General features: G+C 43.8%; 3 long non-coding RNA genes across 5 annotated transcripts; all 3 read right to left on the bottom strand.

Annotated features, from left to right (window-relative positions):
- Positions 1-53,787: 53,787 nt before the first annotated feature.
- LOC111773783 (uncharacterized) lies at positions 53,788-75,119 on the bottom strand. Of its 3 annotated transcripts, XR_011439507.1 has the most exons (6): positions 75,001-75,094; positions 73,861-74,175; positions 73,582-73,736; positions 72,894-73,130; positions 61,717-61,889; positions 53,788-54,419 (listed from the first exon to the last, which is right to left on the bottom strand). It is a non-coding gene; the product is annotated as an uncharacterized lncRNA (long non-coding RNA). The 3 variants fall into 3 exon arrangements; XR_011439508.1 differs by lacking the exon at positions 73,582-73,736 and having other exon boundaries at positions 75,001-75,119; XR_002808409.2 differs by lacking the exon at positions 73,582-73,736 and having other exon boundaries at positions 72,894-73,133.
- A 23,196-nt stretch (positions 75,120-98,315) lies between these two features.
- On the bottom strand, positions 98,316-183,500 carry LOC138924562 (uncharacterized). Its single transcript, XR_011439509.1, has 5 exons — positions 182,577-183,500; positions 136,998-137,141; positions 118,789-118,942; positions 117,654-117,787; positions 98,316-99,639 (listed from the first exon to the last, which is right to left on the bottom strand). It is a non-coding gene; the product is annotated as an uncharacterized lncRNA (long non-coding RNA).
- Positions 183,501-186,976: 3,476 nt separating this feature from the next.
- LOC138924564 (uncharacterized) lies at positions 186,977-241,587 on the bottom strand. The gene is made up of 3 exons (XR_011439511.1): positions 241,500-241,587; positions 220,147-220,218; positions 186,977-187,247 (listed from the first exon to the last, which is right to left on the bottom strand). It is a non-coding gene; the product is annotated as an uncharacterized lncRNA (long non-coding RNA).
- Between the last annotated feature and the right edge of the window lie 46,771 nt (positions 241,588-288,358).

Genomic DNA, 288,358 nt, shown 5'->3' with positions numbered 1-288,358 from the left:
CTGGTCCAGTGAGTGACTATACACAAACTAAGTGTATACAACAGGATAGTTTTCAGTATTTTGTCCTTTTGTCCCAATGCTTTAATTGTTCTTAGTGGCTTACATAGCGTAGTCCAAATAGCTTAACAGCTTTATTTACAGAAGTCAATTGGATGAGGCCAATGGGTCTCTGATGAATCACTTTCAAACAGATAAACTTAGAGACAGAATTAATGGTCTTTGGCACCTATCATACAATAACAGTGGCCACTTGTTGAATTCCTGCTTTCTTCCAGGCGCTGTGCTATTGACCCCAGACTGTTTTCCTTCCAGCTCTGCTCATAACCACTGCTTCAAGGTATCTCCCAGTTATAGCACAAGGATGAGAGTCAGGAACTTGGCCACCTCCTGGTCTGTGACTTTGTGCAATCCACAGTGCACTCTCTGAGCCACACTTTCTTCTGCTACAAAATCGACATCATAAAACCTACCCCAAAAAGCCATTGTGAGGGTGAATTGAAACTTTTAAAAATATAAAGTATTTTTAAACAGTAAAGTTCTGCAGGAGTATAGTATATCATAAATTATTGTTTATTAAATTGCCAAGTGGTGAGCTAGATCCTTTACAAACACTTTCTCCAATCCCCACACAACTGGAAGAGTAAATATTATCCCCTCTTTCCAGAGAAGGAAATGGATATGAGGAAAGGAGGACTATCTTGCCTTAGATTTAGCCAGAAAAAAAATCCCTGTTAATGATGACAAAATATTCTCAGAGATTATGGCAGTGAAAGATAAGTTCAGTTAGAAATATCTCTTGTCTTCCAATGCTATCTTTTTTTTTAAGTTCCTGGAAATAATCTGCAAATGTTGCATATATATGATCAGTATGTGTATACAAAATAAACGCACAGCTGTAATAAGTACACTAAGCTGCCAATCACACGTAAACAAAGTGAAATTGGTACATAGAGGGTGAAAAGTCATTGACTAAACTGGCCTCTCCCTGTGTTCACAGAGCCCATACAGCCCAATTAAGTAAAATTAGCATGTGTCAAGGTGGAGAAGGTGAGCCACCAGGGGTTGTAAATTTCCTAAGATGTCAAAGGTACAGCAACTTGTGGGTGAGATATGGTACCTTCCCGTCTGCTGGGCATATTCATTACTTTCCACACGGCCTCGGTCCTCTCTAAGCTAGGTAACAGCAGAACTGAGCCGGGTGATGTCTTCTGCCCAGTTGTTTCCATGATCCCTGTAGAGTTTGTTGTAGCTTCTCCTTCAGTATTCTCAAGGTTTAAGTGAGGTTATATCAAGAAAGAAAATGGAAGGTGCAAATAAATTGTATCATTCTAGGAGCTGCATTTGCAGATGCTTGGACTCTCCATTCAATTCCATGAATTATTGACCATCTGTATCAGTTAGGAAAGACTAGCCTAGTCGGGGAAACAAAGCAACTCTAAAGTCTCAGTGACGGAATGCAGCGAAGTTTACTTTCTACTTATGCAAAGTTCTCTTCCGGTTGGAGCAACTCTCTGGCCAACTCTTTTCTCCTTCTTTTCCTTCCTACCCTGTTTTCTTCTTGTGGCACTGCCATCTCAACACCTCCACAGTCAACAAAGCAGAGAAGAGCGAGCTGGAGGGCCACACAGATCTTTTCATTGGATCAGCCTAGAAGTGACACATGTCACTTTACTTCATTTTATCGGCAGGACCAAGTCACACGGCCCTACCTACCTGCAAAGGGCAGGGAAGTCTCCTCTTACACTACCTGAGGAGGAGGGAAGAACCAGAGGGAGTACTGCCATCTCTGCCAGTACGTCATTCCATATGCATAGGCTCTGTGCTGGGTGCCAGGATTTGAGGTTAAATTAGACCCAGTCCATGCCATAATGGGATCGTGTCCTTATAGAGGAGATGGGAATGATACTCTTTACCATAAAACAATGCACACCATGATTTGTACTCTAATAAAGCAATTAATATGGGGCTTTAGGAGTGCAGATAAAGGAACAGTTAATTACAACAGGGGGAGTAAGAGAAGACTTAGAAGTATCATTTGAATGGAAATGAAACTAATTTTGACTTGTCACTCAATAAAAGTATATTAGGACAATATCTGAGAAAACAGAGGCAGCACGGGGTGCTGCAGAGCTCCCCAAACTCTTTTCTGGGATTGTCCCCAACATCAGAGGGAGAGAGGGGGCACTAGAAGAAAGTCCTGACGCCGCCTGCCTCCATCTCAGCCTTGCGGTGAATCCCGTGTTTATAACACAAATGCATACGCATAACATAACTCTTTGTTTTAACACAAATAATACTCTTCCCTCATAATCTCTAAGTAAAATTAATACTGAGTTATCCTCATTTGGCCCTGATTTCTCATATCGTAGCACAACCCCATGTGTTCCCTGCAGGCCCATGGACTCTGATGTGCAAAGCACTGAATTGGAGATAACCTAGAACCGAGAGGCTGCCATCAGTGCCGACTCTGCCAAGAACGCGTTGTGTGGCTTTTAGAGGAGTCGCTTTACTTCTCTGCTCAGTTTGTCCACCTGTAAAATGAGATTATTATATATACCATCGCCAAAGTCTCTTTCTGTAATATATTTCGCTGCAATGACAGTGCAACTTCGAAAATGTATGCAGCAGGTGATAGCCCATCAACAGTTGTGATGGTTGCCGTGAATTAGCTCATAGACCTCTAGGCCACCATCCTTTTAGTTAGGGAGGTTGAAAATTATGTTCCCAGACTCTCCTGCAGTGAGGGTTCTGCATGGAGCATAGACACATTCCTGTAAGGTTTCCAAGACAGGAGGGATGTGGCCACCACTTGCCTGCTCCTCTCGGCTGCTTTCCATCTTGCACACATGGTCCAGAAAACGTGAGTCTTTTCTGCCCCAGCATTCCAGGGTCCATCTTCCAGCTTCCCGGGGATCATCGGGAGGCAGTTGCACAATGGCAGCAGCGATGACGGCTCCTAGAGTCCAGCAACTGATTCCTGGATCATAAGTTTTGGGTGTGCTCTTGAATATTCCGAAAGTAGTAGCTACAGAGAGGAGAGCTCCCTAGTGGGTCAGTTCCATATTTTTCTGGGAGTCATCCCTGAGAATCCAGCCCAGTAGTACCTGCTTGGGGGACTTTGTAAGCACCTTATCCCCTCTATTAAATGTCCTCCTGTTTAAAATACCTACCACAGTCTCTGTTTAATTCACTAATTCAAAAATCCTTAGTCTTCCTAACCTTTCTTGATCTCAAACTCCCCAGTTGTGGAGGACAGTAAACATGAAATGGAATTGGCTCTTGGAATGTGTCCAGGTCACCTTAGGAGACAGCCTCAGGTTTCAGAAATCTGCTCTTATTTCATCAAGGGACGTGTACAAGGAATGGCCTCACTGGGTTATGAAGCAGTGAGGAGAAGGAAAAGAGGAAAAGGAACCTCCAAGGCATAGTTCCAGGCTCACTACTCCCTCAAAATAAAAGGGAACTGGATACAGATGTACAAGATGGGACTGTAAACAGAACAGCACGTGTCCAGACCTCCCCTCCCAGTTTTTAGTCTGGCCATGGGTAGCTCATGGGAATTGTTAAGAGGAAGCTTTCTCATTTGTGGACCTTCAGCTGGACATTAACACATCCTAGAATGAGAGAACCCCCAAAGAAGCAGGAGGACATTTTGTTTCTAGGGACCATGGCTAACTTTAATTTTTCCTTCAGGAAGGAAACTGAGGATAGAAGGGAATAGCAAAAGAGGTAGCAAATGGTCTGTGAGGAAGGTTGTCTCTAAGAACCAGCATGTGCCGAGGAAAGAGCAACACAGACTCAATAACTCGGGGGAAACACTCAAGGAGGATGCAGCTACAGGGCTGCACTGTGGTCCTGATGCCACAGGAGATGTCACGGGTCCAGACTCCACGGCCCACGGAGACAGAACTGCCAGCCAGTGGCCCATAGACCAGTGTCCTCAGTGAGACTGAGATGCGTCACAGCAAGTACCTGTTCCTCTTCAGAGCCTGACAGGAGAAAGGGAAGGAGAACATGGCACGTACGATGCAGAAGGAGACTAAGAAAGACCCCTGTCCCTATGCCAGTGACAGTAAGTGACCTGGGGAGATATTAAAAGATTGCAGTTGTGTGGAAATCCTAGTCTGCATATGCAATCTGCCAAAGAAATATCATGACGGTTTCCATAAAGTAAACTCTTTCTCTGTCTCTGCTTTCCCGGGGCTTTATAAACGAGATTGGTAGTATGCATTCTTCCTCATCCAACTAAAACCACAGTTCTGTTTGGAAAAGCTACCTCTGAAACAAAGGAGACCACCAGCCATGCCAGGCTGAGGCGGAATCATCGCGCGTCCTCTAGCTGACAGCCACGTGGCTGCTGCCTGTGGTTCTTGAACACACCAGAAGCTTTGGGCATGTGGCAGCTGTTGGGAAACCTGCAGATGAGGGTTCGAAAGGGTTTTGGGTTTCCACAAGGCCATCCTTACATTCTATGCCTGGAAGTTTGAATACTGAATACTGTGGGAACTCAAGACTATTACTGCTGCTCCAAATTCCTGCAGGCCTCATTTCCAGCCCTTGATTAAGCTTTTTTCCAGGTTTTCCATCTCTTCATGGAACATTCCTCCAGGTTCCTGGTTACACGACTTTAGGAACCTCTCCGCTCCCACAGGTACAGAACCAGCCACTCAGCCCCATGGTCACTGTGGGCTGTCGAGAGCTCCCCTCCACAGCCACCTGCCTGTGGACACCGTCAATGACATCAACACTTGTCTTTCAGCTGGAACTTTAACTCTTTGGGATGATGTAGAAGTTGGCTCAACTCATTTTCCCAAATCCCTTAGGAATCTGTTGTTCACAGCATGTCCTCTCAAAGAGCGCTAAGTTGTTGAAATGGGCCACTCATTGGAGACCCATCTTGAAGACAACAGGGCAGAGATAGGGTGCAGGGGGTGAGCATTGCAAAGTGCAGAGTCTTATGCACCCGAACATCACTCTGGTGCAGCACAATGGTACAGCATAGGGAACACTTGGCAGAGAGTCAGGAGACCCGTGCAGAGTCCAGGCTTGGGCAGGTTGCTTAGTTTCTCTGGACTTCAGTCGCTGAGTTCCAAACTCAGTGTCTTCAGTTAGGACCACCGAGAACAAGTGTCCATTTCTGAGTCCTAATATCCCATGATGAAACAGGAGAGTGGAAAGAATAGGAGTTTCCACATCTCCTGTGAATGGTTTATAGGAACCTGTTTATGGGCCTAAAAGTCAGATAATCAAATCAGATGAGACATGCCCTGGATTAGACCAGCTGAAAATAGAAGGACAACATCTTCCATACAAAACAGCAATAATAGCAACTTGCATTTCAGAAGCACCACATTCTTATAAAGCACTTTTGAGTTCGTGAACCTCACTTAGTCTACTGTTTTGGAGACAGCTGAGGAAACTGACTGGAGCCTACACCTTAGGCTCCTTGCCTCTGGGTGCTTTACAGCGAGAAAGTCTTCGCGACAAAACATGTATATTTGCTGCTTCTCTAGATTTCTACTAGGCTCAGACCTGTAATCTAGATCTCTGGTGTTTCTTGCTCAGGGAAAATGTTCTGAAGGACCTCGTGCAAGACAGAGTGGGTCAAGATGAAGCCCTGCCCTTCAGAGTCTCCGCATCCTCAGCCATTACAAGGGGAGCATCCCTCCTCAGCAAAAGCCTGCAAGGCAGAGATTTGAGGGAAGTTTACGTGTTTCCATGTGAGGCCAGGGCGTCTGTAGGAAGCTTAAGAGGGAGATGTACACTCTGGGAGGAAACAGGCTAAACTTACCAGAACATCAACTCACCAACAGTCCCAGTCCGCAAGGAGAAGGTTTACATTTTCTCTGGGGTGACACGCAGGCTTCCCCAGGGGTCCTTCCTTGTGGCCCCCACTCCCTCAGTCAGGCTCCTGCAGTTCCCTCTCACTCCCTCTCCCACCTTCTCCTCAGTATTCCCTCCACCTTTTCCCCTTGTCTTCTTTTCCTCTCCTTCTGTGGCCCTTCTCTCCAACTCTTCTCCAGTTGCTCCTTCCTCTTTCCCTTTTCTCCCCCAAGGAGCTGATGAGCCTACGTCTTAAGCCTAGGCGGCATTAATCAGAATTAAATGCTTGGAAAACAAAATAATTTGCTACAGGAGCATTCGCCTTCGTGGAATTCTCTTGTTTATTCCTTCTTAACCAGATTCAGCTCGTGGATCATATACTTTGTTGCTGTTTTCCTTTCTTAGGGAAGTACTTAAAGGATCTCCTGAGGCCGTGCACATTTAATTATTTGTTGTTGCCTACCTTGTATTTATCTGTTTATTTTTGCCAAAAGATTCCACAGAATTCTCAGTAATTGGCTGGTTAAAACTCATCTGCATTAATGAATATCCAGGACTCCCTGTGTTGCTAGAATCATCTTTTACACATGTGAAAAAATGGGTGAGCTCTATTTCTAAAATATCCTCTGACTTTCCTTTGTAACTTTGCTCTCTGGCAATGATCTCCTGACTTTTGACTTATCTGGAAAGAAGCTGAGTAAAAAGACATTATTTTTGTTCCCAGAACTCTTCTGGCATGGAGAATTTCTTTTTTAATTAACTGTTCTGGAGCCATTGTTCAAAATCATCCATGAAAAGAGGTAGAGAATCCTAGGGTATCACAGGGGTCATTTCCTCACGTATTCGTGACATCAGAGCAATTCTGTGATACATCAGCAGTACTGTGAGAGGCAGCACGTCTCTGTCCTGTGAAGTTTTGAACCTGAACGGTGCAACCCTTTCCTGGCCTCATGGTCCCTGGGGATTTGGAGGTGTCTAGTTATAGACCCCAAGGCAGACTGCATCGTCTGACTTTGTGGCACAGGCAAGGGCAAACTCCAGGGTAAGCAAATTCTGAGAGGATTCATAATGACCCTAATTCATATCACAGAAACTTCAATACTCTAGTCATTTGTCAACAGTGTGTGCGTGTGTGTGCATATGTGGTGTAAGCATCCACATGCTGCAAAGAAAAAAACCAATATCCCAATTCCTCCGGGGGAAAGCTTTTAAGCATGGCCATGATAACCAGTGGAATTGCAAGTGTGTACATGTCAACACTGAGCTTGACTACCATCAAACTAGGAAATACATATCGAGAAATTTTAAGTGAAATGATTACTTCTTACAATGAATCCATGTGCTAGTTCAACCTACAGTTTTCCACTGTCCCACTGATAGAGACATATAGTTTTTCCTTTTAAAACTATACAAAGATGATCCATGTAGCATTCTTTACCTCCTCAACCTGCTATTTCCTAGTAAAAAAGATGTTTTTCCTGGGGCCGGCCCAGTGGTATAGTGATTAAGTTCATGTGCTCCACTTCAGCTGTGCGGGCTTTGTGGGTTTGGATCCTGGGCATGGACCCACACACCTGCTCGTCAAGCCATGCCATGGCAGTGTCCCACATACAAAATAGAGGAATATTGGCACAGATGTTAGCTCAGGGACAATCCTCCTCAGGCAAAAGGGAAAGATTGGCAACAGATGTTAGCTCAATGCCAATCTTCCTCACACACACAAATTTTTTTTCCAAATAAACATCGTCCACTAAGCAGAGTTGATTTTTATTGTGCCTCACGCCTAGAAGGTGATGTTTCTAAAGTATGACATCTTAATAAGAACAATGCCTTGTATGTGAGCCCCTCGCTTGCATCCACAGACTACTTTCCTATTTATTACCTCATTTTTATTTTGATTCACACAACTGCATGAAGCAGGTACTGCTGTCTCCTTCATTTCACATACAATGAGAATTGGAAAACATATGGGACGTGCCCAGGGCCTCAGAGCTGATTAGTGCAAAGCTGATGTTCCATCTCAGTCTCTCTGACTTGGAGCCTGGCACTCTTTCCGCTCTCCACCACTCTTCTTCTGAGTAAATATTATAATGAAACTGTACTTCTGGCAACAAGGGTGATAAGTGGGAGACCTCAGGCTTTAAATCACCTCGAAGGGCTCTCTCGTCTGCATTCCTTATCACTAGCTCTCAAAAAAGCCACATATCCAAAAAATGAGCCAGCACACAACAGAGCAGGACCCTGAACCATCTGAAAGATGATGATAGAGCTGCGGAGGTGGAGTGAGGAGAAGCCACACCCCTCCGCGCCTCTTGAGTCCCCTCAGCTGTGACTCACATTTCCAAGGCCACACCACAAGCCTTAGGGCAGATCCTGAAACTTCTGCAGAGAATGCAGCTAATCTTCCCAAAGCCTAGTCATAAATCTATAGAAGTCAGAGACCAGGGGATAAAACAAAGATTTTGATCACTAAATTTTCAAGTGATCATGGCTGACTAGCTCCCCACATTCCTCGAGAGGTTGGGGAGACATATTTTCCACTGCTCTTTACCCAGTATCTCAAAGGTAATAGCCAAGATGTCTTGGTAATAATTAGCATTCATTCATATATCTCGCAAAATATGGGACACAGAAACAAGAGACACGAGCAAGAAAGCTAAGAAGCAGCTGTTGACAGCTGCATATGGAAAGAAGGAGATAAAAAGGAATTGAGGGAAAGAAAAGTCAAGTCCTAAAAGACTGAGGGCACGACAGAAGAATATGAGGGTGTCTGCTGAGATGACAAGTTACTTGTGCCCAAGGTTGAGGTGTAAATGCCACTTCCTGCCCCCTCCTCCTCGCTGTTTGCTCCACAGCTGCCTAGGATTCCCTGCAGGCAGGGTACACCCCAGAGTTTCCCTATTTTCCCTGAAGTCCTGGCTCTCCTGTGAATCTGGGACTTCATGGTACCTCACAGGCGAATAAAGCAGTGATTGGAGCTTCATGTCGGTATATGTTAGTCTGAACCTGTTTGGTTGCAAGTGACAGAAAAGTGACTGAAAGCCAGCTGACATGTAATGGGCACACATGACACAGGAGTCCAGAGGAGGACCTGGCTGCAAGGAGCCAAGGAACATGAGCACTTAAACATTTCCGTTAGCTCATTCTCTCGCTCTCTCTCTGTCCCCTTCTCTCTCTCTCTCTCCCACCCCACCGCTGCTTCTCGTCATGTGTTGTCCTCATTCTCCTTTACTGCACATTTCCTCCATGAGTGAGGGCGGGCCCGGAGAGTGCTGGGAAAGGCACAGTTAGACAACCCCAGGCTTACACCATCTCAACCAGCAACCTGAGAGAGGAAAGAGTGTGTCCACATATAAAATTCCATGGAAACATTCTCATTGACTCGGTTAGAGTCTCAAACCCACATCTGGGCCAATCACCATACCAAGGGGATGGGATACTATGATTAATCAGGGCTAGGTCACATGACCACCTCTCGTGCTGTGGTTACTGTAGCTATCTACCCAACCAGAATCAAGTAAAATGATGTAATGGCAACTCCCTCCCCATTAAAGGAGGGAGTAATGATATCGGAATTAGAGTTGACTAAAGGAATTCAGAGAAAAACAACAAGCATCCTCTACAAAGCACAGTCAAAACATGGGTCATCCTGATTTCCAATTCAGTCTTGGCAATGGAAAAATCAAGGAGCAAAAAACTCATGTGGCTTGAGCCTGCACTGCATTCTATATGATCCATTTTTTTTCACTGCCCATTAAAGAAAATCCAAGATATTGCCCAATTAGCTTCTGTTGAAAACTAAGAGTTGCCAAATTTTGATAAATCTACGTAAATCAGATTATTCTCTAGTCTACAACTCTAAGTAAATGTCATTCGTGGTTGCATAGCAAAAGCTAAACTCTGAATCTACCATTTAAGATGCATCTTTTGTTTAGAAAACATAGCTGAGCCCCTATAATCATTATCACTCCCCGGTGCATTACAAACAAACCAAGCCGGAGGCAAAGCTGGGTTTTGGGGGACAGAGAGGGCGGCAGAGAGCAGCTGCTTCCTTCCATCACATTCTTCATAAGTTGCCTTTTGAAACAACTTTAAAGGTCATAAATTAGTTGTAAGACCATAATGAAAATAAATTAAAGTCAAAGAATTAAAGGAAGAGCCTAAGACACAGAAAGAAAGTATGGCATCAACTTTATGTCTGGTTCTCTGGGGAACCGACAGCTCAGGCGTCCTGTCTCAGGCCTGGCCCCAGACTTCACCCCCTGCCTTTATAAGAAGCTATTTATTCCTCTGAACCAAGCCTATGTTGGTGCCGGAAAAGGGAAATGGAGCATTAAGACCATTATCTGGATATTGGAGGGAGAACACACGCAGGAAAGAAAAATCTAGGAAAAGTTCTACTCATTTGAATTAATTGAGATGAGCATTTATTTTTTGTTTAAATTGACCCTGTAATTGTTTCTGCTTTTTTCTCCATGAGGTATGCGGAGACCTAACCTCGAGGGCTAGTCCAATGACAGCAGAAAGAAGTCAGCGTGGCTGAGACACCCTGTATCATTCATCCATGCAGGTCATACAATTGATTCTCTCGCAGAGGCCGACCATATGGGTTGATTTAGCAGCTTTTCACCGCTGCCTAGAGACATGGCTTGAGTCATCCTATATAAATTACTTAACTCTCCACCACAAAAAGGAAAAAAAGTGTTTTCTTGCACAGCAGTAGCAATTAATGTTCAGCATGTTTATGGAGTTTAATGATATACAGCCCAGCACCCATCTCTCTATGCAATACCATTATCTTGAGAGAGAGACTTAGGTGGTGTCATCAGCACACAAGACACAGATGATTGATTCATCAATAACTGAGCCTGGCCTTATTACAGCAAACAAATTAGACACTATGGAATATATTGCCGTATAGACAGGACTTCCTTCTCTTCAAATATATGTCATAATTGATAGTGGTGACCTTTTGGCAACACTGAAAAACAGCTTGCAATTAACAGACTCCCTCTTCTTTCGGTGCCTGCCTACAGAAGTGGTTGTTCCAGGCTTGGCCCAGCCTAGAAGAGGCAAGCAAGGTCTAGATAACATCTTCTCAGGAAAGCGTTTGCCAGGAAGGTCAACCACTTCTTCCTCCTTGTCAGTTACATTCCAGAGTCATGCAAAAAGGAAAGTGGTGAGTCACTAACAAATATTTATAGAGCCACTTTTGTGTGCCAGGCACTGTTCCAGGCACTGGGGATAGAGCAGAGCACAAGACAGGAGGACCCCCCACCCCCACCCCAGAGGGTGGAGAATCCCAACAGGCATGTAAGCAAATAAATAAGTACTTTTTAAGTTCTGGTATACGGCATGCTGATGATAAAATAGAGCACTCTTGAATCTGTGTATTTTTAAATGGCAAATAGGGACTTTAACAACAGGAGCTCTTTCATGTACTCAGCAGCCATGGCATTAAATAATCACCAAGGTAAGCAAGATTTCTCTTTCTTTTATACTTTCTCTTCCCCGAATTTTAAAAATAAAATAGCAGTTCTGAAGAGGGATGGGTACTGTTCACAATTCAATAATTTTAAAAGATTCAATTCTTTTAAAATAATGATTGTGGAGTTCCACAATAGCCCAGATTAACCAAAAAAAAAAAAAAAAAGTAGATTGCCTAATGCTAAAAAAAAAAGGGATTATTCTATATTTTTTAAAAACTAGTCGTTATGTGAAAAAAATAGTGCCAGGACACATCAAAATCACAGAAATAACATACTATATCTGTGTAGGTTGAGCCATTCATGGAACATAAGGTCTGCAAGACATTTTCTTCTCCTGGAAATTTTTCTTCTTGGTAGGATGACATAGATCATGGTTTTAAAGACAAGTTGAAGTTCATATTTAAGGCAATTGTCCATAAAAAAGAATCCTTTAAGCTGAGACACATAAACAGTCAACGCAAAATTCCTTCTCACATGAATTCTCCAGAATCCTCCTTCAATTTTTCACACTAGTTTTAGACATCGCCTTGCCCCATTTATACATGATGTAAGAATATTCTAACCACACCTTGTGGCCCTCAGTCCCTTCGTGGCAGCACACTGGGACAGTGGGTTGGTTATGAAATGGGTGTCTGTCATAGGGAATTTATCTGCACTGACTTCCTCTCCTCTTTCTCCCATAACGATGCCACTCTGTCTCCTGTGAATCCCAATGTCCTTCTGGAGTCATGGAAAGGAGAAGAGGTATGCGCTGGCAGTGACTTAGAACCCCAAGCACATTTGTGACATTCATGGGGGTGTGATCTGCAAGTCGCCATCATCTTCTATGTATGTCGCAGCCAAGAAACTGTCATGAACAACTGCACGAAGTAAATACTGATTGAAGGAAGAAATGATTACACACACGGTACTTTGGGTAGTTTTTCTTTCTACCGCGTACTTCTTTCCAGAGGGAAGTGGTCTCCCAGGCCTGTTCTCCTTCAGATCCCTTCGTCACTCTTCTCCTGCTTAGCTCTGTGTCACGGGCAGGTTGCCCTGCACGGGTGGCACCACTAGGCTGACTTCCAGCTGGATGCAGCCAATGAGAGCAAATGGCAGGAGAATGCAGGGCAGATGGCAGGGAGAAACCACGGCATTGCTCTCCCCGTCTCTGCTTTGGGCATCATCATTGATAGTCGAGGTTTCAGCTCTCTTCAATTCTCTCTCCTCTTTGGGTCCAGTGTCTACCTGGAGGGCCTAACCCTGTAGTCCTGGCAGCTCCACCTCCTCCCCAGGGTGGTAGCAACTTCCTCCTGTTGCTGTTCTCTGCTGCGCCTCATTGTCCCCTGTTCAGCTTCTCAGCTCTTCCATCTTCTGTGCAATGAATTCCCTGTATTAAAATTCCTCTATTTTCCATAATCAGAGTACCTTCTGCTTTTTTCGGTTGTATACTAATGGAGACAGAGAGTGTGCAAGGAGAATTCAGTTGAGTTCACAGGGCGCACCTACCATTTGCCAAGCATTGTGCTACACGCCAGGGAGACTATGATGCATGAGCTATCGTATCTGACTCTGAGGAGGTCTGAGTCTAGTCTAGTGAACAGATCATTTCAAGATTACGTGGCCAGCATTACAACAGAGCTGAGGCTCTGGGGCTCTGGAAACACTGAGACTAGCTCCTTAGCTGGATCTGAGGCTCAGGGAAGGCCTCCTAGAGGAGATGATGGTAGAGCTAAACCTTGAGGGATGAGGGTTAGCCAGGTGGAAAGATGCTGGAAGGGCCTTTCAGACAGAGGGAATAGCATGAGTAACTGCACCAACGCATTAAATTGAAGGCCCTGTGGTTCTGGGGTTGGTGTCAGGGTGGGGAAAGACGGGGCAGGTACAGACTGGAAGCAGGTGGTGTCTAGACCTCGGGTATGAGGTCAGAGGATAGGAAAGGCAGTCAGAGACACAAGGCAGGCAAGGGGCTTGAATTCTCTTCACTGCACAATTAAGAGTAATTGATAATTTTTAAATCAGTGGCACAGCATGGTCACATCTACCATTTATAATTTAGATGGATCACTTGGGCCCCACTGTAGTAAATGGTAGCTCTAAAAGAGGCGAGATAGGGGAAAGAAACAAAAAGCATTATTTGAGCCAGAGAGTGCTAATAATTCAATTCAACCTACCAGCATGGAATCCCTGGGTACCAGCCACAGTGCTGGGAGCAAAAGGGGCGTGAAATTGTGTGGGACATACACAATCCCTCACTTTTATGTGGTCCTTCAAAGTTTACCCAGTACTTTTAAACATGTCTCATGATTCGCATAAAAATCTGATGTGTTAGGTATTAGAATCTCTGTTTTTCAGATGAGGAAACTGAGTCTTAGAAGGTGATAGAATATGTCCAAGGTCACATAATGAGTAAAAATTGAACCCAGCAGTCTCCTGACTACTGAACTTAATAAGATAATTTTCTGCTTCCCATTATGTGACAGGAAGAATTGATGTCCCAGAAAGTAGAATTTTCAGTAACTACAGAAACAACATAGGGACTCCCATATACACATACATTGGACTACTTCCAAATCAATGCATACCCTATACCAGGCATGGGCTTGTTGTTTTCTTTTGTTTTAACTACTCCTCTCAAGGCAGATTCTAGTTCCTTAGGGAGTTGAGAATTATCGTAGATCATTGACTCAACTTTTTTGGATTGGGACTGGCAGAAGATAGTAAGTTGCAGCAGTAGAGTTTTAATCAAGATTTGAATTAATCTTTCTATCCTTCCCCAACATAACAGGAGTGGGAAGATACAGGATATTATCCTAAAGAAAGTAATCATGCCAGTATTTGATGAAGAATATACATGGAGTCTAGAGGATGGCAGAAAATAATTACTTCTTCTATCGAGACACCTTTCAGTCCCTGAAGCAGAGGGCTGTTGGTCAAGATCATGGAAACTGGCACTCTGGTCTTCACACTGGAAGGAGATGAATGGATTCTTCCCCACTAGTAGTAACTCCGCCCTTCACAGGAGGAGGCTTAGGTCTTCCTGGTTTTCCACATCATTAAACCTCCTTCTTATTAATACTGATCCCTCTCACGACAAAACACTAATAAAGAATTGTGATGCTAACTCCCCACTCCCAGTACGGGGGAAAGGACAAAGCAACAATGAGACCAAGGGGAGACAGAAAACCCAATATGGCCACAATTATAATTCCCTTTGGAAAACTTGTCTGTGAACTCACTGTTTCCCTTTCCTAGGATAACCACTCCCAAGCCAGGAACAAAGACCTTGGCACACTCAGTACCTCCTGAGGTTAGAGCCAGTGATTTACAGACTTATTTCCACTCCTAACGACTCCCATCAGTAACAGAGATTCATTCCAGCAGCCACGATTCTGCCCGCATTTGAGGATCGCTTTCTGACTTTTATGCACATGCATTGACTCCACACCTTTGTCATAAATAAACTCTTATCATCACAGGGGAAGTAGAAGTTGGGACAGCTCTGGAACAGTATCTCTTGCCTCTGGATCACATTTGCCATGAGGATATTTGTGCAAATAAGACTCCAATCAAATCTAAGCTTTGTAAGTACGAGAGTCTATGACTGCATCCCCACCATCTAGTACCTTCCCTGGTACATAACAGGCTCTGAATAAATGATAATAGCTAACATTTATTGAGCATAATCCAGGTGAAAGGCATTGTTCTAAGCATTTTACACACACATAAACTCATTTCAGCCTCAAAGCAACCCTATGAATTAGGTAGTACTGTCCGCATTGTAGGGTGTGCAATCTACAGCACAGAACAGTTATGTAATTTGCCTTATGACGTACAGCAAAGAACTTAGTAAGCAAAGAACTTAGTATTTAAATTCAGGCAGTCTGGACAAAGAGCTAGTCATAACCAGTTGGCAACACTGCCTTTCACTGATTAAGCGACTGGGCGTCCTGGTTTATAAAGGAGGATTGTACTTTTCTTCCTCCCTTCTAGCTACCCTCATTGTCAGTCAAATACTGCATTCTGTCCTGGTGACAGCCCATCTTCGATGGACTTTTGCTCTCATACTTGGCCAATGGTCCTCTACCTTGAGACTAAAAAGACTTCAGTAGGCCAAGCAGATTTGCTTTCTCTTACACGAACCCACAATTTGTTCTGTCTGCAGGTCCCCTGACTATGCACAGTGCCCATAAGTTTTCTGATATAAAACAAGAATGCTGGTTGGTAATTCATCATTTTAGCAAAGCCAGCACCTTCTTTGAGGGTGGCCACGCATTTCACAAGTCTCTTGGTAATAATGTTCGGGCTGGATTCTGATGAAAAAAATCCCTTTGGATATGAAATTTCCTTCTCTTCAAATATCTGTTCTTAGTTCTCATCAGGAAAACCCGGGGAGGGGGGAGATAAATGTTCTCAGCTTGAGCTGAATTTACACTGAATGTTTCATATCTCAGTAGCACCGTGGTCTTTAAATGCGTGTGTGTCTTTTGTAATGGTTACCCAGGTGATTTTAGTTTCTCCAGAACATTCACCTTCTGATCTGGTTTTAAAAGAGATGATACCACTAAAAAGCTGCTTTAAAGTTGAAAGCAGACCCTCGACACTCAGAGGAAATGCTTATGAGGAAGAAAGCTGATTTTGACCTACATAGGAACATTTTGGGCTAAAGTGATGATAACTTTTCAAGAGCCCTGCAAATAGCCAACTTTTCTAGAATTGAACAGAAAATTCAGAGACATCATTCTTACTGAATCCTGGACACTTTCTTTTGTTTTCTAGCAAAGTATATACTACATACAACCATATAACCATAGTTTGATCTGATAAATTCCCCATGCCATGAACCAGCCAGCTAAAGCCAAAATAACCCAGTTGGATATTTTCATAGACCACTGAGCTATGGAATAACAGATGAATAGAGCAGGACAGGACCACATGAGGAAAGCCATACCTGATCCACCTCTAAGATTTCTCTTTCCCCCACTATCGTGATCCACTCTACCAGCACATCTTAACTACCAAAGTATAAAGGTCCCAAATCCATTCACTTTTCTCCATCTTCATAACTGCCTTTTAATCCAAGCCATTATCACCTCTCTCTTGAACTATTGTAGAAACTTCTATCTTACAGTCTTTCTGGTTCTATTCTTTTTCGTATTAACAGCTTTGTTGAGATGCAATTCACATTCCATAAAATTCACCCATTTACGGTGTATAATTTAGTATATTTAGAGAGTTCTGCAACCATGACCACAATCTAATTTTATAACATTTTCATCACTTCCAAAAGAACCCCTATACTCATTAGAAGTCACTCCCCATTTCACTCTAACCCTCCCAGTCCAAGGTAAGCACTAATCTACTTTCTGTCTTTGACTACCTATGGAATCATACAGCATGAGATCTTTTGTGACTGGATTCTTTACCGCAGCTTAGTGTTTTCTTGGTTCATCCAAGTTGTAGCATGCACCTGTACTTGGTATTGTCCAATGGCGTTCTATTGTATGGATGTGCCACATGTTGTTTATTCACAAGTTGACAGACATTTAGGTTGTTTCCACTTTGGGGCTATTATGAATAATGTTGCTATGAACATCTGCGTACAAGTTGTTGTGTAGACATATGTTTTCCTTTATCTCGGGTAGATATCTAGAAGTGGAATTGCTAAATCATATGGCAACTCTATCTTTAACATTTTGAGGAACTGCCAGGCTATTTTTCCAATGTGACCACACCATTTTACATTATCAATCAACAATATATGAGGTTCCAATTTCTCTGCATTTTCACTGACACTTATTCTCTGTTGTTTTGATCATAACCATCCTAAGGTGAAATAGTATCTGATTGTGATTTTGACTTGCATTTTCCTTATGGCTAGTGATATTGACCATCTTCTCATGTGCTTATTGGTCATTTATAGTCCTTCTTTGGAGAAGGATCTATTCAGTTCCTTTGCCCATTTTTTAACTGCGTTGTCTTTTTGATACTGAGTTTTAAGCGATCTTTCTATATTTTGGATGCTCATCTTTATTAGATATATGATTTGCAAATATTTTCTTTCATTCCGTGAGTTGCTTTTTCATTTTCTTAATGGCATCATTTGCAGCATAAAAGTTTTTAATTGTGATGAAGTCTAACTTATCTATTTTTTCTTTTGTCACTTGTGTGTTTTCAGTGTCATATCTAAGAAATCATTGCCTAACCCTAAATCATGAATATTTATTCCTATGCTTTCTTCTAAGAGTTTCACAGTTTTAGCTCTTATAATAAGGTCTCTGATCCATTTTGAGCTAATTTTTGTGTATGGTATGAGGAAGGGGTCCAAGTTCACTTTTTTGCATATGGATATGCAGTAGCCCCAGCACCATTTGTTAAAATGGACTTTCTTCCCCCTTGAATTATTTTGACACCGTTGTTGAAACTCTGTTAACAACAAATATGAGGGTTTACTTCTAGACTCCAAATCCTATTCATTAATCTCTATGTCTATCCTTGTTCCTGACCCCACTGTCATAATTATTGTAGCTTTGTAGCGTGTTTTGAAGTTAGGAGGAGTGAGTTTCCCACTGTGTCCTTCTATTTTCTGTTTCTATCCTTGCTGCACTACAGTAATTGTTATATACACCACTAGATCTTGTTATTTAATATGTTAATAAAGCACACATATTTTTATATAACAATTTTAAAATATATTTTGATAACTGTGTTCTAATATCATTGTTATCTTTTGTAATTCCACTTATGCCTAGAATTCTGTGGGATTTTTTTGCACGTACAAACACCTTTCCTCGAATCCACTTTGTACTCTGCAGCTGTCATCATATCACTTCTCTGCTGAAACCCTCCAATTGCTTCCAGCCACGCAGAGTAAGATCCATTCCTGCCGTGCCCTCGCCAGCTTCACCAGCCCCATCCTCCTCTGCTTTTCCCATATCCTCCACGGCTAACCCGAGTTCTTAAAATCCCCAGGCCCTTTCCCACCCATGGCTTTTGCTCCAACTCTTCCCTGAGGCTGGAATCTCCTTTCTCCTGATCGCTGAAGGGTGGATCTGCTTATCAGGCAGATCTCAGCTCCAGTGCAGACTTCTTCATCTTGTTTGTGACATCGGTCCCTTTGTCAGTCTAGTAAAGTCTACGGACATCTTCTCAGAGTAAGGTTTTTAAATATATAAAACTATATATATATATAGTTATATAAAAATATATTTAAAAATGTAAAATATATAAAATTACAAAGAAAACTGACATCAAGTTGCAGTTATTAAAATATTAAAGAAACAGTTGACAAAACACATCAGCTTCTTTATTCTTGTATTAAGTAATAAGATCTAGTTGTTGGTCTCATAACTATGTTGAAGTAGTAAGGAGAATAAAAGATGTTAAAGATACCACAAACACCGTAATGTGATGTGAAAATATCTGTGATTTCCATTGGTGACAAGTCACAGGCATTGCTAATACTATTGTGGTTTGTTGCTTATCATCATTATTGAATTAAACACTATCTTCCAATTAGAGATTAGAGAAAGTGAAGTTTTTTTTTTTAACTGTCAAGTTGAAAGTCACTCTGCATTCCTTCCCAGCTTAAAACGCCAGTAAGTATCAGGTGGAGCTGGGAATCTGCCTTTTTCACAAGCTCCCCAAGCGCTTCCACCTGTTGTAGCACTGAGGTCAACACTGGGAGAAAGAGGGACTTACGGAGTGACATATAAGCAGTATTGGAAGTCTTTTTCCTCTTGCTAAGTTTCCCCCCATCCCGTCAAGGGGCCTACAATGCTGTCACAGACTGGGGTTGAGGGACCTTTCAAGAGAGCCACATTCAAAGCAGCTCTTGCTGGATATCTTCTGCGAGGAGGAGCCATAGAAAGTCAGTGGGAGGCATCGACCATCCATCCAGAAATCCCACAGACCTCAGAGACACCATGGCCCTGTTTACAGAGGAGGTGCCGTCCTTGTAAACCGGGAAACACACATGCTCCAGGCATAAGAGAATGCCAGGGTCACATTAAAGAGTTGGGACACTGAAGAAAATAAACATATTGGCTCCAAACGATAGAAAGGAAGCTGCAAAATCTAAAATTAATGTGTGGTTTAATTAAAAGTCTACAAATGTAAAATGTAGTAAATTAGTCAACTGTCACTCAAAATGAATTAATTAAATGGAATGTAAAATGATGCCACCAAAAGAGAACGTGCCCCGGGACCACAACATCTTGAAATGCCTCTCAAAACTCAAAAACACAAAGATCTGGGAAGCCACACCCTTGCTCTCACCCCAATCTCAGTGGACTCTGCCTCCCCCATCCCTTGGGACACTGGCCAGTCTCCTCTAATCTCGCTAAAACGCCAATTGGAGCCTAGCCAGAGGTCACAACCTCAAATGCCGATAGGGAGCTGGAGGACCAGTGGATTCCTGCAGTAATTCAGGCACAGGGTGTGGGGCCTATGCACTTTTAAAGGGTCTATGATAATGTCTGAGAACTGGAATATGTAAAAAATGTGTTCCAAACTATGAAAACAGAAAAACTGAAATTTTTTTTAAATCATAAAATCTTTGCCAAACCCTTTATGGCCAAAAAAATAAATCTGTATTTACTGTGGCATATGGGTTAAATATGTTTGATAGGATGTGAAATGGGACCTCTAAAAGTAAGAGAGCTTATGAAATTCTTAAAATCCTTAGATCCAGGCAGTAAATGAAATGAATGGAGACAGATATAGAATGATGACAAGCAGCCGATGCCTGGACCCCACGTTGGATATGGAGATGTGGCAAGCACGTGCCCTTTCTGAGACGGGAACTGACTGCCTAGCTCTAACTAGTTGTTGTCTCTTGGAAAAGGAAGTTCAGCATTGCCAGAGAGTCCAATTTCTAGGATAAGGCAGGAATCCTGATTCTTATGCAAAATCTCCAATTTCCAGATACTGACAACTGACTCAAGGTTTTAATAAACACTCTCTGGGCCACAAGCAAAACTGGCCACACTCGGTTTGGAAACATGGGTTCAGAATGCTAATTCATATCCAAGACAGAAAACAATAGAAATTTCCCTTCCAGGTAGCTGAGGTATGTAAGTTGTACGACATAGGCTGCGTTGGGGTGGGGGACAGACAGGAATAAGCAGGAGAACACACTGTAAATGACTTAAACCTGTTCTTATAGGTCCGGAATAGGGTTCAGTGTGAATATTATAAAGCTATTTGAAGAATAATTAGTTGGATAATGAGTCTGCAGGAGAGAAGCAGCTGTTTTGCTCCTGGGCTCGGGGTCACTGTCTCTGCTGTGTGAAGAGTCAGCAGTAATTAGAAGAACCCGGGTGCCAAACTAAATTAAAATTTTTCAAACCGTTACTCACTGTATGATATAATTTTGTTTCATGTTCCCAGGATGAGGAAACTCAAATTAAGTCTCTATTCATTACAAAAATAGGCTAACTAATTTAAGGCTATGAACTATCTGTTTGTCGATGGTATTGAATGGATTCCATCTACTGTAACAGATCACTGCACTAAAATAAATAGCAGTTGATTACATGCCACTGGTTTCTTTAACAGCGCTCAATTGTACTGAAATCAGAAAACGTAATGCGTCTCCGTGGACCCTCCTGCCTGCCATTTTTCTGAAAATAAAATATTGATGTAATTGGATTTCCCACCCACATTGATCCTCAAATGCACAGATGGGATCAGTTTAAGCAAAAATTGGGAAATTAAGAAGTTGTGATAATCATGGAATAAAGTTATTTCAGGATACTTGGAGTATGTATAATTAAGCTGCCGTGAAATCCATGGAAACCTTTGGACGGTATTTTCATAAGTCTTAGAGATTGTTTTAGAACTCCAGGTAAAGGCTGAGAAGGAAAAAAAAAATCAACAAATGAATACTTAGGAGCAAAGAGAAGAAACCTTCAGAAAGATTTCATGGACCTGATCCCGGTAGTACCAGACCAACTTGTTGGTTCAGTCAGTTTGATGAAGAAAATGCTACAAAACCTGTTGTTCAGCATCTTTTAGAAAAAAACAAAAGAGTTTATTAATTGAATCTTTCCCTTTTCACCTTGGTATTCTGCTATTGTGTAAGCATACCTTTAATCACACCCTTCACGCGGCCAATTCCACTGACGTGACGATGTAAGCAAGACCACAGGGTTGAGCTTTTAATAAGATGGGCTTACTCTAATGAAAGTGTTCTTGGTCTTTTCTTTTAGATTTTCCCTGTTTTCTTTAGTCATCAACCTCTGGACTAATCTTGCTAATAGAATGATTTTGCCTGTTTTTTTTTTTTAATGTCTTCTCTGATCCAATCCAACTTGAGCAATTGAAATGCTTTCTTTCATCATCATTCAAAAGGTATCATTAGCAGCAGCAACAATATAAAGGCTCAGATCCTTGCTGAATTTTCCCATCATTCCTCAAACAAGATAAACAACTCCCAGGAGGATTGAAGTTCTCAGCATCTGAGCAATTAAATATTTTTTTGTCTTGAACGTAGACCACACCCTCCCAGGAAGGGGATTGGTCAAATGATGCCATCTAAAGGTTATTTAGAGATCTGCCAGTTTTCTGCCATTAAAGAATACAAAAATGGCTTCCCTCTGTCATTCTCAGATGCCTTGTGTGAACAGATCTTCATGCCGGAGTTGTCTTTGCTAAAGTGATGTGAACAGTGGCTTGTAAATTAGATCAGATTTTAAGTACATTGGAGATCCTGATAGTTTAAAGAACTTTGTTGTGAATCTTTTTGTAAAGTGAGTAATACTTTAATTTATCTTTGCTGTGAATTTGGGTTAGGTTTCCTTTAAGGACAATGTATGTTACAAAGTGCGTTTTCACCCTCCCCCCAACAGGTGAAATGTGGTCAAGAAAAGAAGGTCCATAGTCAGGAGACCTGCGTCTTCACCTGGGTTTTCATCTAGTTCTTTTTCTGATCTGCCAGGTAACCTTGGAAAAATTCTGGACCTCTCTGGATCTCAGTTTTCTTATTCATAAAGGGAGGATAATGATCATTTCTAATTTCCAGAATCTTCAAGGAATTAAATAAGACTCTTTTTAAATGTGAGGGTGTTTCATAGGCTATTACAGACTATTAGTGCTGTACAACATGGCTGTTGTTAATAACAGTTGTGGTCAGGGTGGGAAAGAGGATAACATGGGGTGATCATCAAAGCCACTATAGGGGAACTGACATTGCCAACTTGATCCTTCAAACCCCATTGGGAATGACATTCTTGGTTTGAAGAGATCTATGCAGGTCACTCTCCTGGCACCTACTATTCTCTTAAATATCTTATCAGAAACCAGTTCAGCTGGTTTTTCCCTCTGAAAATTCAATGAGTCTCTGGATATGCACATAGACGCAGACCTCCAGCATATTATTAAATTAGCACACGAAAGACTCCCTTGTGTTTCCTGGGGCAAAGGAAGGAAAATCTAGCTTTATGTTTATAACATTTTAGTAGTTATAACACTTCTTTTTCTCTGGGGATTCCTACACACATTTTCTCTAGTAAAGAGGTAATTGGTAAATTTTTAGATTTTATTTTTCCCTCTTGATCTATGGAGAAAGTGGGGTGGGCAGGTAGGCATTCAAATGGCAACAAGGGTAGATGAAGGAGTTTATACAAATTAGAACACCAAGAGTCTAATATTAGTATTAATGGGCAAGCCAAATTTATTCCTTCAATTGTATTCTAAAAAAAAATGTACCCACACCTTATAAACATCTGAATCAAGGCTGTGTAAGGGCATTTTTTCTGATGCTACTTAATGGGAGAAGAATGACTAGTAAATGAGGTCTAAAATTAGTTTCTTATACAGGCCTCCCCAAGAAGTGGTAAAACCAAGCACATGGGAGGTCTCCACCGTGCTCTCTGCTCCACATCCCTGAGACATCCTGTACTCAGGGAGTTATTTAACCTGTGTTTGTCTTTTTTCCCCAAAATCAAAAAGAGGAGGTGAGCTTAAGTTCCCAAGCCTAAAAATTACAAAAGGTAAATTAATCCAAAAATAGGCTCTAGGTAAAAGGCATTCGATCACAGAATGAAGATTATCACAAAATCAAAAGATTTTAGCATGTTAACTGTTGAAGAGCATTTGTATAAACCCTTGGTAATCTGGTCACATCAGTGTCTTGTGAATTTAAGCATCATGGGTCAATTGACCCCAGGGCCTGATCATTCTGAACTCAATGACGAAACTCAACCTGATGCCTCCAAATTTCCAAATATGAGTGAGGATTCAACCTCATCAAGATCCTGTTACTGGTAAAGACCCTGCCCTCGTGGCCACAGTCATGCTGTACCATCCACTGTTACCTATTACTCCCACAGTATCTTTTCATCCTCTCTTAATTGGACCAAACAAAGCCTTGCATTTGTTAAGCCTCTGATGGTTTATAAGGTATATACATACATAGTATCAGACAGGACGGGGATTAGTCCATTTTCAGAGGAATAAATCATTTCTGAGGAGTCGAGTAATATCCTCTTGGTTTACATTACTAGTAAGTGGTGGAATCTAGTCTAGAATCCTTCTAGCAAGGGATTCCAAGAACTGGTTTCACCACACGGCCTTCTAGGGCTCTGAAATGATGGGATTCCGTTACTTCAATACACTACTCCAAAATGTGCCCCCAGTAATGTCTAGCATGATCTGGAGCAAATAGGACACATTCAGTCAATACTCTCTGAATTGCTTGAACTATTTCCCAGAGCCTCCACACACCCAGCAAGTAAACAATTTCACCCCATCATCCTCCTTCCTTGTGATGATTCAGAATCTAACTTGGTAGAAACCCAAGACTTCCCTCACAAACAGCTCCCTTCAGTGACTGAACCAGCAACTTCCCCACCCAAGACTAAGGCAGCAGACGCCCTCTTTAGAGGATGTGTGGCTATGTTACCCTGGCTCTAAGAATTCATCCAACCTCTTAACCATCCCTCACCCCATCTTTGAACTCCCCTCCATTGCCTGCTTTTTCTATTTCTGACCTGCTGCACCAATTCTCCCGTTCTGCCTTGGCCCTTGGTTTTGCTAACATTGTCTGCTCATTTGTTGATTTTGGTCCCTCCTCTTATTGTTGTTTCTAGTGCACCAAAGCCTCAGCATCCTGTCTGGCTAGAAAGAGATATAGAAAAAGCAGGGTTCTCTATGCTGATGTCAATCACAGCACCATTTAATGTTCTTATTTCAAGAGCCGTGTCTTGTATGTAGCTGGGAGCTACTTACCTCCCAAAGCTCAAAGACTCATTCCAGCTGCCCTCAAAATGGTTACTACATAGATCTTGCTCTTGGTGCAAGAGCTGAGCCAGGAGCTGGCAACTTGGTCAATCCTTTAGGGATGGCGGGCTCATGAGCACACAGCCCACAGCCAGCATTGAGGCCTTTGAGTAGAATCTAAAGAACTGGGCAGGCAGAATTCACCACAGCTTTAATTCGTAAAATTCTCCCTGAAATTCTAGATTTCCAGATTCATTCCAATTGGATTTGTAAGTACCTGGAACACCATTCTCCCGCATCTTCACACGCCTGACTTCTCATCACTTCTGGTCTCCACTCACATGTCAAATCCTCAGAAAGGAATTCCCTAACTACTCTGAATAACTGGAGAAGAACAGCCTGACTTCTCCCTCCATCGTTCTCTACCCCATCACCACGATTATTTGCTTCCCAGCACTGATAACTCTCTGAATTTTTTTGCTTCCTTCTATCATCTATCTCCCCCAATTAAAATGGGGGCTTCATGAGGGCAAAACTGTTGTCTCTCTCATTCACAGCCACTGGAAGAGCTCCTGGCATAGAGGGGTTTTCAATAAATGTTTGTTTTAATAAACGAATAAATGGATGGATTACTGAATGAATTGGCTATGAATGAATGAAGCCAACAATACTGGTGGTCTTATATGTGCCAAGCACTGTACCAAGTTCTTTTCATACATCAGAGTGATTTTCAAAAAATTCATTTTTTGTTCAGGTAAAGCCTCATAAGAAACTCTATATTTGACCCAGAAATCAAAACTTAAGCAAAAAGGCCAAAGGAAATAGAGGTCAGTACCCAGCTACTTCTTCCCCTTTGCGATATCAAACTCATTTAATTCTCTTACCAATTCTATTGGATATGAATTATCATCAGTCCCATTTTATAGATTAGAAAACTGAGGCTCACGAAAACTAAGTGAGTTGTCCAAAGTCATATAAGTTAATAAGTCATAGGACAAGGTTATAAACCAATTCTTTCTGACTCTAACTATGTCTGACTTTCTAAACCACGATTCTAAAGAGCTTGCACATTCTCTGAAATCCTGGGGAACTCTTTCCAGAATAAGTTAACGTTAGGTTGGCATTTTCAGAGCTTATTTGAATAAGGTTGGAATAGCTTATTGCAGTGTTTAATAATTAATCACTGTAGGTATATGAAGAATGACTTTTTCTTAATGAAAAACTTCAAGATGATATTGTAATGTTAATATTCTCAGAAAGTACTCTCATGTGACATGGACCTCAATGTTAATGGGAGAAAGTATATTCATATTTTTTTTCACAGATAATTCTCAAAAGCCAAAGTATGTAAGAATCTTCATTGAGGCAAGATTCTATTATATGAGAAGTAGCTGCTTGGCAGTTTCTAAGAATTTAATAAATTTCTTTAGGAAAATGGTCGTTTCAAAAGAAAATTTCGAAAGGGACTCAAGAATACTCTCTGTTTTCTTGTATTTGCATTAAGAACTGTTTTGCTGGTTGTCAGAAGCCAGAGAAAACAAGAATGTTCATTTTGCATTATTTGGCGAGTGGGATTGTGTTACCATTTTTTTTTTCCTTTTAATGTGAGAAGCCCACAGATTTCACGGTGCAGATTTGCAGCTATAGAATGCTTGTTAAGAGTTCTGTGGAATATCATTTTCACCAAAACACACCATCTCCGAGTCATCTGTTTTTTGGTGACTTCAGTGAAGACAAATGGCTGCCACACGCAGGTCCAGGAAGAGCCTCCTCGCCAGAGCTGCCCTGGGCACCTTATACTCTCCTGCCTTTTATTTTTCCTTTGGGCCATGCATTCCACATTCCGTGTGTATATAGGGGGCAGAGGGTAAAATATATGCAACATACAATTTACCATTTTAAGCATTTTTAAGTGTACAGTCCAGTGGCATTGAGCACATTCACATTGTTGTGCAACCGTCACCACTACCCAGCTCCAAAATTTTCCATCATCCCACACAAAACTCTGTATCTATTAACCAACGACTCCCCGTCCCCTCCCCCTCAGGCCCTAGTAACCACTGTGCTACTTTCTGTCTCTGAATTTGACTACGCTAGGTACCTCGTATAAGTGGAATCATACAATATTCCTCCTTTCCCCATTTCCCATTCTTGGTGCACTTGACCTTTATTTCCTTCAAAATGAGGAGCATTCTCCGGTGTCTACAATGAGGTTATACAGTCTTGCCACGTGACTCACTTTGAAAAGGTGATTATTTTTTTTAATACCTGGTTTACGCACTCGGTAGTAATAGTGCTAATGAATCTGTAACATTTTGGCAAACAAATTATCAAGATCATATCATTTGGTCTTTCCTTTGTGGAGGAAATTGATAAACTCCATCTCAAGGATGGAAAGGAGACAATTGGTGGGAGTCGTCTTCTGAAACCGCCTAGGAAGTCAGCAAGTGCGGTCAGAGTCCCAATAGGAAGGCACCAAAAGGAATAGTAATTTTTAGTCCTACAGCCTTTTGGGAGTTTTTGTAACTTTGTTCATGATTTTTCTCTTTGAACCCTTCTCTTTCCCCAGTGACCGTTAGCAGGAAAAATAAAATAGAGAGGAAAAGAAATTCCTGCCTGTGGGGTGGAGGTAAAACTTGAAGGGAAGGCTCAGGAAGGAGCTAGGAAGAAGGGAGCCCAGCGTATCCATACCTCTTTGCAGCTGGTCTGGGGAAATGAGAACCCCAGAAGGACAAGTATGTGTTGGCAGCTGTGGAGAAGAGAGGCAAGCAGGCAGCACCTGGGGCCTTGGAGGAGGAAGAAGTCTCCAGAAGGACATGGCCCAGGACTGAAGACGAGGCCCCTTGGAATGCCCTGGCAGGTGCCTATGCCAGCCCCTGGTCAGTTCGGGGACAGCTCTGGTACTTTGATCAGCACAGCCACGTGATGAAACCTATGGGAGGGGTGAAAACAACAGGGTTTCCTACAGTGCCATGATGGATATAAGTTCAGGAACTGAGATATGGCCCTGGTTCAGAGACCTTGAGAATATCTGCATCAGGACACTGGTGGTCTCACAGAATTCAGGCAGCAGATCTGTGTGTGTAAGTGTGAGTTTGTGTGTGTGTGTATGTGTGTAAGGGAGGAAGGGAGAAAGGATAAAGGGGAGGAAGAGGTCATGTTCAAAGAAGAAGATCCTATTTGAATGTTTCCTAATTTACCACCATTCCCAATGCTTCTAACTTCATTGTGCCCAGCTAGCTTCAATTCTCATTGTGCCCAGTTGGTGTTTGCTTCCTCAACTAGACGCTAAAGGATGGATTCTGTGGATTTCTCTGCTGCCATGTGGACTCCCTGAAGTCTTCGCGTTGATTTCTAGGAACATCCCATAGTGTTTCTGGACTCAAATATTGAGCTCTCTACCTCTCTCCTTTGCCATATGGATAACACAAAATGATCGGGCAACAATGTAATGAGAGGTCAATCGAGCTGATTATAGAATCTGTTGTTACACCAGACTTCTCCTATTCCTACTGGGAGATTACGGGTGTTTTGCCCTCCCAAGAATCACCACATGGGCAGAGGAAAGATGGGTCAATCCTCGAGCTTATGATCAGTTGATATAGATAAGAAGTGCCTTGCTCCTCACCACTCTCCCTATTTTCCACTTCTGTCAGGGGTCCCAACTTGCCACCATCTGGGGAACTAATTAGGCCCATCCATGGTGTAAGACCAGTACAATAGGAAATACACAAGGAGAACTGCATTAGTGTTCTGGGGTTGCCATTATAAAGTACCATAAACTAGACCCTGTCTCCAAATAAGGTCGCAGTCATGATACTGAGGGTTAGGACTTCAATATATCTTTTGGGGGACACAATTCAGCCTATAACAGGACTCTAACGTCAAACTCTTCCTTCATCTGGGCCTCAACCTCCTTGCCTTGCTCCTGACTCGCTGATTGTAAAACCTTCCCCAAGACTCTACCTCTCTGTCCCCCAGTTCCTCCTTTCTGTGTTTCTCTTCTTCTTGGTTGACAAAACAGACTTCTACTCACTGGCCCTAACCTGAAAAACTTTATTGATCCTTTGGCATTTGTCTGACTACCCAGTCTTTGAGGCTAAGACTTGTAGTTTCAGAGACTAACCCAGACCTGTCCTCAGCACCAGGTCCCCAACTCTGTGCTGGCCACTACACCTAAGTTCTCACTAAGGTCCAGCCCCTCCCTGGCCCACCAAGCAATTCTCACACCGCTTTAGGCATCCATATACATTTACCATAGTTTCTCAAACTCGTTTTGAGAAGCAGGAAAAATTAACCAACTTTATAACAGGGCAGTAAATAAAATAATTTAGACCAGTGGAGGGGCCAATTATGAGAAATAAATTAATTTCCTCAAAGACCAAATAATTCAATTAGTTCAAGTTTATAGTAACAAACATATAAATGGAAAGCTGTAGCAATTTTTAAAATTGGATCTTAAAATAAGTCTTAGCCACAAAACATATGAAGGCAAATTTTTTTAACTTTAGTTGTTGGATTAATTGTGTTAATCCTCCATTTACCACGTTGGTATAGAGCTAGTTTAAAGCTGGATCCACATACAGGAGCAAACACAGCTGATCTATTAGCCTACCACCCTCTTTCTAAACAACAGGACCCGGTTAGCTTAGAAAGATTTGAATATCTCTCAAGTCCATAAAAAGTTAGGCACTGGGGCTGGCCCCGTGGCCGAGTGGTTAAGTTCGCGCGCTCCGCTGCAGGCGGCCCAGTGTTTCGTTGGTTCGAATCCTGGGTGCGGACATGGCACTGCTCATCAAACCACGCTGAGGCAGCGTCCCACATACCACAACTAGAAGAACCCACAACGAAGAATATACAACTATGTACCGGGGGCTTTGGGGAGAAAAAGGAGAAAATAAAATCTTTAAAAAAAAAAAAAAAAAGTTAGGCACTTTCCAAAGAGCCACAATTTCCTTTCCTTCAACACGAAGAGATGGCCAACGATAGAATTAAACAGACTGAAGTTGCCAATAGCCATGTCATCCTATAGCTTTAAAAATCCTGTTGCTTACAATTTATAAAAAGATTAACAGCTTGGCCATGCTTAAGGTCTAACAAAAATAAACTTAATGACATTATTAGAATCTTCCAGTTGGCCACATACATGAACCCAAAGAAGAAAGCCAACACTTTGCCCACTGCTAGTCATTCTAATTGTGTGTGTGTGCATTTCTCTAGCCTGCCTGATCCTCCCTTGTGAAGTTTTAAAATAAATCATCCTCGTTTGGCGGAAAGAAACTCAGAAAGTACAAGTGACCAGCACGTGTTTCACTGCCATTCAAACTCAGCCAATTCCCCAGCCACTATTTCTGCTCATGGGGCCACCAGAGACTAAATGAAATATTTCCATCCCCTGCCAAGAACACATGCCAGTATTTACTAGTACTTATGCAAAATAATTTTCCAAAATCACTTTTCAAAAGCTGGATGCTCAGTTGACTTATAAAGTCTAAAATGAATTAATAGGAAAGAAATAGTCCCAGATGCACAAGTTATCAATTTTATGCACAGGATGAGTAAGCCTTACATATTTCAACTGAGCTGGAATTACAATAACACCATTTCTCTTGAGAGAGATGGTGGCTGCTGTAAAAATGAAGACGTGCTTTGTTTCACTTGCAAAACAGGAAGCATTCCTGGCTGGATGAAAATGATTGGCAAGAAGGCTTGAAAATGCTGCCTCTTCAACTGATTTGTCACCAGTTCTAAGTCATGGGTACTTAAGCATAGTGGGCTGAATGATGTAAGATAAACTTTGTGTTCACTCATTTATTCATTCATTCATCCAACATTTACTGAGTAATTCCAAATGCAAAGCATTGGACTAGGACCTTTGAATTCAATGATAAAGAAGAAAGTGTTCCTTCTTGCAAGGCACTCAATCTAGCAAAGACACTTCACTATCCTCATATATATCGCCTTTGTATCAGTCAGGGTTTGGGGATTGTAAGCAACAGAAACCTTCTCTAGCTCACCTACAAGTATGGAAATCTTGAGAATGATGATGGACAACTCAGTGATTCTAAGGACAAAGCAAAGAACAGATCTCAGAAAGGACAGGGGCCAGATCCCTCATGGGTTTCTGGGTTGTAAGAAAAATGTCTGGATCTTTCAGGTGGCTGCATTCTAGGTGAATGTTCTCTGACTATTTGCAGCTTTTGTCACACCACTTTGGATTTTAATTAGTCTATATGGTATCACATATTCACCCCTTTACCAGGTAAGGATGGGGTATGTTGACTGACAGAGTCACCAAGATTGTTTCCAGTGGAGGAGAAGCAGTTTCCCAAAGCCAACCCAGATGACTTTTCTAGAAGAACAGAGAATGGATTCTGGGCAAGCAGAATAGCCCTATCCTACCCTTTATTCCTCCCATATTCCAAAGGGGACTTTTCTCATGGCTAACGCCACTTAATCCCCCACCTGAAGGCTAACCTCACCCTAAGCTTTGAAAGGGGCCCAGTTGAACAATTCAGAAAATCAGTATGAATTCAGTCTTGCCTCAAGTCCCACTCAGCCCTTGCACCTGACTCTAGTAACTGGGCTCTACGTTGTTCCTGAGGACCTGAGACCCAGGGACCACGCCTCCATCATCTTGGCTTCCCTGGTGTCCAGCACAGGACCTGTTCAAAGAATTGCCTCATGGTTGATGCTTTTCCAGCACAAGGTCCTGTCTTCTTTCTATGTGATGCCACCCCTGCCCTAACAACCTGTCCAAGTATTCTAGTCCCTACCAAACCTGTACCCTGCCTCCCGGGTCTGACTTCCCTCCTTACTTCCACCTGGAAACGAGAATTCTGCTCTTGAGTCTTGGGACTAAAACTGCGTGGTTAAGAAGCAAGACTTTTTAATCAGAAAAGTCCAGTTAAACCCAGATTCTTTCACTTAACTATACTATTGTGAATAAGTTGTACCTCAATAAACCTCAGTTCCTCATCTGTAAAATGGGTACAATAATATTTATCTCATTAGATTGTTATGGGGATTAACTTACTTAGCACAGTGCCTGACAGATGGTAAAATGCTTAAGTCACCCTTGATCCTCCAATCAAACATGTTTCAGAATTTTACTTATTAATGTCATATTCTTACTTTGGATTCCTTGGGCTTCAGAGACCTCTGCTTATATTAACCTCCAAATCTTGACGGCTTCCACACTTCAACTTTCCACTTCCCATGCCGTGGCTTGGCCTCAGTCACTGATGGCCAGACGTCCTGCTGCTGCTGTGGCCTGCCGTCCCAGCACTGCATCCCCTGTGGCCCACCTCGACCTCTTCCAACAACCAGATTTGCTTCACCAGCTTCATGGGTTCAAGTGCAAACCTCTCTCAGCTTCTCCCTCCTCACAGCCTGACAGGCATGACAGAGGCACCCAGCCCTTCTGATTTACTCATCCTCATTATGACTGTGGTGAAAACAGTTGGTCTGTTTCCAGAGAACTTGCTCTCCTAGGGCTGCTCAGCACTCACCAGATTGCTAAGCAATTTCTGATTTTCTTTTTTGCTACAATTATTTGGATAAAATCCTTAGTTACTTAAATCTGGGAAAGATTTTTTGCCCCCCTCGGCAAATAGTTTATCTAAACATATTGATCGCTTTCTCTATGCCAAGCACTGGAGGTAGAGATGCATTAGACAGGATGCTGCACCCACAACACAATGCCAAGACTGAAGAATCACAGAGATGTCATTGCTCCTCATCTCCTTCCATTTTATTCCTTCCATTTTATTCCTTCTGTTGCTCCTTCCAAGTAATGATGATGCAGATATCCTAAAATATAATTCCAAATAGTGAGTAATAAAGACATCACTTAGGTTGGGTTTTAGAACAGTCTTTGGCAATTACATTTACAGAGAAATGTGCCAATCATAAGTGTAGAGCTCAATGAATCTGCACATCCAGCATCTAGATCAAGAAATAGAACATTACCAGAACACCAGCAGCCTCTTGTGCTCCCTCTCAACCACTCTCCATCACTGGGAACCACTGGCTTGACTTGGAATAGATTATACAGTACCCACTCTTGTGTGATTGGCTTCTTTCATTCATGATTGTAGTTGTGAGTTTCATCCACGTGGTTGCATGTAACTTCAGTTTGTTGATCCTTACTTCTGAATGGTACTACTTTGTATGAATACTTTACAACTTATTTATTCATCCTCCCTAAAGAGACATCTCTGTTGTTTCCAGTTTGTGATATTACAAATAATGTTGCTATGAACATTCTAGCATATGTCATTTGGCTGACACATACACTCTTCTCTGTTGAGTTTACACCTAGGAGTGGGATTGCTAGGTCATAGCCTATGTGTATATTCAACTTTGATAGATCTTTCCAAATGGTTCTCCTCCTCAGCATGTGTTTTTAAAGAAGATGCTCTTCTAGAGAAACAGCAGTTCATTTGTGGAGGCCTGACTCTGAGGGATCCAAGAAGCCGATTCTAGGACCTGAACTCGTAGCTCAGCTCCCCTCTTTGTGCTCAGGGGAGACTGTTTTTATTACCTGCCGGGCAGGTGCACAATGCCAGCAACAAATCAAGAGCTCACGCGCTCCCCTAGAAAGCAGATAAGAATTCTTCAGAGCTGAGAGTCTAGCTTACGTTGGGCTTCAAGAGCCTCCTGGTGACAAATGAGTGAGGATTTGATCAGAGAAAGGGGATGGAAAGGGTGGAGTGAAAAGAAATGGGTCAGGAAGCCAAAACCAGGCCTCCAAGGTGCGAGAACAGCCTGGGCAGGTACTCAGTTATGAATGGAGAGTGAGCAAATAAGAGGGAACTACAGAATGGCCAATGGGAAGGCAATTGGATACATACATGAGTCCAGGGCAATTGCCCAGCAACAGCTGTCTCATGTGTTTCCTGCAGGGTGGTCGTGGGTGGGGGAACAGCCAATAAGGAGAGGGACAAAGCAGACATCACTCTTTAATTTCCTGGCTGATTGTTTGAAAGCCCAGACCTGGTGGCTGAATTGTCCAAACCCTTCTCCACATTGTCAAACCTCTGAAACATCCATGTCTACAGGTGCAATCCATTTGAAACGTAATATAGCAATAGACAATGATCCATACAATGCTTATACCCCTTACTGCAATAATTCACTTCTGAGAATGATTGTAAGGCTACCATTCAACACACACACGAAGAAAATCAAATGTATCAATCTGTGCATTGTAGATATATCTATATTGTTTTTTAAAAAGGGGGGGAGGGAGGGAGCAACCTAAATGTCCAATAGTGGTGGACAGTGTATTGATTGACACAGTTTGATTGACACATAAAATCATTAAAACTAACTAAAATTAAGCTTCTGTGCAAATTTGTTTAAATTAAAATCTCAGGAGACAAAATTGTACAGACATTAAGATTACAATGAAATAAACATGCATGTGGAAGCGGAAAAACCTAAAGGAATAAGGAGAGTAGCCAACACCACATGCTCACGGCACATCAGTATTGTTCTGAGTGTTTTATACAAATGAGCACACCCTCACAAGAACCTTATGAGGTGAGGAGTAGTATTAACGCCATGTTACAGATGAGGAAACTAAGCCACAAAGAGCTAAAGTAAGCTGTCCAACTAGGTAAGTGACAGAGCTCGAGTATTTTAACCTCTAAGTCCTCAAGACTTGTTGTGCCATTATTGTGAAAATATGAGTCATATTAGAGAATGGGACAATTAGATTTTCTCATCTTTGTACAGGAAATCTTTTAAGATCTTTATAATTAAATCAAATACGACAAATGTTTGTTGAGCATTCATTGTGTCTCTCGTATAGAGATAAATTTTTTCACAGGCATCATTTCATTAAAGGTTTGCAAGAATCTTATGCCATTGGGACTATTATCGTTATCTTGGAGATTAAAAAATAACAGTTATCTAATTAATTATAAAAATTTCAACTACAAACAAAGGGAAGCAAACCCCACAACCTCCCACAAATCAACATAGGAAGTAGAAACGCCACAGAAAAATCATCACAAGTGAGAGCAAAGATGAGCACCTCCTCCTGTGAGAAAAGCCGCCAGTGGGAAGTGGGGAGTTGACTACACGACAAAGAGTGCATGCTTTCTGCTGGAATCTGGCCAAACTGTAGACAAGTTTCATAGCATAAAACTAAATAATACCAGCAAATTATCTAAAGGCTATAAAATGGCCATTTAGAGGGGCTGGCCCCGTGGCCGAGTGGTTAAGTTCGCGCGCTCCGCTGCAGGCGGCCCAGTGTTTCGTTGGTTCGAATCCTGGGTGCGGACATGGCACTGCTCATCAGACCACGCTGAGGCAGCGTCCCACATGCCACAACTAGAAGGACCCACAACGAAGAATATACAACCATGTACGGGGGTGCTTTGGGGAGAAAAAGGAAAAAAAAATAAAATCTTTAAAAAAAAAATGGCCATTTAGAGGGAAAGGGCAACAAATGATGAATTGGGAATTTTTCTTTTTTCCTGTGGTCATTGTGAAGCCGTATGCCAAATGATGACTGATCCTTGAGAATGGGAGCTCCCTGAGGGCAGGGACTATGGGAGGATTCTCTGAGGAGGTAAATTGTAAACACTGTGGTCTTAAAATCAGGCTGAGATAAAGAGAGATTGTCTTTGTGCTGGCTCAGCATGATTCTTCTGGGACTAGAATCTGAGCATTATGTATTAAGCCTGGATGACATGCTTCATTGAGTGTCAAAATTATTGAGATATATATATGTATACATACACACATACATACACACATACATATACAAATATACATGCACACATATATACATGCATATACATATGTACAGATACATGTATATACATGTATGCTTGTACACCTATATGCTGTATGCATGTGCACATATCTACATATGCATGCGTATGTCTGCACATCTATATGTGCACATACGCACATACGTATATACATACACATGTATACATACATATAGATAGATAGCTTATGGATTTTAAAGTACCTGGAGTTATAACGTAAAGCTTGTTCACCTTCACATGGATTGCCAAGAACACTAAACCTCAGATGCATGTCCCTATAATACCACGGGAGCACTGGGGAGTCTTGTCACCAACCTGTGTCTCTGTCTCACTCATCTCTTCTAGTCTAACGTGTTGGTTCTAAAGGAAACCAAAGCAAGAGTAACCTTAACCAGGTCTAAGGCAAAGTTTTTGCCCATTCTCGAAACCAAACCTGCCTCCATCCCCTGCCATGACACAGGTCCGTGTCTTTGCCGATCACCACCGTGTCCCCAGCACATAGCACAGTGTCTGGCGCATGGAAGGTGCTCACGTTGACTAAACTACTTTCTGCTGAAAATAAGAAGGAAAAGCCATAGTGCCACCTGCAAGGAGCTCACAAGCACTTCAGGAAATGATGGCTGAAGTTAGGAAATGAGACGTGTGCCCGAGCGCAGAGGACAGACACTTTGTGCACTGGGGGTCTAGCAGAGGGAAGGTTTGTGGAGGGAGGCCCTGGGTGGGAGGTAGGGTGAGGGGGTGGGCGGGCTCCGGGCTGTAGTGGTGCAGATTCCATGCGTCTGCTGCTTCCCACCAGCTCTGGGTACCACAAGTCTGCTAACCTCCCTGAACCGCTCAACTGGCATCAGAGGGTCAGAGCGAGTCTGGAGGACACTAGACACCCAAGCGTGTGAGAGCTGGAAAAGAGATTATTCATCTAGTGCTCTTGTTTTACAATGAGAAACTGAGACTGTGGGAATGAAAGTGCTTCTCCCAAGATCATGGCCTGTTCCTCAGGGAGCCAAACCCAGGACTGCTCTCTCTGGAGCAAGGTGGACATTTTCCCACACCTCAGAGACAGGCGAGGGAGAGTAGAAAGATGGAGAATTACCACAGAGTTCAGGCCACTAGCTTGCTAGAGACGGCAAAAGAAAAAAGGCAGTGGATCCGGTTACCTAGTGTCGACATAGCCCAGAGGCAGCCACAATATAAAATCCTACAGGCAGACCTGGAATGTATAAATCAGAACAATTGGGTATAATAATTCGGCTATCAACTGTTAGCGCGACAGAAAGACATTTCCTTGGGAGGAAGGGGGAATAGAAAGAAAGCTTTGTTATATATTGCACTCAAACCTGGTGAAAACATCAAAATAATCTCATTAAAGAGTAACATACTTACTCAAGGCGGACAAAAGGAGTTCGCAGCAGTCTTAAAAATCTGTTTAAGGAATTTCACTTAACCCTCCCCTTCACTAGACTTGGTTTTTTTTTTTTCAAATTTGCCTGTAGGTTAATACTTATATCATTGTATTTAGAGCAAGGGCCTCTCCCTGTAAACATTCATTTAAATAAATGTCCCTTCCACAACCTAAAAGATCAGTCGTATTGAATCATATCTTTCTAGTTCATCTAGTGACAAACATTTCTGAAAACCTCTTAAGGCGGAGGTGACCTGTCTTCTTATTTTTTAATAAACAGTAGTTTCTCTTAGACTAGGAGGTAATAAACAAGGTCACATGTAACAGCAAAGAAGCATTTACATAAACCAACAGCATCCAGAGTATGCAATTTAAAAAAATGAATGGTTAATGAGCCTGCCAAATTATATGCACCCCTTCCCAGAGCAAATCTTACTAAATGATGAGTGATGGAGTTTTCCACGGTTGAATCTCTTTGTTAATTGAGTAAATAAGTGAAGGTAAGAATTAAAGCATAAAATTAAAGTGGGACTATAAAGACAAAATGTGGGAGAATGGAGGATAGAGGCGTTCAGTACAAGAGTAGGAAGATTTGTTTGTTTTCTTTTTTAAATGTTTGTATCTCCTTGTCATTTAATTGTGTGTGTGCATGTGTGTTGCACACAAAAGGAAGTGTAGTGTAGGCCTTGGAAGCACATTTGTTTTGCCTAGCCTCCATATTCATTCCTTAGCGCTTTTTTTGATTGGTGCCATTGACTTGATTCCGACTCCTAGAGACCCCGTGTACAGCAGAATGGAACCCTGCCTGGTCTTTTCGCATCAACTCTCCCCTTCTGGCCCTCTATCAGACAATGTTCCACTGCTATGCACCGGGTTTTCACGGCCAATTTTTTCGGCAGTGGGTGGCCAGGTCTTTCTTGCTAGTCTGTCCTTGTCTAGAAGCTCTGTGGAAACCTGTCCACCAGGGGTGACTCTGCTGGTATTTGAAATCCCAGTGGCACAGCGTTCAGCACCACAGCAACATGCCGACAGACAAGTGGTGTGGTTCCCTGACTGGAAAACGAACCCAGGCCACAGTGGTGAGAGCGCCTAATCCTAACCACTAGACCACCAGGGCTGGCTGGCACTTCTACCACGAAAAAAATGCACCTCCGTTTGTGAATTTGTTGTCCACTAGGTATGCTGGGTTGCTTTACTGGCCCAGTTCTTCACTCCTCCTTGCACTCTTGACTTGTGTTCAGTCACGTGACCAGTTGGCCCATAGAGTGAAGTAGACATGAAAGTGTGCCAGGTCCAAGCCTGGGCCTTAAGATGCCTTGCAAGTTTCTTCTTGCCCTCTGGCACCTCTGCTGCCGCCACGTGAAGAACCTGCCCAGGCTAGCCTGCTGGCCCAAGAGGAGGATGAGCAATGCATAGTGCAGAACAAATCTGTTCCAGTTCACACTAGAACAACCTAGCAAGTCAGCCAGGATCAGCAGAAGCACCCCAGCCAAGCCCAGCTGACCCACAGCTGATCCACAGGGCCTTGAGGATTAATGATGCTATAGTAATAATAACTACTATATTTTACATCATAGCTATGCTAATAACATAATAAGAGCTGTTGTCTTTATCCCCTGAGTTTTAGGATGGCTTATTACACAGCAGTAGCCAGAAAGATCTTCTAGATCAGCTCAGAAATTCAGCAAACAAGAGGTTTCATCCTAACATATTTCAAGTGATGCGGAAAACATTTCTCTGTCAATGCTTCCCTTCCCCCATCTGTCAAGAAAAGCTAGTACTAGCCATTACCTTCCTCCGAGGCGCTACGAGGATTAAATGCCCGTACGTTTCTCACTCCAGAAAACTAACACGGCTGCACTCAAGGATGCTGAGATGATACATTGAAAGATAGATGAAGGAAAGAGGGAGAGAGAGAGAGAGAGAAACGAAGGGAGGGAGGGGGGAAGGAAGGAAGGAAGGAAGAAACAAAGAGTGAGAGGGAAGGAAGAACAGAAGGGAGGGAGGGAGAGAGAGAGAACCCTCCTCTATCGAGGTCGTTGTATGACTTGAAAGGACACACCCCGGTAGATAACTGAGGCATTAGTTAAAATTGATGGAGAGGACACCTCACTTTAAATAATCCAGATAACTCCTTTGTATGAGACGATCTAGACTAAATATCTATCTGAATGTCCCGCGGAAGTGGTCCCCTAGAAACTAGAACAGTGACGTCTGCTAAATGAAGCTCCAATTCCTCCTTTTCTTCCAGGCCTTCACAGAAGTCTCCTTAAAGGAACAACCGCTGAGCATCTTCCCGGAGGCTTCCCCCCCAGAATTTGAGTTATGACCTCAGACTGCAATCGGTGGATCACTGAGGCTGCAGCGCCCTCCGTGCTCAGGCTTGACAAGCACAGCAGAGACTCCTCACATTTTACATTATGCAAGTACAGTCGGCCTGAATCCTTGACTAATTAATAACCTGCCCTGCCCTCCACCTAAGGCCTTACCACCCAAATTGCCGATGAGATAACTGTTGGCCAGGTCCACCCTCCTAAGAGAAATCGTACTTCTGCTAAGCGGCTGTCACCTGAGCATTTAATTGCCTAGAGAAAGCTCCAACAGGAAGAGTTGCGTGTGCCCCATTTGACAAATCCAAGCACAGACAGAGACAAGGTCAGACGTGTCTTTATCAGTCAGAAATTGGCACCACCCCATCACAGTGGTAATTGGGAGGGATGAGAAGGTTGAGGGTGGTGGTGGGATGGGCGTCTGGCCCAGTGTACAGCACATGCACACAGACATGCACAGAGGACAATTTGAAAGCAGGCGGGAAACCTCCACCTGTCCACCACTGAATTCACTACCTGCTTCTGAGTCCTTCGGTTTGATTTCCCTGATGCTCAGACCCCTCCAAGTTCTCTCCCTCCCACACAAGAGGTAACCTCTAATATTCTGCCCAGCCTGGAACTGATAAAAAACAAACAGGCTACACTCTCAATCGGACTCTCACCCATATGCAGATAGAGCTAGGGTACCAGATCCATTTCACATTGCCAACATCTCTTCCCCTTGTCCCATTGAACATTCCCTACGCAACAATCCAGCAACTAAGAGAACCTAGTTGCCACTGATAGCACCCAGATTCCCAGACAGAAGAACACAAGCCATAATCCTGGGAAGTTTCCCAGTCCAGGTTGATGGAAATGTGTCATACGTTAGAGCTGAAGGAGAAGCAGTATGTTGCCGACATTGTCAGAGAAAGGGCCTCTGTCCCCAGGTATGTCACGTCACCAGTGGAGGGAGGCTGGCTCCTTCCCAGGCAACATCACTGTTGCTCTTGGATCTGTAGGATTCACTCCCTTTAGTTAACTAATTCCTCTTTTACAACGTAAATTCTCTTATCCTCTTAGGAGAGTGAAGAGCATGGTAGTCATTCACAACTTAATATAAGTGTAATTAGATTATTTCTGTCCAATAGAAAAGGGTTGATGATGAAAGAATGGCCATTTGGTTGGGTTGGGAAAAAAAGGTCAGTGGGGAGCTCTACCCACTTCTAGGGTTGGGAGGGGACTTTCAAGTATGGACTCCAGACTTTCAGAGGCAGCTGTGAGGTTGGACCTGTATGCACCTATACACTGAAGGCACAAGGGATCCGACTGGGAAGGGAGGGGATGGCAAAGTCTAAGGGGGACGCATGGAATGGGTAGTGCCAGGGGGAACCAGTCACGATGCCTCCATGGTGAGTCTTGAAGGTCAGGTTTTCTCCCGAATGGAAAGCGCTGGAATGGTCACAGATGTGCTCAGCTGTCCAGGTGGGGCCTGAAGCACCCACAGCCCTTGCAGCTGTCTCCACTTAACCGACTTTTACCATCCAAATGTGACTTTCTACATGTGCCATGATGTGAAAAAGGTTAGGAAGCCGTGCTGTAGCCTAATGGTCTAACAGGGTAAGCGGCCTTTTAAAAAATCTCTATTTTTAGGGGCTGGCCCAGTGGCATAGTGGTTAAGCTCATATGCTCCACTTTGGTGGCCCAGGGTTCACCAGTTGGATCCCAGGTGTAGACCTATGCATTGCTAATCAAGCCATGCTGTGGCAGGGTCCCACATACAAAATAGAGGAAGATGGCACAGATGTTAGCTCAGGGTCAATCTTCCTCAGCAAAGAGGAGGATTGGCAGCGGATGTTAGCTCAGGGCTAATCTTCCTCAAAAAAAAAAATCTCTATTTTTACTACAGTTAACCACTTGTGGATGTTTCCTGAAGCCAGGAAATCTAGTTAGTCATCCCAGCTCTCTACTGCCCCATCTACACCTTCATCCTCTGGTCTATAAAACCAGAGGACCGTACTAGATGGTCTTTAAGGTTTCTTCTGGTTCAAGTTCTCTGTTGACTTCCTGACCTTCTCATTCTACCACTCCATCCACTGTCCATCTACCAGACCTGTCCCTAGGACTCAGCTGAAATGCCCCTCTCAGAGTGACCCTCTCAGACGTAGACTAGTTTAAATCCCTTTCTATATCATGTTTCCCCTTTGAAAAGTCTCTTCACACTTGCACTTATTTTATTTATGCATTAATTTGTCCTTTCATTCATTCATGCAGTAAGAATCTATTGAAGGAGGGCATACCCTGTTGAGAGCATGGGTTTAGAAGTCGGAATGATGCGTTTAAATCCTAGTGCCACTGCCTACTATCTGTGTGACTTTGGGTGAGTCCCTTAGCCTCCCTGTGCCTCACTTTTCTCACTGATAAAATGAAATTAATAATCATATCTATGTCTCAGGGCTGTTACAAAGTGAGTTAATGTTTATGAAGCACACCGCCTGGCATAAAGTAAGCACTCAATAAATTAGCAGGAATGACTTTCATGATTTCTTTACATCGTGAAGTACAAGGTGTCCATCCAATGCCATTCTCCTTGAGGCCGTAATTCACATTTCCTTCTTTGCCACCTTCATCTCCAGTGCCTGGCACCAAGCCTGCCATATAATCCTATAGTCGAGGTTCAAAATATTGGTTGAGTGAAATAATGAAAGCAAGTAGCTTGCTTTGTTTTCAGTCCCATCAATTTCTCCCAGTGCTAATTTTCATAGCGAAAATTTTCTGCCTCTTCAGCTTAAACTGAAGCTCACTTTGTTTCCAATCTTTGGGGAGAGTGAGACGAAATGCACATTTCTCTGTTCGCAAGAGAAATATTACCATTTGGGGAAGTTGCATGAATACCTTTCCCCCAGGCTTCTCTCTCCCAGCTCCCCAGTCTAATTGCCATTTAAGGAATAACAGTGTGGATCGCCAAATAGCATTTCCCAACAAAAGGAGAACATTTGAAAATTTATGCATTAGATTTCCAGATGTGGACACCTCTTGTTTTTGCCTAAATGGTGTTGACAATTTATGGTTGTCTTTGGAAAATCATTTGATAATGAGCCAACTATCTAGAACCTCTTTTTTATGCCTGTTAAAAGAAAAGCAAGTTATTACCCAGGAAAATTTCCAGACTGCCATAAAAGAAAAGCGATGGCTGCCAAGAACCATCTGCCATAAAACCTCCCCTAACAGCTTCTTACCTTTATGTATCTGCAAAGCACTCTTTTTAAAAATGAGGAAAGGCCATCAATCATTTCTTTTAAGGCTAATTGCAAATGTTTAATACAGAAGTTAAATATTACAAAATACGAAATGAGGTGTGTGGCATTCTAGAATTGAAGGTGGGCATCTCCCAGAGAGGAAAGCAAGTGTCGAGATTGTAGACCCAGTGGTGTCACTCACAGGTTGCAGGACCTTCAGCAAGTCCTCCCTTGGCCACTGGGCTCCTCCCTATCCATATTGGCTACCGAGGGTGACGGTGGCAGTTCCACTGACCTTAAAGATCTTTTATGAGAATCAAATAAGACAAGAGCAGTGAGAACACAGTGAAAAATTAAACGTGGTATGAAAATAAACGATGTAAGCTTTCATAACGAGAGAAAACAAAACGAAAACCTGTATGAGTAGCTCCATGTTGATGTGGCATTCAAAGCCGTTGTAATGAAGATGCAATAAAATTAGGGAGTTGGGTTCTAGGTCAGTGGTTCTCAAATCTGGCTGAGCATCTGAATCCCCGAGGATCCCTAGTTAATAAAGAAGAGGTCTAAATCCCACTGTAGGATTTCCACAGACCTGTGGAATTAGAATTTGTGCATTGGACCTGGGAATCTGTATTTTAGTCACTTCCCAGAGATGCTGCCAAGTAGGGAGACGGGGGAAATGTTGGGCTGGTTGATGTCTAAACTCCCCTGCAGCAGGAGAAAAAAGAAAACCTGTTATCTTCTTCGTTCATGTCTGCAACCACAACTAATGATTCCCGTGTCAAATTCTACTCTGCATATCGCTCTGCCTGATCCCGACCAGTGCCCATCAATCAGAGGGACAGATTACAGGCTCCACTGGCACCAGCATCACCTCCCTCCACCCACAAATCTCGTGCAAAGAAGGGATCCAATGGCACTGTCTCAAAATACTAGGACTACCGCCCTCCTCCTTCCCCCCAGCCACAGAGCCAAACCACATCATGTCCAGGACAAACACAAGTCAATGAGACCTTGCTCACACTCCTTCACGACACATCCTGTACCTCCACCCCTCCCTGTCCACTCATGGGGGCGCCTCACACCTACTTTCACAGATGTGTTTCCCTGGCTGATGGAGCACGGTCAAATGCACGGAGTCCCCACCTTGTGCAAGTCTTGGGGGCTTTGCAAACAATTACACAAATGGAGGCAAGGGGCTTCCCCTGGTGTGCACTACACTCACCCTCAGCCAAAAAGATGAGCGCAGCTGAAGGAGTCAGAGACCCCACGTGGTCTCTGAAACAACTGGCCCTTCATATGGATTGATACAGCGGCTACTGCGAGATTAATTGTATTTTTACTGGAACAAAGCTGGAAATCACTCAAAGGGCAATAAATGCTGAAATCTGTCTATGTGCTGCCAAAATTTCAGACAAAAAGCCAATAAGGCAATTTTTACCTTACGTGCTTGAATGGGTTTTTTTTAAACAGATCCTTGTTGAATGCAATGGACGAGACCAGCCCCGGAGCTCAAAGGAGGCTGCTCACTTTCAGGAGGAAAGTGAATTCTGCCAGGTCAGCTGTACTTCAAACCACGTATTGGATATGCCACCCAAGGGAGACCATACCTGCACCTCCTTCTTAAGTTCCATGCAGAAAGAATGGCCTGCCAAGTGTGTAGACAAAACAGAACAATTTCTCAGGTCACTTCTTCTTGGAGGAGAGAAGCCAAGAATGTGAAGTTTATGGTGGCAAGGCAAGGGAACCTGTTAGCCATGACTGCTTGTGGGTTTTCAAAACATTTCAAAGATTAATATTGCAAAAGCTCAGCCTGGAATCAGACCAAAGCTCCTCAGGTCTCCCTCGGGGTTAAGTAAGTGGTGATAATAACCTGTGTCTTACATGTGTAAAGCAATTTATAGGTTATAAAGAATTTTCATACATTATCACATTTATCCTCCCAACAACCCTCTGCCTCTGGGTATTATTATTAGTCTCCCTTTACAGGTGAGGAAACTAAGGATCAGAAATTTTAAACTGGCTTGAAGAAATCTGCTAGAAAGAATGATCAGCTATGTATATAAAAACCGCTACAACACACAACTGTGTTGACAACATATAAGAATGTTACATCGATCAGGGTTCTAGCAGGAATTAAATAGCAAACTCAAAAGAGAATAATTTTAAGAGGTTTAATAAGGGGCTATTTAAAATAGTGAAAGACGGGTATAGAAAGTACACCGGGGACAGATCAGTGCTCCAGGATTAGGAGAAGGGGGGTTGTTACATTCCTAGGCTGAGGGGGTACAGAGAGGAAGTGGAACCTGGAGAGAACTCACCTTGAGACGTACTGTGACCTTCAGTCAAAGTAGGCAGTGACTTAGAGAAGTAGACAGTCCAATCGCCTGGGTCCCTAATTGGCCAAAACCTACTGGAAGTCAGAGGGCAAAAGGACAATTGAGTTAACCATGCATCTGAGCCTCCTAGAGCAGAGAGCAGGTTAGAAAAGGTAAGAAATGAATCGAATGGAAGACATCTTCAAAGTGTTGTTGATAATTAAAAACCAATCTACACGTCCAACATTTGAAAAATAGTGAAGTATATCATGGTTCATACAAACAGTAGAATATTTGTACAGCCACTAAAAATCATTTTCATTCAGAAAAAGAACTTTCTTATACAACTTAAAAACAACTTTTCTTTCTTCCTGATCATAAAGCAGTAAAGGTTCATTTCAAAGAATTTGGAAAATATAGCAATTTACATAGAAAAAATATTAAAAATTTCATTAACATACTACTCAGAGATAATTATCAGCATTATGATGCATTGTCCCTATTCCTTAAAATATGCATATAAATATTTTTCTGTCTTGGAAAATTGTGTATGTTTGCATATTGCATCAAAACTGAAAGTATATCATGTAAATAATTCTGTTTCCTAAATAATTTTTAATAAAACTATACCTATGATAAAGCACACTAAATTCTACAAAAAAAAAATCATTTTCACTGTCAAAGGATAAAAACAGAAAGTTTGGGGGCTGGCCCCGTGGCCGAGCGGTTAAGTTCGCGCGCTCCGCTGCAGGCGGCCCAGTGTTTCGTTCGTTCGAATCCTGGGCGCGGACATGGCACTGCTCATCAGACCACGCTGAGGCAGCGTCCCACATGCCACAACTAGAAGAACCCACAACGAAGAATACACACCTATGTACCGGGGGGCTTTGGGGAGAAAAAGGAAAAAATAAAATCTTTTAAAAAAAAAAAAAAAAAAAAAAAAAAACAGAAAGTTTGCTCATGATATAATAAAAACTCAAAGAAGCCAGATTAAAAAAAAGGAACTACACACATAGTATGATTCTAAATATGCTTGGGAAAAAAAAAGAAAGGCTGGAAGGAAAGACACAGAAATATAAACCTCTCTGGGTATTATTTCTGTCTGAGTTATAGAATTAGCTTGTTGTTCTCATTGTTGTTTCCATTTTCTTCATTGCGTGTTTCTCTATTTTTCCAAATGTTCTATAATGAACACGTATTATCATTAGAACCTGAAAAAAATACGTATGTGATTTAAAGCAGATTATCTTAAATCCTTACAAATTCTGAAGAATAAAATGTTAAATATCCTTGGCTCTAGCTAACACTCAACACAAAGAAAAACTGGAAGAAGAAAAATCACATAATACTCTACAGATATCAAATTAGATGTTGGGTATTCTCAGGAGAGCTCAAAGTTGGGTGTTTGTTTGTCCTATAATGTATCTCCATAATGTAACAATCCCGTGACAACAGAGTCTTCACCTCCTTCTATAGACCAGATGACATAGGCTTAGAGAAATTTATCACCTACACAAGGTCACGCTGCTGGTAAGTGGCAGAGCTGGGCTTTGAACCAGACTGATTCCAAAGTCAATGCTGTTCCAAGGAGATAAGCCATCTCCCCAGGAGGGGCTGCTGTTCTCCCAGGAGCCCTGTCTTACTCAACAGCCTCTCCTTGACCATGAAGACTCCTAGGAACTGTACTCTAGCAGATTTTTCTCACGCATTTCTTGGGCATCCTGAGCTAACAATAAAGATCTAGAAATTCCAGGGAGCACGAAAGAACAAGTCCTAGTCTGGTGTTCCGCTCATCAAATCCTCAGCTCCAGAATGAGGAGTTTTCTGACTTCAAGGTCCCTTCAAAGATTCTCCCATTATGAATACTAATGATTATGCAGAAAAAGATTTATTGAGCACCGATTACATGCCAGGCACTGAGCAGCACGCTTTTATACGCATCTCATTCTATCCTTACAACAAGCTTCTGGGGCAAAGCTATTACCAGCTCTGTCTTATACAGAAAGACTTGGAGTCCCAAAGAATTTAAGTAACTTGCCCAAGATCAAATAACTAAGTAAGTGGCAGACTGGGACATGAATGCAGATTTGTCTGACCACAAAACACAGTCTCTCAGAGCTTATTAATTAGATGGGGAGATTGCCACGCTTATTTGAGAAAGTCACAGAATAATAAATCAGTAGTACTTACTAGGACTCAATAATAATGTTTCCCACTGGGCTGTTATGCTGCTCAAAATCCTGCCTCCAGGACATCATCCTATTGTGTAGCTCCCTTGCCCAGTGTGAGATGCTGCTCCTTGATGCTGAAAAATGTGATCTGCCTGAGGGCCCAAGAAGAGGACAACACAGGTATCAGAGAGCATTAGCAGTGTCTGTCACAGACAAGAAAAGTGGCTCTTCCTTCCTCTGTCACCAGTCCCAGAGCGCGTCCCTAGGTGGCAGAAGCAGCAGAGGTTCGTAGAATGGTCCAGCAATGGACCCAGTTTATCCTCCACTTACTTCCCTTATTCTGTTCCTAGCATCGTTACAGAATGGCCCCACGATGATGCTGGTCTTCACTTGCCACGGCCTGTGGATTACAAAACAAGACATTAAAGCTTCTCGAAGAGCCTCAGCCACAGAATTCTCTGTTTCGTCTCTCATAGTTTCAGGAGTTCACAAGAGTTAATCAGTAGATATGTTTTCTGCCCTCACAGCATCTACATCCTGGGGCACGGCAACAATGCCCAGTCAACCCAGCTCTCATTCTTGCTTCTCACGCTCACCCCCAACTCCAACTCCACAGCCAGAGTTTACTTCTCTCCCGACAAGGGCCTCTGTACATTAAGATTCCATTTCACAGTGGGGTGAAAGGAGAAGATGTATCTTAATTTACCTGGTGTTCTGCCTACCTAGCTTATTTAGATTTTCAGCCTGCTGAGAAGGAATTGCACCTAGCTTAATGATCAGCTCAGCACTTAACCTGTTGCTGACATTTGAATGTGTTCTAACCCTGGTTAAAATTCAGGGACAGCATTTAGGCTGGCAGCCTGGGGGTAAGACACACTCTCTGGCCCTCTGTCATTACTGAATTTTCTGCCCAGCCAAGTCAAGAAAATAAGAGTTGTAAGGAAATTAAGCCTGAATTTAGAAAATGTCGGTCCTTGAATCCCAACTGATGGTTTTAATGCTTTTTGGCATGGATGAGGCCCCATATTTCTAGCCTGACACCCAAGCTTTGCAGTTCCTATGGCTTCCTGGAGCTTGGTGGTTCTCTGCTGCCTACCTTCTACAAATTATTAGAAATTAATTTGACTTGGTTCGGCATTATCTGACAATTGCGCTGACCCCCCTCCCCGAACCTTTCTGGCTAATTTACATCCCCGCCATGAGGCTTAATGTCTCCAATGCCGGTGCACATTATTTTAAGCTCGTGCCAATTATAATTTTTTAATACAGTCTGAAAATCATGCTGTTACTTAGCAACAAAGGTCACTCCAATAAATAATAATATCTTGTGAGCCTATTGATACCCTCGATTCTTTTCCATGGGGATTGAGAGTTCATAGTGAGACCTTCCACAGTCACCACTAATGCTGGAACCATTAAGGAGTGTCTGTGGCTGGCAGCTCCTTCAATACACACAAGCTCAGCCCCTCTGCACTTTCAATCCTCTTTCTCCTCACTTCTTCCCCTTCTAGACGGTGATACGGTAGACTGGCTGAGCTCCTCTCTTCCCATCCCCACTCCCCAGTCTCTTTCACACCTTGGGGCCACAATGGGAGAACTGGTAATTAGATTCAGAAACATCGAGCTAAGGTCCCAGGAACCTTTTATGTCAGAAGCCAAGAGTCGAACATCGTCAATGATATAGGAGACGTTGACTTTATTCTCCCCATTTTCCCCTGGGAAATGACCTTAGCTGCCAGCATGTTGCATGGGTGGACCTATCGTGGACAGCCCCTGTGGTAATCAGGGCTTAGGGATCCCACAGCATGGCGGGACCTCAGACGTAAACCCCAAGGTCATCCCCCCTTGGTGTCTCCACGGCTCCTAGAACACTAACTGTCTTCCCTTTTCTGTTGGAGTGAAGACCCCCTTCCTCCCTGGACAATGGGGAGCCAAATGTCACTTTGGGAAGCTCCTCACACAGGGTTGTAAAGTCCCGTATATATAAAGAAATCGGTGTTATAGGCACTTGGAAAAGATCAAGCACATCCCCACGAAGCCTGGCAGACTCTCTAGAGAAAGAAAATCCTGCCAGTCCCTCTGCCCCCTTCCCATTGCCCACCAGCAAATTGCCCATTATGTCACCCCAGAGGCCAGATTCAGAGAGAAGACCAATCCTCAAATATTGTGCCCAAAATTTTACATACGTTAACTATTTAATCCAAAGACATAGTGACAAATACTCTCTCTTTAACTGAACTTTAGTCAGGCTCCTCTAAGCTCTCTTCTAGACTAGGCATCAACCTTGGGCTCCCATGTCCATCTATGCTGAGTCCGGTTTTAGCGAGACTTCTGCTAAGTCAGTTTAGAGAAGATTCCCCACCTTTCACATCTGATCAAATGCAGCATCCTCCATCCTTGATATCTAATCACCTGGCTTGCCTTCAACAAGAATCTGTTAAGTTGGTTTACCCAACCTTTGACATCTCCTCTTAGTAATTTCCATCCAATCACCACACCCTGCGCTCTGGCTATAAATCCCCAGCTGTCTTTGCTGTATTCAGAGTTGAGCCCCATCTCTCTCCTCTATTGCAATACCCTTATTGCAAAAGTCTGGAAATATCTTCCTTCCCATTTTAAAAGAGTCAGAATAATTTTTTTCTTGAACAACAGTTACTACTATTATACCCATCCAGCAAACAAGGAAGTGAGGCACAAAATAGAACTCTATTATTTGGCTAGTATGTTTCAGAGACAAGACTTGAAGGCGGGGAGTCTGACTCCAAAATTCCACGCACTCAACCATTTCCCTTAACTGCCAGTATGCTGCAAAGTCACTCTCCTCCCCTTGAGAGTGATAACACTTATTTTAAGGGTCACCAAATCAGACCTGACTGGAAAATCTTGGGTGGTCCCGCTTCAGCAGACAAGCCATAAAACAGAATTGTAAGCTATCCTGCCCTTTCAGTCTTGTTGGCTTAGATGAATCCCAGAAAACTGGACCAGCTGAATTCCTCAATCCTTGGCCAGTTCCCCTATAGTTGGAAAGATCCAGCCTTAGTAGCATGATTCACTGGACACTGGCCATTTGCAAAGTGCTATACTAGGCACCAGAAGAAATGTAGACCAATAAGATAGTTTGAATATGATCTACACCTATGTGCTGTGGTCATGAAACATCCTAGCAGGGTAAAGCATCTAACCGAGCAGGATATTAGCATCCTTTAACTTCATCTTTCCTAGAATTATCACTTCACTTCATTCCCAAGGACTAGAAAAAAATTCAGCTATTGTGCAAGCTGGTTTCTCTCCAGACCAGCCCTTTTCATATCCAGATAGAAAGTCAGTGGTCCACAGGGAAATGACCCGGGTTGTATCATTTCAACAAGCCACAGCAGGACCTTCTGCTCACCCTCAACCCCAAGCCGATAGCCTCTATTTGTCTGAGAACCCAGGTGTGTGTGAAGATCTAAAGGCATTGATGCCAGGCCAGAATGTTTCATTGTGCAGGGGAATTTTCCTCCATTATTTCACTTGAATTAAAAATCATTTGAGATTCTGTTTCTGAGCCAGTGTAGCCTGGAGCCTCTAAAAGGACAGCTGTAAGAACCCGCTCACCATCCCAGGGTTTCCGCACCACATCGCTCAGAATGAGGGTACAGCCCCGCAGGCCTCCAGCTCACCCTCTGGCAGGAAATTGCTTCCTAATGTCATCTGTGGGACAAGCGCCAGCCACACCATCAGGAACCATAAAGAGGCCAAAAGGCAAGCAGCCATCCTCTCAGATCAAATTCATTTCAGTATCTCTGCTTCCCAGTGCTGCTTTCTCTCCCTGCCCTGTTGTATTCCTAAGTCCTATTTACCTTGAGTTTTGAAATGTGTTCATTTCATTATGCCTCCGTGGTTTGCACATCTTCTGAACTTTTAGCTTATCCTTGACCACTGGTATATGAAAGCTATCTTAAAATGGGATCTCCATCAGCTTGTCCATTCATTCTCCACAGATTTATCAGGAGCTATTAGGTTTCGGACCATGCAAGATGTTGAAGATACAAATGAATAAGATACCACCCTTGTACTTGAGGAAGTCAGGGTCAAGTAAAGTGAACAGATATGTAAGTCAATCATTGTAATGCACGCAATGAGTTGTTCAAAGATCAGAAATAGCACAGAGGAAGGTGAACTTGGGAGGAACAGAGACGTCTACACAGGGGTAGAGGAGACGGGGATAAATGTGTGACATCCTGAGGACCAGAGATGGAGAGGGAGGATTCCAGAAAGAGGGACTGGTACGACCAAAGCCAAAAGGACATGAGAGAGTGAGCTGGGTTTAGGAAATTGCGGTAAGTTCCTCCCTGTCAAGTGTGGTATGAGGGGTGTGAAGCACAAAAGAAGATGAGGGTAGACCAGCCACAGGGGCCAGATTTTGGAAGGCCTTGTGTGAAACACTGGGGACTTCATTTAGCAATATTAACAGCCTACAATATTTAAGGTTGACAGTGGACCAGGCCTCCACAATGCACTTCACATGCGTTACCTCGTCTGGTCCTTATCAGATCCTCATGACATAGGTTTTAGGTTGAACCATAAGAAATTTACCAATATTCCACATTTTCACCTACAGACATGGAAATCTCATGGTTCACCCTAATACCATTATTATTATGACTATTTAAGAGATGGGGAAACTAAAGCATCTTAATTTCTTGCCCAGGGTCACACAGCTACTAAGTGGAGGGGCAAAGATTCAAACTGAGACAGTGTGATAAGCGATGTCAGAGGAGGGGTAAAATTTTAGGTAAGGGACTAGAAGATCTCAATGAAGTGAGAATGAACCATGTGGTTATCTAGGGCAGAGCACTCTGGGAAGAGGGCACAGTAAGTGCAAATTCCCTGAAGCAAGAATGTGCCTGGCAAGTTCTAGAAACCCAAGGAGATCACTGTGGCTGGAGTGGAGAGGAGAGCAATGAGGAGAGGAGTAGGAGATGAAGTTTGAGAGGTAACATCGAGCAAGATCTTGTCAGGCTTTATAGTCCAGCAAGGACTGTGGCTTTTACTCTGATGGAGATAGAAAACCATGTGACACGTCTTAACAAGATCACACTGGCTGGCGGGTCGAGAAGAGACTGCAGAGGGGAAGGGCAAAAGCAAGAAGGCCAGTTAGGAGGCAAAAGATGATGGTGATTTGGACCAAGATGGTGGCAGTGGAGAAGGAGGAGCCATCAGGCTGTGTGGATGGAATGGAAAGGATAGATGTGTGGAAAGCTGTGAAAGAAAGAGAGAGTCAAGGAGACTGCCAAGATTTTAGAAGAATGAAGTTGCATTAACAAGATGAGGTGGTTGCTGGTAGAGCTGGTTACAGGACATTATTAGAAGCTCAGATGTGGGAATGTCAAGTTTGAGGTGCTCATTGGACCAAGTGGAGTTGTCAAGTAGATAGTTGGATATGTGGGTCTGTAGTTCAGGGGAGAGGTCCAAGCTGAAGGATATATGTGGAAGCCATCAGCAGACAGATGGTATTAAAGCCATGTGACTGGCTAAGATTAGCCAGGAGGTAAGTGTGAATAGAGAAGAGAAATGGTCCAGGGATGCTCCATGGGCCCTCCAGTATTTAGAGGTCAGAAACCTGAGAAGGAATCAGCAAAAGAGACTGAGATGGAATGACCAGAAAAGTAAGAACCAGAAGCGGGCGTTGATTTTAGCAACGTGGCGATCAGGGAATTTGCTCCCACTTCCCAGACCACTCCTTTGTTCTCACAGCCCGGGTTTTCCAGCTGCCCAGTGCTGCTGGTCAAGGCCTGGGCCTCGGTGCAGCTGTGACTGTCTGAACTCCCGGGGCAGTTCATTACCAGTGGGCACTGAATTACTCCAACATCAGAATGCTTTTATTGAGTTAATAAGAAAGCTTCATTGCCTGAATTATTTAATTGCACACTCTCTGTAATCAGAGAATTCCCTAAAAGTAGGAATAATTTTATTTATTTTTGATATCAGGGCAGTTACCATGAAAATAATCACATTTCTGAAAATTCTGATACATTTCATGTAATTTCCTAGAATTAGCCATTGAAAATCACCCATAAAAGGACTCTTTTCTTTTTTTTTCTGCTGGGAGCCTGAGACAAACTGATGCTTGAGCCTTCTCAAACCAAACTTACCCTCTTTGATTACATCTGCAAGTCAATGAACTAACAAGGCCAGTAGATCCTAAGCACACGTGGAACTATATTAAATGCCGATATAAAAGTTAACTTTCATCAGCAGGACTTCAGATGGCAGCCCCAATCCAGAGAATATCACACAATCGATGGCGAAATCCTATTTCTAAAATTTGCTCCTTGCCCCCTCATTTTTCTGAAAAGTCTTCTATCCCAGATGAAAATTGCATCCTTGATACACAGGTCACTTTCATGATCCTCAGTTCACTCATACACACTTCCATTCCCTTTTTCATTTATAATGTTCTGCTCTAAGCAGCATTTTCTCTTCCAAATCTGTTGTAAAAGAAATTATGACATTTCACTGAACAGAGTCAAACATCTATATGAAGACATCGATACGTGTAATGCAAGCATGAATGAGTTCCATATGTTTTGCAAAAACATAGGTTTTACCAGTGCAAGAGGGCATCTAATATTAATCATACACAGATGAGTTTTACTTAATGGTCTGCCAGTGGCTTTGATTTCTGAGAAAATTAACATTTTTGGTCTGTGTAAATAAGCCTTGCCTTTGAAAGAAACAGAAGGGAAAATGATGCTTTTCCTTGCCTGCCACAGAATTTCCTCCTTCTGGTTTGTATGCATCAGCTGAGATCAAGGGAAAATCTTCTCCTGGCTTCCAACGCTCACCTTCCCTCGACCTTGATTAATGTCTGCAACAGCAGACAGATCATGCTTTGGCCGCCCACGTCTTACCCATCCCTGAAGGAAAGCAGAGAGCATTTCTGCACAATGCACTGTGGCTTTGCATTCACGTTGAGCAGATACACAATGAGAACCGCCACACAATGAGTGCGCCCCGGCAGGTGGTTCTTTCCCTGCCAACCCCCAGAAAATACAGATACGCTGAGCTTCTATTTGATCTTGCCGACGTTTTAATGCCCCATTATGTGATCGTGCTGCCTTTTACACGTGTTAATGTATGTGTTACACTTTCAAACACGAGCACTTTTCAAATCCACCCGAACCTCCAAGACAAGGGGAAAAAAACACTTTGATGATTCTCTGGACCTGCCCTAATGTGGCATGATAGTTTCCACTGTGATCTTCAGAAGGGAGGAAAGCCCAAGGAATTCAGCTCTGTTGTCATCCTTTTACCTAGGAAACAGACTCCGGAACAGAATCGAAATCACTTCCTTCTGAGGAATCACGGACGCTTGTAATACATCATTTCAGGAAGAAAACTTCTGAGGTAGTTTTTTTGATAAGACCACATTCAAGTCTCCGGCAGCTGTCAGAAGTTGGCAGGAATCATTTCAGCCAATTTCGGGTTCCTCGTGGAGCCCCACAGAGCAGCTTCACCCACAGCCTTCCTCAGTCGTATGGCAGCTGAGGGAAATGGATGCGGCGGGAGAGTCCTGACACCTGGCTCTGAAGTGCTCCACCTCACGGGGTGTGTGACCAATGAAAGTCACTGATTCTCCGGAACTACACTTTCTTTATTCAACAGTGGGGTGATTCGTCCCGGCAAGACAACCCCAACTCTGAAAAACAGGGGAAACGTTAATTAAGTCACGGTACATCCAATATATGGAATCCTCTGGAGTCAGGATGAAGAGTGAGGGAGCTCTTTGGTGCTGGCATGGTTTCTGAGACACAATGATATACCGTAAAAAGAAAAAGAGCAAATCACAGAACTGAAACCTACAAGCTATTCCCATTTTATTAAAACACGGCATATTATTCCACGCAGAAAAGCAAGCTATAAACTCATCACATTTATGTATAAAGATATGTGAATCTATGAACGTGTGTTTGCATATATACACATATATGTATGGCTGACATCCCTGTCCACACTTGGTGATATGTCTGAAAGGATGCTCATCATAGTGATAACAGTAATTATCTCCAGGGAGAAGACTATGATTGGGGTGGATTAAAGAGGGGAATCTTCTCTTTATCCTGTGTTTTTTTTGGCACTCTGGATTTTTTATTTTTACAGTATGAACAGACTTACATAATACTTGCATAACATAAAAATAAATAAGCTTAACTTGCTTCATTCATTTGTTGATTTATTTATTCACCCAAGATTCAACCAGTGCTGTGGCAGAAAGTGAGTTGCTCGTCCACTATCTGTTCTTCCCTTGCTCCTTGCTAACAGGCCCAGGTTTTCAGGGATGCAATGTTCCAAGCCGAACTTTCGCTTTCCCCACCTTCCTCCAAATAGCCAGGGGACATTCTAGCCAAAGAGACAGGAATGGAAGTGCTGGGAGAGAGAGGAGGGGGCGGTTCCTCCTCTCACTGCCTTGAAGGGACAGGATGTCTGGAACTGCAGCAGCCATCTTGCCAACATGAGGTGTCAAGTATCAGAGTGAGGCTAAGAGAATTGCAGAGAGGCCAGGCCAGATGTTGAGCCACTAAATCAACAGCAACAGCTGCCTACCTTCAGAATTCTTGTTTTATTAAGAAATATAAACCCTATTAGCTTAAGCCACTGTAAGCCGAGTTTTTTGTTAGTAACAGCTAAATGCATTCCTAATCAACACAAGTGCCTATGAAACACTAAGCAGAGTCAAGCTAGGGAAGTCGATTTTACAAGAGAGAGGAGGAATGAGCAGCAGCATAAATGCCTGAGATTACGGAAGAGGTTGGGAACCAAAACACAACTAATAAGAATAGGGATAAAATAGGAGGGTGCCAATATCTTCAAAGGGCTGTTGAGTCCATTAAATAAGATTCTATGTATAAAAGTAGTTCGTAAATGGGGTAACGACGTACAAATGAAAGGGCTGATTTTTTTGCATATGTGGTCAGGGTGTGCTATCAACAATGGCTAAAATTTCACACTCTGAAGTCAGACCACAGGGTTTGAAATCCTGGCACAGCACACATACAAGCTACGAGAGTCCAGGCAACTATTTAATTTCTCTACACCTCAATTTCCCAATACGGAAAACTGGAATCATAGTAATAATTACCCCGTAGGACTATTGCAAGGATTAAATAGAACTAATGTATTTGAGGACTTAGCACGGAGCCTGGCCCCTGGCGCCCTTCAGGATGAGTCAGTCACTGTTGTTGGGCGATGACTTAAAGGGCATCCAAACCCTCTAGGTGACAATGTGAACCCCCCCATGGCCTCCCCACTAGTCAGAGAAAGTCCCACCACATTTACCGTCTAGCTGAAGGCCTCAGAGACCACTGTCACCTGAGGAAGGTTAAACCTTGATATTCCAGAAATATTTATATGGCAGCTCTGACAAGCAAGCAAGGCACTGAGGGGGCTGAAAAAGAACACCAAAGATATGCTGTACCCTCTCAGGGAACTCGAAGAGATAAGACATAAATGCAAGGAAAGCAAATGAATATACAAGAGATAAGTAACAGCTCAATGCTGTACAAGAAATGTCACAAGGCGGGGTGTGATTAATTGCCAAACGGCGATGCACACGATTAGAGCCACCCAAAGGCCAGAGAGATGGCTGTGGGGGGAATGATCCAGGACTACTTCAAGGAGAAAAGAGAACCTGCATTGAGGATGGGGTGGCTCTTGATAAGCAGGGAGGAGCAGAGGGGTGTGCCAGGAAGAGGGCGGAACATGATCCAAATCAGGAAAACAAGAAATCCCCGAGCATATTTAGGGGTGGAGCCCACGAGTGTGGGAGTGAGTCTACCAAAGCCAAGGGCGTAAGCAAGAGGCGTGCCATATGAGAAGAGAGGAAAGCAAGGTGGCTGGGAGTGAGAGTATGAAAGACCTGAGATGGAGGGAGATGTTGAAATGCAGCGGGTCATGGAGAGTCCACTGAGCAAAAACGAGCAGAGCTTTGTGTTGACACTAGTCAGGAAGCAACAAGCAGGATTCCAAGGCTGAGAGACTGCACAAAAGGAGACAACACACTGGGACCTGTGATGACACAAATGGGGGATCATGGCGATAGCCTGAACTAGGATGGGTCAGCAGGAAAAAACAAAAACATTGAGCCAATTCGCAGTCAATGAACTCTCAATGGTAAATCCTTTCTGGTTCTGGTTCTGTTGATTTTCACCTCCTCACACACCAGTTTATAAGATTAGTTTCTGTGTGGAGTGAGACCTTGAGGGACAAAAGCCCAGGACAGGTGAGTCTGGAGGAAGGAAAGGAGAAGGGAAAGCTTGGGAGCCAGGTACCGTGCTTCACAATGTAGGTGGAGAATTGTATGCCTTCCAAGGCAGGATGTCTGGGAGTGCTGGGCTCCTCGGGAGACAGAGAGGAGCAGGAAGGAAAACAGCAGAAGAGAGATCTGTTAAGAGAGATTTGACCCATCTTGACCAACGGAGAGTCTGAGCTTCAGCTGAACTCAGGTCAGTTCAGTCTCCCAAATCTTGAGACAGCTCTTCTTGTGTGCATAGCCCCGATGCTCAGTGAGCTTAGAGCTGCTAGCAGGACTCAGGGCTGCATTCAGATATCGACAATGCACAGCCCAGTAATTACTGTCATAAAGAGCAACCAAGTGCTTTTTGAACTCAGCCAAAGGCAGGGCTTCCCCTGGATGGGCTGGGGCAGGGGACCCGCGTCAAGCGAGGCGGGATTGAGCAGGTAGACTTCGGATGGTCTTTGGACACAGCAGGCTCTTAGAGAAGGAATGAGAGCTCTAGAGAAAAAGAACTTCACAAACCTAGTTCCAATTGCAGAAAACAGTTGTATTTACCTGAAAACAAATAGTCCAGTTTTGCTGTAGTAAAGAGAAGGAGACACACAGGCGAACAGACAAATTGAAGATGGCTGAGAATGCCAGGTGAAGTGTTTGTCTTCACTGAGTGAACAGTGGACAGTGGAGATTCACTGAAGGGTCTTGCCCAGGGGAGTAGAAGCTTTGGAGGCTGTATATTTGGGGAATAAATCTGACACTGGTGAGTGGGATGGCATGAACAAGAGAGAGGCAATACAATAGAACAGGCAAGTGGTAATGAAGCCAGCCTCTAAGGTAATGGCAGCAGTAATGGAATGGTGGAGGCAAGTATGAGCAACATCTCAGAAAGAAGATTCTACAAGGCCAGAGGTCTGATTGAACACAAGGGTAAGAAGGGGAAAATGTAGAAAGGTCAGGCCAAGGTGTAAAGCTCAGGTGATTAGGAGAGAGGGGATCATTTGTTGTTCACACTGGGTTTGAGGGCCCACAGGATGTCCATGTCGGGCAGTATATGAGGCAGTCAGAGATATGCCTGATTCTGTGGAGAAGGGGGTGCAGAAACATCCTCCCCACTTGTAGGGAGGAGGAGGGGGAGGGTGAAAAATAAGGCAAGATTCCACTGAATCGAGTCCTTCTAAATGTAGAAAATGTCCTTTGGGAAGCTACACTGGAGTTCACGGGAGCACCAAGACTCTGTACAGAACATGAGGAAGACTAAGAACTAACAGCTCAAGAACTAGGGCGGGTTGACTTAGAGGAACTGGAAGATGCTGGACCGTCAATTGGCTCAACATGGGTCTCGTGAAGGTCATCACAAGAGATTAGCTGAGAGTCAGAGTTGAAGAGTTGAGAGTCAGCCAAGTTCAGGGCCAAGGATCAGGCCCAAAGTGGGTCCATGGGGTTGCTTTGAAGAATCAGTCACGTCTCCACGGGAAGTAGTGTTCTGATAGAGGACACAGAGCTTCCATAGGACAGAGGCAAGGCATCCTCAGTCTCATGCTCTGAGGCTTTAAGAAGCCACGTGTGAAGGCCAAGCTGATTTTGAAACTCGTTCAGAGTGTTTGTAGTAGACAGGGAGGTGAAGAGAGAGGGAGATTGTCTTTGAGGCGTCCTGAGAAATCAGACCCTGTGAAGTCAGTCCAAACCTTCCTTAGCTTACACCCTAATTTCCACCTCTGTATCACTTTTTCTCTGGGAAGTTTGGGTCTGACTCTTCCTCCCGATAAATATGGCAGTCCTCAAACTCAGGGGTACAAATGTAGGGAAAAAGTGAGACACCGTTTATCAAAGTCCAATGCACTTTTATTGAGCACTGACTATGTGCAAGTCATGGGCTTGGCTCCAGGAATCAAAGATGGACTAGACACTGAGAGTCCCAACCACTTATGGCTGCCTTACAAACCACCCTACAAAGTGTGGCACACAGCCACCACCATTCTATTGTGCTCATGGTTCTGTGGGTCAAGAATTCACACAAAGGAGTGGTTCAAACATCGGGGGGACAAGGACCACACGCGTGTGGCATCAGTTCTGGCTATCCATTGGATTCCTCTGTTCAAACAACTTTCTCAGCATGGTGGTCTCACGGTTTCTTACATGAGCAGCTGTGGATCCAGAGAAACAGAGAAAGAGGGAAAGCAAACCTGTCAGTCCTCATGAAGGCCAGATCCTGAACTGTGAAAGCATCACTTTCACCATATTCTGTTGGTCAAAGCATTGACATCTGAGTAAAGGGAGGGAAGGAAGTGATGCAAGTTATCTTGTAGTCAAGCTACCACACAGAGCTTGCCCATGAGGAGATGATTAGGCCGGGAGGTCTATGATGGCAAAGCCCGTATCTATCTGGCTAACTGCTTCACACCGCAATGCCTGTTACATTTCATGACACATAACATATAGGCAATACACATTTATTAAGTTAATTAACAAATGTGTCTAATAAGACTCCATACTCAAGTTTGTCCCTCAGCAAAACATGTGTATGCCCTCAGAGGGATGGACTCTTTTTTTTTTTTAAAGATTTTATTTTTCCTTTTTTCTTCCCAAAGCCCCCCGGCACATAGTTGTGTATTTTTAGTTGTGGGTCCTTCTAGTTGTGGCATGTGGGACACTGCCTCAGTGTGGCCTGACGAGCGGTGCAGTGTCCACGCCCAAGATCCAAACTGGTGAAACCCTGGGCCTCCAAAGCGGAGTGCGCAAACTTAACCACTCGGCCACGGGGCGGCCCAGAGAGCAATGGACTTTTAAGGAACACTAAGGAAATTTGGGTAGGAAAACTGGGCTAAATCTTCTAGTTTGGTATTAATAGGCCATATTTATCAGAAAATAACCAAATTCTACATCATGTGGTTAGATTTGATCTTGACACCCATCTACAATTCTACCACTACAACACTATCTCTAAGATATAAGACAAAAGTAATACTCCCATTGGCTTTGAGACAGTCCTGACAGGGCTCCTGCTCCACTTCTTCTGAGATGGACAAGATGGGCCGGAAACCCCAGGGTTCCCTTCATCCCTCTCAGCCTGCAGGTCCAGTCTGAGCCAGCCCTAAGCAGACCAAAATGTGCCTCCTTATGCCAGGACCTGCTCAGCCTCCCAGAGCCAAAGGTTTCTCTCAAGGAGAAGAGCCCAGACTCCATTTCACCATTGTGAGCAGGGAGTACACACTTCCTGGTTCATAAAGGAAACAGAACATCAAGGGAAAAGCCAACTTCTGGCATCTCAGCAGAGATTTCCCCTCTGTGTTCACAGCGTAACCTCCCTCAGTCCTGGAGTTTGCAGGATGGTCTGAGTTGCCCGGTCACGTCTTTGAGGCATATATGATGTCCTTAATGCATGTCAAGAGCTCTTAAAAAAATAAAAGCCAACATTTATTGAGTACTCAATATGGGTCAAACACTGCGAATCTGTACAAAAATGATCTTCTTGAAGCGCCATCTTTGTTCTCATTTTGCAGAGGGGAAAACTGAGGTTTAAAGAAATGAAGAAAATTGCTCAACTCACAGAGCTGGTAGACGACAGAGGTAACATTTGAACACAGGCAACCTGAATTCAGAGTGTATTTTATTTAGCCACGCAATACTGTCCATGCCTCCTCCCTCAGGCAGGTCAGTGTTGAGGTGGTTGATGGTTGAGACCACTATCAATAAACAGAGGACGAACATGGCTGATATTCAGGATGTAGAGCTAATGATGAATCAAGCCAGTTGGCCAATGAGATCCAACAGAAGCCCCTGAGCTTCTCTGACTGTCTCTGTGGGCTGGCTAACCCTCTCTGAGGTGGCACCACTAACAATTAAGTCGTCTATCTAGCTGAGCAGATACATTATGATGTTCCTTAATGCTCCTGTGGAAACGCATGTCTTCTGTGAAAGTTAACCTCTATGTGAGAAAGGAAAACTCAGCTCCTTGCCAAAAGTCTGCCCTGGCTTCTTTTCCATCACCGTCCTTTAACAAATCCACATAGGCTTCTCCTTTCCACTTTGTCAGGAAGCCAGGAGTGGCATTTCAAAGGACACATTTACCCCCTAGCAATTTCTCTCTTCCACCACCATGTGCTTTCTTCTCATAAAATCAGATCAGACAATGAAGCTGTAAACCCGGCTGGTAAGATTGATATCCTGTTTCTCCTACCTCCCTCCAGTGGGGAGGGCGCAGGCACTGTGCACTGTGAACAATAAACATTTAAATGAAAATGCTTCGAGATAGAGACAATCACGTTTAATAACAACAACAACAAAAAGCCACAGGCTTTAATTGATATAGCAGAGGGGTGAAGTTGAGAGAGCATAGGCATACAAATAATGAACCGGACAAAACTGCACGGAAAAGTCTCCACCTTAGGTTTCTGGAAAGCTCTACCTTATTGCTCACCCACATCTGGAGCACATACACCGGGAGTGGACTGTCCCTGTGAAATGTAACCAAACAAATCAGCTGCTCTGCTCTTTATTTCAAACACTTTTGTTTTTACAATGAACGGGAAATCTACGGCAATCACTGTTACACCATTTACGATTAAAAAATCAGCAGGTAGACAGATTATCAAAAATAAAAAAGAGTTTCGTATATTCTGCAACCTTATCGTCTCTGCCAAAAATGAGCTGCTAAAATAAATCCCAGAAGTTTGATATTTTTGTCTGCCACCTTTTGTTTTCTTACCCCTACATGGGACGCTGAGGACAGAACTCCAGTGGGATTTCACACAAGCTGACTTCACCAGACTTGAGGTACGGCATTTCTATGAGAAATTAAAAGCCATTTATGGGTTTCTCATTCCTTCTATTTTCTGTGACAATTGGCAGATGAACTTTTCCATTCCCTGAATTCCACAACTGAAAAATACAAAGTTAATACGTGTGTTAATCATCAAAATAAAGATACAAAAATTGTAGCACGTCCGGTGGTGGAGTGGCAATTGCCCACCAAGAAAGGAGCTACTGACCGCTTAAAAGGAAAACCAAACGCTCCTCATTTTAATTGTTTTCCTTCAATTTCCCCATAGAACTTAGGCACATATCACTATTTTCACAGTGAGCTTCATTTTCCCCATCCATAAAATGAAAGTGTGGAATCGAAGATCTCCTTCAAATAAATTCTATGATTTTAAATACACACTCACGCGTGCACACACACACAGTATATATATGTAAAATATATGTGTGTATACATATATATATGTATGTGTATATATCTTGAGAGAGAGAGAGAGAGGTACACTGTGCTGACATGTCAAGATAATTTTAAAATAAAAATAGATTTTCCCTTGCATCTGACATATGTTTAGCCCTCTCTCAGCCTCAGTCTCTGAGTCTAAAAAAGAAGTAAAGACTTGGAATCACGGGTGGAAAATGGGTTTCAACCTGCTTGCCAAATCTTATCCTTTGCCAGGATCATTATGTTGAAAAGCATCGGTGAAGGTATGCCTGGGCTCAGCATAAAAGGTGCTTATGTTTATAATGAGTATTTATAATGAGTATTTATATATAGTGAACATTTATAATGAGTAATTATAATAAGTTATAACACAAGGCATATCATACATGATATTTCTATAGCTCTCAATAAGCCTATTAAAGTCTAAATCCTACTCCCTTTGTGGGAGAGTTATTGCGAGGATGAAAGAGAATTTTGGAGTCTACCCACTGGGGTTTCACAGCCAAAGTAACAGAGGACCAAAGAGATGAAATTATTTGCCTATAGTCAAAACTTGAACCCCAGTACTCTGAGTCCAGATCCAACATACTACACCATACCACCCTCCTTACATTCTAGAGAGCTCTATGAAATGAGTGTCTACCTGTGGTAAGTGAATCAGGCAGGATCTAGCCAGGAAGTAGGAACCTCTCCTCTCTAGGTATTTTAAACAGAGTAAATTTTTTTTTTTATTGAGTTATTGATAGGTTACAATCTTGTGAAATTTCAATTGTACATTAATGTTTGTCAGTCATGTTGTAGGTGCACCACTTCACCCTTTGTGCCCACCCCCCACCCCACCTTTGCCCTGGTATCCACTAAACTGTTCTTGGTCCATAGTTTTAAATTCCTCATATGAGTGGAGTCATACACAGATTATCTTTCTCTTGCTGGCTTATTTCACTTAACATAATTCTCTCAAGGTCCATCCATGTTATTGCAAATGGAATGATTTTGTTCTGTTTTGCAGCTGAGTAGTATTCCATTGTATATATGTACCACATCTTGTTTATCCATTCGTCTGTTGATGGGCACTTAGGTTGCTTCCACATCTTGGCTATTGTAAACAGTGGTGCAATAAACATTGGGGTGCACAGGACTTTTGGGATTGCTGACTTCAGGCTCTTTGGATAAATACCCAGTAGTGGGATGGCTGGATCGTATGGTAGTTCTATTTTTAGTTTTTTGAGGAATCTCCGTACTGTTTTCCATAGTGGCTGCACCAGTTTGCCTTCCCACCAGCAGTGTATGAGGGTTCCTTTTGCTCCGCAACCTCTCCAACGTTTGTTGCTATTAGTTTTAGATATTTTTGTCATTCTAACGGGTGTAAGGTGATATCTTAGTGTAGTTTTGATTTGCATTTCCCTGAGGATCAGCGATGATGAGCATCTTTTCATGTGCCTATTGGCCATCAGTATATCTTCTTTGGAGAAATGTCTGTTCATGTCTCCAGCCCATTTTTTGATTGGGTTGTTTGATGTTTTGTGATTGAGTTGTGAGAGTTCTTTATATATTAAGGATATTAAGCCTTTGTCAGATATATGACTTGCAAATATTTTTTCCCAGTTAGTGGGTTGTTTTTTGTTTCAATCCTGTTTTCATTTGCCTTGAAGAAGCTCTTTAATCTGATGAAGTCCCATTTGTTTATTCTTTCTATTGTTTCCCTTCTCTGAGAAGGCATGGTGTCTGAAAAGATCCTTTTAATACTGATGTCAAAGAGTGTACTGCCTATGTTTTCTTCCAGAAGCCTATGGTTTCAGGTCTCACCTTTAGGTCTTTAATCCATTTTGAGTTTACTTTGGTGAATGGTGAAAAAGAATGGTCAATTTTCATTTAAACAGAGTAAATTTAATTAGGGAATTAGTTACACAGATAACTGAAGAGCTAAGGAACAAAACACATGCAGCAACTCAGGGATGAGTAACAACAGAAAGTTGCTATCATCCTTGGACTGAAAGAACACAAGGAGGAGGTGATATTCCCAGAACCATTTCAGAGGCTACCTGGGAAGAGCTAGAACCATGGAAGTGATGCAACCACTGATGAGAAATGAAGGCAGAGAGGGAAAAATACCCTGGCTTCTCCCCTCTCCTCTACTTTCAGTCTTCTACCAATGTCTCCGTTGACCAACCCTGCTCAGAAGCCAGTCAGCAAGAGAGCCTGAGAAACACAGTTGCAGAATTGTAAGCAATGACAGGCACAGACAAAATAATATATAGATAGATAAGTAGATAAATATAGATACTGTTTCAGGCCATAAGGTAAAACAAAAGACTACATCCATATCCTAAGGATATGCCCAATTTTTTCTACCTAATTCATTAGTTTATTCCTATTAACATACAAAAATGCCTTCCCTCTCCCAAATTTAGCAGGAGAAGACCTTTCCTTCATGCCTGAGTCTCTTGACTCTAGACTCCTGGTCAAGGAGCAGAGATTTATATACAGAAATCTTGATGAAATTTTGTACTGAAGCCAAACTAAAAATAACCTCCTGTCCAGATCACTCCAACTCTTGTGTGAAGGTTTAAGACCTTGAGAGGAAAAGGAAATTACCAGAGAGGGGGGCCTGGGATGATTAGCTCTCCTCAGAGACCCGTATGTTAAATGGAGATGTCTTTAAAGCTATAGACTGGAGATTTTTTCGTAGCTACAGGATCCCTGACTTCAGAGCTTAAGACAATGACTCCCAAACCAGACTCCTGGCTATCTACATCAGAACCATTTTGAGACTTGTTAAAAATCTAATCTCAAGACTCTATGCTAAACCCATAGAATCCGAAAATCTAGAGATAGAACTTGAGTATTGCATTTTAGGTAGAGTTTCCAAGATATTTGGGGAATAAGGGCTCCTGAACAAGGAAATCCTTGGCATCAACAAGAAAGTCAGGATGTGGCTGCCAGTATTTCTTTCCAGGTGAGCTGACAATGCCCTGTAATGGCGGGATATCTATGGCTGCCAAGGGAGCATCGCTCTGTCTGATAATCCACAAGGAGTCCTACCCACTGCCCAGGGCCGTTCTTTGGGATCTGTTCCATCTCTGGTATAGGTAATTACAGTTCTCTTTTCCATTTCCTTCTTCCCTGGGGAAAAAGACAGGGACCTGATAGTTCAGAAAGCTTGCTTGCCTTCTTCATACTTCTCTCTCATTTTTGCCTCACACTGAACTCCCCAGGAGAACCCCTCTCCTAAAGCTGGGGGCCCCCAAGCTGCCAGCTCCTCTTGTTTCCTCTCTCACTCTGAAGTGGCAGAGGAAGTGGCTGTCAGAGATACAGCTGCTCCAGCTGTGGGTCTGGGAGGCTTGCCCATCACAGGTGCTGGGGGCTCGGTCCCCTCTGGGATTGACTGGGGCTGAAGGGCCCTGAGGGCTGCTGGCGTGTTGCACCTGATCCTGGGAGGCAAATATTCTCGCAGGTCCTCCCACAGGTAAAGCCTGCAGGATTCCACTCCATAGATTTACAGCCTCCCACTCTTCCCCTCCACAGGGGAGAAATCTGGGTGCAGCCTTGTTATTTGTGCCTGGTATAACAGTGTTTCTTTTCCTTTAAACAATCTACAGGGGCCACCTTCCCGGAGATGAAAGACGAAAAGACGGTGAGATGACCTGCCAGGACCATTTAGACTTTAATGATTTTCACGTGAGCACTCCAAGAGACGCCATACAGCACCCGAGTCACAGGACGCTGTTCTAATAAAATTAAAATTACTAAAATAAACTGCCAGGCATCTGGAAAGCACTGAGGACACAACATATTATATAAACTGACATCCAAATATTGTACACCTACATGGCCCTTGAGTTACAACAAAGCCACGATGCATACAAAAACCTTATTTTTTAAATTTTAATATCCCTGTAAGTGGATTTTAATCACTAGGTAGCCAAATCATATTCAATATCAATTTCCTTTATATTGTCCAGTGGTTTAAGGTTTCTTTGAGTCAAATTCTCAAATTCACATTTACATACATTCTAGAACTGCAAACACAAAACAAGGGCTACCTGAATGAAAAGTAAAAATGTTTACAAATATCCAAATAATAAATTCTTCTCCTCCTTCTTTTTACAGCCAGCTATGTTTGGAGTCCATTAGAAGCCAACTTAAGATAGGATTAAAGGTCTAAATATGAATACTTTGTGACTTTATGGAAATCAAGCTTGTATATCACTCTTTTAAAAACAAAACGAGTATTAAACACCAAATGACATTCAGTTTGATCATGAATATTGATAATATAGTATTTATTTTAAATATAATGTATTCATCGGTACTCAACCAAAAGTCAAATTAAACTCATCAGGATCAGAATAACTGTTTGGTTTTGCAAAAGTCAAGGACCCTCGTTGGGTGGCTTAATGACTTCTTGTTTGTGTTCTGTTTGCATAAATTATCCATCAAGTGCAGCCATTACACCGGATGCAGTATGCTCTCGCAGAGGAATGAGAGCCGCGTCAGGACCCTCATTAAAGGGAAATGTGATTGGAATGGAGTCATCATTCCATGCCTGGCAAGGATCCGCTGTCTCCATTCTCATCCCTTTGCACCAATTCCATTTGAAGTCAGAACTGGGCTTGCAGACCTAGATTTTTAAAGGCAACGGATGCAATCAAACAATAGACATTGTAGGAGACAGCCGCTGTGCCTGTGGCCAGATGTGATAAAGAAAGGGGAGAAAAACAGTATAATGGGTTTCAAGGCAATCAGATGAGTCTCCGAGAATGCAGGTGCGGGGTAATGCTCTCTCCATTCATCCAGCAGTTTATGTACCACAAAGAAATCCCTTTTCTCAATATCTACTGACATTCTTTCCACCTCATGGTGTTACTCCCCAATAAACTGGGTATGGATAGGGCCCAAGTCATGCTGTGTGTAATACTAATTAAGACAGGCAAAAATAACAGCATCCTCATTTCACGAAGCACCATCATCATGTTACAGTCTGGACACATCCTGCAGCTATTCTAATGTAATTGTATTACTTCACTCAGGAAAACCTCTGAGAATGTTGTTGTCTAGAAAGAGACAATAGAAAATGAAGGAGAGCCCCAGAGAAGCCACATAATAGGAAGAGAAGAACTTCCCAATAGAGTGATAAGATGTTGCATTTCTGAGATGTGCAGAGCTGAGCATATGCTGTATTGGAATAAAAATGCAGGTGAATCCAAGGAAAGTGAGAAACATAACCACTTCTTATTGCAATCTTAAATAAAATTGCCTGTGTCCCTAGCAACAGTTCTGGTTTTGTTCTCAGACATTCAGCCTGAAGTAAGAAATTCAAGAGCATTATCAAATGATGATCATCACCATAAACTAGCATTGGCTATACCTGCCCTCAAGGCGGAGACACTATTACCAGCAGCTTAAGCTTGTCACAAATGTTACACGCAAGATGGCATAACCAGGCAAGAGCCACACAGCTGGGGCTCAGAGTCAGCTATAACTGGCTGAAACTGGTCTTTAATACTCTAAACGGATACCACAACGGCTGAGATGTGATGTGCTTAGTTACAAGGTACATCCTCAGGCCTGGTAATACTTCATAATACGACCTTACAGATACGTGCAAGTACATGAAAGGACACTGCACACGCAGGTGACAGGAAACAGCTGTGCTCCATTTACACAGAGGACAGGAAAAGAGAGAATGAAGTTTAAATTACAACAGGCAGGTGCGACAGGTATAAAAAGGCAGTAATGAGGACAACAGAGTTATTAAAGAAGGAAAACATTATTAGGTGGCACAAGGAGAGTGGAAGAGAAATGAACATTAAAATACTGAATGTCAACATACACATGTACAGTAAAATGACCCATTAATTAGAGAAATCAACATATATATCAGCATTTTTTTCCACAAAATAATATCTTGAGCAATATGAACTTGCCGTTCTGGGAGACCAACTTCATAGGGTCCAACCAAAATCTTCTGCTTAAATCAGAACCTCGAACAGCACCAACTGCAAATTAGGCAATCCATAAATACTTGTAGAATGGGTGAATGAACAAATGAATTTTCAAATATTTCAAATGAGACAGTTTAACTGAACGAACAAGTGCATTCTAGTTTATTTTGCATGTAGAGCAGTCTCTTTGTGTGAGTTTCTTTTTCTCATCTATAGTGATTGCTTTTCTATCCAGGGTATCTCATTTCAGCCAGTCGTTGAAGTCATGTTAACTCGTGCTCAGGAGCTTTGAGCCTTTGTAGACACTGTGAATAACCATCTTCCATACTCTTTTAGATTACCGACAATGATGGTTAATAAAAATAATCAAGTCCATGTTCTTTTCTAAACTTTTTGGATATTAATTGAAAAAAGAGATACGAGAGGATCCGATAATCATTGTTTGCGTTTGAGTCTTCGTGCTGGTTTTAAATTGCCTAAGGAAAAATGTTCATCTTCATTGAAAAAATTTGAATTAGCTTTGTACATCAAGCTGGTTGAGACTTGTGTTAATTCCTTAACATCTTAACATATGCCAACTCCATTCCTTCAGCTGCACAAGCCAAAACCCTTACAGTGATCCTTAATTTTATTTTTTGTTTTGCTCATACCCCATATCCAGTCTATCAGATCTTGGAGCACTAACTGCAAAATAAATCCAGAAAGCACCCACTCCTCAGCACGTCTTCTGCTGTTCGTGCTCACACACACCCCCGATCCTCTCCAAGGCTGAGCCGTGATTGTCCCTCATCTAGATTATTGCAGAAGCTTCTACTGGGTCTCCCTGCTTCTATTTTTACCTCCCTATGTCCTATTCTCCATAGAACAGAAAAATCATCATGCTCAGAGGCTTCCATTAACACCACATTTCACTCAAAGCCAAAGGCCTTACAATGGTCTAAGAAGCCCTTCCCCATCTGCTCCACCACACCCATCACCTCCCTGGTCTTATCTTCTGCTGCTCTCCCTCCTGCACACTCTGCTCCAATCACACCGGTCTCCTCCAGGTATTCACTCATCTTACCTTCTCAGTGAGGCCTTCCCCAGTCAGTGTGTTGTCTCAGATGACAACCCACCCTCGACCAGCACTCCATATCTCCCTTCTCCACTTTGTTTTTTTCCCTTAGCCTTTGCAGTGGTTTTAAAAAATATGATAAATTCTTTAATATTCTTCCCTTCAAAAGGTGGATGCTAATTCCTCTCCTCTTGCGTATGGGCTTTACCTAGTGACTCGCTTTTGACAAAAAGAATGTGGTGGAAGTGATGGGAGGTTGCTTCTAAGACTGGGTCATAAAAAGACATGTGGCTTCTCCTTGTGCACTCGCTTGCTCTTGGTTCACTTGTCCAGAGTTTGGAAGTCAGCTGCAATGTCACGAGGATGCTCAAGCAACTCTACGGAGAGGTCCATATGGAGAGGAACTGAGGCTTCCTGCCAACAGCCACAGGACTGAACCACATAGAAGCAGGTCCTCCTGCCCCAGTCAAGCCTTCAACTTACCGCAACCCCAGTCAATATCTTGACTGCAATCTCATGAGAGATCCTGAGCCAGAAACACCCAGCTATGCTGGTTCCAGATTCCTGACCCACAGTAACTAAGAAAATAAATTTTGTTGCTTTAAGTCTCTAAGTTTTGGGGTAATTTGTTACACAACAATAGACAACTAATAAAGCGCTTATCACCATCTACCCATATTATATATCGTATTTTACTATCTTGTTTACTGACTGTCTCCCACGAGGAATATAAGTTCTGTGAGGGCAGAGATGTTTGTCTGTGTTTTCATTACTGTGATCCCTGCACCTAAAGCAATTAAATGAATTAGTCATGTAATTTTAATAATGAATAAGGTGGATACCCATGGCTCCCATACATTAGCGGATCAGCAAAAATGCAACACTCAGACACACACTACAGTGGCAGCAAGAGTTTATGTCATTTGGGTAAAGGATGATTACACTGGGTCATAAAGCAGACACCTACCACAGATGTGTTGCCGGAATAATGACTACAAAGAGGCCCCTATTTTCCTACTGAATACTAAAGATGTGTTCTCACAGAAAAACAAAGCAGCCAGTAGATAATTTGTGAGTTGTTGGTTCTTCACCCAAGCAGAGAACAAAATCATCAGCAGAGCTTCCTACGACCACCAATGCCCAGACTCCACATCCCAAGATTCTAACTCAGGAGGCCCGGAGTCTATAGCATCTGCTATAGACTGAATATCTGTGTCCCTCCAAAATTTATATGTTTTAACGTAATCCCCAATGTGATGGTATTGGGAGGTGGGGGCTGTGTAAGTGATTAGGTCATGAGGGTGGAGCCCTCAAGAATGGATTAGTGCTCTCATAAGAAAGACCCCAGAGAGCTTCCTTGTCCCTTCCACCATGTGAGAACACAATGAGGAAGACGGCCAACTATGAATAGGGAGGTGGGTCCTCACCAGACACCGAATCTGCCAACACCTTGATCTTGGACTTTCCTGCCTCCAGAAGAGAGAAACAAATTTCTGTTGTTTATAAGGCACTCAGTCTATGGTATTTTTGTTATAGCAGACCAAACAGACTAAGTCTCTTTAGCCGCAAAAGAGTCCTCTAGATTATTCTAATATACAGCCAAGACTGAGAACCCCTTCACTGGGTGATAAATAACTAGAGAAGGTAGGCAAATCCACAGTCTACTAGTAGTGGCAGCTTTTCACAACAATTCAGCAACTCTGAATTCCCCTTATGCATTCATTTATGCATTCATTCACTTATTAATTATGTATTTATTTTTTGGGCACTGTGCTCGACTCTGGGGAAATGAGGAACCCAGTGGAGCTTAGGGTCCAGTGGGGGAAATCAGACTCTCACCCAAAGAGACATCCAACCCAGAAAGCCCATCATCAGCATCCTAGCCCCATCCCCACCTTTCCCAACATTCTCATCTTTCCCGACAGAGCTCAGACTCCCCCCAACACATACACCTTGGGCTGGAGATAGTTTGGGCTCACATCAGCAAAGAGACATGTGCTGGGCAGCAACTGACTGCAAGGAAGGGGCTGAGATCATCTACAGAGAATGAATAAGTGCAAAGGAGAGGAACTCTGAACTAACCCCAAGGAAGCCCAGACTTTAAGGACCGCCAGAGCGACAAGAGTGTGCAAAGGAGACTAAAATCAGCTTCCCTAGAGCTAAGAGGAAAGCCAAACAGTACAAAGTCCTTTTGTCAAAGACATGGCAGTTCCCAAGCAAGAAGAGCAGCCAAGTCTCACATCTCTGTGCCATGAAGGATGCCCAGCTTACTCAGGTTGTAAGCAAGGACTTGGGCCACAGAAGGGTTACCGAGGATCTGGTTAACAGCTAACAGAAACAGCCAGAGGTTTTTCAGATGAGGCTCCAGAGAAACAGGAAGAACACAACCTCAGAGATTACCTACCAGACAGCTACTCCATTCCAGCTAAAACCAGGTCTAACTTCACTGAAGTGACCTGCCCTCATTAACATTTTAAACCCTCCTCCTCTGGGAGGGACAAAGCAGCCATTTTTAGATGATGTGGTGTATGTGGTAGCATGTGCATGTGCTTAAAAGAAGATGGCTGTTAGGCAATAAACCCCAATCTCCCACCTTTTCCTTAACTGAATATTCATGTGCTATACTCTCACCTGACAACAGAAGGACCCCTCAAGGCCCTGTTGGAGGAGGCACTGCTTTGGGAAAAAATCCCCAGTGTTCCCCATTGCTTGTGCAAGTAATAAACCTTTCCTCACCTACTTCTGCCTTGGTCACGCTTTTCAGCTCCACACTCACCAAGAAACGAACCCACTGAGTTTGGATATAAGATCAGTAAACATAACAGTCTGCAAAATGAGTTTCATGCAAACAAGGGATACCCCTATCCCATTAACTCTAATAGTCTATTTAAAATCTTCAACTAGCAGAGGTAGTGCACTGCTAGAAGATTGCTAGACCATTGTTCCAGTCCTGGTCTGCTATTAATTAACTTTGGAATCTCAAAAAATAATTTAAATTGCTTAAGGGTCTCTGTTCCCTCATTTATTAAGTAATAGTGTAGGAAAAAATAATCTTTAATTTTTGCAAGATTCACATTCTATTAAAAATTATGTATGTGAGGGGCCAGCCACATGGCGTAGTGGTTAAGTTCTGTACACTCCACTTGGGCAGCCTGGGTTCACAGCCTGGGTTCATAGCTTGTCAGCTATGCTGTGGCAGTGACCCACATATAAAGAGGAGGAAGAATGGCACAGATGTTAGCTCAGGGCTAATTTTCCACAAGCAAATAAAAGAGGAAGATTGGCAACAGAAGTTAGCTCAGGGCACATCTTCCTTGGGAAAAAAAGATATATATATATATATATGCGAAATATGTGCATATGAGTAAAAAGCCATTATCCAATATTGTTCTCCAAGAAATGCAGAGCACTGTGTGTTTTAGAGAGACTGTAACTTGACTTTCTTGGTAAGGGAAGTAAACACTGGTGGGCATATGCTAATTTCCAGAGTAGTAGTTGACAGTGTTATCGTTCATTTGGAAAGTATTTCAATACCAATTAGATGAGTTAGAGCAAACATCCCCAGGCATTCTAGCAGTACCAGAGGATTGTCAGAGTCCCAGATTAGGCCCAGGAGTTCATCTGGGTTATGCAATGCCCTGGGCTTCTAGGCAACAGACAACACGGAGTGTTTACCCTCCCACCTGGCTGTGCACCGGCTCCTCCTGGTTCAGGGAGGGTGTCTGAGGTCTACAGACCCACACAGACAGTCCGGCGTGGCAGCTCTCCACCTCCAGGCTTGGCGTAGGCAGGAGCACGATTGATGAGGCAGCAGGTGGCGAGCTGATGACCGTGGGAGGTTCTATCTCCTTTTTCCCTCTGCCAATTAACTCTCAAGCAGGAACCATTTTAAAGAAAGATTTCCATCCCTCACTCCACTCCTTCTGGGGGGAAAGAATTAGAGATTCAGAAAAGCAAGGGCAAGATGGGGACCAGGAAGAGTCACTCCCACCTCTTTCCAAAGCAAGCTTTCTCAACCGTTGACATTTGGGGCCTCTGTTGTGGGGCTGCCTTGTGCATTGCAGGATGTTTCATCCCTGGCCTGTACCCACAAGATGCCAGCAGCACCCCTCTCCACAGCTGTGACAATGAAAAATGTTTCCCGACATTCCCAAATGTCCCCAAAATTGCCCCCATTGAGAACCACTACTCAAAGAATGCTCCCCCCATTAAAATGCCCCAGACAAACCAGACTGACTGAATGCAGCATCGCCCAGCCTCCACAGCGATGCTTCGGTTAACACTCCCTGCGTAAACTATGCTGGTCATGCAACTTAAAAAGTACCAGACCCTCCACGGACAACCCCACCCTGCTCCATTCTGAAATCCTGCCTCTGGAGATGGAAAGCTCCAGCTGACGGTGTGCCCTCTGGTAAACCCCCAGCACGAGGTCAGCCTTCTGTTCCCAGCCTCTGCTCCTCACCCCAGCCACTCTGGCTGGAACGTCCACGTGCCTCCCAAGAACAACATGTATCTGGAAGTCAGTCCTTGTGAAAGAGAGAAAAAGAAGGGGCCAGCGATCAGAACACCCGGGTTGGAGCCCCACCTGTGTCACTCACTGGCTGTGAGACCCGGAGCCAACACTTAAGCTTTATGAGGCTGTTTATTCACCTGCAGAATGAGAGCAATACCGTCCGCTTGCCTTTCTCGACGCATCACTGTGAGCTCAAATACAAGGCCTGTGACACCCGGAAAGCACGCTACGATGGTTAGGAATGAGTTTACTGCTGTCTGTGGGCACTGCTGTTGTCATTCCAGCATCCCATCTCTGTGGTAGCCACACTCCATGGAAGGGATTTGAGGACACACGGAAAGACTAGTCTTCTTGCATTCTAGTGCTGTCTTGACCGGAAGTCCTCTCTGCGCACTTCTCCAAAAACGGGAGACACGGCCAAGCCATTTCGTTGTAAAGATTGTCCCTCAATTCTGACAAATGACAACAAATATTGATTTAAACCCACTATGTACCTTTAGAAGACATCAGTGAATAAAACAGACCAGGATCCCTGCCCTCCAAAGGCTTGTTTTTTTAAAATGGGGGAGGGAGGAATAAAAGCAATAAACAAATAAAAAAAATCATAAAAACGTAAATTCCACGGTACGTTAAAAGCTGATAAATGCTGTGAAGGGAAATGTGGGCAAAGGGCCTGGTGCCGACCTGTGTGTCAGAGTGAAGGCAGGTTGCCATTTATACGGGGCATCCCGGTTGAGAAGTGAAATATGGGCAACAGTGAGTGGTCAGCCGTGCAGCTATGGGGAAGAGCATTCCAGGTGCAGAGAACAGCCAGTGGAAGGGCTGGCACTCTGAGTATGCCTGGTGCATTCGAACATCAGCAAGGGGAGACCATCATGACAGGAGCAAGGTGAGAGAGTGGAAAGGAGGAAGTTAGTTCAGACGGGTGGGAGGGTGGAGCTGAGGCACTTGATGAATGTGGAGGGAGCTCTACTCCATGCCAGCCGCTCGGTCCATGGCCAGCAACTCGCCAGGGGGGTCTGATCCCAGAAGAGAGGGACAAAGGGCTCTGAGAGAGCATACCTAAATTCTCAGCCTTATTCAGGACTAGTCTATAATGAATGAGGGGGTCAGCGGTCCAGGTCCTCGTTCTTCTTTCACGGACAGATTGCTCAGCATCTCAGATGCTCTCTATGCCAACACCCCACCACAGCCATCACCAGGAAATGGTGAACTCTCCTGTCCACGGACCCACTAAGGGACCCACTAGTGACCCACTAAGAAAGGGGAACATTCACCTCAGGTCGTTTCCCCTGTTCTTCAGTAGATGCTCAGATTGGTCAAGCATGGATGACACAGGGTCTGGCTCAGGAGAACAAGAGGCCACGAGCGCAAGTTTGCCTTTATGATGTCAGTCTGCTAACTCCTACGCATCACCCCTGGGCAGGATCTGAAGGGGGACTGTGCACCCCCCCACCACCGATGGGCTGCCAGCAGCTCATTCCCAGCCCACCTCATTTCTCCCCACTCCCGCAGGCCCCCCAGGAGCAAGCCAGGGTCTTCCACTGTCTCTTCCCCGCCGGATGCAGCTGTCTCAACCTCGCCTCGTCTTTCCCAAGTTATTTGCGAAAGAGGCGGCTGCAGGAGCACACACAGCTGGCTCTGTGCCCGAGGGAGAGGCAGGCTAAAGCAGCGGGGGGGCGCGCCTCTCCCAATAAAAATTAATGGAACAAAGCCCCCTGGGTGCCGCATGAGTTTCAGCTCCCAGGGAGCTTTCATCTCTCACCAAGCCCCCTTCTGGGCTCTCCTGTCCCCTGGGTGTCTTTGGTGTAGGTCAGGACCCTTCCTTAGAGGGAAAGGGGCCAGGAGTAAATCAGGCCGAGGGCTCACACACACACACATGCACACACGTGCTCATGTATACACACGTGCACATGCACACTCACACACGTGCACAAACGTTTTGCATATCCATGAACCTCTTAGGTTTTTATTTGTAACAAGTGAAATCATTGGCAATCTCCTGGGGGGGTGGGAGGGGTATCACACCATGAGGGCAGCAGGAAGGAATTACATAGAAAGACATGAGGAAGCCCGCTAGGAGTTTGCAAAAAACTTCAGAGCCTCCAGTTTCCTCTTTATTTTTGTTTGGCTTGGTTTTGGTTTGTTTTCATAGACCAGCCCTCCACGAGCACATTTTTCTCGTGAGGGATTCAGGGCAGCAGGCTTCTGTACAGAGCGTGGCATACAAGTAGCCTTGGCCCTCTTGGCTCCCACGCTTCCTGCCTCAGAGGTTGTGCTGGATTATTCTACTGTCAACTTGGTTACTCTGGGAACCCTAAATCCTGGAATCCCCTTCCCCGTATGGATCTGGGTGAGAGTCAGCCAAAAGTGAAGATTCAGGAGGAGCCATTCTGTTCTGCAGGCTGCATTGGTCAAAGGCATCAGGAGACAGAGTCGAGGCGCTAGCCAGCTCCAGCTTGTCACCGTTCTATCCTCCTCATCTCCAGCCCACCTTCCCATCTGCCAGTCCACTGAGCAGCAGTCACTCCAGGGAAGCTCCAGATGCTTCACTGAAAAGTCACAGCTACGGAGGCACAATGAGTCAACAGCCTGCCACCGTCCCCCTCTGCAGCCCCACTCCAGCAGCTACACAGGCTTCCAGAACCTTCCACTCCCCTCTTTGGCTCAGCTCCTCCCACAGTTGTGTAAGGACTAATTCCTAGAATAAATTTCTTATTCCATGATTCTCTGTGTTTTCGCTTCCCTGATAACTGACTGACACAGTTGTCACAGTATGATAGGCTTCAGTCCTTTCTCTATACAAAGGTACAGACCCACACATCTCTCTGCTTTTTTTCCTCCTTTTTCCTTAAATGGAATCATCTCAGTGATTTCTGTGGCAAGACATATAAATCAACCTCACTCTTTTTCATGGCTATGTAGTATTCCATCACATGTACGATTTATTTAACCATCCCCATATTGGTAAATATTTAAGGTGCATCCAATTTTCCACCCTGGCTGAAAAAATGCTATAGTGGCATTTCTAGACGTGTCTCTTTATACATATTATGCAAATTTACTTTAGGGTGGATTTCTGGAGCTGGAATAATCAGGTAAATACAATTTTAATTTCTATAGTTATTACCAGATTACCTTCCAAAGGCTTCTTTCTCCAAAATGTTCCTGCTCTGCCAGCATCTTTGGCCTGTTCACTAAACAGGACTCTGCACTCTGGTTTCCCCGGGGATCCCGGCCTAACGGTGCTCTGCCTGGGGGGCAGAGGGCGGTGGTCTTTGGAAGCAGGGATGGGGACATTGGGAAGCAAGAGGTATGGTCACGGCGAGCATCACGCTTAGAAGAAATACACAACTAGCTGGTTAAAGACTAAAAGAAGACAAACAAGGAGAACAGGCATCTCCATGAAATGAGCAGGAGGAGAGTACACTAGGAGAATGAGAAAACTCTTTCTTCACATGATTTTAGAGATTTCCTAGCTTCCTCCAAATTACTGCCCTTGTGTCCATGGAGACACGTGTGCATATGCATACACACACACACGCACACAGGCACACACACATGCACACACTTCAGAATCTGCTGCTGAAGCTTAAAAACCTCTTTAAATATTTTCTTCCTCCAAATAGAGCTAAGGTTCCAATTTTAAAAACCCATATCAATAAGCAGTAGTTACGTGTGAGGATCTTTGCCAAATATTTTACACGCTTTATGTCATTGGAGGTAGATGTTATTCTCATTTTTACAGATAGGAAAACTAAGGTTCAGGAAAGTGAAGACAAAAAACCAGTGAGTTGCAAAGTAAGGATTTGAACTCAGCTCCACGTGACCAGACAACATTTAGCCGCTGCAGCACCTGCCCAGCGGAAGGTGACGAAGTCCTTTCACTTCACAGGAAGGGGTAGACAACTTCTGCTGTGCTCTTTCCTGAGAGCAGCATTTCCTGGAGGAAAGGACCCTGGGTGTTGGCAAAGGCCAATTAGAGAGAGGAGAGAAGTGGAGACAGAAGACGCTGAGGGTATAAATCCAAGTTATTTACTTTCTGAGCCAGTGAGAAGGAGACAGAGCCAGATTTGCTCTGAGAGGAAAGGGGAAGATGCCCAGCACAGGAAGACAGTTGGTGTTCCCAGTCAGGGCGACTCCACCAGATTCTGATGATAAGAGAAGGCAGGACACTGGCAGCAGGGGGAAGGAGTCAATTCCCCGGTGCCCCTCCTCCTCGAATTTTCCTCTTGCTCCGGTGTCCATGGGCCTACCCTGTGACAGTTGATTCCATACTATAAAATGATTTAATCCCCACACAATTCGATGATTTGGGGGACCAATGACCTTGGAATAAGAGGTAGGGAAGGGGGTGACGGGTGAGGAGGTGCAAGCTCGGGGTCAGTTGAGGGCAGCCTGCAGGGTTGTCGGCGAGACTGGCTCTAGAAAAGTGACATGGAAGAGAGGCTTCGTAGGAAGTACAAAGGATGCTGTAGGGAAGTCCCAGGGGAAATGCAGCATACATGTGCAGAGCTGACAAACAATGGTGTGACAGGAGCCAGGGGACAGCAAGATTCCAGTGGCGCAGAAGCTGTGCAAATTCCTGAGAGCCACAGGTCCCAAGGGGGCCAGGTCCCAAACACAGAGCATGCCACAGTCCTTTAGGAGGTCTCCCCCTGTTCCTCGGTCTGAAAAATAAATTGTTCCAGAGAGCTCTCAGCACTCTGGGAAGCCCTGCCCATCTCAAGATAATAACGAACCATGCCCCTGGGAATCAGAGACTCAGGGAGAAGAAGAGAAACAAGAGCAGACAGACGCTGCACACTGTGCCTGGAAGGACCGGCAGCAGCGCCAGCATGTGGGGCAGGGGGCTCAGCAGCGCACTGCTGGGGAGGTGGGGATGAAGATGGCTGGTGGTAGGTTTAACTGGGTGCCCATCGGCTGCTGCCCACCCCGGGTCCCAACAGAGGAAGAGCTGCTCGGTGTGACAACTGCCCCTCATCTCTGCAGAGCCTGTCGGAGAGATGAACCTGTAGAGACGAGCTCTCCAGCCACAGCTATGGCGGCTTGTGCTAAGCTCAGAGTACAAGGTGGTGATGGGGGCCAGGCCTGGTGGAATAGAGAACGTTCAGGATGGTGCTATTTATTATACTGGAAGCTTGAAAGCCACCTAAACAGAACTGTGTGTATCTAAGTAATGGTACAGCACAGGATGGAATAGTATACAGCCATGAAGAACGGTGCTTATGAAGACTAAATAGCAATACGGAAAGTTATCGTAATGTACAACATCTACTGACGATGATAAATACGCTCTTTATTCAGGTGGATAAACAGTCGAAGAGAAGATCTGAATCAGCAGCAGTCCTAACGCTGGGGGTCATGGGTGCTCTTCTCCCTCTCTCTACTCTGTACATCTCCTGTCAGTTGATAGGCTGGTTTTACAATGATGTCAAAGGAAAGGAAGGAAAGGGGGCTGGCTGTGAACTGAGGTGTCAGTGGTGAACCTAGGTCACCACACAGTGTTGGTCCAGAGTGAGTGTGAGAACCAGATCCCCCACACACACAACAGGAACACACACGCCATGCACACAACACACCCACATACCATAACACAACACATCCATGTACCACATACACCATCCACACGTAGCCCGCAGATACACCACACTCAACACACACGTGACTCACTCACTACACACCATGCACACCACACACATACCAAATACACAGGACACACACCATACACACACAACACACACATACCATGCATGCATCATACACATACCGCACACACACACACACACACACACAGGGGCACACTCATGTGCTTCTCTTTCCATGTGCATTTCACATCGTATCAAAAGTAGTTGATGAAAGGCTTTGTTCTCAGGGTTTCCGGTTAGCTGGGCAGTGGAGGTGGCTCTCTTCTGCCCTCCCAGGGGACTGAAGTTTGCTCTTGAGGCACAGCGTACCATGAGCCACATGAGAGCTCTAAACCAGTCCCCGCTCCACAGACTCCATTTACAGAGAGCAACACCCTGGACCTGCCAATAGATCCGATGCCTGGTGAGAATGGTGATGGAAACCTCCAGAAAAGCCACATGCTTTGTTTGGGAAAGCCCAGCCCTCACCCATGCCATGGAGGACAACACTCCCTCTTGTTTCTCTCGCACAGACTGGCTCTCGCAGCTTTCTTTACTCCAGGAAGGTGTGCTGACACACGTGCAGTCGGTCCATAATGGGAGTCTCATTTACGATGCTGGTATCGGCCTTGCTGGAGTCTTCCAGCGTGCAACATTAGGCACGGTACATTGCGTGTATATAAATCAAATTAACATACACTGTCACTGCCTGGTTGAGCAGCTGTAGTCTTTGTGTTAAATTTCATAGTTAAAATGAAACACTTTTCCATTACTGAATTGCAGCTCCACTGGGCGACTACAACAGTTACCTGCCAGAATTAAGCCCGGTGATGCCAGCTCTGTCTCAACATGGCAAAGGCAAACTGGATTTACAAAGCAACTGAGGGGTTGCTAACCGCTACCAAAATAAAACATATGATGGCGATTCACATCTCTGAACCAAAAGTTTGTATACACTCAGCATCGTCAGTGTGAGTATGCCTGGCTCAGTGCATTAAAACTGGTGTTGTGAAGGTCAAGATTAACTTTCAATGTGTGGCCTAATTCATGTGCTCAGCTCGCGGTCAAGGAGCTTCCACTTTCTTGTATATGCATGCCACATGACACATGTTGAGCACCTGCTGTATGCAGACCACTTTACAGTCATTCTGTGAGTTGCTTTTCAAAAAAAAAGTCACAATCAGGAGGATGAGCCCTAGGATCTCTATGAGGAAATTGAGACCAGACTCAGGAAGACAGTGACCTAGTGACACAACTAATAAATGACATGGCCAGGACTCAAACCAGGATCTGACTGAATCCCAAATCTCTGTTCTCTCCTGTCTGTCCAGCTGGCGTTGGATGGCACAGAGCAGACCCACGCCTGCTGGAAAAAGCAAAACCTACTCGAAGCACACGCTCTGCTGGTGATGGATTAATAGTGGCGTCTCCCTGTGGAACATACATCATGGTTATTCTTAGCACACTGAGTGCCTGCCCTTAGGACCCCAGACGTCCTTTTCCCTGTCATGTGTGGTGTACACAGTCCATGTACAAGGCCCAAGGTCACAAAGCGGCAAAGCCTCCACTCCACTGCCCTGTCGGGCCCAGATATCAGGAGCAGCCATTGTCTTTCGCTGGTCTGACACTTAATAGTCGGGTCCCACTTGCACATTCCCCTCAATTCTTGGTGGGCTCTAGGTGGGCTCCCAGGCCTACGTAAACAGCTTCCACCCACCCCACCCAGACCAGTCAGCACAGGCTTTAATCTCTTCTGCACAACTGGTAAGCTTTCTGTCTCCTAACCAGGCCTGCCTACTACCCCATAGCATTTCCCAGCTCCTTGAATCTGCCTAATACTTGAGCCTCAAGTCACGTGGCTGTAACATATAGGACTCTGTGCATTAGAGAGTGTTGACACAGTGAAAGAAAGGAAAGGCAATCAAACGCACCCCGAGCCCGCAGAGCATAGAACTCTATTCTTATGAGGGCAGCACACACTTCAGTCCCCAGCGCCAAGGACCGTAAATCTCTCTGTATGCATGCAGAGCACACGCAGCTACAGAGAAACCACTGTGGGTCCGGACGCCTCAGCTTGGATGGCCCTACCTAGAGCAGTTACCCAAATATTTTGGTAGGCCACAGAGTCGAAGAATTATGAGTTTTGGACCAGAGATTCCTTTCTCTGCCAAATGGCCAGTTTACTGCAGAGTGGGAGCACAAATTTCCCACTCCAGATAGATCCATGTTGCAATTAAGATGTTTAGCGGAGCAGGCCATTTCAAGTGTGACCTCAGTGGGTGTCTAGACCTTGTGGAGGAGGGTGGGGGGTGTTTAGGGGGCTCAGGGTCTGACCCTCAGCATGCTGAGTTTATAGGGTGACCAGGCTCTGAATGTTGACTCAGTATGTCCATATGGCAGCTATTCCAGGAACTAGATTGCTAAACCCGTTGTAAGTTTTATCTCAGCAGAAAAAGCACAAGCTGGGAGAACAGAGCAGCCTGGGCGAAGTCATTGGATAGTTGTGCAGCTTTGGGCAAGTCACTTCATTCAAGCGGTTAACATCCACGGTTCTAAGCAGTGTAGAGTTGCAGCAAAGACCACAGACCCTGGATTCCGAGTGAGTCCTAATCCCAGATCTGCATTATTACCCGTCTGACCATGGGCAAGTTACATAACCTCTCTTTGCCTGAGTTTCCTCATCTATAAACTAGGTTTAAAAATAGCACCCATGTCGCCTTTGGGGGTGACGAAAATGTTTTGGATAGAGGTGGTGGTTATGCAACATTGGGAAGGTACTAAATGCCATTGAATTGTTCACTTTGAAACGGTTAATTTTAGGCTATGTCCATTTCACCTCAATAAAATACACTTTTTTAAAGCAGCGCCTGCATCATAAGCTTATCGTAAGGGTTTAAAGTTAATGTATGTAAAGCGCCTAGGACACAGAAATTGCCATTAGCTATTATTATTAGCCATAAGCATTAGCTATTATTGTGCTCCAGGAAGCATACGGAGCAATTCACACACGTTGAGATGGGTACTGCTTTTACCCCCATTTTGCAGATGAGAAAACTAACAGTTGGAGGGTTACAGTACTGCTCCAATTACTATACTTCTACCATACTGTAGAAAATTATCCCAAACTTGTAAGATAAAGAAGCCATTTATTAGCCTGTGGATTCTGTTGCTCAAGGTGTGGACAGAGCACAGCAAGGACTGTTTGTGTCTGCTCCACAACATCTGGGGCCTCCGCTGGAGGACTCCAAGGCTGGGAGCTGGGATGGTCTGAGGTGTCATTTGCACAGCATCTGGCATTTGATGCTGGCTGGCAGCTGGGAACCTCGGTCCTCTCCACAGAGTCTCTCCATGTGGCCTCTCTGTGAGGTATCCAGGGGCAAGGTCCCCAGGGAGGGAGGGCCTGGTGGAAGCTGGACCCTCAGAAGCCATGCACCATCACTTCCCCCGCACTGGACTCACAGAGAGAGTCCCAAAGTCTTATCTCGGTTCAAAAGGGGAGAAGATAGTCTCCACTTCTTGATAAGCAATGGCACTTGAAGAGCAAGTGGGACCAGAAATATTGCTGTGGCTCTTATTGGACAATACATTCTGCCACAACTACCTTCCTAAGGCCACTAGGCAAGTCAGTGATGGAGCTTAGGATTCAAGATTTTGACTCCAGGACCCATTCATATCCACTACGTGCTGCGTTGCAGTGTTTTCATCTGTCAAATAGACACAACAAAATCTTCTACTCCAGAGCCTACAAAGATAAGTCAACATATTGGGGTCTTAATTTCTTAAGCTTTAAAATGAGATTAATGAAAGTTCCTACCTCTTTGGGTTGTTATGAGGATTGAATTATTGTTAATAAGCAAACGTGATAAACAGACTGGAATATTCATGTCAACTGGTCAGTACATTCTCTTCCTATAGAAAAGTGTAGCTGGGAAACCAAATTAAGCTCAGAAGATTCTTTGCTCAGGATTGTCTGTAATGACTGTGCTTGCTCACGCAGATTTAGACCCACCAGGAGGAAAAGAACTTTCATCTTGGCCCCACACTCTGTAGACAGGACACTGACAAATGGATACTCTCTCATTCTCTTCTTTTCTTTCAACCTTGTTGTTGCAACACCATCTCATGTGGCAATTAATTCGATTATGGCTTATCTTATATTAATTATTCTGCAATAGTGTCTCCCCAATGAGGTTTTCAGAAATACCCTAGTCAGCAGCAAATTTTTTAAACTTCTCTTAGGGAAGATTAATTTCTAGGAAGATTTCACATACAGCTAACCTCTGCGGTTAACTCTTGTTAATCTTCCTTCCAGCTGGGAATGCTTCCTGTCTTGCTTCTTAATTCTGGAGGTTGTACATCGTTTGGGTCCTGCAGCTCATGGACAGGCGACTTTCCACTTGAGTCAGATCACTAAATGAAGCAATTGAGTCACTGCCACCCGTAGTAATAACACATTCTGACAAAAACATGAAAGATCGTGTATCTCTGGCTTAACTCATGTGGGTATCAGCAGAGGGGAAGAAAGTAAATTCTTTTAAAATACAGACAGAATCTTTTATCAATGAAAAACTGTCATCTGGTCTTTCTTATCTCTTTGTGCAGTGACAGCAGAATTTATCTTTCTTAGAAGCAAGCCTCCAAATGAATATCATGCCTGTTTTGCCAAGGTGAGTAGTTTGTCATTGTTGGGCAAGTAGACATGTATTACATAGATGTTGTGGTGCACGCATGCCATTTGTCATCAATCCTCATGCCCTCTAAGGTGTCCTGAAGCTCTTAGCATTAGTCCATTTCTCTTACAAACAGGAGACCCCTGAGTGCTCAAAGCCAGCTCCTCAGACCCAGGTGAGCAAAAATCTCACGGTGCAATCTCTGCCTTCAGCCCTGTTAGCTCCACCGTAGCTGCTTCTCTAAGAGCTGAGGGGAAGCCTGGCTAGAAACCTCTACTCCGTTAGATGGAGCAGTCCACTTTGGAGTCAACATTATGAAGAAATCTTTCCTCCAGCAAAGAGAACTCTGCCATTAGCACATCTCTCTAGACACTAGCAAGTACCAGTTTCTTCTTTTCATTCTTTGGTTTTTAAAAAAAAGCTTTGATTTTTCTGTAAACCCAGCTTTAGGTTTTCTCCTACAGGTTTGCTCCCTTGGTACTAACAGGAGAGCAATCAGCATCAGGATAATAACAATAATAGCGAACATTTATTGAGTATTTACTTTGTGCCAGGTACCATTCTGAGCATGTTACATGTCTTAATTCTGAGCTTTCTAACAGCGTATGAGGTAGTACAATAATTGTCCCCATTTTACAGATGTAAAAACTGAGACACAGTGGCCTCAGAGGTCACATAGCTAGTAAGCACCACAGCCAGCATGTGAAGCCAGGTAAAGTGGTTCCAGAACCTGCGATCTCAACTACTTCTTCGTCCTGCCGGTCAAGAAGCTCCAAGATGGCTGCTGCATCTTTCTGTGACTATTTTCTAAATGTCCCAGAAATGTTACACCCTGATACTAAGGTCTTCTCCAGAGACCTCCACTGTGTCTCCTCTCTTTTGCTGAAAGAGGGAGGCATCCTTCCCACTAAGCCCAAAGTGAGACCAAACCCAGGGCCACAGGGAAAACTTCCTCCATGCAGGCCAAGTCACAAGGTGCGCAGGGTAGAACCTTTCTGGCTGAGAAATCTTGGGAGCTCTGTCAGCTGGGATTTGGGGCTAACTTAAGCCAAAAGGGAACATATTAGAATACTGAGAGACTTACAGAACCGAAGGAAAATGGAACCAGATCTCAGGAAGAACATTTGCTCAGAGGCAGTCTCTTTGGAGCAGTTCCCTGGGGATGACCTAGCTCTTGTTCATGTAATCTGCCCTCGTGTGGCTCATGAACCAACGTAAATTCCCAGGACAGGACATCCTGTTGGTTTACCTTGGGTCGTTTGCCCAAGCTTGGGGGTCCATTAGAGGAGGCTCGTGGTTAATTCTGACTCGGGCGATCAGTGGCCCATGCTTTGAAAGATACTACAGCTCACCTTACCACTTTTAAGTCCATCTTGTAAAGAATGCACTTAAATGAAGCAATTCTGTACAAAGGAGAGCTGTCATTGGAAGCTTCAAGCAACCCTGAAAGGGATGTCGGACAAGCATCCTTTTCCGTTCTACAGATCAAGACTCTGAGACTTAGAATGGTTAAGGAATTTCCAGGGGACACTCCAGTTAAGAGTTGCATCTCAGGTCTCCTAACTCCTGGATGCTGCTTCTCCACCCTGTGTTGTCCCCTGCAGAGGTAAGTGCAGAACCAGGGCAGTTTGTATCTCTCCGCGGTTTAGCATCTCAGTCTTTGTTTCTCCCTCTTTCTCTCCCCACCCAACATACACAGACATGCTGGCGAACACACTCATTCAGTAGCCCACACCCTGCCAGGGAAAGAGCTAACCTACACAGTGCAAGGACCCCCTCTGTAGGGGGAGGAGAAGAGGATCGAACCACTGAACATTTGTGCTGAAGCTTTGTCAATGGCGACCGACCCCGAGCTGCAGGATCTGCTCTCTCTTGGCAGAGACACCAGGGAACACAGTCGCCAGCATCTTTTGCACATCCTGGGCCACAAACAGGCTCTCTCAGCTGGCAGTTGTGTCTGTTTTCCTAGAGAAGGACTGTGGAGGGAGAGATTTTTATTAGATGCAGCAGAGTGCGTGGCTCAAGGAACACTTGAGTGGTTCTCAGTCAGGCATGAACCAGTGTGCCGCTGAAGGTTCTGGGGTGGCGGTGGGGAGGAAGGGAGGGCAGTCTCTCCCGTTCACATCTGGGAGAGCACCTGGCTGCACCCTCCAACAGGCAACACCAAAGGGAGAATCAGGGCCGATCAGGACCCCATCAGAGTTAACAAAGTAACGTTCACTTATGTTAATGGGCATCAAGGGTTATTTCATCGTCACTAGCCAAGGGAATTGCCCTGGGACAAGCCGAAGTCATAAAACACCCTTAAGATCCCTCTGTCTTGAAATAGGCAAGGGCTAAGAGAATTTATTATTACTGTTCCTCAGTCACAAAAAAAGAGAGAGGAAAAATGAATGAAGGTCACCATTCCCTTTACAGCTGATCGCCTTACACGTCTCTTTGTTCCTGTGCCTACGCAGTAAATTGAAGTTGGAGACAGAGGAGCATACTCAATGGTTTTCTGTTGTTACTTTCATTTTCCCCAAGAGGAGAAGGGGCAGTCCATTTAAAACAACCGAGCTGTTATATCACAGTGCTTCTTGTTTAAAATTCAAACGTCATTGAAAACGTGCTCCAGCAGAACTCAACATAACAGGGATTGTGAGAACCACATCATTTCAAAAATAATAATCCCAAATACACATGCAGTTCAATGCTTTAGGGTTTTCTAAATTACACGTAAGAGATTTTTACATATGTACATAAATATTATAGACATGAATATAACATATAAATATACAGACATATATAGTGTAATATATAAGTAAGATACATGTATGTTATATATTATATATTTGTATATAAAATATGTATGTAAAATACTTGACTCTCACACAGACTTTGGAAGGTAGATGGACGAAATTGAGATTCAGTTCAAGTGACTTGTTCCAAAACATATAGCTAGAAATGACAGAGCCATTCAACTTGGTTTTCTGACTTCAAGACCAGTGCTCTTGCCCCCCACGATTCTTCACTTTTTCATGTACTAGCCCAAGGCATATTAAGAGCTCTCAAACAATCATCCTATGGCTCATCTAAATGAGGCACACGTACCTAAGTGCACTGGTGGCACTTGTTCTATGGTGTCACTGGACAGTCCACAACAAAATGTCTACAATAAAACAGCATGGAAACAAACCCAGATTGATATAGATCCCTCGGGAGCAGGAAGCTCAGGGTTAGTAACTATGGCAATACGGATAAATATTTAAAACAACGAAGGAATTTTCCCTGTGGCAAGGTGCTTAGCATCAAGAGTGGTTAGAGGTGTGCAAGAGTGTGTAGGCATGGGAACACAGCATCTCAGGACTGACCTTGGGTTCAGGGTGAGAGGAGGTGCATGTGCATGGGGGGAGGGGTCTTCCTTTGGGCCCCTCATCCAAACTCCATCTTCCCACTGGCTACACCCAGGTCTATCCTTCATTCTAAAGAAGTCACATTCCTGCGGTCCTCTCTCTAAAGGAAGTGTGAGTGCAAATGACGTCCATGTGAGTATTAATGTCCTGTGAGTAGGGCTTGAGCCCACATCTGTCCTCACAGCACTGCAGGCTTCCCTCTTTACCTCCCTGGGTTATTTCAGGGAGACCTTGGGGGTGCCTTGTGTTCCTGAACAAGTCGGTGGAGTTTCTTCATCTCCAGCCCCCTAGGCAGGGTCTGGACCTCAGCCTGTGGCCCAGCACCCTCAGGGGGTTTCTGCTGTGCTCAGCCACTTCTCCAGGGGCCAATCTGCTACCCACTAGGGGACCCTCAATGCCAGAGCTACATTGAGACCTGTGAGAGGTGGGGAGAAGGGAGTCTTGTCCCCAGTTCTGTGTCCTTCTGTCACCTGGCTCCTAGATTGACCCTGTGTGGATGCCCAGGGTCTCAAAAAGTCTTCAGGAACCCTCAACTCAGCCCAGGTAGAGAGATAGCCAGTCTTCTCATCGCTCAGAGAACTCCCTCTAGATGAGAAAATTCCTTCTTCCCCTTTGAGCTCAATGCCTGCCCGCCCTGATAATAACTCATGTCAACAGACACGGGTCACTGACCCACCAGATCTACAACCCGAACTGAAGCTACCCTTCCTGCCACGCCTGCTCTTGAGAGGTGTGAGAAAGCCAAGATAGGGAGGCCAGAGTATTCCTGGAGGGCTTCCAGGTATAGGTGGTACTTTTGATTCTTAAAGAAGTAAGACTCAGTCATAAAGATAAAACAGAACATCTCAGGCCCAAGAATCACTTGATCCTGATATGTTCACAAGAAAACAATAAAGCCCATACCCTAAGGCCCTCTCAGCTGTGAGCAGGTAGAACAAAGCCACCTAATTCAGGAGAAAAAAACCTTAACTATTGGACCCTTCCCATTCTGACCAGCTTTCCCCCCTCGCCCAGGATATTTTCCTTCTCTCAGTGCAATTCCGTTTCCCCTCATATTAGTTGAATCCATTTCCTGACCGGGCAAAGCCTCTCCTCTCAGAATATGCCAAAGAAAACACTAAATCTGAGATAATACATTCTTATTTCCCTAGTGGTCCCTCACTTTCCTGCTTTTGATACCAGCTTTGAATGACAGAGTCAGGGTGGAGGGGCGACGCCTTGGAATATAGAACTCTAGAACGCCTACTCTCCGCATGGCTGCAGAATCTGTCCCCCACAGTCCTCCAACGATTGGCCATATCAGCCACTTGAGCATCAACAATCTAGTTGAGATGGGAGATAAGGCCGAATCCTAACATTTTAATTGCCTTGTGGATTGGTGCTCAGAGCCTGCGTTTAAAAATAGGCCCTTCCTCTGGGCCCCAGACCCACATTCTTCCATGTTAAAGCTTCCAACGACTTTAATGTGAGTTCCATGCATGTAAGGCCTGCAGGATTGGACCCTGTGGGAGTGTAAAGTGACAACATAATAGAGAAAAATCGCTTTAGCAGGCAACAGTGACAGCTGGGCAGGCATTAGAAAAAAGGGAAAAGGCCTCGGTTTAGACAAATTACTGAATGAAATGATCACATGAAAAGCCCTTTTTACAGCTGCCACTAAGAAATCCAGAAAATATAAAACATGTGAAAAAAAGTAAATAAAGACATTTCTGAACCTTTTCTTGCCCCATTGAAGGTGTGGTAAATGGTTAAAATCCTCTGAAAAGATCTTCAGTGTTCTGAGTCATGGGCCCAAATGGAAAAATGTGGCTATTTGGGTTTTTCACATCAACTATTATACAACCAATAAAACATAAACAATGAAAGGGCTCCAAAAATCCTGGAAAATTCCAAAGCTTATTTCAGAGTCTCTACGATTTTACTCTGATCCTCTCATTTCCCCGACTTTTGACATCTCATTACCCTCCATTATACTTTCACGGCCGCATTTTCCATCATATGCAAAAATGACTTAATGCATTCTCAGAACCATCTCAATGACCTAATTGATGAGTCCTATCAGCCACTTCAAAATAAAACAGATCTTTCCTTAATAAAAATCCTTAGGGTAAGGGGGGGAATGGAAGGAAGCCCATGGTAGCAAAAAAAACAAATCTAAAATCTAAGAGACAGCATGATGTAGCAAGGTGGGGACACCAAAGTGGAACTTATCAGATCTGGTTTCTGGTATTAATTCTGCCACTAATTCGCTGTGTGATTTGGGGCTAGGATTAACCCTCCACGGGCCTTGGTCGCCAGATCTCTAAAATGAAGGCGTCTGAAAGGATGCTCTCAAGGTCCCTTCATGCACTGACAGCCTGCGATTTTGAAAGCTTCCTCAAGGGGAGTTCCCCTTTAGAACGTGTGCTCAGGACCTAGTCATTTTCAAATGTAGAAAGAAAATCATTTTCAAATTCTCCCTGTTTCTTTGTCTATATCCCCAGTTACAGAATGGAGAGGGATCCCAAAGAGGCCCATGTCATATAGTGATGTTCTCCTGGGCAGAACCCCATTTTATAAAGTGACTCCCAGGACCATCTCAGATTAAGTCCAGATATTTTCAGAAAACTTTCAAACTCCTTCAAAGAGTATTTTGGGAGTTTCTTAGTTTGTGGGATGGAAACACCTAATCCAAGGGCCCCTGCAGGATATGTTCAGCTTCCAAGAGCCAGGGCAGAGCTAGTCGAGAAATGCCCCACCCAGCCTGTGTCTACTAGCCAGAAATATACGCTTCCGGAAAAGAAGAAATGGTGACGAGTTATTAACATCCGCATATTTAGTCTGTGATAAAACAAATACATATACAGACATACATCTAAATATATTATTCAACAGTGGAGGCATTTTTGAAGTCCTTTTAAGCAGTCCTTGAGTTTGGAGAGACAGAGGAGGAAGAGGGAAGGACATGGTCCCGTGTAGATACCTGCAGCTCATTAATGCTCTTTTTCCCTAGGAACTAACCCAGTCATTCCCAACTTTGGCTGCACACTGGAATCATGCAGGAAGCTTTAGGGAAATATTGATTCCTGGATCCCATCCTCAGAGATTTTGATCTAATTGCTCTGCGGTGCCACCTGAGCATTGGGATTCCTAAAAGCCAGTCCCACTTAAGGGAATTCCACTGAGCACCCAACTTTGAGAATCACTGCTCTAGTCCCTCTAATACAGTGGCTCTCAACCTTGATCAAGCATCAGAGCCACTTGGAGGACTCATGAGACCATGATTGCTAGATTTCACCCCAGAGTTTCTAACTAAGTAGCTATGGGGTGAGGCCCCAAACTGTATTTCTAACATGTTCCCAGATGATGCTGCTGCTGACAGTCTGGGGCCCACACTGTAAGGACTACTGTTCTAATCTGTTAGTTTGCTTCATAATGATGAGAGCACTTCTCACATAATTCGTCTTCTTCTCTACCTTTGATCTTCTCCCAAGCCGCTCAATTGTTGCCAAGGCAGGCCTGTTGCTACTGGCAGCTTTCAGGATTCAAGACCCAGGTGTGTCTAGGGACCAGCAGAAAATCTTTGGGTTGGGTTGTGTTGGCTGCCCTCTCCACTTGTGGGTGAGCCAAAGGAAAGATCTTCATCTCCAGAGAACGTCATACTCAGTGAACGTTGCACAAAACCATCAATAGGTAAAATAGGAACTCCTTAGTTTGTAGAGTCGTAAGAGTTAATCCCAGTAGGCCTGCTCAGCCTCTGAGAACTAAGTCAAAGACATCTGAGAAAGGAACTAGTCAATCTATATCCCAACCATGGTCATAATTAGAAAGAAAGGAAACAGTAACAATACATAAACATATCAGATACTCCTTAAGGAGTTAATAAAAGAATAGAAGGACAAAGGGAATTAATATCTCCACCCATCGTTGCCATGCCCAGCATCAGTACTGAAGGTCGGCAACCTGAGCCAATGAGCAGGATGGATTCTACAGGCCTTGTGCTCAAAAGTAATGGCTTGGGAGTCAGGAGATGGCATGAGAAGAAATCCTGGTGCTGGAGGCATGGCTCTTGGGCAGTGGGCAAGGAGGCCTTGGTGGATTGGAGGCCTGTGACCTCTTAATTGTGAAATCTTCACCTGCTTGACCAGGAACGATGACTAGCTCTGTCTTCTTCCATGGCCTATGTTAACCTCTGTGCTAATAACTAAGAATAGTCCGGCCTCTGGACATGTAGTTTCTCCTAATCACTTGAAATCCATGTTCATCCCATCTGTGTGATTCTTTCTCCTAAAGGTGACTGAGCAGCTGCCCAAACTAAGCCAGGATTCAACGTCCACCTAGATTAGAGCAAGTTCAGCAGTAGCTGGGGAAGGTCTTTGGTTTCACTAGTACCTCCAGAGCAGCCCTGGAGACAGCAATGAGAGCTACAGAGCTGGTAGTCCAATGCTTGCTCCCACTGCCCCATCTCCAAGTGCTTCTTCATCCACTTGGCAACTGGGCTCAGGGAAGGTTGGTAGCCACCAGAGGAGGTGTCCCCTGAGAGGGAGTACCCCTGCCAGTGAGAGTGTCACACTCATCGTCCAAATGAGTCACCATCCACAGGGGCTGGACTTAGAGGGGGATTCCAGGCATAAGTTGGCAGGATGCATCTAGGGTTTGGAGCAGAGGATAGGAGGCCAGATTAGGAGTCCTTCTCTGAGCTAATGAGGATAACCACAACTGGGTGCTTATCCTCCAGGAGGGTGCCTGGCAGGGGAGCTTCTAAAGTGCCAGCCTAGTGTAGATAGCAGTCGGACTCCTGCTGAGACTTGTCCACGAAGATTGTGTCTTAGCTCTACTGTATGTGGATTCATATTCCTTTTCACTCTCTGCTTAGAAATGTTTGGGAAATTCTTCCTTTGGCAGAGATACTCAGCTGGCAGCCAAGAACCCCGAATGGGAAAGTGAGCTGGATGGTAGTGGAGGGCAAGACGATGTTTATATCTGTCTTATCTCTAACACGAGAGATTGGAGATGGAGGGAGGTAGAGGACGCTCAGGACAGAGAAGCCAGGAGGGGAAGACAGAGCACAAAGCACACATGCTGGCCACGTGGTGGAAGGCAGTAGAGGATGAACAGGAACCACAATCCACGATATGAGGTCAGGCACTGACTTTCTCAGAGGGTCAGAGATGCCCAGGGCTCTGAGTTCCTAGCCAGAGGAAGGAGGAGGAAGAGGAGGAGGAAGAGGAAAGAAGCTGGGGCTCACTCTGTGCAGAAAACGTCTCAAAGTTGTCCCCTTGAGGGACAGAAGAGGACAGTACTTATCCACCAGATCCTGTCCCCCATTGGCAAGGATATCCCCATCTGACAACGTCTTAATCTGTTCAGGCTGCTGTAACAAAATACCATAGACTGGGTGGCTTACAAACAACAGAAATTTGTTTCTCACATTCTGGAGGCTGGAAAGTCCAAGATCAAGGTACTGGTGGATTTGGCGTCTGCTGAGGGTGTACTTCCTGGTTCACGGACAGCCATCTTCTCACTGTGTCCTCACATGGCGGAAGGGGTGAGGGATATCTCTGGGGTCTCTTTTATAAAGGCACTAATCTTATTCATCAGGGCTCCATCTCATGACCTAATCACCTCCCAAAAGCCTCACCTCCTAATATCATCACCTTGGGAGTTAGGATTCAATACACCAATTTGGGGGGAACACAAATACTTACAGCATAGTAGACAATAACTTGCTTGCTCTTCCAGGCAATACGTGCCTGAGTGCTAGGGGGTCACCTGCAGTGTCCCATACCTCATCATCAGAGAAGCCCCAGAGAAGCAAGTCAGGAACACACAGTGTGGCTGGGCAAGGTCCTCTCAGGGCACACTTGCATGAAGCAGGTGCTACAGCTGCACAAGGGGGACAGAGAGGATGTGAGCCAGGACATGAGAGATGCCCAATGCTGTCCTTCACACCTCAATGGAAATGTAAGTTAATGTGTTACTTCTCCCAAACATTTTTGCTTTCTTTGTTGATCATTGACATCAACTTATTCATCAGCCATCAGGTCTTGAATGTATTTAGCAGATAAAGGAGACCTCTCAGAGTCTCTGACCTCAGGTTGTCCCTACTCTGCATTTGGGTATAGATTTGATGTCAGTATGTCATCAAGGTGCTGGAATCCTCAAGGTTGAGAGGTAGAGCCCCAAGAACCACTCAGTCAGGGGAAGGATGACATCATGGTTTCATGTGGGGATGGCACGAGCTTACACCATCCTTATTTGGACAAACAAAGTCTGTAAGTCAAGCCTAATTGTAGCTGTTCTCTTCAAACCCAACGAGATAAGAATTTGAGTGAAGAAGCTCTGTTGATCAGGAAATTCTTGTCAGCCACAACAGGAAAAACAGATCTCATTTCAAATTGGGAGGAATGACCGGCCACCCACAGATAGGTCATGGTATTCTCTGGTGCAAACTTCAGTTCAATTCTCCTCATTCCTGACTCTTCTTGACTTTGGAGAGCCGGAAGTCACAGAGTCACCCCAGTGGAGCGCTAAAGCAGTCCAAGGACATGAGCACTGATCAAATGTCTTAAGGTATGTCAAATGTTTAACAGAGTCAATGTTAAATACAGCCTGATAATCAAGACAAACTTTGTTGGGCTTTATCTTTCATTCCAACTGACTCTTCCTCACTGTAGATTCCTATCAGCTCATATCCAGTCTATCCCAGTAATCCTCAAACTGGTCTCACTCTCCCATATCAGCCCAGCCAAAAGAGGCCGATTAGTGTCCCAAAGCACCTTTTAGATTTTGTCATTCCCAGTGTCTTTTGGATTACGCCATTTCCAAGATCAAATGACACTTGGCCTTCTCTTTTGCAGAGAGAGTAGTAAAAATGCCTTAGTCTGGCCTTCAAGACCTCAACCTGACTTTCCAGGCTGATTTCCCTTAACTCCCCTACATAAACCCTACAGTTCAGCCTACAAGAACTAACAAACGCACATTAACAACTGACCATTGGGAGCCCAGCCCATCCTAAGCCATCACCATGCTCCTCATCCCAGAGCCCACCTCAGGTCTTCACCCCTGAGATGAGTGTGGGGGGCCCCCTTCCTGGCCCTTACGTCCTGGCCCAGCCTCACTGCTATAAACACATTCATCTCTGCAAATATTTGTTAACCATGTGTGCTGTGCCAAGTTCTAGAGACACAAATGGACAAGACCTAGTTCCTGAGCTCAAGGAACTCAACATCCAGTGGGAGGAATGTGTAAACAATTACAAAACAGATGACTCCCAGGAGTGGGAAGACAGTGATCAGGGAAGAGAGAACTCCTGATCTTAATCCTGAAAAAGGAGCAGGAATTTTCCAAGTAGACAAGGAGCGGAAGGGCATTCCAAGCAGAGAAACATCATGAGTAAGGAGACAAAGGCCTGACGAAGAGAGCTGCCCCTGAGGAGCTGCAGAAGGGACACATCAAGAGGAGAGCTTGAAGGTAAGCGAGAGAGGCCGTGGGAGCCTCGGACTCCCGGTGAGACGTCCTTATTCCGCAGCAGTGGAACCGCTGCTGAGTTACAGGGGAGGGCTGCGGTCAGCTTTGCATTTTAGAAACCTCACCCCTGCAATACGGATGATGAACATGGCGACAGAGAAACAGACCAGGGAGGAAGTTACCGGGGTGATTCAGGGGAGAGAGAGAAGACCGTGAGCCAAAACAACGGCTGTGGGAACGGGGCGGGGAGAACGCCTTTGGACAGTGTTAACGGCTGGCTAGATTTTATAGGACAATGGGACAATTTGGACAACCTATTAAGCATATTATGGGTGAACCAGTGTTTGGCAGTTAGAGACATAACTCTACAGGAACCCTCTGTCCACGGGGAAGTGCACCGCCTTCTAAACAGCTCTCTTCCAGGTGAATGTTTAGACCAGCCTGTTCTGAGAGAAGGCACTGTTTGCATTCATTAGGTACTGTCCTCCGTGCCAATAAAGCACAAACATACTTCTTCCAACATACACTTTTGTTTATTGGGAACGTGATTGGCACATCTTAATGTTATGAAATCCAGCTGGATTTTCCATTTAGCTTTTCAGCAAATATAATTGTATTAATGTATTTACTTCTAACTGCTCTAGCAAAAAACTAAACTAAATAAGATCCTTCTGAATAGCCTTTGACAGATTGCAAAGCTTGAGCAACGAGCAAGAAGGAGAAGATAATGATGAGGAAGAGTTTCCCTTTTGGGAAACACAGAGAAGAAGGGAGTCAGCCATTTCTCCATTACCATTAAACTTTATGGGGAGGACAGGAAGGAAATAGATCTCATCTGCAGACGTCATCACTGCATATCTGCCAGCTGACAACTGTTCCTGGCATGTAGTATGTTCTCAATGAATATTTTTGCTGAAGGAATATCCAATTAAAGAGACGAGGACACACAGCAACAGGGATGGGTCTGAAAGGTATAGTGCCTGGTGAATAAAATATGCAAGGAACAGAATGGGATCTATAACAAAATTCCATTTATGTAGATGAGAAATACAGGCATGAGAGGCATTAATACATTTTGTAAGGCATTAAAATCATTGACTAGGTTGAGGAAGGCAAGGGAGTGAGGTGTTGGAACAAAAGCAACAACATGCATAAAGCAAGCAAACGAGAAAAAAGTTGCAGTGGACCAGTTACAACTGTAGCCATGAACTGAGACACAGGAAAAAAGAAGAGGGGAAATTAGAGGTCCCCGACCGACACTGGGTTATATTTTTTGTATATATATATATACACACAGATAATTAATTGTTTAGTAAATTGCATGTTCCCTGATATGGATTCACTTCTTCTCCACTGACCTTTTGGTTGTAATGATAAAGTTCCAAATAAAGTCCCCCCATCAGACACTGTAAAGGGGAGAAATGCAGATGCTCAGACCAGTTGGGCACGGAAGTCAAGATTCTGCAGCCCAGAGGGAGCAAACTAGGGAAATGACGCTCCTTACAGGTGAACAGAGTCTCTTCCTGTGCAGTTCCACACACACTAAAGTGCCCGCCCTGGTTCTGTACCTTTGGGAACTTCCTTTCCTTTCCTTATCAAATCGTTTCAACCCTTTTGCTTCTCTGAGTCCCAAACCTAGCATTTCAGGAGCATGAAATCAAAGTGGTGCAGCAGAACTCCTGCGACACACATTAGGAACCAGATGAGAGCCGACTTGAAGACAGGGTGGACAAGTCAGACAGAAGTCCCCACAAGCCACAGCTAGCTGCACAGTGTGGACAAAAATAACCCCCAGGACTCAAAGAATGTTAGAGCTACATGAAACTCAGCAATGAGGCAGACTCTCCTCCCCTGCTGGGTGGTACAGTCCTGGAGAACCTTGCGTTCACACTGAGTCAATGGCAGAGCCGGGGTCAGCACTCCTTTCTCCTGACTCCCTCTCCAGTGTGCATTCCTGAGGGCTGAGGTCGTCATTGTTTTCAGCACAGTGCAACTGCTGACGTGCACGAAGAAGACCAGCACATCAAGAGGTGAAACTGGGTTTGCCTCAGGCACCCCAAAAGACTGGAAGGTATGCTACGTCTGAAAAATATATTTATTTTTTCAATTGAAACCCTCTTGCTTTTTTCATCTATTCTCCAAAATTCAGAACATCCAATGCTTTTACTAGTAATAGATACTGGTTTCTGTACAACAACTCTCAAAATACATTTCTTGGTTCTACTCTTTCATTCTCACAGTATTGACAACTGGTAAATATATATACACACGTATATAAATATATATACATTCACATTTGTAAACAGTGCAATCAGGACGGCTCTTTACAGTAATCATTGGCCCATGCTTTCAACCATCCTTATTACTTCTGATGTAGAAAGGAGGAAAAAAAAAGAAAAAAACGGAAACTCTTTGCTCTTAAGATAACTTACTGGTGACCCCTGGTAAATGACAGCCAAGCGAAACTTCAAGGAACTTGCTACTTACAGCTTGAATTTCAAGCAAACATCTTCCTGCATTTCTAATGAAAAACGGATCCTTCTCCTGGCTTTTGAAGTGCTCTTTGGGAATTGTTTGAATGTTCTTTGCAATCTTTTATACCCAGCCTAAGGACTCTGACAAACTCTCTCTTTCCCTTCAAAGGCTTGTTAACTACGCGATGAATACACCTGTCACTTCCAATTCGAACCTGACTTTCTGTTGTGATGGCTGTAGAATTTGGTATCTATGGCAACTTTTCAGTGGCTCCACATCGATTAAAAAATGATTGCCTTATCAGGGTCGCTTGGGTTGATTGATGGAAATGATCAGTTGCTTAAAATAATCATGACAGATAAAGTCTCTTAATTAGCCCGCATTTGCAAGAGTCAGAAATTTTAGATTTCATTACATTTTTTATTATTATTTCCATGCAAAAGTAACTGAAATTCAATTTTACCAAAGTAGTTACAAGTTAATTTGGACCTTCTCGCTGAAGGAAACTTGATTCAATCCACACATCTTATTTGGAAGCCAAATGGCACATTTTGTCTATTCTAGAAAATCTACTTCTTGATTTTTTAATATGCTAAGGTTAGAGACTAATTTATGTCTATTTAAAAAATCAAGTTCAGTACCAAGAAACTTTTTAGTCAGATTTAGAGCATTTGCAAATTAATTATACAGCTTTTCATTCTAAGGCTTCTGCAAGTGTGTAAAACCAGGAAAGACAATACTGTGGGGGAGAAACATTAACTGGAGCCTGACCCTTCCACCACAACTTAAATGTTTTATTTTTTAATAGAACATTTTAAATCAACATCTTCAAAAGTGTAGCAATGTACCAGTGATCATATACAAGATACTTTTAGATAGCCCACGAACTTTTTTCAATAGCCAGATATTTAATTTAATGTGAAATTGCTGTTTTTCAACCATTTTATATTTAAAAAATGCAAAGGTGTCAATTTCATAGGGTTTAAGCTAATGTTTTATTTTTAAAAATAACCGTATTAGTTTCCTAGGGCCGCCATAGCAAAGTATCACAAACTGGTTGGTTTAAAACAATCAACATTGACTGTCTCACAGTTCTGAATGCTAGAAATTCCAAATCCAGGCATGAGCAGGGCCATGCTCCCTGCTGGCCACGCTCCTGGCTTCCTCCTAAGCTTCCTGCATTTGATGGCAATCTTTGGCATTCCTTGGCTTGTAGCTGCCTTTGTCATCACGTGGTATTCTCCCAGTGTCTCTGTCTTCACAAGGACTTCTTCTTGTAAGGACACTGGTCATATTAGATTAGAGGCCCACCCTACTCCAGTATGACCTCATCTTAACTCATTAGTGATTACTTAACTCATCTTAACTCATAAAGCCACATTCTGAGGGACTGGAGTTAGGACCTCAACATATGAATTTTGGAGGGTGACAATTCAACCCATAACAATAACTAACATAGCAGGTCTGTGATTTCAAAGATAAGATTGTTTGGGAAGAGGCTAAAATAGGTATTTTGTTTAAGTTGAAGTTGATTTAAAGAAAACTAACAAGGACGGTATGTAAACATGACAAAAGTTGTAAGCGCTGTTCAGCGAACGGTTGAAATAGGAGGGGAACTTGACTTTAAAACTGGCCACAAAGTCTTCCCCTCCCTGTTTCCACATTCCTATACAACGTCTCCTTGCAGGAACTCCCATGAAGAGGTAGATAGAGTCTATTTCTCTACCCCTTGATTCTGGCCGGCCTTGGGGTTTGCTCCGGCCAATGGGACATTAGCTAACATGCCGTAAGCAGAAGCTTAAAAAGTGCATGCTCTTTGGGGTTCCCCCTTTTGCCCGGGGTGCCCTGCTGAAGGATGAAAGACCACAAGAAGTAGAACCAAGGCACCCAGCTGATGGCCAGGCAGCCCCTAACTGACCCAGCTGCTGACTGCAGACACATGACTTGAGCCCCAGACCAGGCTAGCCAATCCCCATGTCTAGATCAGCAGAACCACTCACTGAGCCCAGCCCAGATGGCCAACATGCAAATCGTGAACTAAAAAAAAATGGTTGCTGTTCAAAACTACCACTTACACATTCTCATCAATTTTCTGTTTATTTTGACCAGTGATTACAAGAGTGTCCCAAATTTTCTGGAGACTTTTTTCATCAAAGTTGCTCTTAGGGTCCCAGAAATGTTGACTTAGGGCTGAAACAGACATCAAGATAATTTGGAAGAGGGCAGGAGGGCTGGACGGGAAGTATCTTGCAGCATTTCTCTTTGAAGTTCATTTACTTTCCTCCCCTTCTCCCATTGGCCTGTGAATTCAAACAAAAATAACCTTAGAGGCAGAGGGAAAGGAGCCAGGCCTAGCAGGAGCACAGGAGATGAGTCAGGTCCCCACCAACGTCCCCTGTCTTCCTGCAGGACTCTTTCTGGTCAGCTGGTTTCAGAGAGTCAAAGAAGGGATTTCCATGAACTATAACAGCCATTATTGGTGACCAAACTGTGAGGCTTTTTGGTTATTCTTCCCAGAATCTACCCTGGATAGAACTCTGTGTTTGAGACCAACTCTGAAGAGCATAATGGACAGAGAATTAGACTCTAAATTAAGACTGCTGGGATTTTTTTCCCCCCAAGGGACCCACATCTACTCATATTTCCCCCATTTGGTTTTCTCATTGCAGCCGGAATAACCTTTCCAAAATGCAAAGCTATCATGCTAAGCCCTGTTTAAAAATCTTCCACTGCTTTCCATTGCTTTTGGAGTATCAACCAGGCTCCTTAAATGGTGTATACAGCTACGTTAGTCTCCTCCAGCTGCTATAAGAAAATACTACAGACTGGGGGGTTTAAACAAGAGAAATGTACTTTCTCACAGTTCTGGATGCTGGATGTCCAAGATCAAGGTGCCAACAAGGTTGACTTCACCTTGGCTTGCAGACAGCTGACTTCTCCATGTGTCCTCACACGGCCTTTCCTCTGTGAATGTGCATCCCTGGTGTCTCTCTCTCTTCCTATAAGGACACGGGTCCTATTGGATTAGGGCCCACCCTTATGACTTCATTTAACCTTAGTTATCTTCTTAAAGGCCCTGTCTCCAAATACAGTCACATTGGGAGTTGGGGCTTCAAATATGAATTCGGGGAACACCATTCAGCCCATAACCATGGCCTTGCTTTGTCTGTCCTCTACCCATCTCTCTAGATCTTTCATGCACCACTAACTAGTCCCTTACCTCTATCCTCTGCCACTCTGGGTTTCCCCCTTACTTGGACTCCACCAGTCTCTTAGCAGTTGTAATTTTATTTTTATCCAGGTGATGCTTGGCCCTTCTAAGAATGTAAGCTCCAAGAGAATGATGAAGAATTTTGTCTGGTTTTCCCATCAATTTATCCCCAAACTCAGTGCCTGGCATTTAGTAGGCACTCAATAAAACTTTGAAGAATGAATGAAGAGTTTAGCAAAGGTCTTAAGATTTATGGTAACCACACAGGTCAACATGACTTGGAGATATAGAAATGATTCCTATCCATGAATTTACTCAGTAAACACTTATTTAGCACCTACTGTGTGCTAGATCCTGAGAACGCAAAGATAAATCAGATAGGCAGGTGTCAGACCAATCTTTCTGCAGGCTGAGTTGTCTTATTGAACCATATTCCCTGTTCCCATTATACTCAATCTTCAATCTATTTGGCCTGGATATAAACAGCCGCTGAGATTTTTCAAACTATATGATACTTATTTAACATGGCTATTTACATTCATTGCACATATATTATTTGAAAATCTTAATGTTAGAAATAAAAATCATTCTACATCATTAAAAGTTTAAAAGGCGATTGTCATGCTTTCAGAGATGTATCCTGATTATGGTCCCAGGAAAACGACTCTCAATAAATTCTTTATGGTTTTATGGGTAGCTAAAGAGAGGAAATGCAGGTAAGGATTTTAAGATATATAAATAATTGAAAGATACATACCAATTTTAAAAGTCATTCCCCAGGACTAATGTGACTATTAGATGAATCACACACATTTTTTCATAATGTTGTAATATAAACTGAATTAAGAGGAAGTCGAAATAAAGCACATATATCAGATACACACTAATGCTTCCAAAAGTCTTAGAAAACCTAATAAATTTAATAAAGGCAGAATTTAGGAGATTTTACTGGACCAAAAACTTGACTTTGTAAATTCCTTTAAATCTGAAAATTGTGGCTACCATTCGATGCTTGTCTCAGAGCTGCCAGGCTCTAGGATAGGCACTTGACAGACATTATTCCAATCTTCCTGCTCACCATACACAGTAGGTATCATCATCCCCTTTTTATAGAAAGGAACATTTCAGATCAGGAAGCTTAAAACACAATAAGCAGTACAGCTGGGGTTCAAACTCGAGCCAGTCTGGTCTCAGAGCCCACGCTCTGTGGATTCTCCCATGAGGCCTCAAAGCTGTCAAGACTAGGTTCTGGCTTACTCTCTTGTTGGAAAATCTGGGATGTGAAAAAGGAAATTAAATGAACTAAACTAGGTTTTTATCTCTATTTTGAGACCAGGAATGTGATTCTTAAATGCCTCCTAGACCTCAGGAGAGAGAGAAAACTAAAAGTCCTAAGGCCTTTCATCCATCTCCACGAAGCAATTCGATTTCCCCTGTAAGAACGTTTGTAGCTTAGATGGTGAGTGATATGGAGAGCCACATGCAAGACGAGACGTCTTCACCTGGGAGATTTGGGGGCTAGGCCCTCTCCGATGTGACATCAAGAGGGGTGAGGTCACCCTGCAGATCTTTCTCCAGCCTGCAGCAGACCCTGGAATCTCCACCCTAGGAGAACCGTTCCTTTCAGCTAAGCTGTTTCCCCTAGGAATCTTCTTATAAAATGCGTTGGACCCTAGTAGGATGATGCGATCATGAATACCTTAGCTCATTTGGTTTATTCGAGAGCACTTAGCCAATCACCTACTTAAGGGAAGTAGATCAAGGCAAGCAAGTTCAGGGTGTGGAGCCTCTTCCAAGGGAAGGGAGCAGAAGCATAACTGGCCTCCCCTTCCTTACAAAGTTGCCAGGGGCCAACCCTCGCAAGGAGGCAAGTAGAGCCTCTCATCTCACTCCCAGGAAGAGCGCTGTGTTTTGATGTTCCCATCTGCAAAATGGGGGCAAAGAGACTAACTGCCTCATGGGGTTGCTTTGAGGTGAAGCGATTCAGACAAGCCCCAGACACTGCTCTGAGCACTGAGTAGAGTCCTGAAACCATGCCTGGCCCACAGCAAGGGCTCCACACACATGAGTGTTTGAACCTCTCTAGACCTTAGCCTTCTCATTTGTAACTCAAGAGCAACAATGTTCTACACTGCAAGTGCCTGGCTTTCCTTGATTCATCCAACAAATATTTATTGACTGCCTACTGTGTGACAGCCACAAGGACACAGTGGTAACTATAATGCACCTGTTTCCAACATTCATTGAGCCTATACTTTAGAGAGAGAGACGGACTTTATCGACAATTATCAACAATCACCGACAATCACCATACAAACATTTACCTACAATTGTTACAAGTGATTTGAAGGAAAAGTACTGGACCAGTGGGACCTCAGGAAGGTCTTTCTAAAGAAGTGACATTCAAATTGACTTAAAGATGAGCCAGTTGGGCAGATGAGTTGGGGAGAGAGTGCTCTAGGCAGAGAGAGCACTGTGGGTGAAGCAGGTCCGTTAAGCCTCAGGACGGCTAACAGCATTGGTGCTTCTCAGACCATGCGTATGTTGGCCTCTAGCATGGATGGAGGCAACTGTGGCCAACTCATGAGGGCAGACAGCCTTGGGTCGCTACCTGGCCATGCGGCAAGAGGCCCCATGGCTTGTAGATGCAAAAGTGAGCCAGTCAAATGTCTTTGGGAATATCTGTTCTCACTGCACTTAATCCAGCCCCTGCCCATTCCAGAAAGAGTACAGCACTTCCAGAACATTCCTCTCATCTTCCCTTCCCTTTTTCCCCTCTGCTCCTCTGCTCTTTCCTATTCCTTCTTTAGGATCTTCTCCTACTAGCGTAGATAAATGTGAAGAGCAAATTTGAAGGTTTCTCTGATCAGATTGGCAGAAGTTTAAAAGACTAATACTATCAACTGCTGGAGTGGATGCCAGGAAATGTAATATCACCCTTCATTTAGGGAATGTGTAACTTAGCAATGACTTTTTGAAAAACAATTTGGCAGCATCTATCACCATTTTAACTGCACATGCCTTTTGACTGAGCAATTCCACTTCCAGGAATCATGCTTTAAAAAACACTTGTTCATATGCACAAAAGGAGAATGTCAAAAGTTGTGTATGGCTATTCATCATGGATGATAGTGAAAAACTGGAAACAAATGTCCATCAATTGGGGAGCAATTTAAATGAATTATAGCATATCCACATTATGGAATACTGTGAAGCCAGTGAAAGAATTAAAGACTAAATGATTTTCAAGACATGTTGTTACATGAAAAGAGCAAATTGCAGAACAGTTAGAATTGATTTTTTTTAAGACACATGTGTATAGGAATGTGTGTAAGCATTTAAATGCATAGAAAGGAAACTGGAAGGACATATCACACTCCTGGCAGTGGACATCATTGTGGAGAGAAGTAGTGATTATGTGGGGATGAAAGGAAAGCATTCAGGGTTTCCTAGCTTTATGAGGGCCCTGGAATAGTCAGATTTATAGAAACAAAGTAGAATAGTGGTTACCTGGGGCTGCTGGGAAGAGAGAATGGAGAGTTAATGCTTAATGGGTACAGAGTTTGGGAAGATGAAAAAGTTCTAGAAACGGATGGTGGTGATGGCCACAGAACAATGAGAATGTACTTAATGCCACTGAACCGTATACTTAAAAATGGTTAAAATGGCAAATTTTGTGTTATGTATATTTTGCCACATTAAAACAAACAAAAAACATTGATTCATACGAATAATTCCATCAGGATTCATTTCCAGTGTAGGACATCTGAAGACAAGGAAAGACTCTTGTTTGTAGTAAAGACGCTTAACACCAGGGGGTCACTGAGGGAGGAACATACCGACCTCCCACCCCTGAGACTCCATAATCGGAATGTTAACAACGTATTTACAGGCTGAGCTTCAGTCCAAGCTCCTGGCCTCAAGACCCTTTGAAATGGTCTCCTTAACCAACCCAACCTTCTGAACCCCCGACATCAAATGGTGTGAATGAGGGACAGACCCATAACTGCCATTGAAGAAAAGAAACAAAAAATAAAGGAAAGAAAGGCCCCAATGATTTAGCTCAGTTCTTAAGTGCTCCTACTCGGAACGGACTGCTAAGTGCGTGCCCCAGCCTTTTTATAGCGTATATCCGCATTTAAAGGGCGCTGAGCAGTGGCTGGTTTTCTTTCTGAGCTGGCTTCTTGGAGACAAAGCCCCTAATGACACCAAGTCACGAGGTGCAAATAAGACTAGAATTAAACTACCTGGTGCCCACACATGTCATTTTGCCATCTGCACCTCATTACTCGAAGCCCACTGAACGAAGCAGAGGGACGACAGTGATTACATCCAGCCAGACCACTTTGCAGAGGAACCAAATAAACACAAACAAACCCAAGTCTCGTAACGTTTCACTGCTCTTCCACAGGCATCTGTCAGAATAAAAGAGACGAGATGTTTACGCTGGGACGGGAAGTGCAGGTCAAAGGTGGGGGGAGAAAGGCTCCAGTACTTAAGGAGAACTCAGGGCAGGAAGGCAAATGTCACTGATAGAAAGTCCATCATTGCCACAGGTAACCAAACATTCTCAGCCTTGGATTTTTACAGGCGGGTGATTTATGAATCATGACAAAACAGAGGGGACATACCTTGAGCTAATGCCCATTTAGAGGAGGGAATAAAACCCTGCTGTTTACTCTCAGCATTGTTAATATCTCAAATGAATGCTAATTGGAGATGTTGATTGAAAATGAGAATGATGCCATTTTCCGCTGTATCTCATGTCATCTGAACGACCTTGCACTTGAGAATCGCAAGTCGGGAATTTATTCACAATCCAGGAAATTGTGAAAGTCTAAATTAGCAAATTTGAGCTACCCAAGCACCCCTTGAAAAATATAGAACAAAACACTGAGGAAAAAGCAAATGCTAACATTTGCCAGGAAAAGGGGACACAGGCCAAAGCTTCTTAACAGCCTTATACTACTTTCACAACGTGAGAGTTGTGGTGAGTGCTGTCTAGTCGATTCTGACTCCTAGCGACCCTGTGCACCGCAGAGCGGAACCCTGCTGCTCTTTCTGCGCCATCCTCTGCCCTTCCAGCGCTCTATCAGACAATGCTCTGCTGCTACTCACATGGTTTTCATGGCCAGTGTTTTCGGAAGTTGGTGGCCAGGTCCTTCTTCCTAGTCTGTCTTAGTCTGGAAGCTCTGCTGAAACCTGTCCGCCATGGGTGACCCCACTGATATTTGAAATCCCAGTGGCACAGCTTTCAGAATCACAGCAATATGCAGCCGCCACAGTATGACAACCGACAGACGGGTGATGTGGTTCCCTGATGGGGAAACAAATGAACCTGGGCCGCAGCAGTGAGAGCACGAATCTTACCCACTGGACCACAGGGCTGGCTCAAGAAGAAAGGGCAGGAGGAAAAATGCATTTTCGAGTGAAAATACAGGTTGCCTTTGACTAGGGGCTGACATCTTCCTAGAAGTAGTCAAAGGAGATGGTCAAACCACAGTACTTAGAGTGGAAGGGGCCTTCGTGTGTCCCCTCCCTGCCTCTCACTCATTGCGGGAATGCCCTCCAGCCGTGCCAGGAATGCAGAGCTTACTCCGTCCCATGGTGGGCCCTTCACCCTGAGAGCTAAGATGAAATCACTCTCCCCAGAGGTTGCCCCCACTGCCCCTGGGCCACACACTGCAGTGAGCCAGAGCCGAAAACTCCCCCTGGTCTCTGTGATTCCTCTCCAGGACAGCTCTCACTTCTCTCTCGAAAACTCTCCTCCAGGTAAAATATCATAGGGCCCTTGAATGAAGTGACTCCTGCAAGCACTAGACTTCTGCCCCTGATTTCCTGGTCAACATTTCCACCCTTTGTAGCCCAAGGGTTTCTTTGAAGAAAAAAGTTGAAAAGGCAAATGCCTCCCACACCCCTATTAACAGCACTGGAAGCTGTTAATGATCAGTTAGCCCTGGTACGTGGAAAAGCAAAGAAGTGCCGGAAGACTCTGAAGAGAAAGGTTAAAGCAGAGAGGGATAGAGGAATAAAGTATCGGGCCAGTGGAGAGAAGCAGTGAGAACAAACGAAAAAGAGGAGGGAGCAATGAGAAGAAATATCTTAGCCCCAATCACAATTTTACCCAAGGTGGATATGGGGCACACACACACACACAGATCCCACACTCATTAAGTAGCCCATACAAGCCACCAAATAGCTCAGTGCACCACCTGATGCCTTCCTTCTGACCATTAATGGGTCCTGCATTTTCTCCATTTTAACAACTTAATCACTTACCCGTCATCTTCTCTCCGTATGGACTTAGAGACAGCGTTTGGTTAAGGAGCTTCAATCTCTTTACAAGCAGCCCAATAAAGATAAGTGGAAATATCAAAATTCCCTGTGAACTCAAACCTCAGAGATTCCTCACATTTAATGCTTTCTAATGGTGACCAGGAGCCAGCTGGAATAACCTAATAAAAGTTAAACCAGGGGCAGCACAGCTATAACGCAGATGGTCAAGTGGGCTGTTCTGATGTGGAAATTTCCTTTGCAGATCTGACTACGTTCTGTAGGCATTTTCCAGACTTTAATCTCTCCAGTTGATTTTTCAATTCCAGGTCTCCATAGCCTCCCCCTCCCTAACCCCAAATCCGTCCCATAACCCACGAAATCAGCTAATTTTTCAAGTCTTTTGTTTTAGGGTTATTAGCAAAAAGTAAAGCCCTCTTCTGACAGCAAACGCAAACTCAATTCAATCATTCATTGACCTTTTGTCTGGTTTAATTACAATAGGAACCATTTTTCTCTTGCATGTTGATGAGTCTTCTCAATACCACATCATGGCAACTGGTTTCCTTACATTGCACTGAGGAGCACAGTGCCTCCTCCCCAAGCAAGGAAAGATGAGGAGAACGAAAAAGCGAGTATTGAAAAGGGTAGTAGAAGGAAGGGAGATGTGCATTACTCAGTCATCTCCTTTGGGAAGAAAAATTACGAGTATGTTTCAATTACATATCAACTTTACAAAGCATATTCACGTAATGACCTTGAGTCTCGAAACACATTGCAGGACAAGCAAGCAAGTAGTTACCATTCCGATTTTACACACAAGAACGCTGAGGATCAGAGAAGTCAAGGAATTTGTCTCATGTCATGATGACTCACAGACCCAAACACCTAGTCCAGCCTGTATTTGGGGCCCACTTATCACTCTTTTGAAAAGCTGCTAGAAGACCTGCCTGGCTCTGGCTTTCTTGCAAAATTCGAGATCCTGAGCAATTCCAGGAACTCTGGCTATGCAACTCTCCCAGCTGTACCTCTCCTCTGCCTTGGGATCCCTTGCCTGCCTGATGTCAACACCAACACCATCAATACCTATCAAAAGGATCTCATTATGCTCATGCTCGCCTCCCGCCCACCTCTTCTGCCAGCTTTCACACAGGCAGGTAATCTGATAAAGCAACTCCCACTACAGCATTCTCAATGGAGTCCAAGGAGATTAAGTACGTTGCCAAGGTTCACAACTAGTTAGTGGTGGCACCAGGATTTGAATCCAAAACAGGGTGTAATTCCAGGTCTTATTACAGGCATAGTGAAGTAGACATTCCCAGAAATCCCTGATGACACCACTTAGGAAGTTACATTCTCTCTGTACATCAAATTAGAGTGAGAATTATCAGCAGGAAAGAGACCCATGAACCTTATAACCATGCCACGCATGGGTGTCAGGAGATGAGCTTTTCAAGATTCCCCAGACAGAAGTAGTTTTGCACTTGGAGTGGTCCCTGTCACAGATGATGAAGACATCCTTTCCAATCGTCACCAGGTTCCACAGAGACCTCCAGGTTCTGACTTTACCCAGAACCTGTCTCAGAACCTCAGTGTGAGCTGAGTGACTGACTCTTCTCTGCTCGCACCTACTGCTCCACCTCTCAGATTACGTTTTAAACCTGAAGCCAGTTCACTCCCAGCAGGTACAGGTCTGGCACGCCCCTCAGCTCTGTTTCTGCCCAAATTTTTCAAAAATACGCGTCTAAGGGCAATTAAACTTATATGCACCCAATACTTATAGCTATTCCCTCAACAAAATAGAGAGAAGAGTCTAGATTATTCTATGAAAGACTGTGATTGGGGTTAACATTCTGTTAAGCACAGATACCTGTCAAGCCCTGGTGCACGGCTATGAGTTGATAATGATGAGGATGATGAGGATGATGATGATGGTGACACCAATCACCACCTCCTGAGCTTTGACTCCATGCCACACACTGTGGTCACCCCCGCATTAACATTGTCTTATTTACTCCTCATTAACCCCAGGAGGTGTATATTATTATTCCCATAGCAGGTGAGAAAACTGGGGCCTACAGGAATTGAGAAATTTGCCCACAGTAAAATAGGGGTCCAGCAAGGATTCGACTCCTGTCTGCCTGATTAAAAGTCCCGGACTCCTAACTGTAGTACGATTAAAACTGGCCCAGGCAAGGAGAAAAACCCAGATGCTTAAGACTGGCTGGAACAAAGCACGAATACGCAAATGCTTATTTCAAACTCCAAGCCTACACGACGATGCTGGATCCTGGCAAACAAACAGACACTGCAAACAAGATCCTTTTCAAAGTAGTTTCTGTTCTGGAGCCAATTTTAAATACCATACAACCAGACCTTCTCTGTGTGTTTTTGGAACTTCCTCAGGCATAACAGGAATGAAAACACTCATCTACTGGAGGGGGAAATGGAGATGAAGTGTGGAAGAAATGCTTAGCAAGCAGTGCTGGCGTAGGGGTGGGGGTGGGGAAGTGGAGCCGGGCCCTCCTCCCCTGTTTAGGTGGAGGGGAACGCACCGCATCTCACCCGGCCACTTCTTGGACTCCTGCAATAGTATTTTTGTCCAAACCTTTCTTAATCCTTCTCCTTCTACATCTGTCTTTCCTCCTCTATGCCTTTTCCCCTTGACCACTATAACCAATGGATGGAAGGAGACACAAATGAGAGGGTACCCAGAGAGGGAGAACAGAACGTCTCAGGTACTTTTTCCTCCCAGCAAGACTCTACTCATCAAATAACAAGGCAGTGGGAGGGGCCAGAAAGGAATTAGTAGCTCCTTAGAAATTAGAAAGGAATTAGTAGTGCTTAGGAACCGTCTTTCAAGTCCCTTCCCATTTTTGAATCCTAGAGTTTCTGTAGCTGGAAATAGTATTACAAAATAATAGTATTACAAAATAATAGTATTACAAATAATTGGTCCACTCTCTGATGAAGCGACTCATAGGTGAGACCCAAAGACTCCTCCAACTGAGTTACTGATTTGGTTCCTGTGGAATTTGATCATTGTAAAATCAGCCTGGATAATATAGACCTTCCAGAGTGGATATTTTTCTCTCGATAGCCCACTTCATCAAATGAATACAATAATTGTCCAACTTCTGCTTTGAGCGGCAGAGACACACCTAAAGAGGACGATATTTTCTCATTTGAGAAGGATTTCCAAACAACAGGTGTGAATAATCTTTTCCATTCAGCGTGCTGTGGCTTTCCATGACTTCCACACCGATGTTGATTTTGTCAGACTTCTCAGGCAAAGAGACGCATGGAGACAAATAAGAACAAAGTTTAAGTGCTAGACATTTATTTGCTTTTCAATACGTCTTCAAGGTGAACCGTCTCTTCACAGGAAAGACAGGTCTTCATTCTAGGAGCTTATCACCAATCCTGGGGCAAAGTTACAATCTGTTAACAAAGAACTATTGTAATCAAAGGAATCTAGCAGTAAGGTTTCTATTGCTGCCTGCCTGGGAAAGAAAGTTTTTCTTTCCCTAACTAGTTATTAAAGTACTTATGTTTAAATCAGGGATATTTCAGTGACATCACAATACGGACCAACCCTAAGCCTTTGTGAAAACTTAAATTACTGCTTGAAAACCTTCTGTTAACTTTCCATTTTTTTGTATTTTCCTTTTTTTTTTTAATACCTTGCGTCATGGTCTCCGCGGCTCGTCTTGATTCAGTTAGCCAAAGGAGGTTGTTTTTTTAAAAAAAGGAACACAGGAACAATGATATTCTTTGAACTTAGTTGAAGGTAGCTATTTAGAATTTGCTAAATGAGAAGGACTGAGCATTTCAGTCCTATTGTGCGCACTCATCTGATAAGTCTTTGATGCATATCTCTATCGGCTTGTGGTAAGAACAAAAATTGAAGACAGGTGGAGAAAGCAAGCCTTGCGCCTCAGAGGCAAATCGCGAACATGTTCTAACATTGTTTTGATTGGCTGGGGCCAGGGCTCTGCATCTTTCCCCCGCATCAGGAGTCAGGGTTGGTTTGGTGACACAGAGGGAGGCCCCTTATTGGATTCATACCGGGCTGACACTGGGAGAAAAAAATGGCTGGAGCTGCTGCAAGGCAGGAAAAGAGTGTATCCTGGTGGCCAGAGAGGAAAGTGACAGAGGGAGGAGGGTGTGGCTCCAGGCTTTGGAAGGTGTGCCTTCCTGGTTTATCTGAGCCTTTTAACAATTCATACCTTCAGTAAAAGTCATCATTATTGGTGTTTCAATTAGCATCCCACTTTGAAAGTCAGAATAATCGTTCCTACTATTTGGGAGATATTCATAAAGTTGGATTCCAAGACTAGAAGGTGACTTTAGAAATTCTAAATGTGATAAAAATCAGAGACTTATACAAAAACGGCAACTCCTTCTCTGCTTTTGTGTTTGTTCCCTCCCTCCTTATCCTCTCCTGGAACTGAGTGGTTGGAGAAAAGAGGTACAAAGGATGCATAGGAAGGGAGAGTAGGTAAGTATAAGGAGCCAGCTTGCTCCCTCCTCTCGGCCACCAATGCCGAGAGGCAGCAGCGGCCAGGCTGGCTACCTTGCATTTTCTGTCCTCTGTACATGAAAATTCCCCTCGTCTTACTCTTTAGATTTATCATATTTCCTTGTCAGCAGACTTTATCACTCAAACAAAACATTGTAAGAGCTCAAATAGGCTCAATTCACGCTCTGAGACTCAGACACACCCTGGGGAGAAAGGTTTGCCTCCTCTGTCAAAGTCAAGGTACAGTACTTTCACACACACGAGAAGGATCAAGAGAATTTGTTTCACGTAACTCACGCCTTGAACTATGTGTGCACAAACTTTGGCAGGCACCTGACAAAACCACAGAGTATGTGTCAGACCCCTGAGTAATGTGCTATCAAAGCCCCACTAGCTTTCTGGAAGCAACCACCCCTTGTTTGCTGAGTCATTCCCATAAAACCATTTCTAGGAGGTGTTAGCCAACACCCCAGAGCTCTGGAGGCTGCCCAGGGGATGGTGCATTGAGAACAGCCCAGGACATGGGTATGGTAGACTTATAGATGGGGCACTACCCTGGGAGCTCCAAGACATCACTGAGGACCCTCTAAAGACAAGACACTTGACAATGAGTGATCTCTGTGGTGTGAGTGCCAAGTTGAGGCCCACTGTATAGAATCCTGAAGACAGCATGCCAGCTCTCTCCTGCTCCATCCCCACATTACACTTGACTTTTGCTGCCACTCAGGGCACCAGGGAGCCACAGAACTTTGCATGGGACAGGATGAGATGCTACACATCCCTTACTAGAAGGAACTCCCTCCCTCTCCCTGGTCACACACAGCACTTAGGACTCAAGCTCCACTTTCACACCTCCCACATCCTGCTCTTCTGGCCTCTTTCCTTTTGTTTACTGACAACTAATAACCATACTAATAACAGCTAACCTTCATTGAATTCTTACCTCGAGCAGGGGCTTTATATGGGTTAACTCAACTTACCCTACTATGATCCGCATTTTAATGATGAGGAAATTGACACCAGAGGGTTAACAACCAGCGAGATCACAAAGCTAGAAAATAAGGATTTGAAGGCAGACTCGAACTGCCAGAACTTACGCCCTTAAACCATTACATTATCCTTCCCCTGTTGTTGAGATATTGATCACATCTGGGTTGCCCTTGATATTCATTTAAAATCTGAGTAAAGATCAGAGGGAGAGTTGGGGGGTGGGGTCACACCAGGACACTCAGGATGGCCCTGCGTAGAGACTTTGAGAACATTCGGTAAGAGAGAAGTTGCTGCATTCATCGCGCAGCTTCCCTTAACACAGGACTTCTGGATGGGTGGTCTGCGGACCATCAGCATCAAAATCACCAGGAAGCTCGTTGAAGCTCTTCGCTCCTGGGCCCTCCCCTACGTCTGCTCAGACTGCTGAGGCTGAGACCCCAGGACCAGCAGGGTCAGTAAGCTCCCAGGTGATTCCTATATACACTAACATTTGCGAACCACAAACTTAGAGAACCACAAAACTCCTTTCAAATGACCTATGGGACAATATCTGTTGGCACTAACTTTGGCAGGGAGGGGTTTGGGGGAGATTAGAGAGGTATTGTCCATGTTGGTCCAATGAAGCATAGATATAATGGCAACAAATACATTTTAAGTGGGATTCATCTGTTCCCTGACAACATTTTTAGGGAAGAAAAAGAAACAGTATGCCCCTCCCTGCAAAAAAATTGCAAGTGGGGAGAAATTCTCTTGTTTACTGTGAGGCTACTTGGTTTGTTTGGGTTTTCATTAGTTTCTTGTTTAGTTTTGTTTTGTTTGTTTTGGTTTGGGTTTTTTCCCCTTGAAAGATTTTGATGTTTTCGCCTGCAGGGCCCACATTCATTAAAATGTCCTTGCCTTGCAATTTCTGAGGCAATCTGGGGCTGGTGGTCCCACAGGAATGATGCCAGGGTTCATCCCAGGGAGCTGCCCACAAGCACCCAATGGGAGACAGGGTGGTGCCATGATCACTGGTGATCGACCAGGTGTGATCAGTCTCCTGGGGAAGGAACCATATTTTAGAGATACTGTCATGGAAACATAGGGTTTCAGACCTGGAACAATTATCCAGTGGAGTCAGCTACTATAGACTAGAGACATGAGGAGCCCTGCTAGCACTAAGAACCCAGATTGGGGCTTCCTCCTCCCAGTCCAGGTTCTGGAAAGAACCCACCAGCATTTCCTGAAGGTCCTTCATTTGTATCCTACTTCACAATTTTATTTCCTTTCCTTACCTTTCCATCTGTGCCATTATTAACATTTCTCTTTAAATCAACTCAGGTTTTTCCTCAAATTTATTCAAGAAGCAAACTTGGAGTCAGTGCCGTAAATGGAAGATCAATGTCAGTTGCTAGAAAAAGAAGATCCCAACCCCACAGTCTCAACTGCCTGAAACTCAGGGACCAGATGGATTTAGATAAGGGCAGACACTGCTAAACTCCAGCTAGATACATCGGCTGCCTGGGGCTCTAAGCCTGGGGCCTGCTCTCTCTTTGTCGAAAGGGGAAATTAAAAGGAGAATTGAAGAGGGGATGTAATTAAAAATCCACCCCACCTACTGCTGTCTCTGGCCGACCAGCGGGGCCCATTCTGTGTTTAAGGCCATGCCCCGCTGCCCCGCTCCTGAGGCTGTATCCAAACTCTTGCCACTTCTCCCCCTCGGCTGTTTGTTTGTGCTGTGCAGACACTAGATCCTGTCACAGAATGGAATTGGCAATGGTCACCCCTTTCCAGCTAAAAGCGTGAATGAAGAGGCAGTTTGCTTTTTTTCTTTCTTTCCCTGATGGTGGCGATCACGCTTCAAAGCAAGGAAATGTACATAGGTGAGAGGTCTTAAATTATTCCTCTGCTGGAACATCTTATGTGTCTCCTGCTACCTATAAAACAAAGTACAAATCCCTTAGTCCCATATTTAAGGCCCTCTACCACCTGATCCCAACATACTTTTCACAGAATCAAAGTCCTTTGGAGTTAAGAAGGATTTAGAATCCTTTCATTCCACTGGAGTCTTAGCCAGCCCTCCAGTACTTCAGAATCCACCAGAGATCGTGCTTCTCAGCCTGCCTGCCCATTAGAATTACCTGGGGAGCTTTGAAAACTCCCAAAGCCCCACTGCACCCAAGACCCACTGAATCAGAATCTGGGGGGTAGAACCAAGGCATCACTAGTTTTAAAAGTTCCTGGGGGGATTCTAATGTGGGCTGCACCTCATAACTATGGAAATATGATCTCCAGGGATGGGATCTAGGAATTCGTATTTTAAATAAACACTCAGGAGATTGTAATGTGAAACTAGGTTTGAGAACAGTACTAGTCCAACTTTCATAGTCTACAGATTAAGAAACAGAAGCCCCACATTGCTAAATCACAGAGCCTACATCAAAAAGTAGTTGGTGGCGGGGGCCAGCCCTGGGGCATAGTGGTTAAGTTTGGTGGCACTCCGCTTCAGCGGCCTGGGTTCGCGGGTTCAGATCCCAGGCACAGACCTACAACACTTGTCAGCCATGCTGTGGCACCGACCCACATATAAAGTGGAGGAAGACGGGCACCGATGTCAGCTCAGGGCTAATCTTCCTCAAGCCAAAAAAGAGGAAGATTAGCAACAGATGTTAGATCAGGGCTAATCCTTCTCAGGAAAAGAAAAAAAAAATAGTTAGTGGCAGAACTGAAAGCAGAATCCTTGTCCAGATTCCCTGTCCAAATGCTCTTCCCATGATGCTCTGCTGCTTTCCTACCTTTTCTCGCTCCCACTTGCACACCCACCTTCTTCTCCAGCTATGCCCATCTGTCCACTGACCCCTAAACACATTCTGGCTTTTGTCATGTTGGCGCCACTGTCCCCATCTGGAATAGCCATGCCATTCCTTCCAGTTTAATAAGTCCTAGCTTGGCTTTCTTTAAGGCCATTCCCACTTCCTGCATAAGCTCTCTTAGACGCCACTCTAGCACACGCTGCCTCTCCCTTCTCTCCACCCCTGTAGCACTTAGGGTCACGGTTTAGCATTGAGTGATTCTGTAATAATACAGGATAGAAACTCCCAGAGGGCAGAGACTATGGCTTATGTTCTTCCTGTATCCGCCCAGTGCACTCAGAGTAAGCACTCAACAAATGCTCTTCCATTCCCACAGCAGGCCTCAAGACTCATTCAAGTATACCTTGTTGAAAATCACCTTTTGGGCCCCTTTCAAAAATCTGTTGCAAGGGCAGGAAAAAAAAGAATGACTTTCTGTGATTCTCTTTTTTTTCTATATCATTCTCTTAAAAAATGGCCTTGAGGTTTATGTCACTTGCAATCAAGCGGCAGTGAACTTGATGGCCTGGGTACCTAACTTTTCAAGAGACCAGCATGACATATGCACAGATATTATGCATGTCTTCTTTTGTGTGCTGTCTTTCAGCAAACATCAATGGCTTTTCAGAATAATAGACAATCCTGGGCTCTCGCAGCACCTGCACATGTACTTCTGGAAACTACTCAGTCTTAGAAATAAGCTGAAAATCCCCCTAAGGCCTCAGGGAATAACAGGAAATACAAATATGGCCGTTCTCAGCATTTACCTCTTCGGCGCTTGGCTCCACTGACATCTTCAAATCAAAAAGCACCAAAGCCTCCAAACCGGGAGTTCAGCTTTAAGATTTCTCATTAAGAAAACTCTCCGGTTTCTAATTGGTTTTATTAGAGCTTTGCTAAGTTGTATGGATATTTTTTGTGCAAATAAGTGACCCAGAGGTAAATTATCTTGTTAGTGGTTAATGCTGCGGATTTCATGCTGGTAGAAATGGAAAATGGTGCCGTCGCTTTGAAAAATAATCCAGCAGTTCTCCAAAAGGTTAATCAGAGAGTTCCCACGTGATCCAGCAATCCCCTCCTAGGTATATACTCAAGAGAAATGAAAATATACACCCACACAAAAACTTGTACGTAAATACTCACAGCAGCATTATGCTTAATAGCCAAAAAGTGGAAACAAACCCAAACGTCCCTCAACTGATGAATCAATAAATACAGTATAGTATAACCATACAATGGAACATTATTCAGTCACAAAAAGGAATGAAGTACTGGCACATGCTACAACGTGGATGAACCTTGAAAACATTACGCTCAGTGGAAGAAGGCAGTCACAAAAGACGACATAGTGTATGATTCCATTCCTATGAAATAAAAAAATCTACAGAAAGTAGATCAGTGGTTGCCTGGGGGGAGAGGAGGGTTGAGAAGAAATAGGAGGTGACTGCTAATGGGGACAGGGTTTCTTTTTCAAGAGATGAAAATGTTCCAAAACTGATTCTAGTGATGGTTGCACATCTGAATAAACTAAAAACCGTTGAACTGTACACTTTAAGTGGGTGAATTATAAGGTATGCAAGTTATATCTTTTTTCTTTTTCTTTCTTTCTTTTTTTTTTTTTTTTTTTTTTTGCTGAGGAAGATTAGCCCTGAGCTAACATCTGTGGCCAATCCTCCCCTTTTTGCTGAGGAGGACTGGCCCTGAGCTAACATCCGTGCCCATCTTCCTCTACTTTATATGTGGGACGCCTACCACAGCATGGCATGCCAAGCACTGCCATGTCCACACCCGGGATCCAAACCAGCAAACCCCGGGCCACCAAAGTGGAACGTGCACGCTTAACTGCTGCACCACCAGGCCAGGCCCACAAGTTATATCTTAATAAAACTGTTACATAAAAAAAAGTTTAAAAGAATGATCGAGGTTCCAATTCCTGTGTCTCCCTCTTATTAGCTGTGTAACCTTGAGCAACTTGCTTAACCTCTCTAAACATCAGTTTCCTCATCTGTAAAACAGACCTACATTACTGTAAGGATTAAATAAAATAAGTCACATGGAGAGTTTAAACTTACAGTAAATAATGTAAGCTCAATAAATGTTAGCTGTGTTTACTATAATTTCCTAACTCCTGAAGAAGAGCGTAAATCTAGGAGCCTTCTGTATGAACCCAATTGAATTCTATGTAAGCCGCAGAAATAACATCAGAAAAGGGACTGAGAAACACGAGGAAATCTCCCCTAGAATTATTCTTTCCCTTCGTACTTCAGCCAGACCCCACCCTCCCTTTGCCGCCAATCCCCACCCCCAACGTGAAAAAGGACTTAAAAGATCTTCTTTCCCTCTCTGTCTAATTTCCACTCTGTGAACCGCCATTTCAGTGGCTGCAGCGATGTTCCAGAACATCGGGAGGCTTGGAAGAACGAGCCAAGTGACGAAAAGTGTGTTTAATTAAAGCAACGGGTGGAAGGCAAATGGAAGAATGCTTACCTGCCAGGCACACCTCACCCAGCTTCACAATCTCAGAAAAATTCCATTCTGAAGGGCACTGAAGCTATTACTATCTGGAGCAGCCAGCCAGTGAGAAATTATGCTCTGGGTTTCAGCTCAGCCAGCTTTCATTACTGTTGAGAAATATCACCATATAATTCAACCCAGCTCAAGTCTTAACTCTTCTCTCAAGACTTTCTGGCCATTCCAGTCCACAGCAATTACTCCCACCACTGAATTAATGCAATAGCACATGGATCACCTAGTTCTCAGGCCAGCACCTTAGTGACTTCTCAAAAACCATCTCCCAGCCATCCTGTAGCACTTATTCTTGGCACTGGTCCTTTGGCTCCCAGCAAACTCCACCCTGGGTTGTCATTTATCTTTTTATACAGCCATTTTCCATCTCCTTAGCCCATCTACAAGCCCAGAGAGGACAGGGACCCTATGGTATACGTCCTCATTTCCCAGCATCATGAGTTCCACTGTAATAAGGTACTCAATAAACACTTGTTTATGATAGTAATCCCCACCCCCTCTTTTTTTGCAGAATAACATCTATGAATATGTGGGGTAAAGTAGTTCTGTAAATAATATTCAGTGTAAAGCCCTATTTTGCCACTTAGACTTTCAGGCAAAGCTGCATGGATGGATGAGAGGGTTGGTTTTTAAAACAGCAGGAGTAGAACAAAGTCGTACATAGTCAAGGGCAAAATGGACTCAAGGAGAGTGTATAGCTAACCCAGTTGACCCAACTCCCCCCAACCTCCATCCGGTTGCCGTTAAGAATCCAGGGCTGATCCTCACAGGAGTCCGGGGAAGAAGCATGATGGAGGGCGGCCAGAGATAGGCTGTGGATCCTGGAAGAAAGGACTTTGCATCCCAGTCCTGCCTCGTGCCAGCTGGACATGTGACAGAACAGCTCTGAACCGCAATTCCCCCGCCTGGCACTTGTGGGAGAATAAAATCTCTGTCTTGGTATCATTGTGAAATGAAATGCCCAATAAATGACCATCATAATTACTGTAGCGCTTTAATCAGGGATTTTTGGAGGTGCCAGGATGCTCTGTACCCTCAAATCCTTTCTCAGTTGCTTACTAGCTGAGTGATCTGGGATAAGCTGAAGCTGCCTTACCTGTGAAATGGGAAGAATAATTTCTACCATTTAGAGCTTGTGTCAAAGGCCACCAGCCATTCACAAAGGCTCCATTTCCTCTTCTTTCTTGGTACTCCACCAGGACGCACTTGTCAGCCATCCTTGAGGTCACAGATGCCCATGAGACTCAGTGCTAATCAATGAAATGGGTACAGAAATGATCATGTGTAACTTCTAAGCCGGAATCATAGAAACTTCCCACCCTCACTTCTCCATGCTCCTTTTACTCCCTCCCTTTGGATATTGGCATTACAGGCAAAGGCGGGAGCTACTTGCTGTAGCAGGCGGAGCTGCCGTCAGCCTGGGCCCCTGCATCTGTGTGGAGCAGAGGACCCCTCCATCTCACTCACCCCCATTCCTGATACCATCGTCCTGGAAACAAATTGGACTGTTTTTGTAAAGGAGAAATAACCTATTGTGTTAAGCCACCTAAATTTGGGGGGTTATTTGTTACAGCAGTTTAATGCTAATCCTAACTAATATTTGCCCATACATATAAGCTTTCGATAAGGATTAAACAAAATAATATATATAAAACTCCTGAGTCATAAAAGTTCAATAATGTTCATTCCTTTCCATTCACGGGTCTGCTACACGCCAGCAAGTGTTTTCTAGGAATATTTAAATGTACAGACTGGGGCTAACCCCTTAAACTTATTATCAGGCAGCATTTTTGGAACAGTTCTGACCATTTACATCTTTAAATCACTCTGATCTGGGATATGACGCTTGCTTTGAAACCTAGCTTGAAGCTGAGAGAGGACGAGGTCCTGGAACAGAGGCATCCACCTCACTCAGTGGACGGCAGGCCCTTTCAAGTTTTCCAGAGCAGGTCAAACTTACCTGTCATCCACTACCGGGTCTATAATCACATATAACGCATCATTGTTTTTTTTTTTCCTACTGTGACCAATTGGGGACAGTTTCTTTTTTAAGTTTCTTTGACAATGGAAATATCTGTTCATAGTTTGTATAGAATTCCACAGAGTTCGACAGCCATGTAGACAAAGATTTACAACTAACACTTTTACTCTAGCAGCTTCTTATCAAAATCTGGATATAGTGCTTTTAAAATGTAAACCCCATTAACGTCTGTCAGCCAAGCTCGGTTCCACAGCCCAGCTCATCCTCTGCACAGGCAGGGCGTCCGTGGAAGCTGGCGATGGGCAGCGCAGTGTGAGTGAGCGCAGGAGGGAGAGACCTGCGGGGCCGGGCTGGAGGGCAGAAGGATGGGGTTGACAGACGTGGGTGAGAGAGAAGCTGGGGGTCAGGTCGGCATCATGAACACAGAACATGACTGTGTGAGGCAGGAAATTATCATCAGTTATTCCAGGCAGAAACAATGAAACAGATTTGGAGAAAATAACAATAGTCGTTGCTATTAAAGGGAAAATAATTTAAAATAGACTGGACTGACGCTTCTGGGAGGTGGGGGCTAGGGCCAAGGGTTCATTTTGGACACAGATGACAAGTGCTCCCTGCCATGTATCCCACTCTGGGCCCACTTGGGCTGCTGTGGCCTGTGACGGGCCATGGTCAGAAAAGCGAGTGGAAACGCTGAGTGGGCCTGGTCAGAGTTGTATCTAGACACGTGGACACAGCAGGCGGCCCAACGTCTGGAGCGTTTAAGTCCAGGATCTAGTTAGTGGGGCAGAGGAGGCATTGGGAAGAGGTGTTCTATTTTGAAAGTTCCGTTTGGAGGTGCTGGCTACTTCTCCGGTTTCCTGGAATAACCTGAAGTAACTGGCATGCTATTTCCAATTTTTCCAGTGATGTCTTCACACTCTGAGCCGTTGCCCAGGGGGCCAGACCCTTAATTGGACTCTTCTGAGTGAGAGTCTCTTTTGAGGCAATGCCAGGGAGCAAACTGGCAAACCAGGCACACCCCCTCATTTTAACCCACCCCTCCTCTTTCCTTCCTGGAGAGGCGTCTCCTTTCAGCACGAAGAGCCTTTCACATCCCTTCGTGACTGACTCTTCAACACAACCAAGGCTGGACTCACACCCTACCTCCGCATGACTGGGGAGGAAAGTTTCTGATAGAAGTGTCTATGGAATTAATTTATAATCCCACAAGGCCAGCGGAGCCATTCAAGGCTGAACTGAGGACAGGACAAGACAGCATTTTACTGATGAGGTAACCTGCTTCCGGAAGCTTCTTTCAGCGTATCTGTCATTTTCATTCTACTTCTACTCCTCTGCCTTGCTGCTGGACATCGTCTCTCAGATATCATGTATGTGCATGTGTGAACATACATGTGGGCATGCATGTTTGTATCTGCAAAGCTGAACCTCCAGGAGGACATTCGAGCACCCCATTTTCCTGGACTGTTCTAACCATGAATTCTTATGGCACGGTTTCCATTTCAAGGCTAAATTATGCTGAGAAAGTGAAAAAAACTGCATATATATTTTTTAAGTGTTTACATCTGATTCAAAGTACTGAAATTATACAAAATCATTATAGAGAAAAGCATTTTTTGTGACAGGACACAAAGACCCAGGAGGTAGAGAGCAATAACTTTAATTTAGAAAACCCACCATGTCTAGACGTCTTTTGTAATTTGTAATTATTTGAGTCATTCTATGCGGTTCTTCAGTATTGCAAAACTAAATGGTACTGAAAATATACATGTAATTAATAAAATTTAATTCTTGACCCTTCCTCTCCCTCAAAAAAGTAAATTTCCTGACCTTCCGAATAAGTCTGCATCTAACTTCGTTAAGGGCCGCTTTTGTGTTTTCTTTGGGTAGAAGACTGATGGTTTAGTGCAAGCTGTCAGTCAAAGTCCCCAGGTTCAAAGGTCTCCATTTATTTATCTTGGGTGCTCATATTAACCAGTTAAATGGTTGGACAGCAGTCAATGACTGAGAAAAGCAGATACTTGAGAAGTAAAACATTAGGTAGGTCCTTGAAAAATTACACAAGTTCTTTGGTGGGGTTTATTATTCACTAATTATTGACCAAGCATAAGAAGTTGTATATTTTCCTAGCTTTGAAAATAATAAATCATTCGAAGCACCACACGTCCCGCTCAAGAGTTGGTAAAAATTGCACTGCAGGCTGTGAAAAACAGAGGCTTCAAGGAGCTTTTCTTTTCCAACTACTGACATCCCGGAGATGTGAAAGTCTGACACGTGACCCGCTCTCCCTCACACACACACACCGTGGAATAGGAAAGCCACAATGTACCACTGGCCTTGATGGTGGCAAGTCACGGTGACTCTATAGATGAGGAAGGAGCTTTCCACACTTTCATGAGGCCAGAATCCACTCTTTAAAAGCAAATTCACCAGCTGCCTTCCCAGCATGGGTTACCTTCCCAGCTTCCTCACATCTGTCAGTAACACCACCGGTTTCTCAAGCAAGAAATCAGTCATCATCAAGCCCTCTCTGGCCTCCAGCCCCTATGTGCAACCTGTGACCAAGCCCTGTCATCTCCACTCCGAGCCTCTCAATTCACCCCTTCTCTTCCAAAGGGAAGAGTATCTTAAGTCTCAACGGTAGAAAGTAATGCTGGTGTTAGGATCTCTTGCCCCGTATTACCCCCTAGCCCCAGCCTTCACTACCTCCCAACACACTTCTCTTGTGCTCTCAAGGACACAGGCCATCGCTATAAGATTTGCTCTGGGGGCCAAGGGGAGGGCGCATGGCCCTGTCAACACCTGATTTTAGCCTTCTGGCCTCCAGAACTGAGAGAATGAATTTCTGTTGTTTTAAACCACCCAATTGGTGGTATTTTTTTACAGCGGCCACAAGAAACGAATGCAAGAGCAGGGAGAATTATCTAGATAATGAAAAGCCTGCCTGAAATAGGTAACTGAGGCCACAATTAGCTCGAAAACCTAAATCATCTCCACATTTACCTTGGTTCTCTCCTTTACCTGGGATATGTAACAGGCCCTGTGCAGGTAATGATAAAGATGATTGTTATTTTTATAATTTTATCCACCATTTATTAGGCACCAAGCTCGGGTTACTTCCATAGCTTATTTCATTCTGTTTCGTATCAGGCAGGTATCATTATTAACCCCGTTTTTTTAACCTAAAAATAAATTCAGTTTATTACTCCAGACACCTATATAGCCTTTTCCACTGGCAGCATCTACCCCATACAAATTCTGCTTTTCTGCCCATTTATTTCTCCCACCTTTACAACTGGGGTCTCCAATGGGTCTCTTGACTTGCATTTTTCTGTTGGAGTTTCTGCTCTTGCCTTTGGTCCCCACTGAGGAAACACAGGCCTCTCCTCCAAGGACAGCGCAGCCCCAGGACCACATACTATTTGGGGGTTTCATTCCTAATGGAGTCCCTTTCCTAGGGCCTGTCTCCAAAAACTATCAAGGAGACCTCTGATGGAGAAAACCCACACCACCCTCCTTTGCTCCCTGGCCATTTCTGCAAACAGCACTCTTGCGACAGGAAATTTCAAACAGATGCCCCTCGACCCTCGGTGCCCCCAAGGTGACCGATCATAAGGTCAGCACGTGGCCTCTTCATTTGGGCCGAGCCAAAGCCCAGGCTTTTTAATTGGTGGTGTCCCCCATTACAGCTGTGATCGATTAGGGACAAATTCTTTTCAAAGAAAGCTTTTCCTTTGTTGCTGTTCTTCTCGTGCCTGGAGACACGCAGGGGGAAAATGCAAACTTATTAAAAGTGTCAGGTAAGCGAAGTATGTTTTCTGATTAAATGACCATCAGAGCCTACATTTATATCCAAGAAGAATGGGACATCCAGGGAACTTCCAGAGGAAGCTGAGGTAGAAATCTAGGCTGCATCACAAATATTTGCTATGATCTTTAATGCCACACTGCAAAACCGAGTTCCACCCCGCCCCCACTTTTCCCTCCTAAATTTTACTAAAAAAACTACCCGGAGGACAGCACACTTTTTTTTTCCACTTTGGTTTTCCTTGGATGACAGAGACATCTTGGTGGGGAATAGGACAAACCTGTAATGAACCAGGCCTGGTTTATAACAAACACACCAGAACTGGTACAACTGAACGAGTCTGCTACCTTCCAGGAAGTTACAGCGGGAGACGAAACGTTTATTCCAGCAACGCCAGAACTTGATTCAAAATATCTTGGCACTCCTCTGGGGAGAATGCCTTCAGAGGCAGTTTCTGAACCAACCACAGGAAAAGCAGGGACAGTGTTTCAGAGTCAACCTCCATGTGGGACCAAAAATGGCATTGTCACCTTGCTTGTCCATTGTACATACAAGACTAGTGGTCCCCAACTGGGCATGATTTTGCCTCCCTGGGAACCTTAGTCAATGTCTGGAGACATATGTGATTGTCACAGTGGTGGGGAGGGTGCTACTGGCATCTCGTGAGTAGAGGCCAGGGATGCTGCTGAACACCCTACAAAGCACAGGGCAGCCCCCATGACAAAAAATTATCCAGAGAAAAATGTCAATAGTGTCAAGACTCAGAAACCTTGCACCTGACTGAGCTCCAAGGGACTCTGGGGTGCCAAATCCTCCCTGGGAAGACTGGGTGTTATTAGGAAGAATATCCTGAGGCTTCCGATGGTAATTTTAACAGTTAGCATTTTGAACAAAAGCAACATCCTTAGAAAAAGACTTGCTTTCTCCAAAGGAGACTTTTGAAGAGGAACCACCCATTTGACCTCTCTGCTCACTCGGGCCATTACCAAAAACAGTCGCACGCGCTGGCGATGTTCTCCAGAGGCTTCAATTACGCTCTGCCCCAGGCTGTAGGTTTTCAGCATCCTTTCTTTTTGAAGCTGATAAATCTTTTCTCAAAATGAAATTGTGGTTATGTGGAAGCCAATATAAAAAAACAATTGCAGAGTTGCTCCGCTTGCAGAAAGCATAGAAAGGAGGGGCTGGAACCTTCCCTGTGCAGGGCCAGCCTTAACCATCACCACCTCTCCCCATCCCACCCTCCCCCTAGGACTCTGCAAATGTTCCTTTGAAAACCACTGTCCAGTAGCTGAGCTGTGAAAAGAGCAAAACCGTGTGGACCAGGACACCTCGAATGCTCATATGCTGATCCACTTCATGACAACACGATCTGACCCTTTGACCCCAAAATGTACTCCCCTAGAAATGGTTCTGTCATGTTAATTTATGTACTAGGTTCTGAGGAGCAACAGCATTGACTGTCTTTCCTTGATGACTTCTATTCGAACTAATTAGAAAATCACTTACGTGAATAATACATAAGTATAATGTATAAGCAGCGGAAGCAACCACAAAACAGGTGATTTTATTAAAAAAAAAGTCTACCATTTCAGCATGCCTTAGGCACTTCTCTGCCCTCCTGACACCCACCTTCAGTGTGCTGAAAATAATGCCATGCTTATAAAGCAAAAATTAGAAACTTTTATTCTAATTTGCCATTTGGAGTCTAGGAAATATGATGGCTTAAGGCCAAGATTGCATTCTATACTCCTAATTGTATGGGCTGCTCATCTTTCTTCCAAATAGTCAAAAGCTGCATCAGCTAAAATGATGTATCTAAAATTGTAAAAAGCGTTTGGCTTAAAATTCTAAAACATCAAGAAAGAAATGCACAGAGAAAACCATTCCCAAGTACTCCAGAGGCCATCTGAACTCAGCACCCATCCGTTTCCCCATTTGGGGAAGTTCTCAAAAATGCTATTTTCCACTGGAGACAAAAGGCCTCAATTCTGCCTGTGGCAGTCAGCCTGCAAGAGGGCTCTCAAAGACCCCCACCTCCCAACATTCACACCTTCCTGTCGTCCCCTCACACATTGTACAGGGCTGGGTCTGTATGACCAACAGAATATGGCAGAAGTGAGCATTTGTCACTTCTGAGGAAGCTAGCCGCCGTGTTGTGAGCTGCCCTATGGAGAGATCCACACAGTAAGGGACTGAGGCAGGTCTTCAGCCACCAACCAGTGAAGAAATGAGGACCTCCATCTAGCAGTCTGCAAAGAACTGAGACCTGCCAACAACCATGTGCATGATCCTGAAGAGGACCCTCCCTCAGTCAAGCTTTCAGATGAGACCATATCCCCAGCCAATAGCTTGGCAGCACATGAGAGGCCCTGAGCCAAAACCACAGACCTAAGCCAATTCTGGATTGATAGCCCTCAGAAACTGTGTGAGATCATAAATGTCTGTTATTTCAAGATGCTAAGATTTGGGTTAATTTGCTGTGCAGCAATAGATTTCCATAACCATATCCTCAGACCCAAGAGGGATCCACTATAAAGAAGGGGGTTCATAAGACATCTAAAGATGAGGTCAATGGAATGAAAAGGATTGGGGAGCTCCAACTCTAAGCATGAATCACAGGGCAAAAGTCTAGCTGAGATGCCAGTTATCATCACAGAAAGGGATAGAGAGGGCAGTGGGAGAAAGCCAGTGTGAGAACTCTATGAGCTTCTGGAACCAGCTCATTATTTCTGTTATCTTCTATTTCCATGAAGTGATCAACACATAAAAAAGGGCCTGTGGACTTTTCACTGAGAGGACAAAAAAGACTGAACTGAGAAAACAGACTTCTACTCTATAGCCAAGTTTTGAGGGGTGGAAGAACCCCAAGACAAGGAAGCAGGCTGAGGCAACTTCGTGCATGAAGGAAGAGGAGAAAATGTGGAAGCAACATGAGCCTGAAATGGGAGCTGAGAGTTTAACTCACTGAATCATTCAAGGAAACATTAAATGAGCATCTACTATATCCTAGATAGTGTGCACAGTAGTGTGATAAACAGTCCGACACAAGTATGCACTGGATGCGATGGGAACCCAGGGAAGAGACATTTGAGTCATAAAGGAGGAGCGAGACGAGAAAAGGCTTCCTGGTGTAACTGGGGATTGATGTGAGTTTTGATGAACCAGTTAAGAGAAGAACACTACAAGAAAAGCATCCATGGTAAATGTAACATGTACGAAGGCACAGAAATGTCCAACTTTATGACATCCTGGGAGAATTACAGATAAAATAGTGTATTTGAAGGGAAGAATACATCCAGGAGCATCGTATATAGATGAGGATAAAGAGGTAACTGGGACAAAACATGAAAGAATTTATGGATGAAAGTACTAGGTTTTAACTTGGAAACTGAAATCTATGGTTAAACATTGAAAAGTTTGTCTTGACATGCAACTAAGATATACAACTGTGTACGGCAAGGGGGGGAGGTTGGGGAGCTAAAGCAGAAAAAAAAAAAAGATTGGCAACAGTTGTTAGCCCAGGTGCCAATCTTTAAAAACAACAAAAAAAGAAAAGTTTGTCTCATGCAAGCATGCATTCATTCAACAAATATTAATAGAGCACCGACCCTGGGCAATGCATTGTGCTGGGACAGAATTAGAGACACATCATTGGACAAGACAGCTGTGGTCCCTGCCCTTGCTGCATTTATGGTTCAGAAGAAAAGAAAAATGCATTAATGAGTTAGTGTTTTAGGCATATCCCTGTAGCAGCTGTATGGATAGGCATGGGAGGGGGAAGGAAGATGACGAGCTTCCCAAATCATTTCCAAAGACATCCTCATATTCCCTTCTCCCCACTGGCCTCACCCTGCCTTCCTATTTGCCAAACACACTTTTAAAAATTCCATTTCCAGGATAACAGTGTATGCGCCAACCACGGATTTTTCAAACGTATCCTTTTAAGCTCCTTTTCTCTTTTTCTCCGTGGAAAGAAGGACTTCCTAAATGTCAGAATTGAGCAAGACCCAGGAGACCATCTACTCCGATCCATGCCTGTTACAGACATGGAAACTGAGGCCCAGAGTGGGGAGGAAGCAGCCCCTCCAAGTTCTCAAGGCTAGTTGCAGCAGAACCATCTGGACCTTGAGCCTCCCAGGTTCCATTCCAGTGCTTTTTCCACCGCGTCTCACTAACACCATCATCCTTTGACTGCCATGCTTCAGCAGCAGCCTGCAAGAGCAACATGCAAAAAAAAGCCCAGAGCGTGGCAGAGATTTTAGCATCTCTGAAACAGCGATGGCTTCATTCGGCAGCTGTCCAGGTCCCCACTAAGGCTGTTTTCTTCTACTCAATTAGGCAGAGCACTGGGGGAAGATCAGGCCTTGAAATTCTCTGGGGTCTCATCTGTTAATTGAAGCCACTGTCAGATTTTTCCACAGGATGACAAACGATCAAAGACTTTTTTTCTCCCTTTCTTTATCACCGTCTTATTTCAAGGCAACATTAGGCCAAATTACAAGTAAGAAATAGTACAATCTATTTTAAAATGGAAATAAAACAGTCAAAAGGGAAAGGATAGGCCTGATCACTTAGATAGTTTCAAAGTTTGATGCCAAGGAGCATCCATTTTTCAAGGGGGAAGAGTTATCTCATTCGGGACAATTCTATTGAATTGTGTGAGCTGCGTGTGGCCTAGTCTGTCCCAGCCATGTTTCAGTCGCCTGCTGTTTAACATACGTGCAGTGTCTGAGGTCCTCCGGGCACTGGATGCATCAGTGACCAGCAAATTAACAGCCTGTGTCTATATTGACATTCGTGTTCTCAACTTAATGGTTAATTTATTTAATGAACAGCTTCTGTCCTCATTAAGAGGGTAGGATGTCAAAAGTGTATTGGACTGGGCAATATGATAAACAGGTGGGGGTGGTTTTCCTCTTTCCCAGGGTTAATGGTTTGCTTTTCATTCATCCCATTTGCTTTTGAGTATCTGCTATGTGAGTGCCCGGCCCCAGGCTAGTCTGGAGCCTCCAGCCAAAAGCCTCTCCCTCTACCCAAGAAGAACCGGAGCTCAGTGGGTAAATCGTATAAGCCGGTTCACAGGTACCCAATGATGAGATGAGCGCCCTGAAGCTCTGAGTCAAACGATGATGGTTGAATAAAGTGGTAGCCATTAGGTTGAGGACTGAAACATCAACCCAAGCACAAATCTATAAATTTGCTGATTGTTGATAGACATTAACCCTAAATAATAGAGGCCAAAAAAATGTCTATCCAACAAAGATAGAACCAAGAATTGCTCCTTCCTGGGGCAGGCCCTGTGGCCGAGTTCGCATGCTCTGCTTCCGCGGCCCAGGGTTTCACCAGTTCGGATCCTGGGTGCAGATATGGCACCGCTCATCAAGCCATGCTGATGCGGCGTCCCACAAAGCACAGCCAGAGGCACTCACAACTAGAATATACAACTGTGTATTGGGGGGGCTTTAGGGAGGAGAAGAAGAAGAGAAAAAAAAGAAGAAGATTGGCAACAGATACTACCGCACGTGCCAATCTTAAAAAGAAAGCCATGTGATTATTAAAAAAAAAAATTGCTCACCCCAAATAATAGGGTCAACAAAAATTCTACCTAACACAGACAGAGACAACAATTATCTCCAGGTGATGTTTTCCAATCAGGACAATCAGGACAAAATCTCTCTTGCTTCCTTCGTGCAGACAGAGCGTTCTCTCAGCTCCTTACAGCGCTGGCTGCTTTCTGCCTTTCATTATAGCTGTCTGCAGATGTGTCTCCCCTACTCCATAGTAAATTCATGAGAATTCTGAGTCCCTGGTGCCTAAACCACCACCTGGTTAAGCTGATTTCTCAATTAATGTTAGTTGAATTGAAGTGAAATTCCCAAATGAGGGATGTGTTTCTTTTTTGTTTTCAAGGTAGTAGTCAGATTGCTCTTTCTGTTTTTTTTTTAATTGAGCTAAGATGCATGTGTTCCTTGTCATGGATGCCCCACCCCTCACTTAAGACCATAAATGCACAGAGAAGTGGTTAAAAGCACAGATTTTGGGGGCTGGCCCTGTGGTCGAGTGGTTAAGTTCGCACACTCCGCTGCAGGCGGCCCAGTGTTTCGTTGGTTCGAATCCTGGGTGTGGACATGGCACTGTTCATCAGACCACGCTGAGGCAGCGTCCCACATGTCACAACTAGAAGGACCCACAATGAAGAATATACAACTGTGTACTGGGGGGCTTTGGGGAGAAAAAGGAAAAAATAAAATCTTCAAAAAAAATAAAAATAAAAGCACAGATTTTGGAGCCCCGCTGTCTGTGTTTGGAGCCTGGCTGGCACTTACTAGCTGTGTAACCTTGGGACGGGTTATTAATCCACACTGCCCATGAGTTTTCTCATCTATAAAATGAGGATGGAAATGATACTTAGTAGCATTGCTGTGAGGTCTAAATGTATTAATATATAGAAAAGAATTTAGGGAAAAAACTGAGAATGAGGAAATTCTGCAAAATTTGTCCTACCCCGGGTGCAAAAATGTCCTAAAAAACTGCTTCTTATGATACGTGGACTTCCCTTTTCCAGAAAGTTGCCCCTTTTGGGGCCTGAGCCACATTGTAACAGAGTCTCAGTCCTGTGTTTGAAAGGTTTTTCCCTTAACTTTTTTTGTATTAAAGAGAAATTCAAACAAAGACTAAGCAGTTCTTACACATCTCAGTGATTCAGACCGTTAAAAAATGAGAATTAAAGGAAAACTGGCAGCCTCGATAATATTTTGAGTCTCTCATTGGGCTACTCTCTACGTTTTTAAATAGGTATTGCATGGAGGAGACTGTGAACCCCACGGAAATAGAAACTGTATCTTTTTTATCTCTGACAGCACATCACCCAATGCAATATCAGACACACAGTGGGTGCTCAATAAATATTTCATGAATGAATAGCTCATTTTATTTTGGGTCACATACTTTATATATTTCCTTGATGTAAATAAAGCTATGCATTACATTGATGCATACATACACGTATAAGTGCGTGCACGTGTGTGTTAATTCCTCTCCATTTTATTGAAGTCTACATAGAGGGAAAAAAAGGATCAAAAGGGATCATGACGGAGGTTGTGGACAGAGCTGTAGATCCAAATCTACTTCTAACCAAAAGAAGCCTTCCAGGGACATTTTTGCTCCTGAGTAGGACAAAGAGATGCACATTTTAGCAAATTTTATTTTCTAATGTCCTGCAGAATCCAAACTCATGAATTGCGCACCTAACATTTATAAATATTTCTAGTCCAAGTGACACTGGTAATTCCAAGTAAAATGCATCAGGGAGCAAATGACCCTAATCCCATCTCCTATGATGTACCAGCCACAGGACGGAGATGGAGCATCATCATTACACCAGAATTAGCCTCCCCTTATAACCAAGACACTCCAGACTTCTTCACATCTTTGCTGGGAGATGAAGAAGATTCCTTTCTCATGCTCTCCTGTAGCCCCTGTTGGTGGGAAAGAGGAATCACATGAGATCATGTATCTTTCTACAAGTAACAGAAACTTATCCAAATCTTGTTCACTTTGGTTCGATTTTCTGCCTTCCTTCCTAAGCCAGGTAGTAAACAAGACTGTTAATGAGGTTTGAAAACTATTGCATGCAGGTTAGGTCAAAGGTGTCCCCAAGCTGTGTTAACTTCGGAGAGGAAGATTTGGAAAGAATTCTAACTGGCAAAATACCACGTGTAGTTTAACCTGTGACGAAAGCTCTAATAGGCTTAAAGAGCTACTGTTTACAATTTCTTTCTTCTTCCTAAATATTTAGGAATCAGAGAGGCATTTTAGCAAGAAGCTAAAGAGAAAAGTTTAATTTTAGGTCATTTTAGTTGACCAGAAAGGCTACCCTTTTGTCCAGCTTACGAGAGAGAGAGAGAGAGAGAGAGAGAGAGAGAGAGAGAGAGAACTCCTTTACTTGAAGAAGGCAATTAAGAGAACGAGGTGGTAATGAGCGGTCCTGTGGGAAGCAGAAAATGTGGAATAAATTCTTTTGCAGGTTCAATATCAAGACCATGTTTTTAGCTTGGTCATGTTAAAGAACACAAGAAAAATGTATGTGAGATTTCAGTTTGTACTTTCTATGAAGCTAATTTTCTTCCGTTCATATGGCTTTCCTTTTTTTTTTTTTTTTTTTGACGTAGGTAGATCATGTTTTTGTCCAATGTTTTAGCCCAGGAACTCATCAACAGAAAACGCCTGTAACGCAGGCTGCTCAGAACATGTATAACTCTACTGCCACCTCACGTCAACATGTGGAAATTGCAGGGGCAGCTCTTTCAACCTAAAATTCCTCTAAGTGTTGAGGCTAAATTTGCATAACAAAGACAGTTTTCTAATTTCACAGAGGATTCAGCTTTGACTGACACCAATGCAAATAAGAAAATGTAATGACTAAATGAAACTAAATACAGGTGTAAGGGGACAAAATTTTCCAGTCTCAATAAAATTACCAATGAAAAATTTCTACACAAGTTCACCTCATTGTTACACTGTTAGAATGTAAAACTTTGTGCTTTTTTTCTCTCCTTTGGCAGAAATATTTCAGAGATTTGAACAATTCCTTAAATAGCAGTTTAGACAATCACATTGGTCAGGTTACTGGTACAGCTGCTGTAAGAAAGAAATGCAAAATAAAAATGACTCATATGAGAGAGAAATTTTTTTTCTCATGTAGAAAACCAGGGTACAGACATTTGATAATATTACGTAATTCTTGTTCACTTTCTTAGGTGTGATATCAGCATGGTGGGGTATTTTTTTAATCCTTAAATTTTTGCGAGGAATGAGGGCGATCAGGGGGCTAGCCAAGGGCTGGTATGGTGTCCGCAATTACCAGGGATATCTTGTTCATCAGGCTCATGGTCTAAGAGAGCACTCCTATGGCCATCATATCTTTATCCCACATTGCAAAAAAAAAAAAAGGAAGAAAAGTAAGACACATCCTTTCCCTTTAAGGGATTGACCTAGCCATTGTACACATCACTTCCACTCACTTCCCATTGCTCAAGATTTTAGTCACATGGTCATCCAGAGGTCATCTGGGAAATGTAGTCTTTAAGTGGGTGACCATGTATCCAGCTAAAACTCTATTACTGTATAATTCCATTACAAAGATTAAAGGAAAACTGGCAGGCTGCGCAACAGTTTGATTCTCTCCCTTAATCTACTCTACTCTAGCTGCTTTTAAATATGGATCGCTTTGAAGAAAGAAACCAGGAAACTGTCCCAAAGTAAAGGGGACTAAGGAGACACAACAACTGAATGCAACACATGATTTGGGATTTTATTTTACTAAAAAGACAACCAGCAAAATATGAGTACGGTTTATAGATCAAATAATGGTATTGGGTTAATATCAATTTTCTGATTTTGATAACTAAACTAAAGTTATGGAAGGGAACGTCCTTATTTTTAGGAAACACACCCTGAAGAATTTACTGGTAAAGAGGAATCACGCCTGCGACTTTTTCTTCAACAGTCAAAAAAGAGAGAAAGGAGAGAGAACACAAAAGTGGTAAAATGGTAATATCTGGGGACGCTAGATGAAAGGTACCTAAAGAGAAGACTTTTGTACTATTCTTGCAACTTTGCCGTAAGTCTGCAATTATGTCAAAATAAAAAGTTAAAAACAGTAGTACCTTAGTCCTGACTCTAATTAATTCATTCGATTTTTTCTAAATGTGGTTCATTTACAGTTTAGCCATTATATAACACTTCGGTTGAATTCAATTTTCAGAAAATTAGTAGACTTAGTTTCTATATTTGGTTTGATTTAAGCATTTTCCCCCAGATATTAAAATAAACAGAGCTAAAATGGAGACATTATTTGCAGCATGACAAATGGTAAGAAGAGGCCACGTTCACGCACAGCCATAGGTTTCTGGACAGTGTAGCCAGGGACCCAGAGAAGGCAGGAAGAAGGCTCCCGGCCCAGGAGCAGGGCCAGGAAGACTCTGCCCCAGCTTCGCCCTCTGCCAGGGTTGGGAGAGAACACAAATTCTTGCCATTTCTGCTCAGGGTTATATCACCAAGACACGAGCACTCTGTGAGCTCCCATCCCAGGAATGCCTCGGAACCTCAGCCCCTCCCAATCCTTAGACCAGACTCAGCGTCAGCCAGGGTCTTATGCCTTATCCTTGTCAGAACAAAGAAAGCCGTTTTCGTGCCCGGATGTCCCTGAACAATACTCCAGCATCCAAAGTTACAGAAAGTCAATCTCTCCATGCAGACACTATCAAATACTAATAACACTACGACGGTCTGTTCCACAATCCTCCTGGAGAAACGTCCCTTGCACTGGATCTATCACAGGCAGTCTAATCTTCAGACTCTCTCTTCCCCTAATGGTGGCATCTGCCTTTAGCGCAGGGTAGACAACTTCACTCAAGAGCAGCACATCTAACTCTGGAGTTCCCACAGTCAGCAGTGACTACCGGTCCTTGTCCAGCACAAGTTATGTTTCCATTTCTTTTTAAGCACTGAGCTGCCACACAGATGCTTAGATTGTCCCATCCCCTCCAAGGCCCCACCCTCACCCTAGTGGTTGTAATGGCTCTTATTAGCACATCCCAAAGGGAGCACATCAAAGGAAGAGCCAGGGGCCATAAGCAAGTGGAGACCCTGCCCCAGCATGGGAGCCACCATCCAGCTGACTTGCACGCCGCAGAGCAACCCCCTCCCCAGAGCCCATTAGGCTTTGGCAGCAAGGGCACCTTCTTTACTGAAGTCACTCAAAATCAGGACCCCGGGGCAGGGTGGGCAGGCCTTCTGCCCCTTTATGCCTAGCTGTACTCAAAGAGGAAAGTAAACTTATTAAATGCTTTAAATATTTACAGCTAATAACAATGCCCTGGATTTTCCAGATAGCATTCATACCTTCTACTCCTTTTGGATTTGAAAAACATGTATTTCCAAAAGCACGCTCCCACAAATTGGGATTTTACTGATAGTGATGTGCAGATTCTTTGAATGTTGGTCTACGGGGTTGTTTCCTTCACTGGTTGGTTTTTAATTGGGAGAAGCTTCACAGGGATGCATAAAAGAACATTTCCTCCCCAGATGTCTCCCGAAAGAGCTGGGCAGCTGGATAGGTTCAAATAATAGTCAGCATCATCACAGACCTGGAATCTATAAAATGGTGAATCTTCTTGGGAAAACGCAGGAAATCTTGCATGTTCTAACTCTGAAGGTAGATGATTTCTACTTGTTTTCAATCCCATTGCTCTGCTTTAATTGAATTCATGATTCCTACAATGGCTTACAACAGCTGCAGCAAAAGCAATGACATAGATTCTGCTTGACCTTCCTCCAGCCAGGGACTCAGAAGCCGACACTCCAAGGCAGGCCCCTGTTTTAATGAAACACACTGTTTCAAGCTGCTCTGATCACAAGGTACAACACATTGGAGGCTGTGGCTATTTTCTCACCACTAAACTTGCCTCTGGACTTGTCGATGGCCCTTTTCCCTGCACGACCGCTGATCTGATGAGAAAAAAGATTGCCTGGGCGGAAGGCACGTGTTCCATTTCCTGACCTTGGCAGCTCCGAGCTCTGCAGGACTCTCCTGGAGTCACCATTGAGCAAATCTCTTCCCTCCACTGTAAATTTGTTGAAAAGGAGAAGGAAAGTTGCAGAAACACTTGCAAGTAAACAGCCTGGGAAATCAATGAAGGCAGAGAATTACTCTTGTTCCTAATCCCTTTTCCTCCCTCACTGAAAGCTGCCAATAACCTTAGCCTGATTCTGACACCTTTCGGGACTGATTCTCCATCTACCTTCGAAAGGGCATCATACTGTATATCCCCGGAACCCAGCAGTGAAAGAGGGCTTGAAAATGCCACACCCACACTACTCTGCACACTTCCGTTGAAATTGGCATATCCTAATTCGTGTAGAGAACTGCTTGATGGTGAGGCTGTGATCTGCACAGCCTTCGGCTAAGTGGTTTTCACAGCCACACGGGAAACTGACATATTGGGTGTGGAGTGGCCTATCGGCACAAAGTCAGCCTTCCGCTAGTGACTTTGCCCTTGGGCACACAGTTTGCACCTCAAGCAAGGAACGCAGCAGTGTGCCCAGCAAGCTATAACAGCGCGGGAGGCGCCAAGCAACAAGTCCTTGCAGGTACCATTTAAAATTTACTCAACCTTTCCCTGTGTAGCCTGGTGACTAACACCAAGGACTCTGGTTTGAATCCCGACTCTACCACTTATTAGCTGTGTGACCTTGAGCAAGATACTTCACTTACTTGCGAATCAATTTTCTTATCTGTCAAAGGAAACTACTTCATGGAGTTGGGAGAATTCAATGGGTTTATACCCAGAGAGTATTCAGAACAGTGCCTAGCACTTGGTATAGTCATGCACCGCATAACGATGTTTTGGTCAATGACGGACTGTGTATACGACAGTGGTCCCAGAAGATTACTGCCATATAGCCTAGGTGTGTAGTAGGCATAGCATCTAGGTTTGCGTAATCACTCTACCATGTTCGCACAACAATGAAATCTCTTAGCAATGCGTTTCTCAGAACGTAGCCCCATCATTAAGCAACATGTGACTGTAAACTCTCAATAAATGTTAGCTTTGTCATTATAAACTATTAGCTATTCTTACTAATTTTGGCCATGTTCATTGGTACCTGGATGAACCTGAATGAAAGTTCACTCTTTTTGGCTACTACCCTGGGCCACCCCAAATGGAGCAAGGACATAGGTCAATAAAGAGCTGGGAAAGGAGGTAATTCTAAATAACTTTGAGCCTCTGACCCTGGTATCTCCCAGCCCCCACACTCCATGACCCCTTAAGGCCATGGCTGGTGGCACAACACCCCCCTCCACCTTTCTGTCCTCTGTTACCTCTGTCTCCTAGGTCACTTTTTCCATTCTTCTTCTAAATTCTTACCTTTTTCACTTTTCTTTTAACACCTATCCAGGCCTTAGGGATTTCAGCTTCAGTAACAGCACCACTTAGCATCACAAGGCCGACATTTCTGATCCCTGAACAGCACCTGAAACAGTTCTTATAGAGTTGTGCTGTTCGCAACTCAGCTGCTGGGTCTGCTCCTCCTCGCTGCCGCGCAGATCATGTAGGGTCAGTGCAAAATACGCCAAAGGGAAATTCTTCAGATGTGATGGATGGGGATATTTTGGAAAAATATTTACAAGGTAAATTTAAAGTCGCTTTTGCGTTTTTGAAATAAATCACTATTATTTCATCCCAGATGTTCCTACATCACGGAGCAACGCAAGAGCAGTAAGCAAACCAGAGCTGGAAAGATGGCTTCTAGTAACACTTCTAACACTTATCAATCATGTGACCTTGGGCAAGTGAATTTCAGGATTCTCATCTAGCTAAAATGCAGACAAAAATGCCTGAGTCGATCGTATTGGGTGTAACAAGGGTTCAGTGAGATGATGGATATGAAAATGTTCTGAAAATTACAAAATGCTTTACCAATATTAAATGATATATTATTTGTGACTTACCTTGGGATGAGTCCTGGAAAACTCAGTGCAGAGAAAGCATCTAACAAGGAGCCAAAGGCTGGAATTCTAGTTCCAAATCTGCTGTAAATCATCCCTGTGCATTCGGACAAATGACTTCTCCTCTCTGGTCCTCAGTTTTCTCATCTGTAAAATGAGACAGCAGGACTAGATAAGCACTAGGATCTCACCCAGTAGGAGAGCCTGTGAGTCCAAACCAAACAAAGAGAAGAAAGCTATTCAAAGTAAAATGGCTATGTAAAAAAAAATAATAATAAGGCTAATTTAAAAATAATAATAATAAAGAGAATGCAAAAAGTCAGTAGTGACTGTAAGGGCTGGCCATGGCAGACATAGTTTATTGATCAGGACACTTCTTCCCAGAACCCAGACATGCCCTCAGAGTCAGCTTTGCCATTAACAAGGAACAATTTTTGCAAGACATTGTTTTAAGGTGGAAATTTTAAGACAAATCATTTACAGACAAAGATTTCTCATTGCAAAGAGACTCCTTATAGAATTTTGCCAGGTCTCATGTCCGCATGTGTCTGTGTGCAAGCACGCACAGGCATGCACACACACATACACACACACGCACGCTTCATTGATATTTAGAGAGGCTAGCGAAGGGCAACAGCCTTGGTCGCTGCTACGTGTGGGAGGCAATGCCTCTACAAACATCCACTTACGTAGGATTTTAAAGCTTCTTTTGCTGGATGAGGAAATTGACATGGTAAGAAGGTAAAATAAATTGCCAAAGTCAATGGTTATTTAGTGACCAAGAAGGCAAGACACCTGATCTGCTTATGGCTTTTGTTCAATGTTGATGCCTTCTTGCCCTTGACATTAGAATCTACCCCAGGGCCCCAATATCTTATCCGTTGGTGTCCTTCCAACCTGGGATGTTTTTTTCACAGTTTTGCTTTTCTTAAAAGATGTCTAAGATCACTCTGCACAAAGTCCCTTTGTGTCAAATATCTTTCTTGTACCGCTTTTACAGGTGAGGTTGACAGTTGTTAACTTTTACATGTATAAACACACTCTTTGTCTCTCCATACCAGTCATTTGCTCACAATTCTATGTTTAAACTTCTTTTTAATTGAACTATAGACATAAATTCAACCTTCAGCTTGTTATTTTAATAGTAATCGTAACAATTAACCCATAACTGTTTTCATCGCTAACATAATCATTAAATAATAACTTGTGTGTTCATTAACATAATAAGTCTCATTAATTGCATGCCATTTCACAATGGAATTAACCTGTAAAGATGAGACAGAAAACATGGGATGTAAGCAGAATCCAAGAATATCCTTGGAGCTGGCTGTGCAAATTTTCAAAAAAATTAGGCTTCGGAAGGTGAGGGCAGAGTGTCAGGGGCAGGGGAGCTGCAGTGTCAAAATAGTATAACGTCAGTTAAAACACTGAATGTAGGGGCCAGCCCAGTGGCGCAGAGGTTAAGTTCGCAAATTCCGTTTCTCAGTGGCCCGGGGTTCGCTGGTTTGGATCCCGGGTGTGGACATGGCACCTCTTGGCAAAAGCCATGCTGTGGTAGGCGTCCCACGTATAAAGTAGAGGCAGATGGTCACGGATGTTAGCTCAGGGCCAGTCTTCCTCAGCAAAAAGAGGAGGATTGGCAGTAGTTAGCTCAGGGCTCATCTTCCTCAAAAAAAAAAAAAAAAAAAAACACTGAATATACAAAAAAAGAGTTCATAAGGGCCTTTGAAAGATACGATGTTAGAGAAATAATGCTAACCAAGGAGTGTAGGAATGATCATAAAATCAAGACTTTGATCTTCAGAATTAAGAGCATGAATGACAGAAAATTCTCTCCCTCCCAGCCAGTTAGGTTCCGGGATCCACAGAACACTGGTAACTTTCTGCTGCTGATCCTATGTGTCCTTAGGGTCCGTCAGCAACCACTTCCCTTTTCACGTCTTCACTCTGAACTATTTTCCCTCCCACCTTCATCTGCATCCATTATTAACTTACTCCCTATTCACCCTGCCACAACCCCCATTTGCCTACAAAAGTTCTGGGCTATCTTAGCCCACCATGTCTCTCTCTTGGGTTTTTGCTCTTTCTTTTCCTCCCTCCCAGTGGCCATGCTTGCATCAATAACACGTGCATTAATTTGTTACTTTGTCCCTTTGCTGAGAGACTGGACTTGCCCCGTGACCCACATGGCCCCTTATTTTCACCCTGAAACTTAGTTGCAATATTTCCCTTCCTGAGTCTCTCAAAAAGGTACATACCTGTGTGCTCTGAAGGATGGTAGGCTTGGGGTTACATATGATGGGACCCGGACTCCCCCGCCATGATCACCATTCCCACTCAAAAGAGGTCAGAGGTTCCTCATAGCACACAGCCTAAGTTCCCAGCTCTTCAGCCTGTGTTCAGAGCTTTCCACAGTTCCTTCCAAAACTATCCTCTCTCCACCTACACCACCACTGAGGGTGGTCGATCATTCTCCTGAGAGGTCAGACAGGGGGTTAAATGGACATTGTATACTATTTTCATTATTCTATGTTTTATTTCTAGATGTTCTACTTCATTCTTCTCCCAATCTGCTAGTCGTTTTCAATAGTCTCTTGTTCCTTACTCATCCTTTTGATTTACTCTTTTATTTCTTTAAACTGATAAAACACAGCTACTTTATATTCTGTGTCTACTAGTCCCTCGATCTGAAGTTTTTGTGGGACGGCTTCTGCTATTTGCCATTGGTTCTGACTCTCACTCATGGTGCCTCAGTTCCTCATGGGTTTTTTATTTGTGTGTCTATCTGTGTGTGAGTTCCTGCCCATTGGAACTTTATGTGTGGGAATTACACAAGGCACGTGTTGAGCGGTTTATTCCTCCAGAGGGGATCTAGACTTGCGGCTGCCAGGTGCCTGGGGGCACCACCAACTTGAAACTGCTCAAAACTGAATTCTTGGATCTTCACACCTTGCATATTGTGTGAGTCCAGGCCCCAAAACTGCAGGAGAGATAGATTTATTATGAATCCTCAGGGGAGAATTTCTTCCTTACCCTGAACCAAAGACTGAGACAGTAAGTTTCTTTGTTGTCTCTTTTCTGTGCCTTTTCTCTCTAGGTCACCCTCTTAGTAAGGAGGTTGTCCTCCAAGATCCCAAGGTTGGGGGTTGGGAGTACAGTTCAACTCCCTACTTTGCATCCGCCCAAGGCTTGTGTCCTGTTCCCCGAAGAGGTCACCAGGGATCAGAAGATTCCTTAGGGCAGCTGCCACTCTCAGCTACCTGGGTTTATTTTTCTACCTTGTTTAATGCATCTGAAAATTACCCTTATTTTCTTTCCAGTTCAGTCACACATTCAAAGAGCGGTTTATTTCTGTTTCACGCAGCATGAGTGGCTATTTTATAAGAGGATTTCAGGACGTTGGATTCACATTATTGCAAGAGATGGAAGAGCTGCATGTTAAAATCTCCTTCTTCTCTGTTTCTTGCCATTAGAACCTTGATATAACTACAGGAATGCTGCTTCCGAGATGAACAACAACTAAACGCTCTGGGACAGCACTTCAGGAATATCCTAGAACCAAGGAACTCTGCTTCTCATGTCAGGAGTCTAGGCCAAGGTCACAAACTTGCCCTGTAACATGCCAGATGGTAAATATTTTTGGCTTTGCACCAAAGTCTGTCACAACTACTCAATTCTGTCAATGTAGGGGGAAAACAGCCACAGAGAATACCTCAACACACGAGCATGGGTGTATTCCAATAGAACTTTATTTTTGGACACTGGAATTTGAATTCCTATTATTTTCACGTCATGAAATATTATTCTTTTTTAAAAAAAAAAATTTCCAACCATTTAAAAATGTAAAAACCATTCATGGCTCAAGGGCCATACAAAAACAGATGGCAGGCTGGATCTGGCATGGGGTCCATAGTCTGCTGACCTCTGCTCTGACCATGGTCCTCGATTGGTGGAACATATCAGAACCATCTGTGCAACTTTTTCAAAACAGAGAGGCCCCACCTCAGACCTACAGAATGAAAATTTCCGGTGGTGGAGCCCAAGGTGGTATATATATTTTTAAGTTCCATGGGTGATTCTAATAAGCACCCCTAATTCAGACAGGGGGCTGTAGATTCTGTTCTTTCTGGATCTTCACAGGGTTCCCCACACAACACAGTCTGCTGTCCACTGTTACCCCATTTCTTTGACTCCAATGCAAGTGACATAATTGTCTAGTCAAAATAACCTACCCAAATCCAAAAATAAATACATAAATGAAAGTGACTAATCCCGATGGCTTTTGGCATATTTCTTATGAAAAATACATAAAACCTGCAAAAAAAATTTGACATATGACAACGAAGATATCATATATCAAAAAAGAAGAGGAATCCAGTCAGCAAAATAGATCTGCAATTTAGAAACAAAATTTATATCCATATCTCACACCATACACCAAAATAAATACCAGATGCATAAAGAGTAAAACAGAAAAGAATTAAGCCGTAGAAAGAAACTAAAAGTCAATTGAATTGAATATTTGTCAAACCTCTGGAGTGAAGAGGAATTTCTGAGCTTAAAGGCTTAGAAAAAGCCACAAAGAGAAGCTAGGCAGATTTAATTGCATAAAAATTTTAAACCTCTGAAAAGGATAAGATAAAGTAACTGAAATAAAGAGGTAAACTGAGAAATAAATTTGCATGATTAAGAAAGTACAACTAGCTGACAGAGTATGGAAAAGTTTGAGTAGTAATCAAAAGGCATGCAAAAGGCAAAACGCCATTTGTGATCCATCAAACTAGCAAAAGGTTTTCAAATACGAGGTAAGGCTCGTGCTGCGTAGAGAGTATGAAATACTCTTTCATACGTTGCATATTTGCAGTCTGGAATGGCAGAAAAACACAAATTTAGATAAAAGTTTCAAACCAAATTTCTCCTCTTGCTAGCTGTGTGACCTCTCCAAAAAGCTGGAAACAGCTATAGGTCTAAAACAGGGGACTGGTTAAGCAAACTATAATATATTCACTTAAAACAGATTATGAGGCCATTAAACATTATGTTTACAAACACCATAAAAATAACATGGATAAACGTTACGATATATTAAGTGAAAAAGGCAGGATATAAAATTGTGTAAATACTGTGGTTACAATTACGTAAATCTTAAATAAAATGATTCATAAGGGGGGGAAATGTCAAAAGAAACACACAAAGGCATTAACAATGTGTGGTGGTATAGGTTGGTGATTTTTTCAGATCTGTTTAGTAAGAGTGCACCATATTCACAGTGAGAAATAGCCTTTTAAAAAGAGAAATCATTGTTTGAAAATTGGAGTGTGGCAGACCAGTCAGCGGGAAATGGTAAAGTTCTGGAACCATATTCTGAAATTTTGCTATAAAAACCCCGATTAACGGGAATAGTTCACGTGGCAAAATCCCAGAGCAGAAAGCAGAGAATTAAGTTTTAACTCTGCCCTGTGTTTTCTTTACACTTGTTATATCATTAAGACTATAAAGTAAATAGCTAAGGTTCTCACTGATAACTAAGTGAAGCCTAATTGTGTGGTTTTAGTCTCAATTAAAATGGCTGAAAATGTGAAAGCCTTTCTAACGTTCTCAGAGATAAATAACGCCTTAAAGGCACATAGCCTTCGACTGGAAACTCTAAGATTTCTTTAGCTTTCTGGAAATCTCTGCACATAGATCTTAAGAGCTTAAGATACTTTTGTGACACTGAAATTTACCCTCGCGCTTTGTCTGACCTTGATACGGTTTCCCTATTTGTTAAAGGACATTTGAATTTCAAGACAATACGCAATTCTTTAAATGACAGTGGCATGCAATTTAAGCATCCAACTCGCATCTGCCACCAGCCTTTTGTCTTCAATCAAGTTCCAAAGAATGTGTTCCAATTCACAGTGATTTCTATGAGGAACTGGCAAATCACAAACAGGGGGTCCAAAACGCTCCATGGACCCCCACCTGCCCCCCTCCCCCACCTTTATTTCCTTCAGTGTTTTGAACTTGTCTGCTAGAATGGAGAAGCATCATCTTGCCCACAAGTGAAAAGCAGCATTTTTCAAGGGAACAAGCACTGTCTGGTTTCCTTGTCCGGCTGCCAATGCCAGAACGAACTCTCCTCGCAATGTCTGCCTTCCAGGAGATTCCTTTCCTCCAGGTGGCCAAGATGGGAACTGCCTTTAGTGCTGACTGATGTGACTGTGGGACAAATCTCATCTCCACTCACAGCCAGCTCTTCCTGGAGACCCTGTTTTAGGGCTTTGCAAAGTGAAGGATCGTGGATTCCAGTCAGGCATTTATGCCTTCAAAATGCTCATTTCTTCTTCTGAGACGATAAACTACTTCCTGCAGCAACAGCAGGTGAGCACAGAAAGCGTCTCAAATATCTGACCTGAAGTGCTAAAGATGCTTAATAATCTTTAAAGTTACCAACAATATTGTTTCCTCCCGTTACCAGGATGTTGTAAAATGTCCTAATTAGTCTTTATGATAATGCCGACACCTCCACAGCACATAAAAAGGACTTTTAATTTTTAAAAGGACAACTCTGGCTGGTTTGATTTTTATCTCTAATTGGCCTATAATGTCTATTCCTCTGGCACTCCAGACAGGCGAACATTAATTTAACAAGCAACTCATACGCCATGGGAGACCAGAGAATTGAGTGTGGAAAAGAAGGTTCCAGCATTCTGGACACGTAATTGGCTCCATTTTCTTTTACCTCCTGGAAGGTGCTAAACAAGCTTGTCCCCTGCTCAAAGCGGGGGTCCCTGGATGGCAGCTGCTTCCTGAGGACCCCCTCGCCCTCAGCCAGTTCCTGCTGGGGCACTGTCAGGATGCCGCAAATCCCGGGGTCCCGGCCCAGTAAGCACTCCAGGAGGAAGCCCCCAGGAGACCCAGAAGGAATGGCACAGTGGACAGAGCCTGGAAAGCGAGGCCAGCGCCTGGTTCCACAGCAAGAGCCCTGTGGTCTTAGACTGGGCATTCACCCTCCCTGGGCCTGCTTCCTCCACTACAAAAGGAAAAAAATGCTTTAAAATAACCTCCAAAGTCCTTTCCAGCTTTCACATCCCAAGATTTACTAGTGGGCACAGCTCTGCCGACAGCATGGATGATAAGTTTAGGTTCCCGGCCAGCTGGTAATGCAGAGACTGGCTCAGGCCACTGGGAGCCATTAGCTCTTCCGCAACATCCAAGCCAACACTGCTCCAGCCCAGCTCCCGGCCCCACTGCCCAGGACACCCCAGACCCGCGCAGAATGGAAGCCAAGTAGAGGCTGAGTGTCCTAAGGGACTCGCGATTCATCCTGCCAGCTTCTGCCTAAAGAAATATACTTTAGATTTCGGGAAGATTTAGCTGAATGATTCTGATTATCTCACTTTCTAAGCGGAGAGCTGTGACTGTGGCTCCTCCTGAACCAAAGCAACATCCCCTTTGCACTAAAGGAGAGAAAAGGCTTTTTCTGTGCATTGAAAATGGCTTTTCAAGTCATTCCTCTGGAGATAGCTGGGGGGTTCGATATGCATTTGGAAGCCTCAACCATTCCTGCTGCACCATAGACGCGGTGTGGGGACGCCGCATATTGACCCCAGATGATTCCAGTTGCTGACTAATAAGACTCCACTGGCTGCACCGCTTCCACCCCACTCCCTTTCAAGGCCCATTCTCCCCAACAAGCTGCTGGCAGAAAAAGCAGGAGCTGAATTGAATAACATTGCCGTTGAAAAGCTTATTTCTTCCAAAACTAAGAAAGCCATGACAATCTTTTATTTATATTTCCAGCACTTCAATTTAGAGTAATACATGTAACGGTGCTGCCGGTTTCCTAGCCACCCTCTCTCGTAATGGCGCCACTGCCGGGCATCATGCGCAGCTCATCAATGAGGGGTCGGGGGGCACAGAAGCAAGGCCAGGGAAGATGTGGTCTTACTTACACCCTGGCTACTAGAAACAAAACCCGTGCCTCCAGTCTGACGTTCCGCTATTGAGAGAGGGGCCCTCTAATCAGCCTCACTGAGTATCTGTTAAATCAATCACGCTGTTAAACGCATTAACGCCACACACGTACAGAGTTTTTAACTCCAGTACCATGAAGTCTGAAACAAAACACAAATAATGTAAAGAAACTTCGAGCCAAATTTTCACTCAAACCTCAACGAGGCCTCCACTCGACTTTTCATCTGTCTGCTCGTGGATATTCCCCCCTCCATTCTCTCAGCCCAAGCTCTAATTAATTACAGGGTAGGAGGAAGAGAGCAATGTGCACGAGAGAGCGGTCAAGACTAAAATTTTGGTTTGTACAACTTCAGATGACACTCAAGCTTAACCTCCTCCTGCTGAAAGTTACCTTTTTTTTCCCCTTTTCAGGCCATATGGTACCTATCAATCCTAACTCTAAATTCACTTCCTTTTGTTCTGTACAGGGTCGCATCTAATCACTACTTTAAAATAGAACTTAGGAAATGTTGATTTGACTTCCCCTCAGCCACAAGGCTTGGAGAGAAACAGTATTTCTCATACAGAAATGTTGATGTCTTAAAGCAGTAGGATCATTACATGAAATGAATCCAATTATGAGCCATTTATGGGGTTATATGGGAATCCTTAAATTGTGGAAGACCAATCTACATAACCATCATCCACTATCCTTTAAGTCACCTTGGAGCTGGGTGGAAAGGAATCCAACGCTCATTCTGCCTCACGGTTCAGAAGAGCTGGCATGGTGTTTGGGGTAGCTTGGGCCTTTGAAGAACCACAGGTCTGGGTTCCCTTCCTACCTCCACCGTTCACCGTATGACCTTAGTCAAGTCTCTGAGCCTCAACCTCCTCAGTCATAAAATGGGAACAATAAGGTCTTGTAGACTTTTTGAGACTGTTAAAAAGATGTAAGTAGATCTCAACACGTAAAGTACAGTTAGCTCAAAATAGAGGAAAATCAATCAATGATGCTATTATTATTATTATCAAAAGTAAATGAATACTCATCTAGGAGAGTAAAGACGTTTAGAACTTATGAAAGAGCTGGGCTCTGATATAACCAACCTCCCTAAGGAAACCTCACATTAAAGTGACACGAAATTTGCCCAACAGAGTTCTCACTGAGGATGAAAAAGTGAACTAATCTACAAATACCTGTATCATCATTAGGAGACAGACAAAAAATGTGCAGCCTCCATCAGCAAACCTCTTTGAAGACCCATAGAGCTTGTGTGCAAAAACCCACAAGAAGACATAACCCTGCTGGCCATCACTAGCAAAACTTAAATTCAGCCAACTTCCCCTTTAGTGCTCCCTTATTAAACTCATCTGGTTCCTCCACTCCCTCGTGTGCGGCATCTTCGTCTGCCTGGCCCAGGGTTGGCCGTGGGTCACCGCAATGGTGCCTTGAACTCTGACCTTCTCCCCAGCACTCCCCACTCCAAAGCCTGTAACACTGCCAGGGAACTTTCTTTTAGTCACAACTGGTTAGGAATAGGACTCTGCATCTTAGAATGCAAGCATGCATCTCTACAAATTTCACTGCTTAGGGACTGCTAGAGTTTATCTGCACTTATTCCTTCAGTATTAAAACCTGAGAATCACCTGATACTTGTAGGGGCACAAAGTCCTCTCGGGACCTTCAGAATCCGCCATACGAATGGCCACGTCTTCTGCCAGCCCATGGCTGGATCTGACAGACCCATCTGTCTTCTTGAGAAGTTTCATGAGTAGGGCCTGATGACAGGATGTGACAAGACTGGCTCACCAACAACACGTCTTGGAGAGAGGTCTGTCTTACAGACGGAAACAAAATGGGGCTAAGTGGGAAAGCAACCTCGCCTGGGAAGACATACACAAGGTGGAGGGATCCCAGGGCCTCCCCCAGGAAGATAATGAACAGACAATTTATGAGGTGCCTGTGATTGGAGATAGGAAGAAGAGATGCTTCAAAGTTCCACGGCTGTCATCTTCAGGGAGGCAGATGTAGTAATGAGGCTGGGTCGGGGAGTGTTGGTGGGGAGGTCACCCTTCTTAAGGAGAAGCAGACCACCTGTACTGCAGAAGTATCACACACCCCAATCCAAGGGCAGGAACACCTGGAGAATCTGAGAAGCCTGTGGTGTCAGCCCATCCCTCGGATGCCTGCCTCACTTCCCAGTTGTAGAAATCCGGTCTCAGCACCAGACAGAAGGATGCTTTTCCTCTGGGATGCTATTGCAATTGGGGTCCTTCTAGCAAACTTTTTCAAGTGTATAACATGAAGTCTCCACCTGAACAGCAGTAACCAACAAAGTCACTGATTTTTATGGAGCAAGCTTTTAGACAAGCCACATTTAAGTGCATATAAAAAGAGTAAATAATATCTATCTTATCAATCACAACTTCTTTTTTTAATTTAACCTATTCTTGGGATTTGTTTAGAATTCTTTCCAAATCACCCAGAATTATAATTACTTCTGAGCCAAACCCTCCTTGGGATTGATTCGGACTTTGAGCCAACTTAGAATCAAAAACCTCTACTGCTCTTCCCAACTGCCAGCTGTGGTTGTTTCAGCCTAGGAAACCGTGATTTTCCTATTTGACAACTTAATTTCGAAATAACTTCTCACAACTTTGAGCCACGTTTTCTCAGAGTTCCACTTTTCTTCTGCATAGTTTAAGTGAAACGGGAACAAGAAAGTTGTGTCCTAAGTCACTACCAAGCTTTCATGGGGATATTTCTGTCTGAAGGACGTGTTTTCCAGTTTCACTCTTAAAAAGGAGCAGGAAGACCACTCTCGCACCTCATCTCACTTTCACCTCCTCTCCATCTTCACCCATTTGGTTTCTTTTCCATCTGGGCTCTTATTTAAAGCATTGTGCATACAGTGGGACTTATCTCAGCAATAGGCTAGTGATCTTCAACTTTTTAAGTTGCACAGTAAGATCTGTTCTGAAAGAGATGGGTAGTGGATACATTGGGTTGCCTACCTAACCCATTTCCGCCCCTTTTCCATCCTATCAGAACCCAAATTTGCTCAGGTGTCAACGTGACTCAAAGAAAGGTGATTCCATCCCCAGCTCCAGGGGTAGACCCTGATTTGTTCTTATCCAAACATGGTAATTCTATTTTCCTTGCCAAGTGTTAGTCTAGAAATGGGAATGTACCCAATTCTGGCCAAAGAGACATGAGAGGAAGTCTACTTGGGGCTTCAAAGAAACATTTTCTCACTTCTAAGAAGGAGACCCTGGAAGAGGTAGCCCTCTTCTTCCTTAGGAGACTTCCCTGTCCCATTTTGGTACCTAGGACTGCTACAGCCATCTTACTAACAACATGAAGATGAAATCAATATGCAAAGGAGGGCAGGGCCAAAAGAGTCAGAGAGAAGGGGGAGGTGAAGCCGAGGCCTCGACGAACTGAACTTGAGGCTTCCCTACCTCTAGACCCCTCTTAGGTGAGATAATAAATTTTCCTATGGTTATTCCAGATTGAATGGCGACTCTTCTGTTACTTGCAGCCGAAAACATCCTAATAGATACAAGATTCCTATAGCAAATAGGAAAGTTTAGCAAATGTGTAAGGTTTTGGAACATGGGTTTAACTTGGTCGCAGGACTCTCTCCTTTACTTGTCCTAAGACACAGACTGATTGCTGTCAGCATTGTCTGTGATATGATGAGAAAATCTACAGGTAGATGTGCTTAGTTTGCATTAAACTCTCAACGTGGCAACTAAACACAATGTTTGTGATGGCCTTAGTAAAGTAGTCTGTGACGTTGGCCTGTTGTAGAAGCGGGCATGAATCTTTTTTTTAAAGCAAAATTGGCATAGCTTGAAGACCCAGAGGCTGAAAAAGACCTAAGACATAGACCTAGAAGCTACAGCAATGATTTCCAAGGGAAGCAGACCATGGAGCAGAAGTATCTCATGGTCAAAGCCAGGAATAACTGCATAAAAATCACAGAATGTGGGGGGAAAGGAATGTCATTTGATAGGATGCAGGACTCGTGGAAAAATACTCAGTGGAACTAGGAATCGGATTCAATGACAGCCATGCTTCCTAGAGCGAAATATATCCCTGTTTGTGACTCCTATCTGACCCTTTCCAGAAAGCCACCTAAATCCTAGTAAACTCTGGCACCACCTCCATACACTAATAATAATTAGCATTTGTATAGAATTTATGGTTTTCAAAATACCTTCCCTTTTATTATTTCTCTTGATCCTCCCCATCTCCCTAGGAGGTAAAAAATTATTATTCTCCTTTTATTGATGAGTAAACCGAGGGGAAGAGAAGTTAAATAAGTTACCCAAGCTCATGCGGCTAATAAATGGAAGAACTGAGAACCAAGGTCTTCTAAATTCAAGTCCAAAGCTTCTGTTTCACGCTGGCCCTCCCCGCCTCCCCGTTCCTGTAGGCTGTGACAAATTCGAAGTTATGCTACTGATCAGCAGCAACCAGTTTGAAATAAGAAATCTTGGTATTCAAATATAAACACGAATATTTGAAAATTGTTAATTTGGGCCAAATGTTGGGCTTAAAATGATTGCCAACCTCTTTTGTGTGCTCCAACTCCCTTGAAGCATTTGTTCTCATGTAACATTTAGTTTAAGATGTACCCCACCATACACATACAGTGTTTCCAAGGCACAACGTTTTCCAACTTCTAATTCACTTTAGGCCATCAACAGAGACCATGAAATAACCCCAGAGCTCTAGACTTTTGCAATTACCTTGTGGAAAGGGAAAGGGAAGAGGAGGAAGAGTTTTTACAACTGAGAAAATCCAGATTGCATATTAGTTTCAGTCTCAAAATGACAGCCTCCTGCCTATCCAGCAAGCCCCTCTCCACCCAACCCCCAACACACAAGCTGCAGCTGGCAGGGCCTGCTGCAGACCACATTTTTCTGCCTGGCAATCCGTCTAAAGACATGAGCGTGGAACCCATTTTGGCACAAGCTGGACTGGTCCCCATGGCCGCAGGGGCAGGGTACCACCCACGAGGGCTGGAATGAAGCACGGGAGAGTGCTCAGCTGCAGCTCCAGCCCCAGGCCATGGCAGCTGGCCACTCACAGCCCACCAAGAAGTGAAGCGGACCCCAAGGCCCCTCCACACACACAAGCCTCCTTCTCTGAAAGGAGTTCCCAAGCTAGCTTAATAAAGTTGCCCTGAATATCCCCCCACGCCTCCCACCCCCAGGGGCCTTGTTTATCCAACTTGACCACAGTCGGGAGAGTCTGGTGGATGAGCTGAGAAAGGTGCCCCTCCCGTCAGGGCTGGCAAAAAGCGGAAAGGCCATACCTCACAGCTCAGAAGGAAAGGGGTGTGTGTTTTCTGAGATTCAGGAAGGCATCGTTCCCCGAGATGTATTTCTCCAACAATGGTTCAGCTAACTGAATACATTAGCATGGAACCCTTGTTAAAAATAAAACCTACAATAAAGGCAGTCCTGGAGATCGTTGACAGGAAACCCCTCTTCCTCTTTCTCCCTCTCTTTTACTTTGAGTCCCTTACACCCGGGCCCCCATGTTACCAACTGTACTTTCCTTTACAGGAAGCCCAGAAGTTCTCTCCACATCCCCCAACTCTACTTCCCCTGTTCCTAAAACCAACACATTTTCCCTTAGGTGTAGAGCAATAATGGCTCATGAATTTAAACCCCCACCGAGGCCAGTGCTCCAGATGCAAATAGCTCAGAGCAAAATGGTTAAAATTTCTGTATACCCTTTTCCCAAGAGAACAGATACATTCCATCCAATCAAGGTTCTAGGCCTTGGCTGCATAGCTAAGCACCAAAGGATTGGTGTGAATTTCTTTCCACTCCTATGGTGTCTTAAATTGGGATCCTTGCAAATAGAATGAGACGGAAAGTTGCCTGCTGATGCTTTACTGTGTTTATTATGGTTACTGGGGTGTGCTCTCAGGATACAGGGAACAAAAGAAAGCAGGATTGGGCAGAGAGAGAGTGACCTACAACGTGGTTGCAACAGAGAATTCAGGAAATCCAAAGAGGAGCTCTAAAGCTAAGACGGTCAGTAAGAGTTACCCCAAATTGAGAGAAGAGGCCAGGCCTTTCAATCCCTCATCAGCCAGTTATTGGCCATAGGTTGTCCCCTAGGAGGGCGTGTGTACCCAGGGTGAGGCTGTTCTCTGTGGTTGAAAGCAATTCCCATGACGTGGCAAAGCCATGAGCCATTAGCAGCTAACATTCCCAGGAGTTAGGGATCAATGCACTGATTCTAAAGAGGGATCTGGAGGGAGCATGATAGCCCACCCCTCCTGCACTTGTTTTGATAGTAAGTCCACCCCATCCATCAAAGAAACAGTTTTTCCACAATTTTGGTTGACCTTGTTAACAAAAGAAACTTAAAAGACAAAAACTTGTACCAAGAGTAATTCTAGCTGCTACAGGTGATCTCAAGGCTGTAGCTCATAATCATCATTCTCCTTCTCTACCACATTTATTCTAGATTCCCTTCACTCTTGGCTAGAACCTCTGCTGGTCTAAATGGCATATCCGGTAGCAGGCCCCAGACCTTTATCTCTGAGGGCTCTGAGCTCCTGGCTCCGGTGTCAGTCTCAGACAGTGGCTGTTGCACTTTCCCATTTTCCACTAAAACTGGATTAGATGTCCCACTGGATCACCTAGGAGTCAAACATTTTCTCCCCTGCTCTCTTTCTGTAGCAGGACTCCTTATGTCTTCCTAATAACGAAGGTGTTATCAATTGCTCATAAAAATATGTAACTCCCTTTCTTGATTGTTGGTCTCTTGGTACAAGAAACCCAAAGTGATCAGATGGCAGCCATAGCTCCATGGGACGCTTACTGTGCCCCCTTGTGGGAGCATTCTCCCTCTGGGAACTAGAATCTAGACTCACAGAACCCAGAGTTGTGGGAAAAGGAAGTAGCAATTCCCAAGTGGGTCACTGAAAATGATGCTAAGGAGGCACTCCTAATTCTATCTCCTTGGTTCCCAGACCCATGTATTAAAAAATTATTAAAAAATACAATCAAATGGTTATGGATTTAAGGCACATACCTTAAGTGGGGGGTGGTGCCCCATCTTTGTAGTATATCATCTTCAAGCTGGCATCTAAGTGACTTCTTTAATAGACCATGCCACTACTCTATCATTCTTGTGGCTTCTGTGCAGTAAATGATAAGAGCAATGAATCCCATAGCCATGTGCCCACTGGCACATCTCTTTTTGCTATCAATTGAGTCTCTTTGTCCAAGGCAATGCTATACGGGGTCTCATGTCAGTAGATCAAATGCTCTATAAGTTATCAGGTAGTAGTGCTTGCTGAGGTCTGCAAGAAGGAAAGGCAAACTCATAGCTGGAGTATGCATCAACTCCAGTCCAGATGAATTGTTGCCTCTTTCAGGATAGAAGGTGTTCAATATAGTCCACTTGCCACAAAGTGGCTGGTTGGTCTCCTCAACAGATGGTGCCTTAGGAGCCCAGTACTGGTCTCTGTTGCTGGTCAGCTGGACATTTGGCAGCGGAAGTAGTGATATCAGCCTTGGTGATCATGCTACTGGGCCTACGCCTCGCCCTGATCCTGACACCGTGCTTATTCTTTTCATTCACTCATTGTTCCAGCACTGAGATGGGCCATGACAGAGACGGACTGATGTCGCCAGGCTGAGTCATTTTACTACTTTGTTATTTTGTGCCTCTTTTGTGGTAGAAACTCTCTATGATCACTTACATGTAATACAAAATTCATGCCCATCCCCATAGACCCATCTAGACTTCCTTGTCCCTGATCTTTTCATCTTTTCCCTTCCAAGCCTCTGACTAAGCAGCAAGGCCATGAGTCTATGTATATTCCTACACAGGGCCCTTCACTTTCCACACATAGTGGATGACCAAGTGCACCACCTGGAACTCCGCCATTGAAGGACCTTCTCCCTCTCAAGTGTCTTCCAGAGATACCCCCAGTGGGCCTAGAGTACACCCACACTGTCTTTGGCTTATATCCAAATACCAAGCTGATGAATCCATGAACCCAGCTCAGGCATTTTCCCTCTCTGCTGGCTGGTTGGTTCTAAGAGACTGCTGCTTGGCCACAGATGCAAGCGCAGGAGCAGTGCTGGTGCAACACTGGTAGGCACCACGGGGTCTGGAGCACCTGCTCAGGCAGCTTGCTTGTGCCCTCTGGTCCTGCGGGGGCCACTTTATGAGTGTACCTCTCCCATTTTACAACAGATCATTTGTGGGCCCACCTTGCCTTGTGACTTTTAGGATCTGAAACAGCCTGCTCATCATGGGCTGCATGGTCACTTGATGTCCCACGGTCAGATGCTCAATCTCTACCAGGATCCCAAGTATGCCAGATGCTGCCTTTTGAATAGTATACACTTCTCTGCTGTAGACGGAATGGCCTGGTTCTAGGACCCTAGGAATCTACTTTGAGATTTTCCTATTGGTTCTTCCCATAAATAACACAGTGTTTTTTTCCACCACCAATACTTCTAGTGCCATAGGGGTGGCCAGGCCATGCGGCCCAAGCAGCTGAACTGCTTCCATCACAGCCTGGGCCTGCTATAGAGTTTTTTCTTTCTCTGGGCCCCACTCAAAGCAGACAGCCTTCCATGACCCCCTGTTAATGGGAGGGGCAGCATTCCAAAGTACAAAATATGCTGCCTCCAGAACCTGAAGCATTGTGCTTCTTTCTTGGCAAGTCACAATAAGTTTTCCTTTACTTAGAGATGTCCCAACACAGCCCAGGCCATGGCCTGAAACAAGGATCTGGACACAACACTACAGCATCTATTACATATGGACACCACATATACCCAAAAGCAGTAAAAATGTCCTAAGGTTCTTTTAGAAAGCCATAGGAACTGGAAACTTATCAACACCCCTCAGCCATATTGGTCTCATGTCAACTCTTAGAACATACCTGTTGTTGCCTCTACATAGAATATCTCTTTCCTTGGGTCCTCACATGACTGGCCCCTCCTTATCTGTCGGGTCTCAGTTAAAATGTCATCTCCCCAGAGGCCTCCCTGACCACCTTACATAAATTAGGCTTGCTCTCACGTCCACCGTTATTCTTTTCTATAGCATCTTGTATATTTCCTACCTAGCACTTATCATAATCTGTAAATCTTTGGCATATTTGTTCGTTTACTTATTTATTGCCTGTGTCTCCCTCCAGGATATAAGCTCCATTAGGCCAGGAACCACATCTGTCTATTCATTACAGTTTCCCCAGTTCCTGAAACAGAGTAGATAAGGAGCTCAATAAAAATTTGTTGAATGAACAAATTGGAGGAGAGAAATGACAAGTTGGATAGACAAAGAAAAATTAGTCATGGATACTAATGAGCAACAGGGTTATGTAAATCAATTGCCAGGTTGTCAAAATTCCCCTGTGTGTATGCAGGACTGTCCAAAGGGAAAAGGGTATGACAGGCAAAGCGTGATTCTGGTATCTGTGCTTCCTGTTCCAATTCATCATTTATACCCCTGTGTGGCTGGCCATCTCAGCAGAGCCTAAGCTAGGACTCCCCGTCTGCTTCTGTCTCTGTCAGTGGTCACTGGGGGCCATGAGGCAGAAAAACGTGGTTCCTAATGTTACTGTAATCTTGTCTGTACCCACTGGCTGGTGAGGTCTGGGCAAATCCAGTGTACTTTGGCACAAATCTGAGCCAATACCTTTCCCAAGGGTATTTTCATTTTCAGCCTAATGTCTAATTATGAACAAAAGCACTTTCTTCCTCACTAAGATAAAACTTGGAATACCTGAGTAGACACAGGAGAAGTAATCTTTAGAACACAGGACATTTCTCAGGCCCCTGGGATCATATCCTTAGAGATTTAGGTGGAAACCAACTAACAAGTATCAAGAGGCCTGCTGGTCACCATCAGCCATTACCTAGCCAGTTGACCTTCTTAGTGAGCCACTTAAGCTCTTCAGTGTGCAGCCTCTTCAAACGTAAAATGAGAGTTAAGGTGGATGGGGTAGAGTCCTGGATGGGGAGTGGGCATGATCCTGGCTCTGCCAGATTCCTGCATGATCTTGCACAGGGACTTCATTCTGTGCCTCAATTTACAATCTATAAATGAAAGACTATCTATGACAGCCTCTCGGATTCCTTCCACATCAAATAGTCAATATTCTTTGTGTGTCCTCAAACCCAAAAAAGATGGGCTCAACTCTTCCAAAAAACGAAGTCGATTTTTATGCCGACAACTTTCTTATGAAAAGTTTCAAGTGTAAAGAGCATCAGCTTGTAAAACAGATGACTGAGCATTTCTCAAAATAAACATTTGCCAAAGCTAAGTTAGACAGGGAATTGCCTGGAGTTACGAGCTTCAAATGCAGCATTAAAACTCTTAATAGACTTGGAGATTCATTTAGAGATTTAGTATTTATTAATATCCCCACTGATTATATTTCCCACTCCAAGTTCAATGCAAATGCTATTTTTACCAGCATCTTTATTACATTCATTGAATGGCATGAAGGCATCTTGTAGAATTACACAGAAATGTCCTGAAGTTGCTTTTAGAAATTGCTATTTTTACTCTGTAGAGTTAATTGAACCTGCTGCTATGTATCTAATTTATGGAAAGCACAAAGACAGCAAGCTGTTAAACCGATGTATATTTGGTGCATAATATTACGACTCACTCCCTAGAATGTTATGGAATATAGGCTATCAAAATGATCTTTCTCTTCCTAAATGTAATAGCTGAACTTTATTTATAATTGCATATTATATATATTAGGATCTATGTAAGTCAATAAATATGGTGGAATGTAGCAATTTTCCCTACTAGTATTGGCAGATAAAGTTGCTGAAGTCAATATTTTGGTAATTTAAGCACTGATAACCAGCTCTTGAATATATTAGTGATGATCCATTTCACTATACATCATGATCCAGATCAATTTGTCTCTCCCCTCTTTATATAGATCCAACTGGCTCAACTTCCATCCACAGATGTAAAGCACCATCAGTACACATTACTTTTTAGCACTGCTTCCCTCAAATATTGATTTCTAATTTTTTTGTCAAACAGAACGTGTGCTCTCATTTTGTGCTACCAGGATACACACACACACATCTAGCTGAGAGCCATCACGTTTATATGTAATTTGCCTAATAATGTCAGAGCTGATATGCATGAACATCAATTTTTTTAAGTTATTTTTGTTTCAAGAAACAGAAGCTGACTCTGGCTTATTGAGTAAAGGAAGGGAGAAAAAACATTCATTGGAAGGACCCCAGGTTATCACTCAGAATCAAAAGGAGAATTGAATAGCCAGAACTCAGAAAGCAAAGGAGCCACGGCATCTCCTGGCCCTCAGCAGGAGATAAATAACTGATATATGTTGAATATTTACTTGTGTGTGGCTCCGTTCTACATATTTTAAAGGTGTTTTCTCATTTAGTCTTCAAAACAATGTTATGAGGTAGGGACCATATCTCCATTTGAAAGATGAAGAAACTAGGCAGAGAAAAGTTAAGTAACTTGCCCAAAGTCGCCGAGCTAATGAGTGGAACAGCCAAGACCACACTCCTATTGCATGCTGCCGTCTTTCTAGAGCACGGCCACAAGGTGACTCAGCTCCATCAACTGCCATTCTCCGTATGTCCTGTTTCAGATTTCACATTCATGAGAGGGAGACGCCCCGGCCTCCACCCATCAGGAAGGCATGTCCCCACTATACAAGCATGGCCCACAGGAACAACCTCATGGATCCCAAGCCAGCCCCAGAGAAAGAGAAATCCTTGTAAGCCTGGAAGTCCAACCAAACAGCATCTACTGTGTCACTGCAGAGGGAAAACCACTAAGCCTGGCCTCTGAAGACCTGGGTGCCAGTCCCTGCTCTGGTGCTAATTATATGCTCTAGGCAAAGCTTAATCAATTAGGGCTTCAGCTACTTTATTTATAAAATTAAGCAATTGGATTACACTTACCCTATTCTTTCCACTTGTATGATTCCTTTATATTTAATAAAAACACAGCTTCATCCTCTTAGCTGGCACATCCTTCAGGCGCCACATGCTTGAAAACTCTAAGCTACAGTTTCCTTTTCTCCAAAGCGGGCCTCCAGTGGTCTTGATGAAATCAGTCACAAGAGCCTCTCACCTTTGGGACATTTCCATGCCTTCTTCGTTCAGACATCGTCAAGGCCGGAGAACGGTGTGTGGACCCTGTAGCTCTAGGATCTCCTCTTTAGAAAGCCACCACGTGCTCAGCATTCCTAGTGTACCACTCAGCCTCCCTCCCCCAGGCAGGGATGTCCTAGCAGGATTCTGGACTAAACACCAAGAAGATACATATTTTATTGCCTCTTTGTCTATACCGTAGCCCCAAAGGACCACTGTGAAATCAATCTCGCATCATCCCTTTTTCTCTATCTTACCAGAAAGGGAATGTCAAAGTTCAGGAGGCAGGGACTTGAAGGCAGGTAGGGAGTTTCAGTGAGGCTGTCCAGGTACTATGAACTCAACGTTTGTGTCTCCCCCAGATTCATATGGTGAAGCCCTAATGCCCAATTTGATGGTATTTGGAGATGGGGCCTTTGGGAGGTAATTAGGTCTGGATGAGGTCCTGAGGGAGGAGCCCCCATGATGGGATTAGTGCCCTTATAAGAAGATGAAGAGAGCAGAGCTCTGTCTCTTTGGTCCCACCATGGAAAGACACAGCAAGTAGGCGGCCATCTGCAGACCAGGAAGAGGCCTCCCACCAGGAACCAAGTCAGCCGGCATCTCAATCCTGGACTTCCAGCCTCCAGAATGGTGAGAAGTTAATTTCTGTTGTCTAAGCCACCTTGTCTGTGAAATTTTGCTATAGCAGCCCAAGCTAAGACTGCAGGTGAACTGGTAAAGATTTTAGCCTTGAACACCTAAATGAAAGGCTTAGCCCTAATTCCCAATCTTTCAGTCCCACATAACCACTTAAATGACCATATATAAAGTCACTCCAAATGCACAGCAATCCACAGTTCCCAATAAAAGTTGGTTTAAAATTCGCAGTCAACATGAATATATACCTTTGCAGGAATTGTGGTTGTGCAGGCAGAATAGTGGCCACCAGAAATATCAGGTCTTGATCCCTAAAAAGTGTAAATATTACTTTATATGGTGAAGACTTTGCAGATGTGATTAAGGACCTCGACATGGGCATGACTATCTGGATTGTCTGGGTGGGTGTTAAATGTCCTCACAGGTGTTCCTATAAGACAGAAAGAGATTTGACACACATGCAGAGGAGAAGACAATGGGGTGAAGGGCAGAAAAAGATTTGAAGATGCTGGCTGTGAAGATTAGAGGGATGTGGCCACAAGCCAAGGACTGCCAGCAGCCACCGGAAGCTGGAGGAGGCAAGAAATGGAGGCCCTCGAGGCTCTGGAGAGAGCACAACCCTATCAGCACTTATCACTGATACTGATTTTGAACTTCTGGACTCCATAACTGTGAGGGTATAAATTGCTGTTGTTTTAAGGCACCGAGTTGGTGGCCATCTGTTACTGCAGCCACAAGAAACTAATTCAGTACCTATTCACTTCCTCCCCTAGGAATGGAATATGTCCCTGCCCATTGATGCAGGGCATGGCTGTGAGACTTGCTGTCACCTCAAGGTGAATGGGAAGTGCACTTCTGCCCCCGACTTTGGACTCAGCCTCATGACTTGGTCTGGCCAATAGTATGTTGGTGCATATGCGGCAAGCAGAAGCCTGAGATGTGCTTCATGGGTGGGCTTGTCTTCTTCTGCTTCCGCCATGGCCACGGAAGAACGTGCCCTGGGCATCCTGCTGGTCTCAGGAGAATGAGAGCCCCAGGCACCAACTGGAACAGAGGCCACAGCCTGGAGCTCTGCCGAGAGAGCTCGCACCGGCTCAGCTCCACCCCAGGCAGCCTGCACACACGGGGGTGATAAATACATGCTTGTTATTTATCCCACTGAGATTTTACAGCTGCTTGCTAAACAGGGACATAGTTGAAATCATCAGATCTAATTATAATATTTAATTTATTAATTTGGTTATGCAAATACACTTTAAGACATATAAAATAATACAAGGACTCTACTGTTTCCATTCTCACACTTCATGAAACAATTGTCTTAAATGTTGACAAGCCACTTAGACAGCAGTGTCTTTGTGTCACACAGTTTTCCAGAGAACACCATCCTCATTTCCATCTAAGTTGTGTCAGGAATTGAACTATTCAATTTTGCACTGGAAACTTCATTCCAATACATAAGTGCCCAGTCTCATAACAGTCGAACAGGTTATATTTTGGCTTTTTTCATTCATCATCCTCCTCATAATGTAACTTCTATTGCTTTTTTCAAAGATTCTTTAAAAGTCTGGTTTATAGTGACAGCCAGTACTTGTAATTATGAGACCCTAACCTTAGGATTGATTACTGGGGGCCGGTCCCGTGGCCAGAGGTTAAGTTCGTGCGCTCTGCTTCGGCGGCCCAGGGTTTCGCCAGTTCAAATCCTGGGCACAGACATGGCACCGCTCATCAGGCCATGCTGAGGAGGCATCCCACATGCCACAGCTAGAAGGACCCACAAGTGAAAATGCACAACTGTGTTCGGGGGTCTTTGGGGAGAAAAAGGAAAAAATTTTAAAAATCTTTAAAGGATTGATTACTAAATTGCGTTAAATCTTTTGCCGTTTTTTTTTTCACCTGTTGACTAAGATGATTAGCTAGTACTAATCAAAGTCATTTCAAGAAAATGTGTCCTTCTCAAGCTGTTCTTTACCAGTCAGTGACATTATCTTTCTCCAGTTGCCTGGTGTGTTTGCCACAAAACTCAGCTGAGGATCCTTAGCAACAGTTCACAACGGTCAACAGGTTTGTAAAATTTGCAAAAGTAAGATATTTTAACTGCAATGTGCTAAGACCACTATGCCATTCTGTTCTAACTTACTCTCCATTGAGCTTTCCTCTTGTGCCAGGTGTTGGAGTGGCCACAGGCATTTCTGGCTGAGAGGAAGTTGAGTTGGACACATTAGTATGAGTCCAGGGGAACACATTTCGGTGGCTCAGTCACACAGCGCATGGTGAAGATACTGTGAGCTGTCCCGGTGTAGGAGCAGCTTTTAGGAACATCCCTGTTGCCCACTGTGCCAACTCATCTGGCCCCAGGACCAGGGCCAGAGGTCCTATCGAGATACCCACAGGTCCTATGGCACCCAGAATGGAACTATGTGGAGACTGGAGGAGAAACATAATTTGAAATGTGTGGAACCAGAAGCCAGCCTGTGGAAAATTCTTGCAATCATGAGAGATTTAAAATTGTAAGTAGAAGACTTGGTTCCCATTAATGCCTAATAAGAACAGAAGCTCTTTCTTATTGAGGAAATATACTCAATAACGCAGCATATACAATTATAAATGCACCATTGACTTGTTTTTTGATGAGACGCATGTGAAATAAATTTATCGGAATTCCTGGATCTATTGGGGAAAACCCATAGCAGAACCACAAACTGAGTATAGCATCTGTAACAGCTCAATTATGAACGAAACTCGCAAGCCGCTTTCTCAAATCTGACAGCCAACCTGAATGTAGATGACATTACCAAGAACAAATTATGAAGTTCAAAGGAACTTTTCTAAACTATTTATAATTTTTTAAAATGCCAACAAACTGAATTATCTTTATGTTCTCGTTATAGACAATGCTATTATCAAATCACTGTCATATGAGACACACATTATATTTTTCTGAATTTTGTAGTGCTTGTGAGATTTATCAGCTTTTTAAAAATAGATGATTTCTTCTCTCATTCTAAATAACTATTCAACTTTGAGCAAATTTTGCATTCTTTTTCTTTCTTTCTTTCTTTCTTTTTTTTTTGAGGAAGATTAGCCCTGAGCTAACATCCACCACTAATCTTCCCCCGTTTTTGCTGAGGAAGATTGGCCCTGAGCTAACAACTGTGCCCATCTTCCTCTACTTTATACACAGGACGCCTGCCATAGCATGTGTATTCTTTTTCTTAAAGCAAGTCTCCAAAAATTGATCTCTAAAAGATTTATTAAACTCAGATTGATCATCACAATGGGGTTGGAGTCTGATATAAGTGGTTGGAGCTCTTTGCACCAACCAGCACTTGCTGCTTTTGGTAGGGCCATGCTGTGCTGCTGGCATCATAGACATGCTCCACCCACCAGCTCTCTTTTCTTTGTTACTCATATGCATCACAGACCCAGTATCCTTACAAATGGGAGCATCTAAAGCAGAGAGAGTGAAGAAAAGGAGGAAGGCATAATTTATTAAACTGCTACTGCCAGCATTCAAATCCTGGCTCCTCCATTTTCTAACTATAAAATCTCGGGTAAATTACTACACTTCTGGGAAAAATTATAGCACTTCTTTCATGAAGCCACCGTATTCAATGAGTTAATTCCCATAGCATTTAGATCAATGCCTAGCACATGGTGATAAACTCTCAGGAAAGGTTAGCTCGTATTACATTGTTGTCGTCGTTATGCTCATCTGCCAGCTCAGTGCTGAGCGCTCGCATCTCATTCAGTTCTCATAACCAGCCTTATCATTCCCATGTCACAAAAGACAAAATAAGGTTCACAGAGCTTCAAAATTTGCTCACAATCTTCTCACACAGCTGGTGTGAATGATAGAAAGAAAATTCAAATCCATGACTCTCTGACTCCACTCTACTTCTTTCCATTATACCATGGACCTCAAAAACTGATTCTGTTCTCGATGGATTATGTCAGGGCTAAAAAGAAAAGGCTGCCATAAATTCATAAAGTGCCATATGTAAATAATAACTGATGGGCTTGTTTTATTTGTGTGTTTAGGTGTTTGTTTTAAGTAAACAGAAAATCAAAAAAGTTAAAGAAAATTTAATATATGCAATACTTGTTATTTCATACCCTTTACAAATCTAGAATCATTTGATTTAGGAATCAAAGCACATTTTATATGAATTGGTTTGCTCCTGAAATTAGTCTGTTATGTTAAACTTAAAGCATCTTTATTTAGACAATCTTGACGAATTTTCCAATGGTGCTACTTTTGAGCTGCTTTTCGTTTTTGTTACAAATGGAGCTACAAGCTGCTGAAATTGAAGGAATCCAGCATCGCTTCACTTTTTTGGCCAATTCATAAGGAGGCAAACCGTTGAGAACAGAAGAACGTAGCCACACTATAATGAAACAAAGAGCTATTATGTCGTTTGGAGTTGCTATTCTTTACAATGAGGGGTAGAAACAAAAAGCACTCATTTCCAGAAAAGGAATTAAGGGAAAGAAAAGAAAAGCCCTCACTCCTTCTTCCAGGCTCCCCAATGGATTGAACACAATGTCTGCAAGTAGAACACAATCGTCTGGTAAGTTTCTAGCAACTTGTGCTGTTTCTGATTTTTTAAAAGAATTTGTTAGCAGATACACAGAACTCTAAAATCCTTACTAACTCTTTAAATTCTTACTATTATTAAATCTTTACTATATTATCATGATAATCATATGTTGCTCCCCTCTGCTACAGAGTTTTGTCACCTACAAGCCTGGACCAGAGGCTACACTGAGTGCTCCACAGGCAGTGTCCTGTCCCCAGGTGGATTTCTTCCAGCCCACACAGGGCGTTAAAAAAATTCTTGAATGTACTGCCAATATTAAAATTGAGAGATTTCACATTATGGTTTAGAATTCTGGCTTTTTTTAAAAAACCAAAACATCTGGCAATTCTGGGCCTGCCCTCTCCCATAGCAACAACCAGCAGACGCTGAGGAACAGCTGCCCCGCTCAGAGAGAGCACACATTCTGCAGGCTGCCCCAGGCCCCACCCCTCCCGCATCACTGCCTGATAGCAAAGCCAGCTTTAGCTGCCACTTATCATCCTTCTTGAACTCTTGTACCTCTTATAGTAAAGCAGGGTTCTCGAATATTTGGTTTCGGGACCTTCTTATACTCTTAAAAGTCATTAAGCACTGAAAGAGCTTCTGTTTCTGTGTGTTATGTCTATAAATATTTGCCATATTAAAAATTAAGACTGAGGGGCTGGCCCCGTGGCCGAGTGGTTAAGTTTGCGCGCTCCGCTGTAGGCGGCCCAGTGTTTCGTTGGTTCGAATCCTGGGCGCGGACATGGCACTGCTCATCAGACCACGCTGAGGCAGCGTCCCACATGCCACAACTAGAAGAACCCACAACGAAGAATACACAACTATGTACCGGGGGGCTTTGGGGAGAAAAAGGAAAAAATAAAATCTTTAAAAAAAAAAAAAAAAAAAAAAAAATTAAGACTGAGAAAGTGTTAAAATATAATATGCATTAATAGAAATATATTAACATCAATATATAATATATAAAATATATTTTATATATTTACTTAACACAAAATTTAAATTTAAATATTTAAACATAAATTATAAATATAAATATTTTTATATATCATGTATAAATTAATATATAAAATATTTATATAAAAATAAATATTTATAGAAGTATAAATATTTATATATTTATATAATATACAAAATATGAATGTTAACATCAATAACATATTTTTATGAAAAATTATTTTTCCAAAACAAAAAATGACTATGATAAGAATTGCATTGTTTCATATTTTTGAAAATCTTTAATGTCTGGCTTAATGGAATCAGCTGATTCTCACAGATGTTTATGCATTTAGTCTATTATGACATGTTGCTTTGGTTAAAACAAATGAAGAAAACTCAGCTTCACACAGTTGTCTAAGTAGATGGAAAATGGAGAAGTGTTTTCATAGCATTTTCTTATAATTACAGATATGATTCTTCAATACTACACTAAAACTCAGCGAGTGGTAATTTCTTAAAGGTTGGTTGCAACGTGGAATCTGAAACCATATCAAGTAATTCATACTCTGTTACATTAAAATCCATTGGGCTATCTTACACTTTGAAAGTATCTTCTACCCATGTAAGATTTTCTATAACATCATGCATTCCTCAGCTGGAAAATAGTCATTCCCTGAGTTATGCAGATCTTCCCCCAAATGTTGACACATTTCATTGTTGAACATCAGAAAATCACATTTGTTTTCAACATGATCTCATCAGAAAAGTCTTTAAAGTATTAGGACGCCATCAAGCTCACATTAGGGGACACAAGTTTTCCTAAATTGCAATATTGCTTGAATGATCAAACTTCAACATTGGCAACAAATCTTGACAGTTTTTCTTGAAGTGACAGGCTAACGTCACTCATTCTTGAGAAAATGTCTGCTGGATACTCAAGTGAATAACCACAGTTTGAAAAATGGTGTCCCATAGAAAAGAAACAAAAGTGGCTAGTTCAGCTAGCAACTCAAACAACTGCACAAGTGCTTTTCCTTGTGACAGCCGTCATAGTTTATGGTGCATAAAGGCTTTATGTGTACTTCCAGTCTTTTCAAACAGAATTTTTAAAAGATGTGTACTGAACGAGGGTTGAGATTTAATAAAATCAACAATTTTCATCAAGGACACTTTTAAGTGAAACTGGTATTTTTTTTTAAATGTGGGTGCATGGCAGTGAAGAATACAATAACTACAAGAATGGTTTGGTGATACTGCTTTGATTCTTGCTGAGTCACCACTACTTTTGCACCACAGAGAAAATATCAATGCAGTTGAAAAAGGCAAGTATCTTGTATTTTGTGAAAATAGTTTTGACTTCATAGACCAACTGAAAAGGTCTGAAGCACTCACAGGAACCTCCAGATCACATGTGAGAACTGCTGGAGTAGAGAAATATTTCTCCGTGTCCATTTCTGTATGAAAAGCAAGAAAATGAGATACTCTCAGAGGGTGACATGTTTTAAGAAATTAGAAGTGAGCATCCAGCCGGCATCACTAGTTTAAGTTTCCTGCCTGGTCCCTGGGGCCATGAGAGTTTGCAATAATGGCCTAAACACAGGTTACAGTGACCACCAGCACCCCATCCACTCTACTTCCCCATCCTGAGTGACCACACCTCAAGCTGTCCATAGCCCTTCACACCTGGTACGTGTGAATGACAGGGGTTATACTCTGATGGCCCAAAGGAGACCCAGTTTGGAAGATGAGGGACAGTTTCTGGGAGCACCAAACATAGACTTAGCCTGTTTCTATATTTTGCCTAGAAGACAATGAGAAGAGGTATGACCACCAATTTTTATTAAGCCACTACTTAACTTACTGACTGGTTGATTGATTGATTGATTGATAGTGAGCCACTACTATGTACTTAATCCTCCCAATTTCCCTGTAAGTTCATTTGTATGAACTCCCTTTTGCTTAGACTGTAAGAGTTCACACACTTCCAGCTAATGAAAGGAGCCGTCGTTTACTCAGGGCTCAGTCCCTCAGCTTCAGACAGTCTGAAAATCTTGAGAGTTGTAACTAGGATTCAAAATGGCAAAGCATTTTTTAAAAATTATGCATAACTTGTTTCTAGGGATGGTAGTAAAATAAAATAGAGAGATTGACAACAGCAAATGGTGCTGATAATAGAGATTAATACGAATTTCCACTAACATCTCAGTTTCCATTAATGTCTCAACATGTCATGATAAAAATAATGATGATAATGATTATCATTTGTTTATTCAACAATATTTATGTATCAGACACAATCCTAGCTTTTGGGGATAGGCAGTGATGAGAAACACAGATTCCCCCAGACCAGTCCCTAGTCTAAATTTTTTTTTATACATTTCATATAGTTCAATTCCACAACACTGTGAGGTAGGTATTATTACCACCTTTTTTTATATGAAGGAATGAAGGCTCAGAGATGTTATTTATTTTGCCCAAGATCACATCACTAAGAGGACAGGAGTCAGAATTCAATCCCTGGTCTGTCTGTCTCCAATACTCTAGTTACATCAGTTCAAGGTCCTTTTTAATTGAGCACCAAAATTATGCCCACTGAGCCCTGGGGTGCAAACTTCCTGCTCTGTAGACGAGGACGGGGGCGGACCCTTAGACTCTGCCAGGCACAAAGCAAATCTGAGTCCATGTTGTTTGACTACTTGGAAGACTAATTAATTGGGGTGGGTGTGCTCATGTAGTGATCAATGACGAAGAAATAACTCACACCCAAAGTACGGACATTAAGGGAGAATGGAGAGAGGGCCCTGGCTCCAGAATCCTCTCCCTGAAGTGCTAGTTCAGCTAGTAAATTCCTGTTTCTAACACAAGCTCACCTGGGAGTGTTAAGTGTTATTTCTTTTTTTGTGTGAGTATTAAGTCATAGCAATAGCTAGCTCAAGTAGCTGCACCAAAGAAATGCCACTGTTCTGATCAGGGCAAGAAAAAAGAAGGAATGAATTGCAACATTGGCTGTTTGGGAAAGAAAAATCAAGAAAGAAAAGTATGGCAATGCTAAGTGTTTTTATATCCTATCTTATTTAACCTTCTCAATACCTGGCAAGATAGGTTTTATTAGCTTTCTTTTCAGATGAAAGCACTAAAGATGAGAGAGAATAAGTGACCCACCCAAGTCTATGAATTACAAAGCCCATCGTCTCTTCTCTAGAGCAGAGGTTGGCCAACTACAGCCCGTGGGCCAAACCACACCCACTGCCTGCTTTTGTAAATAAAGTTTTATTGGAACACTGTCAGACTCATTCCTTTACTTCCTGTCTGTGGCTGCTTTCCTGCTGCAACAGCCCAGTTGACTAATTGCATCAGAGACCATATGGTCTGCAAAGTCGAAAATATTTAATAGCTGGCCATTTGTGGAAAAAGCAATCAATAAGATTTTTGAAAGGTAGTGCCGAGTAACACAAAATTCTAAAATAAGTTTTCAGAGCTTACTTGCTCTAAAGTCTCATACTGGCATTGGTGGACAATTTTCACTTCTATTTAGCTTTTTTCCAGGATAGCTTAAACTGACACAGAAGCTCGAAGAGGAGCCCTGGGAAGTGTGTGCTTTCAAAGTTACATCTCCAACAATATCAACATTTCTACTTGTAGCTGTACAATTCAGACACACAGACAGTGAACAAGTGACAAATATTTGTTAAATGAATGGATGAAAGAATCATCACACTATGGTATGGTTCCAATTTCATTTATACGACCTTAATTCAGGAAGCATCACCCGCTTGCTCACAGCGTGCTTGGTGCTGGCCGGGCCCTGTGCATACCGTCCGAATAAGATCCACAGCACCCAGCTTCAGGAAGTTTATAATCTAGTGAGAGATGCAGACATGCTGGAGGCTGGCCTTGGTCTCACTAAGCAAGGAGTGCACATGCTACCATCACATATTTGCTTCTACCAGTCTACGTAAACCTGGACACTCACAAGATGGCAGCAAGAAAGTAGGACATAGAGAAATGGTGGATGAAAAGACACCAAAGATGAGTAAAGACAACAGATGAGAAGACACTAAAATACACGCTTTTCATTTTGCATTTTCTTCCTTTGGCCTAAAGAGAATGGAAAGGCTACCAACAGCAAATGCTTCCTATGGAGTATACTCTTCTAGATTATTCTTGTACGTTATCTCATTTCATCCTCTGAACAACCCTTTGAAGAAGGAATTCATTTCACCATTTTATAAATGAGAAACCTGCAACTCAGGTCTCTAATAAGTTGAGGGGCCAGAATCCAAAGCATATCTTTTTTAGACTGTAAAACCTAGGTTTTTTCCATTACTGTGTAAGGGGTGGCCGCCGGGGCCTGAGGACGTACAGACTTAAGCTGGATAACAGAAGCAGTTTGAAAAGTTACACACCTCGGCCTGAACTAATTTAGATAAATCATTCGGAAGAACTAATCCAATCTCACCGAGGTCAGCCCTGGCTGGCCAGGAAACTAGGGTCAATTTATCCCTCTTTGCCCTAGAGGGACATAAAGGACAGAAAGCGGACGAAGGACAGACTTTGTTCTTGCATTTGTCCAGGTGGAAGGACGAGAAGCGTAATCGTGGCAATATTTTAACATTTTTAATGGGCTTTTCTTTTCTCTCTTTCTGAGTACACACGTTTACCCTGGTCCACCTTTGTAACCATATGCAAGAAGGGAGATGAGAATTTATCCATGAAGGAAAGCAAAGACATATGCAAAATAACTTACAACTTCTGCCACTGAGAAATAATATTATGCAGCAAGCTGATGTCTTGAATGACACCCATCCTTATACCTGCCTCTAACGTAACCAGGGTTAATTCAGGAGACCCCAACTCACTGAGTTCTCTCACAGTATACTCATTGCTGCTTTTGGTTGTGTGTGTTGTGCACTGCATACAGGTGACACGTGATTGGGTGACCTTCTCATCGAGGATCTCGTCACTTCACTTATCTAGTATAACTATATCTGATGTTAACAATCAAGTATCTTGTAATAACATAATCTTCATATAGCATTTTCCTGACAGGTGGAAATAGAGGGCCACATTTTTCTAATTTTCACAAAGATGCTGTATGGGCTAATAGCATCCCAGTATAAGGAGAATCCCCTTTCTTTCTGTGCTTCTTGGGCTTTGTATTAGTTTGCCACAGCTGCAAAGATGCTATGTAACAAACAATCCCAAAAATTTCAGTGACTAACAACAACAGGGCTGCTATTGCAGATGGCAGAGAAAAAGAAAAAAAGAAAACATTTCTTTTTCATGGGTCTGCGAGATTTGCTGTACTCTGCTGGACTCAGCTGGATTTGGAGCAGCTTACCATCAAGACTGCAGGGCAGGTTTAGTTCTGCTCTATGTGTCACTCATTCTGAGACCCGAGCAAAATCAACTACAGCTACCTGGACCGTGTTTTTCTCAAGGCAGACAGCATGGGCTCAAGAAGTTAAGCCAAACCTCACAAATGAATTTAAAACCTCTGATCACGTCACATTCACTCACCTTCCATCCATCAAACAAGCCTCACAGCCAAGTACATCACAGGGGAAGGGAAGTATACGGCCCCCTGCACGTGGGGAAGGGAGAGGGAATTTTTGCTACGAAGTAACATAATCCACCACAGACCCACTCTACGGCTGTCTATACTAGTAGGAGGATACATTGGAGGAATATTATAAACTATTTCCATATCGAGATAAGCCATTTCCCATAAACCACTGGGTTTTGCACTCTGTTTTAAAAGAGATCAGTCTGCTCATCTTTCACCTTTTGGCAGATCAGTGTAATAGATCATGGGTCAGCAAACCACACACTGTCTATAACCGATCTGAGAGTAAATACTTTTGGCTTTGCAGGCTACGCAATTCTGCCACTGTAGTGCAAAAGCAGCCACAGGCAATATGTAGACAAATGGACATAGCTATGTTCCGATAAAGATTTATTTACAAAATGAGGTGGTGGGCCAGATTTGGTCCATGACTCATAATCTGCCGGCTTCAGTAATAAATAAAACTATAAGGATATGTCTCTTGTTTTGGTTACCTCTAGCTGTACAACATACCACCCCAAATCTTAGTGGCTTAAAAAAACAATTATTTTATTATCTCTCAGAATTCTGTGCATCAACTGGGCTCAGACGGGTGATTCTTCTGTTCCGTGTGAAGTTGGCTGCCTCCTCAGGCATCTGGGGTATCAACTGGGCTTGAAGACTCAAGATGGCTCACTCACGTCTCTGGCAGCTTGCCAGGGTTGACCAGAAGGCTGGACACAGTTGGCCCACTCAGAGATCTAAGTCCCCACTGCTATGCCTCTCTTCTCACTTATTACACGGCAACTCGGGACTCCCCAAAGGGGAAACGATCTTGCCTTTTTAAAGCTTGGGTCCAGCACTGTCGTTTCTGCCACGTTCTACTGGCAAAGCACCTCACCCCTCATCTGTCATCATCAACTGTGTCATCTGTGCCCCATGTTGGCCTGTGGCAGAATGTCAAGTTTCTTATTTCTGAACTTGCAGATGAGACGGAATTTTTAATGTTTCACATTCAAACGGCTAAGCATATTTCTCATCCCACAAGGCAACAGCAAAACATCCCTCTCTGAGGACTTCTCTGCCTAGAAAACGGTGCCTCGGTCCAGCTACAGGTGGAATGAATTAAGGTAATTGAGTTTAAAAGGCAGAGGTCGCCTCTGTCCAATCATGTCTGGCATGGCTTGAGACATTCTGGGCATCCCCTAAGTGGACTGAGTGTAAGTGGGTCTCTTCTTCCAAAAGGCCTGGCTCTACCCAAACCTCTGGCTCCATGTGCACAGGGGAGCAGGGCACGGAAGGGGCAAGGGGCGGGAGGAGTGAGCAAAAGCAGGGAACTCCCTCAGGCCCAAACCCCGTGTTGAATCCAATACAATTCTCACCAAATAACACACCTAGGTGTAAGCTCCCTCACTCTCAGCCCTGAAAACTCCTTGAAAAATCATCCTTTTAGATTTTATAATAGAGCTACCATTCTTCCAAGGCCACCAGGTGATTCTGATCATGGTAGGTGCATCCACCAAAATAATAAACTTCTCCTACACTGGACCTCTGTCCGCTTCCATCAATCCACTCATTCTCGACATCTTAGTCTTTACCATCTGCCCCTCCCCCAAAGTCACAGACACTTCTCAGACTCACCCCTAGTCATACAAATGACCACGTTGATTTTTGTCCCAAGTTCCCCCCTCTATGCACATTCACCTTATCTACCACCACTCCTTGCCATCCCGACCTGCCTGCACCTGTGCTCTCCCCTACACCTCTGTGTCCCAGCCTCTAGCCCAAGACAGGAAGCCAGAGCAGGCAATAAGAGAAACACCAGATTATCAGACACCTTTTCCAGCTCCAACACCAAGAACCACGCAAAGGAGATGACCCAGAAGAGAAGTCAAAGGAATCAGGACTTTAGTGCCCACGTCCCAGAATACACCTCTGTTCTTTCACTGAGTGAAATGGGGGCTGCCCTGTTCCGGTAAATATGGCATGGAAGGCCTGAGGGAGGGAGGATGGGGGACAGATCCCCTCCAGATCTCGTGACCTTTAATCCGGCCAGAAACACCACACTCTGTGCACCTTCAGGACCATAAATCTGAGCTTTCAACACCCCAACAGAGCTCACAGCAGTCCTCCCGGAACCGACTCAACCTAATCCCTTTCTAATCGGCTGTTTGTCTGCTTGCTGCCTCCTGGTTCTATCTCCCATTTATCGTCCTGTTGGCCTGACAAATGCATTCATTCTCCTGGTCTCTCAGCTCCCTGTCAAAGGCACGGGCTTGGTCCTGCTCACCAGCTCACGTTTTCTACTTTCAGTATAAATCCCCCAAAAGTGCCTGTGAGGACCCCTCCCAGCTCAGTCACTAGGGCCTTTATGGGGTAGGTACAGGGATTCACAAAGGTCAGGCCTTTTTATCCTCAGTGCATGGCCCATACCAGCGACTAATGAATGACTGTTGAATGACTGAGTGATGCATATGGACTTGACCTCATAAGCAATTGTCCCATCAAACGCAGACAAGTGGCCCACAATGAGCTATTTCTGAACGAGTTTGCCTAAAGTGCTGGCGAAAAGTGATACCCAGTGGAAGACCAGCCAGACTGAACTACTTAAGGAAACAAAGCATCTTTGAGAAATGAAATTAATTAACTGCTTCCAAAGGGAGCAGAAAGTAGGAGGTTGGGAGGGGGTGGTAAATTTCATATAAATTTCCAAAGGACAAGGGACTTGAAAGTAAACTAAAGGAATTTCAAGCTTTAAATCTAAAAAATGCCTTCCAACATCATGGCTTAGCGGTGGGCAACAGGCACTCGAAATTGGGATTTAGTTATGTACAAAGGAAAGCTCTGAAAGAGAAAAACAATAAATTAAATGCGTAAATCGAAAGGATTGGGGTTTTTTAGAAGTTACTGCACAATATTCTCTGAGGGTGATTTTAGACTAGACCTTGACAGGGTAAGATTGTGAATACAAAAGTGAGCTTTTGTCAATCAGAAAGCACTTCTGCAGAAATAAGTTTCTAGAGAATAACCGGAGGGAATTTCAAAGATCTAGTTTACATTCTCTGTGTCTTCGGGCCCATTTCCTTGGGATTTAAAAAACCATAAGGATTTTGAGATCTTGAAACAGCCATATAAAACACTGCTCAGTATGAGTCTCGTGGTATTTGGTGCCCTAGTCACAGCCATTTTATTTCAGTCTGTTCTCCTACGAAATTCCATTGCCCACCGGCCCCCATCTCTCCAATCCTTGCAAGGTTTGCCAGCTTCCTACAGAGGAGGGAGTAATAGCTGTATCTCGTCTGCCCACCATGAATCTCAGGAGCAGAACAGAAGGGAGTGGGGATATGTCAATGGATGAGGAGGTTCCGGAACCAATGGATGGGGATGCTCCCAGCCCAGAAAGGAAAAGATCTGTGAGGTCACATAAAAGTGGTCCTCCAACCAGGAAAGGGGTTTCTTCTGTAGGGACCTAGTCTAAAAGAAGATTCTATTAAAATTGATAACTTCTATTTATCAAGCACTCTGTTAAGAACTTGACATATCTGATCTTAATTCTGCCATTTGGATCGTGAAGATAGTTCAACCCCACTGTTGGACCACGACAGTATTTTGATCCTGCTCCATCCAAAAGTTTGGGAATCAGTACACCAGGACAGCTGTAATCTCCTCGGTTATCACGTGTGTGGGGGGGTGTGTGCATGAGCATGTATGTGCCTGCGTGCGCATATCTGAACAATTTCTCTATGTTGCTCTCTCTCTTTTCATCTGTATGTGGTGTATTTCTCTTTCCATGTTTCTCTGTCTCCCTCTCTCTCTTTGTGTGACCGCCTCAATTTCTCTACGTCTGTCTTTGTCCCTGTATTTTCCTTTGTGTCTTTGTGTATATATGTTTGTGCATATATTTCTCTGTTCCTCTGCTTCTCTCTCTGCCTTCCGCTCTATCTCCCTTTCTTAATCTCTCTTCCTTGTCCTCCTCTTTGTCTCTCTTTGAATCTGATCCGAATGAAAACAATTTTATTAAAAGTAGAAAAATGAAAAGTATTTACTGTGCTAGCTAGAATATTAAGAAATTAAGCTGAATTCATGAAATTTGCCTAAGAAAATACCTTTTTGACAAAAACAGTATCAGTAAGATTCTACGAAAATTCTTGTATTCACCATGTCCTTCGAGTAAAACAGGATGGTCAAAATATTCTGGACCCCAAAACCATGAGGTCCTAAGTACCTGCAGCCTGCTTGGCCCATTCCAGCAGCTCGCTGGACTGTGGTGAAGGAGGACTTCTTGGAGGACAAAAGGTCATTGTGATATTTGAGCATCAGAAGTCAACTACACCACGCCCCTTTCCCACTGGCCTCTGGAGATTGTAGCCCCAACACGCAGCTCTGCTCAGAGCAGAGCACTTCACTCAGAGCTCTGGGTTGCAGTGCCCAGACAAGGACAGCAACCCAAGAGGCAGTAGGTCTCTTCTTGTCTTCCTTCCTGTGTTGAAAGCCAACAGAGAAAGAGATTCGGCCCTGAAGATCTCACTTAGCCCTTTATAAAGAACCCGCCACTCCGCCCCAACCCCCCATCCCCCTCTGCCTTTGCTCCCTGTTTCTTCAGCCTCCTTTCCCCCAGCGACTCTATGCCAAACTTATTCATGAGCATGGGCACGCGCACGCGCGCACACACACGCACGATCAGATACACACGTACACACCTGATTAGGTGTCTTCCCACCTTTCCATCCTCCCTGTGGTGGATAATAATTGTTAACATTTATTAAAAGCTAACTACGTGCCAAGCACATTTTGAACACCTTCCACATTTTATTTCATTTACCTCTCACGACAACTGGTGAGAGTGCTATTTGCTATCATTCCCTCTAATGCCCCAGATGAAGAAACTGAGGCACAGGCAACTTAAGTAATTTACCAAAAGTCATAGACTCAGCAAGGGGAAAAGCGGAGATTCAAACTCTAGCACCCATGCCATCAACCACTGCGTGTCACCTGCACCCAACTGTTGGTAATTAACAGATATTAGTAGAGAAAGCTGTGCAACCTCTCTATTCTCTAATGAGCTCCCAGGACCCGAAAGATAACAAGCTTCTCTTAAGATCAAACAGTTTTAGGGCGCTGAGCAGCACAGAAAATTTGGGGTCATTTTGAAGGGAGACTAACTTCTTTAGCAGGGGAAAAAAAAAATCACATTTCTCCCGACTTTTTATTTAGAGAATAATCAAGAAAATGTTTTCCCTTTCTCTCTCACGCAGCACAATTTATCTTTATCAAACCAGAAAAGAATGTAGCTCCAGCTGGAAGTTTCTCACAAAGCCTTGGGAGATGAAAGGTGCCGTAATAGATACACAAAACAGTTGCTTTTTATCTGTGAAGAGCTGGTTTCATATGATCCTTTCATAAAAGTGAAAAAGAAGACATTGTGTTTATGTGGAGCATACATTTGTCTGCGTCACAAAAAAAGAGTGTATGATCGTCTACTGGGACGGCCTAAATCCTTCACCGTTTCCATTTGGTCTGGCCCAGGTACTCCATAATAGTGGAAAACCCGCTTTTTAAGCACCTGAAGTATAGACCAACTGGGCAATTTCGGCTCAAAGCAACTGTATTTGTTATCTGTCCTAAACAGGAGCCCAACCCATACTTTTCACTCAGCTAAACAAAGGGAACACTGAAAATTTAGTAAACAGGACAATTGATGGTACCTGGCTTTGTGTCAAGCAAAAGCCAGCCTCTGCATTGAAAAGTCCTGACCTTGAAAAGCTGGTTAAAATGGATGATGCGTGGGCTGCAGGCTGGAGAGCTCTCGGAGAAGTAGGTCAGCGAAGTTATAGGCTGGCTTCTGTCACTCCCAGCCAGAGCCTCTGCAACTCAGAGGGGAAAAAAATGTTCCCAGACAGAATAAGACACTGTGTGTGGTTCCGGGCAGCATGTCGTATTGACAAAACCATCACCACCAAATGGAATCATCGAGGGGAAGCTGTCAGCCCCTGCCACATCCAGGAGGCGATTTTCTGCTCCTTTCGTTAATTAGGGGTTGTCTTGTTTTGTTTTGTTTTTTCCAGCCACAGAAACTAACTTTGTTGTCCGCTCTTTCCTGGATCTCACCACACTGTCACCTCTTACAGGGGACCTGCCGGGCACTTGATGGCCCTGGCTGGGCTGATAGACAAGAGGGGCTAATGAGGAAGGCTAGATCTCAAAAGCACTTTGAACAGAGAGCAGGAAGCCCCCTGTGATGGAAGTCGAGCTCTGGACCAACCTCCCTGTTCAAAGCAGCGCTGTAACGCATTGCTCAAGGGCATAGCTTCTGGAATCAAACCGTCTGGTCTTTAATCCTACGGGCTCACTTATTAGCTGTGTGACCTTGGGTACATATCCTAACCTTTCTGTTTCCTAATTTCCTCATCTGTAAAATGGGGGTAATAACTGTACATACCTCAGGGGTGATGCATCCATTAGAACCCCAGGAGGAAACCGTGCACTCAACTGGGGTAACCCAGGGAGGATTTCACCAAAGAACTGCTTAGGAAGCAGCACAGAGGGCAGAGCAGGGCCACAAGGGAGGGCGCAGTGCCTCGAGGCTAGCCACAGTGGGTGCCCTTATCATGCCAAGGTCTGAAGGGCGCCAGGACAAACGTGGGTATCTGTACCCAAAGAAAGGGGGCGCTCTGTGAAGAGGGGGGCCTGATGTGAGTTAGGACCTTCAATGCAGGCATGCAGCCAGCCAGTAGCAACCCCACAGGGAAGGAGCTGCGTGAATAAATGCAGCCACCTCCCCCATCCCTACCTCAGGGTTTCCATTCTTCCCATTGGCCGAAACCAAAAGAGACTGAAGGGCAGGGAGCCCCTTAATGCATTCCACATGGGGCTTGGAGCAGGGTGGAGAAGAGTGGAGAGTGACTCTGTAGGGGCAAGTGGACGCTACTGAGCACCAAGAATTCCATGAGGCAATGCAGCCCAGCGCCTAGACTATACATTCAATATAGATTAATAGCTACAACGTGTTACTACTTATTTGTTCTTGGACGCAACATGAATTGCATGAGTTGGCCAACACGGTGCGAGTTGCAGGTGCGCTGTAAATAAGGTGCAGGTGCCTGGTGAAGCCACTGCTCCTTTCTCATCGCCTCCCAAGGATTCTCCCAGTTTCCACTGGTCACTTAGCTTCACACTCATTTGGTCCTAAGAAGAAGCGGAATCCCAAATGGGGGGAAGCTGGCCTGGGCTCCTTCGGGGCTCCACAAGCGTCCACTCTCAACATCTACCCAGTTTCAAAAATTTTTTTTGCAAAGAGATACTGCTAATAACACTTTACACATCCATCCAACACATAGAATAGTTCAGATCAGGTAGTTCTAGCTAAGGGTCGGACCCACTGCGCTGGGCTCTTAGCCTAGCCAGCAGCAGAGGCCTCTCACCGGAAGCCAAGGGCTCTGCGGAACACTGGGTGAGGACACCTGCCTTGCAGCATCCCTCAGATGTGCCTCGAGATGTTCTCAGTCCCTCTCCGGGGTCTCCCCCTCCGTGTGCTGAACCAGGAGTCTTCAACTAGTCAATCACCATCTTCAAGGAGATTTTGCAACCTAAGCAACAACAATGGAACCTTCCTGTCGTAGAGTGCTGAGCTGACTACGTAGCCCTTTCACACACATTATATTATTCCATGCCCAGAACAAGCTGTGCTTCCCCAAGGTCACACCAAAGTGAACAGTACAGCCAGGCCTGGAACTCATTTTTTGTAATCCAAGACTGCAATCACCCAACAGCTACCCAGAGACCGCGGGCTAGACACCAGCAGATTTATTTGGGCTGTCCCAAATGACTTTTTTAATTATTATCATTTTTATTAGTTGCCAACCTTGTCTTTTCTTCTTAACACTGTCTAAAATCATCATGTCTATTTGCTCACGGGATGTCCGCCTCCTCCCCTGGAACGCCGTGCCAGCTCCCCAGGAGGAAGGCACATGTCTATCTCCTGTGTGGCCATACCCCCATGCCTCGCCCAATGTCTGACCCTCAAAATGCACACAGCACTTACTTGCTGAATGAAACAATGAATTTCTCAGTCCCATTCTTTTAGGTCATTTACCCTAACTAGGTTTCAAGGTCCCAAAGCTAAAAATAACCAACTTTTGACTCAGCAGCTGGAAAATGTCCAGGTTACTTTTAGCTTCTAAGGTTAGGGAGAAAAGTGGGCCAGACTCAGATGCAGCAAACTGCCTGAGTTGCCTCTTTGCTCAGCAAATGTTAAAGACCCACGCATAACGAATATTGACGAAGGCTGCCTATACTTTTCATTTTCCCAGGAGTCCCAAGCCTTAACAGTCTACAGTTTCTAAAAGTTTATGATTCTTTCCCATGAGCCTGTGAGCTCTTAAAGGAACGTGGACTCTGCCTTACTCATCTTTGCTTCCCTGGGAATTAAAAGTGCGCCTGAATCAGGCAAGGTCCCAAATAATGGTGTGATGAATGTTTGCGATTGATTAGCAATGCAAGCTGGAGCACCAGAGTGTGGAATCGTAGAATTTTACAACTGGAAGGGATTTCAGGGACCATAATGTGGCTCTGCCCAATACGTTAGCCAATACCTATGGGCGGCAATTCAAATTAATTGAAATTAAATAAAATTAAAACGTGTGTTCCTCAGCCACACTAGCACCTTTTCTGACACACAAAAGCACACGTGGCTAGCAGCTATGTTGTTGGATGATGCAGATAGAGAACATTTCCATCGTTACAGAAAGTCCTTTTGGACAACGTTGAAAAGGGTCTCATTTTATAGCAAGAGAATTAAGTCTCCGCAAAAGAAAGTAATTTCCCCCAAAACAGAAACAGGACCAACAACCTCAGTCTCTCGGTTTCTGCTCTGGTTTCTCCATCACACTGGAGTCACATACCGTGAGGGCCTCACATCCAAGAGCCCCAAATATCCTCTTCTATTAAGTCAGCCTGGTTTTGCCTAGCTGGTAAGAAATCCCAGATGCATATTGCAGAGAATAAACGCTAGACCCAGCAAGCAAAGGATGGGAAACCATAGCTTCCCACGGAAAGCTGGAAGCCAAGAGATCTGAGGCACGCCCAAATGTGGATTGCCTTTTTTTTTTAAAGCTTTTCAAAATTGTTTTCATTTCAATGTTGGAGGTTAATACCCAAGATGGACACTCTTTTTGAAGAGTTCCTTTTGATTCTAATTTCTTAAAGTCCTCATTTGAACTCTGCTTTTTGTTTATATTATACCCATCCCATAATTTTTCTTTCTTTCCAGGTGACTTGATCCTCAGTAATGTACCGAATCCATCTCTGCCCACTGCTTTTAATTAAACATCAACTCGTCCTTTCAACTGGGTCTTTTAGGATTTTACATTGCCTTTTCTAAATGTATGCTTTTTTTTTTTGCCTGAAATTACATCAAATTAAGTTCTCAAAAATGCATTTCTTTTCTTAATCTTTAAATGGCTAGGGAGGAGTTTTGGCAAAATGTCAAGAAAACTCATAAAAGGGGGGAAGTCAGCTCTACCCATTTCTCTCCCCACTTGGAGCAAGACACCTTCTCTCTGTCAGGGCCTGCACACACACAGACACAGACCCGAGGGCACTTAACACCCGGCTGAGGCCCACACACCCCAGGTAGGGTGCAGATTCCACAGCTAAAAGCAGTCTACAAATAGTGTATTTGCACCTTCGTTTATGTTAAAACAACACTGTGAGAAGCAGGATGCAAAAGAATATGCATTTGCTATGCGTGGCCTGGGCTTCCGGTGGTAACATATCAACACATGAAGACAACGCAGGCCAGGGAGGTCAACAGCGGGCCTGGAGGCCTGTTAGAGAGCTGGAGTGGGGTCGCAAGCTTCCGATGTTCTCAAGTTCCCCAATATCCAATTAGGGTGCAGATAACTTCAGACTCTGCAAAGGAGAACCTCCTAATGGACAAATGGAGTAGGGAGCGAGATGAGGGAAATTCCACTGATGAATCCTATTTTTTCCTGGTATGTCTCCAAGGGTTTCTAAAGATTTCATTATCCTCATAAGTGACGTTCTTAAAATTACTGAAAGAAGGTGCTTATTGAAACCTATAGCTCTCCAGCCCTTGGCAAGCTTTGATTTGAAACATTCAAAACACATCCAACAGCCTCTTCTTCCCTGAAGACAGGGGCTTTAATGTTTAAAAGAAAGAAAGAAAGAAGAGAAAAAAACAGATCCCCTTACATCAGCCAGCTCCCTCCACTTAAAGAAAAATGTTACCCAAAAATTAAGTTATTGGAGCCAAAACAGAGTAGCAACATCTCAAATCTGAGTCCTGCTCTTTGTTCCTAAGGAACAAAGGAACACAATTCCCATAACCTGGAGCCACGTGTGCACGTAATGTTAGAACAAGGGCTGGAGTTGTAATCTAGGCCAACCTCTTTACACCACAAACAAGGAAACTGAGGCCCGGAGAGGATAAAGAATTTTAACAGCTGGCAGGTGGGCTGAGCCTGCAAATGGGCCAGGTGTCCAGAGTCCTGATCTTTTGGCACAAAAGAAAAAAAATCATTCTATCACTTAGAGTAAGGAGAGGAGTGTCTGAAAGTGGAGAATTAACACAGAATCCCTTCCCCCTGGCTCAGCTGTGGATGTGCACAACTGGGGCCAGCTCTAGACAAAAATACAAACTAATGGGAGAAGCAGCACACGAGTGTACTGGGAAGAGCATCAATGCTTTATATTACGTGACTGATGGAAATACAGGTCCCTGCCCACTTCTCGGGGTATGAAAACACAGCCATGCCCGTGAAAACGCTCCGACACTGGGCGGTGCTATGAAAACAGAAGTGGTCGGGATTCAAATGGATTTTGCATGAGGGTTAGGGGCTGGCAGCCTCTCCCGGGGAGACCCCGTTGTGCCTCTGTAAATGGTTGCATCTAGAGCAGCCCCTTCCTCCCTTGTCCTACTATTAGGGACAACTATGGTCGGGGTCGGGTTGGCATTGACCATGAGGCGCTCAATGACCTTCCTCCCAGCTCCCTCCTCCCCAGAGAGGGGAAGGATTAAAGAGCATGCTGCTGGGCACAAAGCCTTTCTCGGTGGTTTTCTTTCTGATCACTTTAGCAGAGCAGGGTGTTGTGTCTTGCTGTGCGCCCTGGTTCAGGTGCGCCTTTACTTCCCATGCCCACACCTGAGGTTCAGCTTTGAAGGGCTGCCCTCGGGCCCCCGGAGCACTCCCCACACACAGAGAGCCAGGAGTGCCTGGGAGTTCACCTCTGGGTGAGGGGGAGGCCTTTGACCAACGGTGGACAGGAGCGAAGGGATGCAAAGCCAGCTCCCTTGACAATGCCTAGAGTAACTTACGCTCCAGAATGCCCCTGCCAAGCAGAGTGAAGCCACCTCCGGGGGCCTTCTGCCTGAGATGGCACCTTGCTTGCCTTCATCCCCTTCTGTGACATGGGAGCACTACCTCAGCAAGTCTCTTGCAGGCAAATCCCTCTCTCAGCATCTGCTTCTAAGAACCAGACCCAGAACTTCCATCTCTGTTATCCCTTTTGCGGCTGGTGTGGTAGGACAGGCCTTGGGTTAGTTTCTGTTGCAGAGGAGCCACTGCCCTGCCTAGGCCATAAGAAGGCAGCTCTTCTCCAGAGACTTGAGCACACACTTTGTCTCTTGTGTTTCCTTGGAGCGCTTCTCCATCCAGGCTTATTAGAAAAGTGCAATAATTGATTATTAATGTCTGCCATGGCCTAGGAAGGAGCCAGGGGAGGATGGGTTGGCCCATGCGTGAAGTATTTGCCATCTCTGTCCTAGAGGGAGGGCCCAAGGAGAGGGGGTCTGTTTTTATTCTAGGCCTTCAGCTGGCCTCTAGCTAAACCCAAAGGAGTCCAGATGGGTCTATGCAGTCCTGCTCACTGAGACTACCCAGGGTTTATTATCTAGCTAGGAACAGAATACACATGACCAGATGCCCCTTGGAAATTGTGGCAGCAGTGGGCAGCTGATGGAGGATGTGGTGTGGGGAGCTTCTAGGGCCATCTCATCCTGACTTCTGATGTGGGCTGAGGGGGTGAGGAAGACCAGCCATGAGAGAGCTCTTTTGGTGCAGGCAAACTCTGACACCATCAGCTCAACTTGGCACTGGGCAAACCTGAAGGTGCGCATAGGTCGAACAAATGCAGGTGGAGGGCGTGTGTGCTCAGCAAGCCTGTAGGCAGGTACCAAGACTGATACCAGGAAACGCTGAAGAGCACAGTCCACAAAGCCAAGTGGTATCAGGGATCTGGAAACAGAGGTCAAGTCCAGGACGTCAGAGTCATGGGACATCACCAGAAGAACAGCCCTGGAGGCCTTCTCACTGGAGTCCTTTTCTTCCCCCCTTCAGTGGTTTTTTTTGGGTTTTTTTTTGAGGAAGATTAGCCCTGAGCTAACATCTGCTGCCAATCCTCCTCTTTTTTGCAGAGGAAGACTGGCCCTGAGCTAACATCCGTGCCCATCTTCTTCTACTTTATATGTGGGACGTCTACCACAGCACGGCTTGCCAAGTGGTGCCATGTTGGCACCTGGGATCCAAACCAGCGAACCCTGGGCCGCCAAAGAGGAACGTGTGAACTTAACTGCTTCCCCTCTGGGCTGGCCCCCTCCTTCAGTTTTACTGAAGTAGAAGAGACACACAGTAAAGTGCAGAAACCTTAAGTGAATGACTGAATTTTGCATATGTAACATTCCCATCAGCCCAGAAACCTCCCCGATGCCCCTTCCTAGTCATCTCCCTTCCCCAGAAGTAACCACGATTCTGACTGCTGTCACCATATGCTAGCTGTGCTGTTCCTGAACTTCACATAAATAGAATCCCACAGTATAGATTCTTCGGTGTCTGTTTTCTTTGGGTGCACATTACTTTTGTGAGATTCATCCACACTGCTGTGTACAAGTAGTCCATTCTTTTGGTTGCCATGCACTACTCCACAGTACGAGCATATCCAATTTACCTTCTCCATTTGAGTAGTTTCCAATATTTTGCTGTTGGAATGGAGCTGCTATGGACATTCTTGTACACATGTTTTGGTGGACACGTGCACTCACCTCCCTTGGTGAAAAGCCTGGGAGTGGAATAGCTGGGTCACAGGAGAGGCATATGTTCACCTCCACAAAGTTTGTCAAGTGACTTTCTAAAGGAAACGTACCAGTTCACACTTCTATCAGCTTCATATGAGAGTTCTACTTGACCCACATCCTTGTCAACTCTTGGTATTATCAGTCTTTTTAAGTTTAGCCATCCTAGTGGGCGGGCAGTAGTACCTCACTGTGGTTTAATTTGCATTTCTCCCCTAGACTATTTCACCTCTAGGACTGATCTAGGTGCCCAAAAGAGTGGTCTCTCTCCATGGCATCTGGAAGGTGCCACTTTGCCCCTGACACATGGAGAGCCTCTCTGATCACAGGGGCTACCCTCTGGGCATTTACACATACAGATGGCCCTGGATACAGGAAACAGACACAGACTGCAATAAGCAGATCTCGACCATGGGACCTGAAGGGAACTGATGACCACAGGACGCCAACATATCACCGACTTAGCAGCCACTCTCCGTCCAGAGCCTCTCCCTCAAGGTGGAATTTCCAAATGTTTCTCCAGATCAAAACTCTACCCAAGTGCCCGTGTCACCCAACAGAGCTGAAGAAGCCAAAATATCACTGATCTTAGAGAAGAGAGGGTACAAAGATGGACTGAAACAGAAAACAACTACCCAGAGCATAGAGTATGCAGATCTATGTAAATCAGATATAAAAGCCAGAACGCAAACCTTCAAGCGATAATGCTCTCCAGCTGTCATGCATGACGATCTCCATTCCGGAGACCGCTGGGGTGCTGGGGACCCAGCAGGCAGCATCGTTCAGCAAGAGGGCATGGTTTTCCCCTTCCCTTTAATCTGGGAGCATGAGTTCACTGAGTCCCTAGGGATCCATAACATATGGAAGTTTGCTGTTCTTTTAACCCGTTGTCCATTTTTATTCAACCAAACAAGGCACAGCTTCTTCCGGAAGGTCTTTAGCTTCAGAGTCAGATGGCAGGAGGACGTCCCTGTCCGTGGCATCTGCTGTAGACACAGGAAAGGCAGTGGTGGCTGGAAAGCAACTGCTGGATTCAGAATCAGTGACCTGACTCGACGGCCCAGTTGCCACTTACTTTATGACCTTGGGCAAGTAACTTCCTCTCTCTGAGCCTCAATTTTCCCACCTGTAGCATGAGCAGATTGGACCAGGACTACTTCTAAGGTCTCTGTCAAGGTCTAGAGTTCTCTGAGCCTGTGATTCTAGTAAGGCCCCTTCCGTCTAAATGTCAATCAAAGTGAGTTACTCCTCCAAGACACAGATGAATCCATTCCCACGCGGAGCGATTAGAGCTGGGCCCTTCCCACCACACATCCGAGATGATAGAAAGCCCGACCCAGATTCTGCGCTGTATAATTGAGCATTAAGAGGCAACAAGGGGTCCTTCGCGGCATAATAATGCACGCCTGGCTGATTTATTAAGCATCCGACTTAGAAGTGCATTGTTCCGTGATGCTTCGTAGTTTAGGCAGCGCTCCATGAAAAACACTTGTGGTGCAGGCAGTTGTGTTCAGATCCTGTTACATCCCGCAACTTCTGACTTCCCCGTGCCTCCGCTGCAGCCTTTACCTCCCTTCCATCCTGTGCAGAAGCTTGGCTGCCGCCGTCTTGATCACGCCTCTGCGTAGTCAGTTCTGCACAGTCTGTGGCGCCCCCTATTGGCACTGGGATTTTGTCAGCCACACCAGCTCTGTAACATGAAGCTCTAAGCCGAGCCAAGGGAGTTAATGTCACGATTGCTGTGACTCGGGAAAGCTCAGCAATGATGCCAGGCAGAAGACAAATACTGAGAGAGAAACAAAGAGGTGAGTCCCCCACAACCTGCCCCTTGCCCAGACTAATTTCCTCCATAGAGACTTATCTCCACCTGCCACATTTATATTTATTTTTCCTACTTTTATTGTCAGTCTTCCCCAGCTAGGCTTTAAGTCCAATGACAGCAAAGCCTTTGTCTGTTTTGTTCTTTATGGACATCCAGGACCCAGAGTGTTGCCTGGCATTAAGGAGGCACTCAGTCACATTTGCTGAAGAAATCATTTATTCATTTAATAAATAAATATGCCAGGTGGTAGCAAGGGCTATTGAGGGAAATAAAGCAGAGTAAAGAGGGTGGGGGGGGGGGGTCTAAGAAAATGAGAAGTCTTGCTATTTCGGAGCGAGTGGTCAAGAAGGGCTCTCTGGTCATGAAATCTAAGCAGAAACCAGAAGGAAGCGAGAAAATGAACCATTCACATAAATAGGGGAAGAATGTTCTGGATAGAACGGCTAATGCAAGGGTCCAAGCAAGGGCTTGGAGTGATTGCAGAGATCAGTGGGGCTGAAGCAGGGGGTAAGAGCAGGAGGTAATAAGGGCCCAGAGGGACCAGTGACAAACCACCTGGAGCAGAGGTCAGCAAGCTGCCACCATGGGCCAAATGCAATCTCTTGCCTGTTTTTGTAAATAAAGTTTTGTTGAGACCCAGCCACGCCCATTCAGTTACATCCCGTCTGTGGCTGCTTTCATGCTGCAGCAGAGGCCAGTAGCTGCCCACAGAGACCAACGGCCCACAGAGCCAAAACGTTTACCATCTGGCCCTTTCCGGAAAAAGGGGACCAGCCCCTGCCCTCCATCATTAGAGGCCACTGTAAGGACGTTGGCTTTTCTCTGAGGACGGTGAGAATCCACTGGGGGACCTGCAGCAGAGGAGTGACATGATCAGACTCCCAATTTAGAAGGATCCGGGTGACTGCTGAGTAAAGAATAAATTGTAGGGGCGGAAGCAGGGAAATCAATTAGGAGGTGAGAAATGAGGATGGTTTGGACTGGAAATGTAATCAGATTAGAAGATGCTCAAAGTCTAGCAATTCTCCCAGCCCAGGGTGAGCCGGGTGTGCCCTGCTCTGATCCGCTTTGGCAGTGAGCATCTGGGTTTACATAGGGGAGCTAGGGAGTAGACAGGAAAAACAGGCAGGTTTTTCCAAGGCGGGAGAGAAACCACAAATGGTGCTAAAGGTTACAATGAGCTAATACGCTTTCCTAGTGATCTCCTTTGGCTGCACATTCTAGGCTTGGGCTGGGGTCCAGGCAACACCCTGGTTCACTCCTGGTGGTGGGAGCTGCCTGTGCTGGTGCTATTCTCTCGTTGGGTGTGCCTGGCTTGCTTCGCGAAGGCAGACCTCAAATGGTTTTGCAGGATGGGGATTATAGGTCAGTAGGGCCCAGCCAGAGGAGAGCCAGTCCTTAGATGGCTGTCAATCAGACTGAGGAAGTCAAAGGCTGGAGAAGGAGGCGGTGCCAACAGGAGATGCTCAGAAAGAGGGTGTGCGGCTCTTACAATCAGCCCACCAACCACTAGACTGGGGATGGGGTTTCACGCCCCACCATCTCCCTCTACACAACACACACGAGCTTTTTAAATGAGGGATGTTTTCCCCATCACCTCCGTTCTTTATATTCTTTTAATGAGCCTTCTACCATAGACAGGTGTCTGAGAGGGGCTCAGTGAGATCATGGGGAAGTTCATGAGGTCTTTCTCAGTGAGAAAGGGAATAAAAGAGGAGTTTGGGAGTCTGACAGCCCCAGGCTTGAGCCTTATAACTAGGATTTATTAGCTGTGTGATCTAGGGAAGTTATTTAACTTCTCTGTGGCCTATTCCATCACCTGGCAAATAAAGGGGATGAGAAGGCAGAGTTGTTATAAGGATTGCAAATAATGTATAAAAAGCCCCTATCAGAGGCTATTATTGACAAGACAGAATTATGTGATGGAAAAAGTAAGCTTCATGTACCAGCTGTGTAATCCTCATAAAGATAAATAACCTCTGAGCTTCACAGTTTTCTTGTCTATAGAATGACGAGAACACCACGTACATCACGGGAGCAGGGATTAAATTCACTCCGAGCAAATGGCAGCTATAAAGCACTTAGTAGACTTTTGGCATTGAGTTCACACTCCAGACAGCCCAGATGCCTTTATTAATGGCAAAAGGTCTCGAAGCTCTGAAGTCAAGACCTTCAATGAGAGGACAGGAGGGAGACCAACAAAGCAACCCAGAGGCCTCAGGTCCACAGCAGGCCAAGGCCAAAGATGACCGAAGGCCAAGAGGTCAGGACCAGCGGAGAGGCAAGGGTACCCACCAGCAGAGAGTGGCCATGCTGTGTTGAATCAAGGTCCATCCAGGACATGATGGGCTCCAACAGATGGGTCCTTCCTTCCCCTGCAAAATCCAGGGGGTTGGGGGAAGGGCTCCCCTGGGAGGGAAAGAGGAAGACTCTCATTCCTTGTTCGCCCCTCCTCACAACACCACTGACAGGTAAGAATTGGCAAGCTCAGGGCACCTCAAGTTGCAACACAAAGTGAGTGAATGTGAACTGAAATTATTATGGAATCCGAAGACTAGAAAGGATCGGTGAGGTCAGCTGGGGTCCCTGCAGAACAGTGGATAAGCCATTTACCCCCTCTGAGCCTGTTTCTTCATCTGTAAAATGGAAATAAATAGTCTCTATTGACCTCATACGTTTAAATTGTTGTGAGAGTTAGCTAAGGTTTGAGAAGAAGGAATTAATTAGTCAAGACCACCTCTAACCAATGTATTGCAAGTCCCATCTCAGAGACAGGAAAATGGAAAGGGAGCAGGAAGGAGGTGTGGTTAGAGAGCCTCCCAAGCTCCCAGTTGGCCACAGAGTCAGTGCAGCAACCCAGATGCCTGGCCCCTGACTCGAGGTATTGGACCTTGCTGACCCATCATCACAGGATGCTTGTTAGAGTGACGGGCTATCTGCATCTCCAAGTAGGTCAGTTTGTGGTCCTAGGGAACAGGAGATGTCTCTGAGACCCCTCTGGGGTCCCTGAAGTGCTCCAATGCAGCCTCAAAGAGGGGTTTAGTTGGACCTAGTGAGTCTGCATGTTAAATGAGCCAATCAGTGAATGAATGAATGAAGAAATAAATGCTCAAGTTCCAAATCTTTATGGTTAATTCCTACAAACTTCAACTAATGCCCCTATCATTAAAATGACTCTTTGCTATCCAAGCTCTAGACTAGAAGACCAAAGGGACTGATGTCACAAACGATCAACCCAACTTGTTCCCTTCTCCATAAAATGACAATGGCAATGGCTTCCCAGTTTACTTCACAAGGTAATCAAGAGGGTCAAATGAGAACAGGCATGACCATGCTTTAAATGTAATAGGACATACAAGAGTAGCTGAGCATTGCAACAACCCAAAGTTTTCAGAAGCTTCCATAGGCCTGTTTGAGGTCAAAGGGGACAACACTGCATGTGTGGTAGAGGAGATGAAGCTTTGATTCTCTCGCCAGCAACGTCTTGAACAGTGCACAGTCTGTTCGATGCATTCCTTTCCAGAGCGCCCATCTCTTCACACTGAGGAGAGAAGTCCAGCATTAATAGACATGGCAGCAAAGACAGGAGCAGAAAGAGCAGCTAACATTGAATGCGGTCCTAGCGTGCACGGCTCCATGCTAAACACCTCTCATCATTATCTCATTAAGTGTTCAAAACATCTGTTTAAGCTGGGAATGGTAATTAGAACATTATTTGTAAATATTCACTTCCCACCTCCCTCCACAGCAGGAACCTATTTCCCACTCTAAAGATGTGGGGCTTGGCCATGTAACTTGCTTTGGCCAATGGAATGATGGCAGAAGTGACAGGGCATGAGACGCAAGCCAAAGGAGGATGGCAGGTTCCTGCACACTCGCCTGGAAGCTTTGGAACTCCACCAGGAGAAGAACATGCTCCTGGTAGCCACTGTCCTCCAGCCTAGGCCCCAGAATAACCCATATGGAGCAGACCACAACCTGGGTCCAGGGCTCACTCTTCAGCAATCTGGAGAAGCACCACCCCAGTTGACCAGCATATGCGAGTGAGAAATAAATGCTGATTGTTGGCTGTCACTGAGATTTTGTGGTTGTTTATTATCCAACAATAGTAGATACCATGAATAATTAACTTTATAGATGGGGAAATCAAGGCTCAGAAAGGCTACGTAACTCACCTGAGGTCAGCTAGCACATAAATGGCAAAGCTAGGACAGAATCCAGATCTTCCAGATGAATAAAAACCAGGTTCTGGAAAATTACACTGTCCTGCCTCCTACTTGCAGTCTAAGGAAGTGTATTTTGTGTCAGTCTGTGTGAAGAGAATAGCCAGACCAATAAAAAGTAAACAAGATGTCTCTGGGCCAAACCAAAGAAATGCTGAGAGTGAATCTGGAGAGCTGTGCTCTGCTTTCCCCATGAGGAAGTTCGTCCCTCCGTACCCCGGGAGTCCCGCCCCACCAGCTGTCGTACTCTCAGTGTGGGTCAAGGCCATGAGGGTGTTCCACAGGGGTCCCCCAAAGCCAGGGGTAAGCACAGAGCTCCCCACCATGCGGTAGCATGCCTAGGCCCCCACTGAAACTCTGACCCCCACATCCAGGCAGAATTAGTTCAAAAGACCCCAGTAGACTCTCAATCTTATACTGCAGTGCTAAATGATGACTTGAACATTCTGAAACAAATTTTTTAAAAGTCTGCCAGGAAAAGAAACAATCCAGTCCAGCCACATTTCTGGTTTTTGTAAGAGTTTTTGTCCTTATTCAGAATAATTTCTTGTATACAAAACGACATTTTCAATTCACAAAAATATATCCTTCCCTCTCGGCCAATTCACTGAGAGGTACACAGTCCTCTCCTAATGGGCACCAGGATATCATTATCTCAGTCAGAGCTTCCTTTTTCTCTCAAGCAATGGGAAATTAGTGAGGAAATGAACAAAGCAGTTATTCATTAAATGCAATTTCCCAAAAGGGCATGGAAACCCGGGAATCCCTCTGACAAGTTATCCAGAACACGAGCGAAGCCCCAGGCCACAGAGTGAACTGAGAATATGAGAAGATGCCCAGCCTGACATGCACGCGCAACGCTGGGGCTCTCTGCTCTGCTGGGCTTCCCTCTCAGCCCTGGCTCATGTTTCCTTCCAGCTCCAGGTAACTCTTCAACCTCAGACATCAGGAGCCCAGTGGGCTCTTGGAAACCCCACTGGATCACCCAGGGATCAATTTTGGCTGCACATAACAGAAAGCCCACTTAACAGTGATGTGCATAAAAGGGGGGTTACTTTTCCTCATGACAGAAGAAGCCGAGAGGTAGAAGGTTCCTGGCACTGGTTTGGTGGCTAAGTGCATCAAGGCAAAGTCTGCAATTTTCTTGGTCTTTCTTACATGGTCACAAGATGGCTGCTCCAGCTCAAGACATTACATAGGCTTTCCGGGCAGAAGAGAAGAGAATGGGGCCGGAAGGAGGGAGGAACAATGCCTATATCGAGAAAGCAAAATTTTCACAGCAATCCCCAGCACACTTCTACTTACATGCCATTGGCCAGAGCTGTGTCACATGGCCACTGGCTACAGGGAAACTAAGAAATGAGGAAATGCGGCTTTGTAGATGAGCACATTGGTGGCCCCAATAAATTACACTTGAGGAAGAAGGGGTGAAACGTTACTCCTGGTCAACTGGAAGTCAATGACAAACTCACCAACCAGATGTTCAGGGTTGGCACGAGGCTTGGTTGTGCCATCCAGATCCAGTCCGAGGGACACCTTCAAATTCATCCAACACCCAGTGATAATCATGACCTCTTTTTCTTCCCCACTCTGAGCATCATTTCCCAAATAGTAAAGAGATACAGAGACAATTAATGCAGAGCAGCACGTTAGATCTGAACCTCCAGACTCGGCTGTTGACAGGGATCAGAAGGAAAGGAGGCCTTGGGAGTTCCCTTTTGAAACGACATTTGTTTTTAACAGCAGATGACTTTCATGTTCGGATTAAGCCACTAATAAAATTAACCAAATGAAAGCAACAAAAATAAAAGTCTAAGGATCTGACCCTAGCATCTGTTGGAAAAAGGTAATCAGACCAGTTGGGGGCCCCATAGGGACAGATTTTTCTGGATTTTCTGGAGGAGGTTTTCAGAAGCCAAGCAGACTGCCTTGGGTCAGCTGCCCTGCACCCCCCATTAATACTTTGATGCAGCGGGATAAGGATTTCAAAATGCAGATGACTGTAAATGGATAATGACTGACGCAGCCAAGAAGAGGAAGTGCTGCTCTGCCTGCTGAGAGAGCAGAAGGCAAGAATTCGCTGGGCACCGACATCACTTACTCCCGCATAGGAAAACCAGCATCAGGGTCACCGTATCACTAGGAGGAAGAAGGGAGGGAATGTCAGCTCCGGGGTATCTGTCTTTGTTCCAAGAAGACAGTTTCACTGACAGAACATAGAGATGTTTGTCAGGTCCCAAATAAAATGAACTTACAGAGGATTCCTTGGTGAATGCTAACGTCCCCACAAAGACAGAATTTCTACACTTTTTATGAACACTGGAAAAGATCCTGCCTGATAGAATTGTTCTGCTGCACCAGATCTGAGCCAGAGCAGCCCGAAGGGAATGCAGAGGCCCTATTGCCTCCTTTGTGGATGGAGAGAAACCGCAGACCAGGATGCCCTTCTAACATCCGCACACACTCCGTGCTCAGTTAGCCACACGGGTGTTTCTGTTCGGTGGCTTATTTTCAGGGGATGGAAGAGGATGCTTTTGAACCCCTGGCCTTCCTATTCTATCAGTTTCTCTACTTCCCGTCTCATTTGGTGTGTAACATAGGTAGAATATTATTCCAAACAGAAGTGAACAAGCAAGATGCATTCATTTCTTAGGTCTATTATAACAAAGGCCCAAGAACTGGATGGCTGAAAATAAGACACCCTTATCCTCTCACAGTTCCAAAGGCTAGAAATCAGAAATCAAGGCAGGGCCATATTCTCTTTGAAGGCTCTTAGGAAGAATCCTTTCTTGCCTCTTCCTGGTTTCTGGAGGTTGCTGGCAATCCTTGGCATTCCTTGGCTTGTGGCAACATAATTCTAATTTCTGCCTCCATCTTCATATTGCCAATTTCGCTCTGTGTGTGTCTCTGGGTCAAAATCTCTCTCTCCTATAAGGACACTAATCATTGGATTTAGGGCCCACCCTAATCCACTGTGGCCTCATGTTAACTTGATTACATCTGCAAAGACCCTATTTCCAAATAAGGTCACATTCACAGGTACTGGGGTTAGAAGTTTAATATATCTTTGGGGGTAGAGGGGGAACAATTCAATCCAGAACCAAGATAATCAAAAAAAAAAAAATTGTAATGATTTTTTTTCAATTCACATCTGCTCCTTTCATGAGAGGATACAGATAAAACACGCTGATGACACATCTCCCTAAAACCCTACTCAACACTTTCTTATGATTAAACACAACAATTGTGAAGAAGGGAGCAAAATGCTCTGGAAATCAACTATACCCGTGAGACCTGAGGTCTAGTATCATCTTTGTCACTAGCTAACTATGGAGTCTGGGTTAAGTCCCTTCACCTCTCTGGGCCTTCAGTTGTTAAATCTAAAAGACGGAACTTGGACTGGATCAGAATTTCTCAAAGTATGGGACGGGTATCGTTAGTTGTGGACCAGGTGGTTGTACTCAAATTCAACACGGAAGAAATTGTACTGGAAAATTTTGTACTTTGTTTTGGGGTCTAAGTGAACTTTTGCTGAATAACAAACCAGCCCAAAATGTTTCAGTGGCACAAGACAGCAGTCATTCATCGGTGCTCCCACGTCTATGGGTCTATTCTGCTGACCCGCGCCAAGCTCAGCTGACCTTGGCTGAGTTCACTATTCAGTTGGAGCCAGGAGATCGACTGGGGTTAGCAGGTCACATGTCTGGTGATTAGTCGGCTGTTGGCCACGGTGATGGGGTGACTGGGTCGTGTGACTCTCGTCACCCAGCAGGCTAAACTGGGCTTGTTCATGTGCTGGTCAAAGCTTCCAAGAACAGCAAGAGAGGGAAAGCCCCAGTGTGCAAGCGCTTTTCAAGTCACTGGTGGCATGACATTTGCTATTGTCCAATGGCCAAAGCAAATCACATGACCACAACCAGTGTGGGAGGGGACTACCCAAGGGTATAGACACAGGGAGGCATAAACAAATTCAGGTGCAATAATCCATCACAGGCTTAACAAGTCTCTAACATCTTGCCAGCACTTGCTAACCTCTCTCGTTAGCAAACAAAAACTAGAACCTAGGTTCAGAGCATCAGTATCTAGTCAGAATTTAACATTATTTTATTTTCTCTGTGTTTACTTTATGGTTATCCAGTATTCATGTCAAGTGGGTTTTCATTTATAGTAGTAATACAAGTCTCCTTTTTAAATAAATTTATGATTTTCCCAAGCGATTATTTCCAAGAAAATAAGTAAATAATAACATGGTTGGCACATATATATTGCAAAATCATGACACAAAATGACTGCAATTTGGGAGACACTGGACCAGATGATGTCCAAGTTCCCTGAATCTGCTCTAAAATCATGAAAGTAGGGGGACCGGCTCTGTTGCCAAGTGGTTAAGGTCACGCGCTCCACTTCGGCGGCCCGGGGTTTCACGGGTTAGGATCCTGGGCATGGATGCGGCATCACTCATCAGGTCGTGTTGAGGTGGCGTCCCATATAGCACAAGCAGAGGCGTTCACAACAAGAGTATACAACTATGGACCAGGGGGCTTTGGGGAGAAGGAAGGAAAGGAGTGGGGGAGGGAGAAAGAAGGAAGGAGGAGGGAGGAAGGAAGGGGGGGAGAGGGAAGGAAATCATGAAAGAAGGAAAAAAAGCCATGTCTCCAGAAACACAGCAGAATTTTGAGACCAACAAGTCACCAGTCATTAAAATAACCTCACTGGTATTAAAGGACTTGGCTTTTCACAGAGCTTGCAGCAATTAATTGAATAGTAAAGATCAACTGGTTGGGACTAATTCTAATTAGGTTGCGCCGTTGGCCATGAAGCATATAGTCGTCCACCAGCCCAGACAGATCCATGGTGGTCCTGACAGGTCAGGATGGTTCAGCCATGAAGTTAATGTATTAGGATGAACATTGTTATGGACTGAATGTTTGCGTCTCCCCAAAATTTACATGTTGAGGCCCTAACTTCCAATGCAATGGTATTAGGAGATAGGGCATTTGGGAGGTCATTAGGTTTAGATGGCAATAAAGAAGCCCCAGTGATGGGATTAGTACCCTTTCAGGAAGAGACACCAGAGCCCCCTCTCTCTCTGCCATTCGAGGACACAGCAAGATAACCATCTGCAAGCCAGGAAGAGAACCCTCACCAGGAACCGACTCAGTCGGCACCTTGATCTTGGACTTCTCAGCCTCCAGAACTGTGAGAAATAAACGTCCATTGTTTAAGCCCCCCAGTCTGTGGTATTTTGTCACAGCAGCCCCAGCTGACTAACACAGACACGTTCATTAGACCCTTCATTGCTGACACTTTGGAAAGCCATACACTTATTTCTGAGAGACTGCCATCACCTAAAGAATTTCTGGAAGTTCTCTTGACAATAGCCTTTGGGTTCCATTTGCAAAACATTCAAGAAAATCAATTTTATGTCTTAGGTTTTTTTTACCCCATTTGATCACCCATTTTAATCAGAATTGGCTCTAAATGATTTTTGGCAATTGAAAAGAAGAGCACAAAAGGGGATTACCACTGGACTTCAGACTCTGAATACACCCCCAAAAAAGGGAGTTATAGGAAAGGCTGAGCTAAATTCTTGGCAATAACTTGGGAATAGCATATAGATTCTCAAGTGATAATTTGAAGGGAACGACATTCATTTGGACAATTTCTATATACTCACTTAAAACAAAGCCAGTTCCTTGCCATGTCCATTCACAAGTATATGCAACAAATCAGATCTACAAATTCACCCATACAGATAGCCACACATATATTCTCCCCCAAAGGTAGTGTCTTTTGCTTCCCAAATGTTCTGGTAGAAGAGAGGTCCATTTAAAAGATGAGACACTTGACCCTTGCTCAAAGGAGCAAAAGAAAAACCTATTCCTGGAGGCTGAATTCCAACCCTCAGAACACAAGGCACCATCCGTCATGTGGTCCAGGTAGATACATCCTAGAAGCGTACGTACTCCATACTCACAGCACACGTAACCACACATGGAGAGTTTTAAAGATATCTTTAAAATACACATCCCATATATGCAATCCATTCATAAACTCCACATCCAAGTTCAGTCCCAATGTGCAGTTTCCTTAGTAATCATTACTTTCTCCCTTCTGTGTATAATCGAGAGATGCAGTTGGAGAATATGATGTCAATTTAATAGTACCAAAGGTTTTCCCTTACTAAATATAAAAGAAAACAACGATACCAAAAATCTAAGCCAAACACCGGCTGCTGCAGCTTAGACCTATGACAATAAAATAGTAACTACAGTCCTAAGCAAATAAAAGATGGGAAAATAAAGTAGTAGATGCTTTTTACATCAAGTCAACAAAGTGCCCAGATAACCCCAAATCCACAGATCTAGAAACAGCACAATCAAATTGAAATAACTGTAAGGTCTGGGGTTTGATTTTACCCTACATACAAGTGAATAAGCTGGCTGGTTGCTGTTTCATGGCACTGGCAAAAGACATGAGACTTCTGGGTCAGAGACAAAGGGCTTTATTACTCATGGCACAGCAAGAAGCATGAGCTACAGCATGTGTGTTTGTTCCCCTTGTCCTCAAGTCCCAGTGGAGTAATGTGGTGGGCCCAGATGGATACTGTGCACCCAGTGGGTTTGAAACACAGATGAGGAACCCTGAGGTTAAGGACCATGGTTTCCAGTAAGCAGTAAGCAAACCAGTTCTTTATCCCAAAGAAAGACATCACTGTACCCCTCAAGTCTGCTCCCAGTAAACACAACCCTGAGAAATGGTCCAGGTAAAGAACAGTCAGAGCTTTGCATTCTTGGCAAATCCAGCAAAAAGCACAGGGATGCTCAGAGTCCATGGCAGTTTCCTCTCTCCCAGCAATAAGGAGTTCTTGATTGTTAAATGAGCTGGCTATTTGCCATAAGGACAATCCTGTAGCAGCCACACTCATCCTGAGACATATGTGGCATCTACCCACTTTACTGAAGAATCTAAACCCATGTGTGTGTTCATACTTTACTCAGATGTGTTTCTGAAAACTTGTGGGCAAACCGTATTTGTAAATCAAGTCATATTTTAAATATCCTGGAAGAGATCTCCCTGAGTGAATCCTTTTGTAATGGAAGTACTCATACCTTAGTCTATCTGTTTAGAAGTTTGTGGGGTTATAAATACTAGTTTTTCTTAAAGCACACCATACCCATACTGGTGCAACCCTGTCATTTGTAATAAGTTGTGGTGAATTATAAAAAGCAAACCTTTCAAGCGTGTCTGATTTGACCACACCCATATAAACAATCATTGACCAAACAGATCCCAACCCAATTTTAAAATTGCGTCTGTTTTCTTCTTTAAAACTTCCCCAGAACTATTTTTATATGCCTCAGTTCCCTGGTCAAGCCAGATGCTGGTGCTTTGGGTGGATAATCCTGTTTGCTGGGATTCAAAGCTGGGTTATTGAAATAATGTCCTTACACTCCACTCAGGCACAAATTAGCAAGGTGGGAGTAAAAGACCCCCAGAATGTGTATTCTTTTTTAGTCTCCTTTCTTACATATTCTTGATCAAGATTTCTTTCACCTGGTTCCCCTCCTTCCACCAAGAATAAGTTGTCCCCTCAGCGATGGGAATTTGGAAATTCCAGCACTATTGCTCAGAGCCATGTGGCAAAGCTAGAGGCCTTTCCAGGAAGAGAAATGTCTGCTTCTCCCTTTACTAGATTACATTTCATAAATGTATGAACCGCAGTCAGCAGCCATGAAGTCAGGTCAAAGCGACCCAAAATATGATTTCTCTGCCATACAACCAAAAAAGAAACACTAATATAAAAGAGAGAATTTGTAGTAGCTGCCAATGCTTCTTCATAGCCCTCTAGGAATCCATACTGGCCACAGAGCTAAGAACACAGAAAGCACAAACTAAAGCTTGTTGAAAATAAGAACACACCCTATTTAGTATAATCAAATACCAAGTCTTATATTAGTATAACACTTTCTGATTTACAAGATATTTCATATGCATGCTTTCATTAGTTGCTTACCACCACCCTATGAGGAACAGTAGGCAAAACACTGGATCAAAATAAGTCAAAAAACTGATTTTCCTTCACAGTACCTAAGCTGACCCTTAGTCCTTTGTTCTTTCTAATACCTCTGGCTCCATACTTAGGCACTGGAAGTTGGTAAGCATTTGCTGTTACCACCTCGATCGGGAGATGGAATTAAACTGACCAATATATAGTTCACTCTTCTCTCGCCAGTAAGTACACAGATGGTCACTCAAGCGGCTAACCTCAAAGGAGACAGAAGAAGAAAGTCAGAACCGCAGGCACACCTCTGCCTTACCGGATTTAAGACGCGTTGGCTAGACTGACTCTGCCCCTTTGCTCACTACCTCACCCAGAAGGGGTTTGGAGCCCCCACGCCTCGAGCTGGCTTCAAGTTTTGATCTAATATTTCCTCTCAACATCCCAATTTGCTGGCTCTTGTGACATTTTGATAACAAAACTCTAGGGGCCCTTCCTAAACTCTACTAGATGCCCGAAAACTCTAAATTCTGTAAAGAGGTAGAGATTTCGAGGTATGCTTGCTGAGGGCAGAAGCCACAATAGCTTCCAGTTTATGGGAGAAATGAGGGAGGACCACGTGACTCCGGGATCACCACGTGATCCTACAGAAAGAGACTGGCCTTAGACATTAAGCAGAAGTGTTTAATTCTGGGTAAGTTCTTTAGCATCTCTGAGCCTCAGTTTTGTCATCTGGACAATTGATCTACTAATATTGACCTCAGATGACTGTTAGGCATGTTAATAGTGACTGAATGCCTTTGATATGTTTGTTGTTGTTGTTGTTTTGGTGTGTGGGTATGAAGTCCTTGAGAGAACAAATCTTATCGTACTCATCTTAGCATCTCCAACATTTATCACAGTGTAGGGAACATGGTAAGCTCTTCATGGCAGGCAGGCCTCAGAGAGAAGGTGGAGTTGGAGTCAGAGGAGTATTAAGTGACGTGTAAGATTTGATCAAACGAACAGGGTGGGCAGTGTGGGATGTGGGTAACTCAGTCTCACGGAAGTCACAGGAAAACATCAGGACCTCAAGCTCAAAGCTGATGTCCTGATTCTACTACAGGAATCAGCAAACCTTTTCCGTAAAAGGCCAGATAATAAATACTTTAAGCATTGTGGGCCATCCAGTCTCTGTCACAATTACTCAAATCTGCATTGCAGAGTGAAAGCGGCCGTAGACAATCCGTACATCAGTGAGAGTGCCTGTGTTCCAATAAGACTTTGTTTATAGACACTAAATTTTGAATTTAATATTATTTTCACATGCCACAAAATATTATTCTTCCTTTAATTTTTTTCAATCATTAAGAAATGTAAAAACCATTCTGAGCTCATGGGCTGTAAAAAACAGGTGGCAGGCTGAATGCCACCCACAGGCCATAGTTCGCTGACTCAGGTGTTTGTGAACTGACCCAAGGACACTGTGCCTGCACACTCACCCTCCCCAGCTGAATGCTCCAGAAGCCCCCATCCTTGTTCCTGTAAGTTTCCTATTGCTGCTGTAACAATTACCACCAACCTAGTGGCTTAGAACAGCACAAATTCATCCTCTTACAGTCCCAGCCGTCAGAAGTCGAAGGAGAGTCTTACTGCATTAAGATCAAGGTGTCAGCAGGTACAGTTCCTTCTGGAGGATCCAGGGAGAAATTCTTTCCTTGATTCTTCCAGCTTCCAGAGGCTGCTGTCATTTGAGGCCACATCACTCAATTTCTGCTTCTTTTGTCACATATCCTGCTCCGACTCTGACCCTCCTGCCTCCCTCTTATAAAGACTTTTGATTCCATTGGGCCCACTGGATATTCCGGGATAATCTCTCTATCTCAAAATCCATAACTTACTCACATCTGCAAAGTCTCTTGCCATGTAAAGTAACATACGCGTAGGTTCTCAGGCTTAAGATGTAGACATCTTGGGAGGCTCGGATTCAGTCTACCACCCTCTCTTCCAGACTTTCACAGTGTTGGTGCATAAAAGAGAAGGGGCCGCCACTTAGCCTATAGACCTTGTGTCCACACAAAGAGCGTGATTTCCCTCCCCTCTCCTCCTGCCCCAGAAGAAGGAGAAAGCCGAGGTCAATATTTTCCCAACTTCACCTCTCTAATCTCATCCTATGACTCATGACCGTTAAATTCAACACTGGTCCAGCAGGTAATATAAAGGAAAAGAACGTCTCTATCTTAGAAAGCCTCTCAATACTGGCCCTGTTTTTCCTCTGCATTATTTTTAAAGTTACACAAATTCTTCTCAAAGGCATACTCGAAATTTCCTTTCAGCTTCTTATCTATGCACAGCGCAGACAATTGCATTATACCTAAGAGAATTAATGTGATTTAATTATATTATATTTGGTGGTAGTTTAATATCAAACTTCTTTTGTATAAGAAATTATTTCTTGGTGAAGTTAAGCTCACTTATTATGCTCATTCTTTATTCATTAAACTCATTAAGATCACTGGGAATTGCTTATAAATAACTATACTATTGATTCGAAACATGGCAGATAAGGGAGGATATTCCAAGTGTATGAAAGCATAATGCTTCCTAGTTATTTTCTTGGGAATTCATATATTGGGAATCTAGGTGTAGCGAACTTTCCCAAGAATAGATGACACACCATTTAAAAGTTGTCTTGTCTCTTGCAAAGGGAAGATGGACAATAAATGCACTATTGTCTTTCTCAGGAATCTGTTAAAAGGAGCTAAAGCCAGGGTCACCATATATAGTTGTACAGGTTGTTCACTGCACAAGGACATCCACCAGACGGAAGTGGGGCTGAAATCTGGCCCATGCTCTGCTACCAAACCATACATCCTGCCATAGCGTTATCAAAACAAAGGGACCTTTTTCTTTATTTACACAAAGTGGTTGTAGGTCCATGAACCCATGCAGCCCCACTTAGGAGTGGATGCTTTTTTCTACTTTGCAAAGGCATCCTACGAACCAGCAGTGGCTTGGCTGAAATCTACTTGGGCTAGCCAAAGCAAGGGAGCAAAGCAAAGGGAAATTTATTGCAAGGCTATAGGTATAATTTCTTAGGACCCAAGAGCAAGAGGTACAGTAGATATCATGTGTGCATAGAACGAAAAACAGAAAGCCGTCAGGAGAAGGAGGCAATAACTAAATAAATCAATATTTACCCACACATGTAGTCTTTACAACAACCTTGCTAGCTCAGCATAATAAATCTCATTCTACAGACAAAGTCTCTCACCAATGGTCACTCGGCTGGTAGGGGACAGAGCTTTCAAATGTAGGTGCATCTGTCTGCAATGTCCTTGTGCTGTGCACTACTTCACACAGCCTCTCTCACCCTCAACAAGTGGCTGGTGTTCTCAGAACTACTCACTGACTTCTGTTCTCTTCCTTCCAGGCACGTGGGACAAATGCACTTCTCCTTGAAGTTAAGCACGCATGTCTGATGTGCTTTGGCCAACGAAATATAGGAAGAGACATGTGTCACTTCCAGTCATAAGCCTGTAAGAGCCAGTATGTGATTTGCCCTCCCCTCTCCCCACCAAGGTGATCAGAGACATTCTAGGTGGTGGTGGCTCTGTCAGCCTCCATCCGTGCAAAAGGACAATGTAGAACAGAGTCCTCAGCCAATCTGCCATGAACTTGTAACTCTAGTGAAAAGTACGCTTTGGCTAATTTAAGCCACTAAGATTTGGGCTTGTATGTTACTGCAGCAAAACCTAGTCTATCCTGGCTGGAACGGCTGTCAAGGACCTCATGTCTACTTGTAGCTGCCATTAATTCTCCTCACCAGGGAGCCAGACAAGTTCTTCCCTTTTCCTACTTGTGCAAAACCTCGCCGTCTTTCACAGGCCAGCTAAAATACCACCTGCTCAAAAAGCTGTCCTTAATAACCTCAACTGGCATTAATCCTTACTTTTTGTAATCATGATTGTACTCACTATTGACAACATATAAATTAGAATCCAACAATATTGCACACAACACATTATATCTGACTGTATGCTGTTGTAGCCTGTTTCTTTCTTTAGGATATGTCTTAACCCACCAACTAAATGATCAGTCTTTTATGGGCAGAGATTATGTTATGTATTTCTGCAGACTTCCCACAGTGTGACCGGAACATTGGCAAGCAGAGCGTAGAGACCCAAAAGATAGTTATGACATTAAACTGTCCCAGAAGAAGTACATTGAGGAAGGAGCAGGGGGACAAGACAAAGGGAGCAGCAAGTCTAATCACTTCTTCCTCTGTGCACCCAGACAGATTGGACAGTGGAACATTCCCCGACATGGAGGAAGGAAAGAGTTAAATTTCAGTAAACTATACCCTGAGACAGCTAACATCTTTGGAGGTTGCGTTTCTCATTAATATAAAAGAGTTAATTATACACCTTGGAAATTCTATTGACGCCAAATCTTCTTTTAGGGTTAAGTCATGCATGATCCATTTATATTCAGGCATTAGCCCTGACGGTGTCTCGTTCTGTAGGGCCGTATTATGCACCCACCCTGAGGATCCACAGGGATCTCAAGGAGCTGTTCTCGTCTTGGAACATTTTGCTGAGAAGATGACCTACACTGCAAAATACTTCATATAACCAAAGGCAGGGCATAAATATTTTATAGCATAGAGTCCATGAAAACACTTCTTCATTTCTGTAATTTGCTATCTCAGGACATCACTGTAGGAACACGACTTGCCTGAAAGATTCAACAGCTCCAATTTGCCGTAGCTCATTAGGATGCCCTAGAGAACAAACACAACAATAATTCTAGATTCCTGCTGCTTGGAGGCTGCTTAATGTGGACTGACCACACAACAGCAAACCTTTCCACCTCATAAAAAAAGCCACCTTCTGTGGGCAAAGTGCATTTAACAAGGAATCAGACAGTGTCGGCTGGAGGGAGCCTTCGAGACATCCTTTTTCTACAGGTGATGAAAGAAGGCCCAGAGAGATGACGTGAGCTGGGGTTAGACTCCAACGGAATCCTTCATTGTTTCTCTCATAACCACAAAATGAAGAACCCGAGGGTGAAGTGAAAACAGAGAGCATATCCACCGATGAGACCTATATTGTCAACTTCGAAGTAAACATCACGTCACCGTTCAGGCATTTCAGTAAAGTGGTGCCGTGTGTACACATCTGTGAATAACTTCAAATTCCTCATTAATAATGTGTTTCCATAAATACGAAGCCTCGATGGAACCCCTCTCTTGGCGTTCGCATGTTAATATCTCCCGCCATTAATTCTCCAATAAGAAAATTATTTCCCGGTAAGTGCTCTAAAGCGACGAAGTAGAGGCTACAGCTTAAATTCAGCTTTCATGTCATTTTTTTCTCCTTCACTGATTTCCCACTTTGTTCAAAATTGGCTGTACCCACCCAGATCTCTTGGGCCAAGACGTCACTACACTGTGTAATTAAATTCTAAAATAAATAGCAAGGCCTCAATGCAAAACTGACCTTTCTGATTCACAGAGTCCTTCAAAACTTCAACAGGACAAACAAAAAATTCTTAGTTTGAGTTGCCCATGGGACCAACAATAGCCTTGTAATCTCTCTGTCAAGCCAAACTACACAGGGAAAGGATTTGACTTTCTTACTTACTGTCAAAAGTTTCTTTTATGCTTCCTCAGCAAGGACTGCAGACTTGAGGAAATCACTCTATAACATTGAAATGTTCCGTTCAGATGTGGTTTGAATTGTCCAGAGAGGAGAGAAAGGGGTGGCCGTGTTAGAGGCAAGCCTGGGGAGAAGCCCATTAAAAGGAGAGCTGAAATCATGGTGCATCTCATCATTGCCTTTGGAAGGAGGAGCGATCAAGTGATAAACAAGGAGCTGCTTGAGAAATCCTAATTTAGAAAAAGTAAGTCAAGCATTCAGCGAAAAACATTATTGAGCGGGTGATCACCCACCCGGTGCAGCCTCTCCTACCCCAGTAAAAGACTATAATGGCACTGGGAAAATTCCCGACAGCAAAAACCAACGTGGAGCTCAATGTCACTCCAGAATCCAGAAAGAAGCTTCACTGTGTATTAAACTAGACTAAACTAGACGCCCAAATCTCACTTTGCGCCATACGCAGGATCCACCTCCATGAAATGAGAGACTTTGGAGATTAGAAAGGAGGAGATGCTGGAAAAGGTATAGGACCATACTACCATTTGTACCTCCCTGCCCCCACGCCCTACATCCGGAAATCAAGGGTGTGTATCAACTAGAAAATTGTTGATGCTGCTCCTACACAGAGGCACAGTGCAGCATTCCTACGACTTTCTATATTCCCTTCAGAAACAGTGGCTTTCTAAATCCCCTTCAAAAACAACTTTCTACATACCCCTCAAAATAATCCAGAAGAGGTACCTTTAGAGCGTTGCATCCTGGGAAGTGTAGTCTCCACAGGTAATGTGGTGCTTTGTGGGAGGGGAGAGCAGAAACAAGAGAAACTCCCGTGTGGAGCATTCTGGGAAATGTAGTTTTCTTTATGCACTCCATTGTTTTAAAAATACCAATGAACCAGGCCGTGAAGTGAAAGAATCTCTGGAGTTGAGTTGCCCACTAGATACAGGGATTTGCGATAGAGTTGTGCCCTTCAGCATGCCTCATCTCTGAAGAAACGAGGAGGGTTACCCATCTGCCAGATAGACCGAGAAAAGGGCCAAGGGCAGGTAAATCGACTAACACTGTCATTTGGCAAACTCTGAGTCTAAGACCTTGCCTCATTCAAACAGGAAAGACAATAAATTATGACAGGGTCTATGGGAAAATGCAGCCAGACAAGAGAGAGGGGATAGCATCTTGAAGACTGAGAGATAGAACGTGCGTCTGAAATATTTTGCCTAGAGATATAGAAGAAAAGAAAAGATGAAACTCAAAAGGATGCAAGACAAGGCCTTTATTAGAAAGACAATATGCAACAAAGACAGCGTAACGATATGAAGAGAAAGACGAGTAAGATAAGGAAAGCAAAAACAATAATACATTCACAGTGACAGTGATAAAGAGCAGGAGTAATAAAATTTTAAAAGTCAGTGAATCACAGGATTAACTTGAGATGCTTTCTCAGAATGCAGTGGGACGAAGATGAAAACAAGGAGAGTTAACATAAAAGAGAAACTGGAAGAGGAAAAATAAAGAATGAAAAGTAAAGATGGGGATAGTGTTTCTGAAGAAAGTACTGGAATAATTAAAACAAAAGCAACAGTAAAAGATAAATGGAAACCATCTTAGGCTGAAGAAATACAGAAATCCTGTATTCCATTTGAAAGGATTCATCATGAACCAGAAAAAAAATCAATGAAAAGGGACCTTTCACCTAGATTAATTTTTCCAATTTTTCAAAAGTACGTGAATAAAGAAAACATCCTTCAAATATTTAAATAGAAAACAATAGATTACCTATGGAAAAAAAAAATTGAGTCAGCCTCAGATTTCTCTTCTGTAACATTAATTGCCAAAAATAATCAAGAAAGATCTACGAAGTTCTAAGGGGAAAAGCCCATTTGTCTCTTACATGTAAATACAACATAAAATTATTCTCAGATACACAAAGTCTCAATATATATATGTATATTATATATATATATATGTATTACTCATCTATCTTTCCTTTTAAAAAGGTCACTTCATGTAATTCAATCAACCAAGAGATTAAACAAAATTAAGATTTCAAGAATGAAGTCAAGACATAAAGGAACTGATGATACACACTAAAACAAGTTAACTAAAGAGATAAAATCTAAATAATTATAAATCTGGTTATAAGCCAAATACAAATGTCAAAATATATTCTTGAAGGCAAAATTATATAATGTAAAAAAAACGGATCACATTTGGGATTCAAAATGCAGATCATAGAAACTGAGTTGGAGAAGTGAGGAAAAAGAATGAAAAATTGTGCTAAATTTCTAATTTTATTTAGGAGTGATTCAAAGATACCAGTTTGGCTGGATTTTTACAACTAGAGAAATATGAGTTAAAAAATGTTTTTGAAGAACTTAAAATTACTCACTAATAGAATGTGAAAGAGGATACATACCTGGAAAAGATAAAACAATGAAAACTTAGCATTCAGCAATTACTGTAAGAAATCCAAATGCCTATCCACAGGATATTGATTAAATAAATTACTATTATAGAACCATATAAAGGACTAAAATATAGCCATTAGAAAAATCACAACAGGGGCCAGCCCGGTGGCGCAGTGGTTAAGTTAGCCCGTTTCTCTTCAGCAGGGTGCGGACATGGCACTGCTTGGCACACCATGCTGTGGTAGGTGCCCCACATAAAAAGTAGAGAAAGATGGGCATGGATGTTAGCTCAGGGCCAGTCTTCCTCAGGGAAAAGAGGAGGATTGGCAGCAGTTAGCTCAGGGCTAATATTCCTCAAAAAAAAAAAGAAAAAGAAAAAAGAAAAATCACATCATAGAATATTTTGTCTTGGGAAAGAAAATGCAGAGAGTACTAGAAGTAGATGAGAAATTTCAAAAAGTTTGTGCCCTGTAATCCCAATTTTGAAAAACATAACATTTTATACAATACATATTTTAGAGCATAAAAAAATACAAGCAAAGAAAAAAAAAGACCAAAAGTGATAACAGTGATTATATCTGGGTTGAAAATAAGATTTTTATTTTCTTCCACTTGCTTTTCAGTCTATACTTAGAGTTTACTCCAAAAGGCACTTGAAACAAATATAAATGCCGTGAATATAAATCAGTCTCATGCTCATATCAGGAGGCGGCAAGTCTTTTCTCTAAAGGGCCAAACAGCAAATATTTTAAGCTTTGCAGATCATATCTTCTCTGTCACAACTCAACCCTGATATCATATTGCAAAAGCAGCCAGATAATATGTAAACAGGTGAGCATGGCTCTGTTCTGATAAAACTTTATTGACAAAAGCAGCCTGGATTGGGGGCCATAGGTTTCCAATCCCTTTTATATACTAACAGCTGACATTGAAGATTTAGAAATTATTTGTGTACTATTTTGTTTGTTTTCTGTCATTTTTTAGGACAAATGGCACGTGTCGAGATCAGTACTGTCCAATAGAAGTTTCTCTGATGCTGGAAATGTTCTGTCTGTGCCATCTCACACAGTAGCCACTAGTCACATGTGGTATCGAGCACTTGAAATGTGGCTGGTGCAACTGAGCAACTCAATTTTTTAAATTTTGTTTTAATTAATTTAAACTTAAATAGCCACATGTGACCCATATTGGACAGTGCAGATCTAAACCACGTGCTACTGTCTATGCTTTCCATCATCCACACCTCGAAAGGGTACAACTATTGATTTTGTCACTCTAGTTTCCTGTCAGACAATATAATCTCAGACTCATTGCTTCTCAATACTTATCAAAACTCCCTTCTAAGGAATAAGCATCATGAGGATTATCCAAAGGACCCTTATTTATCAATGGAATTACTCATACATCCAACAGTGTTCACTCTGCTCCTACTACGTACAGACAGCATGTGAGGCTCTGGGGAAACGGGCAACAAAACAGACAGGGTCCCCATTCTCATATTTTATTCTCCAAATGATTTAAAGATGCTGAAAAATACAGAACAATACAAACGAACAAAAATGAGTGAGAGATCCAAATATATACTGCTTACCGGGGAAATAAATATAAGAATAGTTAGAGGTGGGGCCGACCCCATGGCCAAGTGGTTAAGTTCGCACACGCCACTTCGGCGGCCCAGGGTTTCGCTGGTTCAGATCCTGGACACGGACATGGCACCGCTCATCAGGCCACGCTGAGGTGGTGTCTCACATGTCACAACTAGAAGGACCCACAGCTAAAATATACAACTATGTACTGGGGGGATTCGGGGAAAAAAAGCACAAGAAAAGAAAAAAGATTGGCAACAGTTGTTAGCTCAGGTGCCAATCTTTAAAATAAAAGAAATAAAAATAGGTGTTACCTAAGCCATAAAAAAAAAAAGAATAGTTAGAGGTTGAAAGTAAAAGCTTGAAAAAGGGACCCGATTAAGATGGGGTCTGTGGAACTGGAGAGTGTTGCCTGGCAAGGGCTAGTCAAAGTCAAATTATATTTTTAATACTCTGAAGGCCAAGCAAAATCTATCTACAGGCAAGCGCCAGCCCACCGGTGGCCACAGAGTAACCACCCAACTGTCACCCTATTTAGGACCCAGAGGAGAAGTTTCTATCCTGAAAAGCTAGGTTCCAACTGATTGGCAGATATAGATTTTTATCTGATGGAAACTGTGAATCTTTTCTTAAATATAATTTACTTGATACTTAAAATTAAGTATAAAATAAACGCAAAGATTTAGAGGTAGTTTGATGAGTTTTACAGATGGATATCCCCGTGTAACCACTACCCCCATAGGGATTTAGAACAGGGTTGGCAAACTATGGCCAGGGCGCCAAACTCGACCTTTTATTGCCTCTTTTTGTATGGCCAGCAAGCTAAGAACGATTTTTATATTTTCACATAGTTGAAAAAAGAAGTTTTAAAGAATAACATTTCTTGACATGTGAAGTATATATGAAATTCAAATTTCATTGTCCATAAATAAAATTTTTTTGGAACACAGCCATGCTCATTCATTTACATATTGTCTACGGCTGCTTTTATGCCACAATGGCAGAGCTGAGTAGCTGTAGCCCAGACAATATGATGGGGAAAGTCTAAAGATTTACTCTGATTCTTAACAGAAAAAGTTTGCTGACCTCTGATTTAGAACGTTACCATCACACCAGAAAATTCTCTCATGCCCCTTTGCAGTAATTCTCCACACTCTACACCCATTCCAGGCAACCAGTGATCCGATTTCCACCATTATAGATTAAATTTACCTGCTCTGGAACTTCATATAAATGAAAGCATATAATAAATATATCCTTCTCGTCTGGCTTCTATCTCTCAATGTGATGTCTGTGAAATACATCCATGTTGTGGCCATTAGCAACTTCTTCATTTTTATTGCTCAGTAGTATTTCACTGTATGAATATACCACAAGTTGTTTATCCATTTGCCCAGTGAGAGACAATTAGGTTGTTTCCAGTTCTTAGCTATTATGAGTAAAGCTGCTGCTACCATTCGTGTACAAACCAGGGACAAGTCTCTTAGCTAAACACTTAGTGAAATTACTGGGTCATAAGATAGGTGCCTGCTTAATTTCATAAGAACCTGCCAAACTTTTTGACCCTCTTACCAGCAATGTATCAGAGTCTCAGTTTCATTACATCCCCACTAACACTTGGTATTGTCAGTCTTTTTAATTCAAACTAATCTAGTGGGCATGACATGACATCATATTTAATTTGAATTTCCCTGGTAACTAATGATGTTGAGCATCTCTCAGTGATTATTCGCCATTCATACTTTTTCTTCTGTGAAATATCTAAAACTGTGAACATTAGTAACTATTCCTAGTTGCCTATTTGCTTTGGCTACTTGGAAGCTTAGAGCTCGATGACAGGCCAAGATATAACAACTCTACGGGGCCTCCTGGCATTTTGGAGGTCCAATCTGAATCTTGGTTTCATCATCTGACTTTCCTCTTATTTCCTTTCTCTCTCAATTTCATCATCAGCTTAATCTGTATCCTGCGTTTCTCCATTTCTTTTGCATGACTCAAGTCCTATTTTGGAATGAGGCAGGTGACAACCAAAGGGAAAAAGGATGAAACTGGTTAGCTTTCCTCTATGTGCCAGGAACTGTGCTGGGCACTGGGAATACAGAGAGGGTAATGTCCTTGTGCTCCAGGAACCCATAGGAGAAAAAGCCAATAATTATAAGACAAGGGAACAAGTACAAGAAGAAAGGGTTGCCCTGAAGGACATCGTGAAACATGGGAGGTGAAGGGGCAGGGAACATCTTGGGGAAGACGATTCTTTACTGAGAGTTGACTGAAGAATGAGTCAGCGTTGTCCAGAAAGAGAAGGAGCCTTGGGATTTGGTGGGGGTGTGTATGCAAGAGAGACTACTTTAGAACTAGGGAAACTTTAATGCAAGAGAGCACGATGCAGTCCAGGAATGCACAGAATTTAGCACAGCTGCAACACGAGGTGAGGAAGAGCAGGAAGTGAAGGGCAGTCATTTGACCCCTTCTAAGATCTCAATGAGCAAAGCGAGTTACATGGCCAAATCCAAAGTCAAGGGGCAGGGAAACATCACTCCTCTGTAGAGGCGGGAACTGCAAAGTCACATTGTAAAGGATGTGGCCATTGGGAGGGTGAAGAATCGGGGCCATTCATGCAGTTTATCACAGCAGCATTCCAGGAAGAAGTGGTAAGCACTTTGAACTAAAATCTGGACAGCAGACGGATCAGATGACCTGGATTTCTGAACTAGTATTGGGGTGTGAATGGCAGCCTGGGTGCTGTGGTTTCATTCCTCTGAGACAGTTCAGGGAAATATGAGAACAGCACAGAATATTTGGACTGCCCAGAAATCCATCTCGAAATACCTCCAACTCAGGCACTACCAACCACAGAGCAGCAGTTAAAGTGAACTGGATCCTCGTCTCATCGTCTGAAATCCACCAAATGATGGCAGATACAACACTGTGCTCTAGATTGGATTTTTGTGTTTAGAACTAAAACACAGATTCTGCCTCAAAAATCCATGTCAGCAGTCATTGCATTGCCCAATTATCATTAAGCATATGATTATAACCATCGGATAATTAAACTATAACCAGCAGTAACGCAATTGAGTTGTTAAAAAATATTCCTGAGCACCACGCTCTCCAGTACTAGTCAACTGCTATGCTGATGTCTTGGCACATGCGACTAATAATGAAATGAGTTATAACTGTGTGTTTGGATCACATTACATTGCTTCAAGTGTATCATAATATTTTATAGCTTAATGGAGAATCTGGCTTACAGCAATACAGGAAAAATAAATCTCAGCCAATCATCATCCATTTAAAAAAAAAAAACCCACGTTCAGCAGCCAACGAGATTTTAACCATCAATAACAATTACCCTGAAACCTTTCTGACACAATAGGTAGATATTTAATATCAATAACATAAAGTACGTCCTCACTAATGGAGATATATGGAGATATTGATTAGTTATGCAAGAAAGTTTATGCTTATTCCATTCCCACTAGTAATTATGAGCAGGCTATTGACTACTCCTTGAACCACATCTTTTAGTCCATTTCCCTTCCTCTACCCAAGAGTACACTTGGCTGGCAGATAATCAGAACAAACAGACATCCTAGAAAATGTGAACCATATGTGCAACCCAACGCAGCAAGCGTTCACCGAATGCCTACTAGGTGCACTTGGCTGCACTGGTGGTGCCAGGGCTATGTAGCTGAAAGGCACGATCCCATTGTTCAAGATGCTTACGGTCTAGTGGGACAGACAGACAGGACCACAGAACGCAAATGGGGAAAGACGGGGCTGGGGGCATGCTGAGAGGCAGCTGAGCCAGCCGGGTGGGGAACTGGACACGCAACTAATGGCTGTAACATAAGGCGGAGGAAGCCGGAGCAGGGCTGGGAGGAAGCAGGGGAGCTGGAGCGCTGCCTCCGAGAGGGGTGCCTTTTCAACATTTTTCTTCAGTTAATGTGTAGACGTGACAGTTGCTAGGACTCTAACAGGGGAAAAAATGTTAAAGGAAGTAATGTGAAAGCAAAACCTGGAGATGTGTGCAAAGACAGCCAAAGACTGGAGGCTGCCCATCCAACCACAGGGCGGTCCTCTGCCCCAGCCCAGCTCCCCACAAGGAGCCCAGGGCCCGGCTACTCCTCCCAAGGTAGAGGGCAGCCCCTCAAAGGAAGCACAAGTGTTCTAGGGCTTGAAAGCAGGAAGTTCTTCCAAGAGTTAGGAGGAATGCGCAGCGGGAAATCAGAAGAGGCTCTGTGGAGGAGTGGCATTTGGGAACTAAATCACTTAAAAGTGATTCAAGAAACAAATGTATTTCTCTGCTGTTTTAACTGCTACAGATGATTTCAAATTGTTTTGTCTCTGTCTCTGGTGGAAACTTGCCCATCTTGTCGTTTCTATGCCTACACCTCTATGGGGCAGTCCCTGTCCCAAAACTACTCCTGAGTCCTTGTTTCCTTCATGTCTTCTGAGCACAGCGGTCCTGAGGGGTCTCAGGACTGATCAGAGAGCCAGAGCCACCACTTTCTGGCCCCTAGCATCCTATGAAGCAGCCATTCTGGACTCAGTGAATCGCCAAATCCCTTTGGGCAGCAGGGAAGCGAATGGTGAAGATGTCACCCCTGCTCCGCTAGATTGCCCAAGAATGACGCTCATTTGCAATGCAAAGCGACATAAAGAGAGCATTCTTTTAGCACTGAAGACATGTGCCAATTCCCCAGGCAATGGGAAATGGCAACGACTGCTGTTTTGATGTTATTTTTTAAGGCATTTTTAAAAATAGAAGATTCCCATTTTTTCACATTCTCTTGGATGATACAGAGGTAAACGAAGTGGGAGAAAGAAGACCCTTTTTAAACATGATCTGTTTTCCCGTGTGCAGTCTGTTTAGAATGCCAATGCCTGCAGGCTACAGGGGAACTCAGGTAAGAGAACTTCCTTCATTCCAAATTAAAAAACAAGAAAACTAGACCTCAAGGCCATTTCTGCCTCGAAACTCTTCCTCTAACATGGTGTATCACAATTACAACACAACCATTAACAAAGAATGATTTTCTTTCCACCAGGAGTAGAAATGAAACACAGACGCCCCACTGGTCACTCTTGCTGGCAAAGTTGCTGCAAAGCAAATAACAAAGCACTGGGGGCTGGCCATGGTTTTCTTACCAGAGCCAGCCAACAAGAAGTTTATATATAAGAGTTTGCACTGACAAATAAAAATGGCAAGCAATAGGATATATTGGAGTATATGAGGAAGCCATTTGGTATAAACCTAATTCGGCCTGACTTCTCTTTTTTTCCTCCAAAAGGGCCTGACTGGCTATTGAGCACGCATTGCATATCTGCTTAGACATTTCCTATGGCCAGAACAAAGGCCCTTGTGATAAAGATGCAACTTCCCCCCCATGTTAGCATTTTTCCTTAGGCTAGGAACTGATTGCTGCACTCACCTCCCAGCTCACCTGTGACCACCCAGCTGGAGACAACAGACTCCCACCCTGCTGTGTTCACCGAGACAGAAGACCTACCTGCTATTTCCATCAATCGGCTGTGCCGACAGAGTAGTCTCGCGACTATTGTAAAGGGACATTCCAATCATATGTGAAACATCCTCTTTGAGGGTATATAACAACCCTGTATACCCCCCCACCTCTTTGGAGTGCTCTGTTCCTTTGTGGAAAGACTCTCCCGGGTTATAATCCTCAGATTTAAGCTCAGAATAAACTCACCCAAATTTTCATTTATAGATTGGATATGGATTATTTTCGTCGACAGCACAAAATCTATTTTCCACCTTGATGCCCAGAGAGGGGGCTTCTGCCTCACCACAGGGGTTAGTAGAGCGTTGCCTACACACAGAAGGTGATGCCAGTTAGAAAAAGGTAACCAAACTCTGTAAATCTCATCAGAGCGCCATAACTGCCTACCCCTCCTCTTGGTTCCTGCTCCTCCCATCTAAAGGTTCATGGAGCTCTTGTGACTCCCAGCCACAGCCTTTGGGTATCTGTCTTCTTCAACCAGCTGTTGAGCTCCCAAGAGCTGGGATGTCCCATTCATCTTTCTATTCTCACTTCCTGCGGCAAGACCTGCCTACTGGTAGGCACCTAATATGTGTTTATTAAGTAGATGATGTAGAATTTGACGCCCAGGGAGTTTGTCACTCTCCCAAGATCACACGGCTAATTGGTAACAGAATCAATTCGAGTCTCCCAGCTCCCACGCTCCCTGTGTTTCCCTCTCAATGCCTCTAAAGGGCTTAAAGAGGATGAATAATGGCTTCCGTTTATTGAGGACTTGTTACGTGCCATGTCTCCCGGCCCAGAGCTATGCACACATTGTTAATTTAATCTTCGTTACAACCCTAGAAGATAGATACCCCCCATTTTATAAATGCCAAACCAAAGGCCCCACCTATCCGAAGTCACAAAGTGAGGAAATGGCAGAGCTGATTGGTGGACCTAGACGGGCCTGGCCCCACGTCCCATGCTTTCCCCACCCCACAGTCACCTCCACCCTAATCAACAGAAGCCGAACACATTTGCCGGCATGAATCCTGAATGACATGAGACCCTCCTCACATGACTGAATAAGTTGTTGATGCATTTTTTTTTTTTGAAGCTTTGAAAATCTGTTTCCTTTTGGTGAGAATTTTATGAAAAAATCAGAATCAAGTTAAAAGTAGGAAGAGAGAGAAAAACAGGAGTTTGGGGGAGCTGTGAGCCTGTTTAAATAGTATTAAGGCACAAAATGAAGTTCCTTAGAGACAAAGACAAGGCTGTCAGTTGGCGGACCCAAAGGATTCTGGGAGCAGTTGTCTGCTATGTGCCTTTGTCCTGAGAGATTAGTCATTTAAGAGACTCATGAAAAGGAGGAAACAAACTTTCAAAAGGCTGGAGCTATGTCGTCCCCTAAAAAGCCAACAAGGAGCTCCTGCTAAGAGATCGTCACAAACAGACGAAGAATCATGTTACCACCAGAGGAGCCTTTACCTTCAGCTCGGAAATGTGATCTTTTCTGTTCAAATGTGGTTGAAATTTGTTGGGACTGGAAAATAGATTATTCTTTCCCTAAAAGGGCAAACCGACTGCTTTGTGGCTAGCGCAAACAGGTTTTATCTTGGCTGGTTTAGACTCTACTCGTGTCAGATTGGACCCAAACAGCGTGTCTGCTCCGATTCCCCCCTCTTATCTAGACGGTCAGGTCACACGGGCTTTTGTGATTTGAGCACCAGGATGCCAAATGCTGGTCTTAAGATTTAAGATCCAGAAGCAAGGAAAAGAAGCGCAATCAAGTTAGAATCACACTGACTCCCACATCATGGACAGTTTGTGCCACACAGAACCAGGAATGATTCAACCCAATCTCCTCATTTCGGAGATGAGGAAACTGAGACCCAGGGAGAATTGACTTGTGGTCTTATGAACCATTCAAGAAAAAAGGTTGCATTACACCGGAGTCTTGAGCCCATAAGGCACCAGTCCAGCAGAAGTGCTGTGTTGTTAGTTGTTGTTGTTTTAAATTGGAATTAGTTGCAAACATTTAAAAATTAGGAGGTTCAGTATGGTGGTTGCTAAACATAGAATTTCCATATGGCCCAGCAATTCCACTTCCGGGTACATACATGTGAGATAGAAATAGAAGTATTGGTCTCTGTCCCTGGTTCCTGGCACAGAGCTCCTAAAACTCTTGTAATTTCCTAAATGATAAGAGCACTGGGTGCATTATTTGTTCTAATATTTGATCTTTGATCTCAGTTCCTGATACCAAGCTCCTGAATCCCTTGAAAGTCCTAGGTAATAGGTGTGTCTTTTGTTCTAATGAGGTTGATGCGGGGTCGGTGAGCCGAGGAGTCGAAAGAAAGATTTCTTAGACTCTTAATATCTGGCAGTAGTGCTCTTTTATTTAGAGAATAGAATAGCATGAGGACAGGACCCATGGTCAGTCAGAGATGCTGCTGGCATGGGGAGCTGCTGCTGCCGCCGCGGGCATGGGGACAGAACCCATGGGCAGGCAGAGCTGCTGCCAGCATGTTGCTGCTGCCGCTTCTGCTGCAAAGTTGGGTGGAGAGTAAGGCTAAATTTAAGGCATAGGTATGTGAGTTCTCTCTTTACAAGACAAAAAAAAAAGTTAAAATGGTACCAGTGCCGGTAGGGTCCGGCCATTGGGGGTCCCACAACTTTTAGATAAGAATCAAACCAGATTGAGTAAATGGCAGAAGTCACCGCTTAAATATTATCCTCAGCTAAACACAAAAGAGGATTTTGGGGGGGCGGGGGGATGGTCAGTTACATGAGGTTGCCAGACAGTAAACAACTTAAGTTCTTGCCTTCCCCATTAAGAGTTTTCATAGATAAGGTCATCCCCCCTTCCTCCTGGCGCAGAGAGGGAGGCATGGAGATTTCCTTCACAAATGCAACTGTCTCTCATCAAAGGGCGAGCAAATTCCACTCCTCGGAGCCTGCTTCTCATCTGCAGTTTTAAAATTAACCAGCCTAAAATCCTCATCATAAACCCCCCCGAACCCATTTGGCCCCGAAATCTTTTGGGGATATGGACAATGGTAACTTCTGTAACTACTTCCAGCTGTACCAAGTCATAGAGCTGTCCCTAAATGGGGCCATGGGTACAGGTAGGAGGCTCAGCGGACCGGAGGGCTGCGCCCGTGGAGTCCAAGGCTGACAAGGTGTACAGATCCTTTGGCGACCAGAGAATCATTTGATGAGAGGTGGTCCAGGAGGTGAAACTTTGTTGACATGCGGAAGACAAACAACGAAATAGACAACAAATTATAATAAGAAATACAAGTAAGATGATTAACCCAATGAATAAGGTTTTGATAGTAGTCCAGAAACCTGGTCCTGATCAAGAGTTCAACCAATCATTTAGAGATAGGGTAGGGTCAGACATGGACTTAATTTTGTGGCTCATATCAGATAGGAAGCCAGAGATATTTTGATGGTAGTCAGGAATATAAACACAACATTCAGTTTTTATAATGGCACGAGTGCCCCCCTGTGCTGCTGTCAAGACATCCAGTGCCATTCGGTTTTGGAGAACTGCCTTACGCATTTGGGACACTTCTAAATCGAGCAGCGAAAGGCTATGTTGTGTATCATTTAATGTTTTCATAGTAAATTTGTTTAGAGCTTCCATGTGCCAGATGACACTTTCGATTCCTAATTGGGGAAGGAAAATTGAGGCAAGGTGGTCATACCAGTGGAAGGCAGAGCAGGTCCAGCGCTGTTGCAGGTTGGGTAGGTTAGCAGGAGGAGATATAGTAAATGTAGTTCTACCTTGCACCCAGACGAAACTTAGGGTGCATCATCCAATCCATCCAGGTGGCAGCCAAGGCCATAAATTGGAGCCACATAACCAGTGAGTGCCATTAGGGGCTAACCAACGTATGCTAGGCCGTCTATCCCAGTCAGTCCCAAACCAATCAGTATTTCTTAAGGCTATCATAAGAGAACACATATAACGGGGAATTTTTCCCATAGGTCGGGTGCTATTAGGCCACGTATCACAGATGTGATTGGTTTGTTCCCAACATAGAGTGGCCTTTTGACTGAGTTGACCACTAGTAGGAGTGAGCCAAATATATTCGTCCCAAATTTGATACAGTCCATCCTGTGTGTATCGATAAGTTGGGGACTTTACCTTTGGAACTTTTTGTTTATGATCTACCTGTGACAAGGCAAATCTACTCAGTACTTGGGCAGTAGTATTTAAGGAAAAGGTTTGATTGTGGCCAGGGAACTTCCAGGTGTCAGAGATGGATGGCCACAAAGAGACATTATGATTCGTAACAGATGAATCTTGCAGAAGAGAAGAGCTAGAATCTAATATCCATGAATGTGTACTATACTTTGTAGTGAAACATAATTTTTTCTCTCTAAAATCACCCTCATTTTTACAAAAGATAGCCAAATTAAGATAAACTGGTTTGCAAAATAAGTGTAGCTTCAATAAAACTTGGTCCAATTATTTACATAAGTGCAGCAAGAATAACAATTGATTATTCAGGCTCTTTTAAATCTGCTTTGCTGGAATTTTTTTATGAGGAATCTCAGATTGAACTGTAAAGGCCTCTCGAGGCCAGAAAAGCCAATCCAAGGACATGCTGTCAGATTTTGCCTGCAGTACCTACAAATTTGGGTGGATTTCTCTCTTCTCGAGGTCCCCCAAAATATACTGAGGTTCCTTGCACCTGCCAGATAAGCAAGCTTCCTTACTTACCAGGTAAGATTGCCAGAATCTCTGTAAACAAGGTACCAGGCCCATATTTCCAAGTGGCTTTATTTCCAGAAAGTCAACCTTATTCCTCAAAAGCAGTACTGTCATATCCGAGCCTGTATGTTTCTCAAATATGACATTCCAGTCAAAGCCTTGGTAACATAACTAATGTGTCCTGTTATAAGGAGAACAGATTCTTATTGAACTTATGCAAATATTGCCACGAAACAACCATACTCACTCACAAAGGGTTTCCAAATTCCGGAGGGATCAGGTAGGGAGAAAAAGATAAATGTTTCAGTTTTGCTCATAAAGGTATAATTTCACCAAATTGCTGTAAGTCATAGTTAGCATAAGAGAAAAGAGAAAAAGATTTCCTTAATTATGAGAAAACGAAACAACACATCAAAACTCAACAATATTTCAAACAGAAGTCCTAAAAAAATTATAATAATCATCCTCATCAGTTCACACAGTCCTGTATAATCAATTCTTGAGCTTAATCTTGTTAGCAGATCTGTGAGCTTAGTTTCTGTTAGAATTCTGTAATTTCTTACCCAGTTCAGTTTTACACTCTGAAAGTTTATCAGAAACCTGTAGTTTAGAATCTTGTGTCATAATCCTTTCCAGGAATTTCTCTGAAGATGAAACATATTTGCAAAAGCAAAAAGCATCAGAGTAAAACAGCAACTATCTGTAAATGAACAAAAGACTCAAAAGGGCAATTGATAAAGAAACTTGACTACTTCTGTGACATACACCACTTCAAGATAACAACTGGAATCACGACCGATAACCAGGACAGATCAAAATTTTAGGAATGCTATATAATTTTAAGACATCTATATCAATAGCATTTACCCACATAATACCACATAAGGAAGTTTATCATCGCTTATTTGACAATGCTTCCCATGTAATTAATGGGCCAAATAAGCCTAATTAGTTTAGTATTTTCAAAAGAAACCCCTTTATTCAGGACTTGAATATTTTTGACGAGAAGCTTGTCAAAAATACCAAAAGACTTTAAAACACTTGTTCAAACAACGCTCACTGTGAAACAATGCTTAGGTATCTATTTAAAGCGACAACAGAAAACAATCTTAAGAGTGACCTCAGTCATTATTTTAACAAAAGAGATTTGTTTTTTAGGTAGACTTACTCAAAGGAACACCTTTTATAACCTCTTTATCAAGAGCAGGCCAAAAGTTCAAGAAAATTATCCTTTGAGAGAAAACCAAATTTTAATTTCTGCACGAGCTTATTTTTAACATTAAAACTCATTCACTTAATTGGATTTGCTTTAATCTTAGTCTACTTGACCAGGTATAAAACTCCTTTCAGAATTTCTCCTTCACAAACCTTCTACAACTTTCTTTTTGCCTTCAGAATTTGTCCCAAAGTCTTTCTTTTTTCCTTTCTAGTACATTAGGACAAATTTATCGTTCTTAACCCATCAAACAAAAATACTTCCATTCTTTATACCCTCTTTACTGAAAACATACATTTTACTTTCCTTGAATACAGAGCTGCTTTCCTTTGTAAATTTCCAGTGGCTTTAATTATATATGTTAATTAGAACTTTTAACCCTTAGCAGACCATAGTAAACACTAAAAAGGTAAGCAATTACGAATTGTCTTTTATACCAACATTCTAAACACTTCATAATTTCCAGAAACATGCCACTTCACAATAAAACACAAGGTATGCTTTTTAATAGACCCAAAGGCTTTTAGCCTCTTTACAATAAGAAGCCAAAAGTAAATAACTTTGGTACGTTTAGCAATAATGTTTCAGTGTTCTATCTAATCCAAAAATGACCCAGATGCTCAGATTTTTATCATTTAACTTAACTTGGCAAAACTCAAGATTGTTACCAAAAAGAATTTCGAAGCTGTTTTTTTTTTTTTTTTCCAGGTATACAGACCATAAAAGTTATTGTACCCACTTTTACCTATTTAAACCATTTGTTTCCAACAATTATGTTCAGATTACCTACGAAAATGTCACGAGACATTAGACAAAACTGGTCATCATTTAAAGCTATTATTTTGCTGACGAATTTAACAGACAACGTGAACGTATTTGACTAGTAAACCCAGGCTGCACATCTGCATCATATGCTAATACCAACAACTCTGACAACAAGACTATTTTCAATCAAACCAACAAACTTAAACAAGCTCTCATTTACCAAAGGTTAATTCACATCAAGTTAACTTGAAAGACATTGGATTAATTTCTACTACATTTAGAATATATGTAAGCGCTTACTTTAAGCCAATTGAACAGAGCTCTTAATTTTGGCAATACCAACCGGAGGTAAAATATCACACATATAATGTACACATAGACACACGTACACAGAGACTGTACAGCTATTGTTTTGGTTTCTTTTACCAATATTTGCGGAGAAGACACTCAAGATGCTAGACTTTCTGCAAGGGCACGCTTATGGCCGTTTTTCCTCTCCCCTCCTCTTTTTTTTTTTCTTCAGTCTTAGGAATTAATGATAGGCTAGATAGTAGTTCCTGGAGAGGGGAGATGATAATCCTTTTTGTGATAAAGGAACTAGGTGGAATCTGAACTGCCTCTAGAGCTGTATTTCCAGTCTTGCAAGGATTTTCTAAGGACAGTTGCCCTTGATTTCCCAGAAACTGGATTGTAACTTGAATGACGTTCTAGGCTGATCTACCTGTCCAACTACATCATAACGGCACAGAGAAACCCCTCAAATTTTCTCCCAGATGGAGTTAGAATGCATCCGCAGGGTGGGTCTCTGGGGATACTTAGGGGGCCTTCCCTGTGACAGTAAAGCCTGTGTCTGACTGACAGCAGCTGGAGAAAGGGTGCAGAGGCCAATTGCGGGTGTGCAGAGGCTGATTGCCGGTGTTGACATAGTTATAAGATTTAGTCAAGTCCCGCTCAGCCTGGGCACTTTGTCTCCGAGCCAGCACAGTTGAGGTAGGGAAGCAGGACACAAAGGTCTGGAACTGGCTGGAGGCCGGGGCTCCCAGCGTCAGGGTTGAGAGTTAAATCCCTGGCAAAAGGCTTATTTTTTCAATTTTACAGAAGGTCAAGGTTCTGCTCAGGTCCAGCCTGAACTTAACCTCGACTTGGTGACAACAAAGCAGGTGATGAAGAAGACAGACAAAGAAAGGAAAAGAAGAGATCAGACCTCGCCCTCATGGCCTCTTCCAGAGGGTTATCAAGATAAGAGTCACACAACAGTTCCCGTGCTGGGACACACTACCCTAGCACGACAGTTCACAGAATAAATCACAGGTCTCCTACCCTCATAACTGACTCAGTAGGTGACTAAAATACTCAATGAGTTAACCGTCAAGAGAGGGCACCCCCACTTAGGGTCGCTGGGGTGGTCAGGCCCAGAAACCCAAAGTTGGGGCTCCCAGGGGTGGAGCCTTTGACTCTTTAAAGATTTCTTTGTTTCCCGGTTGCAAAGCTCAAAAGGAGACAAAAATGGCCATTGTAACTCTAAGAGAGATGAAAGAAACAGGTCCATTACCTTGAAAAATCCCCCCTGAACCTAGGGCAGCATCCTGCCATTGTTCCTACTGTGGGGTTCCTATAGCAAGGGGTGATGGGGGCATCCCCCGGCATTGCATCCCTTGTATACCTTCCCTGTTATGCCTGGCAATAACAGGTGCCTGGTGAATGGTCCCTGAGAGAAAAGGAAAACTTTAAGAGAGATGAAAGAAAAGGAGCCATTACCTTGAAAATCCCCCCAATGGGGTTCCTGTAGCAAGGGATGATGGGGGCATCCCTTGAACATCTTCCCTATTATGCCTGGCAGTAATAGGTGCCTGGTGAATGGTCCCCAGGATAAAGGATAGAGAAAAACAGTGAGGAATTTTCTGCCAGTCTGGGGGACATTCTACCCAATTGCATCCTGGAGCCATTCTCCCAAGAAGGGGTTCCCATACTCCACCAAAGGTTAGAGTTTGGTATTTTCCTTGAACTGGAGTCCCGATTGGGACTTTCCCTCAGTTCAGAGCATGGTCAGGTGCCATGGGAGGGATTCCAATCCAGCCTTAGGAAAAGAAACCTTCCACAGGAGTCTTGGAGATTGGCGACCATCCTAATGACTTAAGTGGTAGACCTGCGCCCACGTAAAATTTGTCTATTAGAGATAGAGTCAGGAAGGAATGGATTAATTCATTCTCCATCACCCTGAGGCTTAAGGTACTGATTCTCTTCAAGCTGAATGCCACGATTTACCCCATAGAGTAGCCATGGGCAGCAAACATGAATTCATACAGCCATCCAAGAAAGTTTCCAATGGAGAAGTGAATTTAGATCCATCCTCGAAAAAGAGAAAGGCACAAGGAAAAGGGGCACTTACCAGAACTCGAGCTCACAAGCCGATGAAGTAAGTCCCTGTACGGGCCACCAGAAATGATGTGGGGTCAGTGAGCTGAGTAATAGAAAGAAAGACTTGTTAGACTCTTAAGATCTGGCAGTAGTGCTCTTTTATCTAGAGAATAGAATAGCATGAGGACAGGACCCATGGGCAGTCAGAGCTTCTGCTGCCACCATGGGGACAGGACCCACTGGCAGTCAGAGATGCTGCTGGCCTGGGGAGCTGCTGCTGCCGCCGCGGGCATGGAGACAGAACCCATGGGCAGGCAGAGCTGCTGCCAGCATGTTGCTGCTGCCGCTTCTGCTGCAAAGTTGGGTGGAGAGTAAGGCTAAATTTAAGGCATAGGTATGTGAGTTCTCTCTTTACAAGACAAAAAAAAAAGTTAAAATGGTACCAGTGCCGGTAGGGTCCGGCCATTGGGGGTCCCACAACTTTTAGATAAGAATCAAACCAGATTGAGTAAATGGCAGAAGTCACCGCTTAAATATTATCCTCAGCTAAACACAAAAGAGGATTTTGGGGGGGGGGGGGGGATGGTCAGTTACATGAGGTTGCCAGACAGTAAACAACTTAAGTTCTTGCCTTCCCCATTAAGAGTTTTCATAGATAAGGCCATCCCCCTTTCCTCCTGGCACAGAGAGGGAGGCATGGAGATTTCCTTCACAAATGCAACTGTCTTTCATCAAAGGGTGAGCAAATTCCACTCCTCGGAGCCTGCTTCTCATCTGCAGTTTTAAAATTAACCAGCCTAAAATCCTCATCAAGGTGACTCTTGGTGGGCTCCTGGATGGGGGCTGGTCACCAGAAAGACCAAGCCATGATTAGAAGCTTGGATCTTTCAGCCCTAACCAACACCCCCATCCTCTGGGGCTGAAGATTGAGTTGATGATTGTTCATGACTACATGATGAAGCCTCCAAGAATCCCAACAGTATGGGATTTGGAGAGTTTCCAGGTTGGTGAACACATCCACATGCCAGGAGGGTGGCGCACCCCAACTCCGTGGGGACAGAGGTTCCTGTGCTCAGGACCCTTCTGGACCTCGCCCAACATATCTCTTCACTTGGCTGTTGATCTGTATCCTTTTTCATATATCCTTTGTCATATAAGAAACTGGTAAACATAAGGAAGTGTTTCCCTGAATTCTGTGAGCTGTTCTAGCAAATGACCAAACTCGGGAGGGGTTCATGGGAACCTCTGATATATAGCTGGTCAATCAGAAACACAGGTGACAGCGTACTTGCAACTGTGTCTGAGGTGGAGGTGCGGTCTTGTGGGACTGAGCCCCTAACCTGCGGGTCTGCACTAACTTCGCTGAGTGCCAGAATTGAACTGAATTATAGGACATCCAGCTTTTGTCACAAAGAATTGTTTGGTGTGGGGGGAAAAATCCCACACAACTGATGTCAGAAGCGAAGTGTTGTGTGGCAGTAGTGTGAGAGTAAAGGACAATGGTAATGCATTTTTCCTATGATACCCCAAAAAATTGAAAGCAGGTCACTCAAACAGATATTTGTACACCCAGCTTCATAGGACCATTGTTCACAATAGCCAAAAGGTAGAAGCACCCCAAGTGTCCCTCAACAGATGAACAGATAAACAAAATGTGCTATATGCATGCAATGAAATATTATTCAACCTTAAAAAGGAAATTCTGACATATGCTACGACATGGATAAACCTTGAAGACATTATGCGAAGTGAAATAAGCCAGTCACAAGAGGACAAGTACTGTATGATTCCACTTAGAAGAGGCCCTTAGAGTGGTCGAATTCATAGACACAGAAAGCAAAATGGTGGTTGCCAGGGGTTGGGGAGAGAGGGCAATGAGGAGCTAGTGTTTAATGGGTGTGGAGTTTCAGTTTTGGAAGATGAAAAAAGTTCTGTGGGTGGATGATGGCGATGGTTGCACAACAATGTGAATGTACTTAATGACACTGAACCATATACTTAAAAGTGGTTAAAATGGTAAATTTTATTATGCATATTTTACCGCAATTAAAAACACTGAAAGTTCCTGCGTAAGTATCCAGACTTCCAGTGTCCTTTAAACATAGAAAATCTGGTGACACTGGGGCCACGTTCCTACAGGGATCCTCGCAGCAGCTGCCTCCTTCAGACAGAGCAGACACTCGCCGGTTTTGCTTGGCTGCCTCCTCTCCCACTCCACCCATCTACCTTACCAGCTGAGTTCCTGAAGCCACTGGTTTCCAAACTTGGCTGTACATTGCAATCAACCGGAGAGCTTCCAAAAATTACCCCATACCCAGGCTCCACCCCAGATTATGGAGTCAGAATCCCTGTAGGGTAGGGCCTGGGCATCGGTCATTTTTAAGAGCTTCCCAGGTGATTCTAATGTGCGCCCAGAACTGAGGACCACCAGCCCAGGGTTCCGGTTGGCGGGCTTAGCAGCACACTGGTATCACCTGGGGCCCTTAAAAATTACCGATGTCTCGGGGCTGGCCCCGTGGCCGAGTGGTTAAGTTCGAGCGCTCCGCTGCAGGCGGCCCAGTGTTTCGTCGGTTCGAATCCTGGGCGCGGACATGGCACTGCTCGTCAGACCACGCTGAGGCAGCATCCCACATGCCACAACTAGAGGAACCCACAACGAAGAATACACAACTATGTACCGGGGGCTTTGGGAAGAAAAAGGAAAAAAATAAAATAAAATCTTTAAAAAAAAAAAAAAATTACCGATGTCTCGTCTTGTAGGTTCTGACTTAATTGGTATGGAGTGTGGCTAAATAGCAGGATTTTTAAAAATTCATTGGGTGATTGAATATATAGCAAAGATTAACAACCACTGCCATAGGCATTTGAGATGACATCCCCAGCTACAGAAACACACCATGTTTACCTTTATCCCTCCACCATGCCAAATGAAATAGGTAAAGAATACATATATTATTATTATATGTCATCTATATTATGTATATGTACACATACATACATACACCATATACATAAACATATGTGAGTTTTGTGAGATTAGTAATTTAAGGAGCTCATAAAAATAAGTAAACAGGGGCTGGCCCAGTGGTGCAGCGGTTAAGTTTGCACGTTCCGCTTCTCAGCAGCCCAGGGTTCACGGGTTCTGATCCCAGGTGCGGAAATGGCACCACTTGGCACACCATGCTGTGGTAGGCATCCCACATATAAAGTAGAGGAAGATAGGCATGGATGTTAGCTCAGGGCCAGTCTCCCTCAGCAAAAAGAGGAGGATTGGCAGTAGTTAGCTCAGGGCTAATCCTCCTCAAAAAAAAAAAAAAAAATACATATATATATATATATATATATAAGAAAACAAATCACAGCACACACACGCACTCCATGAGCCATCTTACTCTCCATAACTAACTCAAATGCACCCTACAGACCACAGGTCAACCATCACTGAGACTTAGAGGACAGTGTCCACATTGAAGTTCTAGTGACGAATGGTTTGAGTAATTACGGCCTCTTTGGAGCTGGAGACAAAAACTATTTCTTGAGTACTTATTGCACCGGAGCACTTTTCTTAGTTGTCTCATTGAATCCTCCCAGCCACACTGGGAGGGAGACACTGTCACACTCATTTCAGGTGAGGTAAGTGGAAAGACCTACTCGGTAATTACCTTAAAGGGAACACCACTCCTTTGAATTTGTAAGTTCTGGAATCTTTCTTAAAATCAGCCATAATCTTTTATAATCACACCTTGTATATTCCCAAAATGTCCTGCTAACTAGGATTTTTGTAATGTGATTCTCGTTTTAAAGGCACTAAGGGAATTTGGTATTTTTAGGGAACACTTCAGAGAACCATTTTGGAAAACAAACATCGCTTTAGTGCTGTGAACACTGAGCTCTTAACGTAGCTGTTGTGTGAGTTGGGGGCTGCAATGGCAGAGCTGGTTTTCTCACAGAATACGGAATCTGTTTCCAGTGCATCTTCCCAAGAGCGTTGTGTGTAAATCAGAGACGGTTGAAGAAAATAAGTGTTCCGAGTAGAAGTAATAAGCTCCCAAAGTCTGCCCTCATGAAATAATAATAATCATGATAAAGAAGTTTTAAGTTTCTCTCTTCTCCCAATTTTCTAGTTACAAAATTTGTGTCATTCCTTCCTCTCAGAGGAATGTCTGACTGTAATAGAATTTAAGACCACATCTCTCCATCCTCCCTAAATGGCCTTTCTATAATCAATTTTCTCTCAGTCATTGTGGCAGATGGGCTACTGTCTGCTGAGAGGCTGGGGTGATTTGGTTAGCTAAAATACCAGCAGGGACCGTCCCGAACTCAACTGATTGTTCTGTGCTTCACCATTAGTAACATAAGAAAAACCTAATTGAGCTGAAAATGGTCTAGTTGGCCATACCATAGGCAGAGAAATAGACAGAGGCACAGAACTTTGGAACAGAATGTTCCTTTAAAAAGAGAACTGAAAAAGTAATTTATTCTACAAGGTAGCAACGAACTACAGCTGTTATAGCCTCAGGCCCTAGCAGAGATAATCTCTCAGGAGCTACTGGTAAAAGCAGGAGACAGAATACAAAATAAAACTCTGCCAGGGGGCTAAAACTTGGGAGAAGTTGCATTTTAAAGTATGGGCAGCCTTCATTCAGAGTCTGACTTCTAAATATTCAGAAATCAGAATTTCACAGGTGGTGGCGATGTTCCCTGGACAGCCTACAAGTGTTTATTTAATGTTTAATGTCCCTGAAGAGTAGCACAGATAGATACTAGCTTTGCTAAGGTCTGGGTCCTAGGAGGAGGGAGGGGACACATGACACTAGAGCAGGAGAAGGAGAAGTTAAGAAGGTAGACATTGCGAAGGAGCAGAAGGTAGAGGGGGAGAGAGAGAGCTTGGCCAGAAACAAAATTCTGAAATAATAAACGTTTATGTTTGACATTTCTCTGCCTCGCTTTCTGAACTGCATTCCTAGTACTTCCCCAAGCTAAGACCCAGGCCTACCCTGCTCCCCACCAAGGGCTGAAAACTCACCTTTATCTGCTTAAATCAGAGCTCCACTGGGAATAGACGAGAAGCTCCTATCAGGCTACACCTCTCATAGAGAACAACTGTAAACTCTGGACAAAATATGAAAACTAACAAAAAAAGCAACCAAAGAAGTGAGAAAATGGCGGAGGGTGAGGGAGTCTCACTTAGAAGAGCCATGAGTGCTTTGATAGCTTTGTGCCTGAGGACCCAGGCAGAGCTGGGCCAGGCAGATAAACCAGGGACAGAAAGTCAGCAGCCTACTAACTTGAAGAATGAGTAGACAGAGTTTGGGGCGACCACAGCAGCTGGAAGGTAACAGGGCAAATCCCGGAGAGGAAGGAGCCCTGAATTTTGCACACTCTGCCGGTGTCTCCGGCCCACCACTGAACTGCATGTCCAGGGCAGGCTCGAAGGCGAGAGCTAAGGCTAAAAGAACTAAAAAGATATTTCAGCTCCTACCTACCTCAGGGGAGAAAGAGTTTGGAGTCTGAGTCCAGCTAATGCTGCGAACACAAGAAATCAATACTCTTCAGAGGAATATAACCGAATTCAGAGACTCTAAAACATATTACTTACAAAATGTGTCCACAGCACAATCTGAAATTACTAGTCATGTCATGACATAGCAAAATGTGACCTATACTCAGAAGAAAAGTAATCAATAGTGACTGACCTCAAGATGACCCAGATGTTAGAATTAGCAGATAGGTATTTAAAAGCAATTCTATAATTATGCTCAATGAGTGAAAGGAAAAACGGCTTATAATGAATGAACAAATTGGCAATTTCAGTAGAGAAATAGAAACCTTTTTTTAATGGAAATTCTAGTACTGAAAAATACAACACCTAAAATAAAAACCTCACTAGATGGTGTCAACGAAAATAATTCATAACCAATCTATAAATGAAAATTTGGGATGAGTTTATTCTGAGCTGAAATGTGAGGACCATGGCCTGGGGCCTTTTTTCCCAAAGGAAGAAAGGACACCAAAGAAGTGAGGTGTACAGAGTGGTTATATACCCCCAAACAGGATGTTTCACATATGATTGAAATGTCCATTTTACAATAGTTGCGAGACTGCTCTGTCGGCCCAGTGATTGATGGAAACAGCAGGTAGGTCTGCTGTCTCGAAGGATGCAGCAGGGTGGCAGGTCTGTTGTCTCGAGCTGGGTGGTCACAGGTGAGCTGGGTGGTCAAAGGTGAGTGCAGCAATCAGTTCCTAGCCTAAGGAAAAATGCTTATCCCTAAGGAAATGCCAATGTGGGGGGAGGTTGCACGTTTATCTTAAGGCCATTTGTTCTTGCCATAGGAAATGTCTAAGCAGATATACAATGTGTGCTCAACGGCCACAGTCAGGCCCTTTTGGAAAAAACAAAGTCAGGCCAAATTAGGTTTATACCAAATGGCTCCCTCATATACTCCAATATATCCTATTGCTTGCCATTTCAATTTGTCAATAGGTTTAACAAAAGACTGGAGATAATAGGATAAAGAGCCAGTGAACTTGAAGATAAATTAATAGAAATAATCCAACCTGAAAAACAGAGAGAAAAAAAGTGACTGACAAAAGAGCCAATATTAAAAGGTCTAACATACATGTAATTGGACTTTTAGAAAGAAAGGAGGGAGAAAATGAGGTGGAAAAAATGTTTGAAACTATAATGACCAAAAATTTCACAGACTTGGGGAAAGACATACATTTGCAGATTCACGAAACCCAGTGAACTGAAGCAGGATAAATATAAAGAAAAACACACCAAAGCACATTATAGTCACACTGCTGAAATCAAAGATAAAGAAAAAGCCTTGAGTGCAGCCAGAGAAAAACAACACATTACACACAGGGCAACGATAATATGAATTACTATTACTTCTGATCAGAAAAGAATGGATGCCAAAAGACAGTGACACAATTTCTTTAAAGTGCAGACAGAGAAAAATATGTCTACTTAAGAATCTATACAACAAAAATATCCTGCAAAAATGAAAAAGGCATTTTCAGATATATGAAAATGAAGAGAATCTATTGCTATCAAATCTGCACTATAAGAATGTTAAAGGACAAACAAACATATAGCAACAAAGATTGGATTGGTGGTTACCAGAGGGGAAGGGGGGAGGGGCAAAAGGGGAGATTAGGCTCACATGTGTGGGGATGGACTATAATTAGTTTTTGGGTGGTGAACATGATGTAATCTACACAGAATTCGAAATATATTACGATGTACATCTGAAAGCTATATAATGTTATAATCCAATGTTACTGCAATAAAAAATAAAAATTGAAAAAAAAAGGATGTTAAAGGAAATTATTCAGACTGAAAGGAGATGACACCAAATTGAAACCTGAATCTTCAGGAAGGAATTAATAGTACCATAAGAGGTAAATATATGGGCAAAAAAATTATATTTCCTTCTTAATTTATTTAAAATACGTATGACTAAAGCAAAAATTATAGCATTGTATTTATTTAAAAATTTATTTAAATTTGTTTAAATAAAAATATTTATTTAAATTGTAGGGTTTATAAGATGTAGATGCAATATATATGATAACTATACCATAAAGACTGGAGGGTGAGGGTACATGGACCAAAAATCTATAACATCCTTACATTTTTTGCAAAAAAGTACAATTTTTGCTCCATATAAATAGGCTGTGAAAAGTCAAAGATATATATTGTAATCCCTACGACAGCCACACACACACACACACACAAAGTGCAAAATGGTACCCATTCCGATTAAAAAAAATAAAATAAAGTTATAAGTCCACAGAAAGAAGCCCACAAAAATGTCCACAGCAGCTTTATTCATAATAGCCAAAAACTGGAAATAGCCCAGGTGAGCCTTAACAGAGCAACAGCTAAGCACCCTGTAATATATTCAGACAATGGATGCAGACAACATACTGACCAGTAAGAGGAAGGAAATACTGATACACGGGACAGGGAGGAATCTCAAAAACATTATCTGAGTGAAGTTCTAGAAGACGCTAAATTTAACTATAGTGAAAACAATGAAACATTAGGGTAGGACAAGGTTTGTCTGAGAAAGGAAATGAAGGAACTTTCTGGGGAGATGGTAATGTTACGTTTCTTAACGGAGTTTGTATTATATAGGTCTACGCCTTTGTCAAAACTCATTGATGGCAGGCTTAAGATTCGTGCCTTTCACTGTCTATAAATTTATTCCCCCAAAATAAATTGTACCATAAACAGAGACAGAATTCTAGTTAATGACAGTCATGTTGAGGTATGTAGTGGGCAGTGTACTGGTGTCTTCAACTTATTTTGAAATGCATCAAAAAAAAACCCAGAGATGAGCTGATGGATGACTAGAGGCATGAACAGATGGATAGACGTGCGATAAAGCGAAATGCTCATTTTAGCATATGGGGCGTAATTTGTGGTAGGCTGAATAATGACCCCCAAACTGTGCACATCCTAACCCCAGGAGCTTGTGAACATGTTATCTCACCTGGCAAAAGGGACTTTGCAGATATGATTAAGACCCTTGAGACGGGAAGACTATCCTGGATTATCCAGATAGGTCCAATATACTCAGAGTCCTTAAAGAGCGAGGCAGGAGGGTCAGAGGCAGAAAATTGATGTGACCATGGAAGCGGAGGTCATAGCAGTGTGGCCACAAGCCAAGAATTATGTGCATCCACCCGAAAAAGCAAGGAATGGATCCTTCCCTACAACTTCCGAAAGAAATATACCCACTAGCACGTTGATTTTAGCCTGAGACTCATTTCAGACCTCTGACCACCAGAACTGTAAGATGATACATTTGTGTTGTTTTAAGCCACTAAATCTGTGGTCATTTGTTACAGCACAGGAAACTCATACATAGACACATGACTGTTCACTGCACAATCCTTTCAACGTTTCTATATATTTGGAAATTTTCATGACCAAATGTCGAAATTTTTTTTTTCTTCTTCTTCTTCTCCTCAAAATCCCCCAGTAAGTAGTTGTATATTCTAGTCACAGGTCCTTCTAGTTGTGTCATGTGGGACGCCACCTCGCATGGCTTGATGGGTGGTGCCACTTCCGCACCCAGGATCCAAACTGGTGAAACCCTGGGCAGCTGCAGCGGGGCGTGCAAACTTAACCACTAGGCCACAGGGCCAGCCCCAAAATGTTGAAATTAAAAAAAAAAAAATCCCATTGGCCAAGGGTAGCAATTAGATAAAAGACAAACTCAACTATTTTACACTAACATTTGATTGGCTAAAAACCTTGAAGTCCTGGGGCTGGCCCCATGGCCGAGTGGTTAAGTTCGCGTGCTCCGCTGCAGGCAGCCCAGTGTTTCGTTGGTTCGATTCCTGGGTGCAGACATGGCACTGCTCATCAAGCCACGCTGAGGCAGCATTCCATGTGCCACAACTAGAAGGACCCACAACGAAGAATATACAACTATGTACCGGGGGGCTTTGGGGAGAAAAAGGAAAAAATAATAAAATCTTTAAAAAAATTTAAAAACCTCAAAGCCCTCCCAAAGTTATTTAAGTTTTCAGTAGAACCCTGATTAGTCACTGGAAGTCACAAGTGTCCTGAGTGGCAAAATTTCAATAAGTTGCTGGGGGAGTGAAGTAAAATTATCTGGAAAATGGAGAAGAAATCCATGTTTTTCTTTAAAGAATCCACCACGTGGAGAGGTCAGCCTGGCCGGGTAGCTGTCCTGGGTCCTGTTCTCTAACATGTTGAATTTATTCATTTCCTCCTCCACTTGTGAACTCACGGGGTCTCCAGAATGTTCAAGGCTGGTTGTTACTGCTTTTCTCCCTCAGAAGAATCCAAGAACGGAAGGAAGGAGGAAGGACAGCCATTGGGATGGGGAGCAACTGTTCAAAGGACTGGATCGATAATTTATATACAGAGGTTGTTTATAAGTTGAGGGCTCATGTATCAGGGACCCATTGTGTTAGAGAAAACCAGGCCCTCCTTTACCCAGATGATAATAGGTTTGGTCTTTTTTTGAGATTTCACTCACTCAGACCTGGAAGTTAGTCTTCATTATCTCATTCTAAAAGTACAAGCTGCCTCTGAAAAGAACAGTAAAAATTCATACGAAAGAGAAAACAAAAAGAAGGCAAACCTGAAAGCTGATTTTTAAATTTATGGTTTCAAAATGGCAAACAAAAACTTAAACAAAAATTTTAATCAAGTTTATAGCTCAGACCATGGATAAAAGTAGAAACCAGAGTCATGCATGGAAGGACTCATACACAGCTTCTAGAGAGTTGTGGTCTCCAGAAGGGAGAGAGCTGATGTCTCAAAATCTGTTTTTCAAGCAAAATGAATAAAATATCTCAAATATTTTATCGTGAGTGCCAAACATGGCAGATGGCATTTGCATGGAGATTATATAATCACATTGAAAACCAACCATAAAGTTCTAAGAATACACCCAGAGGGAAAATACCTCCACCTCAGCCTCTCAAAATGGTTCTCCTGATTCAGGAATGACCCATTCCTGATCAGAATGGTTCTCCTCCACGGAGGGCCCACCGCCTTGGATGGCCTGAGAGAGAAATGCAATCAGGGGAGAATTCCATTTCTCTGGCTCAAGACTCGAACTTGAATCAAGAGTCCAGTTCGTGCCAGTGCTTTCTCCTTTTCACGAACACCCAAAACCCAGTGGTTTGAACCCAACATAACCATTGAATTCAAGAAGGATCTGCTTTGTTGTTTCTTGCATGTTATTTTCATGAAACACCCAAATTTTCAGTTCAATTCAATATTTTTTGAGCTCCAATTATATCTTCAGCGATAATTTCATTTTTGGTTGGCACTTGTATTTAGTAGTGTCTCAATAGATGCTTTGGATAAATGAACTTATGAATGCAAGAAGTTATGTTTTAAGATATGGTCTTGCTCTCTAATGGAACATGAGAGAAAGTCTTTTCCCCTCCATCAGACCACATGCTCCTTCTTTGTTGACAAGGACCCAAGCTTCATCCCACTGCACCGAAGAAAAACGGCGTATTTACCCTCTCTACAGACACGTGTTGACTGATTCATTCTTTTTACTAAATCAGCTTTATGGAATTGTAATTTACATAAAATAAAATTCACTAATTTTAAAAGTACAATTAAATGAGTTGTAACAAATGCTTACAATCATTGCAACCACCACTCCAATCACGACATAGAAAATTGTCATCATCCAGAAAGTTTTTTCCTGCCCCTTTGTACTCAACTCTGTCTCCCTACTCCCTGGCCCCAGGAAACCATTGTCAACCACTATTGTTTTACCTTTTCCAGAATTTCACATAAATTCAGTCATGTAGCAGGTAGTCTTTTATGTCTGGCATCTTTCATTTGTCATAATGCATTTGAGGATTATCCATGTTGTTGTGTGCATCAATAGTTCATTCACTTTTATTTCTGAGTTGTTAATTTCATTGTATGAAGGTGGCACAACTGATAGGTATTTGGGTTGTCTTCAGTTTTGAGCAGTATGAATAAAGCAGCTATGAATATGCAAGCACAAGTCTTCGTATGGACACATGTTTTCTGTTCTCTTGGGTAAATTCTTAGGAGTGGAATTGCTGGGTCACATAGTAACTATTTGACTTATAATAAATTTCCAAACTTTACTCCAAAGCGACTGTAATATTTTGCATGCCTACCAGCCATGTATGAGAATTCCAGTTGCTCCATATCCTCATTAATACTTGGTATGGTCAGTGTTTTTTATTTTAGCCACTCTGGTGGGTGTATAATGGTATCTCATTGTGCAGTCTTAATTTGTATTTCTCTAGTGGTTAATGCCATTGAGCACTTCTGCATGTGCTTGACAGATAAATTCTGATCACTAGGTTTTTTTGTTGGTTGGTTTTTTGGGGGTTTTCTTCATGAGGAAGATTGGCCCTGAGCTAACATCTGTTGCCAATCTTACTCTTTTTGCTTGAAGAAGATTGTCGCTAAGCTAACATCTGTGCCAATCTTCCTCTATTTTGTATGTGGGATGCCCCCACAGCATGGCTTGATGAGCAGAGTGTAGGTCCACACCCAGGATCCAAACCTGTGAACCTGGGGCCACCAAAGCAGAGTGTGCGAACTTAACCACCATGCCATTGGGCCAGCCCCTGATCACTAGGTCTTGTGTGGTATGTTCCTAATAACAGAATCAGAAAGCTCCAGCATTTTCTCCCTCAATATAGCCACTTGTAAATCCAGAGCTATGCAGATTCTGGAGTGATGGTCTCAAGATAAGATCACCACCAGAAAAGATACACACCTTAAAAAGATCCACACTTTAGAAAAACCTTTCAAAACTAAAATTGAATAGTTAAAGGCCAGATTAATTATCTGCCTTCTCTTTCTTAGAGGAGAGAGAGGGAAAAAAGAAAAACTCTCATCTCACAAATAGAAAGATCTGGAAATGTTACAGCAGTTCCTTCCCTGACACCCCCACACAGTATATCACTAACTATCAGATGGCCAAACACGAGCTGAAGGCTTCAGAACACTAAAATTGCCTCTCAAAAGAACCAAATGTTAAACCACACCACACATGTCTTCAGTCTCGTACAGCATTCAATTTTCTCTTCATCTTATTATTTTTAGGTGGGATTCAAAACACCCACCAGGAATATATTTTTTTTTATGAGCGAGAACGTTGTTTTGGTAGAAAATGTGTTCAACTCTTAATCATTTGTCAAGGTTTTTTTTTTTTTATATGAGATGTAGCTTTCCATCTACTTAATGTGCAGTAAATTACTCATATTCAGGACATCAAAAATGTCACCCCTTTACTTAGGAAAAGAATAAAATCAGTCTACGCAATTATCTTCTGCATCACTAACAGTCTTGAAAAATGTCTTCGAGAACTTCTCTATAACCCTTCCAAATTCTCTGCTAGGAACTGGCGTAAACCCCAAGAGTCTCTCCTCCCAGTTTTCCATCTTCCTTCCAACTGTATCCGCAGACATCTGCTCTCCAGCCTTTAAGTTGGAGAATCAAGCTCAATAAATTGGATTTTTTTTTCAAAAACACAAAGTCTCTTCAGAAGTAATTTATATAATAACCTAATTTTTCATCAGAAAAGAAGAGCAAAAGAAAAAAAAGGCATGAGGCAAAAATCTGTTTACAGCTGAGCTCCACTAATTTGCATCGTCCTTCTGTAACATCAATCTGTACTTGTATCTGGCTGGAGAATAGGAATTCAGTTGGCGAACTCACATTTTAGTTCTGCTGGTGTAGACCTATGACCATGATGGAATGAATGAGTTTTTCAGGAACACGGAATGGATCCATCCTCTTCTGTAAACCATGGGTGATAGTAACTACATCTGTATGAAACTAGATTTTAGTGTCCATCTTTAGGATAAGGAGAATATTCCATTTTCATAGATATTCAATACTTGGCTTATTTCTTTGACAAGCATATTTTCCAATGTAAAATATGCCACTTTAAATCCAAATATAAATTTAAATGCCTGAGATTTGGCCAAGAAACAGACTGGGTAGCAAATGAGAACATCATGGTATTTCACCCACTTACGTGTTAATTACTCCAACTAGAATTGATTCCCCGAAGACATTTTTCTTGACATCTATTGATTAGTCCTTTGGTAGAAATCAAAGTCATCTTATCAGTTGCAAAACTCAGAAATATTGATAAACACGTTAGAGCTTGCCCCCTCCTCCATTTTCTTTTGGAAGTCCTTTGCCATAATCTATCTCTATATCCAGCCCTAAGATCTTTTAACTCCCAAACTGTTGCCCGACTGCCACCCTTAATATACTCCAAGACCCCAGCCCCTACACCATTCATGAGCCGACCTTTTCTCCCTTTATCTCTGCAGTCAGAGGAAGAAGAAAAACCTAGTCCAATCCATTTCCATAGGTGTACCCTGTTGTGGCTAAAAGGCTTGGTCTGCTTGAAGGCAAATTCACAGCGTGATGAAGCAGCAGAGGGAATGAGGGAATCTGGAAACGGCATTCCTACAGCTCCTAGCACCATCTTAACACACAGAGGCACTGATTCTGCCTTTTTTAAAAAATTCACTGCACATGGTAATTATTTAAACCATGTCATTAGTAATGTTTTCCCAATATTGTTTTTCTTAAATAGGTCCAAAGCATGGTGATTCCCTTTAATAATAAGTCTGCCTCTGGGTATAGGCTGGGGGTGGGGAAGAAACTCTCCTCCACCCCATCTCCAGGCACCAAGGCTCACACCACCCCAGAGGGTTTGCAGGTGCAGAACCCAAGAAGGGCCACAGCCTTGGTCCCTCTGAGGGTGGGCCAGCACCCTGGAATCTCCAGCCCACGTGTGCCAGTGGCTGCCTTCCCCTCCTCCCCCTACCAGTAGAGCGGGGCTGTGACCATGCCGTCTTGGAACAGCTCTTACATCAAGTTGCTGCCGATAAACACTTGCTGATGAGCCTGTCAACTGAACCAGCAAAGCCTTCCAGACTCTGGCAGCTCACAAAGCCCAGACCTTCTCCTGTTTGGCCAGACTTTGCTCACCACAGAGCCCGGGGGAGAAGATTTCTGAGGTCCCCCTCCTCCACCCTCCCTGACTGCCACGTGCCACTATCAAGAAGAAATCATTCAAAGGCGAGAAAGAAAAACAGGTGTGAATATGACATTTCCACCAAGCCTGCTCCACCGCAGTTCCGCACGGGGTTCCCTGTTGTACCATATACCAGTCCTTCCCTCCACGTTGGCTCCTTCTAAGCAGACATGGTTCCCATAAGCTTAGAAGCGAAGTGAGAAAGCAGAAGGAGGTCAGGGAATGTGTAACCCAGAGTCACAGGCCCTCAGAGCCAGAGTGATCTAGAAGGTCCTCTAATTCAACTATTTTGTTTTGCAGACGAAAACACTATGGCCAAGAGAGGACAGGTGTGCTTTCCCCAAGATTACAATCTGGTCTACAACTGATTTCATGCACCCACCTCCCTTTAACTCCAAAATAAATAGCTCTAAATTAACAAACCAAAAATAAGAACAATAGGGTAACGTTTGTTGTATGCTTGCTCTTGCCAGCCACTGCGCTGGCCACAACCTTTCACAGATTATTTCGTTTAAACCTCAGAGCAGTTCTATGAAGGTGAGTACTCTTGTTATCGCCATGTTAGAGATGAAGAAACTGAAGCATGTTTAAGCTAGAGGTCACATAGCAAGTGGATGGAAGAGTCCAGGCCTTTAGCCACACATTCTACACTCACTGACATTAGCTACTCCTGTTGGGACCCTAGGCACTTCTGGAATCACCACTATATAAATTACCTTCAGGATCCTTGTAGATTATATGGAGTGATAAACAACCGGGATAACCCATTTCTCCAAAACATCAGAAGACAGGTTGTAGCTGCCTTCCCATGAGTAGATCTGATTGGTTGTTTCAGTCTTCCCCATACTTCAAGCAAGCTGGACTGTCTACAGAAAGGCCAAGTTCATTTGACTTAACCTTGAGAAAACAAACCCTTGTTTGGTATTTAAAGGACTTCTCAATATTTTCTGTGTACACTGACATTGCGTGCAAAACGCTTTTTACCCTATCACCTCTAGCAGGCATGGATACCCAGCTCTGCCTTTGACACCAACACATTCAACCATCTGGGAGCATCCCAGAGCCTGGCCTCCATGCACCAGCAACTCCCAAGGTCCATGGGGACCCAGAGCAGACTTTCCACTCACTCACACATCAACCCTACCCACCCCCTAGAGAAAGAGGGTGTAAAGACTTTCTGTTGAAGAAGTCTGGTCTGGGATATCCAGAAATATATAAAGTGGCGGCAGAAGCGTTTGAGATGAGTTCCCCATACCAGTGATTTTCCCCATCTGGGAGCCCGGAAGTGGCTGGACAGAAAGACATTCTTACAGAGGAAGTAGAGGGTAGCGGTTAAAGAAAATGGGCTCTGTTGTCAGCCCTCAGTTTGGATCTTGCATCTTGCACTCCCAAGTTTAGAGATCTTGGGCAAGTAGTTAACCTCTCCGAACATCAGTTTCCCCATCTGGAAAACGGGAAGAACAGCAGCGCCTCATGGAACTAGCGTGAAGATTAAATGAGAGCAGATGTTATAAGTTTCTTGCACCGTGCATAGCACATAGTAATATGATCGTCATTTTTCATGTTTTTGTTGCATTATCTCTACCTCTTTTCAGTGGAGAGAGAATTTCTCCTCATCTTCATTCCGGGAGAGGAAAGAAGAATAAGATGAAGGGTAGAGGGGGTAAAAAAAAAATAGGTAGAAAATTCTAATGCCAGTGGATCCCAAAGCCAGGAAAATCTAAGAAACGATTCTCAGTCTCAGCACAAAAAGAGAATCCAGCCAATTATACCTACTTTCCAGTACTTTTCAAGTACATATTTACAGCACGTGTTTAGGTGTTTATTCTGTATATATAATTAGCCATTTTTCTTCAACATATCCAGTAATTATTTTATCAAATGCACATCTGTTTTAATTAGGCATGTACACACTTTACTATACTGTAAAATGTCAAACACACTGTAAAATAACTCAGAGTACATTAACACATAAAAACAAAAATTCATTTGACATATCACAAACAGCTGCAAGAAGCTCATAGACCCAACCAGCTGCTACTCGACAACTTCCAGCCAACGGCTGTTCCGTCGGGTCCTTCAGAGATTGCTCCCATGCTGGAGCTGCAGCTTCTGTGCTCAGTTCTCTTGCCTCAACTTGATTGTTAGATACAGAAGTGGGGAGGCACATGTGGCTTGGCTGGTGCCATACATGCCCATGTGTCTTCAGCTTGCTAAGTTGGAGAATCTTGGCTCAGATGACAATACCAAATACCTCAAATCCAGAAGGGGCTTCAGCTGCCAGCTAGTAGACTCACTCACTATACAGATGGAGATGCCAAGAACCAGAGGGCAAAGCTGAGTTAGTGAATGGAGTCATCGCTGGGTCATTCAACGCCCAATCCACTGCTCTTTCTACTCCGGTGGTTTCTAAACCTGACCGTGCATCAGAATCATCAGGAGTGCTGGCATAAAATGCTAGTTCCCAGAGCCCACTCTGACCAAGAATCTTCTCTTGGTGCAGCCCAGGAATATATATTTTAACAAATATTGCTGGTAATCCCAAAGCTATTTTGTAGGCAGAGTATGTAAAGAACTCCTACAACTTAATAATAAAAAGGTATACAACCCAAGACTTGAATAGACATTCTAAAAAGGAAGATACAAAAAGGGCCAATTTGGGGCCAGCCCCATGGCCAAGTGGTTAAGTTCGCGTGCTCTGCTTTGGCGGCCCAGGGTTTCACTGGTTCTGATCCTGGGCACAGACCTAGTCACCGCTCATCAGGCCACACTGAGGCAGCATCCCACAAAGCACAACCAGAGGCACTCACGACTAGAATATACTACTATGTACTGGGGGGTTTTGTGGAGAAGAAGAAGAAGAAAAAAAAAGATTGGCAACCATTGTTAGCTCAGGTGTCAATCTTAAAAAAAATGGCCAATTAGAACACGAACAGTGCTCAATTTCATTGACCATCAGGGAAATTCAAATTAAAAACCACAATGAGATATCATTTCACATCCATTCAAAGAGCTGGAATTAAAAACACTAACACCACCAAATGTTGGTAAGACTGTGGAGCAACTGGAACTTTTACAAGTTGCTGGTAGGAGTGGAACATGGTACAGCCATTTTGGGAAGCTATTTGGCAATTTTTTTGTAAAATGAAACATACATCTGCCCTATGACCCAGCAGTTCCTTCCCTAGATATTTCCCCAAAACAAATAAAGATATTTGCCCAAAAAAAACCTATGCAAGAATATTCACAGCAGCTTTATTCATATTCTCCAGGAAAAAGCTTAAATGGCCATCAACAGAACAATGGATAAACAAATTGTAATATAGTCATGCAAAGGAATACTACTTGGCAATAAAAAGGGACTCTTGAGGGGCCAGCCTGGTGGCATAATGGTTAAGTTCATGCGCTCTGCTTCAGCAGCCCAGGTTCGCGAGTTCGGATCCCAGGCACAGACATAGCACCACTCGTCAAGGCACACTGTGGTGGCATCCCACATAAAATAGAGGAAGATGGGCACAGATGTTAGCTCAGGGCCAATCTTCCTCACATGCACACAAAAAAAGGGACTATTGATACATGCAAAATCATGGATGAATCTCATGGACATTATGTTGAGTGAAAGAAGTTGGACACGAAAGAGTACACCCTGTAGGATTCCATATATATAAAGTTGTAGAGTGAGTAAAACTAATCTCTAGGGATAGTAGTCAAAACAATGGTTGCCTACGGAGGAGGGTGGGATTGACTGGGAAGGGGTTTTGTGGGGTGACAGAAATGTTCTATATCTTTATAAGGGTGCAACTTACATGGACATATACATTTATAAAAATTCATTAAACTGTACATTTAAGATCTATGGTTTTCATAGTATATGTATTATACCTTGATTTAAAAAGGGAGAAATAAGTAAATAAACAAACAAAAATAAATAGCTAGCAAGTTCTACAGAGACCTATTTTTACTAAATTATTGCTGTCTTCCCCTCCCTGATTCATTCTTCACTCCCTTACCAATATTCTCAACACTTCCCAAATAATCAGCTTGTATTCAAATCCTTGTCTCAGGCTCTGCTTCCAGGAAACTCAATCCAAGACGTCACATTGCTAGTGAGCTATGGATCTAAGAGTTGGAAACAGGTCTTTCTGATTGCAGATTCTTCATACATCATGCTGCCTCTAACATACACTTATAGTGGAAGATTTTATCACACCATTATCAATCTGTGACGGATCAAGCAATCAGAAAACAAAAGAAAAAGGATTTTTTGAATGTATAAGGTTAAATTGGCATATACCTACGTGTGTGTGTTTTCTCTACCTTAGAGAGAACATACCTTCTTTTCAAGCATTGAACTGAAAGTCTTAATACATTCTAAAAATTGGAAATCATTTAGGCCACATGCTCTGAACACAACACAATAAACTAGAAGTTGATAACAAATGTTTAAAGAAACAAACCAAAAAGAAACCTTTCCAAACCCTTGGGAATTAAAAAGAAAAATATCTCCCCTCAATAATGATGAGGTCAAGGTAGAAATCAAAAGCACAGCAGCACATAATTATATAGCTATAGATATAGACATGCATATACGTACACATATACACATAAATGCACAGGACGTGGCTAAAGCTGCACTTTTTTATAATATGTAGCCTCAAATATTCGGTACTGTTTTAAAAGAAAGTAAGATGATGAGGTTTTTTCAACTCAAGAAACTAAGGAAAAAATGACAAAATGAAACTCAAGCAAGGAAAGAAGATAATGAAGATAAATAAATACATAAATGAATTAAAAAATAGAAAAACAAAATTGATAGATGATACCAAGAGCTAGTTCTTTAAAAATTCAATAAAACAAATAAATCTCTGGATAAGCTAATCAATAAAAACAGAAAGTAAAATCATAAATAAATACATTTAGGAATGAAAGATGATAGAGGAATGGATACAGAAAAGATTTTAAAATTAGAAGTGAAAAATTCACCAGGTGCATAAATAGATTAGCAAATCTCAGTGAAATGGATAAACTTGGCAGGGGCAGGAGTGGGGAAGGAATAACAAACTGGCTCGAGAAGAAGTGAATTAATTTTTAATTACCCCTAACAAAACAAAACAAAAAAATTCTGGAGTCACGTAATTTTATAGGTAAATCCTTATAAATCCTCAAAGAGTAGAAAATTCCCATTCTGTACAAACCATTCCATTATACAAAAAAAAAAAAAAATAGGACTCTGCCCAATTAATTTCATAAAGTCATCTTAACTGCAACATCAAACACTGACAAAATGGCGCACGTACACATACACATACACACAAATATGTACGCAGAGAGAAGTTAACATAGCAGGTCTGACTGCTAACCCTTAGAAACGCCTGCTTACAAGGTTGGCCCTTGGTTGGCAACTGGGAACTTGGAATTCAGGAAGCTTCCCACTCCCCTAATTAATAAGAGTAGCTCACTGGGCCTAAACTGTTTATACAAACAAGATGCTTTATGCTAAAGACCAGCTTCCCCTCTGGCAGTCTGGAATTGTGGTACAGGCCTAGCAGAGGCTGCCTACGTGATCAGCCTCCAGTAAAGACTCTAGGCTCGGAGTCCCTAACGGGCTGCCCTGGTAGACACCATTTCACGCGTGTTGTGACTCTCATTGCACCCCTGTGACCCCACTGTAAGAAGTCAGACTATTATCTCTATAATAATCCAGGAAGCTAAACAATAACTTGTGGAACCATTGGCCCTAAATAGCCAGGACTTGATTAATAACTGACAGCTTCCCTAAATTTTGTCCCCACTTGCAACTTAGGACCTACTAGAGCAAGACAAATATGCAACCCCTAACCAATCACACGAGATGCCCCACTGCGAGGGAGCCCGCCTCCAGCTTCCCCAGACCAACTGCCTCCCATCAGGTTAGACCTGCAGCCTTCTTTCTTCAGAAAGCTTCCCCACTCCTCTGCCTGCCTTTGAGTGTGTAACACAAGTGATGCTGGCTGACTCCCACGCTATAGACAACTCTGAACGCAAATAGCCTTCGATTGTTTTCATTTGGTTGGTCTTTGTTTATTTCCACAATAATATTGACCAAAATCCCAACAACACTTTTTTTGTAACCTTGGCAAAATAATTCTAAAGCTCATCTTTAAGGATAAACATCTGAGAATAATCAAGAACATTTTTTAAAAACAAAAGTAATGAGAGGGTCCTAGGTCTGCCATGTTTTAAAGAATTAATAAAACAACACATGTTTAGCCTTGAGCCAAACACTAATACATGTAAAATTTCACTACCTAATAAAAGAGTCATCACAAATCAGTATAAAGATGAAGATCTGTTCAGACAGTAAAGTTGTGACAATCAGCCATTTGGGGGAAAAACTCCACTTCAAAACTTCATCTTGGAAATATTTTAAAGTAAACTCTAGAGAGATTAAAAAGTTATATATAAGAAGTTAAAGGATTAAACAAAACTATAAGAACATACACGTGAATAGTATCTAAGCTCTAAATGTCAAAATGAATGAAAAAAATAAAAGGAAACAATTAATTTATGCGTTTAAAAGTAAACAGGACAAAAAATATACACAGTAAGTACCACACAAAAGTTATGAATATCCTTTAAATGTAATAGGTTTTGGTAAATAAATCAACAGATAAGTGGACAGAGTACATGGAAAAGCCACAAACAATAACAGAGTGGCAAGCAAAGAGAGACAAATAGGCAACAATTCAAGTAACACGATGCAGCTTTTTAGCTCTAAAATTCATCATTTTCTTAAAAATAGGATTACCCAGTGTTGATGAGGTAGAATGAAAAGGGAACTTACTGCTGGATGGAGAGTAACTGGTATAATCTTTTCGGCAACGTATACAAGGAGCTCGAAAAATATTCCTATCAGTCAAGCCACCCCTCCTAAAAACAGGAAGAAAAGAATCAAGCACAAAGATGCTAAATGCAGTACTATTTATAATAACAAAGATGTTGGAAACAACTAAAATGCTTCAGATTGGGAGACTGGATAAGCAGATTACAGTGCATTCAAAAGAAAATGTTATTCGCTTATTTTAAATGTTTATGCAGAGTTTTTGGTAATATGGGGAAAGGCTTATGTCAAAAATTAAGCCAAAAAGCAAAAAAAGGATTCGTATGTTCAGTCCCATATGATCTTAATTATGTAAATAATTTAACAACTATATATATTATATATGCATATCATATATGTATGTATGTATGCACGCCAAAATGTAGCTTGACTGTCTCAGAAGGGGAGGGTTATCAGAGACTTTTTGATTCTTTCTACTTTTCAGGACTTTTTTTCCAATTTTCTATAATGGAGAGGTTAAAAAAAATAAAAATTGTTTGTCTAGGTTTCTCATACCAATATTAGAAGAGATTTTTCTTTTTAACAAAAGGGATTGAGAAAAAGATATAATGTATGTTGGTGCCTGGGGTGAAGTTACCAGTTTAATACCGCTAGAGAAGATGGGCTCCACGGGGAGATGGACCCTCCATTCAAGCCAAGGTGACGTAATTACCTTGGAAGAGTCCCTACAACATTCCAGAAACTTCGTGCTCCCCCATTGTGCAGCAAATGGTGGGCTATTAATCCTAGGGAGCGCTAAAATCTAGAACAGTCATATGTTTTCAACTTCCCATTTTTTTCTGACTTTCTGAAACCAGTTGCATGGGGTTCCATCCAAGATGTGCAACTATAAAGGCTTTTTACATCCTCTGGTTTTGCCCACGTGCTGTAGAAACCAGTATGAAAGTGATAGCCCGTAATGTGATTTCACCAGGGAAAAAGCCCAAATAATGCCACATGATTTGGAACAATGGATTTTCATATCCATAACCTTGGCATCTTCCTCAATCTTTTCATAGTTGTTCTTGTCTTGCCCTGGAATAGATATTTGGTTCATCATCCATGGGAGACATGCAGCATGTTTAATCGTACTATAACTGGTCAGAACTGCTCTCTAAATGTCAAGTGCAAATTCCATTGTCTGTTGTTTTTCTAATCAATCCTTCAAATCCCCATGTGCCTAATTAGCAAGCAGTCTAATGTCTCTCTTTTGAGACTCCTCTCACCATTTGCTAACCCCAGCTGGCTGAGAACATTTCTGTAAAATGGAGATTCCTAAGCAGGTGACCACAGCTCTTGCTAGGACCATCACCCAGGCCCTCAGTGCTCAGCAACTCTGAGGCGGCATCCACGTTGGGCCCTCAAGATCTAGCTCTCAACGCGTTGCCTCACCAACACGACCACATCCAGTACCACTTGGTCCCAGAGAGCAGCTGCAGATGGGACCAGGATCTGCCAACAGAGACCCAGGGCCCCTTTCCTCTAGGAGCCATGCCCAGAGTATGGACTCTTCCTTCTTCACCCTAAAAATTCAAAGCAACTAATTAGACAACAACTCCCCCAAACAAAGAGGCTGCTCTGCTATCTTCCACAGTGGGCTCCAGGGACCTTCCTCTTAACTCACTGACATTATCCAAGCGACTCCAGGTGCCCGTCTACCACCCACTCTTCTGAGGGCTACCTTCATGGTTTTGGGTAAAGAAGAAGATAAAAACACACAAATGTACCTCAGCTCCAATAAAGTCCTTCCATTTCCACAGACCTTTCCATATCCTGTCACAGCTGCCATCTTATGCCCCTCCTACGGGTTAGGAATCTGAAGCTCAAAGACTTGCTTGAGTCACATGGCTAAGCTTGCTTTTGTGGTTTTCTCTCTTCCTATCTAAGCCCTTGTCTTCTTATTTCCATCTAGCCCTCCTCTCTCCCAGCCGTCTTCCTCTTCTCTATCTTTTCATTCATCAACAATATGCATTGAGGACAAACAATGATCCACTATGTACTAGGATGCAGATGATAAAGGAATAAGAATTTTATCCATGTCTCAAAGAAAGTTTGAATCTAGATATAGAAAGGTTGGCCAAAGACATGAAGCAGGATTAAACAATCGGATACTAATTCTATTTCTGCTTCTGATTTTTTTCTCCATTGCAAACCCCACTCTTTATCTAGTCTCTTCTGTTACAAAAAAAAAATGCTTCGCTCTCTTTTTTTTTTACATTTCATTATTATGTACTTCAAACACAAAGACTAAGATATAACTGCAGTTTACAGAACAATAATAAAATAAATATCTATGTACTTTCCATTCTACTTAAGCAATAAAAACACTACCAGTCAACGGTTGCTTCTTAGTAGGAAAGATCACTTATTTCTGTGGGTGTTTCAGAACGGATAAGTTTTACAAGACTGAGCAGTCTTCCAATTAGAGAAGAAAAGACCAAAAAAACCAGTGTGAACACGTGCTTTCTGTGGGCAGCCCTTCCATTCAGCGTCAGAGTATGGAACTGAGAGCCAGGAGCCCCAGGTCTTGATTTAACACACTGTAGAGTTCAAGAAATTTGAGGGTGGATCAAGGAAGAAGATACAAGCATGAGAGGCAGTAACACCCAACGAGCTTTACTGGGAGGCACTTGGACAGGACTGCATGAGAAGGGACATCCCTCCCAGCAGGAGACTGTCCTGGGGGGGCTGATACTCAGGAGAGGAGGAGGACAATGGAACTCCCAGGAACATGGGGGACCAGGGAGGGGCTTGTATGACTAGGCGATGTCCAGGTTCAGCAGGGTGGCCGGGAGTCTCCCGGTCAGAGAACTCCAAAGCGTTCTGGCAGCTTGGGCTCTATCTCATGAATGGCCAGCAGACACTGGGGGAGGTTTCACAGGGTACCCAAAGCAGGCAGGCCCTACATGACTAAAAATTTGTTTGTTTGGACAATTTTTTAAGGAAATGAATGTGAAGGAAATGAAAACAAAATATCGAAGCGATATATGCACTTCCATGTTTATTGCAGCATTATTCACAAGAGCCGAGATATGGAGACAGCCTAAGTGTCCAGCAAGAAGTGAATGGATAAAGAAGATGTGAGATATAGATATGTACACAGTGGAATATTATTCAGCCATGAGAAAGAAGGAAATCCTGCCATTTGCGACAACTTGGTTGGACCTTGAGGACATTACGCTAAGTGAGATAAGTCAGACAGAGAAAGACAAATACTATATGATATCACTTGTATGTGGAATCTGAAAAAGCCAAACCCATAAATACATAGAGAGAATGGTGGTTACCAAGGGCTGGGGGGTGGGGGAATAAAAGAGATGTGGTTGAAGGGGAGAAACTTGCAACTGGTAGATAAATAAGTCCTGGAGAGCTAATGTACAGTATAGTGATTACAGACACAACACTGTATCATAAACACCAAACTTGCTAAGAGACTAGATCTTGATTATTCCCACCACAAAAAGGAAATAATAATTATGTGACATGATAGAGGTGTTAGCTAATGCAACAATGGCAATTACATTGCAATGTATAAATGTATTAAATCAACATACTGTACCCCTTAAACTTACACAATGTTATATGTCAAATATATTTCAATTAAAAACAATGGACGTGTAAAAATTTGAGTTTCGCACCAGCAGGCTTTTGAGCTACTGGGTCTTCATCTGCAGGGAAGAAATAAACAACCTAGGGGCCAATCTACGGAGGCCATCTTTGGCCCATTTATGTAACACATACTTATCTGCTCAGTATGGTGTTCATCATCTCCCCCGGAAAAGATTCCCATCACCCACCCTTGCTTGCTGCCTCCATGCTAACCAACCTCTCCCCCAATGGCCATTGCCCAATCTGACTTTCAGCCACCAGCTGATGCTGGGGAAAGAGAATTCTACTGAAGAAGGCACGAGGGCAGGCTCCGAGCCTGAGGGCTGACAACAGCGGCAACCTGCACGTCAGTCCCAAGGATGCCCTGTGTGTACAGGGAGGGAGGAAAGGAATCTTCACCTCTCTCTGATCGTCAGGATTTGCTGACCACAGGCAAATGAATGGTCTTGCAGGTATCTCTAAGAATCAAAAAAGGACTTTTTCTTTTTTCTTGGAGGAAGATTAGCCCTGAGCTAACATCCGTGCCCATCTTCCTCTACTTTCTATGTGGGATGCCTAGCACAGCATGGTTTGCCAAGCGGCGCCATGTCTGCACCCAGGATCCAAACCAGCGAACCCCGGGCCGCCGAAGCGGAACATGAGCACTTAACCGCTGCGCCACTGGGCTGGCCCAAAAAAAAGGACTTTTCCTCTTCTGTTTCTACACATACATGCGCACACACACACACACACACACACGCACACGCACCCTCCATATCCATATGCAGACTCTCTTTGTAAACTATAGGCAAAAGAAGTAAGCTAAACATCTGAAAACTAACATTTAACTGTGAAATTCTCCTTACATTATTCAAGGCCGAAATGTAAAAATAATGGTAAATTTTCCCAAAAATCTCTTTTGAAATAGGACCTTTACATCTGATGCCATCTGATGCCAATTAGTAAGGAAAAATCATTCAGCCACGAAACATTTAATGGAATGCTTAATAATCAACATATTTTTTAGAAGAATATTTCTTCTGGCAGAATCAGATGCAAGGATTTTAAAAAAGTAAGAAGTATCAGGCCAGCCAGTACCCCCGAGGATGCAAGATTATTCCTATAATGTACTTTCTAGGGCTTATTCATCTAATGGGCCTCCCGTGGTATTAGAAGACGATTGCATGATTTTACAGGTGATACTGTCAAAAAGCTTATTCTGATAACAGTGTGAAAAAAAACAACCCCGAAGAAAGGCTAACCCTCTGGGGATGAGACCAACTGCCTGTACAAAGTGTACTGGAGAATTGAGGCAATTATCTGAATAATTTCAGCTCCCCTTTCCTCCCTTATCTCATCTCAAGTAAAGCTTCAGAATGCCCAGACAACATACGTTTTTTGCTTGTTTGCTTTTCCGTTTATTTTTCACATTGGCTTAATTATCCAGATAAACACACAATCCGCCCCTTGACTCAGGGAAGGGCAAAAGATCAAGTACCATCTTCATATCTTTACCAGCTACCAGGGGAAAAAAAAATATTCTGCAGCCCTGCACCCAGGCAATGTGACACATTTTTGTCAGTTTTCTTTTTCCCAGTGGGTGAAATTTAACCAATACTTTGTTAGTGAATGTCTAGTCGTCCCCCAGAGGAAAATTACAGGACTGAAGCTATGACCTTTGCCATGCCACCTCTGAGCTTAAAAGGAGAGATTTCTAGGTCTGGCCACCGTTTTGAAATTAGGTTTTAAAAGGAACAGGTTTGTTGCTATGGATTTAAAGGGCAGGAGGGCCAACATGCACTTACAGTTCTCAAAAATAACAGCAAGCAAGAATATTTCCATCCTATTAGACTCTGGAGAAGGATTAAAAAGAGAGCTCCCTGTTGGACAGAAGTGAAGTCATGATGGCCACAAATGCTAACAACATTAACTTTGCATTATTGGGATTCACACACTCACTTTATTGCCAAAGCATCCTCCAGATTAAAACAGACGTAACTGGTAGCTTGAAACTAATAGCGAAGAGCTGCCCGGCCATCACTCTGTCAATTTCGGCTCCACGACTATTTCCCCTGACAGCCTCCTCCAGTATATTTCAACCAGCCGTAAAATCTGCCTTCTCCTTCTTTTCTCCCTTTAAAGGAAAAGCCTGCCAGAGGATTTTGGTGCATTAGGACAGACCTTATTAAACAACTTAATCCATCTCTGCCTGCCTAGCATGGCCTGGGGAGTCCTAATTAATCAATAAGCATTTATTGAGAGTCCCAATGTGCTTAATAGTCCTGAGTCAGGTGCCATGGAGCCTTCAAGCATCTAGTTAAGAAAATGGAACACATTGCCTCCTTGAGGGTTTCCTGACAGTATGAGTTAGCACATGGGGAGAAGGATGTAACATTTGTTGAGGGCCTCCTGGGTACAAACACTGGGCTAGATGCCCCATATACATTATTATTTCCGTTCATCTGTATTCATTTGCTAGGGCCGCCATAACAGAGTGCCATGGACTGGGGGGCTTAAAACACTGAAATTTGTTGCTCACAGCTCCAGAGGCTGGAAGTCCAAGATCAAGGTGTCAGGAGAGTTGGCTTATTCTGAGGCCTCCCACTGTGGCTTGTAAGTGGCCATCGTCTCCCTGAGTTTTTGCATGGTCTCTCCTCTGTGCATACTCATATCTGTGTCCAGATTTCCTCTTCTTATAAGGACACCAGACATGTCGGATTAGAGCCCACCCTAACAACCTCATTTTAACTTAATTACCCGACCTTATCTCCAGATACAGTCACATTCTGAGGTATGGGGGTCAGCACTTCAACATCTGAATGGGGGCATACAGTTCAGCTCACAACATTACTCTACCATGGAGGCGAGAGAATATGTCAGATAGGACTCCGTCCGTTTAAAAATCAATCAGGGGTCGGCCCGGTGGCGCAGTGATTAAGTTCGTGCACTCTGCTTTGGTGGCTCAGGGTTTGTGGGTTCAGATCCCTGGCATGGACCTGCACACCACTCCTCAAGCCATGCTGTAGCGGCATCCCACATAGACAATGGAGGAAGATTGGCAGAGATGTCAGCTCAGGGACAATCTTCCTCAAGCAAAAAGAGGAAGATTGGCAATAGTTGTTAGCCCAGGGCCAATCTTCCTCATCAAAACAAAAAAGAAAAACAAGCAGGGGCTGGCCCAGTTGGCATAGTGCTTAAGTTTGCACACTCTGCTTTAGCGGCCCAGGGTTTGCAGGTTCGGATCCCTGGCATGGACCAAGAAGACTGGCAGTGGGCAACAGATGTTAGCTCAGTGCCAATCTTCCTCAAGCAAAAAGAAGAGGAAGATTGGCAACAGATGTTAACTCTGGGCCAATCTTCCTCACTAAAACATTTTAAAAATTAAAAAAAAAACAAGCAAAGAAAACAGAAAATCTGATTCAAACTATGGGTTAGGATTAAGTTCAGTTGTGAATAAGAGAAAAAATAACAGCGGTTTAAATGTAAGAGAAGCTTATTTCTCACTTTCAAGAAAATAAGAAAGTCCACACTGGAATGGTGCTCCTTGGGGGCAGGGACACACACATCTTCCATAATTTCCATTCCCAATGACATCCCCTGGTCCAAGATGGCTGCTAAAACTCAAGTCATTAAGTCTATATTCCACTTTGTTGATCCTGTTCTCAGAAAGGCTCTCCCTCATGCTTGTAAGATGGCTGCAGCAGCCTCAGGCTTTATCTTCGCGAAGCTTCGAATCCAGTGAAAAAGAGCAAGATCCTCTTTTCTAGAAATACTAGCAAGTTAGACTGGTGTCCCATTGATTCCGATTGGGTCACATGACTCTTGCTGTGGCCAGGGGAATGTGATGTCCTGATCGCCTTAGATCTAGACAGCTACCCACCTCTGGGCTGAGAGTGTGGGCAGCATGGACCCCAGAGGGAAATTTAGCTCAATGTTTTACCAGAAGAAGGACAGAGACACTAAGTCGCTTGCCCACATATCCACACAACTGTGAAGTTAGGACTCAAACCCTACCGTGTGACAGCAGAGTCCCTCCTCTTCTTACCCTGGTGCCTTAATAGGTTCAAAGCGAGGTGATATGGCTATGGGATGGAGAAGGGGGGAAGACTTCCTGGAAGAGCCGAGTTAATGAACAATAGGTATGACTTAGATGCCCAGGAAACTGAAGTAAAAGCATCACAGGCAGGGGGATTTTCTTGCGTGTGTGTGCGTGTGTGCGTGTGTGTGTGTCCACAGGCTCTCCCATGCACCCACACCAGAAGCAAAGGCACTCAGAGTGAACCGACCTGCAGCCATTCAGTCAATACAGGACTAGGAACTGCTTCCGTGCCCTCCCCTTCCTCTCAAGGTTTTGAGTAGAGACATTAATCAATCAATCAGGAAAATTTATTGAGTGTTTACTATGCTTTCAGAACTCTTCTAGACTCTGTGGGACACACAAAACAACTCTCCATCAATCCAGCGATTATATATTGAATATTTACTACGTGAGAAGCCCCGTACTAAATATTATGGGAGGTCCAAAGTTAAACAAGCTGTTGATCCTTTGCCAGGAAGTTTACTGTCGAGTGAAGGGTACAAGGTAAGTGCTCAGACAAATACAATGTAAGGCAACATATGATCAGAGAAGGAAAGAGGTGTCAGTCTGTCTGTTTGTTAATGGAGGAAGGGAGTTTGAGCTGGAGTTGAAGCTTCTGACCCAGCTGCATTGGGCCTGGCTGGACAGACGACTTTCCAGCGACTTTATCAAAGCTGTTGGCCTCCTGATTTTGGAGCTGAATGCAGGAAAGCCGCTCACAGAAGCCCTTACCCTGGGCGGCAAATTGGAATCATCTGGGGAGATTCTGCAACACAGCTGCCTGAGGTTCCACCCTGACTAGCTGCGTCAGCATCGGGGGGCTTGGCGCGTCAGGACTGTATTTTCTTTTTAAAGCTTCGCCGGGTGACTTTGGTGCAGTCAGGGTTGAAACGTGGGCCTCAATCTCTTGCAGTAGGTCAGAGAGGGGAGGGGGAGCAGGCCAAGGCAAGCTGAGGTGGATAGAAACGGGGAGGAACGGCCAGACCTGAGGACGACGGTGGAGGAAGAATCAAGGGTCCCGCCGAGAGACGAGACACAGGCAGTACAGAAAAGGGCATCAGAGATGACTTCCAGAAACAAGCGATGAAGCCCAGAACTGCCACCGTGGAGAATGCGCTGGGCAAGAAGAGTCCAGAGCCCGTTAGACTTGAACATGGGTCAGGTCTGCCCTCTTTCTCTCCTAACGTTTCGGGAAGCAGCAGTCTCCAGGGCGTTTGTCCTGATGCCCCCACCAGTTTTTAAAGCCCCTTAAAGGCCCTCATTGTGCAGGGAATCCGCACTCGCAGCGTTGCAGCATCTTTTCATCACAAGCAAGTACACCTGGGGAGCTTGAAATGATAACCACGAGAAGGGCTAAGAGCTAGCGGGTGTTCACGGGGCGCTGGGGCCGCGCTAAAGCTTTACTGCATTATTTCATATGATCCCCTCAACGATCCCAACAAACAAGCCCAGCTCTTACCCTCCTGTCACGGGCGAGGAAACTGAGACCCAAACAAGTTAAGGAACTTGCTAGAGGTTCCCCATCTCCAGCAGAGCAGAGGGACTAAAATGTTGTCAATTGACCAAATGGGTGCTTAAGTCACTTTATTTTCCTTTGTAAAAATATCTTGTATGTAGAGTCTTCGTGGCCCAGTTTTCATTGGCTGAAGTTTTGCTGAACTTCTGTTCCACCAGAGACAGAGCAAGGTAGGATCCGGGATCCACTCAGAGGGCATTCGGAGCTGATGAGAGGCGCACAGGGATCTCCGGAGGATTAGGAACCAGGAACCGTGGATCATTTCATTTCCTTTTCACAGCAAGTCAATGAGAAAGCTGATGTTCAGCGAGGTTAAGAATCTTGCCCAAGCAGCCCTGGAAAAAAGCGAAGGTGGGGTTTGAACCCATTTGAACCTAAAAACGTGCTTTTACATCCTAACACTGGCACCGCCCCTAGTGTATCTGGGGACTAACCTAGGACGCGGACCTAATGGGCAACATCGATGAACAATCTCCCTAGTGTGTTCCTCTACCATGCTCCCCCACCATCCCAGACTCATATTCTCTGCTCCCTGCTCTCCCACCTGCCTTTCCCTATTGGGGCGGGACCCCGGCTCTGGCTCCAGCTGCAGGACAAGCCCCTCCTAAAAAGCTCAGTGAGTGGCTTCAGGTGGCAACGGAGATCAACAGGGGAGGCCTGTGGAAAATGTGCTCAGGAACAAAAACCCAAGAGAATTCCTGGGTTGCGCGGGCAGCCTGGTGGAGCACAGAAGGCCCTTCACTTCTGCGCGGAAGGATTCGACTTCTGCAACGGCCACGTGCAGAGGTGTAACTGACTAGTTTGTTGCCCGGGGCAGAAAGCAGGGAGACGGGGCGCCTCCAGGTGCTCCATCAGTCCTAGGTTCAGCTGTGCTCAGGCCGACTTGAGGCCAGCCAGGGAGTGTCCAGCCTGCCACCGGTTGCTTCTGTCAAGCCACCTGGCTGCCAGAAGAAGGGTTTGGCCAGAGCTCTCAAGAAGGGGGAAATACCCGTCTCATCTCACCAGTGCCCTGCAACAGATGCAGAGTCTGGCTACAGACAAATAAATGCAGGAGCCCTCGGCCAGGGTCTACGGGGGGCAGTTGGGGGAGAGGGGTGCCTGGGAAAGGCACCATCCCTGGATGGTTACAGCAGCGTTTGCAAGGCAGCTCATTGACCACACCACCAGGGAATGTCAGCAAAACCGCCTGGCCCCTTGCTACTCCACGTGCTGTCCCCAGTGCAGCAGCGGCAGTAACAGCATCCCATGGGAACTAGTTAGAAGGGCAGAATTTCAGCCCCCACGCCAGACCTGCTGAATCAGAATCCGCATCTTGCCAAACTCCCCAGGTGACTGTGGGCGCATTAAAGTTTGAGAAGTGCTGATCTAGAGCACCCCTCTTGTTGTACGGATGAGGAAACAGCTCTAGAGACGTCAAGGGGCCTTCCCCAGGTCCCGCAGCTGGACCCTGACAGACCTCAGATGGACAACAATTCACGCGGGTGCTGCACCTTCCTTTGTGTTCAATCATTTAATCCTTGCAACAGCAGTGTGGAGTGGGTGGGGCAGAAATAGCATCCCCATGTTACTTATGAGGAAACCAAGGAACAGAGATATTAAGTAACTTGTCCAAGGACACACAGGAATTAGCAGTACTAGGATTCAAGCCAAGAATTCTACTACATTTTGCTTAGTGTTCTGGGCAGGGGTTCACAGACTTTAATGGGCCAGATAGCAAATATTTTAAGTTTTGTGGACCACACAGTCTCCATCACGACTATACAACTCTGCCATTGTAAAAGGAAAGCAGTCATAGACAATCAATGAATGGGCATGACTGTGTTCCAATAAAACTTTATTTATAAAAACAGGCAGCAGGCCAGATTTGGCCCCCAGGCTATAGTTTGCCAAGCCTTGCATCGTGTTGCTCGGTCCAGGAGAAGGCAATCTCGACATCAGCCTTCCTCTCCTGTTCCAGAGTCCTTGAAGGGAGGAAGGAGGGGGAATCCCAGAATCTCATATAGCACAGGATATTTGTTGGGGAGAGGAGGGCTGATATCCGGGACCAAAGGGGGTTTGAGCAAAACAAGATAGACCTCACCAGGGATGCTGCCTGCATATGGTTGTGCAGGACATGCACTGAGGGGGCTACAGGGGGCCTAAATCCCTCCTACTCTGTGCTTTCACGGAGCTAAGACCAGCTGGAGAGAAGCAAGCCCTTTGCTAATTGCTCAGCCCAGAGGGGGCCCTTTCTGCAAGCTCCCTCCCAGCGCCTTTTCTACTCTGCAGGAAAGAACTTCCTGCTAGCAGCAACCCTGGTAACTCCAGGTCCCCCCACAGGCTCAGCTCTCCCTCCCCAAAACCATTCCTGCAGCGAAGGCCTTCCACAGCTGCAGAGCGAACACACTCATTTTGCAGAAAAAGCGGGCGAGACAAAAGGAAAGAAACCCCAGTCAGCGATGTCTGACTCAGGAAACAAAGCTGGGGACCATCTTTTACTGTTTGCGTTCATTAACGTGCCCATCAATTTTCAACACTGGGGGAGAGTTTCCAGACTTTGCAGATCATTTAAAAGATTAAGGGATTATCAAACCAGTCATTTAAAATGACATTTTCACTGCGCAAATATTATTCCATTAAGAGCCTGCATGACACAGGCCGCGATCGGCTTTGGCAGGGTTATGGAACCTCCCTCCATTGCAAACCCACTGCTTCCTCATAAAGCTGTCAAGCCCCCGCTTAATGAAACATCTATAAACGCAATGATGTTAGCCATGTCACAGCAAGCTAATTCATGTCGGCCTGTTCCCGGTGCGCCACCCTATTAAGGCTACTATCAGTGTATCCTCTTAGGATCACCTCCGGCAGGTCTGCCATGGGCGCAAACAGATGAAATCCGAGAAGCTGTTTAATTTCCAAACAAGCCAAATATCTTAAATAAATAAATAGCCAACAGAGCTGGTTTGAAAGTAATGGTAACCTGCAGAAGGCAGACGATTGGGGTTTCCCTAGGAAAGAGGTAACTACAGGATTAATAAGCAAGAAGGGCCTTGGACCTGCTATAGCTGCCGTCTTCAGTGCTTGGGGAATGGGCTTTCTTCTTTAATTATTAAATTACTCAAAGAGAATCCACTTGGCATGGTCGGGGCTTAGAAAAAACTTCTTTAACCTCTGTTTCCAGATTGTTTTTTCAAAATGTGCATCTGTCGGGCTTTCCTGGCTCTGCCACGCTCCTCTGCGTTTGCCCGTGTGGTCTGGAAGGAACAGACAGAGGTGTGTGCGCCTTCTGGTGTGGTTTTCCCCTGGCAGTCGAGTGAGACAAAAATGATTTGGTTGGAAAATGTGGAAGCTTTCACGCATCCCGAAACCTCCCGAATTCCAACCCTTTTAGACCACAATGAAAGAGTTCTGGCAAAATAACCAACCCCAAGAGACTTCATTGGCCAGAGGACTGCGCACCTACTGTATGAGAGGGCGTGGACTGGGGCCATCTGAAAAGTCCTGTCTCCTTTTTCAGGGTAAATAAGAGGACAGAACTGCTCAGGGAAACCACCACTGCCACCAACTTTCTTCTTGCCATAAAATTACTTCCCTGACCACACGTCCCTGAGGAAAATTCACAAATTGGCCCAAATGACTGGATGTCACTATTTTCAGCTCCAGAAATCTGCTTTCGTCAATGACAAGCTATAAATACCGAGCCACTTGGGAAAAGCTTTTACAACAATTCCACCCATGACTAGGCTCTGGCATTTGAGGCCTAGGAAGAAAGAGTCCTGCAGGAAATCCATCAGCCTGGGTGTTCCCGAGGGGAGAGGGGAGATTCGCTTCTCTTCTTCCACCTTCCCCTTTCTAGTGTCCCTGTTCCAACCGCCAGCCCAGATGCGCCCACACACCAAAACCAACGCCATGTGCCACACATGCTGCGTCTGACACCTGACTCAGGCCTCCTCACCAGGGAGAGCTAGGGACATGCCTGCTCCCGCTGCTCCTCCTGGGGGCCACTTCTGCCGTTTTAGAGAAAGCAGTACTTCCCAGCATGCATCTGTGAAGCAAAGGGTCAGATAACTTGGGGAGTAAAAGTCTATCCCTCTCTAGGTGATTCAAAACAAATTTGCATATTCAAGGCTCTGGAAAGTCCTGCAGTAAAGATACTTGTCAAATTTTGTTTAACCTAGCATTTGGTGATTTTATTTGATGACCGAAACTTTTACTCAAGAACATTCCTTATCGAGGAACACAGTCTTGAAAACTCCGGTAGAACATTGATTGAGCATCAACTGCCACTGAGAAAGCAACTCTGATGACGTCAAGTCTGTAATCCTCACAGAGAATATTTTCAAGTCAGCATGGAAACTTCTAGAAAAGGGCGCGACATATTTGTTTATAATAATTCTGATTTTTCAAAACGCAACAACCCACCCTCCCTCCATCGTTAACTAAGCAAGTATCACATGGTGGGTGCAGCAGTGTACAACTGACACAAAGGTATTTGTGTACAGACCTTCCAAGCCACCAAGGGGAGAGGGAATTTGTCGCTGGGAAAAAGCCCCAACAGCACACTGCCAACACCAATAGTTCCTCCACAACAGACTTGGTGCCCGTGCCAGAAATTACTCTTGGGTCCCTTTTTAATTCTGCCCTCCTTTATCCACTAAGACTGGGGGGAAATTATTTTGATTGGAATTGGACAGCCACCTGCAGCTAGCTCTTTAGCTCTTATTAGTATTCTGTTTAAGCCCTTTCACAACCAGCTCATGGAAAAGGACAGTGGACTTTTGAAGTTGCCCAGGACTATCTCTGGCAATTTTCTCAAGTTAACGACCTCCGTGCCAGCCAATTGTGCTGGCAGGGGAAGGTGAGAGTCTCCTCCCCAGGGTCGTTGTCAGGAATTAAAGGGTCTGGGATAAATACTGAAGCCATCTCTGCCAAGAACTCTCTTCCTCTTGATCTCGCCCCGTACTTCCTTACTGTGTTTTTATTTTCACACGATGTCAGGCGCTCTTCTCCCCTCCCTTCCTCCCATTCCTCCAATAATTCACATCTTTATGTCTTTCCCAAGCATCACACCTACTCAGAGTTGGCCGAGCTTGTAGGTGCACAATTTCCAATTTGGAGAGACGCCTCTAAATGTGGCTTATTTAAAACGATTTCTAGCCACTTACCTAATATTTCTAATGGAGAACACAACAGTCTCCTTCATTTTGAAACCCCCAACACTCTAATCTCCAACACCTACTACGCCTGCCATAATAAACCTTTATATTTGCTTATTCATTTACAGCCTACAAAGTGGCTTCCTATACCAATTCCCCATTTACGTTCATGTCATGGTGACTTGGGAACAAGTCCTGGGGGTGTTTATTATCCAGCCATTGGACAGGGAGCCAACTTTGGTTCCATTTTTCTGGATCAGGACCTGAAGGAACTCAACCAAGTCTGAGCTGGTCACCAAGATAAAGGAGAGAGAGAAAACTGAAGTGTATTTCCAGCAGCCCAAGGCAGACAGCATGAGCCCCTCCAGTCCTTGTAATGCTGAGGATGAGACAACGGGTGGCCACAGAGAAGACCTTGGATCCCTCCAACTTTGTTCTCCCCTCCCCTCCTGCCACAACTTGACTCATTCCATGAACATCCATGTTATTCTGATTTTCTTGGGGGTCAGAGGCGGGTGGTGGGTTTCTGTTTATTTGGTTTTGTGTCATTTTTTCTAATCAGTAGGTACCCAATCCTCCACTGTAACGCTTTTCTTTCCATAGGTGAAAGTAGAATTTAATACTAGAAGAGTTAAAAGAAGGGAAGAGCTCAAAGCAAAGACTCCTAAAATAAGTCCACCAGGATTCCAATTCTGACTTCATCATTTATGAGCTGCGTTACCTTGGGCAAGTTATTTAGCTTCTCTGAGCCTAATTTCCTTATCTGTAAAATGGAGGTAATAGCACCCCCTTTATAGGGTCCTTGTGAGGATCAAAGGAGTGAATAGTTTCTAGCAGCTAATAAGCACTAGATGGTATTTCATTACTATTTTGTCTGAATCACCAGAAAGACAATAATAATAATATGTGAACAATCTATCTTCCTTAGCACAATGAACACCCAGCAAGCCTAAAGGCTGCTGAGGATATCCCAAAACCCCCCTCGATTGCTGAGAGAAAGCAACTATCTGGTGACCCCAGAGACAGATCTTTTAGCATTGTTTTTATGCAAACCCATTGTCCCCTATACCCCCCGACTCCGCCCCTAAATCATTAAATTAGAAACCAGGAGAGGGAACAGGAGTCAGAGAAGAGGGAAGGCAAACTGGAGTAGAAGCTAGACAGATACGCCATGTCTGCAAAACTGCACCCTATGCTGCTTCAGAAGCTTCTAGAAAACTGAAAGAGGCACTGGCTCTCAAGAACCGGGACAGTGGTAGTAACGAAGGCAGAACTGAGAAACAGCCAGCCAGGGCCTGAGTTTGTTTTTGATTTTGGTTGGTTTTTTTCTGTTAACCCTGCAACTTGCAGGGAAGTGGGCCTGCTTGTATGCCCAGGAAAACGCAGGGGAAAACTCTCACTCAAACAATTTGCAGATGCCCAAAAGCACCTCATCGTAGAATAGTATGGTCCTCAGTGAAGGCTTCTGGAAGCCTAACTGAGGCTCCTCAGAGGCCAGGACAGGAGCCGGGAGCTGGCCACTGAGAAGTGAGCCCTGAGATGTGTCCATCTGTCCTCACGCGATTTGGCCTCTGTGCCGCCTCACATGGGCTGCTCCCCAGGGAGCTGGAACACAGGCATCCCAGATAAGCCAGGAGGCAATGCATCTGTAGCTGCTTCCAGAGGTATCAGCTGCCAACCCTACTCTGTGCCCCCATGAGGAGCGGATGCTAGAAGCTGCCCGCTCCGCCCCTCCAGCTCAAGGCAGGGGAAAGCTCAGCCTCAGAACCAGCAGGTCTGGCATTGGATCTTGGCTGGGCCACGTACTAGACATGCATCTTCACTCCACTCCCCCTCGGGTTCTTCATCTGAGAAATGGGTATCTACCCATATCTACCCCTGGGCTGTCATGAGAATTGGATGGGATAAAATACATCATGCTCAGCACAGGACCTGTCATGGTAGCAGTAATGACAGCGAACATTTATTGACAGCTTACAACAAGCTACACACGAAGTGCTTTATATGTATCGTCTAGTTTAATCCTTATACAGCCCCATGCATTAGATTCCATTTTCCCCCTTTTACAGATAAGGAGATTGAGGGTCACACAGAGAGTAAGGGTCAGAGAGGAGAGGAGCGCCAGCCAGCCTGGCTCCAGAGCCCAGGCTCTCCCTAACTAGGATGCGAATATGGCTTCCATGCTGCCAGGCTGCACCACTGTCATCAGAGATGCCCACCCGCCCACTAACATTCTTCCACACGAGCATCTTCTCTATGCCAGGCACCGTTCACGGAACACTGAGGGACACAGAGATGAATAAGACATGGTTTCTCCCCCAGGAGTCAAAGCTTAGCAAAGGAAAGAAGTGGGCAAGTGGCTTTGATAAAATGTGATATGTGCTGTACGACATGCTAGGAAGAGGAGCTAAAGATCGTCGCAGTACCCCAGCACCTTCTCTAGGAAGGGTCTGACATTGGTGTGTCCACAGTTCATCAAGCACTACTGGACATGCCTTGCTTGATTCCCAGCACAACCCTTATAAGCTCGCTGACGGGTCAGAAAACTGAGGCTCAGAAATCGTACTCACTTGGTAGACAATGCCGCCAATAAATGGTAGAACCAGGATTCCTGACTGTGTGGCCTGACGCTGTGCGTGTGGTGTGGTAACCACTCTGCGACACAGTCATGCGTCACTTAACAACAGGGTTATGTCCTGAGAAATGTGTCATTAGGAGATTTCGAGGTTGTGTGAACACCATAGAGTGAACTTACAGAAACCCAGATGTTATAGCCTATATACACCTAGGCTATATGGTACTCATCTTATGGGATCACCATCGTATACGCGGTCCGTCGTGACCAAAACGCTATTATGCAGCTCATGGCTGCCTTACCTCCTGTATGTGCAATGCACCATCCGTTCCCATCTCCCGACCCTCTTATCAACCATGAGGGGCATCGAGGGGAGATGTTATTACTTAATTTGGACAGATAAGCCACTGAGTCAAGCTCAAGATCAGAGAGTGGGTTTGCAGTGGCTAATAGTAGAGCCGGGGTCTCCCAGACAATGGCGCCCTGTGGCAGGAGGGTCATTCCCAGCAGACAAGAGTAGAGCTGGTAGCCAGGTAAAGACATCTGTTGAGACAAAAGGGCAGACACCCTGTCTTCGGGGAGCCTGGCCAGGTCCTTGTGAAGTCAGAGGCCCAAAACTTCTCTGTTTCATCCATTCCACTGTCCTGCCAGGGGGCATAAAGAGCAGAAAGGATGTGCCTCTCCCTCTGTGCCTTGGACCACTCTTCGGTGGTGTCCTCTTAGCCTTGAGAATGCGGAGTTATTAGCAAAGGGCCAGGATAAACAGCTGTGGAGGAGATAGGTGGAGGACCTGTGACATGGGCCTAATTCTCCTGTCTCAGTCTGCTTAAAGTCAGAGAGATGAGCAAGAACCTTCCCAAGGGGCCCTCAAGGAATCTCCAGTGTCACTGAGGAAACAATAAAACTCACGGGCAATAGCTAAAGACAGTTAAGTGCCAGAGTGACCCCAAGCACATAAACGGTTCTGAGACAAGAGGAAGCCTCGCAGTGACTCCTGGGAAGATGTCACGAACAAGGTGGGGATTGAGCTGCGCCCAGAAGTGCATAATGCAGTTCAGAATTTTAACCAGAGCCCCTCTGAGTTCCTTCAACACTGCTCCCCATCTGATGACAAGACGATGGTTGTTTCTGCTACAAATCTCTTTGCAACGTCTCCCTTCATATCTTTTGTCTGAGAGTATGTCTCAGACACTGCCTGGTGGGGAAGCAAGGCATGCCAGTCCCATGAACCCAGACAACTCCCAGCATGTCTCTGATTCCTCTCACCCTGGTGCCAATATCAGGTCTACGCCCTGGTGTGAATTGATAGGCCAGGTGCCCACGGTCATCAGACAGACCAGGCCTTGCCACACAGGTACCTGGCACTGTTTTACTCCTGTTTCAAATTGACATAAGCATTTCTCAAGGCATACCTTGTATTAAATGGAAAAATAAAATCAAAAGGTATCTACCTTATAGCCAATAAAATATGAGGCTCCCTCTTCCAAATTCAGCCCCTTTCTGCACCGAAGTTTATTGTGTAAAGGACAGAGCTTGACGGGGCAGACAAAAGGATGCTACAGGCTTCCCAATCAAATATGGACAGTAATAAGTGTGAGAGGGGTGGCACAGAATTGTTTCCCCCTTCAGAACACGGTGACCTCACTGAGAGCGATGCTGTTCTCTGGCGGCTGCACTGAGAGCTTGATTTCTGCCTGGGAAAACCGAGCCCAACTTATAACAACAGCTGGGCCCCAGGCAGCTCCTCTCCCTTTGTTCACCTGGCAAAGAGGCCAGACGCAGAGCCCACGGGTCTGGCCGCGAGTCTCATCTACAGCAGTTTGCAGGATGCACATAAAGTGAGTGTTGTCCCCAAAGGGCTGGAGGTCACAGTACAGGAGACGAGATTTATAGAGTGTTTCCAACAGCTCCATCGGCTCCAACGCAGGAAAGAATGCCTGTGTCCCAGTGGCAAATTCTGGTTGTTTTTTCTTCTGAAGACATGTATGAGATGGCGAGCAATCACTGGACACAGTGCCAGGACTGGGAAGAATGAAAAATTCCTCCTTCTATTGCTTACAATTTCTCAGACTTTAACTGTTCATCGCCCTAAATCTTATTTTTATGCTCGTGACTCTCTAACCCTAGCAAGGCAATTTGGGGGCGAATCGTGTTTTAAGGAATCTACCTAAATGCTCCCGGGGTTTCCACGTGTTTCTAGATCACTTTTATCACTGGTAGATGGGACCAGCACGTGAGCGACCATCCTTATCCATTAGCAACCTGGAATTTAGACAAGCTGAACAGAATGAATGAAGTTAAAATATTAGCTGTGAAACAAAGTCCTGTGTTTCATTCCACACCCTCAGGCTGATCTTTGAGAGAGGGTAGCCCCTGAGTCTGGGGTACCCCCAGGCTGATCTTTGAGAAGGGGTAGCCCATGAGTCTGGTGGACCCAATGATCTCCTTTCTCCTGTGCATTGAGAACGTCCCCACCTCTAAGGCCTGTATCTTGGAAAGCTGGCTTAATGGGAAGAACTCTGGATTTAGAGTCACAAGAGCAGCAACTGTGACCTGGGGCATCTCATTGTCTGTGCTCAGACACTAATTTGACCAAATTAAAAGCAACTAAAGATAGTAGAATCATCAGAGGTCTCTCAGGTTACACCCACTGATTTGTCCACCTCACTGGTTTCTATACGGAAGACTAGGTGAGAATCTTAGAAGAGACGGGAGTCAGGAAAACCACGTCTTCTTCTCTCAAAGGCCAGCCTAGAGTCTAAAACACACACAAAGCAAAGCCTGGCGCAAAGAGTGCTGGGCTAGTTCCCTCGGGGCAGGAAGCTATTCACTGAGATGTGGGGGGAAGAAGCTCACCTTTCCTAAGGGCCTACGGAGCCCCAAGCATCTCATACACATCCTCTTACCAGAAACCCAATAAAGTTGGTGCCATCATCACCCCTCCTCATTTTGCAAATGAGGAAACAGAGGGTTAGCTGTGCTAAGCAGTTGTGAAGGTCACTCACCTCGAGGTGGTAGGGTCTACGTCAGCCTGATCCCAAAGTAGATGCCGCGTCAGATTGTGACTCCTAGCAAAGTGCCAATAACATGTTAAAGGACTTTGTCAATGGAGAAACACTAGGCAAATATAAGGGATCGTGGGTTGAGAGGGTTTTTTGCACTAGCTACTATTTCAGAAGTAAAGCTGACAATTCCGGAGCTCCCCTTTTCATTATCCTCCCTCTGTTGAACATTAAGTGTTGGTGATAGTCAGTACTGACTGAACTATGTGAGAAGTCACATGTGCCTTCAGTAGCAGCTCCAAGTTTATAAACTACAAAAAAAAAACCCCAAAAAACTGGCCCAAGAGTGTTGCCCAGTAGACCCTTGATCTCATGGTGACCTTGGCTTGGAGCAAGGAGGACTCCCAACCTGGATTCTGATCTCTATGAAAAAATCTCAAGTTGGACCAACAGACTGTGAACACCTTGAGGGCAGGGACTCTACCTAAAGTATTCACATATCTCCAGGCCTAGCAGAGTACCTGGCCCATAGCAGACACTCAATACATATTTGCATGTTGAATGAATGAATGAGTGAATGAATGAACAGAGATTCTGTTTATATAGCAGGCATTTATGTGGAATGGAAAACACTGGACTGGGGATCGGAAGACCTGTGTTTATGTTCTGGCTCTGACATTAACCAGTGAAGTGTCTCCACAAGTCAACGAACTCTCTCTGAGTCTAGGTCCTCATCAACCCAAATAGGGTAGAAAGACCTCTGCTACATCCATCTTATGGAGATGCTCTACCAAATGAAGCAATATTTACAGATGAATTCGGTTTAAATCTATTCAAATATGTTACACCACCCTATTATAGAGAGTCAAGGAACTGCAGTGTGTCACAGCCAAAGCCATTGCTTCACCGATGGGAAAATTGCAGCCCAAAGAGAATAAGGGTCAAGAACCTGGGCCTTTTGCTCGCTGCTCCACCTTGCTGATGAGGTATTGGCTAAGTTCACGGCGCTCTTGCCAGAGTTGACAGTTCTTCAGGCTAAATCCACAGCACGCACTTCACTGGGTGGACCATAAGCTTTTCTCAAATGGGATACACTTCTGAAGCAAATTTAAGCATGAGATCCCTCCTGCATGCCTGTCTCTGTCTTCTGAAAGTATTTGGGGCTGTTGAGCAGAGCTTTCCAGAATATGGGAAATATGGTCCCAGCCTAGCCATCAGCTCTTCTACGATGCTTGGGTTGTTCCACAATCTGGCTGCAGTTTCTCTCTCCAGTTTCAATCTCCATCACTCCACAGTTCCCATTACTCCCCAGCACGCCTCTGTTCCTGCCAGGCTGGTCTCCTTGCCATCCTCTGATATGCTTCACACATGCCAACTTCTGTGACTCCAGCCACATCTTTCTTCCCTATTTCCCCTCCAGCCACCTTGGAGCCCAGCCCTCCACTTCTCCATCCAAACACCATTCATCCTTGAAAAAGAGCTCAAGTCCCATCATTGCCAAGATGGCATCCCTAACCGCCCCAATCCACAGAGTCTTTCTCTCCTTCCTCCAGGCAGCCCACACATCGATGTCTATGGTGGGTTGACTCATGTCTCCCAAAAAGATATGCTGAAGTCCTAACCCCAAGTACCTGTGAATATGACCTTCTTTGGGAATAGGGTCTCTGAAGCTATGATCAAGTTAAGATGAGCTCAGACTGGATTAGGGCAGGCCTTAAATCTAGCGACAGGTGTCCTCATATGGAGAGAGATTTGAAGACACAGAGGAGGCTCAGGGAAGAAGGCCAGCTGAGGACAGAGGCAGAGGTTGGAATTAGGCTGTCACAAGCCAAGGATCACCAAGGATTGATTGCCAGCAACTATCAGAAGCCAGAAAAGGCAAGGAGGGACTCCTTCCTGGAGCCTTCAGCAGGGGTGTGCCCTGCCGACACCTTGATTTTGAACTTCTAGCCTCCAGAACTGTGAAAGAATAAATTTCTGTTGTTTGAAGCCACTGAGTTTGTTGTCCTTTGTTATATCAGCCCTGGGAACCTAAAGCAACATCTTAGGCCATTCACTGAGCTGGAACATACCTGGCTCACCGTGTACTCCTGGTCACCTCCTCATGACCATATCCCGGGCCCGGGAACTGCCTCAGGAGAGGAACTCTCTCAGACATCTTTGTGGTCTCCCTAGTGCCTCGTGCCAGGGGCTTGACTGACTTCATCTCCAGCAGGGGGACCCTCAACATTCCATCAGGAACAGGGGCTGCATTTGAAAGGGCACTTGCCTTCTACTCAGATTCAACAAGTTCTAGCAATGGGACAAAGCAGAATTTGGGTGACTATTTTTCAGAGAATACAATCCTGCTTTCCAGCTGCAATTCAATAGCTCCACCTTTTTGAAACGAGCTCCCCCATATCCCTTCCTTATACCCTACTGTCACCAAACCCTACACCAAATGCTGTCCAAACTCTTGCCCCTGGCTTGCTGCCCCTGCCAGGCTGGCCTGGCCCCACCTTACATTCCACCACCACCACCATACACACACACACATACACACACACACACACTCACTTACAGTATAATTCAATTGCACTTGACTCTGTGTTGTGGTCCCTCTCAATCTTCAGAGTCAAATCCCATGTGGAGTTAACCTCTGAAATTCAACACCGCCCCAACATAACTAGACAGAGAGATGACCACGAGTTAAACAGTGCTGGCTGCTTTGCCAGCCATCCCACTCTGTGCACTTAGGCATGAGACTGGAAAGGACAACTTGCACTCCCCTCAGCAGGTCTTAATCTGAGCAGCCTCTGATGGTTCAAGCCACTCACCACAGTGAACATATATCTAGAGTCTAAAGATACGTATTTTTCATGCAATGTGGCCCCAAGGTCAAGCCATGTACCGCACCTTGTGTTAGACCCAAGAAGCAAAATGGAAGGAAATTTGATTATAAGTGATTTTCGCTTAGCCCCCGCGTAGTGCATGACTCACAGGTATTGTTTCCTCTCTTCTCTCCTTCACCTGGATCCTCCGTCATCCTACCTCTTTGTGAAACTAAATCCTACCCAACCTTCAATGTTCAATTCAAATATGGTCTCCACCAATAAACTTCCTTTCATTCCCCAAGTCATCACTCCAGTCTCTTAGCTCCCATCAAAACCTCTCTTCTGGCAAATGATTATAATTACTTTATTTCATGGGTATTTGGATATAACCTTTATCTGCTAGTTAACCAAGACTTGAAGGCTCTTGAGAGCAAAGATCATGTCTTACAATTTCTCCCTTTCAAAGTTTTGGGAGTTAAATGAGAAAATGTAATTAAAGGGCCTACATGATGGCTCATCCATAGTATGTGCTCAATAAATCTCAAATCCTTTCCTCCTTATACACCGTTGTATTCCCCAGAGCACTTTGCAAAGTCCCTTAAATCTTGTAGCTGCTTAATAAATGTTCGTTGAACACCTGAATCAATGCATATAAATGGTAGTATTTCAACTAAGATCATTAAGTACAATTTGGATATTTTCATTTTTCTCCCTCAACTCCTGAATTTGTGGACCCACAAAGATGAGTTCTGTTACACGTCCCTGAAGCAGAAAGCAACATAGCGACCCTAGAGGCACATGGTGGAAGGCCGACATCACCCAGTAGTCAGCCCGGAAGTCATAATCTAAGACCCACAATCAGCTAAGACCCAAAGAGCAGGCTGGACAGAATCCGGCAGCACCCTAATCAACCTTTAAGCCAGTTAACGAATTCAATGCTCGTAAAGAAATAATGTGGAATTAATCCTTATTTTTGCACTCATCTCATGCCTACAATATTGTAATTAATTTCTAATGTTTTCCTGTTCATATAACACATATGGACCTCATCATAAGTATCACCACTTTCTTAGCAAATTTAAATCCTCAGAGGTTGAACCCAATGGGCGTATCAGGAAGTTTGCATAGAGTTGGCACCTCTTGGTGCCATAGGTTATTAGAAGCTGAATGAATTCTAGATGTTTCTGAGAGGAAGTAGCAGAAAACAAATACAAGAAGACTCCTCCTTCATCCCTCCTCCTAACACCACGGGACCTACACATTTCTCCTGAACAGGAACACGAAGATCCCAGAACTCCACAGACGGCCAGTGACTCCAGAACCTTCGGCTAAACCTTGGATGGAGCAAGCTTGCCCTCAGCATTGGGTTACCTTTGTTTACATTAACAGGAAAAAAAGCCAGCCCGGAGCCCAGGACCCCCCTGGCAGAAACCTGATTTCACACACATTTTCCCCAGATTCCTATTGGCTTGGCTGGAAACCACATATTAAAACCCACCAATCTTTCCACTTGAGCCTGATGAAAGCTTCAACAGAAACAGCTGCACTTCACATGTGTTTTAAGTTAATATCTTATCCCGATGGTTTAACTCTAGCTGGCTGGGCTGCTTTTTTAATATTCACAGTCCTCTTTTGTTTCACGTTCAGAATATGCCTTTCATTACTCACCAGAGCAGAGGAACACAATGAAGCTGGTAGCACTTCATTTTTGAAATGTCTGAAATAATTGTTTGTATTCTGTGTTACTCAAGGAACGCTCCACATTAGGTATCTCAGACGCATAAGAAAGTGTTAAACAACCCTAAGGCGAACACTGCTGGACCTATGCGAAACATTTTCCTATTAAAAAGTAAAGCCACACACTAATGGCTCTGATTTAGTTTCTAAATCCCAAAGCTCGTTGAGTCAAGCAACAAGATAAAGTTCATCATTTGGTTTCCTCCAATGGCTCTGAAAACCATCCCATCCCTTCAGTGCGTAGGAAAGTTTTATCAATACGTGGCTGACTTCACACACCGGCGCACCACACACATATGCACGCAGACGCTTCATATCTATATTGGGCACGATTAACTTTCAAGTTCACAGAAATCACGCAATTCTGGTTCCTCCGGCAAAATGCACATCAGGTTCTGAGATTTTGCCTGTGGCAGCTCCTCCCTGGAGGATGTGATGTCACCTAGGGCCCTCTCTGCCGTGTGACGTCATCCATTATGCAACGGCGCTGGAGGCGTCGGGAATATTCTGCAGGTTTTCCTTTGTCCTAACAGTTGTCTAAAAAAGGTCAAAACCGGAAAGACTTCAACAAGCCCTCTTTGCCCTCATTAGTCATTAAAGATATGGCTATATGTTTTGACAACTCTTGACTTTTTCCCGTGTTTTATTTCTGTGTTTCATCCCTGATTCTGAAGAAGAAGAAGAAAAAGAATTGTTAACCATTAATGAGTATTTTAATATGTGCCGGGGCTCTGCTCTACACGCGATAAAATTTAAGCCTCAGAACAAGCCTACGAGTGAGGAAGTCTTCTCGTTCCTGTTTTACAGGAGAAGCTGAAGCACAGAGAAATTAAGTAACTTACCAAGATAGCATGGTTGGTAAGTTACTGTGGCAGAGACCGCTAGTTAACTCCGATCTCTTTTTTTCTCATTCTTCTCTAGTCATAGAACTATGGAAATCAGAGTTGTATTGATCACCGTTGGCTGGGTCTATAGTCACCCAAATAAAGTTTATGTGGTAGGCAGAATTCTAAGATGATCCCCAAGATTCCCATCCCCTGGTGGACACCACCTATTTAATCCTCTCCTCTTGAGCATAGGTGGGACCTGTGAATAAGACGAAATGGTTGCTCCTTTGATTAGGTTACAGTATGTGATAGCAGTAAAGGGATTTTACAGATGTAGTTAAGATCCTAAATCAGTTAACTTGGAGTAAATCACAAGGGAGATTACCCAGGGTGGGACTGGCCTAATCAGGCGAGTGCTTAAAATGGACAGAGTGTTTGCCAAAGACAAAGATTGAGAGTTAGAGACAAAGTCAGAGAGATGCTCCTGTTGTCCGTGCTGTGGAGAGGGCCATGGGGCAGGGACTAGCAGGCAGCCTCTAGGAGCTGAGAATGGCCTCTAGCTGACAACCATTAAGAAAGGGCAACCTCAGTCCTACAACCAAAGGCACTGAGTTCTGCCAAAAATTAGAGCCTGAAAAAGCACCCTGAACCTCAGATGAGAGGACAGCCTGGGCTGATGCTTTGATTTCAGCCTGATGAGATCTTGAACAAAGGACCCAACTCACCCACGCTGGCAATTCTGATGCACAGAAAAACTGAGATCATAAAATTGCATGGTTTAAGCCACTACATTTGAGATCACTTGTTACACAGCAACAGAAAACTAACATGGATTATATTTCCCAAACTCCTTTGCAGCTGGGTGTTGCCATGTGACTAAGTTCTGGCCAATAAGATTTAGCTGAAGTGATGAGAGCAATTTTCCTTCCATGCCCACTCCCTCCCTCCCCGCTTTCCCTCTTCCTTCTGGCTGGAGTATGGATGTCGTGGCGAGCCATCTTGAAGCATGAGGATGCAACACCCTGAGGATGGTGGAGGAACAAGATAAGAGGAGTCTGGATCCCTTAAACTACAGGGTTGCCTTACCAGTCCTGAACTGCTTACACCCGCACTATTATGGGAACGTAAAACAAACTTCCTTCTCACTTGTTGAACTCTCTGTTATTTTGCGTCTGTGTTACAGGAACCAAAGCCATACCCTACCTAACAATGGCAGAGCTCAAACCGAATCCAGCCATCTGACCCCAGAGCCCATTCGCTTAGCGCCTGCACGACCCTGCCTCCCCAGCAGCATATGGCATCAGACTAGAATTGGAATCCAACATTGTTAGAGCTGGATGGGATTGTACTGGTTAAGTCAGCCAAACTAGTTACGCAGACAAGGAAGAGCCACTCAGACCACTTGACTGATGGAAATTTATTGCAGGGCTACAAGGGAAAACAGGGTGTCCCGGGAAGTTGCCTCATCGACTTTGCATCCCGGTTCTGAGACAGAGAGGAACCTCATGGAGACTCGTATCCATCACTCAACATCTTTGGGTGGTACCAAGCTCAAGCGAGCTGCCAGCTTCTTTAGCATTAACTTTGAAGAGAAGACAACTTGATGTGGTCAGATTTCCACCAATTGAGTGAACACCTTGACTAAGCAGGCTCTCCACCAAGCATGTCAGGGTCCAACCCAAACATGGCTGCCTGTGGCTTCAGCACATCTGCCAGTCCAAACAGCTGTTCCCCTCAGACTCATGACCTGAGCCATACGTAAGATGCAGGAAGGAAGTGGTCTGAGCTATGTTATCTGACGGAGGGGCTGTGTGTTCCTGGCTGCCACTCCAGTACCAAGACGTGGCTGGTCTCTCATTTTACAGAGGAAGACCCCAGAAAGGAAAGAGACTGGCTCAGGTAAAGCAATAAGTTACCTTTCCACTAACCAGGACTGCGGCTGGTCTGCATCCCCCTGCCCAGGCAGCCCTTGTGGTCACGGCTTTGCTGCTTCTAGAAGCCATCCCTTGGGTTGCCTGAATTTAGCCCTGACGGTATCTCCGGTAGAGCACTTTGTCTTCTGTTTGTGACAACAGTTTTCAGATTCTTGTCACTTCCCACAGAACACCATTTCAGAGCTCAACAGACACATCGCATCATACAAAATGAAGAATTGAGGCAATGATCCAGTTTTTAAAATCCATTTCTGACTTGAATAGCTAAATAACTCAACAAATCTCCTTTTTCCATGTGCCGTTTTGATGTAAATTTGACCCCGGTGTATTTACTTTTCAATAAAGTCCAAAATTCAAAACAACCCAACAGAGAAACCCCTCCTGGTATTTCACTGCCTCGGTAATTTATTGGCTCTAACTTAAATCTCTCTGAAGCTGGCTTAAGTCCTTCTGTGCCATCCTCTGAAAATAGAGAACAGCCAGTGTGTGGGGGGAGAGAGGATTATAGTGAAATAGGCACACAGATCTTGATATTAAAGTCTTCTGATTCTCCAGACTCTCCAGGTGCATGCTTTTTGAAATCACACATGGTTTACACCGCTATTCTTATAGTTTAAGAAAAAAATTAAGTTAAAGCATAAAGGAAAACCAGCAGCATTTTAAGAGATTTCGCTTCTGCTTGATGCTTATATCCACTTGTTGGGGGCCAGGAGGAGGCATCGTATTATACAGGGTCTCTGGAAACACTTTGAGTTCAGAAAGACCTGCATCCTTGGTCCAAGCTTCTGGACAGAGGAGTGAGGGTATAAACGCAAAATGCTGACCTTATTTTCTTCCACATCACACGGGGGTAGATGGTTTGCCCCCTCCAGGCCCGGCCTCCACCAGCCTCTGTGGCTGGGAGACTGACCCACCTGCATAGCACCAACGGGTTCCCACACTCTCTGGCTTCTGACTGAGGTCGACCCATGGGCACTGTGATGGTTAATTTGATGTGTCAAGTTGGCTGGCCATGGTACCTAGATATTTGGTCAAACAGTATTCTAGATGTTTCTGTGAAGGTGTTTTTTGGAAGAGATTAACATTTCAATGGGAGGACTTTGCATAAGGCAGTTTATCGTATATAATGTGAGTGGGTCTCGTCCAATCAGTTGAAGGCCTGAACAGGAGAAGGACTCACCTCCCCGCAACAAGAAGGAATTCTGTCAGTGGACTACCTCTGGACTCGAACTGTAGCTCCTCCCTGCGTCCCCAGCCTGCTGGCCTACCCCATCAGATGCTGGACTTGCCAAGACTCCACAATCATTTGAGCCAATTCCTCGAGATCTCTGTTTATATGTATATGTCTGTCTGTCTGTGTGTCTGTATGTAGGTATACACATCCTGTTGGCTATTTCTCTTAGAGAACCCTGCCTAATTCAGGCAGCAATGGAAGGAAATCAGAGGAGGAAGGGGAGAAGTATTTATTCCCAGCCCCTCCCCTGTGGGGTCACCACAAAGCCCTTCACTCCTGACAGGCACTGTCACCACGCAGCCCTCGCCATCTCTGGGAGGGCAACCACACCCTCCCCTCACACCGTCAGGCCTGCAGTGATAACCAAGCCACTTACTAAACCGAGGGGACTGCCCTAACCCTTAATGGTTTCTCTACACCACTCACCCCTTCATAACGACTTCTTTTCTAAACTCTCCTCAATTGATCCTACTAAGTCTGTCCTGGGACCCTGACTGACACAGTGTGGCCAGAATGTGGGAGCCACTGCAAAACTGGTGTGGCATTCAAGGCCTTCCTTTGTCTGACTCCTCACGTCCCTTTCCAGTGAAATTCTCCACCATGTCCACTTGCTCCAAAAGACTCGTGAGGTGCCCCCCACACCCCACAAAACACGCAGCACTTCCACCACACCACTGCTGTCCAGGCCACGGCACCTTCTCACCACACCTCTGCTTCCTCCTTCTGGATGTCAGCATCCCACGTTGTCCTGCTCACTTCACTTAACAAGAACAGAAGAGTAACTTGAAAACTCATAAAAGCTGGGAGCCACTGCCCATGATACCTCTGCCCTATTTCATCATAGCCCCCGCTTCTGTTCTAGAATATTCTATCTTCCATCTTGTCAACCAGTCAAGTTGTTTCAGTTTGCCTATTGTTGTTGCTTTTTAATACAAGACACCCAAGACCCCTCTCTCCCCTTCAGTCATATATGTAGCCAAGTAGTACGGTTTCCAGAAAGGCATAGAAATCTGTTGGAGTGACTGCCTCACTTCATTTTCACACCATTTGCTCGAGAATATTTGAGCACGTGTGGCATTTTTGTTTTGTTTTTAAATTTTTAAGACCCTCCAAAAGCTTTGTTTTTTAAAAAATAAATAAACACCACAGGGAAAGAGAAGATCAGCATAGGTTTCACTACAACTTATGTTTACTTCTCTTCCTCTGGATTTTCCTAGATTGTGTTAAAAATAGTAAGACTTTTTTTTCAGCCTGCCCCTGTGTCTACTACAGAAATCATGAAAAGCAATGGAAAATGGAAAAGAGCAACATGACAAAACCAGTCCCCCTGAGATTTCAGCTCAAAAGCAAAATGGAACAAACGAACCAAGGCTGTGGTGGTACCTAGAATTAGCATAATCAGCATCAATGAGGTGTCAAGATATCAGAATTAATGAGCCCAGGTCAGCCACCCAGGTAGTAGCCACGTAGTCCAAGTACACAAAAGGGGGTCCGGTGGTCAGACAATAGATTCTGAAATTCTAAAGGGGGAAGACAGAGAGCGGGGTTGTGAGCCCACCAAAAGGCAAAATCTACACATATGTATGCAAATAGTTAACACCAGTAACTGCATTTTTGAAAACCAACCTGTGTTCTTTGTCTGGACCTGCCCCAAGAAAGCCAGTGAAATTTACCACAAATGACAAGAGAAAGGAAAAGAAAGAATTGTTCCCTCACCTCCTCCCACTTAGGCAACTCTCAGTCTGACACTCCCACTGCCACGGACGGAGGTCAGTGGAAGGTTCCAGAAAGCCCAGCTCTCAAGAGAGGACTAATTTGAGATATAACAGCTCATAATGACATAAGCCTGATGAGGCATGCCCCTCACCACAGAGGAGGCTGACTCTGATCCCCAGTGTTTGGAGTTCTTCAAAGACGGATCGTAAGCACTTGTGCCCATCATGTGTGCCACGTCATGCTGTATCTGCGTCAATTTTACGATGAAAAGAATTTTGTCTATTTCTTACCAAGTAAATGGCAACCTTTTCTGAGGCAGGTTCTGTGCATTACATTTGTCGTGGGCTTCTCCATCTCTGTTGATATCACCACACGTGGCAACTAGAGAGACACATGGAAAATACCAACCCTTTCAAAGGCAGTCGTATTTCAATAGAAGTCTGTTGAAGCTAGAAAAGGTAGAAGAGTTAAAGGAATGCATCTCTAATGGTGAAAAGACAGTGGACTGGGCTAAGGTTTTGGAGAAAAGATTTCCACTGTCCACTCTTCTCCACCTCCAGCAATGATGTGGCCCCTGGGCCAACCCTGGTCCTAAACTATCTTTCTAAACCTGAGTATCTATTTCCCTCTTTCAAGTTCAGGAGAGGTAAGCAAGGAGTTGCCCTTCATGCAGGGGAAGCAAGAAGCCCTACCCTAGACCATCTTTGAACCTTCCCTGAGCCTCTCTGTGACCTGGGACCGAGACAGAAGCTGACACAGACTGACTCAAGATCGTGTCCTCACGACATGAACATCAACAGCCATCCCTCCATTTTGGTTTGAGGCTCACTGTCTACCTCATGCCTCAAAATGACCAAAACACACAACCAACAAAAGGATTGGGGGCCTGCCTGGCTGGCAGGACCCATTTCTTAGCAGCACAGACCATCGCTTACAGCTCAAGGGCTGGCAGGGCAGCCCTAATGCCAATCATCTGCCTACACCCTGGCCGTGCTGATAGCAGAAATCAAATAAACTTTTATGGTTAGTCGGCACAAATAGAAACTCAGTGAATGGTGGTTTTACAAGAACTTAATCCCAACCACTAGGGTCATCTCCCAGGGTCCTCTCCAGCACCGTCACAGCATCATCTAGGGTCTCCCACGGTCAGCATGTGACAACAGCTACATCAGTCTCAACCAAGCCCTGGTTCCTGTCCCTCTGCAGGAGATGAGTCCACCAGGATGGCTGCTTCCTGGCTAATGTGGGTCGTGTTCCAATCCTGCGATGCCTTCTTTACCACCACATGACCCTCAGGCTTCAGAATCAATTTCGAAAGAAGTCCCATCATCCCTTTGCCTCTGGCTTGAGAGACCCACCTCTAGAACATGTGAAAGCTGTCACAAGGGCCTCCAATAGAAACTTCGGTCCCTCCTCCACGTGGGGTCCTGCCCAGAGTCACTGGCTGAGTTTGGTATGGGTTTATTTGTTTGTTTACGGGTTTGATGTTAAAAAGCATTCATTTGTTAAATGCAGACATTGGAATTGCTCCAATTTTTATAACTCTGTCTTGGCTTTATTTCACTTTCTAATATATCAGAACCCCCGTAACTGGAAGTAACCTGACCTCTCGGTCTTCTGAAGAGCCCACCTTTTAACTGAACCATGGGGATCCATCCAAAGGGATCCATGGCTGCCATGTTCACAGCTGCACAGTACCTGGCTGGTGGTAGGCGATCAGCAAAAACTCCTTGATTCAGCATCTCTCAATGGCAATCTATCCACATTATTTCTGAACTCAGGTACCAACGAGCAGGTTCTTTCTTCATTAATTCACTCCAACACTCTCGAACCTAAATGATCTCTCTTCTTCTTAGTGAAAAGCTGCTTTCACTCACTCCCCATCCTCATCCCCTAATCAATACACACCACTAGCATTCTCCCACCTTCCCACAGGAGGGTCTTCGCCGCCAACCTCGCAAAGGCACTGAAATGGCAATTTTTCAGTTGTACCAGGGGGTGAAAAATGTATAAGCCCACACAGCAGAGCACAACCCACATTTAAGTATTGGACACTTTCAGATACAGTAAGTTCAAAGACTATCGTTTATACCTAAGGAAGAGGGGTCGCCGACAAATCTGCAAATCCTTCCCAGTTTACCAAATGTGGTGGTCATCTCCAAAGATGCCATCACCAGTTTCTCCCCTCCCCCAGCCAGACAGTGAAGTCTATACTCCCTTCAGTCTGGGCAGCTCTGACCAACTGAATAAGGTAGAAGTGTCACTTTAAACGGGCACAGCCTTTTAAAGGACTGGCAGCTTCTGCTTTCTCCCTGAGCCACTGTGTAAGAAGACCAGGTTATGCTGCTGGAGAAAGAGGCCACATGGGGACATCACTAACATGCCAGATATGTGAGTCAAGAAACCATCGTGGATGCCCCAGCCCTCATCCATTCAAGTCATCCCATCGGAGGCCCCAAACATCCTGGAGCAGAGGTGAGCTGTCCCCACTGTGCCCTGTCCGAATTTCTGACTCACAGACACACGAAAAATAATAAAACGATTGTTGTTGTAAGTCACTAAGTTTGGGGGTGGTTTGTCATACAGCAATAGACAAGCAGAACACCAAGAAAGGATCCACGTCAATAAAAGATTTCAATTTCTGAGTTGGGAATTATATTTTGATGCAAATAACAAAGACTGGGAAACACTAGTTTAACAATATTAGGGTTTTATTTTCTCTCATTTGATAAGAAGGTAAAGCCTCCTAGCATTACTTTGACAGCTCAGAGCCCAGGTCTCCGTAAATCTCTTGGTCTTTCCCTCTCGTAAATAGGATGTCTTTTCCAGTTCCAGCCACCAGCATTCCAGGCATCAGGAAGGAAACAGAGATGGTGCCTTTGTTGGAAAAGCAAAACTCCCCATGAACTCCCCAGCAGGGACTTCTGTTTATTATCTTATTGGCTAGATCTATGTTGTATGGCCACCCCGTACCAGGGAGATGTGGAAGTATGAGCTTTTAACTGGCAGTGGCCGCCCTGAACAAAACCGGGGTTTAGTCAGAAAGGAAAGAGGAAAGGCAGTTGGAGAGGCAACTAGCTGTTTATGCCACAGTCAATAAGGAAAGGAATGACATTAGCCAAAGTCCAGAAGCAGAGCAGGCTTCTGGGTCAATCCAGTGATGGCATCAAAGACCCAGGAATTCCCCATCTCTCTGCTCTACTATTCATCGCTTCAGCTTCAGCCTAAGGCCAACTCTCCTCCACCTTGCGGAATGGCTGCCAGTAGTAATCAGGCTACGTGCCTCCTTATTCGTGTCCAGCAGGAGAGTCTGGCTTCCTGTCCATCTCTCTTAAGAGCAAGGAAGCAATGGGTCACTTTTAAGCATAGACATGAAACTATGTTTGATACCCAGTGAATACCTTTCCCTGTTCCAGAGCCCACAGGATTCTCATTGCCAACAAGGGCTTTCATTCACAAGTTTTGTTTAGGCTAAGAGTAAGGGCTGCTGTCAGTCTGGCCCATCCATCTGATGGGGTTCAGGGCAGGCCGCCCTAAGATGCCACTCTAGTATACAGATTATTTCGAGCTGAAGACAATAAAGGCTCAGAAGACTCAGGAAGAGCATCCGACCTTCCCCATCCGCCCCCCAAACTGCCTAAAAGACCCTAACATAGGTCTGTTCCAGGAAGGAGCTCATACCACGTGATACCATAGTATGATGGAAAATAGGCATGATAAAAGGAGACCAACAAACCCATTTTTTTGGCCCAGCAAAACCTGTTTAACAAACATTTGCATTCCGTCTCTGTGTAAATTGTCTTCCCCTCTGATCCCAAATCACCACCCCAAGTCGGTAGTTGAAGATATTTAAACAGGCAGCCTCGGCCAGATGGCTGAGTTGCTCAATTTCTCCTGGGTTTCTCCCACATATACATGCTATTAAACTTTGTTTGATTTTCTCCTGCTAACCTGCCTCTTTAATTATTTGACCAGCCTTAAGAACCTTAAGGAAAAGCTGGGGGGACTTCTCCCACTGCCCCAACACATCCTATTGCTTTTCTGGCTGAGTCCTTGAACAAGTTACGTAGCCTCTCTGAGCCTCGGTTTCCTTGCGTGTAGAAATGGGTAAACTAACAGTGTCTACTGGCGTAGGTTTAATATAAGGAATAAATAAGAAAGTACATGCAAAGTACTTAGCATGGTGCCTGGGAACCAGTATGCCTTAAATGGATGTTGGTGATCACGATTATGCAGAATAGTTTCCCAAAGGTGCTGGTGAGTTTTGCAAACACAGAAATAAATGTAAATCAGTGAGGCACAACCCCTCCCTTGTCCTTTCTTTGCAATTTTAATGATATCAACTTCCATGCCCTAGAAGACCCAAGCTATTTGTTTTTACAGGTCCCTCTTCAGAAACGGCCTGCTCCCCGCCTCACGCTCCTACAGGTAAGCTTGAAATTCAAACCGTTCGTCCAACACGTGGACTTCTCTGAAAAGACATCTGCAAATTTACTCTGAAACAAGCCATTGAAGGAGCCCGCAATTAATCCAATTCCATCATTATCACAGCTCTACCAAACATATCATTAAAAAGCTGAAACCGTGCTTTCAGGTTTTTTCTCACAATTTATTTCAACAGGCATCTAAGCACCTAATAAGCAAATCCGATTATCTATGCAACAGTCTCATCCATTGTCCCATAGTCGGCACTTAACAATTAACCCAAAAAGTAAATCAACAGTATTTTTTCAGTTTGAACAATACAGACAGAGCATAAAACATATTGTACAAGAAAAAATTATCAGTGATGGTTATTAACAATAACAGTGGTATTACTTAATTTACTAGATAAAGGCACCATGCTAAATGCTTACTGACATTATAGAAAGTTATTGTTATTGTCCCAATTTTACAGATGAGGAAACAGAGGATCTAAGAAGTTAAATGACTCAGTTGTGATCCGAGTTCCTAAGCAGCAGAATCAGGATTCAAAAACCCAGTTGTGCTCTGACTCCAGCCAAGAGTCCTTGAATAGCAAGCACACTCGTCTATGTGGGCACCTCTTTAGAGAAACTTCTGGAAGATCTTGAAATTTCATATCCGGATAGAAAGCACAATAGGGGCAGAAATCAGAGGGCTTGGAGTCAAACTTGAATCTGGATTCACTCTATCATTTAGTCTTTGTTAGTTGCCTGATGAAGTCACGTAAACTTTCTGAGCCTTGGTTTCCCCATCTCAAAGGCTGAGGTGAGGATGGAGCAAGCGCAGACGTCCTCGAGTGGGCTAATGCCCACCACAACAACGGCCTCAATAACCATTCGCTTCCCTTTCTCTTGCTGTCCAATCCTCGTACTTTCCTTTGAGGAAAATCAGTAGTTAAAGCAAGAGTTATTACTGTTCAGGCCTTGATCACTTTCTAAAAGTGGGCACAGTACTCAAGATTTTGTTGAATTAATGAATGTTGATAAATAGCACATGTTGATACAAATGAGTGCATTTCTTCTAACACAAAATGCCTTTTTAAGAACGCTCACTTTAGTTATTCAATAATTAGAGCCAGCATCAGACTTCAGTCCTGTCCAGTATCTGTGGTGCCTCCACTCAGGGTTACGCTGGTCAAAAAGCCAGGCCCAGTCCCCTCCTGCCGTGTACCTGTGAGACTGGAACTAGGAAGGAGTCCTCCAGGAGGTCAGTAGCCCGGGAGGGGCCTGGAGAAGGAGAATGGGGATGTACCCTCACACTTGTCAGAATGACCATAATTAACAAGACAAATAACAAGTGTTGAGGAGGGTGTGGAGAGAAGGGAACCCTCATACACTGCTGGTGGGAGTGCAAACAGGTGCAGCCACCACAGAAAACAGTATGGAGATTTCTCAAAAAATTAAAAATAGAAATACCATATGATCCAGCCCTTCCAATTCTGGGTGTTTATCCAAAAAGACATGAAATCAATCATTCAAAAAGATTTATGCGTCCTTATGTTCATTGCAGCATTATTCATAATAGCCAAGACATGGAAGCAACCCAAGTGCCCATCAATGGATGAATGGATAAAGAAGATGTGGTATATGTACACCATGGAATACTATTCAGCCATAAAAAAGACAAATTTGTGCCACTGGTGACAACATGAATGGATCTTAAGGGTATTATGCTAAGTGAAATAAGTCAGACAGAGAAAGACAAATACTGTATGATTTCACTCATATGAGGAAGATAAACAAATACATGGACAAAGAGAAAGGATTAGCGGTTACCAGAGGGGACAGGGGGAGGGAGGGAAAAAGGGGTAAAGGGGCACATATGTATGGTGATGGATAAAAACTAGACCATTGGTGGTGAACATGATGCAGTCTATACAGAAGCTGAAATATAATTATGTACACCTGAAATTTACACAATGTTATAAGCCAATATGACCTCAATAAAATAATTTTTAAAAAAAACAAAGAATGCGAGATATAATCACCCAACTCAGGAAGCAGCCAATTAGAGTGAATATTTGGTCACTTTTTGAGCCATCCAGCACCTTCGAACATCTCTTCGGTGTCTGAGGAATTCCCACCTTATGAATTCCCATCTCCCAATGTAGAAGTCAGATACTTCCTGAGTCAGATAGTAAGCAAAAAGGCCTCAACAATCCTCCCATTTGCCCCATTTGCCCATCCCTCTGCAGTGTGCCCTTGCTGCTCTTCCCATCATCAGTTGGAATCTATTTCCACCCCCTGAATCTGGGCATAAGTGATGTTTCGGCGCTTTGGAGCCTCAAGAGACCTCGCAACTTCCGCTATCACCCGTTAGAACTCGTGCTCCCACGTGAAGACTCCTAGGCTAGTGTCCTTGAGGATGAAAGAACCTGCAGAAGAAAGAGACGCCCAGCCAGCAGGACCAACCACCAGTCATGTAAGTGAGGCCACCAAATACCATCCAGGCCCCTTTGAGTGGCCAGATGGTACAGCCACACGAGTGACCACAGGTGAGAACTGTAAAAAAAAATTGTCCAGCTCAGGCCAGCCCAATCTGCTAGTTACATAATCATGAGCAAATAAATTAGTTGTTTTAAGCCATTAAGTTCTGGGGTAGTTTGTTACACAGAGATAAATGACTGAAACACTTACTTTCCAACATTCCTTACAGCTAGAAAGAAAATGTGAGATCTAGGGTCCACCGGTGAGGCGCACACACTCACTCCAGGCTTTGATCAGAAGTTAGCGGCTTGAAGAAGCATTCTGTCGAGAGTAGAGGCAGCTATGTCTGGTTTCCAAGGGGCAGTGGCAGAGTTTCTAGTAGTAATGTCCAGTGCTCAGGATCAGCAGTGACATGTCTGTGGCCCAATGAAGGGAGCAGAGGTGCTGCCAATGAACCAGCCCTGTAGATGATTTGGGGCATCATTTCTGGCGACGTGCCCTCCCAGCCTGGTTTTCTGGCTCTCCTAGGGACTCTCTGAGCTCCTGTGTTAGTTTGACTTCCCTCAAAAGCAGAACCTAAGACAAGGATACAGGCGCAAGTAGTTCATTTTGAAGACCACCCCAGGAATCAGGAGTGAAGGAGAGAGGAGAGTAAGACAGAGAAGGAGAAAAAGTCAATAAGGATGAGTAAATGGGGCTCAGTCCTACTGGGGACCCACCGAGAAATCATGCAGAATGGGATGCAGAATGCTCTCTCTCTTCAAAGGATGCGTGTCCGAGGCATGTATTCTCTGGCTCCCAGCCCCCACTTGTTGAGGTTTGTGCTCGGAAGCGTTGATTTCCCCATACCTCCAGGCTGTCCTATGCAACAGCTGGGAGAACTTTGTGGCTTCGGGGAAAGCTCTGAATCAGAAAAGAGGACAGAGATAGAGGACACTTGAGATGAGATGCAATCTATGTGCAGGGAAACTGACCACTAGAGCCACGGCTGAAATCAGAAGTGGTCTGAGGACCTGAGACAGGAGCACAGAAAGCTACCAGTCATGTTATGCTACTAACACCCAGCCAGATGCTGGTAAATGTTTAACAACTGGCTCTCCAAGGGGAAGAAGAGACAGGGGGCTCTGAATTGTACTGTTTGCCAATTTCCGTGGTGTAAATTTTCCTCCCATGTCTGATTTCAAGCTACCAATGTGACATCAGACCAGCTCAGAAAGTTCCTGAAAATTTAACAATTGGCCCTCAGGAACCATTATGAACTGGCTCCAGCTTTTCTGCTTAAGCTAACTTAATGTTTTCAAGTAAAAACCCGAGTGACTAAAATCAACGGCAAGAGGGAAGATTACACAGGTTGGGAGGCAGGAATGAGGCAAAGACCAATAGCCTGGCATCATGGGTTTGGCTTCTGGCCTCTTTTCTCTGACAAAATGACCCTAAGCCTTCCCCCCATCTCAGGGCATAAACTCTGATCCCCGATTATGCAGTGGAGGTCTCCCAGGAATGTCACTGCAGTCTAGGCAAGAAATTTGAGGGAGACGGCTGGGCAGACACTAACAGAAACTCTTCCAAGGATAAACTATGTTCAATGTCAGGAAATTCCTCTTACCCTGAAAATCAAATCCCCTATGTAGTGGTTTAAATGTTTTTCCACCAGTTTCGTTCTTGGTGGAGACAGAACAATTATCCACAACCTTCTGCAGAGTAACCTTTCAGATACTTGAAGCCTTTTCTTCTCCAGAGGAAATCGTCCAAGTTAGGTTGGCCTTCTGTCAGAAATTCAATTTTCTGATGCTTTAGCCTTCTCTGGGGCTTTCTTTCTAACCTTGCCAACTTCTCCATGACCTTACTAGCTGTAGAACTCAGACCTGGATCCAGGCTTCTTGCTGAGCTTTGACTACAGAGAAAATAGGGAAGAAAAAGGATCTTTCTCAGGGCCTGTGCATCCTATGGTTATTTATAGATTCTGCCATCATTGGTTCTCTTTCCAGTGCAGTAAATAGCCAAAGCAGGGCAAGGAGACAACTGCAGGAACAGAAGTGGTGACCTTTCTGATTGTGAGCATGTCTGTCTTACAGATGGAGCAAAGGCCTCCTGACCAGGAGTGACAGCCTGGTCATTTCTTGTACCTCCCCAGTAGGAGTCCCTGCTTTTACAGCCTGCCCTACTACCACTAGGACACACCCTGAATCCTACCAGCATCAAGCATCAGGACATCGGAACACTTCTAAAATTCCAAAAGGCACACCCACGTGAGGGAATTTGGCAAATCTTGGAATGGACACTAATCCCAAGAACAGGTCACAAAAATCTAAGGTGCTTTTACCTATCTCCCTCTCACTAATTCATGGATACCCAAATTCAGACCCAAATGATGGTCTAAACCAGCGCTGTCCAACAGAAATATGACACAAGCCATGACATGAGTCACAGATGCGATTCCACATTGTTTAGTAGCCATAGTTTGAAAAAAACAGAAACAGGTAAATTAATGTTAATAGTATATTTTATTTAACCCAATATATCCAAAACACTATCGTTGCAACGTCATCAATATTTAAAAATTACTAATGAGATATTGTACATTCTCTTTTCATACTAAGTCTTCAAAATCTGGTATTTGTACTTAAAACACATCTTGATTCAGACCAGCCATCATTCAGGTGCCAGCGGCCATTGTCTTAGACAGGTCGGGTTTAAACTATTGATCCCAGTGGTGCCCAGACTCCAGCAGCATCAGCATCTCCAATGTGCATCACTTGCTATCAATGCAGAATTTCAGGCCCCACCCCAGAAATACTGAGTCAGAAATTCAGGGAGCAGCTCAGGAAGCTGTGTTTTAACAAACCCTCCAGGTGAGTCTGACACACGCTCAGGTTTGAGATCCACTGGTCCGCATGCTGCCAGATCAGAAATGCTTCATCTGATTTTAATTCCTACTATGACCAATGTCTACTGGGGGATAAGAGTCTTTAAGGAACTCTCTCTGTTTTTCTCTTGCTAAGGAGCCTAAAATAGCAAATTTAGTTCCCGTGAGATATATTTTTTATTTTTGTGCCAATTAAATGAGTTTTCCACTGGCAAGCTCCTCTTTCTCAAATGGTCCATTTCATCCTTCTTTCCTTTGTCTTTGCATTTAATTCCTGCATTTTCGCTTTTACCATAACCACAACCACACCTAGTTTTTCATATGTAACTAGGGTTGTCAGATTTAGCAAATGAAAATACGCGATGCCCAGTTAAATCTGAATTTCAGAGAAACAATGAATAATGCTTTAGTATAAGTATGTCCATGCAATATTTCCCAGCAATTGCAAGGGACATACTTACACTAGAAATTATTCATTGTTAATTTGGAATTCAAATTTAACGGGGCATCTTGGAGTTTATCTGGCAAATCTATTCATATTCCCCTTCATCCTTCTGACTTCAAATTCCTCCAGTGACCAGACCTTGAAGGTCTCCTGGGTCAGCTAGCGTGGGTGCTGCAGAGGAGCAGCACTGCCTGAGAACTGTGGGCCTGTGTCTCATTTCCCGACAAGAAATAACTCTTGATAAAACCAGCTGCCTGAATGTATTCTTTGGCTTTCCAAGGATGGGTCCCTGGCTTCCAGTGAATGCCAGCTGCCTCTCAGGATCAAGCTCTCATTTTAGAAAAAAATCAGATCAAACAAAGAGTGTACTGTCAGTCAATCAGAGCTGTACAAATGCACCCACTTAGCTCACAGCTCAAATTGGGCCTCCAGATTTGCGCTATTGAAGAGGAAATTGGCCTCACTTGCCTCGAAACAGCCCCAAAGTGGGGAAATTAATACAGAAGACGCCAAGTCATAATGAAATCTGGCAACGGCAGTGGGTTGTGTGGCATCATCCAATTATAGCAAACATAGACACTGCCCAGGGGGAGAAGACAGCCTGGACACCGAGCAAAATTAGGACCCTGCACAGTAATTACCAGCGGAGAGAGGAAATTTGTTAGGAGGTTACAAAAATTGGTGAGTTCGATGAATGCAAACACCCCAACACATGCATAGGATCACGACTCCACGCAGCTCCAAAATCAATGTTCTCAATACACACCAGACTCTGAGCTCTTCCCATGGACAAAGCCCCTAGGAAGACACATGTTGGCTTTCTGTCACCTCTTCCCTGAGCCCACTGCAACCCACCTACAAACTCACATTGTCGGTCATGAACGAATGCAAGCCTGGAGGAGGTTTTCTGTCCCTTTCACTGACTTGGTTCTTTCCCCACCTCTAGACTCTAGGGAGCCATAGACACCCGGATGGAGCCAGGAACAACATCTGGAAGGCCTTAACCTTGCCTGATACACCAGGATGACAGCAAGACCCTGGGGTGGGAGAGAACTTGGGAGTAGGCATGAGGGAAATGGGGAGGAAAGATAGGGAGACCAGAGAGAGAAGAGACTCCAGATGCCCATCCAAGATAAATCATACGAACTGAAAACCCAACGGGCGGCGAGAGTAAAGAGATGTTGCCCCCACGCTCTGAACTCCATGTGGCTTTATAATCAGTTAACATTGTTTTATTTTGCCCTCCAATCTCTTCCATCCTTGGAGGCGCCTAATATGGGGCTGCAAATGAATAAAAAGGGCTATGAAAACTGACTGTTTCAGTTCATTGTTTTGTCTTGGAGCTATGTTTAACGTGAATGTGGATTTCCACCTACTATTAAGAGAAAAGTGATTGTATTCAATTATCCTGTTAAAAGTAGACCAGTTCATTTGATTTGTAAATGAAAAACACAATAATGCAAAAATAGGGGTTACATACCAATTGAATAAAAGTGAGAAGCTTACACTGTAAGTCACCTGATTTCCAGAGGCCAACAGAAAACAAAACAAAAACAGAGCACGGATATGGGTCTCACATAGATGATGTAACAGGAAAGAAGAAAACTGTTATTTTTATAAGCAGAGTGTATTTTGAGGCAAGAAACTTAGGAAGAGGACAGAATTTCTCTTAGAAAACTTTTGCTTTTGCTTAGAAACACATATCAAAATATCTGATTATGGAAGATGGGGCCCCTGGAAAAGGTTAGATAAAGAGAAGGTATAATTGTTTTAGCTGGGCAAGTAACAGAAATTGGGGAGTTCATTGGTGGTACTTATTGGTAACTGAAGGGAGAGACATGGGGAAGAGGAAAAGGAGAAAAGAGTTGGGGAGGATGGCCAATTGAATGAGGGAGTCTGGGGACTTAGAAGGTTAGAGAGAAAGTCCCGTGATGGAAAGGGCCAAGAAATTTTGGGACAGGGGTGTGTAACAGTCAACAGAACATCCATACTTCTGCAACATGATCCCAAACCTTTGGTAACATCTTATATGCAAGAGCCTTGGGTTGGAGGAACTTTGTGAAACGGAATGGGGGCTGCATGCTATGTTCAAGATGATGTAGGGCAGAAAAAAGAGATAAAGGAGGCGAGGCATGCACGAAAGCAAGAATTTCAGCAGGAACAGGAAATCAGAGTGAGAGGCAACCACAAGAACATAAGCCCTGTTCAAAGATAAACTGAGGCATATTAAAAATTCTAAGAGTTCGTTTGAGCAAAAGTCAATTCGAATCATGGAGCATCCGATCTAGCAGATAGAAAGGAGTTCTGAGGAGCTGTACAAAATGAAAGACTGCTATTGGCAGAAGGGAGCAGGGACAAGGAAGTCATACTAGGCTGAGAGCGAGTTAGTTATTTCAGGGTCACTTTCCTCTAGTGGGTGGCAGGGGTCTCTCAGGCAGACGACCTCACTAGCGCTGATCAGGCGAGTCCTGGTTGACTGGCGGTTCCATTTCTGGAGAGCCAAAACCGTAATTAAGTCTCAGTTTGGTGACATGGGGCTTAGCATAAGTCACTCCATTTGGGGCCTGTTGTCTTGTTTTTAACAGCCCTTTGGAAATTTGCAGAAATACTGGGTAAAGCTCCAGACTTCCAGCGGGACCCAACATGGAGGCTGGAAACAATGTTTTTCTACTCTAGATAAAGCTAACCCCCAAAACTAGAGAGATCAGATTTATACCTCCAGAACTGAAGCTACTAAATATTGGAAGGAAGGAGGGAACTAGGAAACGAGAAACGGAGAGGGAGGGGGTAAGGAAGATAAAAAAGAAAAAGAGGGGCCAGCCCGGTGGCGCAGCGGTTAAGTTTGCACATTCCACTTCAGCAGCCTGGAGTTCACTGGCCCGGATCCCGGCTGTGGACATGGCACCACTTGTCAAGCCATGCTGTGGCAGGCGTCCACATATAAAGTAGAGGAAGATGGGCATGGATGTTAGCTCAGGGCCAGTCTTCCTCAGCAAAAAAAGGAGGATTGGCAGCAATTAGCTCAGGGCTAATCTTCCTCAAGAAAAAGAAAGAAGTCTGATGACTAAAAATTTTATCTGGTGTCAGTTTAGTCCTGAAGGAGATACATAATTTAGACACCATGAATAGGGCAAGTAACATTGGCATTGATAAAGAGAAAATGTAAAATAAACCTGTGAATTACGGTGTACGGAGGGGGGATGTTAAGCAGGGCTCTCAAGTCAGACTGCTCAGGTTCAGTTCCAGCCCCACCACTGCCTACTCAAGTGATCTTCACAATTTACCTAGCCCTCTCTGAGCATTTTCCTCACCTGTAAAAAGAAGATAATGTAGGGGAGGAAGACATTCCCTCCTCCCGCTCTGGCCAGACAACAAATTAAATTCACAGGAGACAGAATAACAGGAGAAAATTAAACAAAGCTTTATAACATGTATACATGGGAAAGACCCAGAAAAACTGAGTAAGTCACCAAAATGGCAGAAGCTCTCACCTTAAATACCATCCTCTGCTCAAGACAAAGGGGGATAGTGGGGGTGGAGGAGTCAGTTACGGTAGGTTACCAGAAAAGCACAGTAAACAAGAGTAAGGTTATTATGCAGATTTAGGTCCTTGCCTTCTGCATTGATGAGAGTTTCTAGAGATAAGGTCACGCCCCCTTCTTCCTCGTACAGAGAGGGAGACACCTTTACAGATGGAGATTTCCTTTACAAATGTAAATGTCTCTTTACAAAGGGTTAAATTCTACTTTTCAAAGTTTCTCTCATGTCCACAATTTTTAAAAGTAACCAGCTCAAAATAATCCTCATGCCAAAGAGACATATCTTGGGGTGGCCAATTCAGTCCCCCACAATAATAATAATAATAATACTCTCCTTATAGAGTTGTGGAGAATAACTGAAATAATCAGGTAAGCCTTTTAGAGTTCCATTTCCGGCAATGACTCACTGGGTTGCTTTGGACCAACATTCCCATCGAGATTATCAGAATAACTGGACAATCGATTTTTGCAGCAAGGAAGACTCCATGATCTTTGGGGTCTCCTCCTCGACCAGACCCAATGTCTCCTCTTCCCCAGCTCTTCCCTGAGTTCAGCCATCAGAAAAGCGTGGAAAACTAAATCAGTTCCCTCCCCACCTGCCCCCATATGAAAGTCTGGCACTGCCTACTCCACAGTTTCAATTGCCAAAGAATATTCCTTTCCAGAATTCCACTGGAGGAGAAATGCGCATGCAGCTCGTTCCTGGATGTCATGGCTGTTTTCACTTTTTTTTTTCTTTTACAAGAACTCTATTCTGTTTGAAATCTGTTTATACCCGGAGAGTACTTTTCCGTAATAAGGAGCCTGGCAGGTATCACTTACTTAATGCGTAACATAATGGTGTTTTACTGAAAAAAAAAAGTCAAGGTGGAGGAAGGAAAATACATAAAAATAGGTGGGGGGTTGGGAGAGGTGGAGGGAGAAAGACAAAATAGAAAAAGAGGGAAAGAGTAAGGGGAGAAGGAGAAAGAGAGAAAATTAACCCACTAGGCAGCAGCCTGAGAGTTGGTGCCAACCACCCATCCAGAAGGAGAGGGAAGGACACAGCCACCGAGGCCAAGGTCTATCGACATGGATTTGTTCTTGGTCTAAATTCTTGTGAACACCCAGACCTCAGGCAAACCCACATTCACATGCAAATACAACAAATGCACATGGAGTGTTTAGTGTTAACAAGGCCATTCACAAGGAATACCAAGGCTTTCTGAACCTGTCTTTGCATTCAATGTTTTTTTTTAATCAAGGATACATAACCGAGGTTCTGGCAGATTTCGTTCATGTTCACAATGACCCTGGGAGAAATATGAAACTTTCATAATTGTTCACATTTTCTGGTCTCACGCTGGAACTTGTACAGGAAATAAAAATCCTTGTTCAATAAATATGACCCCAAATGTAGAGTGTATCACTTTAACCACAAGATAACCCTGTTTATCGTAATGTGGTTAGAGGGAACATTTGTGTGTGTGTGTGTGTGTGTTTTAACACTGAACGGTTTTATACAAGACTTATCTGCTCCCCAAGATTTCTCCAGAGCTCTAAGCAGCACTTCAAGGGGCTTCCCTCAGTAAATTACTTCCTGGCCTTTACAACAAAAGTCATCTGGTTTAGTCTGGTTTAGTCTGGTTTAGTCACTGTCTGCAGTGACAGTGCTCCAACCCCGAAACCTGGGGACATGGCACTGAGAACAAGGCTCCAGCAGGAGAAGTCACAGCTGGCTCTCTGAAGACCTGATAAGACCGGGTGAAGAGGGACAAAGCATGCTAAGTCCTATTCCCAATGCCACTCTTTTCAACAAGCAGGATCTAATTAGGGAGACTTTCCACCTCTTCATCTGTTTTTCCAAGACTTTTGTGCCTACTGCTATTAACTTCTGCTAAAATCTGTGGGCTCACATTGGGCTTTATTGTTCCTCATTAAAATAGAGAGTACACAAGATGGAAAACATGAGCACGAACACAATGGGGGTTATCTTGTTAGACAGTGGAGGAAGAAACACGTTCCACGGTGAAAGTGACCACTTATGAGTGCTTAACGATGTGTTCTGTTCCTGTTTCTTAGTCTATGGAGAGGGATGCGATCAAGCTTCTGTTCTGGACATCTTGGAAAGCCATAAAACATAGGGCACGGCTTCCATCCTCAAAGATCTTAAAGTCAGGTTGGGAAGACAAGAAATAAAGATGTGAAGAGTTAATTAAATAACAACACAGGTTAATTAATACGATAACAACAAGGCATAAGTCATGAAGCAATGCATTTTTAATTTCCATATGAATCGCACAGCTAATAAATACCTCAGGAGTACGCAGAGATTACTTCAAGCTGTGGTGGAAATGAAAACTTTCATGAAGGAGGCAGGACTCAAGCTGGGCCTCAAAATTTGCAATAGATTTGGATTATAATCAGAGTTTACTATGGGCGACAAGCTATGTGATTCAAATACAGTATCTCATTCCACAGGCCCCCGAAGTCATGATTGAGTTGATATTATTGTCTCCACTTCGCAGAAGAAGAAACTAAGGCTAGTTAAGGTTATGTGACCTTGCCCACGGTTGGACTTCAAACCCAAGTCTAGCTCTGAAACTCACACCCCCATAACATATCCCAGGGCTATTTGATACTTTGTAAAGATTTAAGTAAAACTCAGAGATGGAAACGCATAGTGGCCAGGGTACACTGAATGTACCAGTCCAGCACTGGTGAGAGGTCAACTGGAGCCCTCAAGATTGAAATTTCTGGAAAACAGAGTGATACAGCTGAACACGTAGGTGGAGTGCAATTTATTTATATTCACCAAATTGTAAATGGTGGTTATTATCCTGGAAGTGAATTACGAAGGACTTAACTGTTGAACTGAAAATATTTCTACTTCTTGTTCTCTATGTGATTCAGCAATACTGAATTCCTATTTTAGAAAAAAGCCAGACC

The sequence above is a fragment of the Equus caballus genome, chromosome 6 (assembly GCF_041296265.1).
Source record: "Equus caballus isolate H_3958 breed thoroughbred chromosome 6, TB-T2T, whole genome shotgun sequence".
In the NCBI taxonomy this organism is placed as follows: Eukaryota; Metazoa; Chordata; class Mammalia; order Perissodactyla; family Equidae; genus Equus; species Equus caballus.
Note: the sequence above shows the minus strand (reverse complement) of the source record. Positions and strands in the feature narration are given on the sequence as shown.